This window comes from Gorilla gorilla, chromosome 18 (assembly GCF_029281585.2).
Source record: "Gorilla gorilla gorilla isolate KB3781 chromosome 18, NHGRI_mGorGor1-v2.1_pri, whole genome shotgun sequence".
Classification (NCBI taxonomy): Eukaryota; Metazoa; Chordata; class Mammalia; order Primates; family Hominidae; genus Gorilla; species Gorilla gorilla.
This window is the reverse complement of record NC_073242.2, coordinates 119,387,800-119,630,000: the sequence shown is the minus strand read 5'-3', so window position 1 is coordinate 119,630,000 and position 242,201 is coordinate 119,387,800. Positions and strand designations below refer to the sequence as shown.

The 242,201-nt window shown below is 60.0% G+C and overlaps 9 protein-coding genes across 25 annotated transcripts in view; 5 read left to right on the top strand and 4 right to left on the bottom strand.

The window, feature by feature from the left end:
* LOC101148288 (uncharacterized) overlaps positions 1-4,114 on the top strand; it is a 15,164-nt gene extending 11,050 nt beyond the window's left edge. The window contains exon 2 of the transcript XR_010131644.1: positions 1-4,114. This exon is cut by the window's left edge and continues 108 nt beyond it. The gene's annotated coding sequence lies outside the window, so the exon portion shown is untranslated.
* An 83,320-nt stretch (positions 4,115-87,434) lies between these two features.
* Positions 87,435-100,895, bottom strand: LOC129527414 (collagen alpha-1(I) chain-like). Its single transcript, XM_063699815.1, is given in 5 exon segments — positions 87,435-90,110; positions 96,792-96,882; positions 98,223-98,316; positions 98,547-99,846; positions 99,848-100,895. Coding segments are annotated over 5 exon segments (1,935 nt in total). The 5' UTR covers positions 99,890-100,895; the 3' UTR covers positions 87,435-89,702.
* On the top strand, positions 98,981-167,029 carry CBFA2T3 (CBFA2/RUNX1 partner transcriptional co-repressor 3). Of its 5 annotated transcripts, none has more exons than XM_055364521.2 (12): positions 99,009-99,059; positions 138,983-139,135; positions 142,700-142,774; positions 148,239-148,480; positions 148,752-148,841; positions 154,678-154,859; positions 155,551-155,774; positions 158,508-158,593; positions 159,834-160,032; positions 160,525-160,593; positions 162,322-162,512; positions 164,503-167,029. In XM_055364521.2, the coding sequence occupies exons 2-12, from the start codon at positions 139,015-139,017 to the stop codon at positions 164,800-164,802; spliced, it is 1,779 nt and encodes a 592-aa protein (XP_055220496.2). In that variant the 5' UTR covers positions 99,009-99,059; positions 138,983-139,014; the 3' UTR covers positions 164,803-167,029. The 5 variants fall into 5 exon arrangements, with proteins under 5 accessions (XP_055220498.2, XP_055220496.2, XP_055220497.2 ...); XM_055364519.2 differs by lacking the exon at positions 99,009-99,059 and adding an exon at positions 118,715-118,791; XM_055364523.2 differs by lacking the exon at positions 142,700-142,774 and having other exon boundaries at positions 98,981-99,059.
* Positions 109,358-110,098, bottom strand: LOC134757479 (uncharacterized). Its single transcript, XM_063699814.1, has one exon. The coding sequence runs from the start codon at positions 110,096-110,098 to the stop codon at positions 109,358-109,360; it is 741 nt and encodes a 246-aa protein (XP_063555884.1).
* Positions 167,030-176,034: 9,005 nt separating the features above from the next.
* PABPN1L (PABPN1 like, cytoplasmic) lies at positions 176,035-180,288 on the top strand. Of its 3 annotated transcripts, XM_063700393.1 has the most exons (7): positions 176,035-176,332; positions 176,746-176,881; positions 177,057-177,124; positions 177,559-177,665; positions 177,772-177,859; positions 178,304-178,446; positions 178,963-180,288. In XM_063700393.1, exons 1-7 carry the CDS (start codon positions 176,087-176,089, stop codon positions 179,000-179,002), a joined length of 828 nt encoding a protein of 275 aa, XP_063556463.1. In that variant the 5' UTR covers positions 176,035-176,086; the 3' UTR covers positions 179,003-180,288. The 3 variants fall into 3 exon arrangements, with proteins under 3 accessions (XP_063556463.1, XP_055220490.1, XP_055220491.1); XM_055364515.2 differs by lacking the exon at positions 177,559-177,665; XM_055364516.2 differs by lacking the exon at positions 177,772-177,859.
* A 1,378-nt stretch (positions 180,289-181,666) lies between these two features.
* TRAPPC2L (trafficking protein particle complex subunit 2L) lies at positions 181,667-187,369 on the bottom strand. 5 transcript variants are annotated; one of them, XM_004058140.4, is made up of 5 exons: positions 187,197-187,369; positions 185,589-185,761; positions 184,626-184,713; positions 184,404-184,483; positions 183,230-183,431 (listed from the first exon to the last, which is right to left on the bottom strand). In XM_004058140.4, exons 1-5 carry the CDS (start codon positions 187,302-187,304, stop codon positions 183,383-183,385), a joined length of 498 nt encoding a protein of 165 aa, XP_004058188.2. In that variant the 5' UTR covers positions 187,305-187,369; the 3' UTR covers positions 183,230-183,382. The 5 variants fall into 5 exon arrangements, with proteins under 5 accessions (XP_018867895.1, XP_004058188.2, XP_018867894.2 ...); XM_019012349.4 differs by having other exon boundaries at positions 183,230-183,428; positions 187,197-187,368; XM_055364514.2 differs by having other exon boundaries at positions 184,369-184,483; positions 187,197-187,347.
* A 13-nt stretch (positions 187,370-187,382) lies between these two features.
* On the top strand, positions 187,383-231,718 carry GALNS (galactosamine (N-acetyl)-6-sulfatase). 6 transcript variants are annotated; one of them, XR_008672380.2, is made up of 15 exons: positions 187,416-187,622; positions 201,883-202,006; positions 202,741-202,815; positions 203,715-203,817; positions 206,997-207,140; positions 208,496-208,562; positions 208,955-209,079; positions 209,456-209,595; positions 213,097-213,200; positions 218,875-219,011; positions 220,387-220,489; positions 222,561-222,682; positions 227,350-227,467; positions 228,691-228,875; positions 229,490-231,718. XR_008672380.2 is itself a non-coding variant. In XM_031006644.3 (14 exons), exons 1-14 carry the CDS (start codon positions 187,503-187,505, stop codon positions 231,021-231,023), a joined length of 1,569 nt encoding a protein of 522 aa, XP_030862504.1. In that variant the 5' UTR covers positions 187,383-187,502; the 3' UTR covers positions 231,024-231,718. The 6 variants fall into 6 exon arrangements, 5 of the variants coding, with proteins under 5 accessions (XP_030862504.1, XP_030862506.1, XP_063556462.1 ...); XM_031006644.3 differs by lacking the exon at positions 228,691-228,875 and having other exon boundaries at positions 187,383-187,622; positions 230,937-231,718; XM_063700392.1 differs by having other exon boundaries at positions 228,691-231,718.
* A 1,770-nt stretch (positions 231,719-233,488) lies between these two features.
* On the top strand, positions 233,489-235,996 carry APRT (adenine phosphoribosyltransferase). Of its 2 annotated transcripts, none has more exons than XM_004058137.4 (5): positions 233,489-233,645; positions 233,809-233,915; positions 234,911-235,044; positions 235,317-235,395; positions 235,625-235,996. In XM_004058137.4, exons 1-5 carry the CDS (start codon positions 233,566-233,568, stop codon positions 235,765-235,767), a joined length of 543 nt encoding a protein of 180 aa, XP_004058185.1. In that variant the 5' UTR covers positions 233,489-233,565; the 3' UTR covers positions 235,768-235,996. The 2 variants fall into 2 exon arrangements, with proteins under 2 accessions (XP_004058185.1, XP_004058186.1); XM_004058138.3 differs by having other exon boundaries at positions 233,503-233,645; positions 235,759-235,996.
* Positions 235,997-236,209: 213 nt separating this feature from the next.
* Positions 236,210-241,817, bottom strand: CDT1 (chromatin licensing and DNA replication factor 1). Its single transcript, XM_004058136.4, has 10 exons — positions 241,465-241,817; positions 240,801-240,941; positions 240,570-240,706; positions 239,832-240,029; positions 239,600-239,745; positions 239,348-239,448; positions 238,797-238,985; positions 238,268-238,420; positions 237,989-238,190; positions 236,210-237,355 (listed from the first exon to the last, which is right to left on the bottom strand). The coding sequence occupies exons 1-10, from the start codon at positions 241,690-241,692 to the stop codon at positions 237,192-237,194; spliced, it is 1,659 nt and encodes a 552-aa protein (XP_004058184.2). The 5' UTR covers positions 241,693-241,817; the 3' UTR covers positions 236,210-237,191.
* Between the last annotated feature and the right edge of the window lie 384 nt (positions 241,818-242,201).

The window sequence follows — 242,201 nt, the reverse complement described above, 5'->3', positions numbered from 1 at the left end:
CTGGTGCAGACCCCTCCTGCTCCCCCGAGCAGCTTCACAGCAGCCAGATGCATGGGATCTGCACCCTGGCAGGCCAGCCCCACACCCATCACTGCACCCTGGCAGGCCAGCCCCGTGCCCATCGCTGCACCCTGGCAGGCCAGCCCCCCGCCCATTGCTGCACCCTGGCAGGCCAGCCCCGCGCCCATCGCTGCACCCTGGCAGGCCAGCCCCGCGCCCATCGCTGCACCCTGGCAGGCCAGCCCCGCGCCCATCGCTGCACCCTGGCAGGCCAGCCCCGCGCCCATCCACACGCCTGGGAAACCCCAGCCACACGCCTCCACCCGCTCCCGTCTCAGCAGCACATTGTGACCCAAACACGGGCTGTGGGTTCAGAGACCTGGGTTCCGGAAGTCTAGGCTCAGCCGCTGACCGCCCTGTGACCAACGGGTCAGCACCCACCCTGCACTTCTGTCCACACATCGTGGCGACCTGCTGGTCACCGGCCACACCTGGCACACAGGATGTGCTCAGTAAAGCCTGGGCTCATGAGTGCCATGCACAAGTTCAACAGAGGAAGCTGCAGAGCAACGGCTACGCAGGCCAGGACGGGAGGCCTGGGGAGGCCAAGGGCATGCTGAGGCCAGGACGGGAGGCCCAGGGAGGCCAAGGGCATGCTGAGGTCTAGGTGGGAGGCCCAGGGAGGCTAGGGGTGCCCGGAGGTCTGGGCGGGAGGGTGGTGGGAATACCAATAGCTGAGCTGCTCTGCAAGTGCTCACAGGCACCCACGGGGGGCCAGCCGGGCACAGGAAGTCTTCGCTGCTGCCAGGAAGACACCGACATGGCCCAGAACCAGGAAAGCTGCTGCCGCTGTGAGATCAGGGCTGGTGGGGCCAGACAGCGGCAGGGGCCGAGGACACTCCTGGTCCTAGTGCTGGGAAGTTGGAGCCGGGCGCTTCCTCATTCCCCCAACCTAGCCAGGCTCCCGGGCCAGCCCCTTGCCATGGACGCCTCTGCTAGACGTGAGGACCAGAGGCACTGCTGCCATGGGGCCCTTTCCTGGGTTCAGCCCAGCATGGCTGAGATGTGTCCCTGTGGTGTCAGAGAAAAGGAGGGACGTGGGGTTCGGTAACTGGCCCAGAGCCGCGCAGCCAGTGACAGATGCTCATGGACTGCCGGCCTCCTCCCGTTCCTCAGGGGATTGCAGGTGTAGGGAAAGGGCATTCCCCGGGGCAGGGGAACTCGGGTGGAGGGCCTGCACTCTGGAGAACTTGAACCCAGGCAGACTCGGTTGCCCTCCCACCTGAGCCGGGAGTAAGGTTGCGCCAAGGAGCAGGCGTGACATCAGCTCAAACGGGAGGGGAGAGAAGGAGCCCCAGTGCCGCATCCCCCCTTGCCCAGGCCTCCCTGGGCTCCTCCTGCACAGGATGGGGTGAGGATGGGATGAGGCCAGGACTGAGAGCAGCCTATGGGCACTGACCGGAGTCCAGGGAGCCCAGCACTCCCTCCATGGTCCTCGCCGTCCGACTGCTGGGACCCACTTGGGGTCAGTGCCCAGTGGGCCTGAGAGCCCCTAGGGCAGAGGACAGACCCCCGCCCCATCATGCCCACTCTGCCACGCCCAGCTGGGGGAACCTGGACTCACAGCTGCCCCTCCGAGCTGTGGGTTCCTGAGGAACAAGGGTCAGAGGTGACCTCTCCCCCTCACCTGTTCCTTTGGAGACTGTGAGATAAAACTGAATGGATTCAGAAGCTGAACCGAGGGCAGAGGCCAAGAGGCTACGGGATGGGTGGGGCCCCGGTGTGTGGACGTGGAGCTGGGCTGTACGGGATGGGTGGGGACCCGGTGTGTGGACGTGGAGCTGGGATGTGGTCAGGCACCCCAGCTGCCCACAAGGGACAGTGCCATTAGGCGGATGCTGCCCTTGGGGAATGGCTCTGGGGTGTCAAGAGGATCTGGCTCTAGCCGTCGCTCCCCCAGGCCAGCCAGGCTGGTTCCCTCTGTGGGGCCTGGACGTCATGGGCTGGCCCTGGAGTGGCTGCCGCCTTCCATCTGCGAACCAGCTTCATCTCACTGTCATTAAAAACCCAGGTGTCGGCCGGGTGCGGTGGCTCACGCCTGTAATCCCAGCACTTTGGGAGGCCGAGGCGGGAGGATCACGAGGTCACATCGAGACCATCCTGGCTAACACGGTGAAACCTCGTCTCTACTAAAAATACAAAAAAATTAGCCGGGCGTGGTGGCGGACGCCTGTAGTCCCAGCTACTCGGGAGGCTGAGGCAGGAGAATGGCGTGAACCCGGGAGGCGGAGCTTGCGGTGAGCCGAGATCGCACCACTGCACTCCAGCCTGGGCGACAGAGCGAAACTCTGTAACACCACCACCACCCAGGTCTGACAGGTAGGGGAAATCACACGAAAACCAGCACCCAGGGATGGCCACAGCTCAGCGGGAACCCCGCTTCCAGCCCAGGGCCAGGCCCCTCGGAGAGACAGGGTGGGGACTCTGTCCCCCGCCCCCAATGCTCTGGGGTGAGCTGGGCTGAGCTGGATAAGTGTGGACCTGTCATCCAATGCGGATGCCAGAGGAAGAAGTCAGGGGGCAGGCAGGCGAGGGTAGAGGCTACCGGCCACTTGCCAGGGGCTGCAGGCACAGCTCCCGATGCCAGAAGTGTGGCGGGGTGGCCACAGCTGTGCCATACCTGTGTCACATGGCCAGAACCTAACACCTTGGTCTGGCCAGCCCTGAGCCTCTGATCTGGCCAGGAGACCCAGGGCTTGCTGCCCTGGAGGCTTTAGCCAAATTCTTTTGGCTTCTGTGGCCACCCCTCTCTCCTGGGCTGGGAGGAAGAGCCCCTGTAGGAAGATCCACCAGGGCCTGGGAAGAACCCTGCTGTATCTCTCTTCCTTGCTGAAGGAGGCGGCCAGATGCCCCCACCACGTCCCATGGCCCCACGGGCCCCTGAACACCCAAGGAGGCCACGGGGCAGGGCCTGGCATCAGGAGCCAGCCAGACGCCAGCTCTGATTCTCGAAATTTCTCCATGACTTTGTCCAGCCGCTTACCCCTCTGAACCTCCGAGGAGACACCTGTCCATGGTAGTACGTGGGTGGCAGGTGACAGCACAGGGAGGGCACAGGATGCTGGCCTCATGGAGGGGCCTGGCCTGCAGGAGACACTGTCACCCTGGGGCTCTGCCCTCACTGCAGAAGCAGGCCCTTGAGCTGCAGTGAAGTGCTGCTCTCAGGGAGCGGCAGGTGCCACCGTCTCATCCTGCAGCAGGTGGTCACTGTACATGAGCCACAGCATATGTGGATGGCAGCCCCAGACACAGACCTGCGCCCCGCGACCTCCACCTTGGGAAGGAGGCAGGGCGAGCACCACCCTTCCCGGGAAGGAGTGTTGATATGGCCGGCGCGGCGGGGGCAGGATTGACCGCAAGGGGTTCGTCCTCACCACCCACCACCTCGAAGCCTCCCTCTGTGGTGAGCACGGCCTGTTAGGCCTTGGGGATTCTCTGCTGTGGCCTCAGGCCAGCTGGGAGTCTTGAGGAGGCTGCCCCATAGAGAGCCCAGGGCCTGGCCAAAGAGTCACCACCCGTGGCCTCGGACTGGAGCCGAGAGGGTTTCAGACCCTGTGCCTCTCCCCAGGGTGCCGTGCACATACCGGATGGACATCTGCAGAGAGCTCAGAGAGGGCTCCAGGAATAGCTCGTCGCCTCCGCCCGGGAACAGGGAGGCCTCTCCAAGGCCTGGACCCTGTGCAGAAGGGGAGCCGGCGTGCAGAGGGTTAAGTGCTGACGAGGGGCCGGCGTGCAGAAGGTTAAGTGCTGACGAGGGGCCGGCGTGCAGAGGGTTAAGTGCTGACGAGGGGCTGGAGTGCAGAGGGTTAAGTGCTTATGAGGGGCCGGCGTGCTGACGAGGGGCCGGCATGCTGACGAGGGGCCGGCATGCTGACAAGGGGCCGGCGTGCAGAGGGTTAAGTGCTGACGAGGTGCCGGCGTGCAGAGGGTTAAGTGCTGATGAGGGCTCCGTCTCTGCATCAGTGAGCTTAATACGCTCCTCATTTGCATACTGCAGTGTGCGCGATTAACATGAACTTTTAATTTCTTCTAAGTAAATTACTTCTTGCTGGTACGTGAGACGCACAAATGTCAGAAAAATGGGAGCGCCTTACTGAGTCGGGGAGGGGATGGGGGCTGTTGGGAGTCCCCCCAGGAACATGCACGCGCACACACACATGCACACACGCATGGATTCATGTGGGCCAGCAGCGCACACACTCGCCGTCTCTGGCCAGCCGTGCACAGACCCAGGACTGGCTGGCTGCCTCCACCCGGCAAACTCGCCCCGCACACCCAGGCTGGCTGCGAGCTGCCCGTTCCCGTGCCCAGCCTCACCCCCTGCATGCCTGACACTGGCACACACACACGTATGGGATCCCACCCCAGAGAGCCAACAGACTCATCCAGCCTCAACTTCCCTTTCCGCTTCTACTTTTTAGGGTTAAATAAGGATGTAAATTTACAGGGATTAAAACAGAGAATCCAGAGCAAGGAAGTCACAGAGGCTGTTCCCCTGCCCCTGCCCCCAGGACTGGAGGGAAGCCCAGTGGGGCTGCTTTGGGAAAAGCCGGGTGGAAGAGCCCCTTCCTGGAAATTCCCCAGCTGCGAGCCCAAGTGAGACACCGACCCTCCACCTAGGCCCCACCAGGAGCCTGGCCTCTGCCATTTCTCCTTCTCACGGTGTGTAGGTGCTCGCTCCTCCCCGCAGGCTCCTCTCCTCACCCTTTAGAAAGCAAACATCGGAAATGTGGAGGCTCCCAGACCTCAGCGGCCTCCACTGCATATGAGGCAGACGCCGGACGCCATTTCAGCACCTCGGAGAGGGTCAGCAGCCAGCACTGTGGGATCCAGGGCAGAGCTTAGGGGGTGGTGGCCACCTGAGCCCGGATATCATGGGCACAAGGGACCAGGAGCGTCTCAGGAGGGGTGTGGTCAAGGAACCTCCAGCTGGACCCCCTCACAAAGGCCTGTGCCCGTCCACAGTAGGCAGCACGGACGCTGTGTCCACACAGACCTGGTGTCCAGCCTCTGCGCCACAGCCCACGGGCCCAGGTCCTGGACAGATCACTGAGACCCCCTGGAGCCCTGTCTTCTCTGTGCGCCTGTGTCCACCTAGGGCCGGGGGCCTCCTTAAAGCACATTCACCCCCCTGCCGTGCGTCATATCGAAGCCACAGCTGGGTGACTGGGACCACGGGGCACCATCCAAAACGCAAAACTGACCCGACCAGGACTGGAACCGCTGTCCGGCACCCTGCAGAAGGGCTCCTCAGCCACCCCAGGACAGTGGAGATCAGGCTCAGGACACTACAGGGGCCAGGCAGGACCCCTCCCTGCCCAGCACTCACTGCAGGGCTGTGGTTTCTCAGCGCCCGTCTCCTGGGGTGTCTCGACCTCTAACACTTGGTTCTTGGGGGGTCCATCTCCTAGCCTTCCTGGGTCCAGAAGGGCCAGCAGAGAACCTGCCATGTTGATGACTTTCAGGCGGCCAAGAGAATGGAGCAAACCCCTAGCCTGCCCGCACCTCTCCACCTGCACCTCACACCCCGGTGCACCTTGCTAGAGGCCGGCAGCCCCGCGCAGACGAGCTCAGGACTGCGCAGGGCACAGGCCCCATTGATAATGCAGCCGGCCGTGACTGATCCAGACTGTGAGCACCCTGCCCTCAGAGGGTGGTCAGGGAAGGCTTCCTGGAGGAGAAGGCCTAGCTTCGCACTGTGAACGCATCAGGATGAGGAAGGAAGAGACCTGGCAGGTGGGGATGGAGTCTATGGAGTCTGAGGCTCTGGCTGGGGACCCCGAGGGGGACAGTGGAGTGATTTGTCAGCCGGGGTGGGTGTCCTGAGGCCGGCAGGGGGACACCGGGGTGATTCCTCAGCCACGGTGGGTGTCCTGAGGCCGGCAGGGGGACACCGGGGTGATTCCTCAGCCACGGTGGGTGTCCTGAGGCTGGCAGGGGGACAGTGGGGTGATTCATCAGCTGGGGTGGGTGTCCTGAGGCCGGCAGGGGGACACCGGGGTGATTCCTCAGCCGGGGTGGGTGTCCTGAGGCCGGCAGGGGGACACCGGGGTGATTCCTCAGCCGGGGTGGGTGTCCTGAGGCCGGCAGGGGGACAGTGGGGTGATTCCTCAGCCAGGGTGGGTGTCCTGAGGCCGGCAGGGGGACACTGGGGTGATTCCTCAGCCGGGGTGGGTGTCCTGACACTAGCAGAGCAGGGCTGCATTCACAGACCTCTCCTCCTGTCCTTGGCACAGCACCCCGGGCAGCAGGTGGAAAGCCCCCATCTGGCCTCCACGTGGCCCTCATGGAGCAGATAGGGAAACCGAGGTGTGGAGGGTCCCTCAGTCAGCTGAATGGTGGAGGGCAGGATGAGGGGGATGGGGAGACCCAGGGTTTCCTGGTGGGGCTGCCTGTGTGTGGCCTCAGCGAAGCTGGGGGCCTGGGGGTGGGGGCGGGACCAACAGTAAGGACCTCGGAGCCGCAGAGGGAGGACAGCTGGAAGAGGGTGACGTCTGAGCAAGGGGCTCGAGAGTCCCAGGCAGCGCCGTTCCCACCACCCCCGTTCCAGAATTTTCCATGACTCCCCATTGCCACCTCCTTTCGTCTCCCGGCCTGACATCCCCCAGAACAGCCAACGCCACTGTCTCCTCCAAATCCTGCACTGCCTTCACCTCCCAGCTCCTCTCCTCTCATTGGTGTGGTGGCGTCCACGCCTCTACCTGTCCTCACCTGCTGGAGGTGGGAGAAGGGCCCTGCACACTGGAAGCGTGGGGAACACTCAGGGAGCCCTGTGGGACTCAGTCCTAAGCCAGGGGCCACCCTCCCCGTACCTGAGGATGTGAGCCTGGGACCCTGGGGAGGGGCGCTGTCCCCTGCCTTTGAGCTTTTAAGAGGCAGAATCCCACCCTCTACTCCGGGCACCCTGCTGCTCATGCCAGATCCTCTCTCCTTGCATGAGACTGATAATTACCCCTTCCCTGGCGGCTGGGGTGTCCATGTATGTGTGTGTGCATGTGTGTTCGTGTGTGCGTGTGTGTGTTCATGTGTGCGTGTGTGCTCGTGTGTGCATGTGTGTGCATGTTCATGTGTGTGTGTGTGCGTGTGTTCGTGTGTGCATGTGTGTGTGCGTGCGTGTGTGCATATGTGCATGTCTATCTGTGCTCATGAGGTGACTGGAGCCCAGCTTTCCCCCATCACTGAAATTTACATTGAACCGCAAATTAATTTCATAATTTTTTCCTCTCTAATTATGCCAACATCTGCTGCAAAGCCAAGCTGTGCACATGCATTTTAATATCCCCCTCCCCCTGCAGCATCGCTGTCTGCTTCTGTGCTGAACTTTTCAATAATTATCACCAGGAGAAGATCTTGACTTCCATTTCTCTTGCTTTTCAAGAGGGAGAGAGAGAGAGAATGAGGGAGGGAGGGGGAGGGGAACGAGGAGGGAGAGAGAAAAAGATAAAGAACAAGGCGGGGAGAGAGACGGCGAGGAGAGAGAGTGGCAAATTGATAAACAGGTCTTGCATTGTGTCTTGGGGAGAGCGGTGGGGGCGGGGGGCGGCAGTGGTTTCTTTGTTGCTGCAGGAGGCGAGGATGAATCTGAAAGGAGAGAGAGGAACGGACGGCAGGGGCAGGAGCAGAGGAGGGAGAGAAGGAGCTCCGGGTGAAGCAGAGGGGGCCGGGGAGGGGCAAGCAGGTGGGGGCTGTGCTCCCAGGCACACCTGGCCCCCCAACCTCAGCATAGGCCCTGCCCCTCTGTACCTGCCTCTACAAGCCCTGTGGCCACTTTCTCCAGGACAGAGGAGGCTGCGGCCAAAAACAAAGTTTCTTCCCACCTCCTGCCAGCATGCTGGTTCCTGGCCGGTGGCCGTGCTCTCACCACGAGGCCGTGGACACGGCCAGTTTGGGATGTGCTGGTGCCTCTGCTACGTGGCATCCTGCTGGGTCCCTGACAGGAGGCCTAGCCTGGCCTGTGTGCCTGACCTTGCCAGGGAAGGTGCCCCAAGTGTGCTAGGAAAGAACGCCAGGCACCAACTCCATAGCCAGCCTCTCCTCCCACTGGTACCGCGGCCTGCCCGGCCTCCACCACCACTGAAGAGGGCAGGCGCGGGACACCCAGGGGTCAGGGAAGCTCCCAGAACAATGCCCTCCATCGGACCTCAGAGAGCACGGGCCTGACTGCGTGCATGCATGCGCCAGAGTGTGCTCTGTGTGTGTGTGCGTGTGGGTGAACCCACGCGTGAGTGTGCATGTGAGTGTGTGCAGGTGAACCCACACGTGAGTGTGCGTGTGAATGCATGCGAGTGAACCCACGTGTGGGAGTGTGTGAGTGCGGGTGAACCCACGCGTGTGTGTGTGTGAGTGTGTGCGGGTGAACCTACGCATGAGTGTGAGTGTAGGTGAACCCATGCATGAGTGTGTGTGTGAATGCATGCGGGTGAACCCACGCATGTGAGTGCAGGTGAATCCACACGTGAGTGTGTGTGTGAACGTGTGCGGGGGAACCCCTGCTTGAGTGTGTGTGTGCACGTGCAGCTCTGACCACCCACTAACATTTGCTCAGCTCAGCCCTGCAGTGCGGGTGGACGCCCAGGGAGGCCATGCACTTGCCTGCAGTCCGAGTGCTGGGCTCTGGCCCCAGCCCTGCCCGTGTGCTGCCGTGTGCTGTGTGAGCCAGGGCATGGCACCTTCTGCCCCTCCATGAACCCGAGTCTCTTCCCGCGCCAATGAGAGCAAATCCCGGCACCACGACCGGAGCACCAGCACAGACGCAGGGTGAACGGCAGCACACACGCTCCCTGGGTGCCCTCGGGCCTTGGTCTCAGCTTTGGAACAGCAAATTGGCTGTGGGGAGGGGGTCTGCTTCCCCTTCTACCTCCTGAGTCCCCATAGAGCCCACGTCCTCTGCTCCATCCCATGACCCCCTCTCTGGAAGAGCTCCCAGCTGCCCACTGCCTCCCACACCCCCTCTCCTCTGGCCTGTCCAGCCACGGTGGACTGGATCACCCTGCCCTGGCCTGGAACCTCCTGCTGCTCCTCACTGCCATCCCGTCGAGTTCACCCTCCCATGCCAGCCCTTGCCCCAAATCCTCAGGGCACCACGTGCACCCTCAAAGCTGACCTTGCAGGGCCCCTGGGGCCCTTCCACATGCTCTCCCGGTGGCATGGACGTGCCCCTTCCTGGCCCTCTCCCGATGACCTCACAGCTCAGCCTCCCTGCCTTCCTCCAGGTCTTCGCTGCCTGTACCAGGCTTTCCCCGGCAAGCTCACACCACGCAGGGTCCTGAGTGGATGCCACTCGTTTATTCCTCTATTTCCCCCACTCTACCATCTCAGAGCTTTTTGAGGGCAAAGCAATTTCTCTGTAGCCCCAGAGCCTAACTCATGGCTGATGTTTGATACTTTAAAAAATAAATAAATGAATAGGCCGGGCGCAGTGGCTCACGCTTGTACTCCCAACACTTTGGGAGGCCGAGGTGGGTGGATCACCTGAGGTTGGGAGTTCGAGACCAGTCTGACCAACATGGAGAAACCCCATCTCTACTAAAAATACAAAATTAGCCCGGTATGGTGGCACATGCCTGTAATCCCAGCTACTCAGGAGGCTGAGGCAGGAGAATCGCTTGAACCTGGGATGTGGAGGTTGCAGTAAGCTGAGATCACACCACTGCACTCCAGGCTGGGCAAAAAGAGTGAAACTCCATCTCAAAATTTTAAAAAATCATAAATAAATAAATGACATAATTGAAATACATTATGAAACTTTTCTGGATCCATTTCCTCATCTAGAAAATAAAGAAGTTGAATTTCTGACAGTCCAGACTCCCCTCCACGCCTTTAATTGCCGGCTCTGGCCCAACTGAAAGACCAGGAGTGGTTCGTGAGAGCAGTTCCCACTGCTTCAGCCCCAATTCAGATAAATCCACCTTTGTTGAAGCCATGTTGTGCCAGATGCCACAGAGAATTTTCAGAGGGCACACAAGCAGTGAAGACGCCTGTGAGGATGGGCGAGGCTCAGAGTGGAGATCAGGTGAGGACGGGCGAGGCTCAGAGCAGAGAACAGGTGAGGACGGGCGAGGCTCAGAGCGGAGATCAGGTGAGGACGGGCGAGGCTCAGAGCGGAGATCAGGTGAGGACGGGCGAGGCTCAGAGCGGAGATCAGGTGAGGACGGGCGAGGCTCAGAGCGGAGAACAGGTGAGGACGGGCGAGGCTCAGAGCGGAGATCAGGTGAGGACGGGCGAGGCTCAGAGCGGAGATCAGGTGAGGACGGGCGAGGCTCAGAGCGGAGATCAGGTGAGGACGGGCGAGGCTCAGAGCGGAGATCAGGTGAGGACGGGCGAGGCTCAGAGCGGAGATCAGGTGAGGACGGGCGAGGCTCAGAGCGGAGATCAGGTGAGGACGGGCGAGGCTCAGAGCGGAGATCAGGTGAGGACGGGCGAGGCTCAGAGCGGAGATCAGGTGAGGACGGGCGAGGCTCAGAGCGGAGATCAGGTGAGGACGGGCGAGGCTCAGAGCGGAGATCAGGTGAGGACGGGCGAGGCTCAGAGCGGAGATCAGGTGAGGACGGGCGAGGCTCAGAGCGGAGATCAGGTGAGGACGGGCGAGGCTCAGAGCGGAGATCAGGTGAGGACGGGCGAGGCTCAGAGCGGAGAACAGGTGAGGACGGGCGAGGCTCAGAGCGGAGAACAGGTGAGGACGGGCGAGGCTCAGAGCGGAGAACAGGTGAGGACGGGCGAGGCTCAGAGCGGAGAACAGGTGAGGACGGGCGAGGCTCAGAGCGGAGAACAGGTGAGGACGGGCGAGGCTCAGAGCGGAGATCAGGTGAGGACGGGCGAGGCTCAGAGCGGAGATCAGGTGAGGACGGGCGAGGCTCAGAGCGGAGAACAGGTGAGGACGGGTGAGGCTCAGAGTGCAGATCAGGGACGCGTTACTGAGATGTAGCGTGTGGATGGGGCCAGGAGGAACGAGGGGCTCTGATGGGACTGAGGGTGTGGTGGGAACGGCACTACAAGTGGGAAGGCAGGATGCTGCCAAGTCAGGGCATGGCGTCCGCTCCCAGCCATGATAAAAATCACGGGTGTCTGTCAGGCTCATCCTCCTTCTATAAACAATTATTTAAGTGGGTGAAATGTAAATGAACTGTTTTCAGGCACTGCACAACAGATATTTCCACGTGCACCCAAGCTTTCTGCTGGGAGATACTTTCCAAACCACAGGACAAGGAAGTGGGGACCCAACCCAGCACAGTTGTCTCAACAGGCAGAGAAGCAGAGCGGGGAGTATGGGGCTGCCGAGGCGTCTGCAACTTGCGGCAAACAGAAAGCAGGAAGCTGTGCAAAAAAAAAAAGGAGCCCAGGAATCTGTACAGGAGTTCCCTTGAGCCGTACAGGAAGGACTTCACAAGGCCTGGCCGAGACAAAGGGTTTTGCATGGAGGAAAGAGTTTGGAGGTAAAACAGTGCTGGAAGACACTGTGTGACCCAAACAGCTTGAGTGGAAAGACCTCGCTGACAACCCCAGGAAGGCAGGTCTCAGGAGGACTATCCTAGCCACAGGCTAAGGGTTGCTTGAGAACCTGCCCTCGCAAAGTCTAAACTCAAGCTGACAGCCATCTCCTAGAACAAAACTTCCCATCTTTAAAGATGACAACATCATCCAAACTCTCAATATAGCCTCCATGATGTTCAGCATACAATAAAAATTATTATATATGCAAATAAGCAGACAAATTTAACCAGAAGAAAAGTTGATAGAACAGAGCCAGAGATGACACAGATGTTGGAATTCAAAGAGAAAGATTTAAAAGAAGAGAAATACATGAGTGAGGAGATAGAGATTCTCAAAAGAATGGAAACTATGGAAGGGGAAATCATATAAAAAAATCTAGAACTAAATATTATAATATCTAAAATTTAAAATTCACTAGATGAGTCCAACAGAGGATTGGACTACAGAAGAAATGGTTAGCAAACTTGAAGATGGATACATAAAAACAATCCAAAGAGACTAGGCATGGCAGGTCATGCCTATAATCCCGGCCCTGTGGGAGGCTAACACGGGTGGATCACCTGAGGTCAGGAGTTCGAGACCAGCCTGGCCAGTATGCTGAAAGCCCATCTCTACTAAAAATACAAAAATTAGCCAGGCATCATGGCACATATCTGTAATCCCAGCTTCCCAGGAGGCTGAGGCACAAGAATCACTTCAACTGGGGAGGCAGAGGTTGCAGTAAACTGAAATCGTGCCACTGCACTCCAGCCTGGGTGACAGAGTGAGACTCCCTCTCAAAACAAACAAAATCTTTGACTTCTAATCAGAAACAATGCAAGCCAGAGGACAATGGAACAGCATCTTTAGAGTGTTAGAACTGTGAGCTCAAAATCCTACACTCTGCAGGAAAAAAAAGTCCTTCAAAAATTAAGGTGAGATAAAGCATTCAGATAAACAAAATCTGAGAAAATGAATCACTAGAAGAACTGTACATAAGTAAATGTGAAGGAAGCCCTTCAGGGTGAAGTGAAATGATGCCACATGGAATTTCAGATCCACACAAAGAAGTGAAGAGCACTGGAGGTGGCAAACATGAAGTAAATAGAAAGTCCCCTTTACCCACGTATTAATATAAAGTCTGCTTTACTCATATATTAATATAAAGTCTGCTTTACTCATGTATTAATATAAAGTCTGCTTTACTCATGAATATAAAGTTCCCTTTACTCCTGTATTAAGATGAAGTCCCCTTTACTCATATATTAATATAAAGTCACCTTTACTCATATATTAGCATAAAGTCTGCTTTACTCATATATTAATATAAAGTCTGCTTTACTCATGTATTAATATAAAGTCCCCTTTACTCATATATTAATATAAAGTCCCCTTTACTCATATATTAATATAAAGTCCCCTTTACTCATATATTAATATAAAGTCCCCTTTACTCATATATTAATATAAAGTCCCCTTTACTCATATATTAATATAAAGTCTGCTTTACTCATATATTAATATAAAGTCTGCTTTACTCATGTATTAATATAAAGCCCCCTTTACTCATGTATTAATATAAAGTCCACTTTACTCATGTATTAATATAAAGTCTGCTTTACTCGTGTATTAATATAAAGTCCCCTTTACTCATGTATTAATATAAAGTCCCCTTTACTCATGTATTAATATAAAGTCCACTTTACTCATATATCAATATAAAGTCCCCTTTACTCCTGTATTAATATAAAGTCCCCTTTACTCATATATTAATATAAAGTCCCCTTTACTCATGTATTAATATAAAGTCTGCTTTACCCATGTATTAATATAAAGTGTGCTTTACTCCTGTATTAATTTTATGTCAAAGACAACTGACCATTTTAAGTAAAAATAATAAAAAGATATTATAAGAGTCATAATATTTATAGAATTAGAATGTATGACTGAAACACAAACATGGGTAAATGGTACCATATTGCAATTTTCTTCCATTCTACATGAAGCGAAATAATATAAATGCAAGGTAGACACTGTAATCCTTGGTGCAGCTGTTAAAAACCTAAACAGAAGTGTAGCCTCCAAATAAATAAATACACACACACACACACACACACACGTATATGTATATGAAATAAAATGGCCAGGCACCATGGCTCACACCTGTAATCCCAACACTTTGGGAGGCTGATGTGGAAGGATCACTTGAGCCCAGCAGTTCAAGACCAGCCTAGGCAACATAGTGAGACCCTGTCTCTCCAAAAAGATTTTTTAAATTAGCTGGGCACAGTGCCTCTCATCTAGTCTCAGCTACTCAGGAGGCTGAGGTGGGAAGATTGCTTGAGCCCAGGGGTTTTGAGGTTACAGTCAGCTAGGATTGTGCCACTGTACTCCAGTCTGGGTGACAGAGTAAGACCCCATCTCTAAATAAATGTTTTTTATTAAAGAATATGGAATACTAAGAAATAATTAAATAATTCAAAAGAAGGCAAGAAAGGAGGAAAATTCAAAACAAAAACCAAGGGGGACACATATAAAACAAATAGCAAGATGATTTATGCCCAAACATGTCAATAATTACATTAAGTGTAAATTGACTAACACTTCAGTTAAAAAGCAAAGATAATAAAACTTAAATTTACAAAAGCAAAGATTGCCAGTCTGGATTTAAGAAAGCTAGACTCAACCATCTGTTGTCTACAAGAGAATAGTTTAAATATAAAGCACAGATAGTTTGAAAGTAAGAGGATGGAAAAAGATACATCACACAAATAGTACTATAGGCAAGATGGAGTGATTTCATTAATATCAGACAAAATAGACTGCAAGACCATATTATCAGAATTAAGGAGGAACATATAGTCATAAACTTGTCAGTTCATCAGAAACAAAACAATCCTAAATATATACACATTTAATAACAGTTTCAAAATATGGGAAGCAACATAGATCCACAGAGAAACACAGACAAACCCACAATTCTAGGGCATTCAGTGCTCCTCTCTCAGCAACTGAATGTGCAGACAAAAAATCAGCAAGGATGCAAAAGACAAAAACAACATATCAACCAACATGACCTAGTTGACATTGATAGGACACTCCCACCCACCCAGAACAGAACACAAACTTTTTTTTCAAATGCACATAGATCATTCACCATAAAACATGTCAACAAATGAAAAGATTTAAATCATATAAGATATGTTCTCTCACTATAAAGTTAGAAATTAATTACATTAAGATATCTGTAAAATGTCCTTAAATATTTTGAAATTAAACAATAAACTTCCAAATAACACATGGGTAAAACAAGAAATCACAAAGGAAATTAGAAAATATTTTGGACTAATAAAAATTAAAACATGACATATCAAAATTTGGGGCTCTAACCAAAGCAGTGCTTAAAGTTGAATTTATAGCTTTAAATGCTTGTGTTAGCAGACTAAAGGTTCAAAACAAATGATCTAAACTTCCACTTTGAAAATCTAGAAAAAGAACAAATTAAGCTCAAAAAGGATGTAATAAACAGCAAAAATCAACCAAATAGAAAATGAACAAGCCACAGAGAAAAGTCAACAAATTCACAAGTTAGCTCATTGAAAATATTGATAAAATTGATAAACTCCTAGATTATTACTAGAGAGACAGAATATAAATGACCACTAACAGGAATGAAAGATAACACATTACCACAGACCCTGTAGGTATTAAAAGGAGAATTAGGGAATATTCTGAACAACTTTATGCCAATAAATTTGACAGTAGAGGGAATGGACAAATTTCTAGGGCGTTCAATACTCCTCTCTCAGCAACAGAATGTGTAGACAGAAAATCAGCAAGGATGCAAAAGACAAACACAACATATCAACCAACATGACCTAGTTGGCATTAATAGGATGCTCCCACCCACCCAGAACACATACTTTTTTTTTCAAATGTACTTAGATCATTCACCATAAAACGTGTCAATAAATTCAAAAGATTTAAATCATTTAAGGTTTAAATCTTCTGAGATTTAAAAGACACAAATTACCAGAACTGACACAAGAAGAAATAGAAACTCTGAAAGGACATCTGATTTTTTTAAAAAATGGAATTCATAATTGGAAACCTCCCCCACTGAAAGAAGAAGAGGTTGTTTGGTTCTGGGAAGGATGAGTCATCAGCTTTTACTGAAGAACAGTCTGGAAAGATTGAATGCAATTGGGGCAATGGTGAGAACAGTCATTGTCATGAACCATTTCTACAGCATCTACCACAGCCACGACACCTGGTGATTTACTGACCATTTCTTACAACCCTGAGTCATAGACGAGGTAAGAGGCTGAGTGTTTCAGTGCCTTGCCAAAGTCATACAGGAAGTGGCAGAACTGTCTTCACAACACCTCATGTCGGGGAAGGTACTCAGAGCCTGGCTCCCTCATCTCCTTTTCTCTCTCACCCATGAGCGTTTGGTGCAAAAGACAAAGGTTCCTATGAGAAGAGAGGAAACTGTGGAACCCACTGAAATCTTTCAACACTGCCCTTGGTGGGATTCCCTCCTGTTGTCTAGACTCTTCCACAACATGAGCTCCTCGAGATAAGGAACTGCATTTTAAATAATACTAAAATAAATACAAAACCAAAAATAGGCATATACATGGATATGATAACCATAGACTTTGTTCTCCAAACCAAAAACACTTTGGTGGCTGAGAGAGTGTGGTGTTGGTAGTAACCTCAGTCATGGACCTGAGAACCAAGGATAAGCAGCCCACCTAGGGCAGCAGTAGATGGCACCCCCACCCTCCAGGAGCTTAACGTAATACCCCTCTTATTCACAGCCCCCCAGAGTCGCCTGACTGCACTTCACAAGCATCCATTCCCTTGGGCCTCTCATCCTCCCAGGGAAGCAGGTGGGCACTATTGTGATTATTATTTTATTTATTTATTGGTCACAGTGCAGTGGTCCGATCTTGGCTCACTGCAACCTCTGCCTCCCAGGTTCAAACAATTCTCCAGCCTCAGCCTCCTGAGTAGCCGGGACTACAGGCATGCACCACCACACCCAGCTAATTTTTATATTTTTAGTAGAGAAGGGGTTTCACCATGTTGGCCAGGCTGGTCTGGAACTCCTAACCGCAGGTGACCTGCCTGCCTCAGCCTCCCAAAGTGCTGGGATGACAGACGTGAGCCACGGCGCCCAACCTGGACATTATTATTATTCCCATTTCACCAGAGACAAAAACAAGACCAAACAGGTTGGTGATTTTCTTGAGATCAGAGAGCAGGGACCCATTCCAGGTTCCTCATGGCACAGTGCACTCTTTCTGTGAAAGCTTTTACCTCTCCAGTGATTTTCTTGGGATCAGAGAGCAGGGACCCATTCCAGGTTCCTCATGGCACAGTGCACTCTTTCTGTGAAAGCTTTTACCTCTCCTGTGATTTTCGGAAAAAATGGAAAAGCCAAACACAAAATGAAAGCTCACAACACCTTTTTGTTTCCCTTTTTGCTTCAGGTGCCAGGAAGTCCAGAACAAAACCTTAGGATGGTTTGGAGCACGATGATCCCTGCAACCTCTGCGATAACCTGCTAGTTCCATTTCCACTGTTTTTTCTCGTGCCTCTGCGATAACCTGCTAGTTCTATTTACGCTATTCTGTTTTTGTCGTGCCTCTGCGATAACCTGCTAGTTCTGTTTCCAATGTTCTGTTTTCTTCTTGCATTTCCCAAACCCCTTTTGGAAGCAGATGGGTACAAGCTATAAATAACTTATTTAAAGGAATCAATCTGTGTGCACAGGTGGGCCTCGGCATCCGCTAACCTGTCCGACGCTCAGTCCGCTAGAAGCGCTGCCTGGGGGTCCCCAGCCACTGCCCCGTCTCTTGTCATCTCTAGGCGCCTGCTTCTGAGGGAGCCCCACCCTCCCTTGCAGCTCCATCCTTGCTGAGCCCACCCCAGGCAGCGGATGACTGGGTGTGTATCTGGTACAGAAATGAGGCCCTAGCTTAGGAGCCAGGCATCCTGAACTTAAATTCCTGTTCTGCCTCTTAATGTGTGATGCTAGAGGTGCCTCCTCTGAGCTCCAGCCCCGCAAGGCCAAAACTCAGGGCCCTCCTGGAGCCACCCCTGCAGAGCACAGGCTGGGGAGCCCCAGGGTCTGTGGAACTCCACTCACTCTGCTGCACCGCCCAGCCTCTTCCCAGGCTCCTGGTGCCGACACCACCTTTGCCCACATCCCCCAGACGAAGCTCAGACATCAGTGAGAGAACCCCCTGCCACTCCTCCAAGGCAAGCCCAGTGCCCCCTGTCCACACCCAAGGTACCTGCACGCCGTGTGTCCGTCTCAATCCAGCCGTTCTGCCTGGACCCTGGCGAGCTGGGAACCTGTCACACAGTGCCCTACACGCCATGGTTCTCGGCAGGTGTGTGCAGAACAGGTGAGCCACAGAGCCTACGTATCCTGAGCCTCCTCCCCTGTGGGTGGGCGACCAGCTGCCGCCCCTGACACAGCAAAGGACACAGAGACCCCTCGTTGGTTGAGACCCCGTCCCGCTGGGAAGAGTGGCAAGGGCTGGCCATGTCATCCCCAGACCAGGAGCTGACAGCAAGCCCCCAAAGGTGGCCTCAGGACTGGAGGCAGAGGCCCGTGGCTCCCTGGCCACGTTCCTACCCTCTGGGAGAAGCAGGAGGCCCCCGCCCTGCCTCTTCAGACCCCCTCCTCCGGTGTTTGCTATTTTGTTATTGTTGTTAATTCCTCGCCAGGTGGAACCCGGCACTATGGGGCTTAATTAAGCTCAGCCAGCTGTTGCCGTACACGGGGAATGTGACGCATGGCAGAGTCAGCCCTGAGCAGTGGAGGTGGGGAAGGGGTGAGGGGCCGGGAGGGCCGGGAACCCCAGGTCCAGAATGGGGTCTGTGTTAGGGGACGGGAAGCTGGGGCTGCTAGAGGGGTCTCTCTGGGCAGGTCCAAGGATGTGGGTGGGAGTAGGCCACAACTGCCACCTCCCCTCCCCTCACTGATGAAAAGATCTCAGCTCCTGAGAACCCAGACCCCGAAGGACAGAGAGAGACTCTGCAGAGGCAGTTCCTGTTGCAGGGGGGACAAGAGACCTGGGCAACCCTGAGGGTTGAATGGCCCAGACCCTGGGGGCAGCACCAGGTGGGGATGCATGTGAGTGTGGGTGCACATGCAACTGTGCATGTGAGCGTGTGAGTGTGTGTATGTGTGTGAGTGTGGGTGCATGTGTGACGTGCCTGTGAGCGTATGAGTGTGAGTGTGTGTGTGTGTGTGTGTGTGTGAGAGTGTGGGTGCATGTGTGATGTGCCTGTGAGTGTATGAGTGTGAGTGTGTGTGAGTGTGTGTGTGTGAGTGTGGGTGCATGTGTGACGTGCCTGTGAGCGTGTGTGACTGTGGGTGCATGTGAGTACAGTCTCTACAACACGGTGAAACCTCGTCTCTACTAAAAATACAAAAATACAAAAAAAAAAATTGCCGGGTGTGGTGGGAGGTGTGTGTGCGTGTCGGTCGCAGGATGCAGGGTGTGCAAATACAAGATCCACACTCCACATGTGTCCACATGTGAGTCTCTGGGCAGGGGTTAGGCTGGCGCAGCACTTCCCACTCTTCTTTCCCAGAGCATGACTTGACTTCCGTGAGACATCACAGACAGTCCATGAAACCATGGTTAGATGAGTGTGCAAAGCTCTCGGCCAAACAGGGCTGAACTGGTGTGCTGGCTGCAGGACCTCCCTGAGCCGCTCCCGTGTGCTGTGGGCACCATGGCTCCGCTATGAAGCCTTTCATCTGAGAGGCGTCTGTGAGTTGAGCGCGTGCTGGGAAACGCTGCTGTCACTCTCAGGCTGTGCATGTGAAGAGGTGGCCTGTGGTGCTGGGGACAGGTCTGGGCAGGGCAGACGGGTGGGGGGATGGTACCCACACCTCCAGCCTCAACGTCCTCAAATCAAACTGTCGTTTCCTCAAATGTGTAAAGAACTCCTATAAATTAGTAAGATTTATAGGACGATGGATGCCCAAATGGCCAAGAAACCCATGAAAAGTGCTCAGCCTCAGAGAGACGCCACCACACACCCACCCAACAGCTACAGTGAAGAAGGCACAAAACCAAGGTTGGTGGGGACGTGCAGCAGCTGGGGCTCCTGCAGGCGGGGCAGGGAGAGCCAACCGCTTGTCTCGCTCCAGTGGCTGCTGCTGGGCGTCAGCGCGCCTGCGACGGCCTCCAGCCTCTCTTGCCCACCTAGAACATGGGTTCTGCCTTCTCTGCCCTCGCCTGGGTCACGGGCCTCTCTCTGACAAAAGTTCACCAAGGGGCGGAGGGTGGGGTGTGCAGTGAATGAAGGGCTCCTCTCTCCTGAACTCGCACTTAACTCGTTTTCACAAAGCACCAGGAAATGAAGTCAGGGGCCAGCCTGCGACCAGGGAAGGAGGGGAAAAGTAAAAAATAATTATGCCCTTCTCTTCTCTTCTCTTCTCCTTTCCTTTTCTTTTCTTTTTCTTTCTTTTTTTTTTTTTTTTTTTGAGACAGAGTCTTGTTCTGTTACCCAGGCTGGAGTGCAGTGGCACAATCTCAGCTCACTGTTAACCTCTGTCTCCCAGATTTAAGCAATTCTAGTGCCTCAGCCTCCTGAGTAGCTGGGATTACAGGCGCACGCCATCACGCCCAGCTAATTTTTGTATTTTTAGTAGAGACGGGTTTTCACCATGTTGGTCAGGCTGGTCTTGAACTTCTGACCTCAGGTGATCCACCCGCCTCAGCCTCCCAAAGTGTTGGGATTACAGGCGTGAGTCATCGCACCCGGCCAATATACTCTGTCATTTTCTAAGCACATTCACCATAAAATCTCCGTTGGTCCTCACCACACCTTAGTGAGATAACAGGATTTTAATCATCTGTCCCAAATCACACTGTCAGTGGCAGGTAAAGACTAAATGAAACCTGGTAGAGGGGATCACGGCGTGAAGCAAGTTGCCTCAGATGCTGTGGCTGCGAGTGACAACCTGAGACGATAAGGAAAGGAGTTCCCGGACAGGAGCCCAGAGAGGGGCAGGTCCCGCGTGGGCTGACACGACGGCTCCATAATGTCACTGTAGACCCTTATTCTTTTCGCGTCTTCAGGCCATTGGGAGACAATTTCCCATGGGCCTGTCGCTGTTGCATTTCTGCACATCTTGCAAGCAGAGACACTGATTGTTTTTGTTCCAGATGATCTTTGCAAAGATTTTAGCTCCGCAAACAGCCTTGGTAAAGAGAACATCCCCTCCAAAGCAGAAGGCAAAGTTGTTTGCTGTTCAGTGTGATAGAGATGCCTCTTCCTCCAGGATAAAGGACAGGCACGCTTGCTTGTGGCCCATTGTTCGAGTTCCCTGAGCTCATGGGTCTTCAGCTGTGATGAAAGCGCCCTGTGCGAAGCATCCCCTGGATCATGCCCACAGGGCTTGGGAAACCAAGGCAGCCATGAAACTCAAGCTTGGCCGAGTGCGGTGGCTCACGCCTGTAATCCCAGCACTTTGGGAGGCCGAGGCAGCTGGATCACCTGAGGTCAGAAGTTTGAGACCAGCCTGGCCAACACGGTGAAACCTTGTCTCTACTAAAAATACAAAAATACAAAAAACAAACAAACAAACAAAAAACAAAAAAATAGCCAGGCTTGGTGGGAGGTGCCTGTAATCTCAGCTACTTGAGAGGCTGAGGCAGGAGAATCACTTGAACCCAGGAGGTGGAGGTTGCGGTGAGCCGAGATCATGCCACTGCACTCCAGCCTGGGTGACAAAAGCAAGACTCTGTCTCAAAACAAAATGAAACAAAACAAAAACAAAAACCTCAAGCTGCTTGCTGTGCCATGAGTAATAAAGGTCTTCGCTTCTGATCCAGGAGTCTCGTGTATTCCACCAGCATCTTTAAAACAATGGCAAGCCAATGTGTTAGCCTCAGACCTCTCACAGTTCCTGACAGTTTGGTAGCAAGATGACTCAGCAATGTGGGGTATTACATCCAGAGATCGGAGTAACACATAGAAAAAGGGAGCTGTGTCTTCCTGTGGATCTCCCTTAAGAGCCAGAAACAAATTTCCCAGAAGTCCTCCTTGCAACCATGCCCCTGGGACGCATCCCTGCGCTTGACCGGGAGCAATTGGACCCACCTGACTCAGGGGTTGGCTGCTCCAGGGGCTCTAGACATGGTCGCGGGGCTGGCTGCTCTGGGGGACCCACCTGACTCGCGGCTGGCTGTTCCAGGGGGACCCACCTGACTCGGGGGCTGGCTGCTCTTAGGACTCTTGTCTGCAAGGCTGCTTCTCAGCGTCTACGTGGGGAGCGTCTGTGTCCAGAACGGTGCCGGCACGTGGGGCACTCCATGAATATTTGGTGAACCAGAAGGTGCGATTGTGGTTGTGCAGCTTGCTCTGGGAGTCTGCAGGGCTGCCAGTGGGAGGAAGAGGGGCTCCAGAGGAGACCACCACCCTCCTGGCCCCGTCTTTGACTGAGATGTGCTGTCTCTGCACAGTAACCGGATGCTGCTCTGTGTGGAGATTTGGGGTCCAGCCCCTACTTCATCAGCCCCCTGGGACTCAAGCTGCCTGCGGAATGCTGGGCAGGGTCTGGGCAGCCCCTCCGACACCTGCAGGGGATCCAGCGGGGTCCTGTGGTGGCATTCCTGGGCCAGCTTCCCCTCTGCGTCCTGCCCTGTACCCGGCACCAAGGGGTGGCAGCAGGAACCTGCCGATGCGGCTTCCGTGGTGCTTTCCCAGTGGCCGCCATCCCGTGCCCTTGGTGCCGGGACCTCGCTTCTTCCTTCTGGGGCCTTTGGCTCCAGCCTCCTCCCCTTGATCTTCAGAGGCCAGGACCCGGGAACCCTCCAGGCGAGTGGTGCCCCTCCCTGCCCCAGGCGTGCTGGTCCCAGCTCCTCTACCTGTGGTATCTCCTTCTCAGCGTAGGGTCCTGCTGCTCCTGCTCCTAAAGCACTCCCAGGGCTCCCCCACTGCTCTGAAAAGAAAATCCAGGCCAGGCGCGGTGGCTCACGCCTGTAATCCCAACACTTTGGGAGACCGAGGCAGGCAGATCACCGAAGGTCAGGAGTTCAAGACCAGCCTGGCCAACATGGTGAAACCCCGTCTCTACTACAAATGCAAAAAAAATTACCTGGGCGTGGTGGCAGGCGCCTGTAATCCCAGCTACTTGAGAGGCTGAGGCAGGAGAATCGTTTAAATCCAGGAGGCAGAGGTTGCAGCGAGTTGAGATCACGCCACTGCACTCCAGCCTGGGCAACAAGAGCAAGACTTTGTCTCAAAAAAAAAAAAAAAAAAAAAAAACCCAAACTCCACTCCACACCAGGACCATGTGCTTTGGGGCCAACTGCGGCCTGCTCTGTGGGGTAGCAGCTGCCTGAGTTCCCTGCAGTGGGGTGGGGTGAGGCTGGGCCCAGAAGCCCTGAAGTGGACATGACCGTGTCCCTTCCTGCCACGGCGGGGAGAAGCTCTCCTTCCCTGGTGCACAGCTGACCCCTCGGATCCTTGTCCCTGCAGCCCAGCCTCTCCTACAGGTGCTTCTGGGAAAGGAGACATTGCATCAGTCCACATTCAGCCCCCAAAAACAGAACCACTCAGGCACTGGTAGGAAAGACAGACCCGGTTCTTGTCCTCCTGGGGAGTAGGAAGATGGCCACACCACCTCCTGCTTCCGGAGGCTGGGCTGGGCTCAGGAGGATGGGCTGGAATGGGGAGGGTGCCAGCCATTCTCTGCCTGCTCCTTAAAACTTTGCTCGGAGGGAGTCGTGTCTCCTGACTGTGCTGTCATCAGAAGTGGCCACGGGCTCTTGCCTGCTGGTCCAGCTTGTGAGTACGTCTAGCTGGTGGGGGCTCATCTATAGCCAGAAGCCCAGTGCAAGGGCGAGCAGTGGAGTTAGCGTTTCATCCTCTCCAGACAGGAAGAGCTGGAATGGAGGCTGGAAGAGCCACGCTGAGATCCCTGCACAGCCCACACGTGACTGCCTTACCCACGCACCCCCTTTCATTCAGCCCAGACCTCCAGATGACATCAGCGACCAACCATGCTGCTGACAAGCACAGAGAGGGTGCCCTCCCCACATCGGACCAGACTCTGTGTCTCACTCTCCCCAGCATATGACACTGGAAAGACAAAGTCTGATTCCGTTTGAATCATAAACGCTTTGCGGCAGCAACTCCACTTAAGGGCCATCCCGTGGCTCTGCCTGTCCAGGGGCCCATCCCCACGTCCTCGGAGACGGTGGACGGAGGATGGCCCCAGAGTCTTCCCCAGGCACAGCTGGCTGTGGTTAAGCATGATCAGGGCTCTGGTGTTTGGGAGAATCGTAGTGAAGCAGAACCAGCTATCTTACAGGAGAAACAGCAAGAAACAGCAAGCTGCAGGGCTGCGTTGCATCGTGCGGCTCTCAGCACTGGCTGAATACTAACATTGTCTACGAAGTTAAAAACATCAACAACAACAAAAAACCCGCTCTGCCCAAACCCATCCACTGGGATGGATGCAGCTTGTGGGGGTGGGGCCAGTCTTCTGAATTTTTAAAAACTTGCCTCGGTGATTGTCTTTGCTCAGGATGCTGTAACAAATCATCACAGGCTGCGGGGCTGAAACCACGGGGATCTAGTCCTCACTGTTCTGGACGCTGGAATCTGCCATCAGCGTCCGAGGACGGGGCGGGGAGGGCCCTCTTCCTGGCTGTGGGTGACGCCTTCGCTCTGTGCACTCCCAGGGGGCTCCCTTGGCCTCTTTGGTGAGGGCACTGATCCCATCGGGAGGACCCCAGCCTCCTGCCCTAACTGCCCCCCAAAGGCCATTCACCCTCCCCCAAAGGCCACCTCCTCACTTACCCTCCCCCAAAGGCCATTCACCCTCCCCCGAAGGCCACCTCCTCATTCACCCTCCCCCGAAGGCCACCTCCTCATTCACCCTCCCCCAAAGGCCATTCACCCTCCCCCGAAGGCCATTCACCCTCCCCCAAAGGCCACCTCCTCACTCACCCTCCCCCGAAGGCCATTTACCCTCCCCCAAAGGCCATTCACCCTCCCCCGAAGGCCACCTCCTCATTCACCCTCCCCCAAAGGCCATTCACCCTCCCCCGAAGGCCATTCACCCTCCCCCGAAGGCCACCTCCTCACTCACCCTCCCCCAAAGGCCATTCACCCTCCCCCGAAGTCCACCTCCTCACTCACCCTCCCCTGAAGGCCATTCACCCTCCCCCGAAGGCCACCTCCTCACTCACTCTCCCCCGAAGGCCATTCACCTTCCCCTGAAGGCCACCTCCTCACTCACCCTCCCCCGAAGGCCATTTACCCTCCCCCAAAGGCCATTCACCCTCCCCCGAAGGCCACCTCCTCACTCATCCTCCCCCGAAGGCCACCTCCTCACTCATCCTCTCAGGGTAGGATTTCACCGTAGGAGCTTTAGGAGGACGTGAACACCTCTGCAGTGATTCTGAGGTGAACTGTGGATGGAGACCCCCATTCTGGGCTTTGCTGCCACATGTGTCAGTGCATGTGAGATACACAGTGTCAGACACATGCTTTCCTGAGCAGGGCCCATCTCTGGGAGGATTCAGAAGACACTGTGGCCCTTGGGGGTTGCAGAGGGAGGGGAACTGACTATTTTTCCTGCTGTGCTGGCTGTTGACTGTGCTGGCTGTTGGCTGTGCTGGCTGTTGACCATCTGGCTGTTGGCCGTGCTGGCTGTTGACCATCTGGCTGTTGGCCATGCTGGCTGTTGATCGTGCTGGCTGTTGACCATGTTGGCTGTTGGCTGTGCTGGCTGTTGGCCATGCTGGCTGTTGACCGTGCTGGCTGTTGACCATCTGGCTGTTGGCCGTGCTGGCTGTTGACCGTGCTGGCTGTTGACCATTCTGGGTGTTGACTATGCTAGCTGTTGACTGTGCTGGCTGTTGGCCGTGCTGGCTGTTGACCGTGCTGGCTGTTGACCATTCTGGGTGTTGACTATGCTAGCTGTTGACCATGCTGGCTGTTGACTGTGCTGGCTGTTGATCTTGCTGGCTGTTGACCGTGCTGGCTGTTGACCATTCTGGGTGTTGACTATGCTAGCTGTTGACCATGCTGGCTGTTGACCGTGCTGGCTGTTGATCTTGCTGGCTGTTGACCGTGCTGGCTGTTGACCATTCTGGGTGTTGACTATGCTAGCTGTTGACTCTGCTGGCTGTTGACCGTGCTGGCTGTTGACCGTGCTGGGTGTTGACCGTGCTGGGTGTTGACCGTGCTGGCTGTTGACCGTGCTGGCTGTTGACCGTGCTGGGTGTTGACCGTGCTGGCTGTTGACCGTGCTGGCTGTTGACCGTGCTGGGTGTTGACCATGCTGGGTGTTGACCGTGCTGGCTGTTGACCGTGCTGGCTGTTGACCTTGCTGGCTGTTGACCGTGCTGGCTGTTGACCGTTCTGGGTGTTGACTATGCTAGCTGTTGACTGTGCTGGCTGTTGACTGTGCTGGCTGTTGACCATCTGGCTGTTGACCATGCTGGCTGTTGACCGTGCTGGCTGTTGACTGTGCTGGCTGTTGACTGTGCTGGCTGTTGACCATCTGGCTGTTGACCATGCTGGCTGTTGACCGTGCTGGCTGTTGACCTTGCTGGCTGTTGACTGTGCTGGGTGTTGACCGTGCTGGGTGTTAACTATGCTAGCTGTTGACTGTGCTGGCTGTTGACCATCTGGCTGTTGACCGTGCTGGCTGTTGACCGTGCTGGGTGTTGACTATTCTAGCTGCTGACTGTGCTGGCTGTTGACCGTGCTGGCTGTTGACTGTGCTGGCTGTTGACTGTGCTGGCTGTTGGCTGTGCTGGCTGTTGACCTTGCTGGCTGTTGACCGTGCTGGCTGTCAACCGTTCTGGGTGTTGACTATGCTGTCTGTTGGCTGTGCTGGCTGTTGGCTGTGCTGACTGTTGACTGTGCTGACTGTTGACTGTGCTGGCTGTTGGGCTTGGTGTTATAGGCATGTCTTCCCTATTTAACATTTACATTTTTTTAAATTAAAAATGATGTCTTCTCTAGGCCTCTCTAGGCCCTACCTCCAAGAATGGGGTTTCTGCTCAGCGATGATCCTGGAGTGTTAGTTGGGGCAGACAGGCCCTCCTCAGCCCCCTGCTCCTGCGTGGAGTTCGCCTCCCCACCTCCCCCGTGCCCCAGGACCGGGCGTTTGTTGTGCAGAGTGTGGGATGCTGGCCCCGGGCAGGGTGCAGGGGGCCTCAGGCAGCGTGCAGGAGCCTCGGGCAGGGTGCAGGGTGCAGGGTGCAGGGAATCCCGGGCAGGGTGCAGGGTGCAGGGAGCCCTGGGCAGGGTGTGGGGAGCCTCGGGCAGGGTGCAGGGAGCCTCGGCAGAGTGGTTCCACCTTGGCAGCCGGCCTTGCTGAGGTCCCTGCACTCCTTGCTGTGAGCAGCGGCTATGTCTCCTGGGCTGGGCCCACCGCCTGTTAGGTCTGCCTCCTCCAGCTCCCAGCCCAGGGGTGAAGCCACCTGCATACAGCTGTGGCAGATCTGAGAGGGGTGCTGCAGGGGAGGGAAGCGGCTGGGAGCCCAGGGAGGAGGCAGCAAGTTCCCAGAAGCCCATCGGGGAAGGCTGCTGCCGAGGTCAGGCACCAGCCGCCAAAGCCGCCATCCCCCTCCTCGTCCTCCTGCCGAGGTCAGGCACCAGCTGCCAAAGCCGCCGTCCCCCTCCTCGTCCTCCTGCCGAGGTCAGGCACCAGCCGCCAAAGCCGCGGCCTCCCTCCTCATCCAGCCCCTGCTAGTGGCCTAGGCAAAGACCCCTCAGCAGCACCTCTGGCCTTAGCTTGGGAACCAGCTCTCCAGGACCCAGCAGAGGCCACCTCCTGGCGGGGGGATGCAGCCTGGGCCGTCCCTCAGCTCAGCAAGGAGGGCCCCAGGCAATGCTCTGTAAAGAGGGGGCGGCACTAGACGGGGTCTCCAGGTGTGACCTGAGCCACCTGACTGCCACCTGACCCACCTGGGCTTCACATAAATTCAGATGCCCAGGATCCATCCAGCCAGACTGGGCGGGGTCAGGAAATGCACATGTAACAAGCACCCCGGCTGGCCCATGTGCTCACCAGCTGACGGTTTCCACGCCAGAGGGTCTCGAGGCGGCCCCTGGCCAGTCCCCTTCAGGTGCTCTCATGGAATGTGGCTTGACTGGAGGAGAGCAAGACTGGGTGTTCCAAAGGGGGCCTGGGGCCCTGGGGAGCCCCAGCAGGTGGGAGAGAGCGGCTGGGAAAGAAGCAGTGACGGACGTCCCCGGTCCAGCGGGGCAGGTCCCAGGAAAGCCTGGCCTGGTGGCCCCGGCTTTGCAGCCACTGGGCACTCCCACAGTGTTGGGGGCCAGGTCTGGCCTCCTTTTTCCACCTCGAAAGTGCAATCGGGAAGACTGCAGACAGCACAGGGCGGCCCAAGCCTTCCCTGCAGTCCCAGCATCCCCCCACTCCCCACCCCCCACTGCTCATTTTTAATTGGATTTAATTATTTTCCATTTAATTGCATTTTTTAAAGCTCTCCCCAGTGGGGCTCTTGATCTGAACATCCCTTGCCTCCCCTCCCCTCCTCTCCCCTCCCCTCCCCTCCCTTCTCTTCCCCTCCCTTCCCTTCCCCTCCCCTCCCCTCCCTTCCTTTCCCCTCCCCTCCCCTCCCTTCTCTTCCCCTCCGTTCCCCTCCCCTCCCCTCCCCTCTTCCTCTCCTCTTTGGAAACGAGCCTTGGCCTCAGCAGAGAAGTGAGACAGGGCTCCCTCGGGACCTGGGAAGTGGGGGTTCTCTGCCCTGGGGTGGGGGGCCTAGAGCCTGGGGGTGTCCTCGTTCACCAGCCAGAGTCCCCTTGGGCCTCCACAGCATCTGTCTCCCCACCTTCCATCCTTGCTGCCCCCACCCAGTCCCATATCCCCATCGACTCCTGACTGTCCTTCCCGACTCCTGCCAGATCCAGATGTGATCACGCCGCTCTGTGGAGAAGCCTTCCTGACCCGAACCCCAGCCTGGCACAGAACTCCCATCTGGCCCCTTTTCCTCCCCAAATGCAGCCCTGTCCTCAGCTCCAGCTGAAGGTGGACCTTCCTCACTCTTTCTCTGCCTGCACACCCGCCCAGGTGCTCACCTCTCCCTGCTCACCCGCCCAGGTGCTCACCTCTCCCCGCTCACCCGCCCAGGTGCTCACCTCTCCCCTGCGCTCCACAGCCTGCATTCAGCACACATGTGGACACACTCGGGAGACACTGGGCCCCCGGCGCTGTGACCACAGGGATTTGCTGAAATTCCCATGAAGAGATGGAGGTCCCCCTCCTGAGCCTGGGTGGGCATCTGATTTGCTTTGACCCACAGAACGTGGTGGAAGTGGTGTCCTGCCCTAAGAGGCTGCGTGGCCTCCGCCTCTGCCCTCGCGCAGCCGCCCAGAGAACCCCATGGAAGGAGCTGCCGGCTGCCTGTAGGAGACCCGAGGGGCTCCAGCTGCCATCCCCGACTGTCAGCCCAGGAGAACGGCACATTTCTGTTGTTTGAAGCCACTGAGATCTGGGTGTTTGGTTCCACAGCAAGTTAATGACACACCTGCCACTGCGAACAGCACCTTACCTTTCAGACTCAGCCAGATCTCCCCCAACTCCCTGCCCAGCAGCTTCAGCCCCCACTTCCTCCTGGTCCCCACAGAGCTTCACTCAGTCTCATGGCTGAGACCAGATGCCCTCATCCTCCTTCAGCAGCTTCTGATATCGACCAGGTGGAATTCAGGCTGCCTGCGAACCAGCATCAAAGCCATACCCATCGACAGCGCCTCTGTCCCTGCCTCCTGCAGCCCCAGCTCCAAAACTCCACGCCCTGAGTGTCTTCTCATTCTCCACCCCTGCTGGCTGCACCTGTCCTGCCCACGGAATGTTCTTCACCAACTTCCCATCCAACAAATTCATCCAAGACCCGGATGAACCCTCCCTTCTCCTGCAGCCTGTGACCCAGCCACAAGCCCTTTCAGTTTAGATTGTTACTCCTGTTCTTGTTTACGTGGCTCAGCCATCCAGTGGCTCACTTACTTGCAGCCCCTAAACAGAGAGACATGCCTGAGCACACCCCTGCATTGTAAAACTGGTATACAGAAGGAGTCACATAAAGAATGAGATGGGATGAAAAGACACACAAACCCAAGTGCTAATGTTTTTACTTCCTGCAGCCCCCAAGACGCGTTCACCTCTGCCTGGTTTACTTCCTCTGCCTCATGGGGTTGTGTCCTGCAGCCCCCAAGACGCGTTCACCTCTGCCTGATTTACTCCTCTACCTCATGGAGTTGTGTCCTGCAGCCCCCAAGATGAGTTCACCTCTGCCTGCAGCTTCACAATAGATTGGAAACTTGAGGTAAACATGACCTGTGTTTTACTGTGGAGCTTCCCAAAGGCTAGCAAAGCGCCTGTGCACATGGCACCAGCTCAGCAAATACCTGTGCATGGACGGACAGGTGGATGAATGGGTGGGTGGGTGCATGGAAGCGTGGGTGGGTGGACGGAGGAATGGGTGAGTGAACGGATGGATAGATGGATGGGTGGGTGAGTGGACAGATTGATGAGTGGATGGGCAGATGAATGGATGGGTGGGTGAATGGGTGGATGGATGGTGGGTGGGGTGGATGGAGGATGAGTGGACAGATGGGTAGATGAATGGGTGGATGAATGGGTGGGTGGATGAATGGATGAATGGATGATGGGTGGGGTGGATGGATGGATGGATGGATGGATGAGTGGGTGGGCAGAAGAGTGGGTGAATAGGCAGATGGATGGATAGGTGGATAGGTGCATATGTGGGTGGATGGATAGATGGGTGGATGAGTGCGTGGGTGGGTGGATGGATAGATGGGTGGATGAGTGCTTGCGTGGGTGGATGGATGTACAAGTGGATGGATGGATGGGTGGGTGGGTAAATGGATGGATGGGAGGGTAAATAAATGGATAAATAGGTGGGTACATGGATGGATGGGTGGGTAGATGAGTGGATGAATGGGTGGATGGATAATGGGTGGGTAGGTGGGTGGGTGGATGGATGGTGGGTGAATAAGTGTGTGGATGGGTGGATGGGTCGATGGCACACATCCGTGAGGACAAAGTAGAGGCTTAACTTCCCAGATTAGTAAACTTTCTGTGCTTCTCTGGAGTCAGAAGAAACAGTGAGAAGCTTCATATGCAGCCAGAAGGGGTTGAGAGGAGGAGGTCTGGCAGTTTCTTCCAAGGACCCTTAGGTAAGTTCCAAGGACAAGGACAGCAGGGCTCACAGGCGGGATGTAGACCTGACCTAAGAGGAACCAACTGCAAACCACAGCCGGCTGCCCAGAGTCGGTTCCTGCTGCCCCTTCACTGCAGTGGCTCTGTCCTGGGTCACCCAGGCTGGACTCAGCTCCGTTTCTGCATGGGAGACTCGAAGAGTCTGGTGGGGAGGTGGCCTCCGCTCATAGCTCTCGTGTTGTCCCTGATCTGCGGAGTTGCTGGTTGGTGTGTGGCTGTGGCAGGGTCTGCTCCTATGACCCAGTGGCCTGACCCTCCTTTGGCTTTTCTGAGTGCAGGGCCTGGGGTGTGTCCAGCTCTGTGATGAGTCCAGTTTCTGCAGGACACCCCCATTGCCAAGGCCACAGGCACAGCTGCCAGGACAACTGAAGCCTGCCCTTGAGAGGGTCCAGCCCACGCACTGTGGTCCTCACCCCCATTCTACAGACAACTCCATCCCCACTGCCCATCATGGCCTCATCTCCAGCGCTGGACAACGTTAGGGCTGCAGCTCTTCCTCACCCCCCCTCTACAGTCAGCTCCCTCCCCACTGTCCACTGTGGCTTCATCTCCAGCACTGGACAACAGCAGAGGTCACTTAACCAGATGCCCAACTGTGCATGGTCACCTCCCTGTAGCACATTCCAAGTTGTGTGTGTTCTTGTGTGTGTGTACATGGGTGCATGTGTGCAGGCTTGTGCATGGGTGCACATATGATGTCCATGTGCACACACACTTCTCTATCCATACATCTCATGCACATAAATGGCAGCTCTGCTCATACACAGACCTGCCCAGGGACCCACAGGTGGAACCCTTGGGAAGGAGGATGGTGGCAAATAACCACAGGGAAACGTGCTCCTTAGAGAGGGTGATGTCAGAACAATGATGTCAAAACAAAAGCTGCTGTCTGTCCTGTCTTGAGGAGGTGCCCTCCTTGGCTTCTCAGACCAGCTGCCTCCTCTCTCCCTTGCTCTATCTCTTTGGCCTCCCTTTCTCTCTCTGTCCACCTCTTTCTCTTTCTCTCTCCCTCTCTTCCTGATTCTTTTCCCTTTCTCTGCCTTTCCTTTTCTCCCAACACCTTTTTCCTTCCACCTGGCTCATTCGTTGGGCTCAGGAGTGGGGGAAAGTGACGTTTCCCCGCAAGATGAGGGTTCAGCACCATGGACAGAGGAGCTGCCCTCTAAGAACTTCCCCAGACCTGTCACAGCCATGTGGAGACTCCACCCCACAGCCTGCAGGTTCACCTGTCCATTCCCTGGGCAGATCCGCCCAGTGCGACAGGGCTGTGAGCTGGACACACCCACACCCTGTCTCTAACCCGTGTCGTGGCCCGTGAGGTCAGCACGGCGGTCCCCACTTGACAGATGTGGACCTCGGAGTAGGATATGACTCACTCAGGGTCCTGGGGAAAAGAGGAGCAAGGAGTTCAACCCAAGGCCTGGTGTCACGGGTCCTCCTGCAAAGATGAGGTGGGTGTGTCACGGGTCCTCCTGCAAAGATGAGGTGGGTGTGTCACGGGTCCTCCTGGCAAAGATGAGGTGGGTGTGTCACGGGTCCTCCTGGCAAAGATGAGGTGGGTGTGTCATGGGTCCTCCTGGCAAAGATGAGGTGGGTGGTGGACACTGACCCACTCTGGAGACGTGGACTCCCTGCAGTCCTTTACACACCAGAACCCGGGGCTGCCTCTCCATCGGAGCCTCATCCTGTGCATGAGGTGGGTCTCACTCAGAACCAGCCTCTGCCCAGCCCAGGTGGGTGTCAGAGCCTCTGGTCCCATGCGAGGGTGAGGTAGATTGCTCAGCCAAGTCCCCTGTGTCCCACTGGGAACCCACTCCCAAGAGAGACCTTCCCACTGTCACCCTCAATCATTTATTTATCATTCTAATTAATGATTGCTAATGATCACTAATATCTACAGACAACAATCCTGCTCACCACAAGCTCTTGCCCCCCGGGGGCCATGGCATTTGCTCATGAATAAGGCCAGGTACCCACATAGACCCGCCTCTGGGGAGAGAAAGTACAGCACTGGAGGCGATGTGGACCAGGGGCAGCCAGACACAGCCACAGGGAGGAGCTGGCCACTGTCCCCGGACAGCAGTGGTCTGTCCTGAGAGGCGGGGCCAGAGGCTTCTCAGCCACAGGAGTATGAAGTCAGGTTTTCTTCTGCCCCGTGGGTGTTCTGAAGTTTTTCTCATTTGTGCCTGTTTTCTTTTAAACATGCTTGTATCTACCCAGGTAGGAGGAAATGAGGCTTCTCCTGCTGGCCTTCTGGGACCAGGAGGAGGCAAAGGAAAAGTGATGGAAGGGGAGGGGGGAGTGGGGAGGAGATGGAGGGAGAAGAAGGGAGTGGGAGGAGATGGAGGGAGAAGAGGGGAGTGGGGAGGAGATGGAGGGAGAAGAGGGGAGTGGGGAGGAGATGGAGGGAGAAGAGGGGAGTGGGGAGGAGATGGAGGGAGAAGAGGGGAGTGGGGAGGAGATGGAGGGAGAAGAGGGGAGTGGGGAGGAGATGGAGGGAGAAGAGGGGAGTGGGGAGGAGATGGAGGGAGAAGAGGGGAGTGGGGAGGAGATGGAGGGAGAAGAGGGGAGTGGGGAGGAGATGGAGGGGAATGAGGAGGAGATGGAGGGGAGTGGGAAGGAGATGGAGGGAGAAGAAGGGAGTGGGGAGGAGATGGAGGGAGAAGAGGGGAGTGGGGAGGAGATGGAGGGAGAAGAGGGGAGTGGGGAGGAGATGGAGGGGAGTGAGGAGGAGATGGAGGGGAGTGAGGAGGAGATGGAGGGAGAAGAGGGGAGTGGGAAGGAGAGGGCGAAGGAGGGAGGGGAGTGAGGAGGAGATGGAGCGGAGTGAGACGGAGATGGAGGGAGAAGAGGGGAGTGGGGAGGAGAGGGCGAAGGAGGGAGGGGAGTGAGGAGGACATGGAGGGGAGTGAGGAGGAGATGGAGAGGAGTGGGGAGGAGATGGAGAGGGAGGGAGGGGAGTGTGGAGGAGATGAAGGGAGAAGAGGGGAGTGGGGAGGAGAGGGCAAAGGAGGGAGGGGAGTGAGGAAGGAGATGGAGGGGTAGGGAGGAGAGTGGGGAGGAGATGAACGGAGAGGGAGGGAGGAGGAAGGAGATGGAGGGGCAGGAGGGGAGTGGAGAGAAGGTGGAGGGGGAGGGGAGTAGAAAGGAGATGGAGGGAGAAGAGGGGAGTGGGGAGAAGAAGGGAGTGAGGAGGAGAGGGCGAAGGAGGGAGGGGAGTGAGGAGATGCAGGGGGAGGGAGGGGAGTGGGGAGGAGATGGAGGGGAGGGGGAGGGGATGGAAGGGGAGGTAGAGGAGGGGGAGGAGATGGAGGGATAGGGAGGGGAGTGGGGAAGAGATGGAGGGGGAGGTAGGGGAGGGGGGAGTGGGGAAGAGATGGAGGGGGAGGGAGGGGAGGGGGGAGATGGAGGCAGAGGGAGGGAATGAGGAGATGCAGGGGGAGGGAGGGGAGTGGGGAGGAGATGGAGGGGAGGGGGAGGAGATGGAGGAGGAGGGAGGGGGAGGAGATGGAGGGGAGGGGGAGGGGATGGAAGGGGAGGTAGAGGAGGGGGAGGAGATGGAGGGATAGGGAGGGGAGTGGGGAAGAGATGGAGAGGGAGGGAGGGGAGAGGGGTGCCCACCAGCCAGGTCCCACCTCTGTTTGGCTGCTGGAGCCTGTGAGCACACAGCGGCCCCAAGCAGGGAGCATCTGTCTGGTGGCTGGAGGGAGCCGGCATGCACATAGCTCACTCCCAGCCCTGGGGCAGCTCTGAGCTGTGCTCCACGCGTTCCCCAGAGACCCCCACCTGGAGGAGGTGCCACTCCCCTCGGCAGTGACTGGCCGATGGCGCCTACTTCCTCGGGGATCTTGCCCTCCCATCTCACTCCCCTGCCCTTGGGATCGCCCTGCAAATGGTCCACTTGCAGTCAGTTCCTTGTCTCCAGGTCAGTTCCTCGTCTCCAGGTCGGCTTCTATAGGAGCCCGGGCCAATGTGGCTGAGCCTGGGCCGATTCCGGGGAGTGGAGTTTGGGGCGCCGTCAGCACCTCAAGGCGTGGCCCACCCGGGAGGAGGTGGATACACTCTGGGGTTGCTCCTGGAGCGGTGTCCCGAGGCCCCTGGTGGGCACTGGCGGTGGACTCCTGCCTCTTCTTCCTCGCCCTCTCCTCAGCAACCCGCGTTGGCCTTCTGCTCCTCACCCACCTAAAACCTCCACCTCAAAGCCTTTGCTCAAGCCAGTCCCTCTGCCTGGAGGTCCCTCCCCTGTACTCACCTCTGACTGGCCCAGCCCCCGATTGCCTCAGCATCCCACCTCCCAGCCCACCCCTACGTCCAACCCCACTGCTCCTGACAGCCCTGGAGGGATGCCTGCCATACTCCACTTGCTGTTCTCAGCCCGAGGAAGGAGTGGGGGAGGAAGTGGACACATGTGCCTGCTCCCGTGGCACCCACTCTCGTGGCACCCAGACCCGTGGCATTTGCTCTCCTGGCACCCGCTCCCGTGGCACCCACTCTCGTGGCACCTGGTCCTGTGGCATTTGCTCTCCTGGCACCCGCTCCCGTGGCACCTGCTCCCATGTGTGGGCAAGTAGGAGTGCATTAAAGGGAGGGGCTGGTCCCAGAGGCCTCTCTGGGGAGGTGGCAGTTGAGCAAGGCCTTGAAGGAGGTGGGCGGGCTGCAAGGACATCTGGAGGAAAAGGGCTCCCGGGGGCCTGCAGCTCATGTGAGGCCATGAGCAGAGCAAGCTCAGACCAGAAAGGAGGCCGGACCCGGCGGCCTGGGCTTCCCACGGAGGGCGTTGCAGCCATGGAGGACGCAGGCAGAGCAGCGGCCTGGCTGACCCAGCCTCAGCAGGAATGGCCTCCTCCTCACAGGGCCCTGAGGCAGCTCCGGCACCAGCTCACCTCCTTCCCCGCAGGAGCAAAGTTGTTTATGTGGTTGTGTGTTCAGCACTTGTCTCTGCCAGCTGGGCCGACACTGCAACAACAGAAAAGATAGAACTCAGCTGGGGCAGGAGGATCACTTGAGGTCAGGAGTTCAAAGGTAGCCTGACCAACAATGGCGAAACCCCATCTCTACTAAAATACAAAAACTAGCTGGGTGTGGTGGCGTGCACCTATAATCCCAGCTACTCAGGAGGCTGAGGCAGGAGAATCATTTGAACCTGGGAGAAAGAGTTTGCAGTGAGCCGAGATTGCGCCACTGCACTCCAGCCTGGGTGACAGAGCAAAACTCTGTCTCAATAAAAATAAAAATAAAAACCAATCAATCAATAAACTCTCTGTCTGCTCCCAGCTGGGGTCTGAGGTGGGGTCAGTTGCCTGAAGGTGGAGACCAGTGGGCTCTAGTCCTGCGTGTTCTGTGATGAGATGAGATCTCCCCAGGGTCTGACCCTCCTCTGCTCCGCCTGCCTCTATGCTCAGGACTGGGAGACCCCCCATGACAAAAGCGCAGGAGGCCGGGCAGCAATTGCAGTTGCAAAAAAAAAGATCAAATTCAAACTGGGAACCCAGCGCATCAAGGACTTAAAACAGTGAGATGTCGCCAGGCTGCGCACACGCGGTAGACTACCGCCGCTCGGCCTCTCCGCCCAGACCTCGGGGACAGCTCCCTGGAGGGGTGTGACCCCATGGGATTCCCCACTCACCAGGTGCTTGGAGGCCCCCCTCCAGGCCCCTCCACCTGCACCTGAAAACTTCCCTTCCAACTGAAACTTGGGGCCCAGAGACGATGGCCAAGGAGAGAGGCTAAGGGGGAACAACGTGATGAAGTGTCAAGTCCCCGTCAGCTGCGCTGCTAAACTCCATATTTCCCACGGCATTTAAACGCCTGCAGGCGGATTAATAAGGTCTCGGTAATAGCGCGGCCGTGCGTGCTTATTCTATCTGGAATGCCAGTCGCTCAGGCTGTCTGCATGTTGATGGCGGCCGGGATTGAGGACAGGCGCGTGCTGGCTTTATCTCGCCCGCGCAGGCTACGAGGCCTTATCAGGCCCGCCCGGCTGTGCAGCTGCGTCCTCAAGGGCTCCCGCTGCCTCCCGCTGCCTGCTTTGTAATCAGAAGAGAAGTTGCTGCCTTGATATTTCCATTTTTATCTCTTTTATTTACTTCATTTTAATGTCTTTCAGGGAATATTTTCTTTGCAACAAGGCAAGGCTGTTGGTCGCTTACATCTTCCTGTGGCCCCTGCCCCTCGGCCAGGCTGGGGAAAAGGGGTTGAGGGGTAGCGGTCTGGGCTTCCCTTCTCCCCAGCACCTCCTTTCCCCACCGCAGCCTCTCCCCCTCGGTCCCGGCCTCATCTGCTCTCTTCTCCTATCTTCTCCTATCTTCCATCTCCTGCTTTCGTTCCTGTCTGCTTCCAGCCCTTCCTGGCTGCCGTTGCCGGGTTGGGGGGGGTGCTCCCCAGTGATTCTCCCCTCCAGATCCAGATCCAAGCCCCACAGCCTGCCTGGGCAGCCCCTGCTGCTCCCATGCAGGCTCTCCTCACTTCTCCCCCAGGATCCCAGCCCCAGCCCAGCCCCCTCTGAGGGCTCCGCTCCAAATGCCTGCTGGGTGCCCCTGATGGTGGGGCCTGGGTGTGGGGCCTGGATGTGGGGCCGGGCCGGGTGTGCACAACACAGCCCGCCCCAGTCGACGAACGGGATGGTTTTGAGTGCGTCCGCTGTCTCTTCTGCTGCCACCTGATCCTGCGAGAGATGCAGTTATCTTCCTCTCAGACAACGAAACTGGGGTTCCAAGGGGTTCTCGGTCACGGCCACCTTGCTCCTGCTGTAACTCGTGATGGAAAGCAGAACGCAGGATGGAGGTGGCACGTGACCTGCTCAGCCTCGCCGAGGCCGAGCTGACCAAGTGCCTGGCCCATCTGCTGCCTTGCCGTGCCGCCCCTCCTGTGAGGCAGGGGTCAGAACACGCTCATGAGACAATTCAGCGAAACTGGGGCTGGCAAAGCACGTGGGATGGGCAGAGGGGCTGGAGCCCACACCCTGACCCCCACTGAGCCTGGCTCCTGTGTCCCCCCGGCTCCTGTGTTCCCCCCGGCTCCTGTGTCCCCCCGGCTCCTGTGTCCCCCCGGCTCTTCTGTCCCCCCGGCTCCTGTGTTCCCCCCGGCTCCTCTGTCCCCCCGGCTCCTGTGTTCCCCCCGGCTCCTCTGTCCCCCTGGCTCCTCTGTCCCCCGGGCTCCTCTGTCCCCCCGGCTCCTGTGTCCCCCCGGCTCCTCTGTCCCCCCGGCTCCTGCGTCACCCCGGCTCCTGCGTCACCCCGGCTCCTGCGTCCCCCCGGCTCCTCTGTCCCCCCGGCTCCTCTGTCCCCCCGGCTCCTGTGTCCCCCGGGCTCCTCTGTCCCCCCGGCTCCTCTGTCCCCCCGGCTCCTCTGTCCCCCCGGCTCCTGTGTCCCCCGGGCTCCTCTGTCCCCCCGGCTCCTCTGTCCCCCGGGCTCCTCTGTCCCCCCGGCTCCTCTGTCCCCCTGGTTCCTCTGTCTCCCCAGCTCCTCTGTCCCCCCAGCTCCCCAGTTTCATGTTGCCAGTGGACACATCCTAAAACCCAGAGCCTGGAAATGTAACCTTATTCAGAAGAAGGGTCTTTGCAGGAAAACTTAAGTGAAGGATCTTGAGATGAGATCGTCCTGGGTATGGTGGGCCCTAAATCCAATGGCCAGTACCCTTAGAAGAGAAGGAGGATGGAGTCAGACGCGCAGGGAAGGCAGCTGCGTGCGGACAGAGGCGGAGATGGGAGTGAGGGGCATGAGCCAGAGAGCCCCGGGAGCTGGATGAGGCAGGAAGGGCTCCCAGTGCCTTCAGAGGAAGCCAGCGCTGCCCACACCTTGATGTCAGCTCACCGCTGCAGGCTGTGAGAGCCCCAACTTCCACTGTCACGGCCCCCAAAGTGTTGGTGCTTTGATACTCAGCCAGAGGACACACACGGACCCCCGCCTGGCTGTGGCCTCTCTTGGGCAGATGGCAGGACTCAATCCACTCTGAGTCTGCAGCCAGGAGCCTGGAGCCTCCACCTGCGTGAATTTCCCCCAGCGCAGGAATGAGGTGGAATGCCAGCAGCTCAGGGGTGCCGGGAGCCGAGCACAGGAGGCTCCCAGGGTGCTGAGCCCAGGAAACTCGTGGCAGCCGGGCAGCATGGTGCTCCCCAAGCACACTTGGCCCCCACATCTCCCGGCCATGCTGTCAGCACTCCTCCTCCTCCCTGGAGATGCAGAGGCTGTGGCTTCAGATCTCAGCAGCCTGCAGCCTGGATCCCTGAGTCACCACGTGGAGGACTTGCCCGACTCACACGGAAGCCGTGGCTGTGTCGAGTGGAGGGTCTTGCCCCCCAACAGCAATCCCAGCCCGCCTGACCCACGCATCCTCTCCCCAGTGATCCAGGCCAAATAGAGTATGGAGCCCACCCCTGGGGGATAGGCAGGCCCAGTTCTCCATCATCTTCATAGACAGTGAGTGCTGACCAGAGGCCACACCAGGGCAGAAGCTGGATGGAGGCGGCTAAGGTGGCTTTAAAAACTGGGACTCTGAGTATCCGTGGGGGCTGCATGTTGGTCAGGAATTGTTATTTTCCAGAATTCTCTCTGAAGAACAGGAGGTGCTGGAAGCTGGCAGAGCACCCATGTGGCTCCTGTCGTTAGAAGGAGAAAGGTCGAGGCTGGAAAGGGCCCCTCCCCACTCCCTGCAGGTGCGGAGGCTCCATTCCCCACAAGGAAGCAGTGGGCGTGGGGTCACCTCCGACATCACGATGAGGCTGTGGCACCACTGGGCCACACAGGAGGCACAGCGTGGGTCACGCTGGCGGCCTTGAGCGATTCAGGTCTGGAGGAGGAGGGGGCACAGACAGAGGAGGGGGCAGCGGAGGAAGCCCCGGGCGTGGGAGAGGCCCCAGCCCAGGGATGGAGGTGCGTGTGGGTGCAGGGAACATCTGGGGACTGGTCCATCTGGAGGGATGGCGGACACGTGGCAGCAAGAGAGAAGACAGACGGCGGGGTCTGCCTGGAGTCCGCTTTTGAGGTTGGTGCTGCTCAGATAGCTCCTAGAAGCACAGGACACCCCGTCTGTTCCTTCAGGGTCACCTTTCCCACGGCCCTGTCCTTCCCGGAAAGATGGAGTCTAGTGACCGATGAAGGCTGGGCTGTGCAGGTCTCCCCACAGTGCCAGCCGGACGGGCCCCTTGTGCACCAGAGCTGCCCGCGGGGCCTGCACCACACGTCAGCCCTGCCTGCTTCCCTTCACACGTGCTGGTCCTAAACATCTTCACACCAAAATCCAGTCTCAATTCGGCTTCCAGAGACATCTGAAGATGTGGCGCCGTTTGATGAGAAACCCAAGCCCCTTGCAGCAGTGCGATTCCTTCCCCACCCCCACGCCTCACGCTCCTGTCCTCACACGTTCTATGACTCAGACCCCACGAAGCTCATGATGCTGGACACACACGCGTGCAGATTTGCCCTTTAAAAGAGATGACCAGGAGAGGACAGGCGCCTTGTTCACCTGCACGGTCGCACATGGGCTGTCGCCACCCTGCCCGTCAGCGAGTTCCTTATCTTGTGCAGATTACGTAGCTTTAGCATGTTTTTGTCATGCGGCTCTTATGACGGCAAATGTTCTCAGTTTCATTTACTTCATAGTGCTTTTATCTCACCTTCACCTTCACTCAGGATTTCCTGCGGGATTCAGAGCGGTGGGGGCGGCTCATTGTTTTCACTCCTCTGCCCTCCGCCCCCCGCCCTCCGCCCTCCTCCCTCCTCCCTCCTCCCTCTGCCCCGCCCCCCCGCCCCCCGCCCTCCGCCCTCCGCCCTCCTCCCTCCTCCCTCTGCCCCGCCCCCCCGCCCCCCCCCGCCCTCCGCCCTCCGCCCTCCTCCCTCCTCCCTCAGCCCCGCCCCCCCGCCCCCCGCCCTCCTCCCTCCTCCCTCCTCCCTCTGCCCCGCCCCTCCGCCCTCCGCCCTCCGCCCTCCGCCCTCCGCCCTCTGCTTTTTGACGAGCAGGCAGCAGCATTCCGCACTTCCGGCCACCCTCTTCTCTGGCTTCTTCCACATTTTCGTCAGTTTTCAGCAGTTTGACTGTGCTGTGCCTACATGTGGGTTTCTATTTATCCTGTTTGAAGTTAGCTGAACTTCTTGGGTCTATAAATGGATGCTTTTCACTACGTCCAGGGAAGTTTGGGCCATTATTTCTCTAAATAATGTGTTTGAGCTCCAATCTCTCCCTCCTCCCATTTGGAGACTCCAGTTACACGTGAAGTTGGCAATTTCACATTGCTCTGTGACTTGGCTCTCTCTTTTTTAGTGTTTTTAAAATTTCTGTTCTTTAGATGGTTACCACTGCTCTGTCTTCAAGTTCATTGATCTTTTCTTCTATCGTTGCAATATGCTGTTAAGCTTATCCAGTCTAATTAGCTTTGCTTTGTTTTGAGACAGGGTCTTACTGTGTCTCCCAGGCTGGAGTGCAGTGGATTACAGGTGTGATTCCAGGTGTGAGCCGCCGCGCCCGGCCTCCCAAAGTGCTGGGATTCCAGGTGTGAGCCACCACGCCCGGCCTCCCAAAGTGCTGGGATTCTAGGTGTGAGCCACCACACCCGGCCTCCCAAAGTGCTGGGATTCCAGGTGTGCGCCATCTTGCCGGGCCTCCCAAAGTGCTGGGATTTCAGGTGTGCACCATCCTGCCCGTCCTCCCAAAGTGCTGGGATTCCAGGTGTGAGCCACCGCGCCCGGCCTCCCAAAGTGCTGGGATTCCAGGTGTGAGCCGCCGCGCCCGGCCTCCCAAAGTGCTGGGATTCCAGGTGTGAGCCGCCGCGCCCGGCCTCCCAAAGTGCTGGGATTCCAGGTGTGAGCCGCCGCGCCCGGCCTCCCAAAGTGCTGGGATTCCAGGTGTGAGCCGCCGCGCCCGGCCTCCCAAAGTGCTGGGATTCCAGGTGTGAGCCGCCACGCCCGGCCTCCCAAAGTGCTGGGATTCCAGGTGTGAGCCGCCGCGCCCGGCCTCCCAAAGTGCTGGGATTCCAGGTGTGAGCCGCCGCGCCCGGCCTCCCAAAGTGCTGGGATTCCAGGTGTGAGCCGCCGCGCCCGGCCTCCCAAAGTGCTGGGATTCCAGGTGTGAGCCGCCGCGCCCGGCCTCCCAAAGTGCTGGGATTCCAGGTGTGAGCCGCCGCGCCCGGCCTCCCAAAGTGCTGGGATTCCAGGTGTGAGCCGCCGAGCCCGGCCTCCCAAAGTGCTGGGATTCCAGGTGTGAGCCGCCGAGCCCGGCCTCCCAAAGTGCTGGGATTACAGGTGTGAGCCACTGCGCCCGACCTCCCAAAGTGCTGGGATTCCAGGTGTGAGCCGCCGTGCCTGACCTCCCAAAATGCTGGGATTCCAGGTGTGTGCCATCTTGTCCGGCCTCCCAAAGTGCTGGGATTCCAGGTGTGAGCCGCCGAGCCCGGCCTCCCAAAGTGCTGGGATTCCAGGTGTGAGCCGCCGAGCCCGGCCTCCCAAAGTGCTGGGATTACAGGTGTGAGCCACTGCGCCCGACCTCCCAAAGTGCTGGGATTCCAGGTGTGAGCCGCCGTGCCTGACCTCCCAAAATGCTGGGATTCCAGGTGTGCGCCATCTTGTCCGGCCTCCCAAAGTGCTGGGATTCAAGGTGTGAGCCGCCGTGCCCGGCCTCCCAAAGCGCTGGGATTCCAGGTGTGCGCCATCTTGCCTGGCCTCCCAAAGTGCTGGGATTACAGGTGTGAGCCGCCGCACCCAGCCTCCCAAAGTGCTGGGATTACAGGTGTGAGCCACTGCGCCCGGCCCAGTGAATTTTTTATTTCAGGTATTATACTTTTTAGTTCTAGGATTTCTATTTCTTTCATTATTTTCTGTGAAGCCCTGTCTGTTCACCCATTGTGATCACATTTTTTTGTTAAGCAGTTGAGCACATTTCTTTTGGGGTGAGGACCGGGATTTATTTATTTATTTGTTTTGGTATAGGATCTTGTTCTGCCACCCAGGTTGGAGTCACATGACCACAGCTCACTGTGGCCTCGACCTTTCAGGCTCAGCTGATCCTCCCACCTCGGCCTCCCAAGTAGCTGGGAACATAGGCGCCACCATGCCTGGCAGTTGAGCACATTTCTTTTTGTTTGTTTGTTTGTTTGTTTGTTTGTTTTTGCAGACAGAGTCTCGCTCTATCACCCAGGCTGGAGTGCAGTCGCACAATCTCGGCTCACTGCAACCTCCACCTCCCAGGTTCAAGCCATTCTCCTGCCTCAGCCTCCCGAGTACGTGGGATTACAGGCACCCATCACCACGCCTGGCTAATTTTTGTATTTTTAGTAGAGATGGGATTTCACCATGTTGGCCAGACTGGTCTCGAACTCCTGCCATCAAGTGACCCCCCCACCTTGGCCTCCTAAAGTGCCGGGATCACAGGTGTGAGCCACCGCACCCGGCCAGTTGTGCCCATTTCTAATAGCTGCTTTAAAGTTCTTGTTTGCTAACTTTGGCATCTCAGTGTCTACTACTAGTAACTGTTTTTTCTGTTGACTATGGGCTCTGCGTTCCTGTTTTTCTGTGTACCCAGCAGTGTTGTATGTTGAGTACTGGGGATGATGCACTGTAGACATTTTGAATTCCGCTTCTTCCCTTGAAGAGTCTTGCTTTTTCCATCTTTTTCTGCCTTCTCTGGTGTTAACTATATAAAATGCTCAGTCCTCCTCCCGCATCAACTTCTTTTCATAGTTTTCTCTTTGTCTTTGGTTCTCTGGAGTTTGAACATTATGTGCCTGGGTGTGGGTTTTCGTTGTTTGCCATACTGTTGCTGTGTTATCCTGTGTGGCATTCCCAAGCTTCCCGGATCTGTGGTTTGGTGGCTGCCCCAGGCCCAGCCTCCCACCAGCCCCCACAGCCCTGGCCGGGCTGGGATCCAATGCCCTGGAGGGTGATGTGTGTGGCAGCCCAGATGAGTCACCTGCAGGCACCAGTGCGGGCGGCTGAGAAGGGCTGCATTGACTCAGTCCCAAAACCCATATTATTGGCCCAATCCAGTGTGACTGGCTTCTCATCCAAGCCAGTTGATTGAGGCTCAAGGCCAGGAGTCCAGAAGATGGGTGAAGGGGTGCGGGAGGCTCACCCGCCATGGCTGGACTCATTTAGGGGGGCTGCACCTGCCAAGATCTGGAGCCCTCTCTTGAGGGTCAAAACATGAATGGCTCAAGGCCAGGAGCCCAGAAGACGGGCGAAGGGGTGCAGGAAGCTCACCCACCATGGCTGGACTCATTTAGGAGGGCTGCACCTGCCAAGATCTGGAACCCTGTCTTGAGGGTCAAACTCCTTCTCCACCCTCAGTCTCCACAGGTGCTGGCTCTGGGAAGCCCAAGGGGATACGCCCCCACCCAAGACTGTGAGGCCTAAGAGGTTTACCTTATGGGTTGGATGGAGCCCCCTACCAATTTATAAGTTGAAGTCCTAGCCCCCCAACACCACAGACGATGGCCTTCCTGGGAAACGGGGTCTTTGCCGATGATCCAGGTGAGATCGCTAGGGTGGGCCCTCACCCCACAGAACCAGCTTCCTTCTAGAAAGGGCAGGTGTGGACACTGAGCTGTGCATGCAGGGAGAACGCTGGGTGAAGAGGGAGGCAGAGATCGTGGTGATTCATCTACAAGCCCGGGCACACCGGAGACTCCCCCACCCCCCAGAACCCGCCAGGCGCACCAGAGACTCCCCCATCCCCCAGAACCCGCCGGGCACACCAGAGACTCCCCCACCCCCCAGAACCCGCCGGGCGCACCAGAGACTCCCCCACCCCCCAGAACCCGCCGGGAGCACCAGAGACTCCCCCACCCCCCAGAACCCGCCGGGTGCACCAGAGACTGCCCCGTCCCCCAGAACCCGCCGGGCGCACCAGAGACTCCCCCGTCTCCCAGAACCCGCCGGGTGCACCAGAGACTGCCCCGTCCCCCAGAACCCGCCGGGCGCACCAGAGACTCCCCCATCCCCCAGAACCTGGAGAGAGGCCTGGAGCAGATGCCCGCCCCCACCCCTCCAGCACCGCAGAAGGAACCGGCCCTGCCGAGAGCTTGGTCTCAGAGCCGTGGGAGAACAGATCCTTGCTGTGGAAGCTCCTGGTCTGTGGTGATTTATCACGGCAGCCCTGAAAGACTCCCACACCAGCTACCAGAGCAGACTCCAGCTGTCACCAGGGGATGGCACAGGGTCCCAGAGGCCCCCCCACTCCACGCCAGGGGCTGCCTCTTTCGTTGATGGCTAAAAGGGGTGAGGGGCTGGGTGACCAGGATGGGGCTGGGGTCCCAAGGACCTCCAAGGCTGCAGTGTCACCCTGTGCCCAAGGGCCACCCCTCAGCCCTCCCGGCACCTGTAGGCCAGCCTTTGTCAGGCTGTGGGAGGTGGCCGGTCCCTGCAGGGGACGCGAATCCATTTAGCGGATCGTGACCAGCATTTTCAGTGAGACAGAATAAAATGGAAAGTGTGGGTGCTGAGAGGCACAGGCCCCAGGACGAGGTGCTTACTCAGAGAGACTGTGTGTGCCTGGATGCCGGGCACTGGGTCTGGGAAGAGGGAAACAAGCTCCTTTCTCAGACAGCCGCTCATTCCGGGGCCCTGGACGTGGGAGCTTTCCACACCGAGCCAGTCTCCGGCTCTCTGTGGATGACCGTGGGGAGCCCTACGATTTAGCCTGATTACATTGAGTCACCGCAGACCCCGGGAACCCAGGGCTGTCCCGCAGCTGCCCCCGCTTCAGCGCCAGTCTCTGGGTCAGGCCACCTGTGCTTCTCACTGACCGGCTATAAACCCAGACTCCTGTGAGCCCTGACCCCCGGTCTGGTGTGTGCTACCAGCTCACAGGACTCAGAAACACTTACACATGCTGGTTTATTATAGAGGATGTTACAAAGGACTCGCAGGAAGGGGTCCGTAGGGCGGGGTCCGGAAGCTTCCAGAGCGCAGGAGCCCTGTCCCCACTGAGTGGGGGTGGCTGCCCTCACGGTACTGATGTGTTTCCACCCTGGATGCTCCCAAGTCCCGTCTTTTGTCTTTTAGGGATTTCTTTCAAGGCTTCATCACATAAGCATGACCCCTGATGACCTCAACGTCCCAGCCCTCTTCTTCCCAGGGGCTGGGGCTGAGAGTTCCAGGCTTCTAATCCTAGGGGGGGCTCTCTGATATGCAGCCCCCATCCAGGAGCCCCCATGGGTGCCTCAGTAGAACAAAGGATGCTCCTGGCATCCTGGAAAGGCTAAGGGTTAGGAGCTCCATGCCAGGAACTGGGGCAGAGGCCAAAGGTACGTTTCCGATGACGCTGCAGTTTGTGACTGTGAACGTCCCACAGTGGCCCGGCGGGACAGACAAGTGAAGCGAGGAGATGTCTCCTCCAGCAACGCTGTGCGGCAGGAACGTGGGAGCCTGAGACTCACCCCCCACACGAAACAGAACTCAGAGACAAGGAGGTGAAAAAGACGTCGGGTCCCGGCCACAGGCAGGTGACGCTGTGCTGAGGAAGGGACACGCACAGAGGCCTAAAACGACGGAGAAAGCAGGGATGTGACCGCAGCTCGAGCCGGGGCTGAAGCCACCTCCTGGGGCAGCCGTGGAGGACGCAGGGGCTCAGGGCGTCCCACCTGCTCTGTTTCCTGCTGCCCCAAGGGTGTGTGCACTTCACAGTGCAAAGGTAAAAGAAATGCTACAGTAAATAAAATGGAAGCCACGGCACTTCTCCAAGGGGAAGGGGAAGGGGAAGGGCTGCTGTCCGCCATGTGTGAGCGTGAACAGATCCCACATTCACGCACACAGAAATTACATAGACTCTCGTGCGTCTAAGTGGCATAGCTGTGTCATTTGCAGAACACACAAGAGCACGTGAATATTGTGAGGAGATAAAATGCCTTCCTCACTGTAGATTGTGCTCAGAAAGGCTCGCAAGCCGCAGACCTGGGCAGATTTCAATGCAAACACTAGGAGAACTGGCTTCTCCTGATCCCCATTTGAGGGATGGGCAAACAGGCTTGTGAGGAGTGGGGGACAGCCAGGGATCCCCAGCCAGGCCCCAAACCTGGGTTGCTGTTGGGGGAGCCCTTGCCCCAAACCCCTTGTGAGAGCCTGACTGTGGCCTTAGGGCCGCCCAGCTCGGGGCCCCGATTGCCGCCGGGAGGTCTCATCTGGGTCCCACGGCTCAGCCACTTGGGGACTGGGGTCATAGGTGCCTGTCACAGAGGGGGCACTGGGTTCCAATTCTGGTGCCGCCTTTTCCTGCCTGGGAGACCCTGGCTCTCAGTGGCTTCATCCATCCCATGGGAGAAGGGAGTGGAGCCCATGCCACCGCCCGGTCCTGGTGCCAAAGCAAAACCCCCAGGACAGGAGCTGAGGGAGGTGGGTGGTAGACAGGCCCCCTTGGGCTTCGCCGGCCTGGAAGCAGGTCTCCCACCTGTCCAGCAAGGGCTGAACCTGCCTCAGCATCAGTGCTCTCGGACCCCAGGACTCTGGACAGGCCCAGTTCCTCCTGAGCCATCAAGACTCCTGGTCCTGGGGCTCCCTCGGCCATCCCTGGAGCTGAACAGGTGCTGACCACAGAGAAGCCTCGTGCACAGGTGCCTGGGGGGCACCTTATGGGGCAGGGGCAGGGCCGACCGACTCCAGGTAACCTCAGTTTTCTCATCTGCCGGGCGGTGCTGTTGCTTCTTCCCCAGCTACAGCCAGATTCCAGCTCCTCCCAGCCGCCAGCCATACCTCCCCTGTCCAGCCCCAACCTCAGACTCCAAAACCACAGCCTCCTCACTGGGCCCCTGGTTCTGGCTCTCACAGAAGGGAAGGAGGAGAAAGAAAGGGAGGGAGGAGAAAGGGAGGGGAAGAAGGGAGGAGGAAGGAGGAGGGAAGAGAGAGGAGGGAGGGGGAGAAGAAGGAGGAGGGAAGAGGGAGGAGGGAGGAGGGGAGAGGGAGGGAGGAGGGGAGAGGGAGGGAGAGAGGAGGGGGGAGGGAGGAGGAAATAGGAAGGAGGAGGAAGGGAGGGAGGAGGGGAGAGGGAGGAAGAGAAGAAGGGGGAAGGAGGAGGGAAGAGGGAGGGAGGAGGGAGGAGAGAGAGGAGGGGGGAGGAAGGAGGGAGGGAGGAAGGGAGGAGGCAGGAAGGAGGGAGGAGGGAGGGAGGGAGGAGGGAGGGAGGGAGGAAGGAGGGAGGGGCATCTGCTTTGTTTCCTCTCCACCCCCTCTGGACATAAGAGCAATAAGGACATCCGTTACCTGAAGCAGATGGAACCCTCGTGTGAACCCCAAAACAAGTTGCAAACATATTGTTTAGTCCCAACCACGTGTTGGGATGGAGGGGAAGGAGTCCTGGGGCCCCTGGGGATGGTGCTCCTGGCAGGGGGAAGCAAGTGCTGAGGCTGTGAGGCAGCCGCAGTGCTGCCAGTGTCTCCACCCAGAGCGGACCCAGCTCCTGCCCAGCTGCAGCCCGGGGCTGGGCTCTGAGCAGAGGCTCACAGCAAAGGGTCCCAGCTGGTGGGCCTGGCTCTTGTGGGGGCCCCAGGACACTCCTCCCACTTGGTGGATCAGGAGCCAGCCCCTCCAGAGGATCTTGGGGCTGGGGGGGCTGAGGAACGAGAGGGGGACAGGGAAGCTGGGCAGCAGGTGCTACTCCTAACAGCCCTGACCGGCTGCCGGCCTCCTCTGAAATCCGGAGCTCATCTGCGCTCATCAGTTGGCCGACAGATGGGCCCCGGCTTCACATTTTTGGATTCGGTTAGATTCGAGGGCTGATGTGAACCGACTCAGAGACTCAGAGCGCAGGTGTGAGAGCAAAACAGCCCTGAGCGGTGGGGGTGGGGGAAGCCGCAGGCAGCCGAGGGAATAGGGCTCTCGCGCTTGGGGCTGGGAGCCCACCCAGGCAGCTGATGGGAGACATTCCGGGTGCCCCTGGGGAAGGAGCACCTCGGGGTGGCTGGGGATTTGGGTAGAAGCCTCTTGAAGGGGCGCCTGACGCTGTGACCCCTGCCCCCAGTTCACCGTGGCCGTGATAAGGAGGCGGCCTGGCTGGGCTATGGGAGATAAACTCAGAGGAAGGCCAACCAGGCCGGGTAACTGCCTCTGTCACAGCAGGAACGCTCCCAGCCCCCTGCCCAGTATCTCTCGGGCCACCTTGGGCAGCCTGGGGGAAGTTCCCAGGCACAGAGATGGGCTGCCGGATGTGGAGTTGTCTGCAGACTCAGAGCCCCAGCCCCACCCTGTACAGGCGATGACCCTGGGGGTGGGATGCGGAGGTGGCCCAGGAAGACGTCCCCACGGCCGCCCAGCCATCAGCAGCAGAGTCCCAGCCCGCCCCCAGCACTCCCGGCCCGGGGTGCTTTCTGCAGAGAACAACTGACTTTCTCTCACTATACCCCATTATCCCTGTAGGATGGTGGGGAAACTGAGGCCCAGGTGGTCAGGGAGCCCCACATCACAGACACAGCAGGCCCAGAGAGAAGCCATGCACCTTACCAGGATGCGGAGGCCTCGGCCTCCAGAATCCATGAGGCCGCCACGTTCCAGGGGACCCAGTTGTTTGGGCAGCCTGGGGGATCCCAGTCACCAGGCAGCTCCGGGCCCGCGGGTCGCCATCTGTGTGTTTGGCTTTTGTCATGGGCTGGAGTCTGGAGTCCTGGAAAAACAAATTCCTACCCTCGGGCTCCAGTCTGTCTGGAAAGAAAAGATTCACATTTACAAACAAGCAAACACATAACACGCCCCCCAGCGCCCACGTGTGATCACGCATGTGCTGTGTGGGTCACGTTGGGCTTCCTGGGCCCATCCCAGGGGCAGTGTTCATTCGTTCCTTCTACAAACACCTACAAAGCACCTACTGTGTGCCTGGTACGAGTCTAGGCACTGAGGACACAAAAGAAACACAGCCCCCAGCCCTGTGTTCAGATAAACAGGGGTATTCGTGAAGGAAGGGGCGGCTAAAGGGACCAGGGCCACTGCATTTTATTTATTTATTTTTTGAGACAGAGTCTTACTCTGTCACCCAGGCTGGAGTGCAGTGACACGATCTCAGCTCACTGCAACCTCAGCTTCCCAGGTTCAAGTGATTCTCTTGCCTCAGCCTCCCGAGGAGCTGGGATTACAGACATGTGCCACCACGCCCAGCTAATTTTTGTGTCTTTAGTAGCAATAGGGTTTCACCATGTTAGCCAGGCTGGTCTCAAACACCTGACCTCAGATGATCTGTCTTCCTCGGCCTCCCAAAGTGCTGGGATTACAAGCGTGAGCCACCTTGCCCAGTCGCTGCTGCATATTAAAGCAAAAATTCTCTCCCCCTCCCCCTCACTCTCCCTCTCCCCACGGTCTCCCTGTGATGCCGAGCCGAAGCTGGAAGGTACTGCTGCCATCTCAGCTCACTGCAACCTCCCTGCCTGATTCTCCTGCCTCAGCCTGCCCAGTGCCTGCGATTGCAGGCACGCGCCGCCACGCCTGACTGGTTTTCGTATTTTTTTGGTGGAGACGGGGTTTCGCTGTGTTGGCCGGGCTGGTCTCCAGCTCCTAACCGCAAGTGATCGGCCAGCCTCGGCCTCCCGAGGTGCCGGGATTGCAGACGGAGTCTCGTTCACTCAGTGCTCAATGGTGCCCAGGCTGGAGTGCAGTGGCGTGATCTCGGCTCGCTACAACCTCCACCTCCCAGCCGCCTGCCTTGGCCTCCCAAAGTGCCGAGATTGCAGCCTCTGCCCGGTCGCCACCCCGTCTGGGAAGTGAGGAGCGTCTCCGCCTGGCCGCCCATCGTCTGGGATGTGAGGAGCCCCTCTGCCTGGCTGCCCAGTCTGGAAAGTGAGGAGCGTCTCTGCCCGGCCGCCATCCCATCTAGGAAGCGAGGAGCGCCTCTTCCCGGCCGCCATCACATCTGGGAAGTGAGGAGTGTCTCTGCCCGGCCACCCATCGTCTGAGATGTGGGGAGCACCTCTGCCCTGCCGCCCCGTCCGGGATGTGAGGAGCGTCTCTGCCCGGCCGCCCCATCTGAGAAGTGAGGAGACCCTCTGCCTGGCAACCGCCCCGTCTGAGAAGTGAGGAGCCCCTCCGCCCAGCAGCCGCCCCGTCCGAGAAGTGAGGAGCCCCTCCACCCGGCAGCCACCCCGTCTGGGAAGCGAGGAGCGTCTCCGCCCGGCAGCCACCTCGTCCGGGAGGGAGGTGGGAGGGTCAGCCCCCCGCCCGGCCAGCCGCCCTGTCCGGGAGGTGAGGGGAGCCTCTGCCCGGCCGCCCCTACTGGGAAGTGAGGAGCCCCTCTGCCCGGCCACCGCCCCATCTGGGAGGTGTGCCCAGCAGCTCATTGACAGCGGGCCATGATGACAATGGCGGTTTTGTGGAGTGGAAGGGGGGAAAGGTGGGGAAAGGATTGAGAGGTCGGATGGTTGCCGCGTCTGTGTGGAGGGAGGTAGACATGGGAGACTTTTCTCTGTACTAAGAAAAAATTCTTCTGCCTTGGGATCCTGTTGATCTGTGACCCTACCCCCAACCCTGTGCTCTCTGAAACATGTGCTGTATCCACTCAGGGTTGAATGGATTAAGGGCGGTGCAAGATGTGCTTTGTTAAACAGATGCTTGAAGGCAGCATGCTCCTTAAGAGTCATCACCACTCCCTAATCTCAAGTACCCAGGGACACAAACACTGCGGAAGGCCGCAGGGTCCTCTGCCTAGGAAAACCAGAGAACTTTGTTCACTTGTTTATCTGCTGACCTTCCCTCCACTATTGTCCTGTAACCCTGCCAAATCCCCCTCTCCGAGAAACACCCAAGAATGATCAATAAAAAATAAAAAATAAAAAAAAATAAAAAATAAAAATAAATAAAAATAAAAATAAAGCAAAAATTGAGATTTTCAGGGCAAATGTAGAAGTGAGCCTCTTCTGGACTCCTCGGAACAGCCAGGCAAGGGGCACCATGAGTCGGCTGCAGCCCTCAGGCGGGTACAGCTGAGGGTCCCCATCATAGTGAGGGGACACAGGGCTCCCAGCCAGCCACCATCCCCATCCCTCGAAGCTAGGCAGGGGAGAGAGGCAGCCCCAGGTGGAGGGAAAGTGGGAAGGATCCACACAGCTCCCCAAGGAGCCTCCTCGGAGAAGAAGTACACGTGGGGTTCCACCCAGGAAGAGGAGGGCTCCTCCGCTCTGCAGGCGTGAATTTGCTCCAGGCCTCCGTTGCAAGAAGCTCTCCTACTTTGCGTGTCTGGGTCTAACGGAGTTGCCTGAGGCCCTCCCCAGGACAAGCCCCCTCATCACCAGTCTAAGCCTGCTGTCCACACCTGGGGGGGTGCTGTCCTGTCACCCCATCCTGAGCCCCAGAGCACAGGTACTGTCACTGAGGCACACACTCAGGCGCCCAATCCACTCCCCAACACAGCACACAGCCTCCCGCCGACTAGAGCTGGGCCCAGCAGCGTTCCGGCCCCACTCAGCCTGGAGGAAGCTCTGCTCTTCCTTCCATGGCCATGGCTAACTCTGTTCCCTCTGAGCCCTCGCCTTTATCCCCCCGAAAGGCAGGGACCCCAAAGAACCTTCCCAGCTCCCTGGCAACCAGGCACGGCTGTGAGACCCGGCTTAGCCAGTCAACTGAAAGGGGAGAACTGCATGGGGTTTCTGGAAGAGATTTTCCTCCCTGGCTCTTTCTCTTCCTTCCCTGAATGCAGCGGTCAGAAGCTGTGACTCTTGGAGCTGCAGCACCCATCTGGGAACCATGAGGCAACAGGCCGGACAACAGCAGGCCGGGCAGAGGCCACGACAAGCCGGATACAGCAGGCCGGGCAGAGGCCAGGACAAGCCGGATGACAGCGGGCCTGGCAGAGGCCACGACAGGGCATGAGAGGGAGCGGGCCAGAGTCCCTGATGACGTCACTGACTGACACACCCAGTCCAGAACCTCAGGATAGGCCCCTACGCAGGCCTGTGTTTTTCCATTTGAAGCTGGAGAGGGCCCAGCAGCGCCCCCATGGAGCCCCCCACAGTGCCCCGTCTGCCGCTGCTGCACTGGGCCACCCCCCAGGGCCTCACAGCCCGAATCACCCACTACCATGACTGAGGACGGGTGACTGGAGCTGGGGGTGGTGGGTTGTGAGGGAGGGGCTTCCGTACGGAACCACCGGGAAGCCCCAGCTGTGGAGAGGGCACAGGAGGGCAGCTCGCTCAGGCTGTGAGGGCTGAACCTGACGTAGCCTTCAGCTGATGGGACATGGGGAGCCAGTGCTTGTTCTAGAGGGGAGGCGTCCCTTGGGTCCAGGACAGATCCCAGCTTTGCTCCCATCTCCCAGGGCCCCAGGGGTCTCTCGGGGTCTCTGGAAGGAGCCGCCGTGGGCTGGGAGAGAAGAGCCAGGAATTCCAAGTCTTCCGTGTGGCCAGAGGGTCCCCTGCCAAGATGACCCTGTGAGCCGCCGTCTGGTTTACCATGCAGGGCCGCAGGTGAGCACCTGGCTCTTCCCCAACCAGGGATAGGGCCAAGAGTGGGAAGAGGGACGTTACCAGATGCTGCCAAGGCTGCAGATGCACACACCCATCGGGCTGGCGCCAGGCCCAAGCCCCTCACATGCCCTCAAGGCCTCCTCAGATGCCCTCAAGGCTTCCTCAGATGCCCTCAAGGCCTCCTCAGGGCCAGGGCAGCTGGCACGGTCTCGCCCCACCTGACAGATGGCAGGGCGGGCAGCAGCCAGCGAGGGGCCGGCAGGACTCAAGTCCGACCCCCGCAGACACCCCTGGGGGCCCCACCAGGCAGTGCCCCTGCTCGAAGGCAGTACAGGCGGGAGAGGGGCCATATGGCCCCGGCTCCCAGCTCCCACAGAGGCCGCATCTCCCAGCTGCTCTGTGCTGAAAACATTTACATCAAATACGTCCCAGCGCGCCATGTTTTTGCCTCAAGCCAGCCTGGGAGTCTGTCGTCGCCACCTGGGAGGCCCCGGTGCCCAGATTAGGGAAGGCCTTGCCTTCCAGGGACCCCACGACTGAATCCGCAGTGGCTCCGAGACGCTGGCCAGGGCTGGGGGCAGGAGGAGCTTTGCACGTGCGGCTGGTCCTGCGGGGAGCGTGCCTCCCAAAGCTTCACCCACGCCTGGGCCGTGCGGGCTGCCCCGAGTTGCCTCTCCCCTTGAGGCCCTCCCCGCCCTGCAGCCATGCCGCACACCTCACCCCTCCCCGCCCTGCAGCCATGCCGCACGCCTCACCCCTCCCACCGCATGGCTTTGCTCCCCTGTCTCATGGTCTGTTTTGCTGTCTGTCTCTGGTGGTGAGGTCAGACCCCCAGCCTCGTACAGGGACCAGCAGCCAGCTCCCAGCGGGCCTGCAGGACACGCGTGTGCCATGCACGAGACACTGAGTGGGTGGGAAGGGGATTGCTGGGAGCCAGGAGCTCCCGTTGCCCTGCGTGGAGCCGAGTGGGTGGGAAGGGGACTGCTGGGAGCACCCGTCGTGGAGTGGGACCGTCACCCAGTGCTGACCCCTGGCTTCCCATCTGCAATATGGGACCGGAGGATAAGAGCGGGTTTGCGCCCCTGTGGCCCTGCACGCCAAGGCCCATAGCCCAGGGCTTGAAACCACAGAAACACGTTCTCGCATCTCTGGGGTCCACAGTCTGAATCAAGGTGTCGGCAGGGCCACCCCCTCTGAAGGCTCCAGGAGGAACCTTGTGATGGGGTCAATTCTGCCCCACAGATTCCCATGTGGAAGTCCCGATGGGACCTCAGAATGGGACTGTATTGGAATCAGGGCCTTTAAATAGATAATTAAGTTAAACAGAGGCCATCAGAGTGGGGCCCTAACCCAGTCCAACAGGTGTCCTTATAAGAGGAGGAAGCTTGGACTTACAGCCGGGTGCGGTAGTTCAAGCCTGTGATCCCAGCACTGTGGGAGGCAGAGGCAGGCGGATCACCTGAGGTCAGGAGTTTGAGACCAGCCTGGCCAACATAGTGAAACCCCATCTCTACTTAAAATACAAAAATTAGCCAGGCGTGGTGGTGTGTGCCTGTAATTCCAGCTACTCGGGAGGCTGAGGCACAAGAATCACTTGAACCCGGGAGGCAGAGGTTGCAGTGAGCCGAGATCGCGCCATCACACTCCAGCCTGAGTGACAGAGCAAGACTCCATCAAAGAAAAAGAAAGAGAGAGAGAGAGAGGAAGGAAGGAAGGAAGAAAGAGAGAGAGAAAAAGAAGGAAGGAAGGAAGAGAGAGAGAGGAAAGAAGGAAGGAAGGAAGGAAGAGAGAGAGAAAGAAGGAAGGAAGGAAAGAAAGAAAGAAAGAGAAAGAAAGAAAGAAAGAAAGAAAGAAAGAAAGAAAGAAAGAAAGAAAGAAAGAAAGAAAGAAAGGGAAGGAAGGAAAAGAAAAGAGAAAACAAAAGTTGGACTTTCAGAGCCTCCAAGGGTGCGTGCACGTGGACAAGGCCACGCACGGAGGCGGCTGTCAGCAAAGACAAGGACACAGGCCTGGAAGAAGCCAAGCTCATCAACACCTTGGTCTCCACCTCCAGCCTCCAGAACTGTGCGAAAGCTGGTTTCTGCCACTGAAGCCCCTGTGCGTGGTGTATTGTTCTGGCCGTCCTGCCTCTTTCTTCATGTATTAATTCAGGATTTGCTGAGTGTCAATTTGCCGTGTGCTGTTTGGACTCTGGGGCTGCAGCAGGAAACACAGCTGACAGCATCTTACACGATGCACCCCTTGGTATTTACCCAGACGAGTTGGAAACTTATGTTCACACAAAAACCTGCACACCGGTGTTAAAACAGCTTATTCACAATCGCCGATGCTGAGACATGGAAGCTACCAAGATGCCCTTCAGTGAGTGAAAGGAAATGAGCTGCCAGGCCCTGAAAAGACACGAAGGGGCCGGGCGCAGCGGCTCACGCCTGTAATCCCTGCACTTTGGGAGGCTGAGGTGGGTGGATCACTTGAGGTCAGGAGTTCAAGACCAGCTTGGCCAACATGGAGAAACCCCCGTCTCTACTAAAAATACAAAAATTAGCTGGGAGTGGTGGTGCGCTCCTGTAATCCCAGCTACTAGGGAAGCTGAGGCAGGAGAATTGCTTGAACCCAGGAGGCAGAGGTTGCACTGAACCGAGATCACGCCATTGCACCCCAGGCTGGGTGATAGCGCGAGACACCGTCTCAAAAAGAAAAGAAAGGAAAGGAAAAGGACACGGAGGGACCACAAATGCATGCCGCTGAGTGAAACCAGCCCGTCTCCAAGGACTACACGCTGTAGGGTTCCGACTCTGACATCCAGGAAAGGGCAAAACTGTGCAGACAGCACAAAGATCAGCAAATGCCAGGGGCTGGGGAGAGGGAGGGACGGAGGGATGTGCAGCAGGAACACGGGGGACCTGGGGCAGTGAAACTACTCTGTATGATACCACAACGGTGGGTCCACATCAGGATATGTTCATCCAACCATAGACTGCACAGCACCCGGTGGACCCTGAGGTCGTGCGGCCTGTGGGTGATGATGACATTGTCTCTAGGGCAGTCGCGACTATAACAAATGGCCGCTCTTGTGGGGATGCTGAGCCCGGGGGTGCAGGGGAACCCTCTGTACTTCATGCTCCATTTTGCTGTGAACCTAAAGCTGCTTTAAAAAATAAAATCCGTTTAAATTAAAAAAAAAAAAAAAGAAAAAGAAGAAAAAGCTCATCTCCCTGGAGCTGACCTAGCGGGAGAGACAGGCAGTAAACAACATTCAGCACATCAGAGAGTGCCACCTGCTATTCAAGACAAGCAAAGCAGGGAGGGGGCTGCAAAGCAGGATGGGGGCTGCGGGGCTGTAGGGGGGCAGGCGGATCTCCACAAGGGGGTCCCAGAGGCGAGGGTCTGAGAGGCCCGGGGTGAGCCGTGGGCAGAGGTGGGAGTGCAGTGGGCTGTTTCGGGCTGTGGCTGGGACAGGGGGACAAGGAGCAGACAAGGGCCGAGACCCTCACTCAGAGAAGACCCCACATCATACCCGCCCTGCAGCACATGCCTGAGAGACACCCCGGCTTGTGGGTTTGCTGAGTCACCCACAGCCTTCCTGGGGTTTCTGGGTGTCCCAGGACCCTCAGATGCCCTGCTACAGACCCCAAGGCCCCTTCCCCAGGGTCCAGCATCCAAACCCCCTGGGGGCTAGCGAGAAGGAACTTCCAGGAGGAGCCGAGTGAGCAGAGGGAAGAAAGGAAGCAGGACTGGAGGGCTGAAGCAGGTCCCTGGACATGGTGGGGCAGCCGGAAGGCGGTTGGAGGCCGGACCCCTGCCTGCAGGGCCAGCTTCCCTGGGTGCTGAATGATAAACCTCGTGCTGTGACAGCAGGAGGCGGCTCAGGGGCCCAGCATGGAGCCCCCTCCCCTGAGCTGCCTGATGGGGGGACTCAGTTTGGTGGTCTTCCCTGCCCCCACCTCTGAGCTGCCTGATGTGGGGTTTCAGCCTGATGGTCTTCCCTGCCCCCATTTCTCCTCCATGACCTTCAGCTTTCTCCCAAGAAGCCCTACCCTCTCGGGCCGGCCAGGTTGGACCCCCTTAGACGGGTCAGGCCAGGTTGGACCCCCTTAGCCAGGTCAGGCCTGCAGGCGACAGCCAGGAAGGGGCTGGACCATGGACCCACCCCCACGCCAAGCACCACAGACATGTGCTCCGAGCTCAGGTGGCTGGAACTGCCAGGGAGGTCCCAGAGCCTCAGGGAAGTCCCTCCACCCACCCATGGGGAGAGACAACCGTTGCAATGACAGAGTCACAGTGCCACCTCACCCTGTCTCCAAGCAGACCCCGGGGCAACCTCGTCCCTCCAGATCCCCTCGGGGACAATCGGAGCAGACCCAGGACAGCCCCAGGTGCCCCACGCACAGGTCCCGGGTGGGTGAGGATTTCTGACAAGCTCCCAGGGTCAGGGACTGCACTCTGAGAACCCTCGGACTCCCCTCCCCGACCCCTCTCACTTTCCTCGGTGTCTGGAGTCGGGACTGAACACGGGCCCAGGGTCAGGGACCGCGCTCTGAGAACCCATGGACTCCCCTGTCTGACCCCTCTCACTTTCCTCGGTGTCTGGAGTCGGGACTGAACACGGGCAGAGTGGGAAGGGTGTTTTAGGCCAGGGCACCCAAAGGCGCCTTAAAAGAATCTGATGTTTAAAATGTTTCAAGTTCAGTGAAGCAGAGTGCTTGATCCACAAGCCTGTGTTATATCCTCTAAGCTTGTGTGTGTCTGAAAACAAGGTCAATAGAAACCTAACTATTAAAAAGCCATGAGGCCGGGTGCAGTGGCTCATGCCTGTCATCCCGGCACTTTGGGAGGCTGAGACAGGAGAATCGCTTCAGCCATGAGTTTGAGACCAGCCTGGGCAACATAGTGAGGCCCCACCTCTACAAAACATAAAAAATTAACCGGGCATGGTGCCGGGCGCCTCTGATCCCAGCTATTCAAGAGGCTGATGCAGGAGATTCGCTTGAGCCCAGGGGGTGGAGGCTGCGGTGAGCCAAGATCGCACTGCTGCACTCCAGCCCGGGTGACAGAGCAAGACCCTGCCTCAGAAAAAATAAATAATGGAAGCAAAACACAAAGTTTTTTTCGTATTGGATACAGGCCAGTCTGTCTTCCAGTTCAGCTCTAAGGTACAATAACAGTGCTGTGAGCGTCCATCACACTCACAGTCGCCCAGGACGCGAATGTTAGGGTCCTGCAGCCTCTTCAGGGACGAAGTCCACGTTTGGAGCAGGTCAGGCTGCATGGTTCTTAACCCAAGACTCTCAGATCCTTCCGGATCCTTCCGGGTGCCTGGAATATCCTTGGGCCTCTTGGCCAGACCTAGCTGGGTCTTCCGTGGCCCCAGGCCCCACTGCAGCCCGAAGTAGCCACTGGTGGGAGGCAGGAGCTTGGCACTGCTTGGGTGAGGCGTCTATGACGCAGGAGGTGGCACCCTGGCTCTGGAGGGCGGGCGGCTGCCTCTCCCCACGCACCACGCGCCACACACAGAGAACCGCACACCAGCCTCTTGGTATTTTCCTCATGTTGGATGCCGCTCGATGGCCCAGGTTTACCCAGTTCCCAGGCTCTGGGCTGAGAACAGAATGTTCCAGAATGTTCTAGAACATTGGTGGGTAGGCCAGGGCCACGTTCTTCCCTCTTAAGCTGCTGTGAACACCCAGGCAGGACGGAGGGGAGGAGAGGAAGAGCACAGGGCGGGGGTTCCCTCGTTCATTCCTTCTGCTGCACACACACCATCCCCCGTCAGCAGAGCCGTGGACTCGCGGACTCACAGGAGATGAGATGAGGGCAGGTCACCGGTGTGGGGCCTGCGGACTAGACATGGCACCAGCACAGGGGCAGCCGCCTCAGCCTGAGTCAGAGAGAAACCGGGGCGGCACCGGCATATCGCAGCCCTCAACCCGCCTGGGCTCCTTACAGGGAAAGTGGCCTCCGGACGGGGCTTCCCCTTTGCAGCTGGGGTGCAGCAGCCCAGGACCCTGGGACCCCCAGGGAGGTTGGGACTTTCCCCTCTGGGCCTCGGTTTCCTGTTCTGCAGAACGGGCAGCCTTGCCGGGTCTTGATGCCTCCCGGGCGCTGGGGAGGAGCAGAGACCACGGTGGGCAGAGGGCTCCGTGTCCTGGAAGCTGGGTGGGTGTAGTCACAGCAGGCTCTCTGCCTCAGGGAGAGGACTGGCTTAGACCCAGCCTGAGTCCCAAATCCCACCCCAGGGCACCGCTGGTGACCTGGGAAATTGCTTAACCTCTCCAGTCCTGTCAGACACTGAGTAGATGCCACCAGGTCACCAGCGGCCACCACGGCCCCCGCAAGTCCAGGGTGCTCAGGAAGCGGGGGCGAGGCTGTCGCTGCCCTGGTGCTCAAATTCCTGTCTCTGTTCAGACTCCACCCTGCTGGGCTCAGCCCCATGCGCTTCAGGAGGGGAGGAGGATGCCAGCCAAGGGAACAGCGGGTCCTGTGGGGCTGTGGCCTCTGACTGCCGTCAGCTCTCTGTCCCACACCCACTACCCGCCTGGGGTGGCTGATGAGCTGGGGAAGGCCCTCCTGTCCGGGCAAAGGCCACTGAGCCCCCTAGGCCTTGGGGGCTACCCCAGGGTCCCAAGGCTGCGCTGGGCGGCCGGGCCTGGAGACTCAGCCCATCCTGCTCTTCGGAAGCAGCTGGGGAGACCGGCCATTTCCTCTGTGTTCCCTGGGATGTGTGTGGGGCAGAGCCCCAGGGGAGTCCTGAGGGCGAGAGAGGTGGAATTCAGCCTGGAGAAGTTCCAGGTGTCCTGTGGGGGACCCAGAGGTGGGTGTGCCAAACTCCGCCAGCCAGTCATCACCCATGGAGCCCTGCGCCTTGTGCCGGGAACACAGCCCTTGGAGACAGGCAAGGTTCCCGCCCAGGACTGCTTTCCTGTGGGTCCGAGGAAACCAGCCTACAGCAACTGCAACCCAAGGTGCTAATGCTGTGATGGAGGCGTGCAGGGGCCATGGAGCCCAGGAAGGTGTGCAGGGGGTGTGGAACCCAGGAAGGTGTGCAGGGGGTGTGGAGCCCAGGACAGGACAGGGCACTTCCTATGGGCTCTGAGGGCTGGGTAGGAGCCCGCCAGGTGAGGCAAGTTTCGATGGGAGGGCTGGGGAAGGCCCAGAGATAAGGAAACACCCTCAGGAGAAGCGGCTCTGATGTAGGGTTGGGGCAGAGTGTGGAGGGGCCCCCAGCCACCTTCAGGGTCTGGCCTTGATCTTGAGGGAGGTGGGCAGCCACTGAAGGTTTAAGAGGAGGGGAGGGGCAGCCACATCGCAATTGAAGCAGGTCTCTTGCCATGGGGGCGGGAGGGCTGTGGGGGAGGAGGCTGTGGCTGACTCCAAGGGGCGGCGGTGGGGCTGGGAGAGCCCTTTCTCCCTTCCAAAGCACTCTTCCGGAGAGGGGCCCCATCTGCAGGGATGCCAACCTGAGCTCAATTTAGGAAGAGCTTTCTAGCAGCAACACGCCTGCCCTGGAGGCGGGCATGGCCAGATGGCGGTGTGGGGATTCCACTGTCCCCCTGGGCTGGCCCCTTCACGGCTCAGGGATCTCGCAGGGGTCACAGCTGCCCTTCCGTGCTTGCCCACCTTCACGGGCACCATAGGAGAGTCCAAACGTGGACCGTTTTATTAAATCCTCACCACACCCCCATTCAGCTGACTCTGTTACCTTCTTACTTTACAGTTGAGGAAACGGGTCAAGACATTTGCCCAAGCGTACCCAGCACAGACAGGAAATGCTGAGTGTGAACCAGGGGCCTGTGACTTCAAGACCCTCAGTGGGGTTCCGGCTGTCCCACTGGAGACTCCTGGAAGCTGAGGTGGTGAGCGGGACCGGAGGACACCTTCGAGGGAAGCTGGAACCGCGGTTCTTTCCTTGGAATTCAGGGGATCCGTGGACTTGGATGAGTTTCATCTGGCATTGTGTCGTGTCTCTAACCAAAATTTAGCCTTTCCTTTAACCAAGAACGTGGGCACCTCCCCAGGGCGTCAGCTGCGCCTGTGCCGTTGACACCGATAGAGCTGCCCCAGGGCCACTTTGGTGGGCCCCAAGCAGCCACGCCTTGGGAGGGTCCAGGGCTCCACAAAAGACCCCCGTCGCCTTCCACTCACCACCACGTCTCCTAATGCGGTTCCCATGCCTCACCACTTTAAATCATGGCTTAGTGAAAAGCACAGTGCTCACTACACCAGAATGTTCTAACGGGGTGGTAGCTGTATTTTGGTAAAATGGGTTTCCTTCGTAATTCTGTGAACTTATTTGCTTACTAGATGCCAAAGGAGTCCACACACCAGGAAGGTGAAGACCCCGATTCCAGTTCCGTGCTCTCGTTGGGGTGTCTCCGGCCTGCGCCTCGGCTCGGACTCCCCAGGTAGACCTGCTCTTTCTGGGGGTGGCAGGTGCGGCCAGTAACTGCAGTCTCAGAGCCCTGGAATCGTGCACCACTTTGTACCAGGTTTCCCCAAATCACCCCAGCCCTCCGGCCATGGCACCTTCTCCGTGGTTCTGGGTTTGCTCAGCCGCGCCCTGAGCTGGGGAGTGGCTGAGCATCCAGCTATGAGCCGCTTCACCTGCACTGCCTTGAACACCCGGGGCAGGTTTTTTCCTGCCTCCAACCCCGGCCGCCACTCCCTCTGTGGCTCACCCCAACTGTCCACACCTTATTCAGGACCAGAAAGCCGGGGCAAGGCTCCTCCGTACATGACACTGTTCAGCATCCTCCGGGGCGGCCTTGCGACTTACATTCCTCTCTCCAGGCTTTGTGACTGGGGATGGCACCCTTGTGGGCCTCCTCCCTCCTCTGTAAAGTGGGCTGGCATGAGACTTACATAAAACCATATTACCACTTATTCATTGATCCACCTATCCACCCACCCACCCACCCATCCACCCCTCCACCCACCCATCCCCATCCACCCATCCATCCACACATTGACCGACCCACCCATCTATCCACCTACCCACCCATTCACCCATGCACCCATCTATTCACCCATCCATCCACCCATCCACCCACCCATCCACCCATCCATCCACCTACCCACCCATCCACCCATTTTCCATCCATCCACTCATTCACCCATCTATCCACCCATCCATCCCTACCCACCCATTCACTGATCCACTCATCCATCCACCCATCCACCCACCCATTCACCCACCCATCCATCCACACATTCACCCACCCACCCATCCATTCACCTACTCACCCATTCACCCATCTCTCCATCCATCCACCCATCCACCCATCTATCCATCCACCTACCCATTCACCCATTTATCCATCCATCCTTCCACCCATTCACCCATCTACCCACCCACCCACCCACACACCCATCCATCCACCTACCCACCCATTCACCCATCTCTCCATCCATCCACCCATTCACCCATCTATCCATCCACCCACCCATCCACACATCTATCCATCCACCCACCCATCCACCCACTCACCCACTCACCCATCTATCCACCCATCCATCCACCCATTCATTCATCAATCTATTCATTCATCTATTCATCCAGCAGTGAAGGGTGTGTGTGTTGGGGGTGGGGGGTTCCTACATGCTAGAAGAGAAGGCAAACATAAGACACCCTGCCTGAAGGAAGGCCTCCTCACCCACCCCCACATGGCATCATCTCCCCCACTGCCCCCTCACCCTCCTCCAGTTCTCTGGCCATCCTACAGATTCACCAAAGCCTGCCTTAGGGCCCCTCTGCCGACCCAGGGACAGTTTCCCCAACTGCCCTATGGGCCCCACATGCTGGGCCATGTTGATGGAACGTGTCTCCTATAGTTCCCAGAGAGCAGGACCAGGGGCTCTCTTGGACACCGAAAGAACCCCAGTAGGCCCTAATAGGTCTTTTAGGAAGGAAGGAAAGGCCCCTCCTGCCCCGCGAGGCTGGGTGCTGGCTGCAGACAGCAGGGGTCCCTGGGAGAAGCCACGGCCCCTCCTGCCCCGCGAGGCTGGGTGCTGGCTGCAGACAGCAGGGGTCCCTGGGAGAAGCCGTGGCCCCTCCTGCCCCGCGAGGCTGGGTGCTGGCTGCAGACAGCAGGGGTCTCTGGGAGAAGCCACGGCCCCTCCTGCCCCGCGAGGCTGGGTGCTGGCTGCAGACAGCAGGGGTCTCTGGGAGAAGCCGTGGCCCCTCCTGCTGCCCCCACCTCTGCAGCCACTTCCTCCCCAGCCCCTTATCTCTCGGCCGCCCAGCTCTGAAAGCCACAGCCAACGTCTGCTTCCCCACAAGCACCAACTGCCCGGCCTGGGGGAGAGGAGGCCGGTAGTGGGGAGGTGGGGAGTGGTGCCCACACCCCCAGGTGGCCGCCAAAGTTGGGGGGCAGCTCCTGCCCCCAACTTGTGGGCAACTTTCTTCTCTTCTCTTTCCAACCCCACCTCCGTCAGACCCCCTGATCAGACACCAGGCAAGACGGGGCCAGGCGGGGAGCTCAGGGCCTCATTGCGAAAGTGGAAGTGTCCCATCTGCGGGGGGCACAGGTGCAGGCCTCGAACATCTGCCTCAGGGCTGGGGGCAGGGCTGCCTGTCTCCTACCCCGGGTGGGGGGAGCCACCACCCTCACCCAGGGTGCTGTCCTGCTGCCTCACGGAGTGGGGGCTGTGCCCCCTGAGACCCTCAGTTCCCCAACTCTGAGACTCCCACTGCACACAGCTGGGGAACAGGCACTGACACAGACCGACACCAGCCACATGCTCACGGTGGCCCCGGCCCATGTGGCGGCTCAGAGCCTCTGCTGTCTCCACTCCCGGAAACACTCTAGGAGCTGAGGCCGTTAGGATCGTGCACCCTGCACAAATGAGGAAACCGGGAGGGTCAGGGCCCCCAGGACCCTGACTGTGAATCCCACCCTGAGCCAGAGCACAGGGAATAGCAGGGGACGTGGGGACCGAATGATGGCACCAGGGGATGGGCCCCGGGCTGGCAGGAATGTCCCCTCCAGCCTGAGTCCTGGGGGCAGAACGGCCGACCACCCAGGGCAGGGGAGGCCCCGGGCGGGCCTGGCGTCTGGGAAGTTCCCCAGCAGGAACAAACACAACCCCACTGTAAGCTGGACACACATGCTGGCATGCAGCTTGTTGTCACCAACTCGAGAAGGACACTCGATTATTGGGACAGGGAGACCCGGGACACCTGGAGAGCCTGCGGGGAAGGAGTCGGCTTTTACTCCTGCACGGCTTGAATTATTAACTGTGTGCAAACGTGACCTAAAACTCAAATCAAATCAAATCAAAATAGCACAGATGCCCGTGAGCCGGCCCTGGGTCTGCGGGCTCCACACCTCTGGCCTGTCTGAGGCCGGGAAACCTCCAGCCATGGCATCAGAAAAGCCACCTAACCAGGGCTGCAGGGCCGAAGGGTCACTGTCACCTCCCGGGAAGCTCCCGCCCTCTGACAGTTGTCAGGGAGCTTTAGAAAGTGGCTTTTTTTCCCATCATCTGGGATGTGCCTCACTCTCTCAGCCCAACGGCCGCTAGAAAGGGGTCCTAGGACTCTCCCTAGGGTCTAAGTAGTCACAGGAGTGCTCTGAGGTGGCTTCTGGAATTTCTCAGACTGGAGAAGCCACCTACCCCCGACCCCCGCAAACTCCAGGCTGCTCACCGGAGGCGGCCGCTGGGGCTTGGGGTGAGGGTCTTTCTGAGGCACCCCCGGAGAGTGGGGGAGCCCTGCTGTCTCCACAGAGGGCCAGGAGCCCTGTGCACGAGGCCAAGGAGAGAGAGAGGGTTTCCTTCCCAGCAGGCGGGAGGTACTTTGAGGACAGGTCAGGGGCCCAAGAACCCCAGAGCCGGGGCTGAGGAGAGGCTGGTCGGAGGCCCCGCCTGGCTCAAGGGCACAGTCAGCAGACACAGGAACACGGGCAGGGTGGCCCCTGGAGCGGGGGCAAACTAAAAGGGGTGCTGGGGAAAGTCCGGCTGACTGAGGGCAAGCGGAGAGGGAGGACACCCCCAGATACCCCAGGCTGAAGGAAGGGCCAAGCCCTGGGGGGAAGATGGGTGGGCGGGGCAGGCCAAGGGCTCTGGGCCAGGATGGAGCTGCCCTCGGGCCTGCACACCTGCCCTGGGGCCGAGGAAACACATGCCCAGTGGCCACGCTGTAGGGCTCAGGGTGGGTGGGACGTCACCAGAGCTGCCTGGGAGGAGGAAGTTGTTGGAAGGTCAAACCGGAATGGCCCGAGGGAAGGCCGCGCAGGGCAGGGCCCCAGATGGTTCCTGTCAGGGAAGTGGCGGGCGCAGCTGCAGGCCTCCGGCCCCGGCATTATCACAGGGACACAGCTGGCTGCCTCACCCGCAGGCTGCAGGGAGACCTTCCCCAGCCTGCAGCCCCAGGCCCGCCCTGCATCACATGAGCCCCAGGGCTCCCACCCCCTCCCCAGGGCAGAGGACACCCAGTAGGTGGCCGGGAGGGCCTGGGCTTTCCAGGGACAGAGGCCCAACTCCAGGACGCCCCAGCTGGCCCAGCCCCTCCTCTTTCCCTCAAGGCTGCAGGAGGTCGGGAAAGGCAGTCCCGGAAGAGGCCTGTCCTGGGCCCCAGCTTGGCCCCTGAGGGTGGCCCTCCTCATGCCAGCTTCGAGACTGAGGGACAGGGCAGCCGGTTCAGCCTCGGGATCCACCTGTGGCTCCATGTCCCAGAAGCACCCTGTGCTGGAGAGCGGCCTCCTGGCATCTGCCGGCTGCTCCGCACCCCGGGGTCCCAGGAAGGGCGGCCCAGGTAAGAGGCTCGGAGGGAAGGTGGTGGGGTGGGGGCAGAGAGCGGCAGCCGTTGCCGGGGCTGTGACTCCTTCGAGCTTCGCGGGGCCTGCCCAGCTTAGTTGACAGCGCCGGCACGGACGGCCGTGTTGACTCACCTCAGATATCAACAGGGCCACCCCACAGGCAGGTCCTGCACAGCTGGGGCAGGTGGGCTGGTGAGGGCTTGGCAGGTGCCAGCCACCCGGGTGCCCCAGCCCCACCCAGAGGCAGATGCTGGAGGCCGGGCTGCTCAGCCCCGTCTAGGAGGGTGGGCTGTGTTCTCCTGGGGGTGGGAGGGCTGCAGCCGGGAAGTGATGGGGGGGGTCCTACAAAGAGAGCCCTCCTCCTCCTGGGATGCCCTCCGGGTGTGACGCCTCACAGCAGGTTGGATGAGGAAACTGAGGCCAGAGGGGAGGGCACTGGCCCAAGACCCCCGTGAGGAGGAAATGGACCCGACCCCAGGCCCCCGTCCGAGGAACGATTCCAGCCAGGGCAGTGGGGGTTTACGGGGAAGCTGGGCCTGCCCTTCTGGGGGCTTCGGGCTCTAGGGAGGGGTCCAGCAGGACGCCAACTATTGCTGATACCCCCCACCCGAGCCTGCAAAGTCCCAGGACAAGGATCCCTGGATGCTGGGGGCTGCAGCTGCAGGCTGGTGGCCCCGTTTCCCAGTGGCCCTCGTGGCCACACTCCCGGCAGCCGTCGGAACCTTCCGGAGCTCGCAGTCTCCTGTCTCACGGGGCTCTCACTGCGGCCGTCAGGTCCAAGGTCTGACTGCACCCCTGACACTCACACACAGAACCCGGGACCGAGGGGTGTCCCCATCTCTGGAGACCACATTCCCTGAGTAGGTCCTGGCGGCGGCTGCCTGAGGCTATTCCCACCTGCAGCTGCCCGTGGGGCCCCAGGGCCATCCCCCACAAGGGCCCCAGATGTGAGCAGGAACATCCCAACCCCAGGTGCCCGGAATGCAAAGGCCGGACCTCACCACAGCCAGTGCTACTGTTGGTTTCTCCTGAATGGGTGACTCAGAGCCACCTTCAAGGCAGCACCAGCTCACTGGCCCTGGCATCTGCCATCCCGTCCTCTCTGGAGCGGCCCTGTCTGTTCCCTGGTGCTGAGTGGCCTTGGGCCAGGTGCTTCCTCCCTGGGCCTCAGTTTCCTCATGGGTCAGACCCTTCCCACCTGCTCCCCGCGTGAGAGCAGGTTCTCACCGGCGCGGAGAGAGACGGGCTCTGAGGTGCATGGAGAGCCGCCGCTTTGTTAGGATGGGGGTGTCTACCGTGGAAGGAGGTTAGGGCCAAGAGGTGGCCCACCTGAGTCATGCGAGGGGCAGCTGGCTAGAGGCATGAAGCAGAGGGTCAGGGCGGGCCTCTGACATGGCTGCAGGTGAGGAGCAGAGGATCAGGGTGGATCTCTGACATGGCTAAAGATGTGGAGCAGAGAGGGTAAGGGTGGGCCTTTGATATGGCTGGAGGTCAGGAGCAGAGGGCCAGGGTGGCCTCTAACACAGAGTACCCAGCCACTGTGCCCATCCCCAGGGAGCCCCTGCTTAGGGGCTACAATGTGAGGAGGGAGCAGGGTCTCACTTGGGTGTGGGGTCCTGCCCCTGGCTTCTAGGGGCTTCTGTCCCTGCAACCACCCGGCCCTATTCCAGGGTACCCATGGGACAGCCTCAGCCACATCAGGCAGCAGAGCTACACATGAATACCAGGGCTTGGGGCTTCTCATCCTGCACCCCAGGGGCCCCCCAAGGCCCCCAGGGGACAGACGTGGGGGCCTCGTGATGCCAGAAAGCCTCGGCATCAAGCCTCGCCCGGCTGGAGGAGCGGGGGCCACGGGGAGCATGGGAACTGTGGGGGGTCCCGGACAGACCTGAGGGCACCTCAGCCCCACTGTGTGGATCTCAGGCACACAGGCCTCCCAAGAGTTCCTAAAACCTTTGGGGCCTGAAAACAGGCCGATTGGCTTTCAACTCTGGGGAGAGCAGTAATATTTCTAAAACCTGAAGTAGAAGAACCTTCCTGTCTTTAGACCAAAGGCGTATTGAGCAGGGCTGTGTTGCCGCGTGTTTGGTGGCGGGCAGGAGAGACGTCTGTGTGCTGTGCAGGGGGTGGGAGGACCTCAGCCCCTCGTCTCCTCTGACAGCGTCCTGGGGGCTGAGGTGTAAGCAATCAGAAGATGGCCACAGAGCACACGCCGCCGTCTGGGGGCCGGGACCCCTTCCCTGGGCTCCTTCGCCAGCCCCCTCACGCGGAGGATCTGGATCCTCACTGACCCCTTGGCCCAGTGGTGCAGAAGGAACCCCTGAAGACGGTGCTTGTGGTGCTGGGTTTACGAGGCGCCCGCTGTGTGTGCTCGGAGCTGTGCAGGCTCTCACCGCCTTGTCCCCCCAAGCCCACTTTGCAGAAGAAGAGGCTGAGGTCAGAATGGTGACCTGACTGCCCCAGGAGAGAGGGATGGGAACCAGGTCACCCGAGGAGGGTGCCGGAGACAGAGACTTTGAAATCCACCTGGCAAGTGTAGGCTGAGGCAGAGAAGGTTCAGTGCCATGTGCTGGGACCTCCATGGGGGAGAAACTGAGTCAGGCCTGCCTGGTGTCACCTTAGAGGGACGACGTGGGATCTCGGGGAGGTGGTGAGCAGTATCAGTGGAGGGGTCCAGGCAAAGGCGGGCGGGTGTTATGGGGACCGGGCAAGGCAGGCAGATGTTATGGGGACCGGGCAGATGCTGTGAAGGCACCATCCGTGCAGGAAGCTTGAGCCCTGGCTGGAGCCCACCTGGCAAAGGGGTCACGTCCAGAGCCTGCGGTCAGCCTGGGCTCCCTCCACCCGACCTTGCCCTTGGGGCTGGGCTTTGCCGCCACTCACTCTCCATCCTCCATCCCCTCAAGTGGCCATCCAGGCCCAGCTGTCCTCTGGAATGTTGTGGGTCTGGAACGTCCTGGGTCCGGAATGTTCTGGGTCCGGAATGTTCTGGGTTTGGAATGTTCTGGGTCCAGAATATTCTGCGTTGGAATGTTCTGCGTCTGGAATGTTCTGGGTCTGGAATGCCCTCCCCGGGTGTTTCTATCTCCTGCGGCTGCAGTAGGGATAGGCTGCAAGCTGGTTGTGGGCTCAGAACAACAGAGGCTTCTCCTCTCACAGCGCCGCAGGCTGGAAGTCCGAAACTAAGGCGTCAGATGGCTGTGCTCCTCCAGGTCCTGCCTTCTCCAGGTCCTGCTGGTTCCAGGTGTTCCTGGGCTGTGGCCGCCGTGCCGCAGCCACTACCTCTGTCTTTGCAAGGCCTTCTCCTCCCTCCCAAATCTTCCTCTGCCTCCTTCTTCTAAGGCCCAGCCCACCCTAGGCCAGAGCTCCAGCCACTCACTCTGCACTCCAGGCGGTGGGACACAGGGAGGCACTGGAGAGGCTGCAGGCAGCCCCGGTTATGGGAGGTGCCCTATCAAGGGGGCGCGGTGGGAGGGGGAGTGGACAGGAGCAGCCGGGCGGTCTCAGCCCGACTCCTCCTTCAGCCGCAGGCCCTGTGTCTGCTGGGCTATGGAGCTGGTGGATCATGCAGAGCTCAGCCAGGGTGTCTGTGGGCTCCAGCCAGAGGCAGGGAGGTCAGTGTGTGCATGACAAGACGTCTGAGGCCACAGACAGACAGACAGGCAGCCCCAAGGGTGCCTGCAAAGGGGCCGGATGGTAGCTGTCAGACCTGTGTCTGTGAGCAAAGTGCCATCACAGCCGTCATCCTAAGGTCCCCAGCACCCTCAGACCTCACCTCCCGCCTCCTGTCCCCCCTTTTGTTGACCACATGGTGTTGGGGGGCTCCATGTCGGGGAGCCGGCCTGGGAGTGCTGCTGTTACTGCTATCACAGAAGAAGAGACTGAGGTTCTGAGAGGCACACAGCAGGCTCTGCTGACCCTGTGGGGCAGAGGCAGATGGGCTGGAGATGTGAGGATCTTGCTGCTGTGAAATCAGACTGACCGTGGAGTCCAGCCCCAGGCTCGGAGGGAAGCTTGCCCTGGAATCCCTCCTGGGTCAGTCATGGCAGAAACCCAGCTGAATCGCAAGGGGACAGGGCTGCCAGTGCGTGGACAGCTCCATGAGGGAGGATTTACGAAGGTCAGACAGAGGCAGCAGAGTGCAGAGCTCTGGGGCCAGAGGGTGAAGAGGAATGGATGAGCTAGTAAAAGACAGAGGGGCATCCACAGAGGCAGGAAGTCCTCAGGAGAGTGGACGGTGGGACAAAGCCTGACTCCCCCCCAACTATCTCCCCACTGGAGGCTCCACTGGTGCAGAGCAGGGAGCAGGGGCTCTGGGCATGTCCTCACTGCCAGGTGCAGCCAGCTCTCCAGGCCCCATAAGTGCACCTCCCTCCCTCTCTCCCTCCCCAATAAGCGTGGCACTGCTTCCCTGAGGCCTCAGTGGCTGCTGGAATGCTCCCCTCCTTCCCCATACCAGCCCATCCCCACACACAAGGACAGCAACCAGCCATGTCCTCCTGTCCAGCAGAAAGACCTTGAATCAGCACCTAGGAAGACAGGGGCGGTGCCTAGGGTCAGGGTGCAATCCAGGCCAGCTTCCTGGAGGAAGTGGCCCCATGGGGGCGGCTCTAGGAGGCCACTCTTTAGGCGAAGACAACTTTCACTTCTCACCACATGTGGACCGAGAAGCAGTGCGTCCCGTTAACCTGCCTGGGCGCTGGGCAGGGGTTTTCCGGCACTTTCACTTCCGTGACTGCAGTTGACCGGGGAGGCGCAGGCAGGAAGAGCGGCCTCAGGGAGAGGCCGATTGGTCACAGCTGAGCCAGGACTCGCCGGCCAGTGCTTCTCCGAGGAGACGTCGGCCAGGGGCAGCTGGGGAGAAGCAGGGAAAAGAGAGGCCTGTCTGAGGGCCGCCCACCCACCCTTTGAAGGAACTCCAGCTGGGAGCTGTGGACTGGGTCACTCAGGTCGACTGTTACAAAGCCAGAGGCCAGCCTGCAGCAGTCGCCAATGAAGTTCTCAGCACTAAACCCCCAAGTCCACCCCCAGCACGGCCGCTCCCAGGCCTGTTGGGCAGTTACCCAGGACACAGGTCCACAACGGGGACCCCACCGAGGGGCTTCCTCTCCCAGCTCTGCCCACCCCAGGCCCCAGGCAGCTCTCTCAGGTGGGCAGAGAGTGGCTGGGTCACCATGTCATTTGAAAAATCAAGGCCAGGTGCCGTGACTCATGCCTGTAATCCCAGCACTTTGGGAGGCCGAGGCAGGCGGATCACTTGAGGCCAGGATTCTGAGACCAGTCTGGCCAACATGGCAAAACCCTGCCTCTAGTAAATATACAAAAATTAGCTGAGTGTGGTAGTGGGTGCTTGTAATCCCAGCTACTCGGGAGGCTGAGGCAGGAGAATCGTGTGAACCCGGGAGGCAGAGGTTGCAGTGAGCCAAGATTGCGCCCCTGTACTCCAGCCTGGATGACAGAGGGAGACCGTGTCTTTAAAAAAAAAAGGAAAATTGAGTTGATGAAAACACGTCACCCACATCACACCTGCGCGCACCCACGGCCCAGCCCTCCTGGCCCGACCCCACCGCGTCCGCCTCCGGCACTCACAGCCCCGGCTGCCTGGCGGCTCCGCAAGCCTCCCGAGCCCGTGCCTGTGCTGTGCCCTCACCTAGGAGCCCCCTCCCCACCGACCTCCTTCCCTCGGTGTTCCTCTCCTTCAATCTCTCAGCGCATGAGAAAAACCAGCTGCCCCCTTACGTACTACTCATCCCCCGGCCCCCAGCGTCGGCTGCACGAGACAGGGGCTCTGGTGCCTGCTTGCAGCAGGGCCCTCAGCAGACGGTGCTGGCCCAGGAGGGTGCTCAGCCCTGGAAGGCGTGAGTCTATTCCATCTCCAGGCGAGGCAAGGCCTCCGCGCTCCTGGTCCTTCAGTTGCTACTTGGCTGTGTGCATCCTGCTGGTGCTGAGGCAGGGACTGGCTCCACAGTTTTCCCAGGAACTCAGGCCCTGTGGCCCCGGACAGAAGGGGCAGACGGCAATCCCTTCCCGGCTTTCACCCGGCAACACTTCAAGGGCATCGCTGACCTCAGATGAGGACACAAATCAGAAAGGTCAGGAAACCAGCCGAGCTCACACAGCGGGGCTGGGGTGGGCCACGTCCTCCCAGGCTGTGAATCTCTGCCAAGGACCCTCCCAGAGGCAAGGCAGCTGAGGTCGCATCTCAGGAGAGGGACCCCACTGCACGCCCTGCTCTGAGACGAGAGCCGCGCCCTCAGCTGAGCCCCTCTGAACCCACCTCTCCGTCTCCTTGCTTCATTTGAGGAAGCCCCACGCAGGTGCTGCCTGACACCCGCGTCGCTGACCCCTGGATCAAGCACATCCTGACACCCAGCTGATCACACAGCAAGGCTGCCGGCTTGGGGCCACCGCCACCGCCTCTTGGAGTGAAATCCTCTCTCGGCCCAGGACAGCTGCAGAGCAGCCGTTTCACTGGCAGCTTTTGGAGAGTGGGCCAACCCCTCCCCCAGGCCTGCCCCCCACTGACGTGAATTTCCATCAGCTTTTCCAGGCGCCCCCTTTGTGGAGACAAGGACTCCTGGGGTGAGGGCCCCAAGTGTGGCTTTCTCCCTGGGAGGAGTGGGGCCAGAAGGCATGCCCTCCTGAGAAGACATGGCAGAAGCCGCCAACAGCCGCAGCCTCTGGGGCTCATTTCGGGAGGCCCCTGTGGAGGGGGATGGGGTGAACCCACAGCCTTGCAGAAGGTCGGGGGCTCTGCCAAATCGCAACCCCCCAGGCCATGCTCACCCTAACTGGACCGGGTCCACGGTGCCCTCTAGCAGGGCCCACCGGGAGCCCCAGCACCTGCCCCCCGGCACCTGCCCCTCGCACCCTGGCAGCCAAGCCTGGCCTGCTGCCCTGAGCCTGCAAGATGCAGCCCCACGGGCGGTGCTGAGGTCTGTGCGATGTCAGGCCGGCCCCACCCCCCTCTCCCTCGGCTCCCTGGTCTGTGAGGGGCAGTGGCTGGACCCGACCATGGGGAGAATGGAAACCGCTGTCCACCGGCCACGCCGACCCCAGCCTGTCTCCTGTTTGTAAAACGGGGTGGCGGCGAGCCCCTCCTGGAGGCTGGGGTGGGATTTGGTGAGGAAAGACCCTCTTCCTGGCACTCCCTCCCAAGGGGCCCCGCTCTTGCGACCCCCGCAGCTGGCCCTGCAGACACCAGGCCTCCCACCCCTGCCAAAGCCAGGAGGCACCGGCCAGGAGGGAGCCCAGTAGAGAAGGAACTGGAGAATTCACCCCACCCTGTGGGCTCCCGGAGCTTCCTCCTGAGCTCCCAAGTCCAGGTGCGTTTTGAGTGTCTAGAAAGTCCCGACTTCACAGACCTGAGGGGGACAGAGTGGGGGAGGGGACCTTGCAACCGTCCCTCCAGCCGTGTCCGCTGCAGCCCCTCACTCCAGATGGCGGTGACCCCGGCTGCATCCGGGCCAGGCTGCAGCCGAATCCCAGAGCCGGCGGAGCCAGCCTGACCCAGCCGACTGCTCACGAGAGGATGGGGGATTCCTCAAAACGGAGGCACCAGGCCGCACACTGGGGCTGGGTCTGCTGAGGGCTTGCTCAGGCTGGGCTCCCAGATTTAGAGAGCAGATCTTAGGCTCCTGGCCCCCAATTTGTGTGAGGCCTGCAGCGCTGCAGACCCTGGAGCTCAGAGGGGTTATGGTCCATGGGGGTCACATGGCACTCAGGTCCAGGGCCTCGCCACCCTGTCACTGCAATTCACCCAGTCAGCCCCCACCCGCTGACCGCACACCCCTCCGTGCCAGGCGCAGGGTGCAGAAATGAAAGAGGCGTCCCCGCTGGAGGAGCTCAGTGCAAACTGGACCCCGAAGCTTCTTGCCGCTTATTTCCAAGGGGGCCTGCAGTGGTGGGTGTTGTCCTGACACCCCCAGCCCCAGACAGACGGACTGACAGGCGGGGGACGGTCAACCATCTCAGCTGCTTCTGCCCCTCCAACATGGCAGCATATTCTAGGCCAAGGGTTGGGACCACGTGTTCTAAAAGGTCACCAGCAGGTGACAGAAGATGCCAGTCAGATCTGCCCTCGTCTGCTCTCGGCCCCCAGGGGCTTCTCCCACCCCAGGTCCTCCTGAGACCCAGCTGAGGCTGGGCCTGGCTCTGTCCCCGCTGCCAGGAGCCGTGAGGCTTGTCCTGCGGCCCCTCAGCTGGGGCTTCCTCGTCTGCAGTGCAAGGGGCCGTCCCCACCTGGGGGGCTCTCCGGGCGGCGGGTGGGAAGGGAGACAGCAGGCGGCCGCTTCCTGGCGAAACTGAAACTGCCAGGTGCTTCCCGCCCCTCCCTGCTGAGCCCCTCCCCAGGGCCAGAGACAGCTGGGACGGGCGGGCCTGCGGCCAGGGCCCCTGGCAGGCCCCTGTGGTCCACCCTGACTCGGCCTCTCACCAGGGTGTGCCTCTCTGGGCCTATTTCCTCCAGGTGGGCCCCAGCATGGGCGGATTGGGGGGTTCCTCATCAAAGCCCTGTGGTCACATGGTCCCAACTCAGCCCCATGACCCGTCGAACCCACAGAATTTCAGTCACTTCAGTCATGGTGCGAAAAGAAGGATGCAGAAAGCTTAAAAATTTATAAACTGAACATGTGTGAAAATGGTGACATTCCGGAGGCCACAGAGCGACGTCTCCTCTTTCCCTTCCACTTCCTACCTCAGGCTGCAAGGGAGGGTGGGCGCCTCCGCACAGCTCACGCCGACTCCCCGCTGGACGCGCTGCTCTGGGGCAGGGGGCGTCCTGAGTTCCCCGGGGCCCTGGACAGGAAGGGGCAGTGTGAGGGCTGAGCCGCGACGAGCCCCCAGGCAGTGTGCGCCTGACCCTCACCCCTGTGCTCTGTGGCTGATCTTTAACCCCCCCGGAGAAGCCAGGTCACGGGAGCCACGCAGGGCAGCATGCCGTCCCCGTCCCCGGCCTGCTCCTTCCTTCCCTCTTCTTTATAGAAAGGAATTCCTGTAGGTTCAGTGTCCCCAGCCCGGAAGGCCACCCCACCTGGGGGCGGCGAGATGGGATCAAGGGGTTGGGGGGACCTAGCTCAGATGCTTGGCCACCCCACACCCCGCCACGGCTTCCTCATCGGTAAATGGGGCAATAGCAGTCCCCGTCTCCGGCACATCTGTGAAAACTGAACAGGTGGACGCATGGCAGCACTTTGGGTGTGGAAAGCCGTCCCCAGGCATCCTGCCCCGTCCCCTCTCGCTCCCAGGCACAGTATGTCTCGCACAGTTACAGAAAAGGCATCGAATTCTCATTTTCCTTTGCAATTTCCTCTCTCGACACCTGCGAGGCTGACTGCATTGAGCATGGCGCTGCCTCGTGCTGGGGCCGAGCGGCGCCTCGGGATTAGGGGGGTGGCATGGCGCTGCCTCGTGTTGGGGCCGAGTGGCGCCTCGGGGATTAGGGGGGTGGCATGGCGCTGCCTCATGTTGGGGCCGAGCGGTACCTCAGGGGTTGGGGGGTGGCGTGGCGCTGCCTCGTTTTGGGGCCGAGCGGCACCTTGGGGGTTGGGGGGGTGGCATGGCGCTGCCTCGTGTTGGGGCCGAGCGGCACCTCGGGGATTAGGGGGGTGGCATGGCGCTGCCTCGTGTTGGGGCCGAGTGGCACCTCGGGGATTGGGGGGTGGCATGGCGCTGCCTCATGTTGGGGCCGAGTGGTGCCTCGGGGGTTGGGGGGTGGCATGGCGCTGCCTCGTGTTGGGGCCGAGTGGCACCTCGGGGGTTAGGGGGGTGGCATGGCGCTGCCTCGTGTTGGGGCCGAGCGGCGCCTCGGGGGTTGGGGGGTGGCATGGCGCTGCCTCGTGTTGGGGCCGAGCGGCACCTCAGGGGTTGGGAGGGTGGCATGGCGCTGCCTCGTGTTGGGGCCGAGTGGCGCCTCGGGGGTTGGGGGTGGTGCACACCAGCACACTGTTCTCGGCTTCCCTATGGAGAGAGGTTGAGTGCGACAATTTCCCGTGCTACAAACAATGCTTCAATCAAGGACGCTTTCCCTCGTTCCCTGGGGCCCACATGGTTTCTCCAAGGCAAACACAAGACATTGGCCACAGGGACGAGAGTGTGATACGAAGTTCTCATCCTGGGCTTCCAGAGTCCAGGGTGGGTGTGGGCCCCATCCCGGCTTCCTGGGGGAAATGAGGGCCTGGTCTCTGAGGGGCAGCAGTGGGCGTGCTGCATCCGACTTCCATCTGGGTGGCTCTGCAAGCCAGGCAGGGCCAGGGCACGGGAGTCACTGGAGACGCCCCCCACCCCAACCCACCCAGCTCATGTTCAGAAAGGCCTCTGTCCGGCGCAGGTGTTGGTGATGGCAGGCAGTGGTTCTGGAGGTCAAGAGTGTCCATTGCTCCTGGAGGAATTCCTTGTTTGTGGAAACCAGGGCCGGCCTCCAAGGGACGCTGGGAAGCTGGGCGCTGGGCAGGGCCTGGCACTGGGTGCTTCTACTGCTTCCACTACTGAGTTCATGGGAGGCCGGAGGTTGATCGGGCCTGGTCCTCGTCTGGACACGGGTTCGGTGGTCACCGCAGGTGGGATGAGGGTGTGGCACGGGAGGAAGCCCAACCATGCCGCTCAGGTGGGAGAGGGGCCGGGAGGTCTGTGGACTTGCGATCCCCCGCTCTGCTCTCCTCTGTGGGCACTCACAGGGGCTGCCACCCCCCACCCCGGCACAGGCCTCACTCCTGCCAAGGACCAGGGTAAAATGGCAGCCCTGTTAGCTGGCTGCTCTGGAGTCTGTCCCTGGAGACAGCCTAATGTGGCCAAGATGTGTTTCAGGGAGCCGTGCTGTGACTCAGGTCGGGGAAGTCCTGGGACTGTGCAGGCCAGTGAGCAGAGTGACCCTCAGAGCAGAGCGACCCACACAAACCGGGAAAGCCCGCTCCGTCCAGAGGGGCCCCACCTTGCAGGTACAAGAGGAGGCGAGGTCTGCTTTCCCTGGCCAAGGAGTGGACCAGGGGGAACTCTGTATCCACCCATGCTCTGTGGGGTCTCTCTGTTCCTGCTGCCGAATGGGCCCCCATCCCCTCCCCTGACATCAGCCCACAGAGGAGGGACCGGGCACAGTGGAGAGGACCTGTCGGGTGCCAAGCACCAGGCCCGATTCTCAAAGCCGGTGGTTCTGTGGGCTTTTAACACTTTTGTTTGCGAGCTCCCTAAAACTTTTTTTTGACAAGCCAAGTTCCCCTATAAGATGAAATTGCTTACAAAGCAGCCTCATCCAGCCTGGCCACACACAGACCTTATGCTGCTTCGTTTTTGGCAGATAATGGTGGCCCAGGAGCCACTAGAGAGGTTTTCAAACATGACAGGTATCTGTGGACAAGACGTTGTTAAAAGAAATAAGGTGACAGCTGCACCCCACAATCTCACCACTGGGTCACAGAAGAACAGATGCATAAAGTGTGTGAGGCATGTGTTGGCCATGGCACACACCTGTTCTGCAAACGCTCTGCCCCGCAGGGACCTAGCCCCCTGGGTTGTAGAAGCAGGATTTAGGGCCTGTGGCTGGCACTGCGCACCAAGTATCCTTCTAAACCAAAGGCTGGACACAGGGCCCTTGGCAATGGTGCCACATGGGCCAATTTGCAGCCTCTAAACATTGATTAAACAGTCTCAAAAACTGTATTTTCTAGCATACCTAATATGTTACCAGTGTTTGGCATCTAGTCTTATGAAAATCTGCAGATTTAGCTCACTTGATTTATAGAAATGCTGCCTTGAAAACAAAGGGCAGAACTGGTCCTCACTGAAAAACAATCTGCCCAGACTGATGTTTGTCAGATATTAATTCAAATAAGCGTGTTATTAAATGATCCAAATGCCTCACTTTGAATTCTAATTGTGATATAGATGGATGGATGTGTGGGTGGGTGGGTGGGTGGATGGATGGGTGGATAGATGCGTGGGTGGATAGATGGATGGATAAGTGCATAGGTGGTGGGTGGATGGATGGATGGATAAGTGCATAGGTGGTGGATGGATGGATGGATGGATGGGTGGATAAGTGGATAGATGGTGGATGGATGGATGGATGGACAGTTGGATAGATGGTGGGTGAGTGGATGGATGGGTGGGTGGATGGATAGGTGGATGAATATATGGGTGAGTGGATGGATAGATGGTGGATGGATGGGTGGATGGATAGATGGGTTGGTGGGTGGATAGATGGATGGGAAGATAAAAAGGTAAGGAAGCAGGAAGGAAAGGTCAAAGTATGTTTTTCAAAACTTAAAAACATAGTTCTTATACACACATACAGTAAGCATATGTGAAAGGTGTATTACTCCTTGACGAGGGAGCCAGTCGGGCAGCCCAGGTGATTCAGAGGGGACGAGGGACATTAAAGACCCCATGAAGAAGGAAAGCCACACGGAACCTGACGAGTGGGAATTACTGAAGTGCAGTCTTTCTTCAGAACAAAAAGTAGCTTGCAACTTGTCAGTTTTCTGCACCCTAACCCTAACTGAAGCCTCACCAGCAGTAAATTAAAAGTCAAAAGAGGCCACTGGGCCCTTGGCAGCCTGGCTGACACCAGGAGGGCCAGAAGTCAACGTGACTTTTTACACCTTTGGGTCTGTGGTTTCCGAACAGGAGGCAGGCAGGGCATGGGGCCTGCCCCAGGTTTTCACTGGTGGGTCAAAGCCCTATCATCAGACTCAGGCTAGAGAGAGGCAACCCATGAATTGGGGGAAGAGCAGGCAGGAGAAGCATACAGCTGACCCCAAGCCGTGTTTGCAGAACAATCTGGAAGGTGAAGACCCACATATGGATTCCTTTAAGCCGATCGGCCCAGGTATGCAGATGGTCTTGTGTGCGTGCCCCTTTAAAGACCCCCATAGAGCTGTGCCACCTGCCTCACAGGTGCAGGGCTGGGAGCTCTGGGCAGCTCTCTGTCCTCTCCTCACTGCAGACAGAGCTCTTCTCTTTCTCAAGATGCACTGCAAGCGAGATGCAGAGTCCCCTAAGTCACCACGAAGAGACAGAGGCTCAGAGGGATGAGGAACCCACACCCGTGTGGCCGGGCCGGGCCTCCTGCCTCAGACGTGCACGGACCCGAGCCTCCCTGCATTCCAGGATCCCGCAGGCCCCTGAGTCACAGAACGCGGCTCTCCTCGGGCCGCTGTGTGCCTGGCTCACGAAGTGTCAGCTGAGCAGGGAAGTCCAGGCGTGACGTCGCTAAAATCTATTCCTGATGCACACTGCAGCGCGGTGCTTCAGCTCTGAGAACATCACACTAAGTGAAAGAGCCAAGAGGCCGCATACGGTCTGGTCCCATTTTATGGAATGTCCAGGATCACAAATTCACAGAGACAGAGTGGATTTGGGGTCACCGTGGGGAGGGTGTGGAGAAGACAGTGACAGCTCCTAGGGCCGGGATTCACTGCGAGGTTGATGACGTGTTCTGGAGTTAGGTGGAAGCGCTGGTTGCAGAACGTTGTCAGTGTACTAAATAGCACTGAATTGTGCACTTTAAAATGGTGAAAATAGTAAATTTTATGTTCTGTTTATCATAAATTTTTAAAAGATCTTAACATTCTTAAAAAAAAAAAAAAAAAGCCTGGCAGAAGATGAGCACCCACCCCTGGCCTTCCCCCACTGCCCCTGGACTTTGGTAGAAACTCCTTACAGCCTCTGTCCAAGCCCCCACCTTCTCTCCCTCCGGCCCTGGGCCTGTCTGCTTCTTCCAGCTCCCCCTCCAGATTTGAAGAAGCACCCCCATCATCCTGCCAGGCCCAGCTACACATCTGCCCAGGGCCCTTGGCACTGACTGTGTCCCTGCAGCTCAGGTGCTGGGGATGTGGCTCTGGACCCAACCTCCATTATCTCCCCTCTGCAAACCACAGAGTGGGGTGGCGTGCCCTGTGCCCTCCTGGAGGCCCTGTGGAAATCAAGCAAGTGGAAGTTTTCAGACACGCAGGGTGGGGTTGCCCAGCTCCCTTCCGAGTGGACCTGGGAATTCACGTCGGTGCTCAGAAGCCGTGCAGGGTCAGCGCCCCTCATCTCCAGGGTTCGGGGCACAGACGAGAAAGCAGCAGCAGGCTTTGCTCCCCCTGTTTTCCCACCAGGCGACATCTAAAGACAACCATGTTCGTGGCTGGGCCGAGCACCGTGAGGACCACAGGAGGTGCTGGGTGGGAGGGCACTGGCTCCGGCTGCGTGGCTGTCTCCCCCCGAAACGTGGTCCAGGGGACTCGGCATCTGTGTTCAGTCCTCCCAAATGTGCCCTTTGGTGATCCGGCCCCACAATGTGCCCTCAGGGTGCAGAGTGGCCTGGGCCCTGGGTCTCTCCTTCGGGACTCACGGCAGGCATGGGTAATGGATCACAATGCTTTTCTTGCTGAGCACAGAGGAAGCCTCAGCGTCCCCCACAGGACAGTGACCCCAGCAGCCACAGCAGCCACAGTGGACGCAGCAGCCTGGGAAGTGCATTCACCTTCGAGGCTGGGTCATGGCGTCTCATGTTATTTGTGGAAACTAAATATCCATTGGCAATTGATGCTTTTGTGAAAGTAAAAAAGTACGAGTATGCAGTGGAAATCTCCAGTGCTGAGTATCAGTTACTATGGAGTGGGAAAGCCGACTGCTGAGTGTCAGTTACTATGGAGTGGGAATGTCCAGTGCTGAGTGTCGGTTACTATGGAGTGGGAATGTCCAGTGCTGGGTGTCGGTTACTACGGAGTGGGAATGCCCAGCGCTGAGTGTCGGTTACTATGGAGTGGGAATGTCCAGTGCTGAGTGTCAGTCACTATGCAGTGGGAATGTCCAGTGCTGAGTGTCGGTTACTACGGAATGGGAATGCCCAGTGCTGAGTGTCGGTTACTACGGAATGGGAATGCCCAGTGCTGAGTGTCGGTTACTACGGAATGGGAATGCCCAGTGCTGAGTGTCGGTTACTATGGAGTGGGAATGTCCAGCGCTGAGTGTCGGTTACCACGGAGTGGGAATGTCCAGTGCTGAGGGTCGGTTACTATGGAGTGGGAATGCCCAGTGCTGAGTGTCGGTTACTATGGAGTGGGAATGCCCATTGCTGAGTGTCGGTTACTATGGAGTGGGAATGTCCAGTGCTGAGTGTCGGTTACTATGGAGTGGGAATGTGCAGTGCAGAGGGTCGGTTACTATGGAGTGGGAATGTGCAGTGCTGAGTGTCAGTCACTATGCAGTGGGAATGCCCAGGGGTGAGTGTCGGTTACTATGCAGTGGAAATCTCCAGTGCTGTGTGTCAGTTCCTACAGAAGGTTCCGTCACTCCCCGTGCGCCCCTTGTCTGGGAACCACCTCTCACGGGCTCGGGCGGCATTCACAGGCCCCCTTCTTTACAGATCTGTTACAGCAGGTTTCAGAAAGCTCTAGAGACACCAGATCAGGATCAAAGCAAGGAGAGGCAGTGGAAGACAGAAGGCAGAGCCCCATCCACCACCTGCCCACAGTGAGACCTCAGACAGGTCTCACAGCCTCTCTGGATTCTGTGACTTCATCAGTGAATAGCATTGCAGTTAAAGTCAAATTTCAGATAAACAAATTTTTAAATTGTAAGTGTATCTCAAATATTGCCTGGGACATGCACTAAAAATCAGTTATTGTTTATCTGACATTCAAATTTAACCAGGCATTCTGCATTTGTAATCTCCAAAATCTGGCAGACCTCCCTGTGATGGATTTGATGCCTGTAGCCAATAGGATTATGTCAGCTGCAAATCACAGAAAACCTAACGGGAGTGTAAACAAGGTTTGTTTCTACTTGACCAAACCCAGAGGCGGGTGGCCCAGGCCAGTGCCACAACGACACTGTCTGGTATCTGGCATTTCTGCTCTTTCAGCTTCACTATCCTGTTGCTTATGGTTTCCTGGCTGCAAAGTGGCTGCCCCTGCTCCAGGCATCATCATGTCTGCATTCCAGGCAGGAAGGAGGAAGAAGGGGCAGAGGACAAAGACTAGGCCAGCCTCTTTTCATAAGGAAAATTGAGATTCTTGTGGAGGCCTCACTCAGCCGACTTCTGTTTATGCCCCATGACAAATGGATTCGTTCCAGTAGGTTCCAGTCCACAAATCAATAGTGTTCAAAAGTGACACTCCTGAGGCCCTTATCACACCAGGATTTTCAGGCTTCTTTCTTCACATCTTCTCTGCTATCTTCAAACAGCCTCTGCACCCATAACCCCGTTGACCTGGCACCTGGCCCCGTGAGTTCAGCAGAGCAGGTGACGCAGTCCCATTTCACAGATGCTGTCCACATTGAACTTAGAGCTTGAGGCAGAAGAGTGCCCTGCCCTCCCAGCCTAGCAGGTGTAGGCCTGAGTCATTCGATACAACTCACATCTCGTGGGCTGTCCTGGGAGGGCAGACAAACCTGGGAATCAAGGACTTTGTCTTATCTCTGCCTGTTTTCTACTGAAAATCATCTGAGGGAAACGGACTCATCTTTCCTTGGAACCTTAATGATTTATTTATTTATTTTAATTTATTATTATTATTTTTTGGACAATCTGGCTCTGTCACCCAGGCTGGAGTGCAGTGGTGCGATCTTGGCTCTCCGCAGCCTCCATCTCCCGCGTTCAAGTGATTCTCGTGCCTCAGCCTCCTGCCAAGTAGCTGGGATTACAGATGCCCATCACTGCACCCTGCTAATTTTTGTATTTTTAGTAGAGATGGAGTTTCACCATGTTGGCTAGGCTGGTCTCGAACTCCTGACCTCGGGTGATCTGCCTGCCTTGGCCTCCCAAAGTGCTGGGATGACAGGCTTAATGATCTTTTTAAACAATGAGCCACCTTTCCTCCAATAATCCCAGACACCGTCTCTGCCCTGCTCCCGTTTTCTCTCCATCGCCTTTCCCAGCTGCTGGGAGGAAGGCGGAGGAAAAGGAGGGTTTCCCGGGACCTTCCCTCTCCTGCACCTGGGTTCCCTCTCAGGCAATCGCAGCATCACATTTATTTCTAGAACATTCTCTACTGCGCCTGGGTTTTACATGTGGTATGACCCATGCCACCTCCTGCCTCTGCCTGCACCTCTGTCCAAGACCTGCAGGCTCTGTAAGCGCTGGGTGCTGCCTCGGTGCCCGGGCCTCCTCACAGGCCCTGAACACCCACGTGCCTCGAGCCCTGGGCATGCACGCGTGTTCCCTCCACCTCTCCTGGGAGCCCACCATCATCGCCAGGACTACTTCAACTCTCTCCCGCAAGGAGGCCCCTCTGCTCCCCCAACAGGGTCATGCCCTGTCCCCACCACCCGTCCGCGGCCACAGCAGCTGCTCATGTGACTGTCCATGTAGCGTGTATGAGACCAGGACACAGCAGGCCCAGGCCAGGCCTGAACACCTGGCACAGAGCACATGCGGCGTGCCTGCCAGTAAGGACAGGGGCACATGATTCAGCGTGTCAATCAACAGGGCGCTGCCCCTCCAGCTGCTGGGACCTTGGCATCGCGAGGATGGGCTTCCTTTCTGTTACCCTCTGAATCCTGGCCCTGGGTTGGTGTGGCACAGCCCGAGCACACAGCACTTGTCTATTAGGTCAATGAGCAGCTGACAGGGTTGCCAGGGGTCGGGGCAGAGAGAGGAATCGGCCCTCTGGGAACTCAGGCCCGCTCCATGGAGGCAAAGGGAAAAGGGCGGCAGAGGCGGCACAAGGTCCCGCTCTGACCATACCCCTAGGGAGCCAGGCCTGTGGTGTGAGAGCTGCCCATGGGGGACCCTCACCTGCAGCGGGAAGAGCGCAGAGCCAGCGCAGACCTGGGCCACGCTGAGGCCCCGAGGCCCCAGCCCTGGGAGAGCAAGTTCATCTCCTTCCAAAGGCCACACCGAGGCCCCCAGCCCCCGGCCCTGGGGGAGCGAGTTTGTCTCCCTCCAAAGGTAGTGCTGGGCTGCTGGGCGGCAACTGTGCTTCTCCACCTGCCCCCACCCAGGCCTCAGTCTCCCCATCTGAGAAATAGGAAGGACGCCTCTCCACCAGCTTCTGCTCCAGACGACATGCGTGTGATGCCCAGGGACGTGGGGCGCTCACAAGCGCTTCACCAGGACCTGGCGTCACTCTAACGCCCCCGCCCCAGAACCTTCCTCCCCCGCCGCCCCGCCTGGCATTACTTTAACGCCCCCGCCCCAAATAAAACTTCTCCTTTCCTTCCTGGAGGAGTTCCCCATTCGAGGTGACCACATCAACCTCAACTTCTCCCTGGGAGCTTTGGGCTCTTGAAGCTATTTTAGGCTCAAAATAGCTTTTTGAGGAAGCTCAAAGCTTCCCTGGGAGCTTTGGGCTCTTGAAGCTCTTCTGCCATAGCCTATGCCCAGGGCCCTTTCCTCTCGGGATAGGTTTGTGCCATCTGAGGCCCCGACAGCCTGACCAGGCTTCCTACGGCCTCGTGGGTGTGCACGGCCTTGACACCCATCCCGCTACTGCCCCGTTGTGCTGACAAAGTTCCGTGGCCTCTCTGTGAGCGAGGGATTGTGAGCAGCTCACAGGTACTTTCGTTCCGGGTCTACTGTGGTTTTCCAGCAGCCTTGTTGAGGTATAACCCACACATCTTACAACTCACCCATCTCAAGTACACAAGTCAGTGGCACTTAGCAAAGTCCCAGAGGTGTGCAACCATCACTGCTAACAAGTTTTAGAACATTTTCCCCCAAAAGAAACCCCATGACCACGGGCAGTCAGGCCCGTTCCCTCCCTCAGCCCTGCCCACCACTGATCTGCTTCCTGCCTCTGTGGATTTGTCTTTTCTGGCGTTGTGTGTAAGCGGGATCCTGTGTCCAGCTCTTCCACTCGCCCGTGTTTTGTGGGTCCATCCCCACTGGAGCGTGTGTCGGACCTGCCTTCCTTCTTATGTCTGAATAAGTGTGCACTGCATCTGCTTTTGAGTTTATCTGTGCTCGGCTGACAGTCTGTTGAGAACCTTGTCTCACCACAGCTGTGTGTCTCAGGTGAGCCACCGACCCTCTCTGGGCTTCCCAGATGTACACTGAGGACAGGTGTGGGGGTCAGCAACGGGATGTGCCTGGGGGTGGAGGGACTAGCTATCACCTTCGCGTCGTCCTCCCTGGGCTGAGGGGGCATCGTGGTCTCTGTGCAAGCTCCACCCCCGGTTGTGCTGTGTGAGTAGCACTGTTATCCCGAGTCAGGTGGCAGCTCCACAGAAAGTGCTCTGCCATGTCTGCTACTGGCCCTGAAAGGCAGTGGCATCTGCCGTGGGGGCAGGGGTGTCCCGAGGGCAGGGAAAGGCAGCACTTCTGACCAGGAACCTCTGGGGCCATCAGCTGGCTGTCCAGACTGTGAGGTTAGAACCACCGGCAGCATTTGGTGAGAGGGAAGATTCCGGGGAGTGGGTCGATGGGGGAGAGTGAGCAACCAATCTCGTGTGATGATGGTTCTGCTGGGCAGCTGCCCGTGGGCATAACCTCTGGGGCCTGAAGCCCAAAGGCGGTTTTGTTCCGGGAGAGAGCGTGACAAAGACGTAGAGGGCCCCGACTTCAGGCTGCCGCAGTCTCTGGGTGAGCCCTCATTCTGTGGTTCAGCCGACTTCAGGCTGCCGCAGTCTCCGGGTGAGCCACTTCTTCTGTGGTTCAGCCTCTGCATTTAAGAGGCCCTGGCAAAGTACAGTGTGGACTGGAGGGTGCCAGGCAGCCGAGAACCCCAGGGGCCGGGCTTGGTGCAGCTGCTGCAGGCCCCCGTGATGCCACCTGGAGAAGGCACAGAGGGAGGGCAGGGGCCATGCGGTCCAGTTCAAAACTCGGTCAGGAAAGCAGCCGAGGAGCAGACGCCAGCCCCCGCTGCCCACACCTGGAGCGCCTCTTTCTCCCAGGGCGCCGCCAGCAGGGTCCACCAGTAACAGACACCAGGCCAGGTGGGGCAGCTGCAGGCTGGGGTGATGAAGACAGAGCCTGTGGGTCCCAGCCTCGCCTCCCTCTGCCATGGAATTGTGTGACTCCAGACAAATGCTTTCTGGGCCTCCATGTCCCCTGCTGGGAAGCCCCGACCTGTGGAACTAAATGAATGGGGCCACGCCTGTGAGGCCCGTAGAAGCTCCGCGTTCCTCTACCCTCCACCCTCCGGGAGCTGCTGGGCTCTGAGCCTGGGGGAGCAGGGTCATCCTGGGCTCAAAGAGCAGAGAGCCCTGAGACCCCTGGGGAAGAGCAGGCGGACACGCTGCATCCCGGGGACCCGGCGGGTGAGTGAAGGTCTCCTGCCCACCCTGGCACAGGCCATGAGCTCCGTGTGCATGGGGTTCTCCCGTGATGCAGGTCTTCACCCTCCGTCACACGTGTGATAAACGGGCTCTGACCCAGTTTCCTGGCCATTCTGTCTGGAGGCTCTACATGGCCTCAGGCTGGGGCCAGGCAGCTGCCCTCCAGAGCTCTCCTGGCAGACAACTGACATCCAGGGTGTCTTTCCCAAAGCCTCAGGGAGCAGGAACTCGGCAGGCCTGGGGGTTGGCAGCCCTGGGCAGGGTCGGGAGCCCTGGGTGGGGTCAGGATCCTTGGCTGAGGTCAGGAGCCTTGGGTGGGGTCAGGAGCCTTGCCTGGGGTCAGAAGCCTTGGGTGGGGTCAGGAGCCTTGGCTGGGGTCAGGAGCCTTGGGTGGGATCAGGAGCCTTGGGTGAGATCAGGAGCCTTGGCTGGGGTCAGGAGCCTTGGGTGGGGTCAGGACTCTTGGGTGGGTCAGGAGCCTTGGCTGGGGTCAGAAGCCTTGGGTGGGGTCAGGAGCCTTGGCTGGGGTCAGGAGCCTTGGGTGGGGTCAGGAGTCTTGGGTAGGGTCAGGAGCCTTGGCTGAGGTCAGGAGCCTTGGGTGGGGTCAGGAGCCTTGGGTGGGGTCAGTAGCCTTGGCTGAGGTCAGGAGCCTTGGGTGGGGTCAGGAGCCTTGGGTGGGATCAGGAGCCTTGGCTGGCGTCAGGAGCCTTGGGCGGGGTCAGGATCCTTGGCTGGGGTCAGGAGCCTTGGCTGGGGTCAGGAGCCTTGGGTGGGGTCAGGACCCTCGGGTGGGTCAGGAGACTTGGGCAGGGCTGTAGGGGAAGGGGGCTGTCAGAGTAGATGGGTGGCCAGCCTATCATGGGGGACAGGGTGCCTGTTGTGGTCAGGGAACCTTCCATAGCAGTTGGGGTACCATCGTGGTGGCTGGGGGAGCCCACTGTGGTCAGGGGGCTATCTTGGTCAGTGGTGAGATTTGGGGTCTTCAGAGGAGGAGTGGGAGCTCCTGGGCAGTTCTCTCACTGGCAGCTGTAGAGGGGCCATGACCATAGCCAGGCATGAAGGACCAGGATTCTAGATGAAAGAGCCTCCTGCTAGGTAGCCACTGTCCTGACATGGTGTCAGCTGTTAGAGGCTGCCTGCCCTCAACTGCCCAGGGCAGGAGCACAGCTCACCTGCTCTGTGGGCATCTCTGTCCCTGTCCTCACCAGCCCAACACAGGTGACAAGGCCCATGGCAGCCCCAAAGTCATCTTAAGGGGAGCCATCCCCCTTAAGGGAAACCCAGAGACACATATGATTAAGATTCAGGGGGTGCAGTCACAGCGAAATAAACCCAAATGTTTATTTTCCCGGGAGTAAACTGTGCCTTCAATAGGCAGACATAAGGGTCTCAGGGTGCCGAATACAGCAAAAGGCGCTTTGGCATCCAAGCCACACACAGCCTGGGAGCAGACACCTCACCTCACCATCATCCCGGCCACTCCTGCTGGCGCTGTCCCCAGCCGGGAGCCCCCAGGCCCCTACATTCCGATCCTGCCAGATCCTGATCCCCACTCCTCAACCCCAGCCTCCCCACACTCAGGGTCCCAAGAGTGGGCGGCAGCTGTGGGGACCATTTTGAGGGCTCCGCCGGGAGCTGTGGGAACCGTTTTGAGGGCTCTGCTGGCCTCTGGACACAGTGTCTCCAGGGCAGGGCCAGCTCACCATCTGGGTGGACATGGGGAGGCTGGCTGGCTCTCCCCACGCTCACTCCTTCCTTCGTTCTTCTGTGAACCCTCACCCCTGGCTGTGTGCCTGTCAGCCCCGCAGGCCCTGGAAAAAAGGGATGCAAAGGCAGAAATGAGGGTCACTCGGCCTCTCCATCGGGAGCGGGTCTGGTTGAGCATGACAAACCCAGCCGAGGGAGAGAGGCGGCGGCCCAGCCCAGGCACGGCACTCCTCATTCCTCCTCCTCTGTCATCGCTGGGGCCAGCAGGACTGGGGGCCGATCTAACCGGCAGATGGAGACCAGGTTGTGTTTTTTCTCGTGGGTGAGGACGGTCACTCATTAGATCATCTGCCCATTCAGCAGCAAACCCGATGGCGGGACACGCCGTCTCGACGCAGGCCCCGCGTGGGGGTCCCGGACACGCCGTCTCGACGCAGGCCCCGCGTGGGGGTCCTGGACACGCCGTCCCCAGGGTGCGGGGATGGGGGTGAAGGAAGCCTTGAGCTGTGGATCCAGGGGGTCCACCAAGTATTTGTTGAGGGAGAACACAGAGATCCGTGAACAATTGTGATGGGCTGTCATGGGGGTACGGGAGGCGTCTCTCCGACTCAGGAAGGGTAGATCAGGGAATTCCTGCCTCCCACGCAGGGACCTGAGGCTAAGAGGAGTCTGTGGGCAGAATGTTCTGGGCAGGGGAGCGGTGTGTGCCTGTGAGGCTGGAGCTCAGAGAGGCGGTGGGGGTGAGCAGCACGCACCCCAGGCTCAGGAGCTGAGACTTTATCTCGGTCAGGGAGTGGCAGGGCCGCATTTGTCTTGCTGAAAGCTGTCTTGGTGCCCCGCGGGAGAAGGATTGGAGGGCGGAAGCTCCCTCACCCCATGGCCTGGGCATTTGTCCTGCTGAAAGCCGTCTCGGTGCCCCGCGGGAGAAGGATTGGAGGGCGGCAGCTCCCTCACCCTGTGGCCTGGGCATTTGTCTTGCTGAAAGCCATCTCGGTGCCCCGCGGGAGAAGGATTGGAGGGCGGCAGCTCCCTCACCCTGTGGCCTGGGCATTTGTCTTGCTGAAATCCGTCTCGGTGCCCCGCGGGAGAAGGACTGGAGGGCGGCAGCTCCCTCACCCCGTGGCCTGGCAGAGCCTCCCCGGGTGTCCTGGCTCCAGCGATGATAGACGGCTTTGTCAGTGCCGGGATGCATGCGGTTTGGAGATTGTCCACCCTGGGGCCTGGCCAGGTGTCTGGCTGATAAAAATTAGTCTCTCTGTCTCTGCATAGCAGCCGGCCTGTTCCCATCACTCGGGCTGTCAGCACTCAGGTGCCCAGAGCAGCTTCCGGCTTAGATCTCACAGGCTCCTGGGGCTGCTGGGGCCGGGGAGACCCAAACCCACCTCTGCACAGTCTGTGCCAGAATGCTGCAGCTGCAAGTGACAGAAACCCAGCTCGGAGGCGTCAGGGAGACCTGGGACTGTGCTGGCTCAAGCACCAAACTATAGGATGGGCAGGGGCACCGGTTTCAGGCCCCACAGACCCAACCATTAGCACACCCTCGGCCGCTCTGCCCACCTCCTCTTCCCAGCAGCTGTCCAGGCCACTCTGGGCTTGCCTCCCACGCAGACCAAAGAAGAGGTCCTTCCTCTCTTGTTCCAGTTCAAAAACTCCCAGGGAAGGATTGTGATTGGCCGCGTGTGGTCACCTGCCCTCCTCCTGGACCAATCGCTGGGGCCGCGGCTGCCTGCATGACTGTCCTGCTAGCCCTGTGCCCACCCTGGGGCCGTGGCAGCAGGTCTGTGACCCGAGCTGGAGCTGAGAAGCCACAGACCCGAGGGGAGGGAATGGCAGCAACCCGGTCGCCACCCTGATTTTGTACTGCAGGTGCAATTTTAAAACTGATTTTTTAATTTAAAAAAGCAAAGATGAAACAAAAATAGGAAAATTCAAACATACAGGTAACAGAAAAGAAGATGAAAATAAAATAAGATGCGGATAACGATACCTCTCGAAGAATTGTATGATCAGGAAATGAGAACATGCAGTCACTCAACAAAGGGAGGGATGGAGACCCGGAAGACAGGTGCCAACACTCGACCCTCTGTGCCGGTGCCAGTCCAGGGGACGGGTGAACAGACCGACGTGGTTCCTTCCCTGGAGAACAGGGGAACGCAGAACAAGCACAGACAGATCCAGGTAAAGAGAGGTGAAGAGAGACGGGAGAGGAGGGGAGGGGGCCAGGCATGAGGAAGAGAAGAAGGGAAGCCGTGTGACTTCGAGAGTGGCGGGGGTTATCGTTCCTTCGTTTTCTTTTCTTTTTTTTTCAGACAGAATCTCACTCTGTCACCCACGCTGGAGTGCAGTGGCAGCGTTTCGGCTCATTGCGACCTCTGCCTCCCGGGTTCAAGTGATTCTCCTGCCTCAGCCTCCCCAATAGCTGGGATTGCAGGCACCCACCACCACGCCCAGCTAATTTTTGTGTTTTAGTAGAGACGGGGTTTCGCCATGTCGGCCAGGCTGGTCTTGAACTCCTGACCCTAAGTGGTCCGCCTGCCTCGGCCTCCCAAAGTGCTGGGATTACAGGCGTGAGCTACTGTGTCTGGCCCCTTTTGTTTTCTTCTTGTGGGATTTGCCTACTCATGAAGTTTGTTGAGCGTTATTTTGAGTGCTTGTATTATTCTTCTCTGTAGCAATGTTTGTGTGCTGGGGCCACTGTCGTTTGTCCCCACACCCACTCCCAGCCCATCTTCTTTCTTTTTTTTTGAGACAGAGTCTCGCTCTGTCACCCGGGCTGGAGTGCAGGTGACTTGATCTCAGCTCACTGCAACCTCTGCCTCCTGGGTTCAAGTGATTCTCCTGCTTCAGCCTCCCGAATAGCTGGGACTACAGGCACACACCATCACACCTGGCTAATTTTTGTATTTTTGGTAGAGATAGGGTTTCGCCATGTTGGCCAGGCTGGTTTTGAACTGCTGACCTCAAGTGATCTGCCCTCCTCGGCCTCCCGAAGTGCTGGGATTACACGCGTGAGGCGCCGCGCCCGGCCTCCCAGCCCATCTCTTATCGGGGTCCCCTGTCTCTTTCAGGACACGGAAGTTGCTCGTGCCTACACGGCCAAACCCCTCCAGCTTCTTAAAATTTTTTCAGAGTTTCTCGGCTGCCTTAATTTTAAACTGGTATTATATAAATGCTCTGCTTTTTTCTCCTAATCCTTTCACTGTTCCAGTTTTTCACATTTTATTCTTTAACCTAAGTGGAGTTTATTTTTCCAAGTGAAGTAAGGAGTATATAATTCATTTTCCCCACATGGGGCAGTTGTCCTGACACCATCTACTGGGGAGTTTGTGCTTCTCCAGGGATTTTAAACGCCACCTCAATCCCATCCGCATTCCCTTTTACACACGTGCACCGGCTGGTTTTCCTACGGGACACTTCCGATTTCCAACTGTTTGTGCTTGGCCTGGTTCTCGTGTGAAGTTCAACAAAGACAAGAGAGAACTCTGAACTTGTCTTTGGGCCACATTGCAAATGTGTAGGCCAGCCAGCTCTTAGCCCTGTTTTACAGGAAAAACTGAGGTTTGGCAAGCTTCAGTAACTTACCTTCTATTGGATATGGAGAGTGAAGGAAGAAAGAAATGAATACGTGAATGAAGCCACTTCACAATTAGGAAATCTCATTCTGCAAGAGCAGCGATGCCGATGTGAGCCAGGGGAGAAAGCCAAGAGACACTCCTGAGGCAGGGAAGCCTCCTGTCCGGAGCCCGGGCTCCCTCTGCTTTAGGGTTCCTCCCTGCCTCCGGGAGGGCCTCCTTGACCTTGTGGGCAACTTGAAGCCACGTCATCTGGTGCCCACACCAGATGGCCAAGGCTGATGGTCAAGGCAGAACCTGCTTGGGCCAGTGTGGGTCCTTTTCCCAGCTACCCCTGCACAGTCTCTCCCAGTTCCCCAAGAAAGACCAACGTCTCTCTGCCTGGGGCCAGCCTGGTGCCTTGCCCCCAGCTCCCCACTCGCCACGAATGTGTCTCTGCTGCAACCTGCTGATTTCTTGTCTTTGCATGAAACAGAATTGAGGGGGGACAGAACCGATTTGTCAGCTGATAGTTATTAAAAATGACTTTGATGACCAATCACCACGTGGCTTGCGGCATCTGACTCTCAGAAGGAGGTCACAGTGAGATGGTTAGGACACAGCTCCCGTTCTGATAGAGTTATTTATGGGACTGAAGATTCTCTGGCTTTCACATTAAACACCCACCACGAGAATGGAATTAATGTCAAATCCTGTCTTTTTCTGGCAGTATTATTCATGCATGAATACACAAACTACTACCAAAAAGTGCCCCTCCCTCCTTTTACGAGATGTCTTCCAACAAAAATTTACTTTGTATCTTTATTTTTATTTTTGAGACAGGGTCTCGTTCCATCACCCAGGCTGGAGTGCAGTAGCATGATCATAGCTCCCTGCAGCCTCAACCTCTTGGGCTCAAGCAATCCCACTGCCTCAGCCCCCTGAGTAGCTGGGACTACAGGCACGCACTGCCACACCCGGCTAACTTTTTTATTATTTGTAGAGATGAGGTCTTGCTATGTTGCCCAGGCTGGTCTTGAACTCCTGGGCTCAAGCGATCCTACTTCCTTGGCCTCCCAAAGCATTGGGATTACAGGTGTGAGCCACCAAGCCCAGCCTACTTTGTATCCTTATTAGTTCTCAAAATGTGTAATACATTCACATTGTTTGTATCGGTTGTATACTACCAATAATTATAATGATAATCCAGCCCAGGAAATAAATTTTAACATAGGAAAATGTTTAAATCTTGACATTCCAACTATGTACCTAGTTTTGTACGATAGGGGAATCAAAAGACTTTCAAACATGAAAATATATTAGGATAAAAATCGGCTGGGTAGAATGGAAGGAGGCATTAAGGGAGAGAAGGGCCATGTAGAGATTCAGGCGCTGCAGAAGAGTCTGTTTGTATCTGCCTTTTAAACGGCAAATAAAATGTCATTGATATCCTCATTTTTGTCTGCTGAATTTTTTAAGTTAATAGATTTTATTCTTTAGCGTGGTTCTGGGTTTACAGGACAACTGGGCGGAAAGCGCTGAGTTCTCATTACTCTTTCCGGCTTGTTCCCTAGTGGGGGGTCCCTACATTGCACCTGGCACTGGTGTGATACATTTGTTACAACCGATGAACCAACACTGACACCTTTTCATTAACTGAAATCCATAGTTTACATTGGGCTTCTCTCCTGGTGTTACATTCTATGTGTCTAGACAAGCATATGACTTGTGTCTACCATTAGACTGTCATACAGAATAGTGTCACTGCCCTAAAAATCCTCTGTGCAGTCTGGGCAACACAGCAAAACCCTGTCTCTACAAAAAATAAATAAAATTAGCTGGGGCTGAGATGGGAGGATCGCTTGAGCCTGGGAGGTCAAAGGATGCAGTGAGCTGTGATCACGCTACTGCACTCCAGCCTGGGAGACAGAGTGAGACCCTGTCTAAAAACAAACAAACAAAAAAACTCGGCCACAAGCAGTGGCTCGTGTCTGTAATCCCAGCACTGTGGGAGGCCGAGGTGGGCAGATCATGAGGTCAGGAGTTCGAGACCAGCCTGGCCAACATGGTGAAACCCTGTCTCTACTAAAAATACAAAAATTAGCTGGGCGTGGTAGTGGGCGCCTGTAATCCCAGCTACTCGGGAGGCTGAGGCAGGAGAATTGCTTGAACCCAGGAGGCAGAGGTTGCAGTGAGCCAAGATCATGCCACTGCACTCCAGTCTGGGAGACAAGAGCAAGACTCTACCTCCAAAAACAAACAAAACTCTCTGCTCTCCCTACTCAACCTTCCCTATTCTATAACCCCCTGAAAAACCACTGACCTTTTTACTACTTCCATCATTTTACATTTTCCTGAATGCTATTGAGTTGGAATCAGACAGTATATAGCCTTTTCAGATTGACTTCTTAGCAATATTCGCTTTTTTTTTTTCTTTTTGAGATGGAGTCTTGCTCTGTTGCCCAGGGTGGAGTACAGTGGCATGATCTTGGCTCACTGCCACTACAACCTCTGCCTCCTGGGTTCAAGCAATTCTCCGGTCTCAGCCTCCCAAGTAGCTGGGATTACAGGCACTGCCACCACGCCCAGCTAATTTTTGTATTTTTAGTGGAGACGAGGTTTTGCCATGTTGGCCAGGCTGGTCTCGAACTCCTGACCTCAGGTGATCCACCCCCTTCGGCCTCCCAAAGTGCTGGGATTACAGGTGTGAGCCACCACGCCCGGCCATCAATGTTCACTTTCCATGGCTTGATAGCTCACTACTTTTGTCATGGATAATACTCTATCATCTACATATGCCACAGTATTTTATCTATTCACCTATTGAAGGCTGTCTCAGTCGCTTCTAAGTTTTGGTAAAAACGAATGAAACTTCTATCAACATTTACATGCAGGGTTTTGTGTGGACATTAGTTTTTAACTCATTTGGGTAAATACCAAGAAACGTGAATGCTGGGTCGCATGGTAAGAGTGTGTAGTTTCATAAGAAATAGTCAAACTGTCTTCCAAAGGGCTGTACCATTTTGCATTCCCGTCGGCAATGAATGACAGCTCCTGTTGCCTCACATCCTCACCGGCATCTGGGGTGGTCGGTGTGTTGAGTTTTAGTTATTCTAACAGGCGTGTCGTGGCCTCTCGTGGCTTTGCTGACCCACTCCCTAGTGGCAAGGCTGCTGGGCATCGTTTCCTATGCTTATTTGCCAGATCATCTTCTATATCTCTTCTCTGATGAGGTGTCTATTCAGATCTTTTGCTCATTTTTAATGGGGCTGTTTGTTTTCTTATGGTTTGGTTTTAAGAGTTGTTTGTATATTTTAGATAACAGTTGTTTATCAGATATGTGTTTCCCAAATATTTTCTCCCTGTCTATGGCCTGTCTTTTCATTCTCTTCATAGTGTCTTTTGCAGAGCCGAAGTATGAAATTTTAATGAAATCCAACCTGCCAAATTTTTATTGTATGCATCATGCTTTTGGTGTTATATTTAAAAACTCACTGTTCTAGGTAGGGAGCTGAGTGAAAATGCAGGTGTTTAAGAAGTGTTTATTCAGATATTTTTAATGAACGACAGTGGCTATCAAATTGCTATGGTATCTAGAATCCATTAGCCACCCGCTTATTTTAAAATATCTATACCTATAGTGTATCAGACTTTCTATTCTTGGCAGCTATCTAAACTTTTGTTGCAGAGTTTTAGTTATAACAGAAAATGTTTGAGAGTCTATAGTGCTCAGAATTATTTTCTGAAGGTCAGCAACGGTGATGGCCTGGCCTCCCGCTGGACCACGCTGGCCTGGCGGGACCCCAGCTCTGCCAAAGACCAGCCTGTGTTCTGCGATTACTCAAGCTTTCTGGGTCCTGCTGTTCTCCTCTGGCAAACAAGGCTGGTGGCAAGACCTACCTCCTAGGGTCACGGAGGGCACATGAGAGGGCCTAGCACCTGCCCTTTGGCCAGGGCCCCACAGACAGCGAGTCTTACCTGGTATCAGAAGAAGGGGCCATGACTGCGGGGAGGTGACAGTGCAGGGACGCCTGTGGCGAGTGTTTATAAACTGCGTCTTTATCCAAACCTTGAGCTGGGCACTGTTGGGTGGTTGAGAGGGAAATCAGATATAGGTGCTGCCCTTTGGGGAGGGGGATCAGGATGGCCAGAAGTGCAGTTGGCAGGACAGAAGGCTGCAGTTGTTTTCCTGAGGGCAGCAGGGTGGGGCCTCAGAGGCACACTCAGCACAGGTCAGCAAAGCTGGGGCTGCCCCGCTGTGCGCCGCAGGCCCTAGAGCCAGGCACGGTCTCCCAGGGCTTCCATGGGTGTGTGATCGGGGCACTAGATGCTGATGGTGAGTCAACTTTACTTGGAAATGCTGCCATGCCATGAGGAGGGGAGGTGGTTTCCTTTTTTTTTTTTTTTTTTTTTTTTTGAGATGGAGTCTCGCTCTGTCACCCAGGCTGGAGTGCAGTGGCGTGATCTCGGCTCACTGCAAGCTCCGCCTCCCGGGTTCAGGCCATTCTCCTGCCTCAGCCTCCCGAGTAGCTGGGACTACAGGCACCTGCAACCACGCCCGGTTAATTTTTTGTATTTATAGTAGAGACAGGGTTTCACTGTGTTAGCCAGGACGGTCTCGATCTCCTGACCTCGTGATCCGCCCGCCTTGGCCTCCCAAAGTGCTGGGACTACAGGCGTGAGCCACCGCACCCGGCCGTGGTGGTTTCTTTTAAGTGAATTGAGCTCCTGCCTCTACAGACAGTGACACACTGGGAGCTCCATGGGCGCACCCTCGAGCTCCCTTCTCCACGGCTCTGCCCCCTCCCGAGCCCTGAGTGTGGCCCTCCGAGGTCCTGCTCGCCCGTGATCTGTCTCCCGCACAGGTGACGCTGGCCTTGTCGGGCAGACTGCAGACAGCTTTCACATAGGGCTGGGAGTCTCCTCCTTAAATGTCCCCTCGAAATGCCCAGGAGCTGTGACTTGGCCGCATCCAGGGCAAGAAACCAGTTCTCGGATAAGGCAGCAGGAAGTCCGTGTGGCTGAGAGGCTCAGCCTCTCCACCTGTAAAATGGGCGTTCTGGGAGCATCCGCACAGCACGGGGGGAAATGCAGAGACGGTGCCCAGCTCTGTGCCAGCTACTGCCAGGACCATCTGACCACCCTGTGACCGCTGGGCTAGGCGTCAGGCTGACCCACTCACAGCACAAAAAGAAGCCCTCCTGCCTGCGATATCCCTTTCTTCTCTACCACGCCACCGCGGCTCTCCTGAGTAGGGAGGAGGGGCTGTGGTGGGGCAGGTGCAGCGCCTGGGTTGTGGTGTCTGATGGCTGCAGTGGTATCTTCAGTGCCTTCAGGTCTGTCACTCCTCAAATTGTGAGCACCCTGTGTAAGTCAGAGATGTTGCAACTGGTCACTTAACACCCGAAGCCTGCGGTCCGGAGAACCGAGACCACGGACGTGCCGCTGGTGCTGGGCGAGGGCTTCCGGCCCAGGTCCAGGCCAGCTTCTGCTCCCGGGCCCTGTGCGAAGCCACAGCTGCCGCAGGCATTGTTGAGCTCACAACCCGACTGGCTTCAGGGTGGTTCGCTGCTGAATTCTCCCACCTGCCCCAACTCCCACGTTTATGTTGCTTTGTAAAATCTCTGAAACCTGGGGGCGTTTCAGGATTATCACCGGCAGAATGTTTTCCTTTCTTAGTGGCACATAAAATAATGGTGCATCTTAAAATCCACTGTGCCTCAGAGTCCATGAAGCCAGGGAGCCAGGATGGATAAATTTCGAGCATAAAATCGGTAACCTTAGGCAACACACCCAACGCATGGGGACTCACACCGTTCTGCGGGGTGGGCTCAGAACCCCCCCTCCATTCCACAAGGACTGGGCTGAGCCACATGGGCGAGCACCATGTTACGCACAGTCTGAAAACCAGGAGAATGAAGGTGCTTGGCGTTTGTGTCACCATTTTCACGGAGCCTGGCGGGCTTCAGACAGCACTTCCCACAGCCAGGAGCTGGAGGAACTGGCTGGGCCACACTGCGGTTAGTGACCCAGCTGACCAGACCGCTGCCCAGGGGCTGCAGGAGGGGATGGTGCTGTCCTCCCCCTCACGGAGCCCCCGTTCTGGGTTTCTGTCCCCTTCCTCTGCCAGCTCAGGTGGGTAGAGCCAAGTCCATGAGAGGGACGAGGGGTGGGGAGAAAAGGCCCGCGGCACAAAGCTGGAATGGGCCATGTTTCGCACGTTGCTATATTTTTATATTGGGGATTGGGGACCTCGGACCTTCACATGCAAACTTTATGCGAAATGAGAGGCAAACCAAGGCCCTGCTGCTCTGAAGGTCTGGCCTCTTCTGTCTCCTAATGGTGACCCCTGGGCCCCCCAGCCGCTTGTGTCTAAAATAAGAGCACGCGTGAGTTGGGGCAGGAAACAGGGAAAAGGCGCCAATTTTACTAAAATGTACTAAGCAGGCAAATGCACCAGACACGCCACAAAGTACTTTAGGGAAAGGCAAAGCGGGCGGGGGAGGGGGCCTGCCGGCAGAGAAAGTGCGGAGAGGTCAGAGCAGCGGCTCGGGGCGTTTCTGCAGGTGGACATGAAACGCACAATATGCAAATGAATGCAAAGTGTATGCAAATGACCTGGCCCCGGGACCAGCGGGGAGCGAGGGCTTCGCATCGGACCCGCCCGGGAGGCTGAGCGGGGGGAGCGCGACCCCTGCCGGCCACGCACGGAGGTGGCCCCGGGCCGGGCCGGGCGCCGCGCTGGGGGCGAGCGTGGGGCGGGGGGCGGGGGCGGCGGCCGAAGGAGCGACTTCCCCCCCAACTCCCCACCTCCCCCCGCAACTCCCCACCTCCCCACCCCCCCACACACCCCCCACCTCCCGTTCAGCCTCCCGCGCGGCCGCCAGAAGCCGCGGCTCTGAAGCTGCGAGGCCCGCGGCTGCCGACTGCTGCGAGGTGGGTGTGCGCGGCCTGCGGAGGGGGAGAGAGTGGGCGCAGGCGGGGGCCGCCCCCCAGAGCCGCGCCCCCTCCACGGCGCCCGCGCCCCTCAACCTCTTCGCGCGCCCCCGCCTGCGCCTCCCCGCGCCGCCCCCCGCAGGAGGCGGCGCGCCCCTCGCCCCCCTCCCCGCGCCCCTCTCCCCTCTCCCTGCTCCCGGCGCTCCGCACAGCCCCGGCCCCCACGGCCAGTTCTTAGGGCGCGCCCCGGTGGCGGAGGCGTTGGGGGCGGCTCTCGGCGGCGGGGAGCCCCTCTCCAGGCCGGCGCCCCGGGGCGGAGCTGAGCGCGATGGGCGCCGGGCGGGAGGCAGGTGGCGCAGCGGCGGCGGCGGGGGGCAGGAGGCGGAGGCGGAGCGCGCGGGGCGGGGGCCGCGGGGCCCCGTGAGACTCTCGGGCGAGCGCGCGGCGTTGGAGCCACAGGCGCGGCGGCTGGACCCAGCGCGGGCCGCGGAGGCCGGAGACCGCCCCGGGCGGGGTGCGCGCTTTGTTCCCGCGCGGGGTGGCCGGAGCCGAGTCCCCGGCATGGCCCAGGCGGCCGCCCCGCGCGCCCCAGCCCCGCCGCGCGCCTGAGCCCGGTGGGGCGCCAGAAGACAGCGCGCAGCCGCCCCTGAGTCGTGGAGGCGGGGACCAAGCTGGAAGGAGCAGCGACTCCCGGACCGAGTCGCGAGTGTGCGCCGTCCGCCGTCCGCCGCCCGCCGGATCCCCCGGACCCCCCGACCGTAAGTGCCGTGTCCGCCCCGCGCGCCGCCGCCGCTCTACCCCGACTCCGCCCGCGGCTGCCGTTCCCGGATCTGCGCCGCAGCCGCGCCGAGCGCACGGGCCGTTTTCAAAGTTGGTGCCCACGGCAGGGTGGAGCCAACCCGCCCAGCGCCCACCCATCCGGGCTGAGCGCAGCCCCCCGTGAGCAGAGCCTGACCTGCGGGGGCTGCGGCGAAACTTCGGGGGGAACGACGCGCCCGGGCGCTGGGAGTCTCGCGGGCTCCCCTGGGGCCGCCCGGTTTTCCTAACAAAGGCCCCGCGGCCCGCGTGACGGAGACCCGGGAGTGGGGAGGCCGAGGGCGGCCCTGGGAGAGGCAGAGGTGGCGGCGGCCGGTCTGGGGAGGAGGGTCCAGAGCTCCCTCCTGCTCCTCTCTCTCCTGCCCGGGTCCCCGGCGCTGCCCCGCAGGCTAAATAAAGGTGGTCCGCGCTGGGGGTCCTGGACCCTGCCTGGCGTGCGGTCCCTGGGGTCCTGACGGCCGCGGGCCTCGGCACAGCCGGGTGGCAGCGATGGCGCGCACAGCCTTTGGGAAGCGTCCATCTGTGTTGGGCAGGCCCCGAGCCAGGCTGTGGGAACAGCGGGGAGGGAGGTGTGAGCCTCTGTGGAGGGACAGATGGCTGGAAACGCAGCCCTAGACGGCTGACTTCACCTACGTGGAGCAGAAGGCGGCCAGGCTGGTGGCGGCGACTCAGAGCCGCTGGGCTCCGAACACACTGCGGGGCTGGCGCTCCCCCGCCCCTGCGCCCGCCCCGTGTGTGCTGGGGCCGCGGCCGGGCTGTGCCCACCCCTCATTCACCCTGTGGGCTGAGGCCGGCTGACTTCAGGCCCATTCCAGGGCCCAGGAAGAAAAACCTTTCCCTTGAAAAGAGAGGACGTCGCGTGCTCCTGTGGGTGGGGGCTTGTCGGTAGCTGTCAGGCTTGTGGCCCCGGCCAGGGTGCGGCTTCTGTGCGTCCGGCCCGGGTGTGCGTTTCCTCTCCTGGACGAGGAACAGGAGGTTCCCAGGGCAGCCACCTCGGCGGACGGGTCGGCCGGAGATAAGGGGCGGGGGCCGGTTATTCGGTGCCTGGCATTGCTCTTCAAGTTGCTGAGAGGTTGGGGAAACTTCTCGAGGCTGGGACTCCACTGTGTCCCCCAGACCTGAAAGGGCGAGGGCTGGGCCTGAGCGCGTCCGACCCTCACCTGCTCCTGGCATCGCTTTCCCGGCAGGGGAGGAGGCAGGAAGGCCCAGCCCACAGTTCCTGGGCACGTTCGTCCGTGGAGGGCTGGCTCTGTGTGCCTCTGGGGTCAGGCCGTGTCCTTTGCCCCCGCTCCAGTCTGGGCGTTGGGAGTTAGAAACTTCCACAGGGGCCGGACGGGCGGATGCTGTGCAAGCCGGAGCTGCCGGGAGGGTCCTGTTCTGTGCCGCCGACAGCACCGTGCCTGGAAAAGCCATGCTATTTGGGACCGTCCTGCTGGGCAAGCGGCCACTCTTCCACACTGAAAGGGAAACAGAAAGGAAGAAGGGCCCAGAGCAGGAGGAACAGATGTGGCCTCCACCCGAGATTGGGGCTCAGGGAGGGAAGAGAGCATCGCATGAGGATCAGTCTTCCGGCACGCTCCATCTCTCCTGGGATGTGCTGGGATCCTCTAGTGACGGGAGAAGGGAAGTTCACATGAGTGGTTCGTGGTGCTGGGGCCGTGCTGTCGCCACCTGTGAAGCCAGGGCTGGTGAGTGGGAGGGCTTTCCCCAGACATCTCCTTCCAGAACCCTCTGGGGCTACAAAGCCACACGCCAGCCGCCCGAGCCCCCCCGAGCTCTTCCCCTGCCGCCCGCTATCCGCGTAATTCAGTTACCACCTCCAGGAAATCTCTCTGGTTTGGCTCCACGTATTTTCATTTCTGCATGACTGGAAGAAATTAATTTTTCTCCCTACGCGAGGATCAGGAGATGCTGCCGGCAGGTTGGGTCACTAATCCCCAAGATCCCAGCCCTCAGGGCTGCACTGGGGAGGGCCGGGCCTTGCCGCTGCCGCCTCTGGGGTGGCAGGGAGGGTGTGAGGTGGGTGAGGCATTTCCCCGCCAGCTTCTGGAACCATCTTGGGGCTCTCCGCTGGCCTCCCCCTTCCCTGCTGCACCGTTAGCAGGTTGACTTTGGGGTTTTCTGATTCATCCTCAGCCTCCCACAGTGCCAGGGTGGAAGGATGGTGCTTGAATTAAGTGGCTCTGAATTTCCTTCCCTGGCGGGGAGGAACCAGAAGCAACTTCAGCGTGCCCCAGTGCCGTGTGTGCCACGCGGGTGTTCAGACCCAGCATGGAGGGAGCAGCAGCCTGCCCCAGTGCTGTGTGTGCCACGCGGGTGTTCAGACCCAGCATGGAGGGACTAGCAGGGCCTTGTTAGTGGTGCCACAGGTGAAGGCGCTGGCGTCTCCATGGGGCTGCTCTCCTGGCCCGCACTTGCTGCACTGCCTGCCTGTGGCCTGTGTCTCCTGCTCACAGGGTCGTGGAGCCTTCCTGGGTGGGTCTTAGAGCCTACAACAGCGCTGGGGCTTACACACACTGTCGCGTCCCTGTGATACCCACGAGGGCCGTGGAGCCTCTTCCTGGCTGGGTCTCAGAGCCTACAACAGCGCTGGGGCTTACACGCACTGTCGCGTCCCTGTGACACCCACGAGGGCCATGGAGCCTTCCTGGGTGGGTCTCAGAGCCTACAACAGCGCTGGGGCTTACACGCACTGTCGCGTCCCTGTGACACCCACGAGGGCCGTGGAGCGTTCCCCGTCTCCGACGCCGGGAGAGGTACAGTCACTCCACAGGTCATGCAGGGAGCCAGTCTGGCGGTGGGCTGCAGCGAGTGTCTCCAGGCCCCTGTCCAGCCCCACCCAGGCCCTGTCCAGCCCTGCCCGGGCGTTCCTTTGCCTGTGCCGTCGGTCCCCATCCCCAGCCTGCTGGGCCACATTCTTAGAGCACCTGAGCACCCCCAGGGGGCTGGGGGATCTGGCGGCTGAGGGCTCGGTCATGACTCGGGGTTAGCACTGTAGGTGCAAAAGCTCTCACCTGGACACAGGCCCTGGGGCCCATCTGGGGTCAGGGCACAGGTGGGAGAACTTGACCTCTGCCCTGCCTGGGTCATGGAGCCCCAAGGCCAGCCTCGTCCCAGCTGCTCTAGTTCTGCACCTCTGGCCAGCCCCACCTCTGCTTCCCGCCCTGCTGTGCAGGGGAGGGAGGTTGTTGTTGCTAAAGACCCTCCAGAAGCCGCTGGAACATTGCCCGGCTATTATCACAGACATAGCGTCCACTGTCCATAGAAATCCACGTCCAGGCAACCGATGTCACCTCCCAGGCTGGCCCCAGGCCCCTGGGGATGGAAGGGACCCAAACTCTACAATTTGTCAATGCCGGAGGGTGGCTTTGCCACCACTTCACTCACAGGACAAAAAGTGCCTGTCCTCCAGTGCTCATTCCCTGGGCAAGTATTGATCGAACACCTACTCCATACCAGGCGGGGGCAGAGTCACATGCAGTGAGAGGCACCCAGGCCCTGCATTGGATCCTCATGGCAGCCAGCTCTGAGGGCACCGCTGCTGCCCCACTTTCCAGACCGGGAAGCCGAGGCCCACAGAGGTTCCTAGCTCACAGCGCAGGAGCCCGACGCGGGTGGGTTCCACGGGGCTCTGCCTGCGACACATCCGGGGTGGTCAGGCCCCTGGAACTTCCCAGTGAGTTCTGACGCGGGAGGGCCAGCGTGGGGACGGCAGGGAGTGGGCCGGGAGTGTACAGAGTCCAGTGCACACTGTGGGCTGGGACCCGCTGCCTCGCAGGGGCAGGAGGGGGTGGAAACACAACTGCTGGGGTACTGGCTAGGGAGGTGCAGGCCGCTTGAGGGCAGCTCAGAGGGAGGCTCACGACAGCGTCACCATCCCTGGTGTCAGGGCCAGGTTGGGTGGACACCACGCTGTTCGTCCACCTCGTGGCTCAGTCTCTCTGGGAATGCCTGCGTCAGTGAACCACACCCCATATCCTTTCCTGGGGGTTTTATTCTCCACCCCCTGACTTTCCTGGGCAGAGTGAGAAGGCCTGGTTCTGCTTCTGCGGTTCTGCAGGCCGGGACCCTCCTTTCAGCGGAGCCCAGGCTGCGATGCGGGAAACAGCCCACCGGGCAGGCCTGGGAGGGCCGCCTTAGCCAAGAGCAAATGCAGGCAAGGGCTTTGCTTGTCTGGAAAAAAAATTCCTGGAGTGGAAACCGCCCTTGTAGCATCAGTGGAAAAGACTCAGGCGGAGACCTGGCAGTTGGGCTGGAAACTGACGATGAGGAGAGTGAGAGATAACTGCTCTCCAGTCCCCACTTCTGAGCTCGCAGCTTGCCCCGAGGGTGGGAGCTGGGGACTCAGGACCCGCCGGGATCCGGCTTTCCGCCTGTGCTGTGGCAATGAGTTTCCTGTGGCAATAAAACAGAAGTTCAGACTTCTGCTTTTTGTAATTCGTGGGACCTCACTGAGAGCCAGATGTCACTGGGAAGGAAAACAAAGATGAATTTGGCCGTAATAAGGAAGATGTCTCCCGGAGCCAAGCCACCAGCAGCCCAGCCGGCAGCTCACCCCGCACTGCTCTCGGCCCCCTGCCTCTGCGTTTCCCGCCCGCTTAGCCACCCAGGGCCGGTTCTGCCCCCTGTCGGGTCTGGGCAGCTTAAAGCCTCCTTGGCTGCCTCTGAGGCTGGGGTCGTGGTGGATACTCGGCTGCCCCTGAGGCTGGGGTCGTGGTGGATACTCGGCTGCCCCTGAGGCTGGGGTTGTGGTGGATACTCGGCTGCCCCTGAGGCTCGGGTCGTGGTGGATGCTTGGCTGCCCCTGAGGCTGGGGTCATGGTGGACGTGGCAGGAGGAGGTTTGGGGAGGAAGTCCGGGCACCCGGGCAGTCTTCTGTTTACTCAGCAGAGGAAAGTCCACACCGGGGAGGCAGCAGGTGGGACCTGCCGGAGACCAGGATGGGAGATACCTGGGAGACGCCCAGGAAACGCCCGGGGCAGTCAGGAGGGCTCCTGTGCATCCTGGTGGCCCCAGGTCACAGATGGAACTCATGAGGAAGTCCCCGCCCAGTGTACCCGACCTCCCTGAGTACCCGGGAAAGCCAGGGTGCCATCAAGCTGGCAGGGGAAGCAGCTCCAGCTGCAGTGAGACCCTCTTACAGGTGGGGAGGGGCTCCCCAAGAGGGCCAGGGGTGACTGCAGCCCTCTGCCCTGTTCCCGGAGGCAGCGGGGAGGGGGATGGGCAGCCCCTCGCCTTCTTGGAGCCCCCACCTGGATTCGACTCCCCTCCCAGCAGCTGCGTGACCTACAGCACATATTCCCATCTGTCCCTCAGGTCTCAAACGCAAAATGCAGTCACAAAGGCATCTACCCCTTCGGGCTGTGATGAGCGGGGAAAGGTCTGTGTGTGTCTGGGCTGGGACCATCAGCCTCGTCCCCTTTCTGGGGGGACACCCGGTGGTGTCCTGAGGCTCAGTGGTGGATGCGGCACGATGCAGCTCTGCACCCAGGCCCCCTTCTCTGCAGGCCCCCGAACAGAAGTTCATTGTCTGCGCCTTTGCAAAATGGGGTGGTCCAGAGAGACCACCTCGATGGTCAGACTCCGGCACAGCCCAGACCCCAGGCCCTGTGCCTGCTCCACCCACGAGAGGACAGCCTGCAAGCCTGGGGCCAAGCCCTGGGCCCCCGGGTGCACCACGCCACCTGCAGACCCATTTACAGAGGGGAAACTGAGGGTAAGATCAGTTGTACTCTAGTTACTCCCTGTCAGAGGCAGAATTCCCACTTGGGAGCTGAGGCCACCTGACTCGAGCCCTCCAGAGCCTAGGTATTTCTGCACCACCAGGGTCCCCACGCAGGTGGTGGGGGGCTCTCACCAGGCCTGGGGATTGCCGGTCCCCTCCCCTTGCCTTGGCCACCACACCAGGGCTCCACAGCCTAATCCAGCCCAGCCTGTACTCAGAGTGCAGTGGACATGGGGCCCTTCCATGCAGCCTCTCCTGCGCCAGAGACATCAGAACCCAGGACTGCCCCTGACCGGGGGCAGCATTGGGTCTCTGGGTCGTGGCTGTGCCCAAGTGGACAGAACAGGGGCCCTGGGTGCTGGACTCCACGTATCCCTGTGCCTGATGGCGGCTTGCAGCTCCACCACGTGGCCTTCAGCTCCCTTAAGGAATGCGTCCTTCTGGCCGGGCGCGGTGGCTCACGCCTGTCATCCCAGCACTTTGAGAGGCCGAGGCGGGTGGATCACGAGGTCAGGAGATCGAGACCATCCTGGCTAACACGGTGAAACCCTGTCTCTACTAAAAAATACAAAAAATTAGCCGGGCGTGGTGGCGGGCGCCTGTAGTCCCAGCTACTGGGGAGGCTGAGGCAGGAGAATGGTGTGAACCCGGGAGGCAGAGCTTGCAGTGAGCCGAGATCGCGCCACTGCACTCCAGCCTGGGTGACAGAGCGAGACTCCGTCTCCAAAAAAAAAAAAAAAAAAGAATGCGTCCTTCTGAACTTCGGGGGTGGAAGAGGGCAGGGCACGGCCCTTCATGCCTCTTTCTCAGCGTCTCTTCCTCCCTTACCAGGCCCTGCCAACAGCAAGAACAGGCAGGCAGCGAGGCCAGACTCCTCTCTGCTCCTCTGGGCCTCCGTGTCCCCATCTGTCCCTTGCGGGGGTTGGTCAGCACCGCACACTGTGCACAGGGAAGATGGAGCCTCGCCTGTCGCCCCCCGATGGTGCCAGCCGTGCCGGCCAGGTGTGTGGCTGAGACCCTCTCTGTGTGGCCCTGCTGGCTGCCGTGTCCCCACCGTGCCTCTGCGGCCAAGCTGCTCCTTCACGGTCCAGCACTGTTCATGCCCAGAAGCCCAAACCATCCAACAGGGGACCTGGGAGCAGAGTGTTCGGGAACGTGCACGGAGCCTCCCCTTTGGGCCCAAGTCAGCCCCTCCTGTGACCTGAGCAGCCACCGTGGGGCAGCCCTTCTCGCCCGTGCCTCCGTGTGCCGAGGGGCGTGGGGCAGCCCTTCTCGCCCGTGCCTCCGTGTGCCGAGGGGCGTGGGGCAGCCCTTCTCGCCCGTGCCTCCGTGTGCCGAGGGGCGGCCTCTCCCAAGGGAGCTTCGGCATGCCAGGGAAGGGGCGTGGATCATTTCAGACTGTCTCGTGGCCACGTTGAAAAAGGGAAGAAGAGACCGGGCAAAATTAATGTTTATAATATATAATCTTACTTAACCCAGTGTGTCCAAAACTCATTATTTTCGACATGCACTGATTTTTAAGCGACTGAGGTATTTTATTTCAGCTCTCACGGGGGCAGCGTGCAGCTTGGCTCACTGGGGTCTCGCCTCTGTCCTCCTCGTGCCGGTCTTGTGCTTGCGGCTGCTGTACTGCACAGAGCAGAGGGATGGGGATTTCACCAAGTCACACACGCATGGCATGAAGTGGCCGCTATGGCTGTGGGGATGCAGATGTGTGGCACTGTGAGGCGTGTAGAGGCGTGTGAGGCGTATAGAGGCATGTGACGTGTGCAGAGGCATGCAGACGTGTGGCACTGTGAGGCGTGCAGTCTAGGACCCCGCCCTGGGGGAGTGCAAAGCAGCCCCCAGGAGTTGACCAGTGAGGCAAACGGGAGGTGCACCAGGCAGGGCTGGGGCCACAGGGCAAAGCCTGTCTGGAAAGGAGAGAAGGCTGGTGGCTTGCACACTGAGGGCCTGGCCTGTCTCTGGGCGTGCGGACTTCCATCAGAAGTGACATCTCCAGGTCCTGGCTCCATGCCATCACCTCCCTCGAGCTCCCAGGACCTGGCCCAAGAGGCCATTTTTCTTTTCTTTCTTTCTTTTTTTCCCCCAGACACAATCTCACTCTGTCGCCCAGGCTGGAGTGCAGTGGCGCAATCTCAGCTCACAGCAACCTCTGCTTCCCGGGTTCAAGTGATTCTCCTGCGTCAGCCTCCCGAGTAGCTGGGATTACAGCCACACACCACTGCACCCGGCTTTTTTTTTTTTTTTTTTTTTTGTATTTTTAGTAGAGACAGGGGTTTGCCATGTTGGCCAGGCTGGTCTCGAACTCCTGACCTCAGGTGATCCACCTGCCTCAGCCTCCCAAAGTGCTGCGATGACAGGCGTGAACCATCGCGCCCTGCCTCTTTTTTCCCTTTACTTATAGTCGGGGTCTCCCTCTATCGCTCAGGCTGGAGTGCAGTGGTGCGATCATGGCTCACTGCTGCCTTAACCTCCTAGGCTCAAGCGATCCTCCCCCTTCAGCCTACAGAGTAGCTGGGACTATGGGTGTTCACCACTATGCCCAGCTAATTGTTTTTTTAATTTTTAGTTTTTTTGGTAGAGATGGGGTCTTGCTACATCGCCCAGGCTGTCTCAAGCTCCTGGGCTCAAACGATCCTCCCGCCTCAGCCTCCCAAAGTGCTGGGATTGTAGGCGTGAGCCGCTGCGCCCAGCTTAAGAGGCTGTTTTATGGTCATTGAGTCCAGCGCCAGGGCGGCCTCTTTCCTGGAAGTGTGTGCTCTGCCTGTTTTCCGGGATGGGGAAGCGGGGGCCATGTGAGGGGCCACCTGGCAGGCTGTCTCCACGACGACAGCAGCCCCAAGGTCACTGCGTCGGGTGCCGTTGCCAGGGGCGCACGTGCAGGTGCATGTGTGTGAAGTCTGAGTGTGTGATGGTGTGCACACGTGTGCATGTGTGTGGGGTACCACGGTGTGAAAACCGGGCCAGGAGGAAGCATGACCTATGACCTGGCTGTCCAGACTCACAGGGGATCCCCACAGCCAGCCTCAGAGAATGTTCCACAAGTGATAAGTGCCTCGGCGAAGTGCTTACCCTCCCCAAACCCTCCTCCCCATCCCTTCTGCACTGTGACCCCTTGAGAGCTTTTATAAAGCGTGAGCCGTGACACCAGGGCTCACCGTGGACCACAGCACCTACATCCAACCAAACCTGCCCAGACCCTGGGACCATGCTGCCCCAGGACTGGGGTGACCAGAGGGACAAGCAGAGGCCTGAGCTGCAGGCCGGTGCCCCCAGCACCTGCTCACTCTGCACCACGGGGCCAGCCCACGGCCCTTCTCCACCTCTGGCTCGTCCACGGGGCCGGCCCACGGCCCTTCTCCACCTCTGGCTCGTCCATGGGGCCGGCCCATGGCCCTTCTCCACCTCTGGCTCATCCACGGGGCCGGCCCACGGCCCTTCTCCACGTCTGGCTCGTCCACGGGGCCGGCCCACGGCCCTTCTCCACCTCTGGCTCGTCCTTGGCACATGAAGGAGCTTCTGCCCAGGAGACCTTCGGGTTGGAAAGGTCACTTGTCACTTGCCACAGACCGGGTCCTTGTGAGCGCTTCCCACCCTTAAGGGTGTGCTTGTGTCTCTGGAAGGGGGGTGTTTGCAGCAAGAAGGTCGCTCAGCTCCCACTCACTCCAGCCACCAGCCTTCTGGGCCTGGCCTCCACCCTCCTGGTTTCCAGCACAGCCAGGCTCACAGAGCCAGGGCTGGGGTCACAGCAGTGCCTCCCGCTACCTGCCTGCAAGTTGGCCCCAGTTGACAGGAGCAGGGTCCCGGGGAGGGAGGCTGAGCCCCTCTCACATTTGAGGTGCCCAAACTCAGGGAAGAGGTGGCCTGGCTCCACTCATCACTCCTGGGCTGTTAGCAACGTGGATGGGTCCCTGGCAGGGGCAGGTTAATAGTTCATGAGCTGCCTGTCTCAGTCTCCCCGCTGTTTTTTTAATTGTGGGAAAATACACGTAACCTTTATCGTTTTAAGCATCGTGTAGTTATAGTGTCACTTCAGTAGCACTAAGTGCACTCACAATGCAATGCCACGCCCCGCCGCCAGCTCGCTCCCACACGTGCTCATCACCCTGAAAGGAAACCCCACTCCCACTGCCACTCACTCCTCCACCCCCAGCCCGCAGTCTGCCCCTCCCCATCTCCTCACTCCTCCACCCCCAGCCCCCAGTCTGCCCCTCCCCCATCTCCTCGCTCCTCCACCCCCAGCCCCCAGTCTGCCCCTCCCCATCTCCTCGCTCCTCCACCCCCAGCCCCCAGTCTGCCCCTCCCCATCTCCTCGCTCCTCCACCCCCAGCCCCCAGTCTGCTCCCTCCCCATCTCCTCACTCCTCCACCCCCAGCCCCCAGTCTGCCCCTACTCCTGCATCTCTGTGAGCTTGCCTGTTCTGGACACCGCGGATGAAGGTGACGGGGCCACGTGTGGCCCTTGCGTCTGGCTTTGTCAGCTCGGGGCCTTCGTGGCTCCCCACACTGGAGCCTAGTGGGGAGCCTCCTTCCCCGTGGCTGAGCTGCACTGCACTGTGCAGAAAGACCACGTTTTGTGTGTCCGTTGATGGACGCGTGGGTTGTTGCCCCCATTGTGGTTATGGTGGACCATGCAGCTGTGGGTATGGGTAGCTTTTGCCTGGACGATGCAGATGTGGGTATTGGTGACTTTTGTGTGGATGATGCAGATGTGGGTATTGGTGACTTTTGTGTGGATGATGCAGATGTGGGTATTGGTGACTTTTGCGTGGATGATGCAGCTGTGGGTATTGGTGACTTTTGCGTGGATGATGCAGCTGTGGGTATTGGTAGTTTTTGCGTGGATGATGCAGATGTGGGTATTGGTGACTTTTGCGTGAATGATGCAGATGTGGGTATTGGTGACTTTTGCGTGGATGATGCAGCTGTGGGCATTGGTGACTTTTGCGTGGACCATGCAGCTGTGGGTATTGGTAGTTTTTGCGTGGATGATGCAGATGTGGGTATTGGTAGCTTTTGCGTGGACCACGCAGCTGTGGGTATTGGTAGTTTTTGCGTGGATGATGCAGATGTGGGTATTGGTAGTTTTTGCGTGGACCATGCAGCTGTGGGTATGGGTAGCTTTTGCGTGGACCACGCAGCTGTGGGTATTGGTAGTTTTTGCGTGGATGATGCAGATGTGGGTATTGGTAGCTTTGGCGTGGATGATGCAGCTGTGGGTATGGGTAGCTTTTGCGTGGACGAATGTCTTCATTTCTCTTGGTTGGATTCCTAGGAGTAGAATCCTTGGCTCACCTGGTAACTCTGGGTTTAATTGTCCACGGGGTTTCAAGGGATAAATTATCAAGAAAAGCCACTGTCCTGGTGGGCAGGGGGCTTGGCCTTGCTGTCACCGGGTCCTCCCACAGGCCCGTGGGAGCAGCCCTCACCATGCCTCTCACAGGCGATGGTGTGCTGGCCCCGGTGATGGATGCCGTTGCCTGAGGTCACGGGCTGGTTCAGGGACGCCCTGGGTTGTTTGCACAGCGGCAGCCAGACTGCCTGCAAGCTGCTGTCCTGTTTGATTCCACAAACAGTTATGGGATCTCTCCAGCACCTGCTCTCTGACCGCGTGACTTGTGCCAGATTCTGTACCTGGTTTCTTTGCTTCTACCCCTGCCCCCCATCCCAAGTCTATTTTGCACTTGGCAGCCAGATGGAACCCATTAAAGGCCAGTCACAGCTCTCCAGGAATGGAGCCGAGGTCCTCGTGGGGCCTCCAAGACCACACAAACTCCCCTCCCTTCCACCACCCACTCTGCTCCGCCTTGCTGCTGGCCCCAGTGCCTGGAATGTTCCCCCGACGCCTGCGTGGCTCCCAGCTGCCCTCCTTCAGGCCTTGCTCAGATGGCACCTTTTCAGTGGCCGTCCAGTCACCCACCCGTGCCTCTCCCAACCACCACACCTCCCAGCCTCGGTCTTGTACGTTTGCTGGGTCTTGTATGTTTGCTGGGTCTCGTACGTTTGCACCCCCAGCCTCGGCCGTGGGTCTGGTACGTTTGCACCCCCCCCGGCCTCGGCCGTGGGTCTGGTACGTTTGCACAGTATTCCTGGGCTCCCGTCCGAGGTCAGCTCCGTGGGGCAGGACTTTTGCCTGTCTGCACCTGCACCTGACACACGAGGTGCTCAGTACACAGGCACCCTGTCTTGCCTGAGGGACGGTCCCCATACCCCACCTGGCGGGTGACAGCGCCCAGGGTCGCCGGCTGCTTCAGGGACGCCCTCACTGGGTGCTGGAAGAGGGTTGTTTGCACAGCGGCTGGGCTGCCTGCAAGCTGCCGTCGTATTTGATTCCACAAACAAATACATCCCCTGTGTCTGCTTTCCAGCCCTGGGGCTTGATCATGGGTCTCGCCTGTGTGGGGGCAGCTGGACGTGTGGCCACAGAGGCAGCTTGGAGTGACCTGGCATTGTGACTCCCTCACAGACCGGGCCCGCTCCACCTGGTCATCGGCCCCCAAGGCCAGGGAGTAGGGGAGCGTCCCCTAAACCACAGGATCCCAGAAACGCCCCCAACAAGGACAGCTGTGCCACACGCCAGGCAAGAAGCTGCCCCGGGCCCCAGTGCTGCCGAACAAAGCACCCCAAACTCAGAGGCGTGAGGCAACCCTGGTCGTGCTCAGAGACCCTCAGGCCAGGAGTGGGAACAGAGCCCCGTGGGACAGTGATGGCCCCGTGGTAGCCAGGGTCTCGGCCAGGTGGCCTTCCCTGCTGGGGTTCAAAGGCTCGGCTTGGGGGTGCCAGGGGCTCAGTCAGCAGTGGTAGGTGCCGGGAGCCGCTGCCTGTGGACAGAGGCCTCCATGAGGCCCTCCCTGTGGCTCCCACTTCAGAGGACGCCCCACACTGGGCAGGGTTGCCCGTGTCAGCATCTGCGGCTTTTCTGAGCTGACCGCAGCGTGTCACGAGGCACCTTTCCATCGTGGCCCGTGCAGCCCAGCAGGAGGGGACCGGATCCCACCTCCTGAGGGAGCAGGTGGAAAGTCTGGCTGACCTGTCTTCGGGTCAGTGTTGGCTCCCGGGTGTCCGCACGGGCGGACGGCCAGCTGGGCCTCCGGGGCCTGGGGAGGAGGAGGCGGAAGGGGGATCATCCCAGGCAGTGCTGGCTTCCCAGGCTCCCTCTGTGACAGCTGAACGCCCCTACAGCTGCCGCCTAGCCCCACAGCTGCCGCCTAGCCCCACAGCAGCCCGGAGATTATCACCTGCAGGCTGCATGCCAGGCTGGTACCTGGCTGGCGTGGCCCCCATGGCCAGGGTCGCTGTCTCCCTGGATGCCCAGCTCTGACCTCATGAAGGGTTGCAGGGAGGTCCCTGGAGGAGAACAGGTGGACCCACCTCCTCCACCCCGGCAGGATTCAGACACCCAGAAAACAGGCTGGGTGCGGGGGTCAGGATCTGGCTCGAGGAGGATCTGGGGCCCCCAGTTTCCAGCTGCCTCTCCCCACAGATGGGGCCCAGCGGCCTCACCTCAGCGGGGGCATCAGTGCTGCATGGGGAAGTCCATGCACCCGAGGGCAGGGCGGGACCCGGCTTGTCACGTCGACCTGGCCTTCACGCTGACATCTCTGAGCCACGCCTCCATCTGACCCAACTCGTTAGGCGGTGCCCGTTCATTCCCTCGACAAATAGTGATTGGTGCCTGCTGTACGCCCGGGGCTGCTGCTCCGTCTGGGAGAGACAGAGTGAAGGAAGGGAGCAGCGATGATGTTGCCCCACCAAGGGCCGTGGGGGTTGACGCTGGCTTCTCTGGTAAAGGGACGTGGAACTTAGCTGCGGGAGGAGGGAAGGACCACGCGTGCCAGGCCCGAGGCAGGAGTGTGCCGCCACCTCCAGGACCAGTGAGGAGCCTTGTCTCAGAGAAAGGAGACGAGGGCAGGGAGGCAGCGGGGGCCGGACGGGGCTGCCCTGCTGCTGCAAGGACCTCGCTGTGAGGTGGGGCACAAGGGACAGGCACGGAAGGCGTTGTGAGCTCCTGGGAGCCCACGGTGCACCGAGGCACCAGCCCAATCCAGAGGAGGAATTCCCAGCAACCCCCACCGTAAACACCTCCGTCCCGTCTTACAGCCGAGGAAACTGAGGCTCAGAGGCCCCACCCCGGCACGCACGGGACCATGGCCAGCTTGTCCCTTGGGAAGATCCTGCCCTCGGGCCTCCCTGCAGCCATGCAGTGGGGGCAGCGCTCACCCACGCTGTCCTGACACAAAGCTCGTTGGCTGACCCAGGGCCACCTGGTGTGATGCATGACAAACCTCTGTGTCACAGCCCTGAGACTCCGGCCTGGTGACCGGCCCCGAGCAGGAGAGATAGAAAGAGAGTCGCTCAACCTCGAACCCTGAAAACCTCAGCAGAGGGCTGAGCAGACACCGACATTTCGGAGACGAGGCTGGGACAGACGCCCCCCAGCCCGTAGCACGCCAGGTCCCTCGGAGCGCTTGGGGGGCCTTCAGTGGTGGATTGAGGAGGTTTGTCCAGCTGGAGATTGGAGGGGGAATTTGTCACACCTTTTAGGTGCTGGAACTCCCTGCACGGAACCCAGATTCACTCCTCGCCTCTGGGAACAAGGTTAGGCTCTTGGAGGCGGCAGCCCGGCCCCAGAAGCCAGTTGTACCCCCGGCTGCGGCTCTGCTCTGCCCTCCTGGGAATTCGCTCACTGGCCCCATCACAGTGGGATTAACTCCCTTTCACAGGTGGGGAACGTGAGACTGCCCAGCGCCCACCAAGTGCTCCCTGCACAATTCACGGGGGCCTCCCCCGTCTCAAGGAGCTGACCTTCCAGGGGGCAGAAGAGATGGTGCCAGTTCGAGGCTGCGGCCTGTGGGAGACAGGACAGCCGTGTCTTTCGAGTCCTGGTCCTTCTCAGCCTCTCTTTTAAAAATCGTCGTAAAAATGTTCACGTGGCGTCTGGCGTAGAGAGGATGGCACCGACTCCGCAGTGCCACCCATGTCCTTGGTGACCGGGGCTCCCTATGCCGCAGCCTGGAAAAGCCCATCGCCGGGGAGCAGGGGCAGCTCTGAGCCCCCAGGAAAGCACATTGCCATCTCCACACACGCAGGGGCTCCCGGCGGGCAGTCGGGCAGACAGTGAAGGCTGAGGGACGGGCCCTGAAGAAACTAGAAGCCTCCGGTTACCCTGGTGCCCTGGAGGGAGAAGCAGCATTCAGAGCCATCCAGGTGGCCTCAGGCAGGCCTGGAGCCTCTCTGAGCCTGTGTCTGCCACTGCAGAGTGACCGCTTGTCCCGCCTGCCACCCTCAGAGTCGTCCTCCTGCTGGGATGAGAGCAGCGCGGGGCACTCGGAGCAGGTCTCTGGCTGCCTGGCACAGGAAGGGCCTCCCTCCCCTGCAGAATATTCCCTGGGGGTTGTTTTGACTCAGCAGCACCACCCCCTGGCCCCCTGCAGATCTCCTGGAGGCTGCATGAGAAAGCTTGGTGGATGAGTCAGGGTACCCGGAAGGCACCGCTCAGCAGGGAGCAGTAGAGCAGGCCCCTTGTGGGTCTCCCCCGAGCAGCTGCCACCACGGCTGCGGCTGCACCGTGCCCGAGCCCGGCCCATCTGCCTGCCTGGCACCTTCCCAAGGCCGGGGGCTGGGAGAGGACCAAACGGGGCAGGGCTGGAACCCGGCCCTCTGCCCACTGCGGACATGGCCTGCTGCCCCAGGGTCAGGGAGCTCGGTGTCCAGGACGAGGCCGTTGCTGTGTGACTCCGGGCGGGTCCCTGTCTCTCCGCTGCTTCCCCCTTGGGCTGGTGCAGAGCTGAGACCCCTCACAGACAAAGCAAGCCCTGGGCTTGGCCACGGTGACTGGTGGCTTGTAATTTCTTCAGGGCCGTCCCTCAGTTTTCACTGTCTGCACCCACATGTGGTGGCGGGGAGTGTGGCTCTGTGGCCTTGGTGGAGAGAGCACTCATTGAGGTGGTAGGCGGTGGCAGCGGCCTCCATCAGCCCGAAGCTGTGGGCAGGACTCGCCTTCACCAACCTGATTGGGTCTAAATTCAACAGGTGGTTGCCTGCACTTGCTTGGCCCCCAGTGCCTGGCTGTCCCCGCTGCGTCCGGCCAGCTGAGGCAATGGGTGAGACCATCCGCATCTGGGCAGCAGAGGCTGTCTGACGAGAGTGACCTCATGCTCCCGGCCATGGGGCTCTGCCTCCGGGAACCACAAGGCTTGTCCTGTGCTGCCTTGCAGGGGCCACACCCTGCTTCCAGCTGCTTCGAGGCCCCACGACACAGCACCGAGAGCTGCCCTGGTGGCCCCCGCAGCCACCGCTGGGCCCTCCGCCCGCTCTTCTCCCGCTGGCCTGTGTCTGCCCATTGCTGGACCCGTCTCCAAGGCCATCCCAGCCATCGCCCCCGAGAGCCTCGTTCACCACCTTCCTGGACCCCGAGTCCCCCTCCTTTTGTCTCAGCAGAGTCTAGCCTCCTTGTGGTCGGCGGCCCCAGGGAGGCAGGGCCAGGGCAGAGCTTGTGCAGGGCCACTGGGACGGTCCTCAAGGCACACAGCGTGCCCTACGTCAGCACAGCCATTGCAGCTCCCAGGGAATAGTGAGGAAGGTGGGGCCCAGAGAGGGCAGATCTTCACTCAGGCTCACTGGGACTCAGCCCAGCAGGTGTAGCCCCTCCAGGGTAGACATGACCACCACCTGCCCTGCCCCCACCGCAGGGGTCCTTACTTTAGCCCAGCAGGCGCGGCCCTCCCACCCTGGCTCCTTGCTTTAGCCCTGGCTGGGTTGCTGTGACCTAGCCTGACCACGCCCCCACCTCCACCCGGGGTCTTTGCTGTAACCATGGCTGGGTCGCTGTGCACCCTTGCCGGGCTGTGCACCCTCGGCATGAGATCCCAGGGTCTTTGTGGTCCTTGCACTGTGGTGATCTATGCTCCAAAGTCCTGGCCAGTGAGCCTGGCCTCTCACCTTTGACTGGGCTCCTCCCCCGGCCCCACCTTTGAGAGAGGACGGTCCTCGGGGGTGGGTTCGGCATTCTGGTCTTTCCCAGAGCCTCCCCAACCTAGAAGGTGCCGGCGTCCAGCCCAGGAGCCCAGAGCCCAAGTTCCAAAGCCGACCTCCACGTCAGAGCCTTCCCACCCTGACAGCAGGAGCGACATGTGTGAGCCGGGTTGCTGAGGATGCGCAGCTTGGCGTCCCTCCCCGAGCTGTGCTGCGTGCCAGGACTGGGCTGTGCAGAGCCTGCAGCCCTTTCACAACCCAGCTGCTCCCCAGCTGCCCCCTCACAGCTCAGCTGCTCCCCAGCTGCCCCCTCACGGCTCAGCTGCTCCCCAGCTCACACAGCAGGAAGTGCATTTGTTGCTGAAATTGTCTCAGAGGCCCCAAACAAACAGCCCTTCTGGTGGCAGTGGATGTGGCGGGTAACGTGGGCGGCCAAAGGTCTGAGAGGCCCCCACTCAGCCTGAGGTCTCTGTGCAAGTCCCTGGCAGCTCAGGAAACCTCAAGGCAACTAGCAGGAGCTCAGCCTGGTGGCCTGCCTGGAAAAGGAGGCAGGCAGGGGGCAGTGGGCGGAAGCGCCAAATCCTCACCTCCTCTGTGCGATGAGGGGGGGTGCGGGTCCCCCCGTTTCACAGGGAGAACGCTGAGGCCCAGCAAGGCCAGGGGACTCGCCCACACCAGTGGACACTGACTTCAAACCCCAAAGCTGTGCTCCGGCTCGCCAACCTGCTGTGCCATCTCAGCACATCACAAACTCCTCCGCGTCTCTCCCTCCACATTTGGCAAACTGGGGAGACGTGGGGTATTTGGAGGGACCTGGTGGGAGCAGGCAGCTGGGGTGCGCTAGGTGAGGGCGCTGGGGGCCTGTAAAGAGCCGTGTAGAGCTGGTCGGGTCCCAGCTCTGTCCGTCCGCTGTGCACCTTGAGCAGTTCCTTCCACTCTGGGCCTTTGCTGCCCCATCTGTACGGTGGGAAGAGTGAGAGGTTTATGTTTTCATCGTGATTATATAACAGAACAGCCTCCTGGGTGGGGGTGCTGCCAAGGTTAAATGAGTTAGTATTTTGTTGGCCATGTGAAACCACGCAGGGGCAAAGCCTGTGCCACGGGAACGTTGGTGTCACTGTCACTGAGGTCGGGATGGGATTCCAGGAAGGGGCCGTCCGCCACCCTCCGACGGCTGCAAGCTGGGACCCGGCCTGTAGGAGGGATTTGCCCAGGAACAGGCGTGGGTTGGCCGCTGTCCCGGGCATTGGTCCATTCTTGACCCTGCCCTCGGGAAGGCCTCAAGCATAGCCCTGGCGTGGGGTAGGAGAGGCAGACTGCTTGCAGAATGTCTGCCCCAGGCATCAGCATGGCCAGGCCCTGGGACTCAGGTCCTGCCTCCTCTGTGCTGCAAAGGGCAGACAGGATCTAATGCTCCAGGCCCATATAGCCCCTTCCCACGGCGCCCACGCTGGTGCCCGGGGCAGACATGGTGAGTGCACCGAAGCACTCGGCCCCCTCAATCCTGCTAAGGCAGCAGCAGCCTTCCCGTGGAGGACCCTAGGCCCTGCTGCTGGACAGGACTTTTACTCTGGCTAGACCGGCTCTGAGAGCCCAGCCAGGTCTGGCCATCTCCGCATCCTTAGACTGCAGAAACCTAGGGTGAGAACAGGGTCAGTTTCTGTGGGGGCTGTTTTCCAGGGAGGCATGGGGTACCCTCTTGGGTGAAGACCCTCAGATGCCCTTAGAGCGGAAGCACCCCCACCCGAAGTGTGGCGCAGGCCAGCTTCAGCCGTTGAACCCAGCTCCCGGGATGTCCTGGCCGCGACACGTTTGGTGGCATCGACACCAGCCCTGAAATCAGAGTCCTGGGCTCACGGCTCACCCTGGCCTGTCCCAGTGATTTAACCCTGGACAGGCAGTTGCTTGTGTGGGCCTCAGCTTTGACATGTGTGAACTGGGAGTCAAAATGCGCCGTGCAGAGAGGTCTGGGTGAGATGGGGTGAGGCGTCCCCATTCCCCAGGTAGACATTTAATGAAGCAAGCGAACGAGAAACTGTGTCATTACCACAAAGGCTATGGCGCATATGGGGGGCGTCCCAGGTGCCCCCGAGGAAGCAACTTCAAATGAGGGAGCTGCAGCCACAAGTCCCCCGGCACCGCGGATGTACAGCTCAGGAAATGGCAGCTGACAGGATCCTAATTCCCAGGGGCCCTGTTTAGGGTGACTCTTATCCTCCTACCACCCCAGCCTTAAGGCAGAGCTTCCTGGACAAAATCCAGGCCTCCCCCAACCGCCCCTCCCTCCCCCAGCAAAATGTGGCCCAAGAAGTGAGCAGGGGGCTGCAGACAGAGAGGGAGCACAGGAGAGGGGCAGGGGCTGGACCCCACCCAGGGAGATCCCGGGAAGAGGGGCCCACTCGCCGCCCTGGATCGGGAAATCCCGGCTGGCCGCGTGCCACCACCTCCCTGCCACCCCATCCGTCACCAGCCAGACACATTTCCGATCCTGCCAAGCTGGGGTGGGGCGGCGTGGCACGGAGGATCGGCTCGGCTTCCCTGCTCCCCCCGCCCATCCTTTCTGCTGCCTGCGTGTAATTAACAGAGTAATTAAAAACAGGATGAGTTAATTGGTATTCATTTATGTGGCAGATGTTTTTAATTGAGGCAGGAAACAATTTACCTGTTTACATCAACAATGGCAGAGGCAGGCTTGTAAAACACATTTTTAAAAATATTTTCCTCCCCCTTCCTAGAAAGAATTGAAATCACTTGGTCTCCCTTGCCCCAGGCCTCCGCCCTGTGAGAGCCGGGCAGGCCTTGCCTGGGGGAGGGCCCAGGGTGGGGGCGGAGCAGGGAGGTTCCGCCAAGAGGAAACATCTGTTTAAAAAGGTTTGCCTCCAGAGCAGCCTGTTTTCCTTAAATTCAGAGAAAGGATGTGTTGTTCCAGGTTGTGGAGACACCAGTCCCGCTGCTCTCCAAGACGCCTCCCCAGTGAGTCTGGCCCTGCTGTTTAATGTAGCCCCCTGGCGAGGGGCTTGGCCTCCAGGAGGGCGGGAGGCAGCCTCAGGTGGGCCTGGCTGGAGGAAGACCACCCAGCTGGGGCTGGCAAGCAGGCAGGGCAGGGAGGGGCTGGGGACCCAGTCCTCCTGGCAGAATCCGGGAGCAGGCAGGTGTGGCTGCCCCAAGGGGAGGCAGAGGCTGCCCTTGTCCACCTGCACTTTTGGTGCCTTTGGCATTGCGTGGTGGGGCCTCCTGCCACTCCGTCACCACACGCCACCTGTGGCCGTTGGAGTTTAAATTAATTAAAATGAAATATTCCTGGCCAGGGGTGGTGGCTTCCGCCTGTAATCCCAGCACTTTGAGAAGCCGAGGTGGGCGGATCACTTGAGGTCAGGAGTTCAAGACCAGCCTGGCCAACATGGTGAAACCCAGTCTCTATTTAAAAAAAAAAAAATTGGCCGGGTATGGTGGTGGGCACCTGTAACCTCAGCTACTCGGAAGGCTGAGGCACAAGAATCACTTGAACCTGACAGGTTGCAGTGAGGTGAGATCACGCCTCTGCACTTCAGCCTGGGTGACGGAGCGAGACTCCATCTCAAAAAAAGAAGATAAAATGTAAAATTCAGTTCTCCCCTCATAGGGCTTCCTTTCAAGTACTTGGCAGCCAGGTGGGGCTCCGGCGACTGTCAGTGCACGGGCCTAGAACATTCCACTGTTGCACAAGCTTCACTGGTCACCTGATTTGTGCGTCCCTGGTGTGGGAGGACGGCAGGCCTCGGGCGCACACCGCCTGACCCTTTCACCATCTGGGGAAGGAGGGAGGCAGCAACGCCCACCCCAGGGAGCGTGATGAATCCTTGAGCGGAGTGCTCAGGAAGCTGCTGGTTTACAGACTGGCATTAATTGAGCACTTGCTGTATGCCTGCACTTGTAAATCGCTTTAATTCTCAATTCTCATGCTGCTTCCCAGGGTAACTCTCCAGGGAGACGTTATCATTGGCCCCTTTGTGCAGATGAGGGAACCGAGGCCCAGGAATTGCAGTGTGGGGCGGGGTCTGACGCGGCCTCCAGACCTGCATTGAAACAGTGTCCACAGATTACGTGGAGCAACGCTGACTTTCCAACAGTTTCTCTTGTAGGCACCATCCTTGTCTTTCTTTTTAGAGTAAACATGCACCAGACTGCACGTGCTCAGAAGTAACTGGGGTCCCGCCCGGGGCCTCCGCGGAGAGGCTGCTCTGGGTGGGAGGGAACACCCGCGCTTGCCCTGCACCATGCGTGCAGTTTGGAGAATTCGAGGAGTGGGTTTTGCCCTTGTGATCATGGCTGTGGGCACTGAGCTTCTTGCCTGTAAGGCTGAGTGAATACCGGGCGGTGGGGACAGCGCCTGAGGCCACGCTGATGTTAGTAATGTTTATTTAGAAATAGAATGCTTGTTCCCTGGTGCCGTAAAGAAATAGCACTTGAACGTAAATTTAATTTCCTCAGCAAGGCCATATTTACTTTCTGCAGAAAGGGTACACTCGCCAGCAGTTTTGCCACGAGAGTACACCGAATAAAGGAGACCAGGGTCATTTATAACCTGACGCTGTGTCCGGTTTTTTTATACCTACTGCTGTGTCCGGTTTCCATTGGCTGGAACGGGACCTCACATTCTGTGTTTGTCCCGACTGGCTAGCAACTTAGAACTTTTTAAAAGAGGCAAAGGCAGAGGAGAACAAAGGAAGGAGGAAGTAATTTGTGGAATGCTGAGAAAGGTAAAAACACCTTCAAATAAGGAAGAGGAACAGGCCGTGACCTAATGCTTGCTTCGACCAGTATAAGCATGCCAGGGCAGATATTTAGGCTAAATTGTGGGAGCTAAGAACATAAAGTACATTGATTTCTTTATTAAGGCTAGCAGATATTTAAGAATGTTAGTACAGGTCTTTGAATAAATGTTGCTTCTAAGAGAAGTTACTGTTTATTCCTAATTAGACGGGGAGGAAAGTGTCTTTGAAGGGGAACCTCTACTTTTTTACACTGATAACCCTGCGAGCCTGCAGCTCCGACCTCTCTCAGCACCAACCCTGGAGGCCGTGTGGCCCCAAGGTTCTCGGCACCCCCTGCCGCGGGAGGCCGGGCTGGGCCATGTGGGTGCCCTGCCATGGAACTTCTGGGACATTTCGAAAGTTCTTAGGGCAAGAAGACAGAATGTTCTGGGCTGGGGGCTCTGGCCTGGGCATAGCTCTGCTCAGCCCTCCCTCCTGGAGGCATTGGAGGCCACCCAGCCTCCTGTGTGGGGCTCACAACATAAAACCAGCAACAGCCAGAAATTTTGAGGAGGTTGGTGGGCCGCACGCTTGGAGCTCAAGGCCTGTGCCAGTAGCCGTGTGGGCTCTGGAGGGGCGGGAGCCCCACCCTGTCCAGGAGGTGAGAGTGGCGAAGGCCTCCCCACGGCTGTGGGCTGGGACCTCATTGTGATGCAGCTGGTCCCAGGGGCAGCCGCAGCCCACACTGCGAAGGCAGGGGGATCAGGGCCCCTTCTGATGCCAGGGCAAGAGGACAGGGCCCAGGCCATGGTGGGGTCTTCTCCCAGGCCTCCCTTCGCCCCCGGCCTGCAGGGATCAGGGAGGACCCAGGTTGGTGCCTCAATGTCAAAAAACTGAGAAGCAAAAGGCCATTTGTGCGCGTGTTTGCATTTGGGTGGGGGTGAGAGAGAAAAGCCACAGGCATCCCCGGCCCAGGGTCCTGAGGTCCCAGGGGCTTCCTACAGTCAGCACCAGGGAGGCCACGCTGTCTCTCCATGTGGGCCACTTCCCGCACAGCCTGGCCACGCCAGCTCACAGGATGTGGCAGGAAGCCCCAGGGCAAAGCCAGCCCAGGCTGTCCACTCCTCCACTCCAGGGAGGCCACCTCTAAAGTCCTGTCTGGGCTGCTAGGATTTGTGGGTTTCGCCTGCACCGTCTCCTGGGGTCCCTCCACGCACCCCGGGGGGACAGAGGAGATTGTGACCCCACACTCTTCTCTGCACCCACACTCCTCCGCACCCGCCCTCTCCTCCGCACCCGCCCTCTCCTCCGCACCCGCCCTCTCCTCCGCACCCGCCCTCTCCTCCGCACCCGCCCTCTCCTCCGCACCCGCGCTCTCCGCACCCGCCCTCTCCTCCGCACCCGCCCTCTCCTCCGCACCCGCCCTCTCCTCCGCACCCAGGCTCTCCTCCGCACCCGCGCTCTGGTCCGCACCCACGCACTGGTCCGCACCCACCCTGTCGTCCACACCCACGCTCTCCTCCGCACCCGCGCTCTCCTCCGCACCCGCGCTCTCCTCCGCACCCACCCTCTGGTCCGCACCCACGCTCTCCGCACCCACCCTCTCCTCCGCACCCATGCTCTCCTCCGCACCCGCGCTCTCCTCCGCACCCACCCTGTCGTCCACACCCGCCCTCTCCTCCGCACCCACGCTCTCCTCCGCACCCACGCTCTCCTCCGCACCCACACTCTGGTCCGCACCCACTCTGTCGTCCGCACCCGCGCTCTCCTCCGCACCCGCGCTCTCCTCCGCACCCACACTCTGGTCCGCACCCACTCTGTCGTCCGCACCCACCCTCTCCTCCGCACCCGCGCTCTCGTCTTCACGCACACTTTCGTCTGCATGTGTGTGTCATACGTGCGCACATCACGTGTCACAGTTATGACTCTGCTGGGGGTTGCTGGGGGAACATTCTGGCACTTCAGGGAAAACATTCTCGACGCAGGGGCACCATGAGTCGCCAGACCCTAATTATTCCTTAGTGTCCACACCGGCAGTGGCATGACTTTAAACTTGGCAGCCGCCCTCTGCAGAGTTCAAGGTGATTTGCAGCCAATTCGCACATTTTTTTAAACAGCGACAACACTTTGGGAACCGGTTTAGCCTCCCCTGGCGCCTCATTGGTGGAAAATCCTAACAGAGGCCTCAGGTTTCCAGGGGTTTCCAGACCCTCCGCAGACAGCTGAGCCTTCCCTGCAGGCCCTGCACGTGGGAGGGTCCTGTTCCCAGGGCTGTGTGACCTGCCTGTCCCCAGCATCCCAGCCTCTGTGCCCTCCCCGGGGCAGGCCCTCCCCTCCCACAGTGGCACCTTTCTCCCACGGTGCCAGTTCCGCAGCCTTCAGAACCAGGTGCAGCCTCTTCCTGGAAGGTTCTCTGCTCTGCTTGTGTCTGGGGTTGTCTGTGGGACTTTCTGCTCCACACCTAAGTCCAGGCATGTGGCTGTGCAGAGGGCAGGGCCAGCCAACTCCTGCAGCCCGGGCCTGGGGTCAGCCAACAGCCCATGATCTCAGATTCCACCAGTTCTCCTCCTTTTTCCTTTTTCCTTTTTCGTTTTTCTTTTTTTCCTTTTTTTTTTTTTTTGAGACGGAGTCACTGTGTCGCCTAGGCTGGAGTGCAGTGGTGGGATCTCAGCCCACTACAACCCCCACCTCCCTGGTTCAAGCGAATCTCCTGCCTCAGCCTCCTGAGCAGCCCTCTTTTTCTAAAAGAATCCATGCTTCTGCGCCTGTCTAGTAACTGATACAATGTTCGAGACCCTGCCCTCCCCTCTGTTGGCCCCTCAACGCCTGTCTAGTAACCAATATGACGGTGACCCTGACTTCCTCTCTGTTGGCCCCTCCACCTAGCAGTCACGCCTTCACGCCCAGGGGCTGCAGCAAGGAGGGGCCTGTGCCAGTGGCCAAGAGGCATTTTTAAAAATAAAACAAGGATGTGGCATACACTAAAGGGCTGGGAGGCAAGGAGGGAAGGCAAAGGAGCACCCCCATCCCCCTTCCCCGCCCAGCCCACCCACCTCTCGCCAGGGGCCGCCCTTCTTTCCAGAGAAGCTCTGTCTGCACATCAGACCACCTCTCATTCAGGCCGGAATGTTCTGCAGCCATCCCTGAGGTCACACAGCCCTTACTAGACAACATGCACACACAACACCCACCCCACGAATACGCACAGGAATACACACGCACACATACACCCACATGTACACGTGAGTGCACACACACACACGGACACACACCCATGCACACGCATGAATACACACACACACCCCCACATGTATATGTAAGTGCATATACACGGACACACCCATGCACACGCATGAATACACACATGAATACACACACACGTATATGTAAGTGCATATACACGGACACACACCCATGCACACACATGAATACACGCATGAATACACACGCACACATACATCCACATGTGCACGTGAGTGCACACACACGGACACACACCCATGCACACGCATGAATACACACATGAATACGCACACACGTATATGTAAGTGCATATACACGGACACACACCCATGCACACACATGAATACACATGAATACACACACACACGTATATGTAAGTGCATATACACGGACACACACCCATGCACACACATGAATACACACATGCATGAATACACATGCACACATACACCCACATGTATATGTAAGTGCATATACACACACAGCCATGCACACACATGAATACACGCATGAATACACACGCACACATACACCCACATGTATATGTAAGTGCATATACACGGACACACACCCATGCACACACATGAATACACATGCATGAATACACATGCACACACCCACGTATATGTAAGTGCATATACACGGACACACACCCATGCACACGCATGAATACACCTGCACACATACACCCACATGTACACGTGAGTGCACACACATACACGGACACACACCCATGCACACACATGAATACACACATGCATGAATACACATGCACACATACACCCACATGTATATGTAAGTGCATATACACACACAGCCATGCACACACATGAATACACGCATGAATACACACGCACACATACACCCACATGTATATGTAAGTGCATATACACGGACACACACCCATGCACACACATGAATACACACATGCATGAATACACATGCACACATACACCCACGTGTACACGTGAGTGCACACATATACACACGGATACACACCCATGCACACAGGCACCCATGGACACACATGAATACACACCCATGCACCCACGTACACTCACGCATGCACACTCACATGCACACACACCTAATGGATAGAGGGCACCGTGACACCTAATGGATAGAGGGCACCATGACGCTCCTGAGAGGGGAAGGTGGCAGGGAGTGGCCCAGAGAGGGCGAGATTCTGACTGAGGTGACCAGCCACACAGCCCACCAGGGCACCCGCCCACCCTGTGTCCAGCCCACGTGTCTGCTCCTTCTCTGCGCTTCCCCCTTAACGCTCCCCACTCCACCCTCCCCCTTCCACGCTCCCCCCATCCACGCTCCCCCCTCCACGCTCCCCCCCCCATGCTCCCCTCTTCCACGCTGTCCCCGTCCACGCTCTCCTCCTCCACGCTGTCCCCTTCCACGCTCTCCTTTCCACACTCCCCCCTCCATGCTGCTTGTGGAGCTCCTGAAGGAGCTGTCCCTCCTCTGAGTTGAGATCAGACTGGAGAATTCACTCAGATGGGCAGACCCAGAGCAGGAGGCCACCACCCACCAGTTTCCCCACCCCCGGCCCACCCATAGGCCCCCCAGCCCCATCTCCTCCCCACCCCACACCCACACCTCCTCCTGGCGGCACCCCCAGCACACGGATCCTCAACGGAAGCTTGCTTGTCTGCAATTCGGCTGCCTCCCTTGGTGGCTTGGGGGCATGGAGACAAGAGAAGGGACCCGCTACCCCCAGGACTCCCAGGGTGCCAGGGCCAGTGCTGGGTAAGGACAGCGCCCCTTCCTCCACCCCTGCCCCCGGCTGGCAGCCACACCCCCACACCCACCCCGCCCCGGCAGCCGGCGGCCCAGATGCCGGGGCCGCCTCCCCCAGGGCGCTCAGGGAGTTGCTGTTGGCAGTGCAGCTCTAGCAGCTGGGCGAGGAATGTGCTTCCTTTGTGTGCGGCCGCAGGGCGAGCAGGCCCCGGACATCTGGGTCCCATTTGCGGCCCTTTGGGGAGCAGGGAAGATTTTTCACTCCAGCCTCTGAGCTCACCACTCTCCCCCAGCCTTTCCAGGCTTTGCTCAATCGGCAGGGTGCTGTAGAAGACCAGGCTCTGGGCACTGTCCGCAGGGTGCAGGGCAGAGGGTCAGGGCACCTTTCATGGCACCTTTGATGGCTTGGGGCTCTGGGCTTAAGCCAGAGGACAGGCCCAGACTCACCCTGGTCGCTTTAAAAACATGGCAAGAGTGTGATGGCTGCGACAGCGTCCTGCCCGGCAACCATGATCACATTTTTGGTCTAGTCGTCTTTCTGTGCATGTTTTTATTTCCAAAATAGAACCTCATGCTTTGTCGCCTTGTTGATGTTCACTCATAGGGGATGTCAATAGAGAGCGTCCCGTGACATCATTTTTGCAATTAAATGTATGCTCGTGGCACTGCACACAGAAGTGTGCTCCACAAAGCATCACGTGCACACGGCTACGGGCCTGACAAACCTTTTCCGACCTGCCCCCAAGGCCTCTGATCCCCCTCTGGTCACTGCGCTGTCAGGGTGGCCGCCATTTCTGACCTCTGGCATCACAGAGTGTTGCTGCCTGATTCTGAATTTTCTAGAAACGGACTCTCGCATCACATGCTCTGCGGGGCCTGGCCACCGTGTTTGCGACACCGTGTGCAGTGTTGTACTTGGTGGGCCTGTCCTTTTTCCTTGCTGTATTGTATTCCACTGTGTGGCCATGCTGCAGCCTCGTGTCCCTCTACCTCGGTGCACGCTTGCTGAGGAAGTGGCCGGTGCAGCTGTGGCTCGTTGCTCTGGAGGCACCTGTGTCTGTGAGTTGGCTCTTCTGCAGGTTCTGTGCCCAGGAGTGAGCCGGCTATTCCAGCAGCTGTGACTGTTCCAGTCAGCAGATACCAACAAACAGCTTTCCAAAATGAAGGTGGCCACGGTGTGATTTTCAGGTTCCTTAGTTTTGCGTCGAGTAGATAATTTATCTACCCAGCCCTCTCTGAGGAGTCATCGTATTTATTCCGTTTGTCATTCTCATAAACGATGCTGTGACGAACATCCTTGTAGATCACTGTTTGTGCACATGTCCAGAGAATGCATTCCTGAAGGTGGAATTGCTGGTCCCGGCTGAGACCGCCCCCACGGAGGAATGAGGTGTGGAGTTGCAGAGGGCAAGTGCAGCATTGGCATCTGAGGCCTGGTTTGGCTAGAGACAAGATGGATCACTTCTCTTCTCCAGCTTCCCAGCCTCCCTCTCACCAGCTGTGAAATTTGATTGTCTGTCAGGTCCCTTGCAGCTCTGATATGTTGAGGTTCTAAGTACCAAAGTGTATCAGTCAGCTATCGCCGTGTAACAAGCTACCCTCAAACAGTGGCTCAAAGCAACCACCGTTCTTTTGCTCACAGTTCTTTAGGTTGGTGGTTTTGGCAAGCTCGGCGGTGGTTCTTCTGGGCGTGGCTGGGTTTGCTGGCTGGTCCGTGGTCAGCCACAGTCAGTCCAGCTCCACCAAGTGGCCGGGCCAACCCTGCCCTGTGTGTGTCTCATCTTGGGCATGTTCACGTGGGGGCTCCACAGAGGGCTAGTGGGGCTGCCCGCCGCTGACGTCCAGGCTCAGGGTCATCTGACATCCCTTGTGCCACATCCTGCCCCCCAGCCAAAGCAAGTCCCCCGGCCAGCCCAGATCCAGGGGGCAAGGAAGTGGACCCCGCCTCTGCACCGGAAGAGCTGCAATCCCATCGAAAGGGCAGGGGCTTTGGCAGGGTGGGAAATCGAGGCCATTAGCAGGAAACGCGCCTTGGAGGAGAGGGCCCTGAATAGCCATGACCGGCATTCCCTGGGCTCCTGCTGCAGGACAGACTCAAGTAGCTCCTTATTCCTCAGACGCACCCCCGGGAGGGGTGTTCCTCCCACTTAATGGATGAGGGGAGCTGCCTGCTGGGCTCACACGGCAGAGGGGGCAGGCCTCGATTCAAGCCCAGCACAGGCTCTGTCCTGCAGCAGCCAGCCACCCCGTTGAACCTGCAGAGGACAGGGCTTCCAGGGGAGGCAGATGGGGGGCTTTGTCCTCATGCGCCAGTCAGCAAAGCTTTACGGGGCCCTGCCGTGTGCCAGGTGCTATTCGGGGCCCTGCCGTGTGCCAGGTGCTGTTCAGGGCCCTGCCCTGGGGGAGACGGGCGTAAACACGAGGACCAACACAGACGGAGGCTTCAGACATTGACGAGTGGCTGGAGAAGAAAAATGGATGATGTGGCAGAGAGCGTGGGGGCAGGGACATGGGCAGTCAGGGAAGGCTTCTCTGAGGAGGGACATTTGCACCAAGACCTGAATGATGAGGAGACGGCTATGCAGAGATCGAGGAAAGTATTCCAGCCGGAGCCAAGGCCCTGAGGCCAACGGGAGGGACAGAAGCACAGCTGGCGTGGCTGGCCAAGACTGACGGAGAGACTCCCAGCCTAGCTGTCCCCATCTGGCCCCAGGACGCACGGCACACTTTGTCCCATCTTCCGCATTTCTTTGGCGAGCCCTGGGTTCACTTGCAGGGTGCAGCTATCCAGAGAGCCTTCTTGGTCCTCAAAAACCCATGAGGAAAGCTTTCTTCTCTCCTTGGGAAAGGAAGAGGCAAGGCCAGGTCCGCCTGGAGCCACGTAGTGGGTTGGGGAGGCATGGGTGGGCCCAGCCTGCAGGCAGAGGCTGGCCTGTGCACCTTCCAACGGGGAGCCCTGGGCCGGGGCCCGGAGGGAGTTTGTGAGATTTTTGTCTGCTACGGTTCAGCAGCACTTCTGTGACAGATGGGACCTCTGGACCCAGGCCGGCTGAAGGCATGCCCTGGATACCTGTTCGTGGTGGTGATGGCAGCCGGTGGGCAGTCTGGGCCCTGCCAGCCAACTCTGGGCAACAGAGCTTCCCCCACACAGCTGCGAGGCAGGAGGGGGGGTCTTCACTGTGCCCCAGAGGCTCTCCGATTGGTCCCCTTCCCCAGCACTGATGCTCACTGTCACCTATGGGCCAGCTCTGGGCACAGTGCCAAAGACAAGCCCCACCTGCGCCAGCTCCACGCGGCCGTTGTGGCTGGACAGATGGCCCGAAGCATGACAGCTAGGTGGCCAGGGCGAGCGGCCAGGCGCTCTGTTCTAGACGCTTTTCGTGAGCTCATGCACTTTATCCCTCCGTGATTCTGCGAGAATTCCATCCCCATTCCCATTTTACAGATGAGAAAACTGAGGCCAGATTAGGAGACGGAAAAGCCAACTCCGTTCCTGCAGGGAGAGGGTGCCTGAGGTTCCCGTTCCCTCCCTGCCCCTGTCCTTCAGATCGCCAGAGATGACGTCCCCGTGGCAGGGCCACAGCGGGCTTTTGAGTTTACGAAAGCCTTTTTATTCGCTGTGACCCCACCCAAAGAGGCACTGCATCTTACCCAAGGGAAGCCAGAGACTCATACACATTTGGGGACGGCCCCCAACCCGAGTTCACACAGTCGGTTCACGCAGCGGCGCGGGAGGCGAACTGGGTTTCCTGCCACCCGGCCCCGCTCTGTTGCCATGGCAACCCCATGACCTCCGTCGTCATCACCCACAGGCCTTGGGATCAGGGTCCCTTGTTCCTGTCCACGGCGGGAAGGGCAGCAGGAGTGAGTCAGTGGGGCCAGAGGAAGGGTCCACCCTGGGTCAGGCCCATGAGGACCTGGAAGGGCCTGGGAGAGAAATAGGACTTGGCTTCTTGTCCCTGTGGGGGCGGGAGGGTCTGCCTAGACCGATGGCAGAGAAGGCACTGCTCCCCGTGTTTATATGGCTGCTTATTTGCCAGGCAGGAAGGCTGGATACAAGCCAGATGTGGAGGCGGCCGCAGGGCAGTGCCTGAGGCTCTCGGGCCGCCTCTCCCCACCCCAGATCCCCACACTTGGCACAGCCCTGGAGGCTGGGGGTGGGGGGCAGGGGAGGGAGCCGCCTCCTGGTCATCTGGATACGAGGGGATTTGGGGGGACACCCACCATCCTAGAGCCCAGAAGGGGCCCCACATCCCTTCACATCGCCTCTGTCTTGGCCTGGGAGCCCCGGGTCTGATGCTGGTCAAAGACCTTCTCAGGGCCCTTCCCGGAGTCAGCACCAGGTTCTCCTCTGTTTCACATGCCCCTCAGGGGCACCAGAAAGTGGCACAGAGACCCCGCTGCGAGGGCCACCCTGCACTGCTCACGCCATCCGCAGCTCACCCCACAGCTCTTCCTGAGGTGGGAGGGCACTGCCTGTCCCCAGGCTTTCAGATGACGGTGGCTCCGGAGGACACTGAGGCTGGGACTGTCTGGTCCTCAGTGGACTGTGCCTTTCCAGGTTTTCTCAGTCACCATGCAGCAAGTGTTTGCTGAATGCCTGCAGTGTGGCCGGCACTGTTGTAGGCTGTAGAGGAAGCCCAGCCCTCCTGGAGCTCACCGGGAGAAATCCACAGGAGAAGAGAGGAGCAGGACAGGCGGGTGGGCTCACCGGCAGAGCTACAGGGAGAGCCAGTGACAGGAGGGGAGCCAGGGCGAAGGGCCGCGCCGGCTGCAGCATCACCGGGAAGCAGGCAGCCTGCGGCAAAGGCGTGAGGATGAGAGGCAGACTTGCGGGGACCTGGTGGAAGTGCATTCCCTGCAGAGACACCGCCATGCAAAGGCCCTGGGGCAGGTGTAGCGAGTGACCGAGGCCCAGCACAGGCCGGTGTGGGGTAGTGCGTGTGGTTAGGCCAGAGGGGACAGCTGGTGAGGCCGGAGGGGACAGCCAGGCACCAAGCGAGGAACAGCCGGGCCACTGTGGCACTCGCCAAGCAGCTGGGGAGCCGCCGTGGGAGCCGCCGTGGACTGCTCTTGGGAAATGTGTGCTGGAGGGTGGCTTGCCCCTCTGGTTCCCCAGAAAGCCAAGTGTATGGGTTTACCTTGGCTTGGGCTCACTGCACTGGACGGCTGCCCGGCCAAGTAGAGGCTGGAGTTCAGAGGCTGGGGCTCCATTCCTGGCTCTGCCCCTCACTCGCTGCATGGCCGTGGCCAGTGACCTCAGATGACCTCACCTCTTGGGGGCAGCGTGGGTGCGGGGTGGTCCATCTCCGGGGCTGTGAGGAGGCGGGAGGGCGGCCGTGGACAGATGACTCTCGGGGTCTCCTCTTTGCACATCTGTGCCTTTCCCAGAGGAAGCTGTGGGACCGTGTGATTCTGAAGGAAAATAAACAGCTGTTTAAAGCAGTGGTGTCCTCCGTCCCAGCCGCTGTCATGGTCACCTGGGTTGCAGTGCTGTCCTCCGTCCCAGCCGCCATCAGGGTTGCCTGGGATTTGCCAGTGACTGCCACGCATGCATTCATGTCAACCCTCACCCCCATTGCACAGATGTGGACACTGAGGCTGCCCACCCAGGTTGGAGGGCTCGGAGCCTGAGCTCAGCCCCTTAATTCTGCACTTTTATGGAGGGGCCAACTGAGGCACAGCACTGTTCTGGGTCCAGAGCCCATCCTGGACCTGTCCTGAGCATCTCCGAGCCCTGCCTGCACCACAGCCCCAGAAAAGGCTTTGCAGGAGGCCTTGCTGGGCCTCTGAGGCTGGACTTTGGGGCATCCTGGGATGAGGGTTCGGCTGGACTAACAGGAGGAGAGGCCTGGAGCCCTCGGGTTGGTTGCAGGCCATGCCCTCCTCCTCCCCTGCCTGGGGCCTGTGGTCAGCTCCAGCAAGGGCAGAGCTGGTGCCCCCCGCTCCCCGGGAGCATATTCCAAACCCACGGAGAGGATCGGATCCAGAGCCAGGTGCCCAGGGCCCGTGCCTCAGTTTCCCCACCTGACAGCCTCTAGACCTTCGGGGGCACGAAACGAGGTGTCCTGCACAAAATGCTCAGGTCAGGCCTGGCGCGCAGTAGGACGTCATCACCGTTGCTATGTTGCCTGTGCAAAGGCCTCAAGACAGGTCACCTGCGTTACCTGCCCAGCGTCCTATGCCCCAAGGCTTTTGTGAGGGGTCAAAGGAGATTACAGCGGAAGCAGGGCTTGTTACTCCAGAGCTGGCGAGGGTACGAGGTGGGGAAGGCCGGAAAGATGAGTTCTTGCACTGGTGTCCATGGGTCCTCCTCCCATGGAGAGTTCTGGAACTCCCGGGCTGGGAGCCCTGGGCTGTGGCTGTTTCCCAGCTGGGCAGGGCGGGCTGGGTGCCCCCGCGGACGGGGAAGTGATGGATGAGCGGCCCCGGCACATTGCAGGCTCTTTCCCACTCCCTCTGCCCAGCCTGGAAAGCGGCTTCCTCTCCCGGCCCGTTAGTGACATTTCGCTGGGAACTGGATGTGCCGTCTGGGAAAGACACGGCCTCTCCCATGGGCCCCGGGGAGTGGCCTCCAGGGTCTGGGAATTTTGTTTTTCTTTTCTGTTTTTTTTTTTTTGAAACAGAGTTTCGTTCCGTTGTCCAGGCTGGAGTGCGGTGGCACAAATTCGGCTCATGGCAACCTCTGCCTTCCAGGCTAAAGTAATTCTCCGGCCTCAGCCTCCTAAGTAGCTGGGATTATAGGCACGCACCACTACGCTCGGCTAATTTTTGCATTTTTAGTAGAGACGGGGTTTCACCATGTTGGCCAGGCTGATCCTGAACTCCTGACCTCAAGTGGTTCGCCTACCTCAGCCTCCCAAAGTGCTGGGATGACAGGTGTGAGTCACCATGTCTGGCAGGTCTGGGAACTTTCTTGATGAGTGGGAGCTTGGGAGGCAGATGAGGCTGCAGCCAGGGCTGGGGGAGGAACTGGCACCCTCTCCCTGTCCTCTTCCTTTAGACGTCTGACCAGCTCCTGCACGCCCAGATCCTTTGGGGAAAACCGCATAGAGGGAAACCCAACATCAGGGCAGACTCAGGCATGCCCAGAGAGGGGCGCACTGTGCCCAGAGCCAGTGCCTGAGCCATCGAGGGTGGGAAGGACAGGCAAAGCCCCTGCTCTGGGGTGGGGGGACAATTAGAAGATGCCACTGTCAGCCATGGGCAGGGAGAGTGAGAAGGACACTTGGCAGAGGCCCAAGCCACAGAGGGAGGCCAGGAGGGCAGGTGCCTCCCCTCGGGGTTCCCAGGCTGCAGGTGCCCTCTGTGGCCAGTGGGGAAGGGGTAGCTGGGCCAGGTCACCCGGATCCACACCTGGCTCTCCCCCTCCTCAGCCGCTCTGTGCCTCTGTTTCCCCACTCGTAAGATAGAGAAGCGCAGGCTCTCCCTCAGGGCCGCGGAAGAATCCGTGAGGACAGAGTTGGTTCTCTGTATGAGATTCCTCCCCTCCGGGCGTCAGAGCCCTTCTCGTCAGATTCCGCACCCGCTGCCCACCTGCCTCTGAGCCAGGGCCATAGGGAAGGGACTGGGACCCAGATTGACCCCACCCACCCCAGCAGGAGGACCTCAGTGCTGTTCTGAGCCAGGGAGGGGTTAGGATACTTGTGTAGGCCACAGGAGGATAGCCAGGGTGGGGACAGCAGGTGCCCCGGGGACCCCCTTGTGCTGGGCGGCCAGGCCTCGGGAGCCCTCCCCAAATTCCATGCTTTCTTCTGCACAGGTAACGCTGGGCCTCGGGAGCTGTTTGAAAATACATGGGGGTGTCCTCGGGGACCGGGGTCCCCTTGCAGCTGATGTAAGGTTCAGGGATGCTGGAGGCCTCGTTTCTCTTTTATGGGCACTTCGAGCTCTGGAAAGAAAACCCCTTGGGGTTTGAAAGATGGTCCTTCCGCTCATGCCTCAGAGCCAGCCACCCCAGGTGCTACCCCAGACCCTGTATGGTGACGGGCCACCCACCCCAGCCTCCAGTACGAGTCAGCATCCCTTCGGCCTACGTGACACCCACAGGGCCGCGCGTCCCAGCGTGGGGCTGGACGCCTGGGCTGTCCCAGCAAGGCTGAGTCAGGGTCCAGGCTGGCTGGCATCGGGACCGTTTAATCTCCTGGGGGCTCCAGGCACATGCCCTGGTGCTTCTGGGCTCTGAGACCCAGAACAAGTCACTCACCCTCTCTGGGCCTCAGTTTCCCCATCTAGAAAGTGGGTGTAGTGACAGGGCCCGCCTCATGGGGCAGCGGGCAGACGGTGCTGAGAATAGGCCTGGGGCGCCAGGTTCCTCCGTGACATTAGCCCTTCCTGCCACTTCTCTATTCTGCCTTGAGACAGAGACGGTCCCCTTTCTGGTGCTGCTGAGCCCCCGGGGTTGCCTGAGGGCCATTGCACCAGGACACTGAGGTCTACTGGGAAGCTCTGTGCGATTTTATTTCTCCAAGGGGTTTGATGACTTCATTCACCTCCGTGTGTCTGGACGGGGCTGTCTTGCGGATGGAGCAGGGAGCATTGTCAGCAAGTGGTCTTGGGGACGAGGGGATGTGGCCAGGCCTCTTCCTGTGTGGTTCACAGCCGTGGGCTGGTAGCCCACGGGGCCTCCGAGACTCGAAGTGGGTCTGGGGAGTAGAAATGGCCCGTGGCCGAGGTGCAGGGCCTCAAAGGGGAATGGGGTGGGAAGCCAGGCACCCAGGAAGGACGAGGCTGCCCGTCTAGCGGTGTCTTAGCCTGGAGAGGAGCCTGCAGTTGGCCTTGGTGGAGCTGTGGGCCGGTGGGAGGCTCCAGAGACTCCCCACACTGCTTGGGCGTGCAGGGATAGAGGAGGATAATAATAGCCACCATTTCGCGTGATCACAGAGAGTGCTGGACCCCCCTGCTGCGCACGGCCTCATCTCCATCCCCTTTGAAGAGGCAAGGAAATGGACAGAGAGGCTGTGGCTTGCCCGAGGAAGCCAGGCCGGCAGGACTCAGCCTCCCGCTGTGGCGGTGGGGTGGACCCACCATGCCTCCCTGCCCAGCCAGCCCCAAGGAGATGGGTGTCCAGGGCAGCCATGGGTCTCCTGCCCTGAGCAACCAGCCCCCTATGTCTGCAGAAAGCACCTGTTCTAAAGCTGGGCAGCCCAGCCCTTCCCACCTGCCGCAGCTAGCTCTCAGCCCCGCCCCCTCATCCCCACCTTCCTTCAGCCCCGCCCCCCTTCAGCCCCGCCCCCCTTCAGCCCCACCTCCCCTCAGGCCCGCCCTGATCATGGCGCTCCACTCACCCCACTTCCCTCTTTGCTCTCCTCCAGCCCCTAAGCGGGGGCGGGGGGAACCCAAAGAGGCATTTCCCCTGGGGGCCTTCCTTTGAAGGCTACCCTGGGCGAGCTGCATCCTGGGGGGCCCAGTCAAGCACAGAGACCCTGCAAACAGGTCAAACAAGAGGCAGGACCCCCCAGTGTGGGGTGACATCCTGAGGACTGAACAGGGAAGGATGGAAGAGCTTCGTGGGGGCGGGGCAGCCTCTCCTGGGGAAGTGAGGTTGAAGCTGAATCCCAGAGGGAACGAGGGGCGGTCGGGGGTCGCGCATGGCCCTGAGCCCCGCACTGGGGGAGAGCAGGGAGATGGGTGTCATAGTGTGGGTGTGGGCTGGTGGAGCCCCATGTATAGTGGAAGCTGCTGAAGGGTCTTAAGCAGGAGAGAGACAATGTGCCCGCCCCAGAGACAGCCCCAGCTGCTGCTGGGCAGAGCTCCCGACTCCCTGCTGCCCACACCCCCACCCCCCTCCTTCCCAGGTCCCTCCACAGGTCCTGGCCAACTCCCAATCTGTTCTCTTGGCTACAAATGCTGTTCCTCTACCTCTCCACACTCACCCCTCATCTTCTCTGAGGGTCCTTGTCACTTTCTGCTTTCTCGGGTGGAGTCTGTGCCAGGGGCAGCGCCAGGAGCAGGTCCCGGCCACACGTTGCTCCATGAGCCTTGGCCTGGTTGCCTTGCGTGCCAGGCAGGGCGTGGGGAACTCCGCATCATCTTCCTGTCACCTGGCTTCCTCCACATGTACAGAGGAGGAAAGTGAGGCTCAGAGAGAGGAAGAGGCTCTCCCTAGGCCACACAGCCAGGAGCACTCAAACAGGATTCAACAGACACCCGTGAGGTCCCATCGTCTGCACAGCTGCCCCCACACAACCCGGGGTGGGGCCCGGAGAACGGAGGGGAGGACACCACCAGCTCCCAGGGTGTTCCTCAGGCATGGTGCCTCCTGCCCCTGCAGCCTCCGTTCGGCATCAGGTTTGAATCCCAGACCTGCTGCCTCTTTGCAAGTACCCTGAGGCCTAAAAGGAGGCAAGCGTGTTGATGACAAGCGGGGACTTTGGAGTCCTGCCGAGCCCTGGCCCTGTGGGGGCAACACCAGGTCGTGGTTCCGATCCCGGCCCGCAGCACACTCGCGGTGTGACCTTGGGTAGATGACTTCATCTCTCCGAGCCTGGTCCCTCCTAGTAAAATGGGCTGATGGCAGCATCAGCCGCAGAGGGTCTCGGTGAGGATGCAATGAGTCGTCGACATCTGCAGAGCACCGAGAAGGGTCTTCCTGCAGTGAGCCTCTGTCCAGGTCTCTGAAGTAAAGGGACGGCCTCGTGTTCTGCCCAAAGGGAACCACACGAAGTCCCCGACTGCTCCGGGCGCCGGCAGGGCACTGTCTGCTCTAGCTTCGGGATCCAGAGTGTCACGAGCACGCAAGTGGTGGCCACGAGCACGCCGGTGGTGGCCATGAGCACGCAGGTGTTGGCCATGAGCCCTTGTTGGGTGACGGCTGTGGCGACTCCTTGCGCCGTGGCATGACGGCCCAGCGGTCTCCTGGCCACCCTCTCCACCTTAGGAAATGCATCATGTCCGTCCATCCTACGAGCGCCCGTCCAGCGCCCGGCGCCCACTCCCCAGTGGGGCTCTCTGCATCCACTTCTGTTTTATTCGAGTCTTGTGGCTCAAATGTAGCCGCCTCCATGGAAGGGCTTTGGAAAGTCCAAACAGGGGGCATCCCCAGTATCCTGGACCTGTGTCCCCAGAGCCAGCCTGGCGTTTGAAGCTCTCGGCCGCATCCTTGCCTGCCTGCTCCCTTCTGGGCATGCCCAACCCACACTGGCCCAAGGGCAGCCTGGTCTGGAAGGTCTGGAACGCCCCCCCCCGCCCCCCGCTAGGAACACCCCCACCACAGGAATGCCCTGCCACATTCACCTTCTTTGGTTGTCACCAGGGACTGGCCACCGGCCCTGCAGCCAGGCAGTGTTGACGGCCCCCACAGCTGTGGCCACACGTGTGCCCAGCCATCAGCCTCCGGACAGGCGGGTGGCCAGGAGGAGCAGGGCGCCCCGTGGGAGGGAGGCCAGCGGCGTGCGGAGGCGACAGCAGGTGCCGCGAGGCCTGTGGCTGTTTACTGCTTCCTCCCCCCACCACTCCCCACAGGCCCAGCAGAGGGGGACTGCTCCACTCCTGCCTGGAGCACCAGGGGCCGGTTAGAGCCCAGGCACCACTGCCCTGAGATGTTGGGCAGGACCTCAGCACCTCTGAACCTCTCTGCCCCTCTGTAAAAGGAGCCGGCGGCAAGAGGATCAGGAGAGGTTTGCGCCGTATTTGGCATGTGATCGCTGTAGAAGTCATTTATCCGTCACCTTCCACAGAGTCCGCGTGGCCGTGGCCCTGGGTGGATCTCTCCGTCTGACGATGGTGCTGGGGCCCCGGGAATGGGGAATGGGCAGAAGCAGGGGCAGCGCCCACAGTTGACTAATAACACGACAGATACCAGCCCCCAACTGTGGCCTCACCTGTTTCATGCCCCGGGCCGTGGGTGAGACCCACAGGTGTTAGCAGGAGGAGGGTGCAGGGCAGTCGTGGGTGAGACCCACAGGTGTTAGCAGGAGGAGGATGCAGGGCAGTCGTGGGTGAGACCCACAGTTGTTAGCAGGAGGAGGATGCAGGGCAGTCGTGGGTGAGACCCACAGGTGTTAGCAGGAGCAGGATGAAGGGCAGTCGTGGGTGAGACCCACAGGTGTTAGCAGGAGCAGGATGAAGGGCAGTCGTGGGTGAGACCCACAGGTGTTAGCAGGAGCAGGGTGCAGGGCAGTCCAGTATTTAGCAGATTGAGGATGCCTACCTTGCTGCTGTAAGCCGCTGAGGCCCCCGAAGTCTCAGCCACGGATACCAGGTCTTTCTGCCTTGCTTTGGCACTGGCTGACCTTGCCTTAAGATAAATGGGGAGGCCCTGGGGCTTGCACCCGCACCCCCTGCAGAAAATGCCGCAGACAGGGTGCTGGCTTGGCCTCCTGGTGTCTCGGGCAGGTCTGTGCTGCAGGCCCTTCGGTTAACCTGGAAGCCTTGTCTGCAGGTCCTGCTCTCTGGGTGGCACAAGGGGGCTCAGTGCCCCCCAGTCCCGGCCCACCAGCGCCTTGAGCGTTTTCCTGCCCCCCTGCTTTCTGGGTGGCACAAGGGGCTCAGTGCCCCCCAGTCCCGGCCCACCAGCGCCTTGAGTGTTTTCCTGCCGTCTCCGCACACAGCTGGCCCTGGGTAGAGCTTCTCAGACTTCAGGGAGCCTCAGCCCACGAGGGAATCTTGTTCAGCTGCAGGTTCTGATTAATCACGTGTCCTGGCGTTACCACCTGCCGGGGGCTGCGCCCAGCGCGGCCAGGCCTCCGCCATCCTGAAATCAACGCCTCATCCGCCTGCTGGTGGCCGCACTCGGTGTGGCCAGGCCTTGGCCATCCTGAAGTCAACGCCGCCTCTGTCTTGGCTGTCCTATGAATCACCGGGGCAGAAGACGGTTAAAATAGAGGTTTTGCCGCCCTAAATGGCCTGCCTGCCGGCCTCTCCCTGGGCAGACACCGTCCCCTGCCCCCCAGCCCAGGGGAGCCTTCTAGCCTCTGAAAGTGGAAGGGACTCTTAGAACCATGGCTTCCAGGGCCGGACCAGCAGCAGCGCCACCTGGGAACATGCCGGAAATGCAAATTCTGGGTCTCAGCCTGACCTGCTGAATCAGGACTGGGGGAAGAGGCTGAGGTCTGTCTGAACACCCCCCGGGGGATGCTCATGGAGGTGGGAGCAAGGCACCGCTGCCTCGGGGCACTGCCCACTCCCTGGTCTGTAGAAGCCTCAAGCCTGGAGTGGGGCACGGCTCTCCCAGGGCTGCCACACACTGAGGGCCCCAGCTCCAGCCTGGCCGGCCACCTGAGATGAGCTGGCCCAAGCCCGTCCTCCGGCCTGGTTCTGCCCCCGTGATCCTGCACGTGGGACGTCAGTCAGCCACCTGTCAGGACACCTGGGGCAGACTGCCCCAGCGCTGGGCAGACACTCAGTGGGGCCTTGGTTGGGTACTGTGGGGCTGCGGGCCCTGGCCTTTGCACTTAGCCTGCTTCACCGACTCTTTCTTTCTCCTTTGGTCGCAGCCCCAGCGGACAGGAAGGCTAAGGCCTCAGCGATGCCGGACTCCCCAGCAGAGGTGAAGACGCAGCCCCGGTCCACACCCCCCAGCATGCCGCCCCCACCACCTGCCGCATCCCAGGGGGCCACACGCCCCCCCTCCTTCACACCACACACACGTAAGTAGCCCCCACCTGGCAGCCGAGGGCCAGGTGTTTCAGGGGAGCCCCTTGTGTTGTTTGAAATTCTGAGCTCCCTGCCCGGAGCCAGCGGGCACCTGCTGTGAGCCCTGAGTGTGAGGAGCTCGTGTGGCCCAGAGCCCAGGCTTGGCCGGTTCAAATCCCAGCTTCCCTGCTTCCCACTGTGTAGCTCCGGGCCATGTCCTTGCCCTCTGGCCGGTTCAAATCCCAGCTTCTGTGCTTCCCACTGTGTAGCTCCGGGCCATGTCCTTGCTCTCTGGCCGGTTCAAATCCCAGTTTCCCTGCTTCCCACTGTGTAGCTGCGGGCCATGTCCTTGCCCTCTGGCTGCTTCAAATCCCAGCTTCCGTGCTTCCCACTGTGTAGCTCCGGGCCATGTCCTTGCTCTCTGGCCGGTTCAAATCCCAGCTTCCCTGCTTCCCACTGTGTAGCTCCGGGCCATGTCCTTGCCCTCCGGGGGGCCTGGGCTTCCTCTTCTGCAATGCAGGTCCTCCCAGGGCTGTGGTGGGGCCAGGTGAGTCCACACAGGCTTTTCACCAAGGCCGGCCACGGGTCAAAGCCGGCTGCTGTGCCTCAGGCTTCCTGCCTCGTCTGGCAGGCCTAGGGATGCCAGGCTCATCCAGAGAGAACGTGGAACTCGGATGGGGTCAGGGGCTTCCGCAGGGTCACACAGCAGGTCACCTGCGTACAGGCCCCGTGGAGGGACCACAGAGGCGGCTCTGGCCTTGGAGGGGCTCAGATCCCAGGAGCTCCACAGCCCGGCTGAGCACGGGGCCAGGGTGGGGGCTTCCGCACAGGAGGCCGGAAGGGTGGGACCTCGAGAAGCTGTCAGGCCTTGTCTTGCTGGCCCTCGCAAGGGGTTGGCCGTGCTTGGCACACAGAGCCACCGATGGTGGGCCCTGGGAGGCTGTGGGGCAGGGAACAGCCAGTTCTCATCACAGTCACCCCCAGAGCCTTGGCTTTGAGGACAGACATTGGTGCTCTGTGGCCCAGTTGCTGGGCCGGCGGGGTGGCAGCATCCCTGTCCCTCAAGGCTGGGGGCTCAGGAGTGCATCTGAGTGTCTGCAGGGGTGGAGCCTCCATGTACCACCTCCACATGCAGAGGCCAGAAAGCCCCATACCTGGGGGACCCTCCCCAGGCTCTGAAACTCAAATGAAGCCCCTCTCTGGGGGAGGAGCCTGAGACTTCCGTCCTGCTTGCCCCGGGTCCCCGACAGGCCAGAAAGAGCTGCTTCCTCAGTCTCTTTATGTCACGACTGTCCCCAGAGCACCGGGTGGCTATAGGCCAGGCCTGGCTCACTGCCTGGCTCTGCCGCTGAGGCTGGGGGCCTGCTCCGCCGAGGGCTTTGGCCATCATCTCCCCTCCATCTGGAGAGAGCACTGGCTGTGCGGTCAGGCAGCAGATTTGCGGCCCTGTTTGTAGGATGTTGGCTCCGAGTCAGCCTCCCGACTTGGTTGGGGAATGGGGTGGCCCAGCAATGGGGTGCCCCCAGGTGTGCCGCCCAGAGGCAGGTACAGCTGGAAATGTGCCCAGCACTCAGTAGGAGCCAAACAGCCTAACGCCTACTCCCTGCACCCGCGGGGGCGTCCACGTGTCATGCAGCCCTTACTGGGGGCTGGCCCTGCCTCAGAGAGTCGGGACGCCGCACTCACGATTTTGCAGGTCCTGGGGGACGGCGGGCCCAGCATGCAGGTCCTGGCTCTGCGGAGCTGGCCATGGTTTCTAGTGAGAGGCTGGCTGGGCTTTTTCTCACATGTCCTTGTCACACGGCGATGTGGCCGGGCTGGGATCACCCTTCCCTCTCGTCGGAAGAGCCCTCCCGTCTGGTACAAACCACGGGCCGTCTCTCTACCAGGCAGCTTGTGACCACACCGAGCCCACATAGGTAGAGGGAGACCGCTGGTGTGTTAAATTTGCAGCATACCCCAGCCCCGGGGGAGGAAATGCTCAGGACGGACCACGGGAGACCCGGCCGTGGGCGCAGTGCCTAAAATACCCGCTCCACAGACAACCTCGGGCCCCACTGTCGGGGACAAACACCGTGGGCTGAGCCTGGTTCCCCAGACCCTCAAGGGTGCGTCTCCCCCACCTGCTCTTCCCTGGGGACCAGCAGCCTCTGCTTCGAAGGTGCTGGTCTGATGCTCCTGGCTGGAGGTGGGTTGGGATCAGCGGAGCCTCGGGCTCTGCTTCTGGAGACCTGTGAACGGATGTGAGGGCAGCCGGCATGCCTGGGGCTGGGGTCCTTCCTGCTCCCTCCACTCTCAGCCCGCCTTGGGGTCATGTTTTTGGGGTGAGGTCCCAGCTGGTTTAAGGAGCATGAAGGTTATGAAAGAGATAAGCAGGTGCTTTTTCTTTTCTAAGCCGATGCTTCAGTCCCACTGGGCTGTCAGGAGCATCAGTCTGAGGCTCTGGCCACCCCTGAGGTGGCCTCAGGTTTATCCCCTAATCCACACAGTTGCCTGAAAGCCAGGTGGTTGGCCGCACCCCTGACCCTGGCTGGTGGGTGGTGGGTGCCCTTCAGGGGCCACAGCTCAGCTGCAGAGCCCTGCCGGGAGGCTCCTCCCCAGGGACTGGCCTCTGAGCCAAGCTGATGGGAGACTGAGTCTGAATGGAGACTTGAGGGCCGAAGTTTCTCTTGCCCAGTGACAGCCCTGGGCGCAAATTCATCTTGGAGTTGAAGCTGCAGTGCTGCTGTGGGGTGGGGGGTGGGGAGGGGGAAGGAATATAAGGAGCAGGGACCCAGACCAAGCTCCTCTAAAGCTGGGAGGACGCTTAAAGGGCTAAGGCTTTATCCTGCCCTTGATTACCCCCATGACAGAGAACTCACTACCCGTGTTTACTAGAGCCTGTCTTCGTGTGGCCTGCGCCACTAACTTCAGCTCGAACAAATTCAATCTTTCTTTCTTTTTTTGTATAGTAGAGTTTGGGTCTCTCTACGTCGCCCAGGCTGGTCTTGAACTCCTGGGCTCAAGCGATCCTCCCGCCTTAGCCTCCCAAAGTGCTGGGATTACAGGCGTGAGCCGCCGTGCCCAGCCGAATCTTTCTTCCTGTTTGGTGCTTCCTCCTCCAGCGCTGACCCAGGGCTTTGTTTTAGAGACTCCAAGCCGAGTCTCAGGTCACTTTTAGGACATGCGGCTTCGGCCCAGGTCGCTGAGGATGGTGCTCATGGGGTCACAGGGGCCTTCTGGGAAGAGGACGATGAAAACAAGGGGCCCCGCCCCTGCTCATAGAGAAGCCGCGGTTCTTGTAGACTCCGGAACAGTCCTGCCAAAACGGCCCTTAGGGATCACCCACTCTCAGAGAAGGAAACTGAGGCTCGGAGAGGGGAGTGGCCTGGCCCCAGGTGGTGACAGAGCCCCGTCAGAAAATCACTCTGAGAAGCAGGAAATGGTGGCCCGGGCGTCCCTGAGGGCAGAGTCTCCTGCCCATGCCCCCACCAAAAATCACTCTGAGAAGTAGGAAAAGGCGGCCGCGGGCGCCCCTGAGGGCAGAGTCTCCTGCCTACGCCCCTCCTGACAGCGTGTTCTTCTTATTTTGCTTACAGATCGAGAGGACGGGCCTGCCACGCTGCCCCACGGCCGTTTTCATGGCTGCTTAAAATGGTCTATGGTCTGTCTCTGTAAGTAAAATAACAAAAACCGCAGGCCTCCTCAGAGGTCTTCACCGCAGCACCCTCAGCTGGCCCAACACTGCTGCCCTGGGGGCGCTCAGCTCTCCTCCCCGGCCTCCGCACCCTCAGCATTGCCTCTGTTGTGTTGGTCCTGCCTCCTTAGGGAGAAGAGGGCGCAGGAGGGCAGAGCCGCCGGGTCGTTGCACCCCACAGACCCTCCGCTCCAAGCTGCGGGGCCTTAGGCAGGAGCAGAGCCTCTCTGAGCTCTCCTTCCCCAGCAGCAAAACACGGCCAGTGGGGCTGACTGCGAGTGCCGAGGGGAGGGGCGAGACACTGTCCCTGGCCAGCCTGTAGCTCAGCCATTGCTAGGGCAGACCCCCATGTACCTGGAGTCCCAGCTGCAACTCTTCCTGCCAGGGTGACCTTGGCCAGGTACCACCCCCGTGCCTCAGTTTCCCCACCTGTAAAATGGAAGTCATCATGGCCCCTAGTGCCAATGGTGATCTCCAGGAGCCGTGAGATGGTGGGGCCGGGCACATGCTGAGAGCTCAGCAGACTTGAGTCACCAGCAGACGTTTCTGTCAAGCTGCGTGGCCCATGGCGGGCGTTCAGGGAGCACGGGCTCTTACCAGGTGGTGTTTATAGTTTTTGTCCACCACTGAGTGCAGCCGTGCTTGAGCCCATCAGACAGACTCTGGTCCATCACTACCAGCCAGCCTGGCAGCACGGCCCAGGTGTGGCTGTCGCGGCACTCCCGTCTCTAAGAACAAGGGCGGCAGAACAACCGTGCCTTGTTTCTGTTGCACAGGGCTGTCCTTGTCACAGCCATTATTCTGTGATGGGCCTGGCCACGCACCCGCGCCTGGCGTGCAGCTCCTGGACAGTGGCTGTTGTCACCCACTCTGTGATGTTATGGATGGCAAAGTTGGTGAATCCCAGATCCCGGAGCCCCCACAGCAAGGAGCAGGGGTGACAGGAGGGGCTGCGTTAGGGTGCCTCTGTCGCATCTGACCCCCCCACCAAGGCTCTGAGGCTGGGGGAGCCGCGGGGGTGCTCGCGTGTGCCCCCAATCCTCAGCTGGGGACACGTGTGCGGTCTAACTTAGGAACACACCTGTTGTGGGAATGAAAGCGTTTGTGCCGGGGTTATTTTTGGCGTCTCTTTAGCTGCTGAGACTGCCCAGCAGCGCGGGAGGGAGTGCGCGGGCAGGCGAGGGCGAGCAGGCCGCCGGAAGGACCAGGCACCCAGGGCAAGGCTGGTAAGCGCACCTAAGGGAGGGCCAGGCCCAGGCCGGCCGGGGCGGTGGGCAGGGGCCCTGGCGTGCACTGTGGCGCGTCTGAGAAGCTGCTGGAAGGTCCACAGTCCTGACGGCAGTCCCTCGTGTCCTGGAGAAACCAGCCTCCCGCTGCAGTGAGGTCTCCCATGGTGACGGGCCGTCTCCTGGCCTGGCTGGGTGACCGCAAGTGGCTATCCTCAGTCTTGACGGGGTGTGTGTGTGTCAGAGTCCACCGTGTGGCCACATGGAGCTCACCAGTGAGACGGAAACTCAGCAGCACGGTGGGGTCCTCTGGACAGAGCCTCAGACGGCGAGAGACCAGGGGTTCGGTGCATCCTGCGTCAGCGTCCACTGTCCCCCCAGAAGAGGGAAAGCCCCAGAATACGATGCCGTTATCGGTGCCGCGCGCTCCAGAGGGCCAGTGCGTCCATCCTGAGCCCAGGAAGGCGCTGCTAAGATCGTTCAAGCCAGGGGCGCAGACAGGCTACCCCCTGTGCAGGTTGCCCCGGTTGAGGGGAGCAGCCGCTCAGAACACCGTGTGGAGGTTCACGGCCCCAGCAACAGAGATGTCTCAATTCTGCAGCCCCCCCATAGGAAAGTCTGAGGCTGCGCATGCACTCAAGGTTTTGTGTCATATCTGACCTGCGATTAGTGGTTTCCAGAATTCCACTAGGTATGGGGGCCGTTTATTACCAACAGCCCCACACAACACCCAACCCATAAAACCAGTCAGGACGGAGCGACCCTGGGGGGCTGACTTGGGCAGCGCAGGAGAGGCTGGGGAAGCCCAGGTCAGGCCTAAGCGACTCTGGCTGGAGACACACGGTACAAAGGAGGTCACTGCCATGCTGTCCTCTGGTCCCTGGAGCCCCACTTGGAACTCCAGGATGGGTTGGGAGCCATTTGCAAATGAAGAAACTGAGGCTAGGCGCCGAGTCTGACTCACAGGGCACGTCTGGGCCTGGCGGCCGGTCCTCACTCCTAACCAGGGCAGCTTCCCCCAGCCCTCGAGGGCAGGGCTGTGTCTGTCTGGACTTCCTCACCACGCTGGTGTGTCTGAGGGCCTCTGTAGCATCCCCCGCCCTCCTGGCCTCCCACAGCCCCTGCAGCGGGTATCTGTGAGGCCCAGGCTGGAGTGAGAGCAGAGTGAGCGCTGGGCCCCCGGGGAGGCCGTCGTGGGCACACCTATTCCCCCTGCTCCACCAAGAACATCCAGAGCACAGGGCCGGGCCTCCCCCCCGTGCCACTGTGCCCAGCGCTGTTTGCTCGGTGTGTGGGGTCTGCCGGGGACGGGAGGCAATCTGGGGGAGCCGGGCTGCCCTGCTGTGTGTCTTCGGTTCCTCGGAGCCCATTTGCCGCGTGGGATGTGTGTGATAACCGCGCAGCCTGTGTGCAGGTGCAGAGCCCAGCCCGGGCCACAGCACAGCTTCCTGACCCGGGAGCGCCTCACAGGTGCCACTAGACCGCGGGTCGGGAAGGTGGGAGCCTCAGGCGGCTTCTGGGAAGGCGGAGTGGAGGAAGCTGATGGCGGCCACCTAAAGGTTACTGGAGGGACACTTAGAGAGGGCCTGACCCCTCAGAAGGGCCTTGTTGGAGGTACGGGCTGGTCAGTGCCCTCTGGAGGGGGTGGCCCCTTCCAGTCCAGGCCTGCAGGAGCGGGTAGAAAGGGAGGCCTGGCCTAGCCGGAGCCCCAGCTGTGGGGACGAAGCCCAGGAAGGGGGGCCGGCATGTAGGCCCCCACGTCCCATGTTCCCTCCCGTCCAGGCAGAGCCCACAACACTCAGCAGGGGTCACCTCCCAGGGGCCAGGTCAGGATGGGCAGGGCTGGCCTGATCTGAGGGGTACACCAAGACCCCCCACCATCCAGGGCACAGGAAGGACACAGCTGGTGCCTACCGGCTGCCCAGGGGGAGCTGCTGCACCAGCCCAGCCCAGGGGCGTCTCCATCCTGGAGAAAGGGTTTTCCCCTCCTCCTCGGCGCACACAGGCCCCGCCAGGCCTCAGCCACAGGTGCGAACACACGGCTGGGGCCTCGGAGGAATTCGGCCCTGAGGGAGCAGGTGGCTCTGAGCTGCCCCCCACCCCAGACCCACACTCTCAGCACGGGTGAGGGGTGGGTCCCCTGGAGAGGGGCACTTGGGGCCACAGTGGAGCAAGAGAGACGAGCGTGTACATCATAGCCGTGCATGTGTGTGTGCATGTGTGTACATTATGTGCATGTGTATATGTGCACATGTATACATGTGTACATGCATGTGTGCGTGCATGTGTGGAAGGGTGGTGGGGGGGTGAGTGGAGGCAGGGAAATGGAGGGCTCGCTCTGGGGGCAGGGGAGTTGGTACCCTTGGTAGGGAGCGTGCCCTTCTGCACGAGGCGGGAGCCAGCCGTGAGTGTGTGCGGGGCTTTGGTCCTCCTGACAGAAGGAGCTGGCCAGGACTTCAGGCCTCCCAGAGGCATCCAGTTCCCCTCCCCTGTCAGCAAGGGACTTGGGAGCCTTGTGACCTCTGACCTGCCTTCAGAGCCTGGAGGTCGCCCCTCAGGCTCCTGAGGCCAAGGGCACAGGGTGCGGGTGTCCCGGGCACAGGAGGGGTGCGCTGGCCGCCTTGCAAGAGGCTTGGCCTTAGCTCTGTCACCTGAGAAAAGGGGTGAGGCCCGGCCCTGGGACTTTCCATAGCAGCCCCATGTCTGCCAGGCCCCTGGAACGCTGACCCCAATAGCAGGGCCAGCCAGGCAGTCACGTCTCAGTGGCCAACAGGCGGCCCTGCAGCGCGCTCATCAGCTGTTCCTTATGTCACCTGCTTGTCCTCAACATGCACTGGCTTGTGTGCACCTGCATCTGCGTGTCCAGCCGCCAGGGGCAGGAACCCACCCAGTGTGTCCTTGGGTGTCCCAGCTCCTCTGCCCCCTGGAACCCCATTAGCAGGCGTTGGGGCTGTGTGCAAATGAAGGCATTGCTCATGGCTGGGAGTCATCTGTCTGGGACATTGCTCAGGGCTGGGAGACACTTGTAGGAGGGACATTGCTCTGCTGGAAAGCACGTGCAGGGCACATTGCTCAGGGCTGGGAGGCACCTGTGTGTTGTTGGGGGGCACATTGCTCAGGGCTGGGAGGCACCTGTGTGTGGGGAGGCGCATTGCTCAGGGCTGGGAGGCACCTGTGTGCGGGGAGGCACATTGCTTAGGGCTGGGAGGCACCTGTGTGTGGGGAGGCACATTGCTCAGGGCTGGGAGGCACCTGTGTGTGGGAAGGCACATTGCTCAGGGCTGGGAGGCACCTCTGTGTGGGGAGGCACATTGCTCAGGGCTGGGAGGCACCTGTGTGTGGGAAGGCACATTGCTCAGGGCTGGGAGGCACCTGTGTGTGGGAAGGCACATTGCTCAGGGCTGGGAGGCACCTCTGTGTGGGGAGGCACATTGCTCAGGGCTGGGAGGCACCTGTGTGTGGGAAGGCACATTGCTCAGGGCTGGGAGGCACCTGTTGTGGGGACATTGCTCAGGGCTGGGAGATGCCTGATTGGGGTGGGGGTATTGCTTGGGAACATCATGCCAGAGGTGATGGTAGCTGGCCTTTCGGGGGATGAGTGACTTCTCATTTTCCAAGTCTCCTGTGCCTCCAGAAAGTGGGAACTGAGCCATCAAGCCCCCGATGTGTGGAGAAGCCCCTTGCTCCCTGTTCACAGGGAAAACCTGATCCAGCCTCGTAGGGTTGGTGTCTCCCAGGCCAGGCGTAGGGGCCACACCCCTGCTGGATGTGAAGGGCCTGACTTCAGCCCCAGAGCAAGTCCCAAGAGTGGTGCCAGGCAGGAGAAGCCACACTCAGAACGCAGTCACTCCACGGCCACCACCATTGTGGGTGCCATCCCAGCCCTTACCCACTGGGGACCTGGGGCAAAGAGGCTTCACCTCCCTGGGAATCCATTTCCAGGTCTGTAAGGGGGTGTGTGTGACCTCTCAGAGCAGGGCCGGAAGGACAGATGGTCAGCATGCAAAGGGCCAGCTCAGCTGCCCTGGGCGGGCCCAGGGCTCCTGCTGTCATCCTCAGCACTACTGTCCTTGTGTCTCATCATTGTTGCTGTCACTATTGACATTGTCACCTTAGTCGCTGCTGCCCTCACTGTCGCCGCCGTCTGGGTTGTGTTGTCACCATCACCTTTGTGTCCTCGTGTCCCTCACCCTCACACCCGCTTCCCTCCTGCAGTGATGAACGGCAGCAGCCACTCGCCAACAGCCATCAATGGTGCACCGTCCACACCCAACGGCTTCAGCAATGGCCCGGCCACCTCGTCCACGGCCTCCTTGTCCACACAGCACCTGCCCCCGGCCTGCGGGGCCCGGCAGCTCAGCAAGCTCAAGCGCTTCCTCACCACACTGCAGCAGTTTGGCAGTGACATCTCCCCAGAGATTGGGGAGCACGTGCGCACACTGGTGCTGGGCCTGGTGGTGAGTTGGGCAGGGGCAGCCGGGGCCTTGGGATGTGCATATTCCCTCCGTTTAATGAGGTTGCAGCCACGGCCACTCCTTACGTGGGCTCCACGCTGACAACCGGGCGGGGACTCGCTCCCACGATGCCACCTGCACCCTCTCAGGCCGTGCCCAGCTCCTGGGCTGCCTGCCCGCCTCCAACGCGGAGCCGCCTCCTCAGGCATGGGTGGGTCGGCGCTGGCTCGTATGCCGAGCGGTGCTGATGTGAGGTGGGTTTTCTCCCCTGCAGAACTCAACGCTGACGATCGAGGAGTTTCATTCCAAGCTTCAGGAGGCCACCAACTTCCCTCTGCGGCCGTTTGTCATTCCCTTCCTGAAGGTAACACCAAACCCGTCGCCCGTGCTGCGGGGGCCTCCCTAGAAGGCTCCTAATCCCATTCCTTGCCAGCGTGGACAGCGGTGGACAGGCGGGAAGGGGCTTAAGTGGCCAGATAGGCAGGTGGATGAAGAGGTGTCAGGCATCGATCTTGGCCAACCTGGGACCCTGTGGTACCCTAGGGGAGCACTGCTGACTAGTGAGGGTTGACTCCTACTAGTTAAGGCCTGAAAACTAGTTGCCAGCCCGGATGGTTAGTCAGCCACTAAATCCAGCACAGGACAGAGCTGTCCGGTTCGCCTCTGGTTGCCGTTGGCCGAATGTGCTCGCTCACTCCACGGGTGATTTTTGAGCACTGACGACGTGCCAGCGTGGGGCAAGACTCGGGGATAGGGCCCAGGACATGCAGCAGGTCCCTCCTGGAGCCAGCACCCTGGGGTGGGAAGGTGTTCGGTCCACAGCCACTGTCAAATCTGCAGCTGTACGTGATGGAGAAATATTCTGAAAGTCCTTTGCGTGGAGGCGTGTTGGTGAGGGCTGAGGATGAGGGTGGAGCTAGGTGCGGAGCCAGCGCAGGGTTTTCCAGACAGCAGTAACTGCACGTGCAAAGGCCATGAGGTATGGGGCGCCCGCTGTGCTTGAGGAACAGCAGAGGGGTCAGTGTGACTGGAACAGAATACATGGGGTGGAGAGAGCAGAGGTGAGGGCGGGAGGCGGTAGACAGGCGGGAAGGGGCTTATGTGACTGCGTAGGCCGATGGATGAAGAGGTGTCAGGTGAAAGCAGGTCAGATGGTCACACCCAGATCAACCGTGGACCAGGGTGGCAGCACACGGGGCTTGTCAGCTATGCAGGCTCTCGGCCCGGCCCAAACCTGCTGAATCAGAGCCTGCATTTTTAAAGATGCCAGTCTGAGGAACGGGGATTGCTTGAGGCCAGGAGTTCAAGACCAGCCTGGGCAACACAGCTAGACCCCATCTCTACAAAAAATTTAAAGATTAGCTGAGCATTGTATGCACCTATGATCCCAGCTACCCGGGAGGCTGAGGTGGGAGGATTGCTTGAATCCAGGAGGTCGAGATTGCAGTGAGCTGTGATCGCGCCACTGCACTCCAGCCTGGGCGACAGAGCAAAACCCTGTCTCTGAACGAATGAATGAATGAATGAATGAAGCCAGTGATTCCCATGAGAGAGTGATTCCCACTCACACACAGACGGGACGGGCACGGGAGTGCCATGGAGTCAGACTGCTATCTCTGCGGGTCTCCACTTCCCCAAGACGGCTGCACAGCTCTAGCAGGAGCTGAGGAAAGGTTCCCCAAATGTGTCTGACCATGTGACCCTCTCTGCCGAGCACGTGTTGGGGTCAGGGTTCCGTGGAGCTTAATTGGGAGCTGCCAGCCTGGCCACACCTTCGGGCCCAGCCTGAGCACTGCCCGTACTGCTGTGGGCTCCATCTCTGCTGGGCCAGGCCTCCCCTCGGGGGTCCAGAGGACAGACCAGACCAGATGCTCCCTGGCTTGAGCCCGAGCCTGCCACTTAGCAGCTGTTGGCCCCTGGGCCAGGCCAGTTCCTCTGTGCCTCGGTTTCTGCGTCTGCAAAATGGAATCATCCGCAGGCTGTTGAGGAGACAGCGTGGAGGGACACGCGGAAAGAACGGGGCCTCACTCCCGGGCTCGGGAATCTTCCACCTCAGCCTCCCAGGTAGCGGGGACTACAGGGAGGTGAGGCACGTTCTAGATTCACGCGGGGCATCGTCCAGGGATTTGAAATGTCCCCGGAGGAGGAGGAATCGCGGGGCATCGTCCACGGATTTGAAATGTCCCTGGAGGAGGAGGAATGCTTCATGAAGACCTCTCACAGACCTGTTGATTTCTGTCAAGGTGTAGCATAGGCACTGCCATGTTCCTGATTAACAGGTGGGGAAACTGAGGCTCTGGGTTCCCCCCAGGTAGTGGAGAGAGGGCGCCAGGGCTCAAACCTAGATCTGTCAAACTCCAAACGCCATGGTTGTCCCAGGGCACGTCCAGGGCCAGACCCTCATTCCCCTCAGTCCCTCCCCAAGGGGACCCCACATCACACCCACCTCTGCTCCCACCCTCGCTCTCTCCCGCCCGCCCCTGCCTCCTCTGCTTTTTCCTGCCCTCCCTCCCTCCGCTGCCCCAGTCCTCACTCCCTCCCACCACCCCCTCCTTTCCTCCTGCCCTCCCTCCTCTATCGCTCCATCCCTCCTCCCGCCTTCCTCCGCCCCCTCCCACGCCCTGCTGTGCTCATGCTCCCAGCTGGTGACAAAAGAGAAGCTTCTGGAGTGGCAGGAGCCTGGGCCCATCTGGCGTCGTTTGCAGTTCGTTAGCGGCCCTTCCCTTCCCTTCCCTTCTTTTAACTTGCTGCGGACTCCACCCCTCCCAGTCTTTGGGGACACAGTGCGCCTGCTTATTAGCAACAGATGCCCCCAGCCTCAGCCACCCTTGCTTACCCGAGGAGCAGGGTCAGGCAGAGAAACGCCGCAGCATCCCCACCCCTGCCCCCACCAGGCCTACGGCCCCTGTCCATGACGTCTGGTCAGGCCCTGGTGTCCCCCGGCCACACCCCAGCAGGCGCCGCCCACAGCACAGCTCTCGTGAGGGCCGTGTCCACCTCAGTCTCCCCTCGGTACAAGGGGGCTCTCACAGCCTGTGTGGGGTAGCTGGAGCTCAGGGCCAGCCCACCTCGTGCCCCCACCTGGGGCCCAGGGCCAGTGGGACATGAAGTCTGTTCACCTCTCTGACATGGAGCTTCTAGGGGGAGGCCAGGAGGATTCAAAAATAAAAAATAAAGATCCTGCGGCCAGTCCTGCTTCCAGGGCTTGTTGCTCAGATACCAGCCAGAACCCTGGCCCTACTGTCCCACCCAGGGAGTAGCCCCTACCCCACCCCACCCCTCTCCCACCCCACCCCACCCCACCCCTCCCCCACCCCACCTGCACCCTTCCCCCACCCCACCCCTCCCCAGCCCCACCCGCACCCTTCCCCCACTCCACCCCACCCCTCCGCAACCCCACCCCCACCCCTCCCCAACCCCACCCCACCCCACCCCACCCCACCCGCACTCTTCCCCCACCCCACCCGCGCCCTTCCCCCACCCCACCCGCGCCCTTCCCCCACCCCACCCCACTCCACCCCACCCCACCCGCACCCTTCCCCTACCCCTCCCCCACCCCACCCCACCCCACCTGCACCCTTCCCCCACCCCACCCCACCCCTCCCCAGCCCCACCCGGACCCTTCCCCCACCCCACCCCTCCCCAGCCCCACCCGGACCCTTCCCCCACCCCACCCCTTCCCCCACCCCACCCCTCCCCCGCCCCACCCGCACCCTTCCCCCGCCCCACCCGCACCCTTCCCCCGCCCCACCCGCACCCTTCCCCCGCCCCACCCGCACCCTTCCCCCGCCCCACCCGCACCCTTCCCCCGCCCCACCCGCACCCTTCCCCCACCCCACCCACACCCCTGCAGGGCCGCAGCCCCTTCAGACACAGAGTGCAGTGGGGGAGTCCGACCTTCCCAGGCCAGACAGGAGGTGCCGAGTGGGAGTGACCCCCAGCCAGCCCCCTTGGGCCTCGGTGTTCCTGACTGTGGCCTGGGCTGGGGGAGGGGTAGCACCTTCCCAAGACATCCACAGCCTGCCAGGCCCAGTCTGGGGTACCCTCACGCAGTCCTTGAAGACATCATCCTAGAAACAGCAGGAATCGTGGCTGAGGGGCCGGAGAGGGTGGGGGCCTGCCTGGCTGGAACCCCAGCCCTGGCTTGGGCCCTCTCTCTCGTAGTTGGGGTGGTGAATCTCCCCCACGGGGTGGTGGGAAAGGACTGAGCTAATTCGCCCGGAGCTCCCCGGAGTCTGTCTCGGCCAGAGTCTCCACAGCGCTAGTTTGCAGATACAGCAAGGGTCAGAGAGGTTAAGTGACCAGCCCAAGGCCACAGCCCCTCTGTGGCAGAGCCCACGGTCCGGGAGGCTTTAGCTGGGTGCTTGGCAGAGCAGCGGAGTCTGCGAAAGCCCTTGTAGCTCAACTAGTGCCTCAGCCACCGCTACCATCGTTGCAAACACCGGTTCCCCAGCCTGAGCTCCCATCTGTGCAGAGGGCAGCTTCAGAAGTTCTGCAGGCAGGACCTCCATTCAGTGGTGGAGTTGGGGCATTTTTGACCAGCTCAGTGTGTGTAGCATTTTAGTGGTGACACCTCCCCGGGTGCCCTGGGCTTCTGGGGACAGAGTGGGGACACTGCCTCGAAGGAGGCACTGCAGGAGGCTCCCACAGTCCCAACCCCATTCTGCAGGCCTTGGGGAGACATTCCCTGCTTGCCGAGGGCTGCTGTGCATCCGGCCCCCACGCTGATGCTGCCCAGTCCTGGGTCCCCTGCACCCTTTCCTGAGCCTGCCCCACACGCAGCCCAAGGGTCAGGCCTTCCAGAAGCTGGGGGATGCAGCCCCACCCACCGCCCCGGCTCCCAGCTGGCCTCAGCTGGCCCCAGCCAGCCAGGGATCCAGATGTTCTCCCTGCCCTAACAGCGACCAGCCGGTTCCCGAACTGACGAAGAGGAGGCCCCTGGGGAGGGGCTGATGAGGGAGGGAGGATGTTTGGCTCCTCAGACCTCCCGGGACCTCGTTTCCCAGCTCATGCTCCTGATGTGCTCTACAGATGGCCGGTTGGCCCCTGTTCAGCCATCCAAAGAGAAAAACAGGCCCGCAGCCGGCACTGCTCGAGGGCCTGGTGGATGCACTCATGGGGAAGGGGGAGGCGCTGGCAGGAGAAGGCGGCGTGGCAGCTTTGAAACGCATGAGAAAGTTGGGGAATTGTATTTATTTACAAATTCTTAGAACTGCTGGCTCTCCCAAGTGGCCTGCTGCTGGGCCCTGGTCCAGCACGCTCAGGGTCCAGCCTGTCCGCCCTCCCGCGGCAGCTCTGGGAAGACTTGGGGGAAGGCACCCGAGGAGCCTGGCTTGCGGCCCAGCAGTGCCAGCCTGGAGCCAAGGACGGGGCGGCGGGCGCCGTGGGTACACGCAGGCGTCAAAGGCAGGGTCTGCATACGAATCCTGTACACCGGGCCGTCCTTCAGCCGCATGCTGCAGAGTCCTTACTCGCACACGTGGGTCTTGAGGCCGTCCTCACCGAGGCTGGAGGATCACTGAGCAGCCACAGAACGTGGGTGACCACGTCCTAGGTCCACGCTCCATCGAGGCCAAGGCTGGAAACCAGCAGGAAGGGAAGGGGAAGCTGAACCTCGGGCTTCCCATCAGGGCTGGAGCAGACACACTGCAGGCAATCCCAGCCGGGCTGGAGCAGACACACTGCAGGCAATCCCAGCCGGGTTTCATTCCCAGCTCCCTCGTGTGAGCCGCCTGTAGGCCCAGGGCTGCCTCCCCCTCTCTGAGCCTGCCTTTCCCCAGCTGTGTTGGGTCATGTGGTGCCTGCTGGGCGGGGCGGGTGCAGGCAGGAAGACCAACCGTGATCTGCTGCCCCTTCGTTCCCTCCTCGCCTTCTCCAGACTGTGCCATGGGAGGGAGCTGGGTGCGGTGGGAAAGCCCCACCCTGGGAGTCCAGGATCTGGGCTCAAGTCCCACATGCCCCACATCGCCGTGTGGCCCAGGTGAGGCACTCCTGCGAGCCTCTGTGCCCACCCTCCCACGCCACCCTCCCATGGCACTGCTAGGAAGGAACTTGAGGCCCAGAGAGGTCGAGCACCTTGACCTTTGAGGCCCGAGGTAAAGTTGAGCTTTCGGCCACCCAGCCCAGGCCCCCTCTGCTCGGACCTGAGCAGGGCTGTGCACCCCTGCACACCACCCAGGCCCTCCTTCCCCACCCCACAGGCAAACCTGCCCTTGCTGCAGCGGGAGCTCCTGCACTGTGCACGCCTGGCCAAGCAGACGCCCGCCCAGTACCTGGCCCAGCATGAGCAGCTCCTGCTGGATGCCAGCGCCTCCTCCCCCATCGACTCCTCAGAGCTGCTACTGGAAGTCAATGAGAACGGCAAGAGGAGGACGCCCGACAGGTACCTGTGGGCTCCAGGCATCTGGGCTGGGGGCGCCGTGGACACGCGGCTCACCCTGCTCCCCTCTGGGTAAGAAAGGGAACCTCCTCTGGGGCCGCAGCCAGCCCGGCCGGCTCTCTCAGGCTGAGGGAGCGTGGCGAGGTGTCCTAGGGCCAGCAGGCTTGGTGGCTGCGTGGGCGGACACCCCAGTGGGCTGCAGACTCAGATGCTCCGGGGAGCCTAGGAGGACAGGGAGGAGGCTGGTGGGAGGACGGCTCTCCCCTGTGTGCCGGGCATGGACTCCGAGCGTCCGGGGTCCAGGGTCCCCAGGTGCCTGGGCTAGGCCCCCTCTGCTGCCCCAGACGCTCTTGTGCTGCTGCTGCCCAAGGGGCAGGTGGTCTCCAGTTACAGAAGCCTGGTGTATCCCTCTCCTCGTTCCCAGAGCAGCGAGTCCGGCTCTTTGGCCACCAGGCCCCAGGATCCCACGCAGCTAGAGCAGGGGTTGAGGCTGGCGTGGGCCCCGGCAGAGGGGCAGAGAGTGGGGGCGCCGGGCTGGGCTCCCCGGGGCTGGTGTTTTGCTCCGTGTTTCTGTCTCGCCCTTACGTGTCCTCTTTCTCTCTGCCCACGCCTGTCTGCCTCTCACCCCACCTGCACCTCTGTGCCCGGTTCATCCTATGTCCACTGCCCCCGCCCCACCTGCTCTTGGGGCTAGGACCAAAGAGAACGGGTCAGACCGCGACCCGCTGCACCCCGAGCACCTCAGCAAACGGCCATGCACCCTGAACCCTGCCCAGCGCTACAGCCCCAGCAACGGGCCACCGCAGCCCACACCGCCGCCGCACTACCGCCTGGAGGACATAGCCATGGCCCACCACTTCCGAGATGCCTACCGCCACCCAGACCCCCGGGAGCTACGAGAGCGCCATCGGCCGCTTGGTGAGCAGCGCGGTGGGGCGGGAGCATGGACGCGTGTTACAGGAGCACACATGCGCCCACATGTGTACACCTGAGCATGTGGGCATAGGGCACCACGGGCAGCTGTGTGCACCTGAGCTCAGGAGACCCCTTCCCCCTGCCTGGCACCATTCCCCCTGGAGCAGAGCGGTGGCTGCAGAGGGGCCTGTCCTGGGCCCTGAACCCACCTCTCCCCCCGGGGTGGGCGGCCTCGGGCCTGGAACTGCCCACGTGGTTCTCATCCGAGCTTGGCGATTCCCACAGTACACCCACAGGTGAGTCACGTGGCTCTCTGCATCTCAGTTTCCTCCTCTGTCACCTGGGTCAGACGAGAGTCCCAACTCTCAGAGTCCAAGGCCTGGGGGAGTTAATGCAGGGCCCAGCAAGGGCTGCCGTGAGGCATGGCTGGTATCTAGAGCAGGAGGGGGGCATGGAGTCTCAGCGTGAGGCCTGGCTGGTGTAGATAACAGAGAGGTGGGCACGGAGTCTCGGCATGAGGCCTGGATGGTGTGGATAACAGAGAGGTGGGCACGGAGTCTTGGTGCATTTTACCCTTCACTCGTTTCTGAACCCGTCAGCGGGGTGGCGTCAGCACCCCCATACCACAGATGAGGAGACTGAGGCCTGAGAGCACACATAATGCACCCACAGTCTCACAGCCCAGGCTGCCTGACGTTTTGACGCCCTCTGTGCTGAGAACCCAGAGATGGTCAGGCCCAGCCCCACCCCAGGAGCCCCCCAGGACAGGCTGTAGGGAGGCCTCCAGTCTGCCATGCTGAGACAGAGGCCCAGGGCATGGTGGGGACCCAGCGGCAGGGTCAGCAGAGGCCTCGCCCTACACAAGGCCGTCTCCCAGCCCCCACCTTGCGGAGGGTTCCAGGGCCCAGGCAGCAGGTGACGGCGTCTGGCATGCTGCAGCCGGGTCAGGCAGGTGCTGACTCCCACCCGCTTCTGCTACTACAGAAATAAACGCCAGCTGTCGGGCACGTCTCAGCCACTATTTTGGTTGGGGTGTTGGTGCCAGCTGCAGCTTCACAGGCGGCAGAGCGGGCTGGTGACTGAGCTGTGGCTGCCACTTCCCCACCTCCTCCGCAATTTGGGGGAGCCATTTCAGGTTCTGAGGCTAGGAGATCTTTAGGGGCTGAAAAGGGCCCAAAGAGGGAGACCTCAGCCCCGGAAGCATGGGCCGTGGCCAAATGCAGAAAACAGTGGGGCCTGGAAGCCTCTGATGTCTCCAGAAGTCGTGGGCGCAGCTACCACGAAAGAGTAAGCCACTGCTGGGCGTCACTCACGTCTCCCGTGGGTGCAGCCACCGCAGAAGAGTCGGCCTCTGCCGGGCGTCACTCACATCTTCCGTGGGCGCAGCCATCGCGAGAGAGTTGGCCACTGCCGGGTGTCATTCACGTCTCCCGTGGGCACAGCCACTACGAGAGAGTTGGCCACTGCCGGGCGTCACTCACGTCTCCCGTGGGCGCAGCCACCGCAGAAGAGTTGGCCACTGCCAGGTGTCACTCACGTCTCCCGTGGGCGCAGCCACCGCAGAAGAGTCGGCCACTGCTGGGCGTCACTCACGTCTCCCGTGGGCGCAGCCACCACGGAAGAGTCGGCCACTGCCGGGCGTCACTCACTTCTCCCGTGGGCGCAACCACCGCGAGAGAGTCAGCCACTGCTGGGCATCATTCACGTCTCCCATGGGCACAGCCACTGCAAGAGAGTCGGCCACTGCCAGGCATCACTCACATCTCCCATGGGCGCAGCCACCGTGGAAGAGTTGGCCACTGCCAGGGTCACTAACGTCTCCCGTGGGCGCAGCCACCACAGAAGAGTCGGCCACTGCCAGGCATCACTCAGGTCTCCCGTGGGCACAGCCACCGCGGAAGAGTCGGCCACTGCCGGGGGTCACTCACGTCTTAGTTTCTGGTGACCTGTGGGAGTGGCCTCTGCGGCTTCAGTCCTGGAGCCTGTCAAAAGGGAAAAACCTTAGACACGCTGCATTGAACAGAGTTTAACTGAGCAAAGAACAACCCCCGAATAGGACGGGCCTCAGAGCCAGCGTGTTCCGAGAGCCCTGGCCTCGGCATGGCTGGCGGTGTTCACAGGCAGAGACAGGAGGCGGGTGCCGAGGCCACGTGGTTGGGTGGTGGTTGGCGTGGCTTCATCGGAGTCATGGGCGCCTGCGGGTGACCGCAGAGGGCTGCCGTGAATGACTGAGACCAGCTCCTCCCAGCGAGGTTACCCATTGATTCACGGACTAAGGCAGGTCCAGGTCGTGGTGTGACTTGGCACCGAGGCATCCTCAGGCCATGCTTAGTCTAACAAAGCCTTCCCGGGCAGTGGCTGAGGACACTGCTCCAGCTCCAGCCAGCCTCGGTCCACACCCCACCCCCACCGCTCCCTGCCTGGTGACCCCGGGCAAATACATCCTCTTAACCAGCCTCAGTTTCCTCAGCTGCAGAATGGGACCGAGACTGAACCCTCCCTTGGAGGGGTGTGCCGTGTTGCAGGGGAAGAGTAGTCGGCCCAGAGCCCCAGGCGGCTCAGTAACCCAGGCATCCTCCGCGGTCACCAAGTCAACCAGCCCTTCGGTTACCCTGTCCATCGTCCCCAGCGGGCACAGCCCACGGGTGGGGCCCGGGAGCAGAGGGTGGGGTCTGGGAGAATAGGGCAGAGACTGGCTGTGGGTGGGACCTAAGCGTGCACCTCCCCCATCCACAGTGGTGCCTGGGTCCCGGCAGGAAGAAGTGATCGACCACAAGCTCACAGAGCGTGAGTGGGCAGAAGAGTGGAAGCACCTCAACAACGTGAGTGTCCACACACAGCCACACCCACACAGCCACGCCCAGGTGCACAGCCACGCACACACACAGCCACGCCCACAGCCATGCCCACACACAGCCACACCCATGCACACAGCCACGCACACACACAGCCACAGCCACGCCCATGCAGTCACACACAGCCACACCCATGCACACAGCCACGCCCACACAGCCATGCCCACGCAGCCACGCACACAGCCACGCCCACGCACACAGCCACACCCACACAGCCACACTCATGCACACAACCCCCCCATGCACAGTCACACCCACACACACAGCCACACCCGTGCACACAGCCACACCCACACACACAGCCATACCCATGCACACAACCCCCCCATGCACAGTCACACCCACGCAGACAGCCACACCCACGCACAGCCACACCCACACACAGCCATGTCCACACACAGCCACACCCGTATGCCTAGGCATAAACACGGTCATGGCTCTGCCCCATGGGGCCTGGGGCTGCTGGAGACAGCAGGGCTGTGTGGGCGCCCCTGAGCTCAGTGCCCGTCTGTGTGGCCTGCCCCGTCCCTGCGCAGCTGCTGGGTCCTTCACCTGAGCTCCCCTCCTCCCAGCTGTCAGCGCAGCCCAGGCATCTCGAGAGGCCCAGGGAGGAGGATTCCTAAAACCATCATGGCGGGCCTTGCTTCCCTCCACTTACTTTCTGCTCACTGGCTCTTCCCAGAGTCTGTCCTGAGTCTTGCAAGAAGTGTGGGGAAAAGCAGTGCCGAGTCCTCTTTGAGGCAGGACATGGTCAGGGACGGCCCCAGAACTGGGCTCCTCAGAACCGACCCACCCCATCCTGCAGCACGTCCCAGGAGGGGTCGCCAGGCATGGGGCCAGCACCCCTCCCAGCACTGTTGTCAGCCTCACCCCTCGCCCTCATCCTTTTTGGAAGGGGAGCCCAGGCGGAAAGCCAGGTCCCTGAGGCAGAGCCCCGCTGAGCGGGTTAAAAAGGAGAATCCCAAACTCCTGCGTGCGTCTAGGCGTGTGTCCGTGTGAGTCTGGTATCCCCAGGCGCTCGGCAGTCCCAGGCTAGGGACCATCTTTGCAAGCCGTGGAGGTGGGCCCTCCCTCACCCCCTTATTCTCACGGGCGGTGGGCTGGTCGGGCACCCATCCTGTCCAGGGCTCTGGCCGAGTGGGCCGGGGGAGTGTCTGGTGCGTCCCGGTCCTTCTGAGGTGCTGAAGGCTGCGCCGCCCGCCCCCAGCTCCTGAACTGCATCATGGACATGGTGGAGAAGACGCGGCGCTCGCTCACGGTGCTGCGCAGGTGCCAGGAGGCCGACCGCGAGGAGCTCAACCACTGGGCGCGGCGCTACAGTGAGGCCGAGGACACAAAGAAGGGCCCCGGTCCCGCCGCGGCCCGGCCCCGCAGCAGCTCCGGCGGTCCCGAAGGGCCTCAGCTAGGTGCGTGTGGGGTGTGGGGGGAGGGAGCAGACACGGGGTGCTCTGGTGGGGCGGACACCTGGGAGCTGTCAGGCAGGCAGTGCGACGGAACACCAGGCAGAACAGTTTCGCTTGAGAAAGAGGTACCTTTTTCACTTTGTAGGAAGACATGGCCTGGTCTGCCAGGAAGCCTGGAGCTCAGAGCGTCTGGTGGGCCAGAGGCTCGGAGCTGGGAGGCCCTGAGGGTCTCTGCTCCTCCGCCTCAGTGACGGATACTGAAACAGGAGAGGCCCAGGACACACACGGCTCCCAGCCGAGTCCAAAGTCCACAGCTCCAATGCCCCCCGTGCCCGGGCACTGCCCTGGGTGCCGGTGACTGAGCCAGACCTTGCCCAAGGGCACCCGGGCCTCCCCCCAGGGACGCACACACTCACGCCCTGCACTCAGGGCCCAGCCAGGGTGGGGAGGGGCAGCCGCGTGGCCCATCCTGTGTGACGCCGGCCCCTGTTTCAGACGTGCCTCGCGAGTTCCTGCCAAGGACCCTCACCGGCTACATGCCCGAGGACATCTGGAGGAAGGCTGGTGAGTGGGGGTGGGGGGAGCCTCGCGAGCAGAGCTGTGGGAGGCCAGGGCCCCAGATGCGCCTCTCACCAGCCCAGCTTTGAAGAGCTTCTGTCTCTCTCTGGGGGCTCAGGCTACAAGGCTTTATGCATTCCGCTGTGTGGCTCACGGAGAGGTCAGAGTAGATTCACACTCGGCAGGACAGCTGCTACCTCCGCCTACCAGGAAACGGACCCGTGGCCACCCGGCAGAATAAAGTGGGTCCTGGACGTGCACACCCAGGAGGGCACGCAGAAGCGCACACACTTGGAGCCTGGGCACGTCAGGCATGCGGGGCCAGAGTCCGGGCAGAACGGGGTCAGAACGGGCAGACGTGGAGCTGGGCGCTGGGCAAGGCTGTGGGGACATTTGCTCATGCTGTGGGAATCAGCCTTGGGGGAAGGGCTGGGGCAGAGCCAGATATGTGGGCAGCGAGAGGGGTTAGGGTTGGGGTTGGGGTTAGGGTTGGGGTTGGGGTTAGGGTTAGGGTTGGGGTTAGGGTTGGGGTTGGGGTTGGCGTTGGCGTTGGGGTTGGGGTTGGCATTGGGGTTGGGGTTGGGGTTGGGGTTAGGGTTAGGGTTAGGCAGCGGTACCGGGGTCTCCAGCTGGCCTCAGGGTTAGGGTTGGGGTTGGGGTTGGCGTTGGGGTTAGGGTTGGGGTTGGGGTTGGCGTTGGGGTTAGGGTTGGGGTTGGGGTTGGGGTTAGGGTTAGGGTTAGGGTTAGGCAGCGGTACCGGGGTCTCCAGCTGGCCTCTGGGTTAGGGTTGGGGTTGGGGTTGGGGTTAGGGTTGGCGTTGGCGTTGGGGTTGGGGTTGGGGTTAGGGTTAGGGTTGGGGTTGGGGTTGGGGTTAGGGTTAGGGTTAGGGTTAGGCAGCGGTACCGGGGTCTCCAGCTGGCCTCAGGGTTAGGGTTGGGGTTGGGGTTAGGGTTGGCGTTGGGGTTGGCGTTGGCGTTGGGGTTGGGGTTGGGGTTGGGGTTGGGGTTAGGGTTACGGTTAGGCAGCGGTACCGGGGTCTCCAGCTGGCCTCAGGGTCTCTTTCAGTGGTGGAGTTGAAACATGGCCTCCCCAGCTGCGCGGGCAGTGCTCCCTGGAGGCTGCTCTGAGCCTACCCCATCTTAGCACAGATCAGGATCTGTGTGTGGCTGTGTGTGGGTCGGGGAGCATGGTCTTCTGAGGCCAACCAGGTTAAAGGACGGCAAGTGCGGTGAGGATAACAGTAGGGTCTGGGGTGACAGCACAGAGCCCTGGATGAGGGGGCTTCCTGGGCTGCGTCTGGGCGGGGCCAGAGGTGAAGGCGGAACGGCAGAGTTGTCCAAGTGCTTCCGGTGCAGCAGCAGCAGCAGCTCCCCCAGCTCGCATTAGGAATGCAGATTCCGGGTGCGCCCCTGGCTGACCAGGCCTTGGGGTGGGCCTCGCCATTGCCCTGCAGGGGTGCAGTGCCTGGGGAGCCGCTGCAGTAGAGTGCAAGCTTTGACTTGTGACGCCACGTGACCCAGCTTTGCACACACATGCCTGGGATGCCTGCATATATTTGCATGCACTTGTCTGCACAGGCATGAGGGCCATCAACGTGTGTCTGTGTGTGCACAGATGCTACATGTGTTCAGGTGCACACAGCCCTTGTCCCCAGGTTGTGGCCACGCGTAGGAAGTCCAGAGACCCATCTGGGATGGCCCATGTGACCGCCAGCCCTGCCCATGTCCTTTGCAGAAGAGGCCGTGAATGAGGTGAAGCGGCAGGCCATGTCGGAGCTGCAGAAAGCCGTGTCGGACGCGGAGCGCAAAGCGCACGAGCTCATCACCACGGAGCGTGCCAAGATGGAGTGGGCCCTGGCCGAGGCGAAGCGGCAGGCCTCCGAGGACGCCCTGACGGTCATCAACCAGCAGGAGGACTCCAGCGAGGTAGGGCCACCCGGCCACGCTGACACCCATCCCCTGCCTCGGCTCCCGTGCGGTCCCACGCCACCCCCATGAGGATTCTGAGCCTCCACATGGCATCAGCACAGTTGTCACGGGCGTCCTGCAGCAGGCACGCCATCCCTGCCCACACTGTGCTTTATCAGCACAGAGATCCCACGTGGTTTGGTGAGGCGTCCTATGGATGTCCCTGTTCTGTAGTTCCAGAAACTGAGGGCTCGAGACAGTTGGCAGCTTGTCTGAGGTCACGGCCTTGGGAAGTGGTGGGGCCAGGACTGGAGCCCAGGTTGGCTGATGCTGAGATGGAGTTTCACTCTTGTTGCCCAGACTGAAGTGATCTTGTTGCCGTGGCGTGACCTTGGCTCATTACAACCTCTGCCTCCCGGGTTCGAGCGGTTTTCCTACCTCAGCCTCCCGAGTAGCTGGGATTACAGGTGCCCGCCACCACACCTGGCTAATTTTTGTATTTTTAGTAGAGATGGGGTTTTGCCATGTAGGCCAGGCTGGTCTCGAACTCCTGACCTCAGGTGATCCACCCGCCTCGGCATCCCAAAGTGCTGGGATTACAGAAGCGAGCCACTGTGCCTGGCCTGAAACCCGTGTTCTCTAGCCTGTGAGAGCAGGAGGATCCAGGAGAGCTGTGAGGGCCCCAGGTGGCGTCCCAGGTGCCCGGCTCCCTCCCGGTGCACACGGCAGGCCTGAGAATTACGGTGCTTGTGTCTGTGCACCTGGGAGGCAGGCGGGGGCAGAGGACCCTCCGCGACCCTTTTCTGCTTTGTCCACAAAGAGGGGAGAGGGCGAGACCCTTTCCAGGGGAGCCCCAGGGCTGTCCCTTGAGATAGGGCAGATCTCTATCTGAAGCCCCTGTGTGCATCTGTGCCTGGGCCAGCCCCGGGGTGGGAGGAGATGGAGCCCCATCGATTCAGGGGTCTCTGCACCGGCCCTTTCCACGCCTGCTCTCGGCTAGGGAGAAGCTAGACCACCACAGGCACAACTCTCACAGAGCTGGCACTGAGAAGGAAACACCAAACGCAGAAGTGAGGCGTGCGGTTTCGGGAGGTGGAAGTGTGTGGGGAGTGGGACTGTGGAGGCCTCACGGCAGGTGACACCTGAGCAGATGCCGGGAGGAATGAAGCTGGCCATGCAGGCATCTGGGGAGCGGGCCCAGCGGAGGGACCGGCAGGGGCCACGGCCTGGAGCGGGGACTGTGCCTGGCAGTGCCTTGTCCACAGGGAGGCTGCTGCTGCTGTGGCAGTGAGGGCGAGGTGGGGTGGGAGGTGGTACCAGAGGCTTTGGAGGCCAAATAGGGACCTGGGCTTCTCCCCTGGGGCAGGTTTGGGCTTCCCACCCCACAGCCCAACCGTCTGTGAGAGATCCAGCCAGGCCCCAAGAAGAAAGATGCTCAGGCTTTGTGTGGCATCTCCTACCTGCTCTGCCCACAGGCTTTTTGTGGCATCCCCCACCCCCTCTGCCCACAGGGATGCCTAAGGCACAACTCACCCTACGGGAAGGGAGCAGAGCCCACCACAGGGTGGGGGCAGAGGTGGAGGGGGTGCAGCAGAGGCAGGGGGTGGGGCAGAGGCAGGGGTGGGGCAGAAGGAGTGTGCAGCAGAGGCGGGGGTGAGATCTCAGCAGCCTCAATCCTGCCGGGGCCACGCCCTTCGGTTCTGCGGTTTTGGAGCCTGGTGAGCTCAGGAGGGCTTCCTGGAGAGGAGGCAGGGGTCGTTGTCCAGTTAGCACAGCGCAGACCTATCTGGATGGGCTGGAGCGTGAGACACGGTAGTGGGACCCCGTCCCGCAAAATGGCCCAGTGAGTGGCTGTATCTGGGGAGTGGCCCGAGGGCTGTGGGGCTTTGGAGTTTCTCTCTTCTCACCTGGCGATGACGTGGCTGGGTCTGAATGGCTTGTTTGAGGCGTGTGCTGGGGATTCGGGTGGCCAGACCCAGCCCTGACTGGCCCCTCTGCCCCCACCCAGAGCTGCTGGAACTGCGGGCGGAAAGCCAGTGAGACGTGCAGCGGCTGCAACGCGGCACGCTACTGCGGGTCCTTCTGCCAGCATCGGGACTGGGAGAAGCACCACCACGTGTGTGGGCAGAGCCTGCAGGGCCCCGCAGCCGTGGCGGCCGACCCGGTGCCTGGACCGCCCGAAGCCGCCCACAGCCTGGGCCCCTCCCTGCCTGTGGGTGCTGCCAGCCCCAGCGAAGCCGGCTCTGCGGGGCCTTCTTGCCCCGGCTCCCCCAGCCCACCTGGCCCCCTGGACACCGTGCCCCGCTGACCCCACTGGCCCCCGGCCTGCCGGACACAGCACCGTGCCAACCCCACCCAGCTCCAGGCCCACCGGATGCTGTGCCTGGCCTCCGATGCCCGGCCTGCCAGACACTGCGCCCCGCCTGACCTGGGGGAGCCGACCAATTAGTCACTGCTGCTACTGCCCCTCTCCGAAAGAAGACACAGAACCAACAAAACCGCATTCAGTGCACCTGCCTCAGCTACCTAATGATTCCGCGCGGAGACCTCCTGACAACCTCTCTTGAAGCATCCTCAGAAGCCTCGACTGAGCTTTAGACAGCAGAGCAGATGCCGCAGGCGCGGCGGCTCTGCCCACCTCTTTCTCTCTCTTTTCCTCTCTGTCTGTCTCTCCCCCTCTGTCTTCTCTGTCCTCTCTCTCTCTCTCTCTGACTATCACACACTTTCTCTTCAATGAAAAAATCAAATTGGTGGCTTATATTTTCAGCAAAGAATTTTGGGGGGTTTTGTTTGTTGGCAAAAGAGCTACTCAGAAATGGACAAAGAAAACGGGGGGGTTCTCCCCCTCCTGATTAAAAAGGGAGAAAGAAAACTGCGATTTTATAGCTGGAGATCTGAACCCAGCTGTGCCCCTCCCCCAGGGGCGTGAGGCTGATCAGCGAAGACGGGAGGAAAGATTTCGATTTCTGACTCAAGATGCATTTTTTGGTTTCAGATTTTTTTTCCTGTAATGTTGAACTCTTTGGCTTTAAGTAAAAATCCAAAAAGTTTTTTTTAAAAAAGCAAAGGAAGCATACTTGTGAACTACCTTGCTAGCTAGCCAGCCAAGGATACCGGACACACCTCTGCTCCAAAGGAAATCCAAAAAAGCAAACACAAGAAATCAAAATCCAAAATTTGTTTGTCACTGCCAAAGTATTTTTTTCACTGTTTCACTTACTCTTGGGTTTGTTTGGATGTGGGTCTTTTTCTCTTCTGTTCTGATTTTGTTTGTGGGTGTCGGGATATTGGGGTGCAGAGGGTTTGTGCCCAGTGAGAAGCGACTTTTGTTCTCTTCTGCGTAGGCGCTGGTGCGTCCGCCGCGTGTGCGTGGTCCGTGTGCCGTTGCTCCGGCCTGCATCTCCATGTGTGTAGGAAAGGACACGCCGTCTGTCCTCACACCCCCTGTGACTTTTCATATTTCCTTTTTCCACTTGTGGAAAAAAAGTGCTAAAGTTTTCTTCCCAGAGAGAGCATAATTCCGAAACAAAACTGTGACAATCTTTTGGGTTGATTCTCCACTGCTTTTCGAGCATGCGGAGCCAGTAGGCCTCCCCGAAACACTGCTTCTCGGCCAGCCCGTCCTCCTCTACCTCTCTCCTCTCCGCGCCCTCCGACCCCTCTCGGCCCCATCACCCCACCTCCGACCTCTCTCAGCCCCATCGCCTCAACTCCAACCTCTCGGCCCCATCGCCCCACCGCAGCTACTCCCCTTTCTTCCAAACTTTTGCAGAAAAAACAAAAAAACTACAAACAAAAGCAGCCCTCTGCCTCCTCCCCAGGGAAGACCCTGACCGTGTACATAGCCCTGGTGCTCCTGCCCAGCCACCCCTCAGATGCGTTCGCCTCTGGCCCTGGGGTGTGTCTCGGTGACGTTTTCTATCAGACGTGCTCCCTCCCATCCTCCAGCCCTGCCCACCCTCCCTCCACTCCTCTCAACTGCCTCAGCGATTTCAAGAAGGAAATAAAGGGATAAAGAAATTCATGCTTGCACCGAGTGCAAGGACAGACAGCAGGCACGGCCCGCGGCCTGGCATCTGTGCGCGTGGCGTGGCCCGTGGCCTGGCATCTGTGCACGTGGCGTGGCCCGTGGCCTGGCATCTGTGCACGTGGCGTGGCCCGTGGCCTGGCATCTGTGTGCATGGCACAGCCCGCAGCCTGGCATCTGTGCACGTGGCGTGGCCCGTGGCCTGGCATTTGTGGGTGTGGTGCGGCCCGTGGCCTGGCATCTGTGCGCGTGGCGTGGCCCGTGGCCTGGCATCTGTGCGCGTGGCACAGCCCGTGGCCTGGCATCTGTGTGCGTGGCTATCAGGAGTTCCAGGAACTCAGTGCAATACGGGAGTGACCCAGCTACTGAACCAGCCGCGAACAGCCCGCCAGAGGCCTGAAGCTGAGAGTGTACGTTAATGTGAATGTATATAGTCTTTGCAGAGGTCCAAATGATATTCATGATGGTAATAAACGAGATGTTTGCCAAATAAAAAAGAGAGAAACCGCAGGAGTTTGCGAAGTGTAGGAAACAGATTTTCAAAGAAACCCGAACTGTGGCCCCGAGGGGAGGAGTGGTTTGCCTGCTGGTGGTTCTTTCACGGTGGTAAAAATTCATTCTTTGAGCATCATAAGGATGGATCCTGTCGGGTCACCACCGGTCAGGTACCGTCTGGAACCAAGTCTGACAACAGAAACCTCGTTCTGAAAGTCAAGATAGATCGAGTCTGTCCTCCAGACAGTGCCCTGGCCCCGGCACACCTCCACTCCTCAGTCACAGGCCCAGCAAGCGCCCCAAGGTTTGCTTTTGTGGGTTTCAGAGAAGCAAGGACCGGTCTGGGATTTGGGCTCTCGGTTAAGTGGCAGAAGCCTGCCTCTCCTCCTTCCAGGGCTGCGGTTCTCCAGCTCCAAACCCACACAGCGGCTGCAGCGGACACGCCCGTGCCCACGAAGGGGACCTGCCTCCCTCGGAGGTAGGCGTCCTGGGACTCTTCTCATCTCTCTCCCCCACTGGGGCTCCATCTTGTCCCCACCCACACTCCAGTGCCCTTCCAGGTGGGCAAGGCAGTTGGCTGTGGTGATCAAAGGCTCTAGGGGACAGGAAATGGGTACAGTGCTGTGGGGTAAATTGAGTCAGGCCCTCCAACGCTGTGCAGGTGAACCGGTGGTCTCTGTAGAGCGCCAAGCCCGAGGGCAAGTGGACCCATGGGCAGCTTCCCTGGTTACTCAGGTCCCTGGGGTCAGGACTGTGGTGGGGACCGTGGAGGAGACACGAGTTTACTTTGTGGGCAAAAGCCTCCTCTTTTTCCCTCCCCTCCTTGGATCCTTCTTTGGGGACACACAGGTGTACCAGGGACGGTGGCATGTGCACCAGCTGGCTGCATCGATCTGGCCAGCAGCCTCCAGGGGCCAGACCACAAGGCTGAGGGTGAGACAGGCCCTCTCACCTCAGATCTTGGGAAGGGGTCAGCCCTCGAGCCAAAGATGAATGCCATCTGCCCTGCGTAGCCCCCCACCATGCACCAAGCCACCCTCAGCACGAGTGCAAAACTGGCATGAGGACCTGGCCAGAGACCAGGCAGATGGAGCCCTGTGGCCGAGGGCCACATGGAATCAGGACAGCTGGGAAAACTGAGGCCCGGAGACAGAAGAGGGGGATGTCCTGAGTGCAATGTGTCAGGGAACCCTGGGCGGGTGTTGGCCGAGTCACGTGAAGCAAGCAGCTCCTGCCCAGGGAGGCTCTGGGGCCCCCTCCGATGCTTCAGAGGCCCGTCTTTCTGTAGCTCATATGCCCAGGCCCTGGTGGCCAAAGACCTGACAGCAAACCAGGTGGAACCCATAGCTCTGGGGAGGGGACGGGGACAGGCGGCATTCTCGCGTTAGGGGTGGTCCCCTTGGTGGCCATGAATATCCATCCCCATGGTTCCGACCTGCAGTCTGCACCTGCAGGCATCTGCCTCTCTTCCCCCAGGCAGAGGGGGGTCTGGACAGAGGGTCTGGGCAGGGGCCACACCTGGACTGGGGAGAGTCACCCTGTCTCTACCCCTTCCCGGCTGCCACCTCCACAAGCTCACAGATCACTGGCCAGAGGCGCAGCCTGCCAAGCTGTCCTCCCGCCAGCCACCGTCAAGACAGGACCATGGCAAGCCAAACGCTCTTCAGAGCCTTTTCCTCAAACCCCAAACCAAACGGCAGCTGCATCTCCCATCCTGAGATCACAGCCAGGACAGGACAGCCGTGAGGGAGCCCAAGGCCCGGCCGGACGATGGCCTGACGAGTTAACAGAACCAACGTGACCTCTTTGGAAAGAGGCTCGCGATGCACACCCCTCAGCCTTTGCCACCCCTCCTCTCACTGCTCCTTGTCCCGGCCAGCCTCGGACCCAGGAAGCCTTCCTCTGAGAGGGCCTCCCCGTCCCCAGCAGAGCCCGGCTCTGTGCTATGGCTGCGCACCCGGACGGCGCCTTCCAGGCCAGTCCTCTGACCTGAACAAGGCAGAGACCAGCGTCTCCCACGGTGCTCAAGGAGTGGGTGTTGGGAGGGGCCCGCTGAACACCCCCAAGCCCCTCTGCCTGCCAGGGCCGCCCCAGGACCTGGCCAGGGCTGAGGCTGCAGGACTGGAGGGGCCAGCCTCCCAGGAGGGCCCACGAGGCCCAGCCAGGTGGGGACAGGCCACAGAGGCCCGAGAGGTTCAGTGATGGGGGGCTGGCGGGAGAGCCGGCGGGGGTGGGGGGTTCACCCAAACGACACAGTGACAGGGATCAAGATGGGCCTAAAGGGCTTCTGTTTGCCAGTTTTTCCAAATAGATCCTCAAGCTGACACCAAAGCCCGACTCCAGCATCGACCCCCATCCATCCCAGCCATGTGCATGCCGGCCCCTCCGTCCTTGTGCCGGCGCCACCCGGCCTGCAGTGACTGGTTCTTCTGTCTCATCACTTTTTCTTCTGCCCCATCTGTCCAGTATCCCAGAGATCACTTTTCCCCACCCCCAGCCCCCGCCCTTCCCCCCACCCACCCCTCCACCCCACACGCCCCACGTGCATGTCCTCTGGCCACCCACACAGCCGTCCCTCCATCCCACGCCACCCTCTCCACCCACGGACCCCAGAGTGGCACCAGCTGCCCCCCGTCGTGTGCCAGTGACAAGGGTTGCTCCTGCCATGACTTCAGCTGTTGCCCTAAGGGAACCTGTTGGTGGGCGGCAGCCTCTCCCGTACCCAGCGTAGTCCAGGACTGCTCCAGACACCTGCAGAGGCAGATAAAATTCTGCTGCAGGTGCTGTGAGCAGGTGGGACCAGTACCTCGCAACAGCTCTGGCCAATTGGGGCCACCTGGAGCTCGAGGTGGGTGGTCGGGGCCAGGAGCACACACTGGGTGGCGGCCCACACACCTGCCCAGGGTCCCCGACCAGGGCGCCAGGGTGAGCACATTCCCTGGCAGGGCCGCGACGCTGCGGGGCCGCCCGCTCCCACTCCTTGTTTCCAGGGGTCAATGCCTGGAGGGGGTGTCCCCAGGAGAGGAGAGTGACCCCATGCAGCCTCCCCGAGACCCCAGCACTCTTGGAGCCCCACTCCTCGGGGTGTACTCACAGGTGCCAGGCTCCCATCCCCTTTCCTGGGATCCCAGATGGCTCAGAGTTGAGTCCTTACGGCCTGAGACTGGGGACTTCTGGGAACAGACCTGCCTGGATAAATTCTGCCAGGAGTGATGGGTGCTCCCCAGGGTCCTCTGCAGCCTCCCTGCCCTGCATCCCGGAGCCCCGGGGCCTATTTCCTCCCACACTGCCCTGCAAGCTCCCACACTGAGGGGGTGCTCTCTAAAATGGGGCTGGGGCCACAGCCCTGGATGATGAGCGTGCTGGCCGGAGAGGAAGACAGTGAGGAGGCGGGGAGTCCATGGGGCTGGCCTCCCAGAGGCCCGCCAGCTCCCGTGCACACTTCAGAGATAAGGCCAGCGCGCTGCTGACAACCCCTGCTCCATTTTCCCGAAGTTCTAGGAAACTCCATTTTGGACACTTTCTGTTCTTTATGTTTCAATCCAGCCAAGCCCCGGAGTAGCTTCCCAAAGACCCAGAGGAACGGGAACTCAGCGTCAGTACTCAGAGTGAAACCTGCTTTTGAAATACGTCAATGACGGCAACAGGCCTCCCTTGTCCCCACTTGGCTGGGGTGGGGAGCCCCGCCAGGCCAGCTGTCAGCTCCCCAACCCCATCTGCCAGGGCCGAGGGGGTCGGGCCGGTGAGGACCAGGCGGGGGCACAGCCATGTGCAGCCTGGTGGGGAGGGGACTTACTCTCTACTTTCTCCTCCTCTTTTTTTGACTCTCCCAGAGGAGTTGAGTTGTTTTCTGTAGTTGGGAGAAGCCCATGCCCTGGGTCTGCAGGCTGTGCAGGGCTGCGAGGTGGCCCCCACTGCCCCGTCTGATGTACTATGGGTTTGGCCTGTAGATGCTGTGAGCTGCAATAGTCAGGTTAGCGCCTTGTCCGTGTAATAAAGCGAACGTTCGCTGTCGCCTGGCTGTTCCTCTCTTTGGGTCCCAGGAGGCTTCGGCTGAGCCTCGTCTCACCCGTGAATTCACTAATTACCTGCTGGGGCTCCTCCGTGCCTGGTAGGGAGGGGCCTCCCCATGCACCACGCACACTGCAGGGACAAACAGGCCAGTGTGTGACATGGGGCTGGGGCGACGGGGAAGAGGCAGGGCGGGAGCACACAGGCAGGGAGGAGCAGCAGCCCCAGCCACGAGGGTCCCTGCAGGGCTGGCAACAGCTGAGCCTGCAAAGGGGACTTTGGGGGGATCCCAACAACTTTACACCCGGGAGATGGTCCTGAGGATTCCAAGACTGGAGCCCCTGCCTGAGCAGCCCCACCTCAGACAGTGCTGGGGCTGGGGCCATGACACCTCCAACCCCGATGGGGGACACAGGGGACCTCAGGGGACACAGACAACACTGAGGGGAGGCCAGGCGCGGTGGCTCACGCCTGTCATCCCGGCACTTTGGGAGGCCGAGGCGGGTGGATTGCCTGAGGTCAGGAGTTCAAGACCAGCCTGGCCAACATGGGGAAACCCCATCTCTTCTAAAAATACAAAAAATTAGCTGGGCGTGGTGGTGGGTGCCTGTAATCTCAGCTACTTGGGAGGCTGAGGCAGGAGAATCCCTTGAACTCAGGAGGTGGAGGTTGCAGTGAGCCAAGATTGTGCCACTGCACTCCAGTCTGGGCAACAGAGTGAGACTCCATCTCAAAAAAAAGAAAAAAGAAATGAAAACTGAGGGGACACAGGGGACCTGAAGGTGGACAGTGCAGGAAGGGACGGCTTGCCCCTCTCAGCCATCCCCATGGGGCCCTGGTGTTGGGTCACACACGGATCCTGTCTGGAATAGGAGTTGGCCTGGGCGCTGGGGCCCCCGGGGCCAGGCTGCCATGAATCCTCAGGCCCGGCTCTGGAACAGGGTGTATTTGAAGAGTGTCACTGGAAAGGCCAGGGTCGGAGCCGTCTGTCCCCTGCCAGGCAGCTGGCAGGAGCCCTGGCTGGGCCTGGTGTGTCAGCAATCTCAGACAGGATGAGGATGACAAGGTTTTCCATGGCCGGGGCCCGAACTCAGAGGGGCATGCATCAGGGCCTGGGCCGAGTCCAGCAGACTCTGGCCTTGGATGGAACTGGTTGCAGTCCTGCCTCTGACAGGGAGGTGGAGGCACGGGTGCTGGCAGACCCTCCGACACACGGGCACAGACACACGGGGCAGGGGTCTCCATCCCAACAGGAGGAGCCCAGGCTGAGGCCACACTCCACCCAGCGCACCTGTCCTCAGTGCAGATGTGGGCGCTGCCCCTGAGGAGCTTTGGTTTCTAAGGGGAGAGCTGGCCAAGGCATCAACACTGGACGGACAGCAGGAAAGGCGTGAGGACAGCGGCTCTTGAGGGAGGAGCAGCAGCCCGGCAGGCTTCCCGGAAACAGTAGCACCGTGTGCAGGGGGAACAGTGTCCAGGGACCACGCACACGTAAGTGTGTGGCTGTGCGGAGCCAGGGAGAGGGGAAGGGGCGTCCAGGGCCATAGCCAGGTTCCAGACAAGGCCCATTCCTCCCTGACCTCATGAGCCTGCCCCAGAAAATCCTCTGGGTGGTGAACAGATGGGGTGACAGCATGCCCTTCAGTGAGCCTCCTGGAGGTGTGAAAAGAAAACAGAATTTCGGGACCTAAAACTCACTAAGCCAAAGGGAAAAGTCAAGCTGGGAGCCGAGTCACACACACCTGCCTCCCATTTTCTTCCTAATTGGACAGCCACGAAGATGAAGAAGCCTGTGCCTCCTCGCAATGCGCTTACAGGGAAATTCCTTGTGGGTCCCAAGATCTTGGCTCTGAAACAGTTCTGCTGGATCCCACCCAGATAGTGTGATCTAGCAGCTTACCTTCCCAGGTACGGGACAAAGGACAGAGCTAACGTCACCCTCCACTCACCGGAGGCGAATGCGAACCTGCCGGCTTCCTATTCCCTGTGGCAGTTTTATCTTCTGTGGAAACGCAGAGTCGCTGAGCGTGGGGCTACGTAATTCTCTTCTCTACCCCCACCTTCCACATTTCGAAATGTGCATTTGGTGACTTTCAATCAGAGATTCAAAGGAACGCTACCGCTTGCCTTTTATCAACCCTCCCTTTTCTTTCCTTCCTGTGTTCCCCTCCTGCCCGCTCTTTCCCTTTAAATATAAAAGTCTCCAAACCCTCTTTGGGTTTTTTTGTTTTTTTTTTTTTTGAGACAGTCTCACTCCGTCGCCCGGGCCAGAGTGCAGTGGCGCGATCTCGGCTCACTGCAACCTCTGCCTCCCGGGTTCAAGCGATTCTCCTGCTTCAGCCTCCCAAGTAGCTGGGATTACAGGCGCCCGCCACCACGCCTGGCTAATTGTTTTTGTATTTTTAGTAGAGACAGGGTTTCACCATGTTGGCCAGGCTGGTTTTGAACTCCTGACCTTAAGTGATCCGCTCACCTCGGCCTCCCAGAGTGCTGGGATTATAGACGTGAGCCACCACGCCCGGCCTCCAAACCCTCTTTGGAAAAAGCAGAGCACAGATGTTGCCTGTGGCCTCGTGTTCCTTTTTCGTGGGTGCACCCTTAACCTTGGCAAGATACACCTCTAAACTGATTGATTGAGACCCATCTCAGACACCTTCTGGCTTTTACAGAGGTGAGAACAGACTGGGTGCAGGAGCCTGGGTTCCCAGGCTGTGGCAGCCTCCATGTCCACCTGCTCCCCCTGAGCCCCCAGCCCAAGGTGGAGGAAGGGCCGCCCTGTGTGGGTGGTGCATGATGCAGCAGTGCAGCTCCAGCCGGGCAGCTCAAGCCTAGGCCACACCCTGTCTCTCTCCTCCCCAAGTCCCAAATTCCCAGGAATCCCAGCCCCACTGGCTGAACACCAGGGTGCAGTCACAGAGAGGATGGCCTCGGCCTGGGGGTAGCAGCTGCGCAGGGGGCCCCGTCCCCCACCACCAATGGCAGGGGTAAGAGCCATGCATGACCCCCTGGCCCCGAGTCCTTCACAGAGTGGGTGGGAGACGGCAGCACTGGAGACGAAGGCCAGAGCAGACTCCAGCAGCCGCGGTGGCAGGTGCAGAGGGAGGCGCGAGGGCGGACGCGGGTCACGTCCTGCTGCAACCCTGCATGGGTGAAGCCAGGTGCAGACACCACCGGATGCCCACTGAATTCCGCCACAGTAACTCACGCCGTCACTCCCCACGGAGCCCCCACCACACAGTAACTCACGCCGTCACTCCCCAGAGCCCCGACCCCACAGTAACTCACGCCGTCACTCCCCAGAGCCCCCACCCCACAGTAACTCACGCCGTCACTCCCCAGAGCCCCGACCCCACAGTAACTCACGCCGTCACTCCCCAGAGCCCCCACCCCACAGTAACTCAAGCCGTCACTCCCCAGAGCCCCGACCCCACAGTAACTCACGCCGTCACTCCCCAGAGCCCCCACCACACAGTAACTCACGCCGTCACTCCCCAGAGCCCCCACCACACAGTAACTCACGCCGTCACTCCCCAGAGCCCCCACCACACAGTAACTCACGCCGTCACTCCCCAGAGCCCCCACCCCACAGTAACTCACGCCGTCACTCCCCAGAGCCCCCACCCCACAGTAACTCACGCCGTCACTCCCCAGAGCCCCCACCACACAGTAACTCACGCCGTCACTCCCCAGAGCCCCCACCACACAGTAACTCACGCCGTCACTCCCCAGAGCCCCGACCCCACAGTAACTCACGCCGTCACTCCCCAGAGCCCCGACCCCACAGTAACTCACGCCGTCACTCCCCAGAGCCCCCACCACACAGTAACTCACGCCGTCACTCCCCACGGAGCCCCCACCACACAGTAACTCAGGGTGTCACTCCCCACGGAGCCCCCACCACACAGTAACTCACGCCGTCACTCCCCAGAGCCCCCACCCCACAGTAACTCACGCTGTCACTCCCCAGAGCCCCCACCACACAGTAACTCACGCTGTCACTCCCCAGAGCCCCCACCCCACAGTAACTCACGCTGTCACTCCCCAGAGCCCCCACCCCACAGCAGAATAATTCTGGCCTCATGGAAGTGGCTCCCACCTAAAAGATGACCCAGGCCAGGTGCGGTGCTCACGCCTGTAATCCCAGCACTTCGGGAGGCCAAGTCGGGCGGATCACCTGAGGTCAGGAGTTCGAGACCAGCCTGGGCAACATGGTGAAACCCCGTCTCTACTAAAAAGACAAAAAAAATTAGCTGGGCATGGTGGCAGGTGCCTGTAATCCCAGCTACTCAGGAGGCTGAGGCAGGAGAATCACCTGAACCTGGGAGGCGGAGGTTGCGGTGAGCCGAGGTCGCGCCACTGCACTCCAGACTTGGCAACAAAGCAAGACTCCTGCCTAAAAAAAAAAAGAAAAAAAAAAGGCCCAGAATGAGGGTTAGGGAGGCAAGGGTCCCTGGGGACTCCATGGGGGTCAGGATGCAGAGACAGCTGTTGCTGCCCCTCCTCTGGGCCCAGGACGCCGCCCCAACCTGCCTCGGCCCTCTCATCCCATGCACCTGCTCTCGGTCCCTGCTCAGGCGCTTCCCTCCCCCAGGACCATCTCAGACCCTGCCTCTCCTGGTCAGAAGCCACCTCTCCAGCCTGCTTGGACCCTGGTACTAGAAGAAACCACTCCCGTGTTCCCACTTAGATCGGGTGTTCATGCAGTGTGGTGTTCGTGCCGTGTGGATGCTGCTGAGGTGTGAACCCTGTGACAGACCAAGGCTCCAGTGAGCCACAGCGTGGCCGGGCGGAAGCAGAAGAGACCGGTGACCCCCACTCAACTCAGCCTCTCCTTCCTCCAGGGAAAGTGTCCTGGAGGTACCTGTCCGAGTGACAGGGAAGGGGCAGGGCCGGGAGCCAAGGCTCGAAGCTCAGCCCCACTCAGCCTTTGCAAATGCTCTAGTGGGAGCAGCTGGCCTCAGGGGAGGGCTTAAAACTCCAGGAGAGACTGGGCAGGTGCGGACGCGCGGGGAGTGGAGGGGAGGCCTCGCCTGGCCCACCTTCCTCTTGCCCCTCCACCATGTGGCCCTTCCCGAGCTGCTCTCTCTTCCCACCCCCCACTCAGGCCTGGCTCCAGACGGTCTCCTCAGACCCTGAGGCCCAGGGCTGGGGGGCCTGGAACGAGACCAAGGAGATTCTGGGGCCAGAGGGTGGGGAAGGGAATGAGGAGGAAGAGGAGGCAGAGGAAGACCCGGATGGGGATGCAGGCTTTCTGCTGTCTCTGCTGGAGCAAGAGAACCTGGCTGAGTGCCCAGTGCCTGACCAGGTAACAGCTGTGTGGAGGCCCTGGGGATCTCAGGGGACCTGGGGCACAGGGGCTGGTGGAGACACGGGGTCTGGGTGACGGATGGCTGCAGCTGACTTAGGAGGGGAGAGGGCCATTGCACACCTGCCTGGACGAAGGTGGCAAGGAGACCCCCCCGCCCCCAGCCACACAGACTGCAGGGTCAAGGTGGCCTCTCTGGCCTGGGGAAGGGCCCTTGAGGTGCAGTTTCGGGGGATTCTCTGCAGGGGCGAGTTCATCACCCCAGCCAGCCGCCCCAGGAAGGAGTGTCCCTGTCCAGAGAAGGGCTGCCCCTTGGGGCTGTGACCCTCTGCTGGAGCTGGCAGGCCACACACCCACCTTCCTCGAGCAGAGCCTGCAGGCTGCCTGCCCGGCTCAGGGCCGTGTGTCGGCAGGAGCTGGAGGCCATCAAGATGAAGGTGTGCGCCATGGAGCAGGCCGAGGGGACGCCACGGCCTCCGGGAGTGCAGCACCAGGCCGAGGAAGAGGAGGGCACCGCGGCCGGGCAGCTGCTGAGCCCTGAGACCATGGGTAGGAACCAGGGGCACAGGCCGCCCCCCACTGAGCAAGGGTCCCACAGTTTCCATGAGGGTTGGGCCTGGCAGGCTCCAAGGTGTCACCTCCCCTATGAGCCTGGGCGACCTTCCCCGTGAGAGGAATGAGGAAGGAACCAAGGGCCTGCGGGCCTGAGCTGTGTTCTCCGCAGGCTGCCCCCTCCCTGGGACCCCCGAGGAGAAGGTGGAGGCTGACCACAGATCCGTCTACGTGGGCAACGTGAGTGGCGGGTGGGGTGAAGGGGCAGGCAGCGAGTGGGGCCCCATCTCTACCAGGGGGTCCGGCGCCCGGCCATGGGCCAGGCAGCCTTGCTGGGAAGGGGGTCTGACCCTGGGGGTAGCCCCGTCCCCTCGAGGAAACACTGGCCTGGGCACATATTCCGGTTTTTCAACATGAGCTGGAATTCAGGGTTGCACATGAAATCTCCACTTTTGACAAGCTTTTTAAAAGGCTCCAGCTCTCCAGAAGGAAGCGCTCCATACGAGATATCCTTTCCTCTCTTCCCTCCATCCCCAGCAGGGATGTGGGGTGGAGGCCTGGGGCCATCCCCGCCACGGGGCCCAGCCTTGGGGTTTCTTTCCTCACCTCTAACAAGAAAGCCCCGAGTCAGGGCCAGGCGTCTCCCTCACATGCGGGTCTGGGCCTGGGTGCAGGTGGACTACGGGGGCTCCGCCGAGGAGCTGGAGGCCCACTTCAGCCGCTGTGGGGAGGTCCACCGAGTCACCATCCTGTGTGACAAGTTCTCTGGACACCCCAAGGGGTCAGTGTGGGGCCTGGTGGGGGCACTGGCCATGAGGACAGGGCCCAGCCTCACCCCACCCCTCCCCTCCCCTCCCCTCCCCTCCCCTCCCCTCCGCTCCCCTCAGTTACGCCTACATAGAGTTTGCCACCAAGGGCTCCGTGCAGGCCGCCGTGGAACTGGACCAGAGCCTCTTCCGGGGCCGGGTCATCAAGGTGCGCCGGTGCTCCCCAGATCCAGGAACATGAGCGCAGAGGGGCTGGCCCACTGGCCCTGGGACACACAGCAGCCCCAGCTGGCTCCTCTCTGCACAGCGTTGTCTCAGACACGGTGCTTGGCTGGGCCTGGACGGGATGTGGCGGGACCCTCGGATGTGAAGCTGGGTTTGGTCTACCAGTGGCATGGTGGGGAAGTGTCCCCTCTCGGGCGGGAGCCCCCTCTGCAGGGGTGCTGGCCGTGACGACCCCCTCTGCAGGGGTGCTGGCCGTGACGGGGTGTCATATGACAGCTATGGTAGGCAAAGGCAGGGAACCCTGTAGGCCCAAATGGTATCCTGAGCCGGGCAGGACCCCATGCTCCGGGGTGGTGGGGGCTGCAGGGGCTGTGAGCTGGGTCTCGGCTGCTCCTTGAGGAGGACTCAAAACAGGCCCTTGCTCCAGGTGCTGCCGAAAAGAACCAACTTCCCTGGGATCAGCTCCACAGACCGCGGGGGCCTTCGAGGACACCCAGGCTCCAGGGGGGCACCCTTCCCCCACAGCGGCCTCCAGGACAGGCCCCGGCTCAGACCACAAGAGCAGAACCGGTGAGTGGGTGCCTGTGGGGGCAGCCTGGGGGCAAGGGCCATGGTGGAGGGCATCAGGGGCAGGAGGGGGTCCCTGAGCTCGTTCCTCATGGGGCTGCAAGAATGTATCTGGCAGGGCCTGGGTGAGGGCATCAGGGGCAGGAGGGGGTCTCTGAGCTTGTTCCTCATGGGGCTGCAGGAATGTACCTGGCGGGGCCTGGGTGAGGGCTGGGGCTGCTGCATCAGCTGGTGGGGGGCGCTTTTTGTAGCCTCTCTGCTGGGAGAGGTGACCCCTTCTTGTTCCCACAAAGGCCCCGGGTGTGCTACAGCTGCCCCAAGGGGCTCTCCTGGCACTGCCTTTCCCTTTCGTGGGACCCTCCCAAGAGAGCAGCTGGGAGTCACCAGAAAGGCCCCTGGGGCATTGCCTGAGCAGCCAGGTGACCTCCCTGCGTCCTTATCCTGTTGTCCCCCAGGGCCCTGGGCCACCACCCCTTCCCCTCTGGAAGGCCACTCACTGTGTGTTCTCTCTCCGTGCAGGGCCCGTGGAAAATTCTCACCATGGTTTTCACCGTATTAAAGGGAAGACCCGATTTTGAGAGAGGGGCTGGGGGCTGGATCAGGAGTAAACCACTTGTGCTCCATCCTGGGGCTGGGGCAGGGAGTGGGGTGGGGGCGAGGCCAGAGGAGAGGGGTGTCCAGAGCAGCCACTGGCCCCCTCTTGGCTGGGGGATGGCCCAGTAGGGCCTTGTATGGTGGCCCAGACCCAAGGCCACAGCCACGAGTCACAGCCACGGCCCGGTGGTGGGCCTGGCATGGGCCCCACGGGGATCTACGGGGCTCTGGGTGTTGAGGGAGGGGAGGAGCAGAGTCCCAGGCAGTGCCAGGCCGTGCCAGGCCAGCTTGGAGTTGGCATGCTCAGCTCTTCAACCAAGTCATTTTAAGAAAAACAGAAACGTATCTCTTAATGGTGAAGCATAAATTATTAAACTTGGGCACTTTTTAAAAGCAAATGGCAGCAGCACTCCTGTGCATTCCCCCCATGGACACAGTTCCCTTTGCATCTTCCCCTGGGACAGGACACATAGTTCCCTTTGCATCTTTCCCTGGGATAGAACACAGTTCCCTTTGCGTCTTCCCCTGGGACATGACACACAATTCCCTTTGCATCTTCCCCTGGGACAGGACACGCAGTTCCCTTTGTGTCTCCCCTGGGACAGGACACAGAAGGTGGCTGGCAAGCTGTGGCCGTGGGATGAGGACAGGGCTCTAGACCCCTTGCGACTGACAGCAAGCGGACAGTGTGCACAGGCTGAGGTGGTGTCAATGTCACTGCCAGCCTGGTGGGCTGTGACTGCCTGTCAAGGTACCCCCACACCTCGTAACCCTACCACCACATGTCCCCCACCAAGTGACACAGACACCCGGGACGCTGGCCCTTGTCAGAAGCTCAGGAAGCAGAAGTGGAGGTCTCTGTCCTGGGCACTTTGACGACTGTCCCCTCTGAAAGCACAGCCAGTCGGGCTCCCTGGCTGCATGCACGGCCGCCGCAGAGGCCCAAAGCTGCTTATGTGCACACACCTGACTCCAGCATTCCACGACTAACAGCGCCTCATCAGGCTCAGTGTGTTAATTCCCGGAGCCCTGTGCAGAACAGCTCCTATTCAATGGGCTGGTGCCCACCTGCCCCTCAGCCACCTTCCTCCAGCACCAGGCCAGACGCTGCTCCCAGGAATGAGCCACCCTCCTTGTTCCCCACCTACACTGGCCTCCTCCCCAAACCAGCCTCACACCCCACCTTGGGGTCTTGGGTCAGTGTTGGCCTCTGTACTGGGGTGAATGATGCTCCCCAAAATACACCCATGTCCTGGTCCCCAGAACCTGTGAATGTGGACTTCTCTCAAAAGGGTCTTTGCAGATGTGGTTCAGCAAAGGTCTGGAGATGGTGCTGGGTTACCTGTGGTCTGTAAACCCAACCACACACTGGTTACAGAGACCAAGGGACACGCCAAGACCGCGTGAGGACAGAGGCAGAGGCTGGAGCAGTGCCGAGCATTACAGGGGCCGGCAGTGGCTGGGGACACAGAGCCTCCGGGAGCAGCCAGCCCTAGCCACACCCAGCCTTCGGACTTCTGCCTCCAGTGCAGGGAGGGAACGCATTCCCGTGGTTTGAAGCCCCCCCATGTGGTGCTCTGTTACAGTGGAGCCCCGGAGACTGAGCTCTCTGGCCTAATTATCAGGATACCCGACCAAGGAGCCGCCATGGCCCTCCAAGATCTGCCCTGATCTGCCTGAGGTCCACTCTGGGGCCCCTGGGCACTGTGGTCTGTGAGCTGCTCTGCCCAGGCCTCTGCTGGTTTGCCAGGGAGTCTGGCTTCAGGGTGGGCTTGAAGGGGCTGTCCCAGTGTCAGAGTGAGAGCCAGGCGCAGCCCAGAAGGGAGGTCCAGCTGCCCAGGGCGGGTCCTGGTGCGGACTGCTCACAGCTGGGGGCTGCAGGAGAGACCTGGGGCACGCACAGCCCTTTGCAGATGGCAGCCCCTGCCCGCTCAGTACCCAGGCCCAGGGTCCAGCCCTCAGTGAGGGGTTGCTGCCGGCCTCGATGTGGGTGTCACGCCCATGGGTTTGTCGGGTCCCTGGCGGTGTTCTAGCCCATGTCGCAGGCTAGTTCCTGTCCATCTTCAGCCTTCTGTGTGGCCACTGCAAGGAGACAGCGGAGTGAGCCTGGCGAGTCCCTCCTTTCTTGTGGACTTAAGGCCTGAGCAGGCCAAGGTGGAGGAAGAGCTGGGGGAACCCCTCGGCGTGGCACTTACAGGTGATGAGACCCCGCGCCATGACCTGCGGAGGCTTTTGTGGCTGCGTCGAGAAAGCAGATGCTCTGGCTGGCTCAGATGGGCAACTAAGAACAGGCCCCTCTTCCCTGGTCTGCAGAAGGAAAGAGGCAGTATCGCTGCTGCCTGAAGGGGAGGAGGGCTGCCCCACGTGGTGTCCAGCAGAAGTCACCTGGGGTCAAGGAAGGAGTGGGTAGGTGGGCTGTGGCCCTCCATGAGGCCAGCCCCACGGTGGAGACAGCGTGAAGCTGGCACGTGACAGCTCTGCTGTCAGATCAGAGGTGAGCAGATGACTTCTGTTCCCTTGGGCTTAAAATGGGGATGCTGCCTAACAAGGCTTGTGAAAACTCCCTCATGCAAAAAGTACTTACAGGTGGGTCTGGCTGCACCTAACAGAAAACCCAAAAATCAGTGGCTTAAACCAGAGAGGGGTGCATTTATTTTCTCACATTAAAAAAAAGCTGAACTTAAGTAGTCCGGGCCTGGTACGTCAGCAAAGGCTCAGGGTCCTTCCCGCGTTCTGCGTCAGCAAAGGCCCAGGGTCCTTCCTGTGTTCTGCTCCACTGTCCTTAGGGTGTGACTCTTTCCTCACGCTCTCAGGACAGCTGTCCCAGCACCAGCCATCACATCCATGTTCCAGGCAGGAAGAAGGCAAAGGGGAAGGGTCCTGCACGTGGCAGCTGAGTCCCCTTCACAGGAGCTTCCCTGCAAGTCTCTCCCAGCACCACCCACCTCCACACCACAGCTACACAGCCCGGGCTGCAAGGGAGCCCAGGACATGGCTCTCGTCTGCCGGCTATTGGAACTGGGCAGAGGCACCGGGGTTCTGTTAGTAGGGAGGAAAGAGAATGGACGCTGGGTTAGCAACTTGCAGAGTCCCCACCACAGCCAGGACTCGGGCAGGAGTAATCCCCACTAAAAGGCAAAGATTTCATGCCAGGCTGCAATGGGGAGGTGCTTGGGCTGGGGTCCCACCTTCTAACAAACATGAGGCTCTTGTTAAAGATTTAACCTTGTGAGGGTGGCCTGTGGCCCACATGCACCCAGATCAGCTGCCTGGTGTGCCTCGGCCCATTCCAGGACTTCCAATTCACCCCGGGGCGGGGGAGGCCTGGGGCATGCAGTTTTCCCACACTCCTTGCTGATTTTTTCTTCTATAATTTCTAAAATTAACACTGTGCTTGCTAGATGGGATGAAAAGGCAAATATGTATCGAGAAAGTTCCCCTCCCTAGGTCCTGCCCCAGGCTGACCCCCCCACTTACAGCCTTTCCTGCTGCAAGGGCTTCTGGGGTCCTCAAGGTCCTTGAGAAACTCTCCAGTCCTGGACCAGTGCTGGAACCAACTCCGGGGGGGTCCCCTCAGCGGGCTGAGCCTTGACTGCTGGACCCCAAGGACGCCGGCGGCACTGATGCCACTATGGGCTTGGCCGCTGCCCTGGGTGGTAGTCAGCCATGTCGTCAAGCGACACAGCACCCAACCCCCTCAGCACCAACAGGCAGGAGGGGGCGCCTCAAGTCTGTGCTCCAAGGTTTAGGACCAGGGCTGCAGCTGAGCCAACGCCACGGGGCCACGAGGCTTCCCAGGTTTCACAAGGGCTCCTTTTAAGGCCGGGCTGAATCCAGACATTGAGCCAGATGCAAAGAATGGAGGCCAAGTCCAGAAAGAGGAGGGCCCTCCCCTGTGGGAAGCCACGCCGGCTCCCCTTGTGCCCCTAGATCCTAGGCTGGTTCTGGGCTCAGGAGGCCGCCCCCTCCAGACCAACCCACCTGTTCAGCCAGTGGGTGACCCACATGGTCACAGCTCCTGCAGGCTCAGGAACTCTTGGCTCCAGGCACCCCTGACTCTGCCTCTTTGGGACAACTGGGGACAGGCTACCTGCGCCATCTGATCCCAAACCTCTGCCCACACCCCAGAAAGTCCTTAGTTGAATTCTTCTTAGTTAACTCCTTGGCTGACACGGAAGGAAAAAGCCAAATCTCATCTCACAAGACCTTTAGTTGAGAGAACATGCACAGCTGCCTGCCCTGAAAGCCCCGGGCGTCCCATTCAGGAAGAGGCGACCAGAACAGACCGATGGCCCCACCACAGTCGCGCGCGGGCTCCTCTGCGATGGCTGGCAGCACAGCTCACTCAGCACACCTGTATCATCATCGACGTCACCATGTTATCAAAGGCCCTGCTAAGAGAAACAGACCCACTCAGAGGAAAGCCAGGCCCTCCACCCCTCTGCTCAGAGACGGGCCGGGCAGCAGGGCTCCGTCCACAGGATGCTCGGGGCCTTCTCCAGGGTCCAGAAATGTGAACTCCGCTGAGAGGCCAGGACAGGAGTCCCACCCCACCGGGCACTGAGAACGCATCTGCTGCCTCCAAGTTCCCTGTGCAGCCTCCCAAGGCCCCAGGAAGGGGTGGAGGAGGGAGCAGCATGGGCAGGCAGGGCGGTGGTGTGGCAAGGACGGCCCTGTGCAGCCCAGGAGGCAAGACTGTGGACATTCGCCTGCCTGCTCCCATCTGGGACCAGGATGGCCCCAAGACAGTGTCCTGGTGGAGGGAAGGGCCAGGCTTGGGTCACTGCAGCGTCCTCTTCCCTGCCAACCACAAGGAATTATGTCTTGGAGCTGGGGACTCACTGGAAGCAAGTCTGGAGTGTGGGCATGGACCCCACATTTCCCTCATGATCTTCAAAAGTTAAATCTGTTTACTTTGTGGACTATTCGGAAGACGCCTGCAAACCAGGTTCCTGACTGTTCAAATTCAACATAAAAGATCAGGTAGCTACAAAAGGACGTGTGATCCCTGAAAGTCACTGCCCATGTGCTTGGCCCTGAGTCCTGCAGGTGCCCCAGATACCCACTGGGCACACCTGGGAAGCCAAATGGGCAAGCTCCACTCCCCACACCACACACACTCTATCCACTTTATGCGCTGGAGATCTGTGTAAGAGTTGGTGTGGAGAAACAGGGCTTTGTGGCTTTAAAACCTCTGCCCTAGGGGGATGGTGCTCATAGCTTAAAAAGATCTTTCCTCCCTTATTTTCCAAATGGTTGCATTTTGGCAACCAAAATGGCAAGGCATGTCCTACAGAAAGAAGGTGGCAAGACACAGAAAGTAAGGCCCACCTGGACTGGACGCAGACACAGAAAGTAGGGCCCACCTGGACTGGATGCGGTCCCCCGGGTTGTAGAAGGGGTTGCACATCACGTCCGTGTAGGAGTTGTGTAGCTTCCGGAACATCTGAAAAAGACCCAGCAAACCGTGACCTTGCCACATACACACAGCCACTGCCAGATTCTTAGTTTCTCAGCATTTCAAAACAAAGTCAAAAAGGAAAAACAAAACACCCACTCGGGCATGGCCTTCTAACTCCCTGACTTACGCTGCGAATTTCGTTGTCTCGAAGGGCTGTGTTGGAGGAATCTACCACCATGACAAACTTCACCTTGGAGTTGGTGACGTAGCCGTATCTGCACAGCTGGTTAGGGAAGGCACTCGTAACACAGGGACTGCCGGCGAAGGGCCCTCTGTGGGCCCTCACTTTGGAGAAACGTGGCAACCTTGAATCACAGGAAATGCCCAGGCTGGGCTGGTCCTGCAGTGACCGTGCTGGGTACAAGCCTAAATACTTTGCTAGGGCGACGTCTGGTGTTTGCAGGAGAAGCAAAGAGCAGGCAGCCAAGCCTTACCCAGTTCACACTCCAGGAGCCGAACCACCTAGACTCTGAGTCTGTCTGTCTGGAACACCTCACCCTCTTTATGAATCAATGCCTGGCCCAGAAAGTTAACTGCAAAACCAGAGGCTTCATGAACAAGGCGGATCCCCTCTCTAGAGGCCACATTATTTTGTAAAATAGTGGCTACTAGCAAATGTCACCATGGACAAGCTACATTATTACTTTTGGGAAGGTCTCTGAACTCCATGGCCTCAAGTGATTTGTCCCAAGGGACTAGACAAGTGTCTAGTGACGTACGAGGCAAGGCCTAACGAAATAAATGAAACCGTTATTCCCTGCTCAAAGGTGGTGGCTCCCCCTGAAAAGCACAGAAAGAAATCCTTGCAGGTACAAAGCAGAAGTGTCCCAGTTTCTCTGCAAACCAGACAACGGACACGTGCAAACCAAAACATTCTACGGGGAATTCTAGCCTTGCTTTTCCCAAATGGCTCTTCCAATGAAAGAGAAGAGTTAGAGACCTTCATTCACCTCAGGCTACCCTAATTCCCTGGCTGGCTAAAAACTCTCACCTCTTTATTTTTCTTCTAAAAGGTTTCAAGTTATCTGATCCTAAAGTACATCTTGCAACTGTAGGTCCTCCCTGACACACACCCTGCCCTGAAAGATACACCTTGTAGTCCTCCGTGGGGTAGAGCAGGCCCAGGTACAGCTCCCTCTGGTCGACCAGGGCCTTCCCCATTGCGGAGATCTTCTCATCCACCACGTCCAGAGATGTGTGCACCATGTAGTGGAACTTCAGCTCGTTCTCCGTAGGGGTGCTACGAATGTAGAGGGGGTAATTCTGCAAGAAAGGATGATGGCGACTGAAAGGACAAGACTCCACCCAGCGCACACCAGCTCTGAACTACGCTGCAGAGCCGTGACCTGCACCCACCCGGGGAACGCATTCCCATGCTCTAAGGCCCACCGCTTCATTCTCCATGCCGCAGTGGGCACTGCCTTCAGGGGATCCCATCTAACCTAAGGAGATTTATGTGTTGTTTGCAAAGCAGCAGCAGTAGGCTGGGCAGAAAAGAAAAAATGAATCAGAAAAATGGGCCTGAGCACAGCCTGCAGATCAAGCCTGGCACCTGGGCAGGCCTCTCACCTTCTCCTGGAGGCCACTCTGCCTCCGCCCACCTCTAACTCTGCATGGCTCACCCAAATACAGCACCCTAAATACTGGCTTTTCTTCACCTTGACAGTCACCCTTTTACTAAACCCTTCAAGCCTCAGCTCAAATTCCCTTCATCTCTGCATTTCTGACCATTGGAAGCCCAGAATTAACAGCTTCTTTCTTGGTCTTTCACACACCACCATTTACCCTGTGTCTGTTCAGCACTGGGTCCTGCAGAAATACAGTGAACAAGAGTGCTCGCTACCCTCGTGGGGAGTGATACCTAGTCAATAAACCCACAAACAAGCAAATGATCATCTTGGCCAAGAGGGAAGCCCATGAGCAGCTTAGCAGCAGCCACCGCCCAGCAGGGAGCGGTCTCGAGTCTGGTCTCGGGAGACCCTGGCTAGGAAATGAAGGCTCCGTGCAGCAGGAGCGTGTGGGCAGCCACCCAGCTCAGTCTTAGCCTTCAGAAAATGCTTTCCAGTTGAAATGTATGTGGGCCAGTAAAGAGGATGGGAGCTGGGGAGAGGTGTTCCGCGTGCAAAGGCCCAGAGGCGAGAGGGCAGAGCATGTCCAGGGAGCTGCAGAATTGTTTGGTTGGAGCGGAGGGTGCCAAGGGTTATGGGGGGAAAGGATCCCAGAGCAGGTTATTCAGATAGCATCCTAAGGCAACGAGAAGCCACTACAGAGGTCTCAGGCAGAGGCGTGACAGGATCCCATTTGTTTTTAACTCGGCTCCGGGGAGACTGGCAGGAGGGCCGGGGCCGCCGTCCGCGGGGAACCAACGCTGGACGGGAGAACGGGCAGAACCTGCTGAGGACGGAGGACGGAGGTAGTGCCCGGGACCACCTAGGTTTCTGGTGGGTCCTGGCGGGGAGGAGACCTGGTGCGCCGAGGGGTGCGTTCAGCAGCGGGACGGGCGAGCGCGGAACTGGGGTCTCAGTCAGGCTCTGCCTGGCGGCTCGTCCACCGCGAAGCCCCTGACCGCTGGAGCTCCGCGAAGGCCTCCTCCAGATCCCATTTCCTAAGGTGCCTTCTAGGCCCAGGGAAGAAGTAGAAAGAAAGCGGAGAGGCGAGGATGGTGCGAGCCCGGATGCCCCACGCCGCGCGTACGCACCTCCTTGGCAATCACCGCGATGCACACCGCCATCTTGGGAGGCCCGGCGCCAGGCACCGCGTCACGTGACCCGCCGCTGGTCACGCGGCCTCCCAAGCCCCGCCCCATCCGCACGCAGCTGGTTCAGGCCCCGCCCTGCGGGTCACGAGGCAGTCCAGGCCCCGCCTCCCGTCCCTCCGCGGACTCTGGCCCCGCCCCGCGAGTCACGTGGCCGTCCAGGCCCCGCCCCGCAGCCCAGCCGGAAGGGCCGGCGGACGCTCGCTAGGTCGGCTCGCTGGCCTGGGCTCCGCGGCTCCCGTGGTTGCCATGGTGGCGGTTGTCGCGGCGACGAGGTGGTGGCGGCTGTTGCTGGTGCTCAGCGCCGCGGGGTTGGGGGCCTCGGGCGCCCCGCAGCCCCCCAACATCCTGCTCCTGCTCATGGACGACGTGAGTGCGGGCGGTGGGATGGAGCAGGGCCGGGGTGGGGCGGGGTCGTGGTGGGGGGCGGGGAGGGGAGGGGCGGATGGAGGGAGGAGCGAGGAGGGGGAAGGGCGGGCGGGGTGGGGGGAGAGGTGAGGGGAGGCCCCCTGGGGAAGCGGGGAGGCCCTGCGCGGGGAGGAGGAGGGGAAGGGGGATATCCCCGTGGGGGGAGGGGAAGGTCCCGCGCGGGGAGGAGGAGGGGAAAGGGGAAGGGGGGGTATCCCCGTGCGGGGAGGGGGAGGCCCCGCGGGGAGTGGCAGCGGGGTCCAGGCGTGGGGTCTCGGCGGTCACGGATCACCACACGCGCTGCCACTGTGCTGCATGACCGGGACAGCGTCCTCCCTGGCAGGTGGGTGGCCGGCGTGCTACCGGGCCCTGCCTCCCCCGTCTGACCTTTCCCGCCCTCTACTCTTGGGAAAGGTGGGCGCGCAGCGTGGCCTTCCCAAAGGGAGGAAGAGGCTGCTCCTGCCGCCCTGCCTGAGAGCTGCGTCGCCCTGGGAATCACTTCCGCCACCTCGGGCCGCCGGGTCCCCCCGCTGGGCTCCAGTCTTACCTGACGGCTGTCTCTGTCCCCTGGAGAATGTTGAGCGAAGGTCAGGTGTCCCTGAGGTCTGAAGAACTGAAAGGCTGGAATGTCTCCTGGTGGGCAAGTGCGGGGTCAGGGGTCACAGAGCCGGCCTGGAGGCCTCCTTCCCTAACTCCTTGTGGGAGCCACCTGGAGACTCAGGAATGAGTCTGCCTGGGGCATGGGTCACCGTGCAGGACCCCACACACACCTGGGTTGAAACCCTGCTGTCTCCAAGCTTGGGGGTCACTTCCATTCTTGAACCTCAGCTGCCTCTCCTGGGGGGTTACACCTGTCCCGCTGTGCTCACGTTGTGTGTGAGGACTGGGACGACACCGAGTGCCAGACTATTTTGGGCCGTCGGTGTCGCTCAGCCCCTGTGTGCTGGCTCCAGACCAGCAGAGACCCTGACAGGGGCCTTCAGACCCACCTGTGCTGACCAATGGGGGCCACAGGCCACACGCAAGGGCTGGGCAGTCGTGGCTGTCGGAATTGGAAGATGCTGGTAGTGTAAAATACAGAGATTTAAAAGACTTGGTGAAAGAAAAATAATGTAAAATATCTCACTTAACAATTTTATTAAATTAATGGTTTTTTAGCATAAAGATATACTTGAAAAGACAACAGATACCACCCATAATTTCCCCACCCAGGGGTGACAGCCGACAGTCCTGGGCAGCTGCTTTTCCATCTCATATGTCTTATTTGTGTGCAGTGACTGCTTTCCAGAGCACGCTCTCCAGCACCCAGGGGTCCGTGTCCTGACAGCAGTAGCCGGGCCTTTCTCTGCACTGAGTGGTATCTCCCTCCTAAAGATACTTTGCTTCAGAATTTCATCCTTTCACTTTTTAAGTTCCTCTGGGCCAGTGTAGATACTTTGTTTCAGAATTTCTTCTTTTCATTGTGTAACTCCCTCTGGGCCAGCATAGCTTCGCTGGGTGAGCTGGGCTCTGCAGGTGAAGCCTCCCTGTTAAGTTTCTGCCTTTCCTGACTTTCTCAGAGGACAGAAGGCTGAGGCGGGGCAGCTCATGAATAATTTTTTATGTTGAAGACTTGTCGAAATAATATTTTGGTTATGTTGGGTTAAATAAAATATAAAGTTAGTCTGTATTTCACCTACTTCTGCTTTTCTAACGTGGCTCCCAGTAAATATGGAATTGCATGTGGACTCACCCTATGTTTCCATAGGACAGCAAGGGTTCAGGCCGTGCAGGGTGGAGGGGTGGAGTGTGGCCACCGGGGCACATGTGGGGGAGGGTGACGGGAAGCCCCGCCCACCTGGGCACCTGTTCTGTGGCCTCCACTGTGTGGCTTGTGGGGTCGTTTGGCAGCTGACGCCTAAAGAACCCCAGAGGAGCTCTGTCCTGGCCGGTGGGTGTACTTGTAAGGACTTTCTGATGCAGACAGCAGAAAATGAAGTCGAAGTGACAAACAAAAGTGGGAATTCCCTGGCTCTCCTGACTCGACAGACCAGGGCTGCCCGGCGAGTTTCCCCTTTCGTGGCTCTGCTGCCTCTGAACTGGCTACATCCTCACTCAGCCTGTGATGGTACTAGGCAACTCCAAGTCACCCCTGCAGTCAGCAGACCCAGTGGGAGGTTGGCTCTGCCCCTGTGTCATGTTAGCCTGATGTGGGTCTCAGCCCTGTGCCAAGCATACTGGGGGAGGGGCGCATGCTGACCTGTCCAGCCCAGGCCTCGGAGCCTCGGGCCTACCCCAGAAGGGAGACTGCCCCTGATCATCTCATCTGCCTGGACCCAGCAGAGAGGGGGTTCCCTGAAGGGCCCATGGTGCAGCTGCCAGGACAGGGCAGGGATGCTGGCAGGTGAGAGCCACAGAAGCTCACAGTGGAGCCCCAAGGTGCCCTGACGTGGCCCAGGGTGCAATGGGGTCCTCACAGGCTGTCTTTTCTCCTTGGAGTCCGGGGCTTCCTCCGCAGCCCTGTCCACACCTCTTCCTGCACTGCAGACCAGTTGTTTCTGCTAGGGCACTGGCATCTGAACCTGCAGCAGGTCATTCGGGCTCTGGCATGACATGGGATGGCTTGGTGACCCACAGCTCTGGGCCCAGCACCACTTGAGGACGAGTGTGCGTGTCTCAAGTTCAGATTTTGGAGCATGGCCCTCCAGGGACCGGCTGCCTCCAGCCCTGTCTCCCCCTATCCAGTCCTCTGTGGCTGGGCAGTGGGGGGCCTGGACCCCCCTTTCGTCTAAGCAAGTGCAGTTTCAGAAAAGGGGTGTCCCCAAAACTAGCTTATTGCACCCCTCATGGCCAGAAGCCACTCTCCAACTGGTCACACTGACCCAGAGAACCACTGCCCCCAGAGTCGGGACCAGAATGGGAAGCTGGGACTCAGGGGTGAGAGCAGCTGGCAGGAGCCCCCACCTGTCCAGGGGGAGCTGAGCTGGGCAAGGACGGGTCCACCTGCACTCCCCAGGGCTGCCCTGCCCTGGCCTTTCACTGACCCACGGTCCAGCATGGCCTGGCTTTGTAGCACCCTGGGCACCTGCTGTGTGAGCGAGGAAACCTGCATGGCCCACTCAGCTCTCCAGGGCTTCTGGGGCCTTGGAGACAGATGAGACCCAGTGACAAGTTCCACTCCGGCCCACACACAGCTCCTGCCTCCCAGGGCGAGCAGCACTCTGTGTCTCCACTCCTTGTTTGGAAAATAGGGTTAAGGAGGGTCAGCCCTGACCACAGAGGAATTGGAGAGTCAGGGCCGCCCAGGCCAGCTCCTGTTGCCACAGCAGCCTCGTCGAGCCACCAGAGTCCGGGGAGGGTTGCTCGGCGCCCCTCGTTTGAAACAGACAAGCACTGGCCTGCTCGTCTTCATGATAATCCCGTAGCAACCAGTAGGAATGGAAACTGTGTTTCTTGAAACTCTGAAATTCTGAAGGATACTGATCCATGGCTCACAGCTGTGCTCGCTGAACGTGGACAATCATTTGGGAGCTTTTAGGCCTTTTTTTTTTTTTTTTGAGATGGAGTCTCACTCTGTCACCCAGGCTGCAGTGCAGTGGTGTGATCTCAGCTCACTGCAACCTCCGTCTCCCAGGTTCAAGCAATTCTCCTGCCTCAGCCTCCCGAGTAGCTGGGACTACAGGCTCCCACCACCGTGCCCAGCTAATTTTTGTATTTCTAGTGGAGACGGGGTTTCACCATATTGGCCAGTCTGGCCTCAAACTCCTGACCTCAGGTGATCTGCCTGCCTCAGCCTCCCAAAGTGCTGGGATTACAGGCATGAGCCACCGCACCCAGCCAGGACTTTTTTTTGAGACAAGGTCTGGCTCTGTCACCCAGGCTGGAGTGCAGTAGCTCGATCACAGCTCACTGCAGCCTCAAACTACTGGGCTCAAGCAATTTTCCTGCCTCAGCCTCCTGAGTAGCTGGGATTATAGCCGCCCATCACCACGCTTGGCTAATTAATTTGATCTTCTATCACTGATACCCTTTCTTCCACTAGATCGAATCGGCTACTGAAGCTTGTGCACGTGTCACATAGTTCTCGTGCCATGGTTTTCAGCTCCATCAGGTCATCTAGGGTCTTCTGTACACTGTTTATTCTAGTTAGCCATTCGTCTCATCTTTTTTCAAGGTTTTTAGCTTCCTTGCCATGGATTCAAACATCTTCCTCTAGTTCGGAGAAGTTTGTTATTACCGACTTTCTGAAGCCTACTTCTGTCAGCTCATCAAAGTCATTCTCTGTCCAGCTTTGTTCCCTTGCTGGCGAGGAGCTGCGATCCTTTGGAGGAGAAGAGGTGCTCTGGTTTTTAGAATTTTCAGCTTTTCTGCTCTGGTTTCTCCCCATCTTTGTGGTTTTATCTGCCTTTGGTCTTTGATGCTGGTGGCCTACAGATGGGGTTTTGGCGTAGATGTCCTTTTTGTTGATGTTGATGCTATTCCTTTCTGTTTGTTAATTTTCCTTATAAGAGTCAGGTCCCTCAGCTGCAGGTCTGTTGGAGTTTGCTGAAGGTCCACTCCAGACCCTGTTTGCCTGGGTATCACCAGTGGAGGCTGCAGAACAGCAAATATGGCAGAATAGTAAATATTGCCGCCTGATCCTTCTTCTGGAAGCTTTGTCCCAGAGGGGCACATCCCTGTATGAGGTGTCGGTCGGCCCCTAATGGGAAGTATCTCCCAGTTAGGCGACACGGGGGTCAGGGACCCACTTGAGGAGGCAATGTGTCCGTTCTCAGAGCTCAAACACTGTGCTGGGAGCACCACTGCTCTCTTCAGAGCTGTCAGACAGGGACGTTTAAGTCTGCCGAAGTTTCTGCTGCCTTTTGTTCAGCTATTCCCTGCTCCTAGAGATGGGGTCTACAGAGGCAGCAGGCTTTGCAGGGCTGCGGTGGGGTCTGCCCAGTTCAAGCTTCCCCGCCGCTTTGTTTACCTACTCAAGCCTCAGCAATGGCGGACGCCCTTCCCCAGGCAGGCTGCCGCCTCGCAGGTGGATCTCAGACTGCTGTGCTAGCAGTGAGCAAGGCTCCGTGGGCACGGGACACTCTGAGCCAGGCCCGGGATATAATCTCCTGGTGTGTCGTTTGCTAAGACCGTTGGAAAAGCGCAGTATTTGGGCGGGAGTGTCCTGATTTTCCAGGTGCAGTCTGTCACGGCTTCCCTTGGCTAGGAAAGGGAAATCCCCCAGCCCCTTGCACTTCCTGGGTGAGGCGATGCCCCACCCTGCTTCGGCTCACCCTCAATGGGCTGCACTCACTGTCCAACCAGTCCCAGTAGGATGAACCAGGCACCTCAGTTGGAAATGCAGAAATCACCGTCTTCTGCGTCAGTCACGCTGGGAGCTGCAGACCCGAGCTGTTCCTTTTCAGCCATGCTGGAACGGAATCCCCACACCCGGCTAATTAAAAAAAAAGTTTTTTTAGTGACAGTGTCTGTCTGTGAGACCCAGGTTGGTCTTAACTTCCTGAGCTCAAGTGATCCTCCCTCCTCAGCCTCCCAAAGTGTTGGGATAACAAACATGAACCACTGTATCCAGCCCTTTTGGGACTTTTAAGGGAGAGAAGAAAGGTGGTTCCTGCCCGTGGTGCCCTGTGGGGGTTTTAGATGTTCAATGGTAACCTGCTCACTCTGCAGGGAGGCTGTCCACACCTGCTTTTCATAGCCAAGAAAGGCGCCGATAAATAATGAAAGAACGGGGTCAGCAGATGAGAGCTGGCCCAGTAGCCTGGGACGCTGTCCTCAGAAGGCCCACTTGTGGGACGTTGCCCTCAGCTGGTCAGAAGGCACATGTGTGGGAGGTTTTTGCCCTCGGCTGGCGTCTGGGAACAGGAGGTCCCCCCGCTGTTCGCTGATATGAGCAGCTCACCTTGCCACACTGTTTTTGCACATGCCACGATTTATGCCCAGCACCCTCCTTCTGGGCATCAAGAGTCTCGGCACATGCCAGGCAGAGGCGGCCGCACCGCCAGCCCAGGCAAAAGCCCTGGGAACTGAGTCTCGCACAGCTTCCCCGTCAGCATCCGGCACCTGTGCTCGCAGCCCGAGCGTCCCGTGTGGCTCCGCCTGGGGAGGGTTCCACGCTGCGGCTGGTCTCCCCGGCCCCGCCCGCACCTTCTCCCCTGGCTGATGCCCTCCCCGTTGTAAATCATGGCAGTGAGTGGGACTGTCGCTGAGACCTGGGACTCCTCCCAGCGAGAGTGCTCCCTTGCGGTATCTTCTGAGTCAGTGGTGAGCGTGGAGCCCACTCCCTCAAGCCCTGGGACTCCTCCCCGCAGTATTTTCTGGTGAGTGATGAGCGTGGAGCCCACTCCCTTTACAGCATTTTCTGCCGCATCCATTCATGTTATTTGTGGCCTGGAACAGGTAGGAGGATGACCCAGGTGAGCACAGGCAGACCCGGACGCAGCTCTGCTGACTGCTGACCTTCTGGGGGAGGCCAGACCCGCCTCGGGAAGCCTCAGGACGCAGCCTGCAGGGAGGGTCGGGCACATGGCACCCAGTATTCAGATGTGCGGCCTCACTCCCAGCCCGAAGGGAGCCCAGCAGTGGTCCTGGGCATAGGCAGACAGCGTAACGGGCGAAACATACTGCTCCCTCCCATCCCAGGCCTTGTGCCCCCGGCCCACCTGCCATTCTGTACTCTCCCACCTGGACTGGAGACAGCAGGAAGTGCAGAAGCCACCTGAGAGGATGAATCTGCACTCGAGGAGGTGGAGGGCAAGGAGCTTTGGGCGTGTGTGGCCAGTCCCCCTCAGGCTGGCCTCAGGGAGCTGCACCGTCCCGGCCTGTACTGCAGGTTTCTGCTACCTCAGCGGGATGCACCTCACCCTGACATGGGCACATTCGCCCACTGTGACTAGGTGCCACTGAGCCCAAGGTCCCTTCTCAGCCCATGAGCAGCTCTGCGGGCGTCCTGCCCCCTGTCCTCCCACCTCCCTTTCTTCCTCATCAGCTTCAGGGGACACCTCTCTCTAGGTCCTCCTTTTATTCCAGCCTCCATTGTCCTCAGAAAAGCCATTTCAGTGACTTCAAAATAAACCATCTCAGGCTGGGCATGGTGGCTCACATCTGGGATCTCAGCACTTTGGGAGGTGGAGGCGGGTGGACTGCTTGAGCTCAGTTCACTCAAGACTGGCCTGGGCAATGTGGCAAAACTCCATCTCTATCAAAAATACAAAAAAGTTGGCCTGACACGGTGGTTCACACCTGTAATCCCAGCACTTTGGGAGGCTGAGGCAGGTGGATCACCTGAGGTCAGGAATTCAAGACCAGCCTGGCCAACACGGTGAAACCCCATCTCTATAAAAAAATACAAAAATTAGGTGAGCTTGGTGCTGGGCGCCTGTAATTCCAGCTACTCAGGAGGCTGAGGCAGGCGAATTGCTTGAACCCAAGAGCCGGAGGTTGCAGTGAGCCGAGACCACGCCACTGTACTCCAGCCTGGATGACAGAGTGAGACTCCATCTCAAAAAAAAAATAATAATAATTAACTGGGCATGGTGGCATGTGCCTGTAGTCCCAGCTACTCAGGAGGCTGAGGCGGGAGGATCACCTGAGCCCAGAAGGCAGAGTTTGCAGTGAGCCAAGATTGCGCCACTGTACTTCAGCCTGTTTGTCAGAGTGAGACCCTGTCTCAAAAAAATAAATAAACCATCTCAAAAGGGACCCAAAGTTAAAAGGGCCAAACAGAATTGTGTCCCATGAGACGTGGAGGGACTTTGAGAGGAAACATCCCAGACCTGGCCCAGCTCTGGGACTCCACACGTCAGGAGGGGCCAAGGCGAGGAGCGGCCACCCTGCCAAGCTGAGCCTTACAGGCAGGGGCCATGTAGCCTGCTGTCCTCCGGGGAAATTGATCATTGCATCCAGACAAAGACCAAGGTGTGACCATGCAGACCTGGATGTCCAGCCACCCACGTGCACCCAGAGCGGCCCACTGTCCTCCCGCGGTCCCCGGGGCCCAGCGCCCATCCCTCCAGCAGCTGTTCCCAGTCAGCACGCTGCCACAGCCGCCCCGGTGAGGGCTTCCCCTCTGTTCAGACCCCCATCACTTCACACGGGCCCCGAGGCTGCTGCTGCTTTGACTTACCAGGACCCAGCGAGTCAAACGCCCACCAGCCCCGACCCAGCAGTGTCAGGGGAGCCCCTGGTCCATCTGCAGAAAACCAGGGTGCCCGCACTTCCCTTTTTTTTTTTTTTTTTGAGACGGAGTCTCGCTGTCACCCAGGCTGTCCTGCCTCAGCCTCCCGAGTAGCTGGGACCACAGGCGCCTGCAACCACGCCTGGCTAATTTTTTGTATTTTTGGTGGAGATGGTGTTTCACTGTGTTAGCAAGGACGGTCTCAATCTCCTGACCACCTCGCGATCCACCTGCCTCGGCCTCCCAAAGTGCTGGGATTACAGGTGTGAGCCACCGCGCCCGGCCCTTCATTCTTTCATAGCCGCTTTGCTGAGATGGAATTCACTGGTGAAAGTGTGCGGGTCATTCTCAGAGTCGTCCTGCCACCACACATCGTCACATCATCTTTGTCACCACGGAAGGAAGCCCCAGACCTCATGGGGGTCACTCCCTTGTGCTCCCCGGAGCCCCTGGCCGACCCGCTCCCCTTTCTGTCTCTAAGGATCTGCCTTTTCTGACGTGTCAGGTGAATGGAATCTTACGGCTCGTGGGCCTTGTGTCTATTTTCCCCTCACACAGGGTTTTGGGGCTTCACACACACAGCCTGTGTGAGGACTCCATTCCTTTTCGTGGCTGAGTCATGGTCCACTGTGTGGAGGGACCACGTGTGGCTGAGGCTTCCATCCATGGATGGGCATCCGGGTGTTTCCAGCTCGGCTGCCGGGGAGCGAGCCGCTGTGGGTGTTGCTTCATGCACAGGTTTCTGCGTGGACACACTTTTCAGTTCTGTTGGGCGTGTACCAGGGAGGCGCCGCCAGGCGGCGTGGCCACCCTGCGTGGTGCTGCCAGACCTCTCACCAGGTGCTGCATGTCACGTTCTTACGTGGTGTGTGAAGGCTCCACTTTCCAGTGAGTTCACTTTTAATGTTTTATTTTGTTTGGTAAAAATCAGCCTTAGACAATCAGCGATCAGACTCTGATCCCTGTCGTGGTGAACTGTGGAGAGACCAAAGTGAGCCTCTCTCTGGTTCTTGGAGCACCAGGGCCCATGGAGCCTGTCTTGGGGTCGTTTGAAATGGTGGAAACTTTACAAGGGCCCGATGGGGAGGTGAGCCCCACTCGGCCTCCTCAAGGTCCCTGCCGTCCATGCAGGTGGCAGTCCTACTCTGTGGGTGAGTCCTGGAGCCACTTGTGACAGGAGGAGGCTGGATGGGGTGAATTTGGAGAAAAGTGGCAGGTTTTTGTTTTTTATTTTTTTGAGACGGGGTTCTCTGTCTGTTACCTAGGCTGGAGTGCCGTGGCGTGATCTCAGCTCACTGCAACCTCCGCCTCCTGAGCTCAGGGGATTATCCTGCCTCAGCCTCCCAAGTAGCTGGGATTACAGGTGCGTGCCACCATGCCTGGCTAATTTTTTGATTTTTTATAGAGATGGGGTCTCACCTTGTTGCCCAGGCTGGTCAATGAGAGAGAAAAGTATTTCAGAGACTTAAAAAAAGAACCATCGGTGGTCTCCAGTGCGCTTCAGAGCTGCGGGTGGAGCTGTTTGCATTCCTCCTGAAGGCTTTGGCTGCCAGACATGGCTGGGGTGCAGACACTTGCTTTACTAAGAGGTTTTCCCTCCCTGCCGTCCAGGTGTGTCCACAGGTGTCCACACGACCAGGTGTCGTTAATGTCTTTTCACACTAAGTGGGCTTCTCAGTAACGCCCTGGCCACACCCCCATCTCACCCATCCCAGGAGCCTCCTGGGACCACACACAGGGGTCGGGAGCTTAAAAGAATAGAAACACGGCCAGGCACGGTGCTCACACCTGTAATCCCAGCACTTTGGGAGGCCGAGGCAGGCGGATCACCGGAGATCAGGAGTTCGAGACCAGCCTGGCCAACGTGGCGAAACCCCGTCTCTACTAAAAATACAAAAACTAGCTGAGCGTGATGGAGGGCGCCTATAATCCCAGCGACTTGGGAGGCTGAGGCAGGAGTAATCGCTTGAACCCGAGAGGCAAAGGTTGCCGTGAGCCGAGATCGTGTCCTCCAGCCTGGGCGACAACAGCAAGACTTCGTCTCAAAAAAAAAAAAAAAAACACACCAGAAACGCATTCTGTCTCGGTCTGGAGGCCGGAAGTCTGAGATCAAGGTGTGGGCAGGACCTCACTCCCTCGGAAACCTGCAAGGGACCTCTTGCCCCTGCAGCTTCTGGTGGCCCCCAGCCGTCCGGAGCCCACGGCTGTGTGTCTCCCGCCTCTGACCCCATTGCCGCACAGCCACCTTCGCCCTGTCTCCTATAAGGACTGCAGTGTGTGGGATGAGGGTCCACCCCCATGTTAATGACCTCATCTTACTGAATCGTATCTGCGGCAACCCTGTTTCTAAGGTCACATGCTGAGCTACACTGGGGCCAAGATTTCAGCATAACTTTTGGGGATACAGCTCCACCCATTAACACAGATGAACTGTGATTTATTTAACCAAATTTCTGTTCCCAGTATCTCAACCACAATTTTAAATTGGCATAATGGGTTATACATAGCTGTAATTATTTTCTTAGGATAAACTCCTACAAGTGGAATTGCTGGGCCATGATCTTTTGTTTGTTTGTTTGTTTAGTGAGAGTGTCTCACCCTGTTGCCCAGGCTGGAGTGCTGTGGTGTGATCATGGCTCACTGCAGCCTCAACCTCCTGGCCTCAAGTGATCCTCCTACCTCAGCCTCCTGAGTAGTTGGGACCACAGGTGCACACCACCACACTTGGCTATTTTTTTTTTTTAGAGATGGAGTCTTGCTGTGTTGTCCAGGCTGGTCTCGAACTCCTGGCTTTAAGTGATCCTCTCGTGCCTTTTTTTTTTTTTTTTGAGACGGAGTCTTGCTCTGTCACCCAGGCTGGAGTGCGGTGGCACAATCTCGGCTCACTGCAAGCTCCGCCTCCTGGGTTGAAGCGATTCTCCTGCCTCAGCCTCCCAAGTAGCTGGTACAGGTGCCCGCCACCATGCCCAGCTAATTCTTGTGTTTTTAGTAGAGACGGGGTTTCATCATATTGGCCAGGCTGGTCTCGAACTCCTAACCTTGTGATCCGCCTACCTCAGCCTCCCAAAGTACTAGGATTACAGGCGTGAGCCGCCGCACCCAGCCCCATGATTGCCTTTCAAGATAGGGTAGCTGCACTTTCACTAAGACAGAGATTGGCCAACTCCAGCCCATGGGTCAAATGTGAACCACCTGCTGGGTTTTGTTGTTGTGGTTTTGGGACAGAGTCTCGCTCTGTTACCCAGGCTGGAGTGCAGTGGTGCAATCTTGGCTCACTGCAACCTCCGCCTCCCAGGTTCAAGCGATTCTCCTGCCGGCTACTATACTCCGAGTAGCCGGGACTACAGGTGCCCACCACCATGCCTGGCTAATTTTTTGTATTTTTAGTAGAGATGGGGTTTCACCGTGTTAGCCAGGGTGGTCTCTGTCTCCTGACCTGGTGATCCACCCGCCTCGGCCTCCCACAGTGCTGGGATTACAGCCGTGAGCCACTGAGCCCGGCCCACCACCTGCCGTTTTTTAAACCCATAAGCCAGGGATGGGTTTTATAATTTTAAATTGTTCAAAAAACCAAAAGAATAATATTTTGTGACATGAAAAATTATATGCAATTCAGATGTTGATGAATAAAGTTTTATTGGCACAGAGCGTGCACATCTGCTTGCATGCTGGCTTGTGGCAGGGCTGAGGGGCTGTGACAGCCCCATATGGCCTACAAAGCTGAAAGGATTTGCTGTGAGGCCCTTTACATAATGCATTTGCTGATGCAAGCTCTAAATATCCATATTTGCATTCAGATTGGTTTCAGAAATAAATATGCGTTGAATGCAGCTGGGCCTGTGAACGTGGTGGCTGAATTCAGCTGGGCCTGTGAACTTGGTCGTTGTGTTTAGAATGTGTTCTTTCCCAGGTGTTGTGTGTTTGTGCTGCCGAAGCTGCTGAAGGTGGCCTGTAGAGGGCAGGGGCCCAGGCAGGCACAGTCACTTCTCTGGTGTCTTGGTTGGTGCTTGGAGCACCTCAGGAGGGAATATGTCCTTAGGGAAGGAAGACAGGCCGGGCAGAGGGGCCTCGGAGTGTTGGCTTCTACCAGGCTCCTGCTGAGGTGGGCACTCAGGGAGACGGCTGGAGGATCCGAGGAGAGCCAAAGCCCCAGGCGGTGCCCTCCCCTTCTCCTTCTAGAGCAAAGTCCTGGCCCACTGCCTGTTTAAAAGCACTTTTTTTCAACAATACACACTGTAAAGTTTGAGGAATTTTTCCGTGAACACCGCCGCTGCCACTCACCTCCGGAGTTTGCCAGGGGCATTTGCTGTGCTGGTGCCATCACACCTGGCATCACCCCGGCCTCCTGGCATCACCCCAGCCTCCGTGCTTCCTGCCCTGTGCTCACCCGTCCTCCTGCTTGGGGTTTTTATTGTAAAATACACAGAACGTAAAATTGACCATGACAGCCACCTTAACGTGCACCACTCGGGCACAGTACATTCACAGCGTGGTGCCTCCATCCCTTCTACCTGCTTCCAAACAGTCCATCCCAAGAAGAAACCGGTACTCATCAGCAGGCCCTCCCCAGCACCCAGCCCCAGCCCCAGCAGCCACTCAGCCGCCTCCTGCCTTTGCGGACCGGCCTGTTCCGGAGGCTTAATGAGCAAATCACAGCCTGTGTGGCCCTTGTGTCTGCTTCCTTCCCTCACGTGAAGCTTTCCAGGGCCGTGCACGGTGTGGGGTGCCCTTCCTTTCGATGGCTGGATAGTGTGCCGCGGTACGTGCGTGAGTTTCCCGAGACATAACACGTTACCACAGGCCGGGTGGCCTCAGACAGCGGAAATGGATTCTTGCCGGATTCTGGAGGCCAGAAGTGCAAAATCAAGGTGTCAGCCGGGCCCCTCCCCCTGAGGCTCTCCAGGAAGGTCCTTACTGTCCCCTGGCTGGTGGCTGCGTCACTCCAGTCTCGGCCTCGGCCTTCACCCGGCATCTCTACTGCACGTCTGCGTCTCTAAGGGCCCAGTCATAGGATTGAGGGCCCACCCTGGCCCAGCGTGACCTCATCTTAGCTCACTACATCTGCAGAGACCCTACTTCCAAATGCGGCCACACCCACGTAGTACACGCGGGCTGCGCTTTGTCGTCTGCCGATGGGCGCTCAGGATGCTCCTGCCTTTTGGCCACTGAGTCGCGCTGCCCTGGACGCTCGTATGCAGGTCTGCGTGTGGACATAAGTTTCAGTCTCTTGGGTGTACAGCTAGGAGTGGAGTTGCAGCGTGGAACTGCAGGGTCACACGATAACTGGGCTTCTGGGGGACAGTTACCAGTTGACTCTGACATCTAGATTTGTACAGACATACGAGGGCCTGTGTATTTATGTTGAAAATAGATGCACGTGTTTAGAGGCCAGCTCCTGCGAGCATGCAGATGCTGATGTCAGGCTGGGAGGAGGCAGACGGACAAATACCCCACATGAAGACCAAGCAGAAGTGGAGGCGAAAGCCAGCGTGGGCTGACCGTGGAGCGGCCCCATCGTGCACGCACGCAGGCGATGCTGGGGTTTGGGCTGACCGTGGAGCGGCCCCATCGTGCACGCACGCAGGCGATGCTGGGGTTTGGGCTGACCGTGGAGCGGCCCCATCGTGCACGCACGCAGGCGATGCTGGGGTTTGGGCTGACCGTGGAGCGGCCCCATCGTGCACGCACGCAGGCGATGCTGGGGTTTGGGCTGACCGTGGAGCGGCCCCATCGTGCACGCACGCAGGCGATGCTGGGGTTTGGGCTGACCGTGGAGCGGCCCCATCGTGCACGCACGCAGGCGATGCTGGGGTTTGGGCTGACTGTGGAGCGGCCCCATCGTGCACGCACGCAGGCGATGCTGGGGTTTGGGCTGACTGTGGAGCGGCCCCATTGTGCACGCACGCAGGCGATGCTGGGGTTTGGCCGAGCTCTGCCGCTGGCTGGGGAACAGGGTGGCACTGGCTCCCACGGTCCCCAACACACTCTTGGCACCATGGGCAGCTCCCCAGGCCAGAAGCACCTGCAGAAGGCGCTCATTCCTCCTCCCCGTGCTCTTCCCTGCAGATGGGATGGGGCGACCTCGGGGTGTATGGAGAGCCCTCCAGAGAGACCCCGAATTTGGACCGGATGGCTGCAGAAGGGATGCTTTTCCCAAACTTCTATTCTGCCAACCCTCTGTGCTCGCCATGTAAGTCAGCGGGGCCCTCGCCCCCAGGAAGGGGTGAGCCCAGCAGGCCGAGGCCTCCCGGGTCCTTCCAGCCCTGACTCTGGGCGGCTGCATCGACCTTGTCTATTCCTACTACTGCAGGGAGGGTGGCAGGAGCGCTCAGGCCTTTCTCATCAAGTCCCAGCCCGGCTCCGTGCCATGTGGGGTGCGGCACCTGCTGGGTTTTCAGGGTCGAAGTTGCAGTATTGTTGGTGGCTGCTGTTCTCTGTTTCCCAGAGTCGAGTGCTGTGGCCGCCTGGGGAGAGGTGCTGCAGTGTGGCTCCGTCTCAGGGTACCTGGGAAGCAGGAGTCCCACTCCCTCCCTCCCTGGGGAGAGTCTCTCCTGCTGGAGACAGAAACATGGTGTTGATCATGAGGAAGAGGGGAAGGCAGGGCACGGGGCTGGTGCTCGAGGATGGGGGCACGTGGACCTGCACGCCCAGTGGGTGTCCCAGGAGCCTGCGAAAGGAGGCGGGGTCTTGGGGACAACGCTGAGCTGCAGGGCCCAAGGGCCACGCGTCCTTCAGTGCAGTGGGTGCTGTGCCCCACCCAGGTGGTGGAGACGCTAACGGGGATTGACAGGCGTGGCAGCCCCTTGTAAACCTGCGCGTGCCTCGTCTGTCACGCGTCTGTCTACTCGGTGGGGCTCTTGTTGACACCCGGGGTCTGAGCCACACCCTTCTCATCCAGTTTCTGTTTCTGTCACCTCCACATAGCGAGGGCGGCACTGCTCACAGGACGGCTACCCATCCGCAATGGCTTCTACACCACCAATGCCCATGCCAGAAACGGTAGGTTGCCCGCTGCCTCCAGGGACACCCTTGGGGTGCAGGGTTGGGCAGGTGGGGTACCGGTGGTGCCCAGGTCTCCGGACTTGGGTGGCAAGCTGCAGGTGGGGTACCGGTGGTGCCCGGGTCTCCGGACTCGGGTGGCAAGCTGCAGGTGGGGTACCGGTGGTGCCTGGGTCTCCGGACTCGGGTGGCAAGCTGCAGGTGGGGTACCGGTGGTGCCCGGGTCTCCGGGACTCGGGTGGAAATGCAGGCTCCCCTAGCTGGCTTCCTTCTCTGCCCTGGCCCAGCGGGGACTGAGCGGAGGGTTCCCAGTCTGGCCTAAGGAGCTGAGCTGGCACCCCCACCCCAGAAGCTCCCACTCCCCAGGCGGATGAGCCGCACACCCACAGGGAGGCCGGGGCTGTGGCATCAGTGGCAGTTCTGGAATGTTCTGGAATCGCTGTGCTCGAGGGGTTTAGATGGGCTCCCCAGGGGCATCTCACAGGGGAAGTGGGATTTCCAGTGACATTTGAGGAAAGGGAAGGACGGGGAGGCAGGGTGGGGCAGTGCAGCATCACGTGGCATATTCCAGAGACCCCTGGAGACCAGGCAGGTGGGAGGCTGGCCTGAGAGGCAGGGTGGGGCCTGAGGGTGGGCAGGAGGCCCAAGGAAGGCGCTGGGGGGCACGGAGTCTGCCCCGTCCCCACCCTCTGGTGATGGCACTGGCTCTGAGTGGTGCCTGGAAAAATCCTGGGAAGTGCCATGCCCTGTGGACGCGCAGCCCCCAGGCACAGCCTTTGACCCCGAGGGGACGGTGTCCTGTTAGGATGTGTGGACGCAGCCCCCAGTGTCCTGTTAGGATGGGGTTGGTGGCAGCTTCTCGCGGTCTCCTCGGGGCTCACCCAGCACTGCTCTTCCAGCCTACACACCGCAGGAGATCGTGGGCGGCATCCCAGACTCGGAGCAGCTCCTGCCGGAGCTTCTGAAGAAGGCCGGCTACGTCAGCAAGATTGTCGGCAAGTGGTAAGTCTCCCGGCCACGCCTGCCCAGGCGTCCTGCTCCACCCACTTCCTGGCCTTGGTTCCAGGGGACATGGCCACAAGCTTCCAAATGAGGAGGGTGTCTTGGGTGGGAAACGGAAGCTGATTCTGGGTGTGTTCAGGTGTCTCCAGCGTCCCTGTGCAGGCCAGCATGACCTTGCCAGCAGGATCTCAGGTCACCAGGCTGGTCCCACAGCCGCGAGTATCCTGCGGCATCAGACTCCGCAGGCCTGTCACCGTCGTCCCTCGAGTCACAGCCCCTAGCACCCGCCACCACTGCCCCCCGGCTGCCTCCTGCCACGTCGTCCTTGGAGGGGCCACGTCATTACACACAGGAGCCATGGCGGAGGAGCTGCCTGTCCACCCTAGGGGCCTGTTGGATGGTGAAAGCTCTGGTCTAAACCACAAAGAAGCCACCAGGAAGGAGAGGAACAGCCTAGCAGTTGATGAAATCCTGAGCTGATGAGAGCTTGGGTGCTACACAGCCCCCAGGCTGCGGTTTCAGGCGCACGGGATGTTTCATTTCTTTTACTCTCTGGGACGCCTGAGTGAGCCTAGAGGGTTGGGTAGGAGTCACCTGTCCCGAATTTCTCTCCACCTGTTGGAGCGTTCCCCGCCTGTCAGGTCTGCATGCCTCCTCCTCCAGGAAGCCCTTGCTGCTTTCCCAGCCTCTGTGATCCCCAGTCGGCTGCCTGTGGCTCCTGCCGGTCCCCTTCGGATGGATGCTCCTTGGATGTAGATGGTCATGGCAGCCAGGAATTTGCTGAGCTTGATCACTGGATGAGAAGGACCCAGAGGCTGCCTAGGGAGCACTTCATCATTCTTCAGATGAGAGGAAGCAGTCTGCCGAGCTGAGCTCTCAGAAAGCACAGGGCAGAGCTGATGGGCACAGCAGCTGCAGAGTCCTCACACAGGGAGGTTGGGCCCCACACAGCCTGCATAGTCCCTGAGCCAGTGCCAGGGGCCATGGCAGAAGTCAGCCCCCGAGGGCCACTGGAGCACGTGAGCGCTGTGCCAACAGGAGGAAGAGCCGGTGGCCTCTCCAAGTGACAAGCCCCACAGTGACCAGAGCTCTCCGCCTGGCCTGGCAGCTCTGTCTTGGGCCCAGCAGCCTCCTATGCATGGTCATTGGTGCCGGTGGCCAGAGCTAGACAGGGAGTGGGTCTCCATAGAGGCCTCGAGGCTCCTGAACAGCCGTCGACGGGAGAGAGGGGACCCCAAGGAGTGGGAGCAGGAGCCAGGCAGACCTCAGAGCCCCAGGCTCCTCCCGCACATGGTGCAGTGGCTGGATGGCCCGCGCTGGGTCCTACAGTGGCTGCTCAGTCAGGTGGGGGGGTCCCTATCCCAGCAGGATCCCCTCTCAGGGCAGTAGGGGTGTTGTCAGCCATGACTCAGACTTCCCTGAGGCCCCTCACCTGGACTCAAAAAGAGGCTGCTTGATCTGCCTGAAGCCACGTGTGTGTGCAGGGCAGGGACTTGAGTCCCAGAGGGCCGTGGACACTCCCTGCTCCAGGTCACCTGCTGGTGAGTGCCAGGCCCCACTGCTGCTTTTGGACAAGGACGTTGAGCTGACAGCTTAATTTTGTAGCGTCCTGCCCGTGTGCTTCCCCTGAGCAAGGCCTTTGCGCTGTGGACGTGGACGCACGAGTGTCCCCTGTGGCCGGGCGGTGACCTGCGGACGTGGACGCACGAGTGTCCCCTGTGGCCGGGCGGTGACCTGCGGACGTGGGCGCACGAGTGTCCCCTGTGGCCGGGCGGTGATCAGCGGACGTGGACGCACGAGTGTCCCCTGTGGCCAGGCGGTGACCTGCGGACGTGGACGCACGAGTGTCCCCTGTGGCTGGGTAGTGACCTGCCTGGGGTGTTCAGGGATGTCAGGGTGCTCTAGCAATGGGCCCAAGTGCTGAAGACCCAAAGGAAATAGCCCGGAGTTGGCAGCCAAGGGAGCTCTGAGGTCACAGAGAGGTCCAGGTGTGCTTACCTGAGAGAGGAGATGGGGAGAGGCAGCTCGGGAGGTCCAGGGTGCAGAGGCCATGTCCAGGGAGGCAGCAGAAATCTGCTTTGGTGAAATCTGCCTTGGGGAAATCTGCCTCGGGGATGCTGCTTTCAAAGCCGTAGCTGCAGAAGAACTTCCCTCAGACGACAGGCGACTGACGTGAGACCCACCCATGGCCGTGCCTAGAAGCCATCTCATACCACCTCTCCTGCAGCCTGTTCTGAAGAGCAGCCACAAGCTGGATTCGTTCCAGGACAGGACAGGCCGTGCAAGGAAACCCGGACAGCTGGCCTGGGGGCCGGGGCAAGTGGGCACAGAGGTGTGGCCTGCAGGGCTGCTGTGGGCCGGAGGACAAGAGATTAGGTGCCACCAGAGGGTGGGAGCTCAAGGTCTTCAGGGGATTGTCAGAAGGGGAGTGCGGGATGGGGTCTGGAGGGGTTCCCACAGGCCTGGGGTGTGATGCCTGGCGATGGCCATTCCCAGCAGGTGAACCCCGGTCCCAGGAGAACGGTTGGTGGAGGTCATCAGTGTGGCCACACTGCCACGTTCTCTTGTCACTCTAATCCCTGCCTCTGCCAGGGCCCTGGGGATGTGGGTACAGCTGGCAGGCCCCAGGGCTCCCGCACGGCACATAACGCCCCGCCCTGTTGTCATCCTGGGGCCATTGCCCTGAACTGGGAGATGAGACTCTGAGCGCCTCGATGTGGAGAGACCCAGTAATTACCTGGCAGGAAATATTTTCTGCCCTGGAAAACCCAGAGGAGACACACTTGGGTTCGAGGCACGACCCGCGAAACTCTCCTGGGAGTTCAGTAAAAGTGGAAGGAAGGAGCCGGGGCCACGAGCGGCATGTCAGGCGGGTTCCAGGCGTCTGGGAGGCTCCTCACGATACACCGCCCTTCATGGTGCGGGAACCCCGGCAGCCGCCATGCCTGCCGCCCTCGGTTGTGCCCAGACACTGTGCAGGGTAGGCGGGCAGTGCCAGCACCCTCCTCGGGTGAGGCCTTGGTCTTTTGTCCTTGCCGTGCCCAGGCATAGCCCATACTCAGTGCTGGAGGGTGCTCGTCTTAACAAGAATTTTGTGAAGGTGGTTGATCTGTTGCTGCTCAGAACTTCCGAGTGTCCCCACGTGGGGTCCCTGAAGTGTCCTGGGTTCCTGTTTCCAGGCATCTGGGTCACAGGCCCCAGTTCCACCCCCTGAAGCACGGATTTGATGAGTGGTTTGGATCCCCCAACTGCCACTTTGGACCTTATGACAACAAGGCCAGGCCCAACATCCCTGTGTACAGGGACTGGGAGATGGTTGGCAGGTAATGGAGCCCCAGCCCTTCCCCTCCCACGTCCTGAACTGCTGTGCCCGGCGTGCCTGCCCCCCGCCTCTAGCACTGGTGGGCTCAAGTCGCCACTCACGAGGGCTGGGCTGTCCCTGGGTCCCCGGGCACTGAGGGCTTTGGTTTGGTGGCTTCTGTCCCACCAAGTTTTGCCCCAGAGCCTATGAGACTCCCGCCTGGGGTTTCCCACCTTTTCAGGGTCGTAGATCCCTTTAGCTGTCCTGAGAGAGGAAGGCCCCCAGCAGAGCGAGCCCGCACGGTCTGCCCTAGCTGTCAGGGTACTGCCCATGTGGTCTACGGGTGGGGAGGCCGGCTGTGCTCCAGACGTCCAGGGACATGGGCAGGACAGGAGGTGGGATGAAACCCCCACCGGGAGCCACACCAGGAGCAAAAGCCGCTGTCCAGACGGAGCCGTCCTGGTGCCCGGGCGTGGGGGCAGCGCCTCTTGACACGGCAGCGCCGGGTCCGGGACCCTCATCTTTTGTGAATTTTATTTTGCTTAACTTGACTTTTCTTGGCGGAAGTGCTCATTCGTTACGTGACGGTGACCAGAAGTGGCACCAGCTTGCTGCCTTTTTCTAGATAGAGCCCCGTGGAGGTGTGGGAGTCGCACCGCACAGCCCCCATTTGAAGTGTGCAGTTCTGTGGTTGGCAGTAGTCACAGGCTGGGACAGCCAGCACTGCAACTGCTTCAGAACGAGCCCCATGGCCTGAGCGGCGGCTCCCCAGCCCCAGCCGAGTGGCCACAGCCGCCTCACTGCCTTCACCTTGGTGTCGTGCCCTCAGCCCCATTCCCCCATCTTCCCATGTGGCAGGTTATTGCAGCACCGGCCTCGGCCAGGTCATCAGATGCAAGACCGTGCCCTGGGGGAGCGAGGGATGCGTCCAGCTTGGTCTGTTCCCTGAGTGGACATTTCATTTCCAGGCTTCCTTTTTTTTTTTTTTCTTGAGACAGGATCTTGCTCTGTCACCCAGGCTGGAGTGCAGTGGCGCGATCTCGGCTCACTGCAACCTCCGCCTCCCAGGTTCAAGCAATTCTCCTGCCTCAGCCTCTCAAGTAGCTGGGATTACAGGCGTGCGCCACCACGTCGAGCTGATTTTTGTATTTTTAGTAGAGACAGAGTTTCACCATGTTGCCCAGGCTGGTCTCAAATTCCTGACCTCATGATCCACCTTCCTCAGCCTCCCAAAATGCTGGGATTACAGGCGTGAGCCATGACGCCCAGCCCCAGCCTTCTTTTAAATGAAGCCCATGGTTTTGCTGGTGAAGTCAGAGAGAACGGGACTTTCTTGGCCTAAATTCTGAAGTCTGTCTGGATCTGTGTTCTTTTCAGATATTATGAAGAATTTCCTATTAATCTGAAGACGGGGGAAGCCAACCTCACCCAGATCTACCTGCAGGTGATGGGGACCGCACCAACCTCGCCCTGTGGGACGCATGGGGACGGGGACCGCACCAACCTCGCCCCGTGGGACGCGTGGGGACGGGGACCGCACCAACCTCGCCCCGTGGGACGCGTGGGGACGGGGACCGCACCAACCTCGCCCCGTGGGACGCGTGGGGACGGGGACCGCACCAGCCTCGCCCCGTGGGACGCGTGGGGACGGGGACCGCACCAGCCTCGCCCCGTGGGACGCGTGGGGACGGGGACCGCACCAACCTCGCCCCGTGGGACGTGTGGGGACGGGGACCGCACCAACCTCGCCCCGTGGGACGTGTGGGGATGGGGACCGTGGGAGGCATGAGGAGGTCGGCCTGAGGCTGGAGGACGACAGTGTGGCTCTCTCCATAGGAAGCTCTGGACTTCATTAAGAGACAGGCACGGCACCACCCCTTTTTCCTATACTGGGCTGTCGACGCCACGCACGCACCCGTCTATGCCTCCAAACCCTTCTTGGGCACCAGTCAGCGAGGGCGGTGAGTCCTGGCTCCATGGAGCATAGACCGCGCTGGAGGCCCCAGCTGTGCTTGACGACTCCAGAGATGGGACACTCAGTACCGTGGCATTTAGTGCCAATTATGGAAAGGCGAGAGCAACCCCACCCCTTTGAAGCCATCCGCTGGCCTGGGATCAGCAGAGGAGGGCTGCGGTGGGGGTGCTGGCTCTGTCGTTCATAAGCCACATGAACTTGAACTGAAGCCATTCCTCTTCTGGGAAGAGGCCGGCCAGTTTCACTGTGGTCTGAGAAGTTATGATTTAATGTACTCCGTGAATCACAGTATGCCGTTGGCTGCCTGATCCATTTGTCACCATCCTCCAGGTATGGAGATGCCTTTTGTCACCATCCTGCAGGTATGGAGACGCCGTCCGGGAGATTGATGACAGCATTGGGAAGATGCTGGAGCTCCTCCAAGACCTGCACGTCGCGGACAACACCTTCGTCTTCTTCACGTCGGACAACGGCGCTGCCCTCATTTCCGCCCCCGAACAAGGTGAGTGCTCGTCGTCATTTCTCACTGTTTCCCCACAGCCAGCGTGTCAGCGAAGAGTGCCTGGACCGGCTATGCCCACGGGGTCTGTGGTGGGCAGAGCATGAAGGGTCCCTCTGGGTCCAGTGGGAGGAGCAGATGTCACCAAGCCTCGAGCAAGGCCCTTCTGGCCCAGGACTAACCTGGAAGCAGGAGTGACCTTGAACTTGGGGGTGGGGAGGAGGTGACACAGGGGAGAGGGTTTGTCTTGGAAGAGGCTGACACCTCCCGAAGGGTGACCCCGGAGGCCAGAGGCTTTGGAGGCCGCATGGAAACAGCAGGGCCGGTGAAGCAGGGTGTCCCTGCTGCGGTGGAGCGGGGTGTCCCTGCTGAGATGGGCGCCAGCACCCAAGACCCCGAGCAGCCCTGTGAGTGTGGCCTGGACCTGGTCACCCAGGGGCCAGGCCGCCTCCATGAAGATGGGCTCCTGCCCCCACCACAGCCCCATCAAGTGGTTCCTGGGATGGAGCTTCAGCCTTTCCCCCGCTCGGCACTGATGAATGCCTGACCCATCCCCAGCGCCAACAAACCTGAACCCGCCTCTTCCCAGACCACGCGGGAGGGCCCTGCAGCCTCTTCCCAGACCACGCGGGGGGGCCCTGCAGCCTCTTCCCAGAGCAGACCACGCGGGGGGGCCCTGCAGCCTCTTCCCAGACCACACCGGGTTGGGGGGTGCCCTGCAGCCTCTTCCCAGACCACGCAGGGGGGCCCTGCAGCCTCTTCCCAGACCACGCAGAGGGGGGCCCTGCAGCTTCTTCCCAGACCACGCGGGGGGGCCCTGCAGCCTCTTCCCAGAGCAGACCACGCGGGGGGGCCCTGCAGCCTCTTCCCAGACCACGCGAGGGGGGCCCTACAGCCTCTTCCCAGACCACGCTGAGGGGGGCCCTACAGCCTCTTCCCAGACCACGCGGGGGAGCCTGCAGCCTCTTCCCAGACCACGCGGGGGGGGGGCCTACAGCCCGGTGTGCTGTGGGGAGAGGGGGCTTCAGAGTTTCAAGTGATAGAAACCAGCACAGCTGAAAGCCAAAACAGTAGCATAGGCTCCCTTGCGCCACGTCCCACCAGATAGCATCCCTGGGTGAGCCTGGCTCTCGTGCAGGCCCTCCAGACAGCTCCATCTCCCGCCCACTGGAGTCAGACCCACAAGTCGAGGCCCCCAACAGACCCATGTGTGGAGGGCTACAGGCAGCTCCCAGGAGGGAGGGTGCTGGGTGGGGGGAGGGTGGTGTTGGCCGTCATTCCCCATGGGGAGCCCGGGGGGGCCCACCTCAACGCCAGCACCCACAACCAGCAGCCAGCAGGGGCAAGGGTTCCAGCGACCTGAGTCTTCATTTCTAAATGACGGAATGTTTCATACCAACAAATGGCATGTTTCATACCAACAAATGGCATATGTACCTATTTGTAACAAGATGAGAACCCACCCACCCAGCACCCAGCACAAGACTAGAAACAGAACATCCCAGAGAAAGAAAGCAGGGGAGGGGGCTGGGCGTGGTGGCTCACACCTGTAATCCCAGCACTTTGGGAGGCTGAGGCGGGTGGATCACGAGGTCAGGAGATAGAGACCATCCTGGCTAACACGGTGAAACCCCGTCTCTACTGAAAAACAAAAACTTAGCCAGGCGTGGTAGCGGGCACCTGTAGTCCCAGCTGCTGGGCAGGCTAAGTCAAGAGAATGACTTGAACCCGGGAGGCGGAGCTTGCAGTGAGCCAAGATCGCACCACTGCACTCCAGCCTGGGCGACAGAGCGAGACTCCATGTCAAAAAAAAAAAAAAAGGATGGGAGAGAGAGAGAAGGAAAGAAAGAAGGGAGGGAGGGAAGGAGAAGGAAGCAGCACAGCGTGGCCTCCTGTGAGCCCTGAGTGTCCCCTAGAAGTGGCCAGTGTCCCCAGCTCAGTGTCCTTTGTCCCTTCACAGGTTCTGTGGCTCTGCCGCTGTGACCAGGGCCCTCCCTGAGACAGGCCGGGTTCCGGGTGTTGGCGTGTTCGCCCGTGAGGGGCTCTGAGCAGAGGTGCCTGCGAGGTTCCGTTCAGAGGCTTCCCCACGCTGCCGCTCAGGGGGTTGGATGGCAGCGCAGGAAGGAGCTGCCGTGACTTTGCCTCCCCTGGATGGTTCACTTTTTCAGTGCCGGAAAAATACTTTCTCTCTTTTTTTTTTTTTTTTTTTTTTGAGAAGGAGTCTCGCTCTGTCGCCCAGGCTGGAGTGCAGTGGCGTGATCTCGGCTCACTGCAACCTCTGCCTCCCGGGTTCACACCATTCTCCTGCCTCAGCCTCCTGAGTAGCTGGGACCACAGGCACCCGCCACCACGCCCGGCTAATTTTTTGTATTTTTAGTAGAGACGGGGTTTCACCGTGTTAGCCAGGCTGGTCTCAATCTCCTGACCTTGTGATCCACCTGCCTCGGCCTCCCAGAGTGCTGGGATTACAGGTGTGAGCCACCACGCCTGGCTTACTTTTTCTTTTCTTTCTTTTTTTTTTTTTTTTTTGTAACGAGGTCTCCCTCTGTCACCCAGACTGGAGTGCAGTGGTGTGATCTCAGCTCACTGTAGCCTTGACCTCCTGGGCTCCAGCAATCCTCCCACCTCAGCCTCCTGAGTAGCTGGGACTACAGGACGTGCCGCCACACCCAGCTAATTTTTGTATTTTTGTAGAGATGGGGTTTAGCCGTGGTCTCTCTTTGGTAGAAACCAGTCTAGGCTAGTCTTGAACTCCCGAGTTCAAGCAATCCCCCTGCTTCGGCCTCCCAAGGTACTGGGATGACAGGTATGAGCCACCGCAGCCGGCCCCTTCGTTTCCTTTTTCCCTTTTATTCAGGGGACCCGAAGCTGAGAGAGCCTCAAGTGGCTCAGGCTACAGCAGCAGGGGTGGCTTTTGTCCCTGACGTGGGCCCCCCACCCCCTTCCTCCATGTCTGGAAGTGAGCCAGGGATGGTGTAGTCACCTGAGCTGGCCTTTGCCCCGTGACCACTTCCCACAAGTGATGGTTCAGAAACCAAAATCGGTCTTGGGGGCTTGTCAGAAACACAGATTCCTACACCCCACTGTGACTGACTGAGTCAGAACCATGGGGGGGCCAGAAGTTGGCTGCGTTTTAAGTACCCCAAACACCGGGAGGCTTGTGAACATTCACGTTCGGGAAGCACCAGTCGGCAGCTGTGCACGTGGCACCCAGGGCCTCTACTGCGGGAGTGTACCTCTCTGAGTCTTGCTGACACCATGTGGTTGCGTTTCCATTTCCCCAGTGGGCATGATGTCCCCACTTTCTCCAGGAGACTTTGCAGCCTCGGCATCTCAGATGAGCCCCTGGAGAGCCACCCTGAGGCTCGGATCATGCACTCCAGCCAGAGTGCCTTGGCCGGGCCCTTTGTCCCTATGACCAGTCTCAGTGACTCAGTGGGGAGGGAGGGGGAGGTCCTGGGGACATCTGGTCCCAGTGGCCTGACAAGGGCCCCTCTCTCCCAGGTGGCAGCAACGGCCCCTTTCTGTGTGGGAAGCAGACCACGTTTGAAGGAGGGATGAGGGAGCCTGCCCTCGCGTGGTGGCCGGGGCACGTCGCTGCAGGCCAGGTAAGTCAGCGTCCACCCGTCTGCCGGGCAGCAGGTCCAGGCCTGCAGCCGTCCCAGGGTGTGTGCGCCCCTCACTGGCCACCTCCCCCATGCACCCCGTGCTCAGCCTCACCGCTCTCCTCCCCTCGCACCCCGCGCTCAGCCTCACCGTTCTCCTCCCACGCACCCCGCGCTCGGCCTCACAGCTCTCCTCCTCTCGCACCCCGCGCTCGGCCTCACCGCTCTCCTCCCCACGCACCCCGCGCTCGGCCTCACCGCTCTCCCCCGCTCGCACCCCGCGCTCGGCCTCACCGCTCTCCTCCCCACGCACCCCGCGCTCGGCCTCACTGCTCTCCCCCGCTCGCACCCCGCGCTCGGCCTCACCGCTCTCCTCCCCACGCTCCCCGCGCTCGGCCTCACCGCTCTCCTCCCCACGCTCCCCGCACTCTCCCCCGCTCGCACCCCGCGCTCGGCCTCACCACTCTCCCCTGCTCGCACCCCGCGCTCGGCCTCACCGCTCTCCTCCGCACGCACCCCGCTCTCGGTCTCACCGCTCTCCTCCCCACGCACCCCGCGCGCGCTCGGCCTCACCGCTCTCCTCCCCTCGCTCCCCGCGCTCGGCCTCACCGCTCTCCTCCCCACGCACCCCGCGCTCGGCCTCACCGCTCTCCTCTCGCACCCCGCGCTCGGTCTCACCGCTCTCCTCCCCACGCACCCCGCGCGCGCTCGGCCTCACCGCTCTCCTCCCCTCGCTCCCCGCGCTCGGCCTCACCGCTCTCCTCCCCACGCACCCCGCGCTCGGCCTCACCGCTCTCCTCTCGCACCCCGCGCTCGGCCTCACCGCTCTCCTCCCCACGCACCCCGCGCTCGGCCTCACCGCTCTCCTCTCGCACCCCGCGCTCGGCCTCACCGCTCTCCTCCCCACGCACCCCGCGCTCGGCCTCACCGCTCTCCCCCGCTCGCACCCCGCGCTCGGCCTCACCGCTCTCCTCCCACGCACCCCGCGCTCGGCCTCACCGCTCTCCTCCCCTCGCTCCCCGCGCTCGGCCTCACCGCTCTCCTCCCCACGCACCCCGCGCTCGGCCTCACCGCTCTCCTCTCGCACCCCGCGCTCGGCCTCACCGCTCTCCTCCCCACGCACCCCGCGCTCGGCCTCACCGCTCTCCTCTCGCACCCCGCGCTCGGCCTCACCGCTCTCCTCCCCACGCACCCCGCGCTCGGCCTCACCGCTCTCCCCCGCTCGCACCCCGCGCTCGGCCTCACCGCTCTCCTCCCACGCACCCCGCGCTCGGCCTCACCGCTCTCCTCCCCACGCACCCTGCGCTCAGCCTCACCGCTCTCCTCGGAACCAGGTCCCTCTCGGTGGCTCTCAGTGTGTAGGGCTTGCTGTGCTCGGTCAGACGGGCAGGAAGGGTCTCGGTGGGGACTGGAGCCACGTATACTGCCGTGTGTCACATGGGTGCTGGTAATGACCGTGTGGTGAGGAGACATCCGTGATCCAGTCACCACAGCAGTCCTGAGTTAAATGGAGCTAAACAGGTTTCTTCCCTGCAGGACTTGTCAGTGCCTTTAGCATGCTGATGGGCACCATGAGTTTCTAGAAGGGGCATAGAGCAGGCTGAGTGTTTAAAAACCTGTCTGTCTACTACAGAATCGGTCGTTTTTCTCCCCAAAGTACATCTTCTCAGGCCAGTGTCCTAAGGACACTCAGAGAACAGCAGCAGCCTGACACGAGACCATTGGTGTCTGTCTGCCGCATGGGGTGCAGACCTTGGTGGTGGCCTGGGCCCTGGCTGGGCGAGGGTGCGTGCTGCCATCTCAGTGTGACCACCTTCATGAATGCTGTCACTGCATCTCCCCTGGCCCAGGAAGCTGCCCCTCGGTGGAGAATCACACCGTGTGGTCTTCTCTAATGGGCACTTGAGCCAGACATACCCATCAACACAGGGGGCTGAGTCTGGTGTTTGTAAACGAGCGCTGTTTCTTCACTGTTTCTTAGTCAGTCTTTTGCCCTCCCAGTGGCCTCCAGAGGCAGCCATCCCCTTCAAGTGGCCCCACGAGGATGGGGGGGCTCCCAGTGGCAGCTGGAACATCACACATGACGACAGCCAGAGTCAACATGGGGCTCATGGGGCTGAGTGAAGACGTGCGTGGGGCCAGCTCCTTCTGGAGGCTCCAGGAGATGTTCTGTTCGCTGCCTTTTCCAAATCCTAGTAGCTGCCCCATTCCTGAGCTCCTGGCCCCTCCACCGTCAAAGCCAGCAGCACGCAGGCATCTGTCCTTGGCCTTCCTGTTCCACTTTTTTTTTTTGAGATGAAGTCTCACTCTGTTGCCCAGGCTGGAGTGCAGTAGTGCAGTCTCGGCTCACTGCAACTTCTACCTCCCAGATTCAAGCGATTCTCCTGCCTCAGCCTCCCGAGTAGCTGGGACTACAGGCATGCTCTACCATGCCCAGCTAATTCTTGTATTTTTAGTAGAGACGGAGTTTCACTATGTTGGCCAGTACGGTCTCAATCTCCTGACCTCGTGATCTGCCTGCCTCGGCCTCCCAAAGTGTTGGGATTACAGGTGTGAGCCACTGCGCCCAGCCCCTGTTCCACTTTTGAGGACCCTGTGGCTGTGTCCCACCCCACTCCCTGCTCACCCAGGCTGGCCTCCCTGTTTCGAGCCCCGCTGATGAGCGGCCCGCGTTGTGTCTGCCGCCTCAGCTGCCTGGCCTGGTCGCGCATCTGAAGGCCCAGGGATTGGCTGCTGTTCTGCCAGATTCTTCTCTTCCCCACTCATTCTACACATCAGAAAACTGAGGCCAGAGAGGAAGTCGTCTGTCAGGGTCCCCCAATTACTAGGGGGCAGAGGTGGGAGCAGGCGCCTGGCTGTGGAGCCTTCATTCCTGCCCACCATGCCTGGGCAGTCCCCTGTGTCCCCAGCAGCCAGTGGGACTGGGGGCGGCACCTGCCAAGGGCGCCTGTTCTCTACAGCTGTCTGGGCCTCCCTCAGACCCTGCCCAGGGCAGCCTTTGTCTGACATGGGACTCCTGGGCTACCCCAAGTTCCCAGGACCCTGAAGGTGGAAGAGACCCCATGGTTCACTGAAAAGGCAGCTGCGGCTCCGTGTGAAGGGCAGAGTGGCAGTGAGAGTGACCGCCTTGTGCAGGAGAAGCATGGGTGGTGGGCACGGCCTCCTGTGTGGTGTGGGGTGCCCCTAGGACAGAATGCCCCTGAGCGCCATCCCCCTGAGGGTAGGGATGGGCCATTTGGTCTCTTGTGTGGGGGCACCTGCAGGGAGTGGCCGGTGGTCATTCAGTGAACACTGTGACGTTGGCATGAGACTCAGGAACTGCGTAGGTCTGGGAGACGTTGGCATAAGACTCGGGACCCACGTAGGTCTGGGAGACGTTGGCATGAGACTCAGGAACTGTGTAGGTCTGGGAGACGTTGGCATGAGACTCGGGACCCGCGTAGCTCTGGGAGACGTTGGCATGAGACCCGGGACCCACGTAGCTCTGGGAGACGATGGCATGAGACTCGGGATCTGCGTAGGTCTGGGACATGTGAGGTTCCCCACTGCAGCGGGTGCCCACCGGGCCAGGACAGGGCTGGGGCTCTGCTCCCCAGGCTGGGAGCCACCCGTGGCTGTGCTCAGCAGCAGCCTGGGAAAGGTGAGGGGAGCCACCCCAGCACCGCCCGGCTCCATGCCCAGTGGGTTCAGGGACATCTGTACCCCACAGACCTCCCCACCCACCTGCCCACGGAAAGGCTCCAGCTGAGAAAAATGCCAATTTCAGCGTTTTGGAACCTTGCCATCTGCCTCGCTCCCTGAGGAAGGGAAACCCTCTCCCCACCTGAGGAAGGGAAACCCTCTCCCCACCTGAGGAAGGGAAACCCTCTTCCCAGAGCCACCAAGTTGCCTTTTCCCGTGGGCCACAAACTGAAATTGAATTCGGTGGCATCAGGCCTGTGCACCAGGACACCACGACAGGGTTTCAGTGAAAGCGCCTGACGTCTGTCCCGACAGTTCCCTCTGGGCAGGGGAGGCTTTAGTCCCTGCAGCCGTGGATTCTGAGTGAGGTCTCGAAAGCGCTGATAACGGTTTCAGCGACTTCTCCCACGGCCGCAGCTGCCCACTGCGTTTCTGGACGTTTCTGGAAGGCATCGCTGCCTGGAGAGTTCTTCAAAAACGCTCCACGAGGACCCTGCCCGTGCTGACGCGGTGACCGGCAGACACCACTCCCGCCCGCCCGCCCCGCCGGCACCACAAGCACTGCTCCGCAGTTATTTTTTCAGATGACAAAAGCGTCTGGATTTCTTTCCTTTATCATTCTGTCCTTTAAAGGACACGGGAAGGACGGGAAGCAGTCGCACAGACACTGCTGACCAGACCTGGGGAAGCTTCTCACCCTCTGCAAAGCTTCCTGAACTTTCCTGGCAAACGCTGAGCTTTGCATTCCCTGCCCCACACTGGGCGCTGCAGACCCCACATCCCGTGAGTGGCTGCAGCGCGGAGTGAGTGTCCCTGTGAGGCCAGGGCTCCTCTGTTGGAGAAGCTGGCGATCGCCATCTGCCCTAGCGAGGAGCTGGCTGCAGGCGGCGAGGGTGCCCCTGGACCATGGGGAGGGCTGTCGACACTGGGTGGGAGCTCCGGGGCCTGGCAGCGGATGGCGGTCCCTGCCCAGCTGCCCCAGGGGCTGAGCTTGCCAGGCAGGGGTGTGTCTCCACCCCCTCCCCAGTCTCCCCGTCGAGTGACCCAAGCCTGGAGCCCCTGAGTTAAGAAGGAGACAGGGCCACCGGGCTCATGCCTGTAATCCCAGCAGTTTGGGAGGCTGAGGCGGGCGGATCACCTGAGGTTGGGAGTTCGAGACCAGCCTGACCAACGTGGAGAAACCCCGTCTCTACTAAAAGTACAAAATTAGCCGAGCGTAGTGACACACGCCTGTAATCCCAGCTTCTTGGGAGACTGAGTCAGGAGAATGGCTTGAACCTGGAAGGCGGAGGTTGTGGTGAGCTGAGATCGCACCACTGCACTCCAGCCTGGGCGACAAGAACAAAACTCCGTCTCAAAAAAAAAAAAAAAAAAAAACAAAAAGCAGACAGGGCCACTGAGGGAAGCCAGATGACACGCTCTGGTCATGGCTGGTCAGCAGTGCCCATGCCCTCCGGAGGTCAAGGCGTGGCGGGAAAGACAGCCTCCTGCCTGTCCTGGAGCTCTCTGGGTGTGTCGGGAGCCGTCCCCACCCCAGCCACTCGGAGCTGCTCCTGTCCAGCCTCAGCTGCCCCTCCACATCTGGTTTTTTTCCACCTGCTCCTCTGACTTAAGGGGCAGGGCTCACAGTGGCCTTAGGGCATTCAGTGTTAGAGCGAGGCTGATCGTCTCCGGACAGGTGGGCCTGGAGAGGTGGCACCTCCTGGCATCTCCCTGGGAGGGCTGTGATTCTCCTTTCATCTGATCCACAGGGGCAGAGAAGGGTGCCAGGGAGTGAGGGCGTGGCCTGGCTCTGGGGTCTTTGGGCCTGGTTTGAGGCCCCTCTGCCTCTCACAGGCCTTGTGACCCCGCTCAGTCCCTGCTGTGGGCGAGTGAGCATGTATGCATATCTGTAGACCCAGCTGGGCAGCGGGGCTCACGCCCCCCCAGGGATTGGCCCCCAGCCCCATCGGGTCGGTGCAGAGTGCCCTGACCGTGTTGCTGCCATGTGTTTCAGGTGAGCCACCAGCTGGGCAGCATCATGGACCTCTTCACCACCAGCCTGGCCCTTGCGGGCCTGACGCCGCCCAGCGACAGGGCCATTGATGGCCTCAACCTCCTCCCCACCCTCCTGCAGGGCCGGCTGATGGACAGGTTGGTGCTAGACCTGCCCCGGCCCCTTCCCCCTGATCCAAGTAGTGAAGCCCAGAGCTGCTGATCAGGTGCAACCCCCAGGCCCAGCAGCCCTCCTCATTCTGGACACAGGCGTGCTCGTGCCCAGGGCAGGAGGAGGCGGGGTGCCTGTGACGAGAGGACCTGGGGACCTGCCTGTGGGGCAGGGGCCATCCGGGGATGGTCCAAGCACAGCGAGGCCCTGGCTTTCAGGAAAGCCTTAGGAGGGAGGGCAAGGCCAGGAGAGGGGCCTCATCCCTGTCTGTACCCGGGCACATGCTGCCCCTGCCCGCCCCACCCCTGTTCCCTGCCTGTACCCGGGCACACGCCACCCCTGCCCGCCCCACCCCTGTTCCCTGCCTGCAGCCCGGGCACACGCCGCCCCTGCCTGCCCCACCCCTGTTGCCTGCCTGTACCTGGGCACACGCTGCCCCTGTCTGCCCCACCCCTGTTCCCTGCCCAGCCTGGTTTTTGGTGCCTCATGGCTTCCTGTAGCTTCCTTCTTCCTTCCATCCAAGTCGCTGCTCTGCCAAGTCCATGGCCCGGCTCTTACCTTCTGTCCAAATCCTTAGTGTCCAAAGTCCATTTCCTACCCCCTGAGAGCAGCCACCATTCCACTCAAACCACGTTTCCTGGGTGGTCCTGAAGGGATGAGGATTCCAAAGCCTCAACGGGAAACAAGGTGGGGACGGCCCAAGGCAGCTGCCACCTCCGGCTATCTGGGGCCGGGTAGAGGGAGTTTTGCTCACTTGTCTCCTCGCGAGACCTGGCACAAGTGGTTGGTCACTGTGGGGAGAGACGGTGCCCAGCTGCGTTACCCACTCCCCGTTCCTGACTCGCAGGCCCAACATGGTCAGGAGACCCCGTGCCGCCTGCTTATCCTCTTGTCTGCCCACCCTCCCCAGGGCCTGGCCCAGCATCGCTAAGGACCAGCAATGAGGGGACGCCCAGGCACACTAGCCTCGGCCGCCCAGGCACCCCAGCCCCAGCTGCCCAGGAACCCCAGTCCCGGACATCCAGGCACCCCAGCCCCGGACACCCAGGCACCCCAGCCCCGGACGCCCAGACACCCCAGCCCCAGACACCCAGGCACCTCAGCCCCGGACACCCAGGCACCCCAGCCCCGGCCGCCCAGACACCCCAGTCCCGGACATCCAGGCACCCCAGCCCCGGACACCCAGGCACCCCAGCCCCAGCCACCTTGCGGGCCTTTTTACTTTTCAATCATCTTTGTAAAGTATCAACCAAGACCTCACGTGGAGGCATGAGCCACTGATGACAGACGCAGCCCAGAGCCTCCAGGTGGACCCAGTGTGTCCTTCCTGTCATTACATGGTCCTCCCCTCCCATCCCACAGGCCTATCTTCTATTACCGTGGCGACACGCTGATGGCGGCCACCCTCGGGCAGCACAAGGCTCACTTCTGGACCTGGACCAACTCCTGGGAGAACTTCAGACAGGTACAGGGCTCGGGACGTGGGCGCAGGCGGAGCTGCCCCCATCTCTATCCAGACGTGGCCCCTGAGCACCGTCCTGGGGGAGGCACAGGAGGGTGAGACAGGCAGGAACTCCACCCCCTCCACAGCCTCCTCTGTGTGGCCCCCAGTCCTTCAGCGTGGCCTAGGGCATGGCAGCTGACAGGCTGGAGAGGAGGGAGGGACCTGTTCCTGCCCCGCGTGATGACAGTAGCCCCGCGGCATAGCTACAGGCGTGGCCTAGACCCTGGTCAGGTGGCCCCCATGGGCCTCTCCATCCTGCCAGGGCATCTGAGCCTCCCCCACACCCCAGGCTGGAGGCGACAGGGACGTGGCCTGCTTGGCCTAGGTGCTACATGGGGGCCGCAGCATCGGCATCACCACAGCAACCCCCAGCGTGGGAGGGTGAAACGCCACACGCACAGGGCCTGGGGCTCCTGCCGTCCCAGGCTACCCCAGCATTGTCAGCACCAGGCTTTCTCCCACGAGCCCTCGCCTCAAGCCTCCTGCTCCCTCCCCATGGTCTTCTCTGGCCCCTGCTGACCCCCATGCTCCAGCATCCCCCAGCCCCTCCTGAGAGGTCTCTCTCAGCCCCACCCACTCCCAGCATCAAAGTCTTGAGATATGAACCCCCTGCTAATCTGCCTTAATTGGGAAGAAAATAATTTAGTTTAATGGAGAGTCTAAAGACTGGAAGCGAGGACTGGGGCTGAGGGCTGAGCACCCAGGCTGAGGAGGGAAGCTGCTCGTGAGGCAGTGTCTGGAGGGCAATGATGCCCAGGAGTGTTTTGGCTCCTCCCCACCCTGTGCAGGCCCTGCACCTGCTCTTCTTTCGGGTTTTACCCAGCACTGCCACCTGCGAGGGCCATCCTGGGCATCGGTCCCTGGCACTGCCACCTGCAAGGGCCGTCCTGGGCATCGTTCCCCGGGCACTGCCACCTGCGAGGGCCGTCCTGGGCATCGTTCCCTGGGCACTGCCACCTGCGAGGGCCGTCCTGGGCATCGTTCCTCGGGCACTGCCACCTGCGAGGGCCGTCCTGGGCATCATTCCCCGGGCACTGCCACCTGCGAGGGCCATCCTGGGCATCGGTCCCCGGCACTGTCACCTGCGAGGGCCGTCCTGGGCATCGGTCCCCGGCATTGCCACCTGCGAGGGCCGTCCTGGGCATCGGTCCCCGGCATTGCCACCTGCGAGGGCCGTCCTGGGCATCGGTCCCCAGCATTGCCGCCTGCGAGGGCCGTCCTGGGCACAGTCCTCGGACGAGCCCCTTGGCCTGCAGCACCCCCTCTGGGAATGTTAGAGGCATACCTCCCCTTTCCCGAATCAGGAAGCCCAGGGGCAGCAGAAAGAGAATTGTGGTTACTGTAAAATCCTCGCCCTTCTTCAGTGTGTGAATCTGTGTCAGCTCCCTGGGTCTGTTTCTGTTTTCTGTGTTTTCTCTTGCCTTTCACATGTTGGACCTGCTCCTCCCTGTCTTAGGGTTTCTGTAGGGATTCTGAGCATTGTGGCTCTCCCTTCTCCCAGGGCAGGGCCTCCCTTCCCCTCCCTCCCCCTCCCCTCCCCTCCCTTCCCCAGCGGAGAGTGGGCTGTTAAAAGGGGCTTTCCTCCATGAAATTAGTGGCAGTCCAGATCTGAAGCTGGCTAAGGTGTTTTAAATACACTCGCCTGCCTCGCAAAGAAGAGGGGTACATGAAAACAGGGTACGTGAGGCATGCCAGCTACTCATCTCAGGGGCCCAGAGCGGGTGGCTTCACCTCCTCCACAGGATGCTTATGGGCCTGCGAGTCCTTCAGCGTTTAGCCAGCGCCCTGCACCATGCTGAGTACCAGGGACGCTGCTAGGCACAGGCAGATGAGACCCCCCCACGGCCCCCAGTTAGGGGCTCCAGGACACAGGCAGACAAGGCCCCTCACGGCCGCGGGTCAGGGGCTCCAGGACATGGGCAGATGAGGCCCCTCATGGCCGCAGTCAGGGGCTCCAGGACACGGGCAGACGAGGCCCCTCACGGCCACAGGTCAGGGGCTCCAGGACACACCTTCCCTCTTCTCATTGCAGGGCATTGATTTCTGCCCTGGGCAGAATGTTTCAGGGGTCACAACTCACAATCTGGAAGACCACACGAAGCTGCCCCTGATCTTCCACCTGGGACGGGACCCAGGGGAGAGGTTCCCCCTCAGGTGAGTCGGTGCAGGGCCTCCCGGCTGCTGAGGCGGTGCCGGCCGGACTCCCCCAAAGGCAGGCTCCACAGGGACGGAGCCCTCTGCACCCTGCCCGCTGCCTCCCCTTGCCTGCATCTGCTGTTGCTGTTCCTGTTCATACCCACACGTGCTTGGTGGCCTGCCCTCCTCTCAGGGTGCCTGCTCCTGCCCACCCTGGTGGTCTCCCCACTTCTGCCCCTTCTGGGCCACCGTCCACCTGGCCCCCAGTGATGTATCCCCTACTCTGAGCTGCATTCGGGGATGGCTGAGGCCAGAGGGGAGGGGTCCAGGCCCTGGGGCCAGTAGGAGGTACAAGGACACAGGTCAGCTAGCAGGAGGAATGGCAGAAAGCTGCCAGCCCCAGCTCCACCCTCTGCTCTCTGGGCCTTGTCCTCACCCCACCGAGGATGCCGGAGTCTGCGCCATCACCTGCCAGTTTTCAGGGAAGCCCTCCCCTTACCCTCAGGAGTCTTGAGGGTCATGGTCGCCAATACCAGACTCACATGCTGGCAGCTCCTTAGGGGCGACACAGAGGCCCCAACACTTGGCTGGAGACCCAGCCCTGGCTTCCTTTTTTTTTTTTTGTCCGAACCCATCTCCCTGGGGTAGGGCTACCTGGAGGCTTCCCCGCCTCACCCCAGCAGGATGAGCAGGTCCCCAATTCCTGCTCCTGGCCTGGGGGTCCTGGGGCACGTGCATGCCTAGTGGTCTCCAGCATTCCTGCCCTAACGAGTTGGTCTTGGGAAGACCCAGGAGCATGAGGGGAGTGGCGTGCAGAGGCAGAACCAGGCCTGAGCACAGCGGTTGCTCCCTGCCCAGGCTTTCTGTGCTCACCGATGGGCCTGGGTTTGAGTAGGGCCGGTGGGAGGCAGCAGAGAGCAATACAGGACCGAGGGTGGCAGCACCACCGCCAAGGTCCCCTGAGGCTCCTGCACCCTCTGGACGGGGCAGCCGCCTTCCCACGGGGCTGAGCCTGCGGCGAGGCTCCTGGGCTGCAGCCCCTCAGGGATCCCTTGGGCACTTCCTCAGCAGCACCTCTCCTCCACCAAGCGTCCAGCTCAGAAGCCCAGGATGGTGACTGCGGGAAGGCAGCATGGAGCCTGGAGTGGACAGCAGTGTCCCCAGGCCCAGGTCCACCCACACCTCCCAGCTTGGCCTGAAGGGAAGTAGGGCCTGTGCCTTGTGATTAAGGCACGGGTGGGGCTGGGTCATCCTGGAGCAGGTGGCCCTGGGTCCAAGGCCAAATGCCCTGAGTCCAGAGGGAGGAGACACAGACATGGGTGAAGGGCATACGGGACGAAGCGAGGACTGGACGGGAGGAGACACAGACATGGTGAAGGCCACAGGGGACGAGGCGGGGACTGGACGGAGCGCCACCAGCCTGGGCTCACCTGGGGCCACTGGAGCTGGAAGAGGCAGGAAGGAGCCCCAGTTCCTCCAGGGGTGCACGGCCCTGAGACCCTTGGTTTCAGCGTCTGGCCTCCGGAAAAGTGAGGGGCGTCTGCAGTTTTATTGTTTTAAGCCCCAGTTCATGGTCATTTGTTGTGGGGGTGCCGAGATACAGAGACAGACGCCCCCGGGGGACTCGTGATCACCCACGGGGGTGAAACCCGTGAAACCATGGGGGACCTGGAGCTTGGGGCCTTGTGGAGCTGGAGGGGCTGTCTGGGAGCCCCCTGTGCCCGCAGAAGTCACTGAGGAGCCAACAGCCACCCGGCGGGAAGCGCCGTCCCAGGGGGACCACGGGGAACAGATCGCAGGCCCCAGTTACACAGAACAAGCTGCTGGCCACACTGGTGCCTGCCACACCCCCCACAGGCTGGTCGCTCCAGGGACCACCCGAGGTTAAAGCCTGGGTGGCGGTGCCCCCTCGCGTCCACTGGGCATGATTGGCATCCACAGGGGGGTCCTCAGGGCCACTGCTCCCCACCTGTTGCGTTTGCTGGAGCCCCTCCAGCCAGGCCAGAGCAGAGACACAGTCCCACCCACCACAGCCACCCAGCCCCGCCTTCACAGCTGGAGAAGGCAGGGTTATTTTAAAGCAAACCCAGGCAGCAGGCAGAGCTTCCCAGAGGGGGTCACAAGGAGGCCCAGCTGTCGGCCATGCCTTTGAGAACCACTGTCCTTGAGGAGACCCAGCTGTCAGCCATGCCTTTGAGAACCACCGTCCCTGAGGTCAGACACCCATGACACAGCCTGATTCACCCTGGGCTGCTGCTCAGACACAGGCACACATGTCACTTTGCCAGGAGCCTCTCTAAATTAAAGACGGGTGGCCGGTCGCCATGGTTCATGCCTGTAATCCCAGCACTTTGGGAGGCTGAGGTGAGTGGATCACCTGAGGTCAGGAGTTTGAGACCAGCCTGGCCTACCTGGTGAAATCCCGTCTCTACCAAAATACAAAAAATTAGCTGGATGTGTTGGTCGGTGCCTGTAATCCCAGCTGCTCGAGAAGGTGAGGCAGGAGAATTGCTTGAACCCAGGAGGCGGAGGTTGCAGTGAGCTGAGATCGCACCACTGCACTCCAGCCTGGGTGACAGAGCAAGACTCAGTCTAAAGAAAAAAAGAAGACGGGGCTAGGCATGGTCACTCACACCTGTGATCCCAGCACTTTGGGAGGCAGAGGTAGGAGGATCGCTTGAGCCCCAGGAGTTTGAGACCAGCCTGGTCAACACAGCAAGACCTTACTGGTACAGAAAATAAAAAATCAAGGCCCGGCACAGTGGCTCACACCTGTAATCCCAGCACTTTGGGAGGCCGAGGCGGGTGGATCATGAGGTCAGGAGTTCGAGACCAGCCTGACCAACATGGTGAAACCCCGTCTCTACTAAAAATAAAAAAATTAGCCAGGCGTGGTGGCGGGCACCTGTAATCCCAGCTACTCAGGAGGCTGAGGCAGGAGAATCGCTTGAACCAGGGAGGCGGAGGTTGCAGTGAGCTGAGATCATGCCATTGCACTCCAGCCTAGGTGACAGCGCGAGACTCTGTCTCAAAAAATAATAATTAAAATTAGCCAGGCACGGTGATCTATGGTCCCAGCTACTCAAGAGACTGAGGCAGGAAGATCGCTTGAGCCCGGAAGGTCAAGGCTGCAGTGAGCTGCCGTCTCACCACTCCAGCCTGGGTAACAGAGCAAGATCCTGTCTCTAAAAAATAAATGAAATAAACAAGAAGATTAAAGCAACAAGCCAGGCCGGGGCCTTCGGGGACGCTCACCGTCAGGAGGTGCACGTGCAGTTCACGCCGGTTCTCAACCAGCAGTATTTGGCCACAGAATCCTGCAGAAACACAAATGCACCTGAGACCCTCCTGGATTAAAAATGGACCCTGTGCTCGGGGACGCTGTGTGAAGCCCAGGCTGGGACCAGGACAGGCATCTCCGCGGGCACCAAGCGGGGAGCCCTGAAGGACCCCAGCTCTCCTGGAGGTCGCCCTCTGATGCAACCCCAGGCCTGAGGCCTAAGCAGGGAGTGGGTGGACTGAGCAGAAAGAGGCTGGGGCAGGTGGCCGGGGGTGGGGAGGGGAGCGCATCCCCGTCCCTGTTGCATGCAGCTTCCGTGTGAAACCTCATTTTTAGGGAAGGTTCTGGAGCAAAAAGCCAGTTCTCACAGACTGCTGAGCGTCCAAGGCAGACAGACTGGGCTTCAGTGGGTCCGGGCTCACCTCCCAGAAGGTACTGGGCCTGGACAGGTGCTGCCATCAGGAGGGGAGCTGACTTACCTGGTAACCCCGTCTCTAGCTTTGTAAGGAGCTGCCACACCACCTTCCAGAGTGGCTGCTCCGGTCCACGTCCCCACCAGCAGCAACGCAGCTCCCAGCCTGGGCATTGAGAAGCTCCAGCTTCAGCCACACTTGCGGAAGTTCCTCCCTGCATCTCCACTATGGCAGCGATGGCAGGTGTCTTTTTATGTGGATGTTGTCGATATTAGAAGTGATTGAAAATGGTGAAAAGGCATCATCTGTGCAGATGTCCTCAGAGCACGGCATGACGGCGCCGTGGACCCAAGATTCACAGCATCGCAAACTGCGGCCCTAACATCGTGAACTGTGGCACCTCATCGAGGCGTGTAGTCGTATCTTCGTGAAGATGAAGGAATCCAGACACTCCGCAGCTTGCATTGGAATTTCAGAACCGCAGATGCCGTTCCCCTCCACTTCCCACTTTTTTGGCAATGGGATGATGTTGCTTTTGTAATGAAAGAAAGGTGTGTCATATTTGTAAATGTTTACGTAGTAGTGAGTGCTGGGGAGACCCACAGGCCCCAGCCCACATATCCCAGGTCCTGGTCACAGGCAGGGACAGGATGGGACGGCTCTACTCACAGCCTCTCTGCCAGGGCTTGGCCTGCCGAGCCTTCATTTCCTCTCTTGCCCATGAGTCTGAGGGCAGAGGATGGCTCGGGTGCCTGCTGCGTGTCCTAGCGAGGCCCGGGACCGCTGCAGGCTTGAGCACATGGTCCCAGTGACTGCTCACTGTGGTTCTCAGCCCATTAGAGCTCTGCAGCCTCAGCCTTTCCAGGCCAGCCCCTCTCCGTCCTTCGCTGTCAGCCCCAGGCGCGCCCCTGCAGCCTCAGCCTTTCCAGGCCAGCCCCTCTCCGTCCTTCGCTGTCAGCCCCAGCTGTGTGACCAGAGCTCTCTGTCCCCAGCTTTGCCAGCACCGAGTACCAGGAGGCCCTCAGCAGGATCACCTCGGTTGTCCAGCAGCACCAGGAGGCCTTGGTCCCCGGGCAGCCCCAGCTCAACGTGTGCAACTGGGCAGTCATGGTAAGTGGCTGGTGTGTGGGCGGCCGTCTCTTTGCCGGGGCTGCAGTCACCCACCCGGGGCCCCAGGATGAACCGTGGCCAGCACAGGGCAGAGGCAGGCGTGTTTCCCTGCCTCCATCAGTGGTGAGGCCCTCGTGCCTCAGAGCACACGTGGCGGCGTCCGGGATTGAGGAGGCAGGAGCCAAGTGACTCGGGGACCAGAACAACGCTGCACCAGGGCAGCTGCAGGTCCAGAGCCGGCCACCCGGGCCTCTGCCTGGCTGAGCTGAGACTGGGGAGCTCCAAGGCCCCTCTCCTGCCCCCCACAAGTGGTCACTGAGGGACAGCAGGGTGCGTGAGAGGGTCTGGGGTCCCCTGGTCCTCGACTCCCACACGGGCAGCTTCTTGCGGGGGCCCTGTGATGACATCCAAACTCCCAGGCTCTGAAGGCACCGCGGCAGGAACGGCACTGCCCGGTGGGTCCCGGGTGGGCTGGTGCTACACTGTTGAGTGGCGGTGGCCCCAGGGCCCACCTGTGAGGTTCCCATTTGTGCCTCCTCCATGCTGGGCCAGCCCCAGAGACCTTCGCATCAGACCTGATCTCACTCATAGGCACCCACCCAGAGCAGCACCTCCGTGCGGCCTGACCAGGCCTTGTTCACCTCCAGTAGAGAAACGGCCTAATCACGCCAGCATCGGCCAGAAACACAAGCACAGAGGTGCCTCCAAAGTTTCACTGAAGTCTGTGTTCAAGCCACAAAGGATGCGTCTTCTTGTCCAGCCCTGGGCGCCGCAGCAGTCAGGGCCTCTCAGGAGCAGCTTTTCTGTCCCCTGCTTGGGGGTCCCATAGGGTGGCGTGTGGACGGCCCAGCCATCCCGCGTGTGCAGTGGCCGCAAAGGCCTGTTTCCCAGCACAGCTGATGTGGGTCCCAGCAGGGCAGGTCTTCACAGCTCCTTCAGATGGGACACGTGCGGCCCTCGCTCTAGTCGGCAAAAACGAGCCACACACAGGTCTGCGGTGTCGCTCCCGGGTGCCCAGAGCCCACCGAGCACGGTGGAGATGGCCGAGCCCAGCCTCGAGGCCCCTGGGCCGTCGCTCACCTGTTTACACGGGTTGGGCATGGCTGCCCACAGCCCCTGGATCCGCCGCGCAGGATTCGGGAAGAGGGCCCCTCGGCAGCTGCAGACTTCAGCCTGGGCTCCTGCTGTGCGGGCGAAAAGGCCCAGCTGAAGCCTCTTTCCAGGGCCAGACCCGGCTGCAGCGTGGGAGCCGCTGGGTGCCCGCCGTGCCGTGGGAAGGAAGGTGGTGGCTCTGAACAGCCAGGGAGCCACAGCGTGGGCTGGCGGATGTAACAGGAGAGCACCGGACATCGGGAGCACCTCCCAGCAGTGAGGACCATGGAGGGCAGATGGCCTTGTCCCTGCCCAGGTACGGTCCACCCTGCAGGGGTTATTTAGGACTGGGCAGGGCAGGGCCACCTCTGTTAGGTGGGGGGCGGGGGTGCCTGGCAAGTTTCATAGGAAGATATTCAGGGCCCTTCCTTCAAAGGGACCTGGGCAGCTGGCGTCCCCGCCTCTGGACTCAGTGGTGGAGCAGGGAGGTCCCTGTCTCAGGACCCCTGAGTCTCGGGGCCCCGGGAGCCCAGGGCCGCCAGCCGTGGAGGAGCCCTGGCCTTCTGCCCTCCACACCCAATCCCACTCCGTGCTGCTGGGTCCTTCTCTACGACCCAGGCTGCAGTGGCTCCATGGGCGCAGGCCACACCCGCCATGGAGACAGTGGGCACAGGGCAGGGGAGGTGGGCGCACACGGCCTGGCTGCCGCTGCCATCTCCTGGGCACTGGGGGAACTGCCCCCACCGCCACACCTGTGCTCTCTGCAGGGGGAAAAGTGGTGCCAACTCAGACCTGGCGAGCTGAGCCACTGGGGTCTGAGGGGCCCAGACGCCACCATGAGCAGAGCCATGGGGGAGATGCACAGACACACGTGTGAAGCCTGGGGGCCCTCCTTACCCCTTCCCTGCCCTCTGTCCCCGCCAACTCCAGGCCAGCCCCAGGAGCGGGGCTCAGTGGCGTCTCTGGCACAGAGGAGAGGGAGTGTGGCCACCTGGACCCCTGCTTCTGGGACAGCTGAGCGGCCTTTGAGAAATGCAGATCCCCCATCCAGACTCACACACACCCTGCGGCTGCCTCTGCTGCCCCTGGAGTTTGGGAGCAGCTTCCTCACCCAAACCCACTCCTGCTCTGGTGGCCAAGGGGGCAGGGACACTCATGCGGCATCCCTGCTGCCGCCTAGGGCTGGAGACTGTCCTTAGTACCCTGAGCAGCACCCAGAATCCAAAGTCTGTCCCGGGAAAGTGCCCTCAGGGCCATGCGGCGTCTGACGTGGCACAGAAGTGGCCTGGACGGGGACACAGAACTAAACTGCACTCACTTCAGCCAAGAAGGCTCCTCTTAGCCGTATAAGTCTCCCTTTCTGTTGCCAGGAAAAGCGCCTCCCATCAAGCAAGGCTTCCACTAAGCGAGGCTGCGCTGTGAGGGCCACACACACCCAGGCGATGGAGGGGTGTGGGCTCCGCTCAGCACCACACTGAACTGAGCCCAGCAGCGCAGTAGGGACCGGCTCCTTCCTGGGAAAGGCTTCTTGAGAGGCTGAAGCTGCAGGAGAGGGTGATGAGTTGAGAAGCTCAGGGTGGGCCCTCCTGGGAGGACCGCCTGCCCTTTCTAACACTGCTGGCCACACGGAGGCCCTCAGCCACTTGGCAGCTGCATCCCCCATACCCGGGACCTCCCCGCCAAATTCTCATTCCTCCAACGGCAGCCTTCAGAGCTGAGAGGCCGAGTCAAGAGGGCGCCATCTCCCAAGTTCCCATGATTCCTGGGGAGCGTCTGTGTAGCTGCCCACCTGGACCGAGGTGGTCCCCACACTGAGGCCAATTGGTTGGGAGTCCGGGGTTGACCTGGGCAGGGGACACATCAAAACTGCTCAAGGCCAAGCGCGGTGGCTCACGCCTATAATCCCAGCACTTTGGGAGGCCAAGGCAGGTGGATCACCTGAGGTCAGAAGTTTGAGACCAGCCTGGCCAACTTAGGGAACCCTTGTCTCTACCAAAAATACAAAAATGGTTGGGCGTGGTGGCTCACACCTGTAATCCCAGCACCTTGGGAGGCCAAGGCAGGTGGATCACGAGGTCAGGAGTTCAAGACCAGCCTGGTCAAGATGGTGAAACCCCGTCTCTACTAAAAATACAAAAATTAGCCAGGCGTGGTGGCGCGTGCCTGTAATCCCAGCAGCTACTCAGGAGGCTGAGGCAGGAGAATCTCTTGAACCCGGAAGGCAGAGGTTGCAGTGAGCCAAGATCGCGCCACTGAACTCCAGCCTGGGTGACAGAGCGAGACTGTCTCAGAACAGCAACAACAAAATGCCTGCTGCTGCTGGGTCCAGAAGAGCTTGAATAACTGCATGTTCTTTTTCTCAATTTTCATTTCCCAGAACTGGGCACCTCCGGGCTGTGAAAAGATAGGGAAGTGTCTGACACCTCCAGAATCCATTCCCAAGAAGTGCCTCTGGTCCCACTAGCGCCTGCACGGACCCAGGCCAGGCCTGGAATCTCCGGTTGGCCCTGCAAGTGCCTGGAGGAAGGATGGCTCTGGCCTCGGTCCTCCCCCAACCCTGCCCAAGCCAGACAGACAGCACCTGCAGACGCAGGGGGACTGCACAATTCCATCTGCCCAGGACCTGACCCTGGCGTGTGCTTGGCCCTCCTTCTCGCCCATGGCACCTCAGATTTCAGAACCCTCCTCCTCGCCCACGGCGCCTCAGACCTCAGGACCCTGCCTTTGTGAACCCCAAATATCTGAGACCGGTCTCAGTTTATTTTGCCAAGGTTAAGGATGCACCTGTGACAGCCTCAGGAGGTCCTGACAACAGGTGCCCGAGGTGGCTGGGGATATAGTTTGCCTTTATACATCTTAGGGAGACACAAGATCAGTATGTGTATGGCGTACATTGGTTCAGTCAGCCTTCCACTGAATACACGATTGAGTCTGGCCCAGTGAATCCGCATTTTTATGTAAACAGTAAGGGAAGGGGGCAATCACATAAGCATTTGTCTCAGGGGAGCCCCAGAGGGATGACTTCCAGTTCCGTCTGTCCTTTGTCCACAAGGAATTTCCCTGGGCGCTAATTATGAGGGAGGCGTGTAGCTTCTTATCATTGTAGCTATGTTATTTAGAAATAAAACGGGAGGCAGGTTTGCCTAATTCCCAGCTTGATTTTTCTCTTGGCTGAGTGATTTTGGGGTCCGGAGATTTATCTTCCTTTCACACCTTCTCAGCAGCTGCCAAGGATCAGGTGCCCAGCTCCCGCTGCCTGCCGGCCGGCCTCCTCCAGAACCCAGCGCCACATTGCTTGCTGAAGGGCAGGACTCGGGGCTTCTTTCTGTTCCCACGCCAGCCCAACAGCCCGGGGTTGAAGGAAGCCACAGGGCCAATTCTGTGTTGAACCCTCCCCAGGCCCCTCCTCCAGTACCCCCCACCCCCACCCCACGCCTTCCCAGGCCCCCCTCGGGCCATCTGGGAGACAGAATCAGGAACAAGGAAGGGGAAGGCGGAGGCCTCCTGGGCTGGATGTGGACGGCTGAAGTGTAGCTCACACACTTGGACCGGTGGGGCCGGCTCATGTGGCAGCTTCCCCGGGGACGTGAGGATGTCAGGGTCCTCCATTTCCACCTTCCCTAGGGGTCTGGAGCCCAGGCCCCAGGCCTTGCCAGCCCTGACCACGGCACACTGCGAGGCAGCCGCCCCTACCACGCCCCTTGGCATCAGAGGATGGGTCCCCCACCCGCCCTGGAACCGGGGCCCCAGCAGCCGCATGCAGCCTCCGGCCTCCCCCTCCGAAGGCTCCTGGGGGCCGCCTTCCACTGAGTGGGTTTTCCCTTCTGCAGTAACTGCCAGGCCAAAGCTGAATTGTAAAAGTTGCGAAATGATAGGCCGGGCGCGGTGGCTCACGCCTGTAATCCCGGCACTTTGGGAGGCCGAAGCGGGCAGATCACGAGGTCAGGAGATCGAGACCATCCTGGCTAACACAGTGAAACTCCGTCTCTACTAAAAATACAAAAAATTAGCCGGGCGTGGTGGCGGGCGCCTGTAGTCCCAGCTACTCGGGAGGCTGAGGCCGGAGAATGGCCGGAACTCAGGAGGCGAAGCTTGCAGTGAGCCGAGATGGCGCCACTGTGCTCCATCCTGGGTGACAGAGCGAGAGTCCTTCTCAAAAAAAAGTTGCGAAATGAAGAAAAGTCTTGGAATAGAGCACAAGGCATTTTAGCTCTGGGGATTTTCTTGAAAGGAAATTGTGTTTGGGGGGAGTTATGCCTCACACAACCCCCTGGGTACCAGTCCTCGGGCGGCCAGGGGGTTCACAGCTCCCCACCCCAAGGCTAAGGGGTCACCTGGCCTCTGCAGGCGGACAGAAGGGCTTCTGCCCTCGCGGATGCGCGCCCTGGCCTGGCCACACCTTCCGGCCTCCCTCCCCCGGGTCCGGGCGGGGAAGAGCCGCCTCAACGGCAGGGCCCATCCGCGAGAGGCCAGCGCCCCCGGCCGGTCCAGCCCAGGCCCGCCGCCTCCGCCCTGGGCTGCTCCCTCCGGGCCCTGCACCGCCTTCCCGCTACCGGGACTGCTTCCTCACGCCCTCCTCCACCCCGCGCGCCAGCCTCCCGCGTGGGGATCTCGGCCAATAAAGGAGAAAGGGCGCGGCCCGTACGCGCGCCAGGTGCGTGGGCGAGACCAGCTCACGCCCCTCCTCCAGCCGCCAAGGCCCCGGCCCACAGCTGCCTGGCTGCAGTCTGAAGCGTAGCCCGAGACAAGGAAGGGCGCCTTGCTCGCACCTTTGTCCGGTTCGAACGTTCTGCTCAGTGGTGCGTGGAATGCCAGCGCGTCTTAAAATCGATGGCGCCTAGGAGTCCATGAAATACGGTACATGCTCCGGCGAGGGATGCCCCTCCCCGCGGAAGCCCCGCCCCTCACCCACGCTCCGCCCTCCGGAGCTGCCCCACCCCTCGTGGCGGTCCCGCCAGTCCCCGCGCAGGCGCGCTCGGGCTGCCGCTGGCTTTTCGCACGCGGCCATGGCGGACTCCGAGCTGCAGCTGGTTGAGCAGCGGATCCGCAGCTTCCCCGACTTCCCCACCCCAGGCGTGGTATTCAGGTGCACGCACAGGCCGCCCTCGTGGCGCCCCGACCTGCGGGCCTACGGATGGGAGCGCGTTGCCCGCGACCTCGGGGCGGGCGGGGAGGGAACCTTCGTCCTTCGCCCCCGGGGTCCTGCCCTCCTTCGGCCCCGGCGTCACCAGGCCTGTCCTTGGGTCCAGGGACATCTCACCCGTCCTGAAGGACCCCGCCTCCTTCCGCGCCGCCATCGGCCTCCTGGCGCGACACCTGAAGGCGACCCACGGGGGCCGCATCGACTACATCGCAGGCGAGTGCCCAGTGGCCGCATCTAGGGCGCTTCCGCCTCTGCGCGCGGAGGGCAGCACGTGGGCTCTGCGCGTCTGCTTGGGGGAGGGCCTTTGGGGTTCTTCAGGGGGCGCCGGGACGGGCACCGTGCTTGGGGTCGCCCGGGAAGGGTTGTGAGGTTGAGCCCCCGAGGCCGCCGCGCTGTGCAGGCGCCCTGCCCGCAGGTTCCGGGTCCCCAGCCCAGGACAGGCGTGACCGAGTTGCCGGGTCAGTTGGTCTCCCTGGAGTGCCCAAGCTGAATCCACAGGGCCCAGCTGCCTTGCTTCTTGTTCCTTCTGCGAGCTGGTATTTTGAGCGTCTGCCACGAGCCAGGCCTTCCCTGGTGAAGATCACGGAATGCCCACCCAGGGAAGGGAGGCCTGGAGGCCTCCGGGAGAGCCCAAGAGGTGGCCCAGGGAGACCACCTGGCCTTGCCTGGCGGTCTTGCCTCTCCTAGGGTGTGACAGCCCACTCCCTGGACACTGCCCTGAGGAAAGCGCCAGCTCTTGCTGGAGCCACAACACTGCCAGAGCTCCCTTCTCACCTCCTGCAGGAAGCCCTCCCTGACCTCCTGCCAGGCCGGGGCAGGGTTTCCCTGAGCGTCCCCCAACCATCACAGCTCAGGCCACCTCGAGAGACTCCCTTTTTAGACAGAAGCCCTGGGGCAGAGGTGCCTTTGAGAGTAAGCTGAGGCCTGGCAGGTTTCTACCAGCCCACTTACAGATGGGCTGCTGAGCTCAGAGAGGGGCGGTGACTCCCCTAGGAACACACAGCTAAGAAGTGGTCCCTTAAAAGACAGACCCAGGTCTGCACTCTGACCTGGAAGCAGCTCCGGGTAGGTGATGGGTAACATTCCTTAAATGGTGCATGTCACTGGCCTTTCAGCTGGGAGCCAACCAGGTACCCCTTGCCACCGGCCAACCCTGGCCCCTGGGGACTCCCATGCTGCCGAGTCACTCCTGTCACTCACCCTGACAGGCCTAGACTCCCGAGGCTTCCTCTTTGGCCCCTCCCTGGCCCAGGAGCTTGGACTGGGCTGCGTGCTCATCCGAAAGCGGGGGAAGCTGCCAGGCCCCACTCTGTGGGCCTCCTATTCCCTGGAGTACGGGAAGGTAAGAGGGCTGGGGTAGCCAGAGGAAGGGCAGGGCCAGGCCACTGTGGCCACTTTCCCCCAGTTCTAAAAGGCCTTCCCAGGCGTGTCAAGTGGAGCTGCTGTGGTTACAGTGGCCTTGGGAGCTCAGAGAGGTTGAGACATAGGCTGGGCTCACACAGCCAGGTAACAGCAAGGTGGGGTTGGAGTCGGCCTAGGGTGGCAGCTGCCAAGCTCTGCAACAAAGCTGTTTTCTGCGGGAGGCTGAGGACCACACACCACTTCCCACTCCAGGCTGAGCTGGAGATCCAGAAAGACGCCCTGGAGCCAGGACAGAGGGTGGTCGTCGTGGATGATCTGCTGGCCACTGGTGGTAAGGGTCTCCCCGCAGCCAACTGCTGTGGCTCCAAGGGCCTGGTGGGAGTGGGACAGGACCTCGCTGTGTGACATGGGATGCAGCTTACTGTTGTCGAGAGGGTGCCTGGTGGCCAGGCCGACACCTTCCTCTCCCCATGCCTTCCCCTCCCCAACCCAGGGGCTGGCCTGGAGCACCTGCTCTCTGCAGCCCAGGCCAACTGGGGACCTCACCCTCCCATCCCCAGGAACCATGAACGCTGCTTGCGAGCTGCTGGGCCGCCTGCAGGCTGAGGTCCTGGAGTGCGTGAGCCTGGTGGAGCTGACCTCACTTAAGGGCAAGGAGAAGCTGGCACCTGTACCCTTCTTCTCTCTCCTGCAGTATGAGTGACCACAGGGCCTCCCAGCCCAACATCTCCAGCTGGATCCCAGGGAAATATCAGCCTTGGGCAACTGCAGTGACCAGGGGAACCGGCTGCCCACAGGGAACACATTCCTTTGCTGGGGTTCAGCGCCTCTCCTGGGGCTGGAAGTGCCAAAGCCTGGGGCAAAGCTGTGTTTCAGCCACCCTGGACCCAATTACACACAGCGGGAGAACGCAGTAAACAGCTTTGCCACAAGAGCTGTCTCCTGTCCTCCTGTTCCCCAGGGCAGGGAGCCCCAGGACAACACCAGACTTCAGCTGTACTGTGGGCACGTGCTGCTTGGCGTGATGCCCAGCAGAACCTGTCCTGGTTCTCACCTCAGGAGCTGGAACCCTCCAGGCACTGCAGGAAGAGGCCATGTGGGCCCATCTTCTAGGGGAGCAAGCGAGGGCTCTTCTGCGGATCTAGTGGCTGTAAGCATGACTTTATTAGAGTTCAGGAGGTCAGAAGTACTGAAGTCAAGGTGTGGGCAGAGGCCAGTCCCTTTTGGAGGCTCCAGGGATGTCCTACTTGTCCTGCCCAGCTTCTCCAGGCTGCCTGTGTCGGGGCAGGGCCGCGTCTTCAAAGCTGGCTGGCTCTGGCCCTGTCATGAAGGCCCCTGTGATGACATGGGGCATAGCTGGACAATCCAGGATCACCTCTCCAGTCTTGAAATTTTTTTTTTTGAGACGGAGTCTCGCTCTTGTCACCCAGGCTGGAGTGCAGTGGTGCAATCTTGGCTCACTGCAAGCTCTGCCTCCTGGGTTCACACCATTCTCCTGCCTCAGCCTCCCTAGTAGTTGGGACTACAGGTGCCCACCACCACACCCGGCTAATTTTTTTTTTTTTTTTTTAGTAGAGACGGGGTTTCACCATGTTCGCCAGGATGGTCTCGATCTCTTGACCTCGTGATCTGCCCGCCTTGGCCTCCCAAAGTGCTGGGATTACAGGCGTGAGCCACCGCGCTCACCCCAGTCTTTAAATTCTTAATGACAAAAGTCACCCTTTGCTGTGGGAGGTCCCATATTCAGAGGTTCCAGGATTAGAGGGGATGGCCTGCCACCCACACTACCCAACCCCGTATTGCCACAGAGCCCCCTTCACCCCCAGCCACACTCCCGATGGCCCCCCAGGGGGTGCTGGGATCTGGCTTCCCTTCCCCACCAGCAGCAAGGACAGAGGTGCCCACAGAAACCGGTTTATTGTGAATCCACCAGGTGAGCCCCATGAAGGGGCCCACCACCTGCAGCCAGAGACCCTCGGGCTGTGCAGCCTGCAGCCCACATCTGCCTCGGGCCCTCGGGGCGCTGGGGAAAGGAAGACCAAAGTGTATCATGTTCATAAAAGAAAATGCTGGTGGGCCCAGGCCAGCAAGCGTGAAGCCCACGTCTGTCCACAGTGGCCCCCAGGCTCACAGCCCCTCCTCAGCACGTGCCTGGTGGGCCAGGAGTGCAGTGATGTGGGCCAGGTCCGCGGCCTTGTCCAGCTTGACGTAGGTGTCGGTGCGGATGCGGTGGAGGCTGAGCCAGTCTGGCAGCAGCTCGGAGAGAAGCAGCAGGTGCTTCTCCATTTCCCCTGTGGGAGGAGAGGAGGACACTGAGGCTGGTGCTGGGCCCCAGCCCTGCACGGGCAGCACTTGAAACCAGCCTGAGCACCCAACCTCTGTGCCTGCCTGGTCGCCCTGAGAGCCCCATCACCAGGACTTAGGGCAGAGGTGGTTCTGATCAGAGGCCCAGGTCTGGGTGGTGCGAACAGTGACCGGAGAGAGCCCGGCCTACAGTTGAGGCCCTGTGAGGAGGCACCAAGCATGGAGGCCGCCAGCCCATGAAAGCCCTGAGGCAGGGGGTGCCCTGTAGCGTCGGGACCCCTATGTGCTCAGGGCCTGGTGACCAGAGGCCTGGGAGGCAGTGGAGGGTGCATGTGGGGCCCCTTCTGACCAAGGGCTGCAGGCGGTCAGGGAAACGGGCCAGAGCTGTGAGGGGGAAGCTGCCTCCAGAGGCTGCAGGTGTGGAGGGGCTGGGCGGAGGCTCAGGGGTGGCTCCAAGGAGGGCACAGCGCCCAGGACACACCAGTGCAAGAGGCCAGCGCCCACTGCACATCTGAACGGAACAGATCAGTGACAGACACCCCTGGTCAGAAAGCTGGGGAGGCAGCTGCAGCACCAGGCAATTCCACCGTGCACGCCCCCTCACCCCGCCCTGCACGTACCAGGGCTCATCACAGTGCGACAGCTGCCCACCATCCTGGCACAGGCCACCTCCATGCTGAGCGCAGGCTTGCGTTCAGACACAAAGACGCTCCGCAGCACGCGGGCCAGCTCAGGCAGCCGTTCTAAGCGCTGCAGCCGCTGCTCCTGCTCCGGGCACCGCGTCATCTGTGCCAGCTGCTTCTGTGCCTCCTTGGCTCGGATCTGCAGCAGGTACCGGGACCTGGTTAGTGGGCAGCAGGTCACCAGGCCCCCACCCGCCATCACTGGGGAAGACTCACCCGCTCCAGCAGATCCTGGGACACCCCCTTCAGAGCACTGGGAGAAGCTGCAGGCGGGGTGGCTGGTGGGGTAGCCGGCAGTGCTGGCCTGGGAGACCCGGGGCTGCTGGGTGCAGCAGAGCGCAGGGCCAATTGACTCAAGGCCTTCTCCATCTGCGGGAGGGACAGGTTGGACTGGAGAGGTCACAAGATGCAACGTGCCCCTGGCTGTCTGCCCAGGAGTCCCCGGTATCTCTCAAGGCACAAGTTCACCCAGCACACTGGGTGGTCTGTGCTGGTCAGTGCAGTGTCCCAGTGTGCAGCATCGCCTGCCCAGGCCAACTCCCCACATGGGGCTAGTGGCAGAGCCAGGCTTAGAGGCTGCAGCTGGGGACAGAGGGCAAATGCCGCCAACTCTCTGGATCCGCCAGCCAAGGAGGAAGCCAGATGAGGCGTCAAGCTCATCACCAAGGCTTCCACCTCTTACGCCTGGGGTCAGGCTGACCCACCCACCCGGGAGAAATGGGCTGCCCAAGCCTCGCAGTCTCACCCTGGGTGAAATCAGGTTGCGGGCCCGGGCCAGCACCTCCTGAGCAGTGGTGAGCTTCTCCGTGGCGGGTGGCTGGGGCAGCGCGGCCGGCTCGATGTCGGGTACTTCATCCACGTTGAAGCGCGGGTGCCAGCGGGTCAGCTGGTCCTCCGGCACCACCATGGGGGTGCTCAGGGAGGCCAGGAAGGCCTGGAGAGAAGGAGTAGATGGGTGACCCTGGGCACATCTGAGACGAGCAGACTGCGTGTGAGGTAGGCCTGTGCTTACGTCCCAGCTGGGCCGCCTCGGGCAAGTCACTCAGCCTCTGCCCAGTGCTCAGCTTGGAGGGAGAGCACAAGGCCTCCCATGGTCTGCACTCGCTGAACGCCCTGGGGACCTCCTCAGTGCCTGCGGCTGCACCCTGAGCACACCAGCCCTCAGCTCAGGGTGAACCCCGCCCAGTTCCATCCCGGGAGAAGCTGTGAGTGGCAGGGATGCTCCGAGCACAGGGTTAGGCGCTGAGGCAGTGCTGGTGCCACCATCTTCACACAGCGAGGCCAGGGGCCGCTCACCTTGTGGTGCTCCTTGACGTGCTCCACCAGCTTCTGGCTGAAGATCTGCCGTCGCTGCAGGAGGCGCGAGGCCGTGAGCTGGGGGGCTGCTCCATCAGCCTCTGTGGGACGAGTCCAGGCCTAAGTCCCCACCAGGCCACCCAGCCACCCACCCGTGACCAGTCCTGGGCCAGATGCCCAGCGCCTCACACCCACCCTGGAAAGTATGCGGGTCACAGATGGGGAAACCGAGGTCCCGCACCCAGCACTCACCCTGCTCCAGCAGTGGCTCGATGGTGAGCTGGTAATCTGACCTCCTGGCGCCATCCTTGAAGGTGGGGACACTGCGCTCCTGGCGGAAGCGGTAGGAGGCCGGGTACACGGTTTTGATCTGGCCAACATTGCGCTCCTCAAAACGCCTATGGGAGGAGGGGGCCGGCTCAGGAGGCAGGCCCGGGCCCACCCCCAACTCCAGGACAGCCGCAGCCCACCCCCAGCCACTCACCTACGCATCATGTCCTGGACGCCCCGCTGGACCTTGGCAAAGGTGGGCGTCTCGGAGCGGTTGTGGAGCATGCCCACGATGGTGTCCATGCTGCGGAACATCTCCGCCAGCACCTGGTACTTGTAGGGCAGCACGAGCCCCGGCAGGCCGGGCTGGGCCAGGGCATGGAAGCGCTGGTAGGCGGGCACCTTCTCGCCACTGTCAGGGAGGGAGGAGCCTCATGAGAAGCAGTAGGCCCCTAGCCCTCCAACGCCACAGCAGGCCCCTCGGCCAGGGAGACCCTCCGATGGGGCCTGCCACGCCACACACGATGGCTTTCGCGGCCCTTGCACATCCACCAGCACTGGCACCGTTAGGGGTAGCAGTGGTGACGGGAAAGCCCGGCTCCACACCCCAGCTCTGCTGTGTCCACGCGGCTCCCCCAGGGAAGCTCTGCCCTCTCCCCAGCGCAGTTTCGTCAGCTCTCAGGGGCAGAGGCAGACAACACACCAATGCGTCAGGAGCATTTGAAACCTGCCAGAGTCCCCGAGGCAGGAGCTGCCCCCACAGGAGGGACTGAGGGCACAGGGCCAGCAGTGCCCGGGACCTTTTTCTCAGGGGTCTGGGTCCACGCCCTGGTGACCTCACCACCACCCTCCCTGGAAGGAGCAGACCTGGGCCTCTGACAGGCTCGCTGGGCCACGCCTGCCACCAACCCGGCCTTTGCCGGGGCCTCGTGGCCGCCCACCCAGCACTCACCATGGCTCCTCAGGGCGGCCCTCGGCCTCTGGGGTGCAGGACTCCCCAGCATCTTGGGCACTGGCCTTCAGCGCCCGGACTCTTGCCCCCAGCTCCCGGGCCCGTTGCAGGCATGACGCAAGCTCAGAGATGGTGTCCTTCAGGGGGATCAGGGGACACGGTGCCGTCAGGCAGGCAGGCAGGCCGCCACCACTCAGCCCTCCCGCATCTGCCCCAGGCCCCGCCCCTCACCTGGTCCTGCGCGGATGTCAGGTGGGGCGGCTGACCTGCCGCCGGGGTGGATTTCTTTATCTTCTGGCGCGGAGAAGGGCAGGCTGGGATGTCTGGGGCCTCGGGGGAGTCGGGGGCCTCGGGGGTACTGGGGCTGGAAACCTGGTGGGAGGGACCCCAAGGGTGAACTCATGACAAGACCTGGTGCTCCTGGCTCTGCAGAGGACCCCGAAGGATCAGAAGCCGCTCTGAGTTAACTGGGATGGGCATGGCTGGGGGGCTTAGGACTTCCGTAGATGGGGGTCTGTGCTAAAACTGGCCGGGGACACAGCCTTGCTCTCGTCTTCCGGGGCCGTTTCCAGGTCGGACCCCTACCCTGGCCTCGCAGAGAAGCTGGACTTCCGGCCCCATCATCGGATCCCGGTGCAACAAGCCCCCAGTGCTTCCTGCTCATCTCAGGAGCCAGCCAAGTCCCCAGTGGTGGCAGGGCGCCCCCAGGATCCCCCGACCTGTCCCAGAGTTCCCTGCGCCCCGCCCTGCCTCCCCGCCCCGCCCCCGTCCCTCCGCCTCAGTTTCCCCGAGCCCCGCCCCCAACTCCCGGGCCTCAGTTTCCCCGCCCCCAACTCCCGGGCCTCAGTCTCCCCGCCCCCAACCCCCCGGCCTCAGTCTTCCCCACGCCCCTCACCTCGTCCACCGACAGCCGCAGCCTCCTGCGGGCCGGTGGCCTGGCCTGGTCGCGTCCGGGGGCGGCGGGCGGGCGGGCGCGCTTGCGGCTGCCACTGGTAGCGGAGTCCGGGGCGCGGAGTGCGGGCCTGGCGGGGCTGGGGGTGCGGCAGGCCAGCTTGGGCGGCGCGATGCGGGGGGGCCCGGGGCGGCGGCGCGCGAAGAAGTCGGTGACGCGGCGCTGCTCCATGGCGGCGGAGTGCGCGGCGAAAGCAAGGAAAGAAGAAGGAAGGGAGGAAGAGGCGGGCGCGGTTCCCGCCAAATTTCCCGCGGGCGCCCTGGCCCCGCCCCCGGCGCGGACCGAACCATCGGGGCAGAGCACGGGGGGAGGGAGGGGAGGGGGCGCGCATGCGCGCTGGTGGGCGCGGGCACCGGCTTGGCCGCGCGCATGCGCCGACGTACGGGGGCGGACTCGCCGGCGGGCGCCGTCGTGCGTGGGACTTTAGCGCGGTCTCCGGATCCCGCGTGTGACTCCCACTATTCAGGGCGTGTCAGTGGGGCGGTTGGCTTCAGGGTCAGAATGAGCGCAGTCCAGGCAAACAGCAGCGCGCGCCTGACGAAACCCCGGCGCTGCCCGGGGGAGCCGAGGACGGCGCGGCCTGGGGGGCTGCAGGCTCGGGCTGGTAAAGGCGCTTCCCCCGCGGGCCGCACGCTCCTTATTTCTTTTTTTTAAAACTATTTCTATCGAGGCGGAGTTTA

Excerpts from the sequence above, each read along its gene's own strand:
- LOC134757479 (XM_063699814.1), bottom strand. The coding sequence starts at position 110,098 with ATGAAGACATTCGTCCACGCAAAAGCTACCCATACCCACAGCTGCATC.
- CBFA2T3 (XM_055364519.2), top strand. The coding sequence starts at position 118,734 with ATGTGTTGTTCCAGGTTGTGGAGACACCAGTCCCGCTGCTCTCCAAGA. Across the intron at positions 139,136-142,699 it reads CTCCTTCACACCACACACAC|ATCGAGAGGACGGGCCTGCC; the intron begins GTAAGTAGCCCC and ends TTTTGCTTACAG. Across the intron at positions 148,842-154,677 it reads TTGTCATTCCCTTCCTGAAG|GCAAACCTGCCCTTGCTGCA; the intron begins GTAACACCAAAC and ends CCCACCCCACAG.
- PABPN1L (XM_055364515.2), top strand. The coding sequence starts at position 176,087 with ATGTGGCCCTTCCCGAGCTGCTCTCTCTTCCCACCCCCCACTCAGGCC. Across the intron at positions 177,860-178,303 it reads TCCGGGGCCGGGTCATCAAG|GTGCTGCCGAAAAGAACCAA; the intron begins GTGCGCCGGTGC and ends CCCTTGCTCCAG. Across the intron at positions 178,447-178,962 it reads AGACCACAAGAGCAGAACCG|GGCCCGTGGAAAATTCTCAC; the intron begins GTGAGTGGGTGC and ends CTCTCCGTGCAG.
- TRAPPC2L (XM_055364514.2), bottom strand. The coding sequence starts at position 187,304 with ATGGGGCGGGGCTTGGGAGGCCGCGTGACCAGCGGCGGGTCACGTGAC. Across the intron at positions 184,714-185,588 it reads CCCACGGAGGACTACAAGGT|ATACGGCTACGTCACCAACT; the intron begins GTATCTTTCAGG and ends CCAGCTGTGCAG. Across the intron at positions 184,484-184,625 it reads GAGACAACGAAATTCGCAGC|ATGTTCCGGAAGCTACACAA; the intron begins GTAAGTCAGGGA and ends GGTCTTTTTCAG.
- GALNS (XM_055364513.2), top strand. The coding sequence starts at position 201,220 with ATGCAGATGCTGATGTCAGGCTGGGAGGAGGCAGACGGACAAATACCC. Across the intron at positions 209,596-213,096 it reads CATTTCCGCCCCCGAACAAG|GTGGCAGCAACGGCCCCTTT; the intron begins GTGAGTGCTCGT and ends CCTCTCTCCCAG. Across the intron at positions 222,683-227,349 it reads GGGGAGAGGTTCCCCCTCAG|CTTTGCCAGCACCGAGTACC; the intron begins GTGAGTCGGTGC and ends CTCTGTCCCCAG.
- APRT (XM_004058137.4), top strand. The coding sequence starts at position 233,566 with ATGGCGGACTCCGAGCTGCAGCTGGTTGAGCAGCGGATCCGCAGCTTC. Across the intron at positions 233,646-233,808 it reads ACCCCAGGCGTGGTATTCAG|GGACATCTCACCCGTCCTGA; the intron begins GTGCACGCACAG and ends CCTTGGGTCCAG. Across the intron at positions 233,916-234,910 it reads CCGCATCGACTACATCGCAG|GCCTAGACTCCCGAGGCTTC; the intron begins GCGAGTGCCCAG and ends TCACCCTGACAG.
- CDT1 (XM_004058136.4), bottom strand. The coding sequence starts at position 241,692 with ATGGAGCAGCGCCGCGTCACCGACTTCTTCGCGCGCCGCCGCCCCGGG. Across the intron at positions 240,707-240,800 it reads TGACATCCGCGCAGGACCAG|GACACCATCTCTGAGCTTGC; the intron begins GTGAGGGGCGGG and ends ATCCCCCTGAAG. Across the intron at positions 238,986-239,347 it reads ACGTCAAGGAGCACCACAAG|GCCTTCCTGGCCTCCCTGAG; the intron begins GTGAGCGGCCCC and ends CCTTCTCTCCAG.